Source organism: Boleophthalmus pectinirostris, unplaced genomic scaffold, assembly GCF_026225935.1.
Source record: "Boleophthalmus pectinirostris isolate CB_2022bp ecotype Guang Dong unplaced genomic scaffold, ASM2622593v1 HiC_scaffold_3, whole genome shotgun sequence".
NCBI classification, from domain to species: Eukaryota; Metazoa; Chordata; class Actinopteri; order Gobiiformes; family Gobiidae; genus Boleophthalmus; species Boleophthalmus pectinirostris.
Genome location: NW_026571299.1, coordinates 35,757,645 through 35,991,643, shown reverse-complemented (window position 1 = coordinate 35,991,643; position 233,999 = coordinate 35,757,645). Strand labels below are relative to the sequence as shown.

Here is a 233,999-nt window from a genome sequence, read left to right as displayed (position 1 = left end):
AATGTTTATTTTAAAATTGATTATGTGCAGATTGTAAAGTTCCCTGTAAAAAAAAAGGAAATAAGTAAAAGGAATAAGTGCATTTAAATCTAAGTAATTGTGTTGAATTAATTGTACTTACCCTCTGGTGTGGTCTGCCTCAGGTGCTCCAGACAAAAGAGTCCCCGGGAAGCGGGAGCACCTTAAGAAGGTTCCAGGGCAGCCACACATGATATTTGGAGGAGGGGAGCACAGATTTTTTACTTTTTCTATTTAGTATTTTAGATCATTAAACACTGCTAATTTAAATAAAGATATATATATATTTGTAGTTAATGTAAATGAATATTTTTTGGGCACTGTTTTGATAGTTAGCTTTTAAATATTAAATGTAAAAGTATTTGGAGTTTACCTGGTCGTTAAAGTGGGCTCACCCAATTAGGATAGGGCCTTTAAAAGAAGCTAGCCTCACCTTGTTCAGGGAGAGGTGCTGTGTGAGTGCAGGTAATTGCCATGCCTGTTTTTAACGTTTTGTTTTTTTTTGGCTTTTTTAAATAGTTTTCTATTTTTTTGTCTGGAATAAATGCACTGGGATCTGCACTATAAATCGGTTCAACTTGACTCTGAAACCGCTAAGGTTGCCGCCAGGCGAGTACAGTGACCTATAAGTCATAATGCAATTTATTTATCATATCTGTATTGTAATACTGCCGTGCTTTGTGCCACTAATTGAACAAATATGATCAAGACTATATGAACTCAAAAAGCAAGCTCATAAAACGTCACTTTCAAGTACCAGATCATTGTGCGCTGCTCTATCCTCAACACTAGGTGGCAGCCAAGCTCTTTAACACATCTGCAGCTACAACTTAATGGCCTCACAGCACGTGGCTCTCAGCCAAAAGTCATTTCAAGTTCTCCTATTATTTAATCAGAATCTGCAGTGAAATCTCCGGAGTGAGAAGGAGCTTAACTTTCTGTGTAAGTGATGAGAGGTCCTCAAATGCCCTCAGTCTGAGTTCAGACCTGGGGCACACAGTTCCCTCAGTACTCCACAAAATGACATCTAAAAATGTGTGATCACAGATGAATGCCGTGCTAATAGTGACAGTGACCATTCTTTTTCTCATCCAGATATCAAGCCCTTTTGTATGTTTTCCACATCTGATCCAGTGCAGCAGGGTAATTAAGAATAAGTAATAGTATGTTGGATCCTGAGCTTAGATCATCAAGCAGTAACAAGTTTGTGTTTCCAAAATCAGTGGGACAAGTTATAGTATTTATTTATTTTTATTTTTCATACAGCAATTATAATTTAAAGTTACTCCCAAATATTAAAATCTAATTAGTTTTTTTTTCCCCAACAGGTTAGTTCATCTGTTTAGGTCTGTGTTGCATTGGATAATGTCCATACGTCTCATCCACTCAGGATCCAGGGGCCAGACCTTTGAGTTTTGGGCCTATTACAAGTGTCTGCATGGTAAGCAGATCCGTATGTGCTGCTGAACTATATAAACTATGTGTCTTGTTTAATTTGGAGCCTACTTTTTGTAAGACATCGCAGCATTTGGGCTTGGACTTTGAGATGGTCATTGAACTATTTCCAGTGACATTAATCTCAATTGTCCTACTACATGAATGGATTTGCTATTATTATCTGTATAGACAATCAAATGGAAAGGGTACACGCAATGCTATACTTAACAATGTGCATTTGTTATTTTTATTTATAGAGTTTTACTAAACATTTGGAAACAGTCATTGTGGGTCCCTGCAGCCGTCCAAGTCCGTTTTAGGTTATAAGTGAAAGCCCAAAAGCTGTGACCTCACAAGTGTTTTTGGTGAGTGATAACCTCAGTGCATTTTATCATGGCTTTGCTCATGTTGGTTTGTTTGTTGTGGAGTGTGGTCCAGATGTTTTTCAGATGTTATAGAAGTAGCAAATAGGCTCTTTCCTAATTATCAGCGTGTTGGAATTGAATGAGTAAACAGCTCACCACTCATTATTTTAATAACCTTTCTATTTGATGCTGTTGCCAAAAGATTGCAATGCATTCTGGAACTATAAAATCACCCTGCTTTTATGGACATGATGTCACGATGTAAAATGCGAGGGGACTTTTACTGATTTCAAAGCTGTACCTCAGTCACATTTCCTTGTTTTTACATATATATCTTTTCTTCAACTTATTTTAAAGGTCATATATTATGCAAAATTGACTATTGTGAGCTTTAAGCCATTAAAACATACCTGGTGTAGAGTTATTTTCATTCACACGTTTGAGTAATCTTTTATTATTAGCCTGTCTACATCTGCAAAGCTCACAATGCTCTGTTCCACCTTGTGATGTCATATAGTGGTAGTTTTAAGTTAACTGCCACCTTTCACCTATTGTTTAGTAGAGATTGGCAAGTCAGTGACTGAAATGATCTACATTAGGGGTGTCAAACACAAATTCAGAGGACCTAAATTAAAAATTGATTTCAAAAACATCTGCATGTTTTCTCTTCTTTCAAGATATGTAATGTTAAACCTTTTCCTATTAAAATAAATGTTTAATAATAGTTTTTCCTAAACATTGAATCCAGAACAAGCATAATATAAAATAATAATTTTTAAAAAAATAAATAATGTCTCTATAGCCTATCTGTAACCAGCGGGCCAGCTCTAATACATATTTGATATGATCTTGTGGGCCAAATATAATATCGTGGGCCAAATTTCGCCCTTGGGCCTGAGTTTGACATGTCTGATGTAGATGATTCTAGTGAAGGTGTATGGTGGAGCACTTTCTGTATTACATGACATCACAAGGTGGAACAGAGTGTTTTTAGTTTGATAGAAGAACACAGTCGAAATATGCAGGATTTGTGGTTTTGTAAATGTGTAAATGAAACAAAACACAACTCCAGATATGTTTTTGATGAGGAAACATCATAACAGATCAATAATAGCACAATATACACCCTGTAATTAACACCAGCATAAAATACTTGCATTTTTTGGAGGTTATAACTGTGCCCAGAATGTTCCACAGTATGGTTTTAAATGTATCCAAGCTGGAAACGCCTGTATGTATGATTAAACGCAAAATAAACTTACCGTCTTGCCGTGGAACATTCAATTACATCTCTATGGAAACAAGCCAGACAAATAAGCCTGCAAAACCGCCAACAGAAAAGTTACACAGTGCCCCTTTAAATGTAGAAGCTGATAGAAGATAAGTCATATAGCACTAAACCAGCCTGGGGCCACACACACCTTTGTAAAATACACTTCTTCACCTTTTCACTCACAGTTCTCACCCACTAAGCACTCACCTCACAGCTACTCAGGTGGGCATAAGTCACGCCAGTCCCACACCACGTTTTCACCTTTGACCCCGAAAGCGCTGATGACAAGCTGCTTCTGTTTAGGCAGCCGTGTTGGTATAGTGTTCAAAAGCGCTCGCACTGATGAGTTATATGGGTGCTGGGCAAGTGAAAGTGAAGTGTTCTTTTGGTGCGGTGTCAAAGCAGGGTCAGGGTGAGGTCTGCAGTCCCTCACACATCACACTCTAATGAGGTATAAAACTCACAGTGAAGTAAAAGGTTCTGACCCACTGCACAGCACAACCATCCGGACACATGCTCAACAATGGAGCCGCACCAAGGGGAACACACGTAAGGGGAGTTCACATTTACAAGTTCACCACATCAAAAGTGGGACTAAACCAGAACTAAACCCAAAACTAAACCTGGACTAGATCAGGACTAAACAAGATTTAGAACAGGACCAAACCAAGTCCACATCAAATGGGATCAATTTATGACCAAATAACAAGTGTGAATGTGACGATGGTGTCGAATATAAATCATAGACAATTAAAAAAAAGAAAAAAAAAGAAAAGAACTTTAAACCTAAAAGGGAAACAAAAAGTACAGGGGATTCATTATTATAGGAAATGGCGAGGGAGCCATTTTAACCATTTTTAAAAACTGTACATATTTGATTGGTGTAACTTTAAAATAACTACACTTAAATCAGCCTTAATAAAGCATAGATTGATTTGATTTATAGCCAGCAATTTATTAAGAATGATTCAGACTTAAGCATTTAATTAAAGAGGTTAAATCTAGGAGTTAGGAGTATAAATTAAGTAATTACTAAGCCTGAATCATTCTTAAATATGTGTTCATTATGAATTAAGTTTTTGCTGATAATTTATATTTATTAAGATTTATTCAGCGGTGATGAGTGACAATCTAGGATTAACCTAAATAATACAAACACAGTATTTGAAAGATTTGTTTTAAGTTGGTTATCGATGAGCACAGCATTATTTTAAAACAGATCTTATTTTTATTGAGGAGAGTCAAGTTGGGCTTTCCATTTTTAGAAAATAATCCAAATGACAAATATTACAAATAATGAAATTGTTACATCATTCACAGGGTTACAGTCAATATACATTTATACACAAATACAGGGGCTCCCACACAGCGTCATGTCACAGTGCTCTGGACCAGCTCAACCATCGTCCTAACCTCAAACATGAAGAATTGAACCCCCAACCGCCTTGACCAGCAGCACAGGGAGACACAGGTGGTGGGGGGTTGTGAGGGGGCAGTGTTATGAATGTTTGTCCAACAGAGAGCAAAACACAGGCTTAATCTGATCCACACCCGGCGTGTGTCTGTCAGCGGCCTCCTTAACGACAGGTCCCAGTGGGAGGAGTATCACTGACAACTGCACCAGCAGAGGGCGCTGTGCCACTGTACGGCAGGCCCCAAAAACAGGAGCCATTTTCTATGCAGGAGGCAACAGAACAGACCCTGGTCCCGGACAGGAGCAAATACCAAATAGTGGCACACTATCATGTAACTGTAACACTGCATTTCCCTGTAAGCTTCACTATTGGCACTGTTGAGGCATGGGCGAGATTCTGAACAGAGGAAAGCAGAGAAATTATTTTTATGCCTTTGATTTCCAAAAGTAAAAAGGGCAATTTTTTTACAATAAAATATTTTAAGTTAAATTATCATTTTCAAATGAAACAACTATACATTATGGGCAAATTACTTTATATACAAACTTAATGGGACATTCGTTTATGGTTATGAGTAAACCTTGTAACAGAAGCCACAACAAGCAATCATTTCAGAAAATGTTGAAATGTAAATAAATACGAAATGCAATGGTTCAACAAAAAATATACTTACTATACTTATATATGATATTCCTTAATGGACTTTTATGAAATAACTTAATGAACTGCAGCAGCATATATCTAACCAATCAAAAGAAAATAAGCAGTAAGCAATTTGGTATGGTCTGTAATTAAAATAGGTCATTTGAATTCAGTTCAATCAGTTTTGGGTCAGTATTAAAAATAAATTACAAATCTAATTTGTACTATTTTTCAAACCATTCCATTGTGTTTTTATTTACATTTTTACACATTGTCCCAACTTTGAGAATTGAGCTGCTGAATGATACAAAGAGTGATATATTCAAAAAGCTGCTGTTAGAATTGAGAACCCCTTTTGTGTGTGTGTGTACGCCTTTGAGTAATCACTTGAACCACTCCACATAAGTGCAGATATATCCTCTCCACTGAGCGCTGCTCTCATCTGAGCCTCTCTTCAATACCACTCTCCTTCTTGTGCATCATCCAGGAGGCTCAAATACCTGGGTGCTATCAAACACTCCATGCTGGATAAAAGGATTCTCAGTAGCTGACCATAGTAGTTTATGTATATGTCAGCTTTTTTTCTATTTTTTACAATGGTCCTTAGATGAGGTACATCCTCCATAATGGACAAATATTTACAGATAAAGACAAACATTAGCATTCAGTAATGTGGGGTAATTTAGGTTGCCCCAGCAGCATTAAAGGATGGATCAAATGCAGAGGAAAGATTTCAATACGAGGACAATAAAGTGTACCATGGCCTTATAACCAAGTCACCCAATTCTTGCATGTATTAAGACAACATGTGAGAACCTTCTTGCTGAGTGGAAGAATGGCAAACCACACACAGTCTATTTCTACTGATACTATGGTGAGATGAGTCTTTAAAATCATTCTTACTGAGTAAAATAAAAAAAAGCAAAAGCATCACCTGTTGTACCAAATTATAAACTTTTTTGGGTTTAGTCCATGAGAAACACCGATTAACTGAGCAATACATTCTACTCCTGGGGTATTTTGTGTAAGACTTACAGCTTCAGTCACAGTAAATAAACGTGATGAGCTGTTAAGCGCAGACAAATGGGAAAAGGAAGACAGTGCAAAGCTCAGACTAAAAGCTTCTTGCAGCAGCATGGCACGGCTGGCATTTAGGTCAGACTGCTGCATCACTCTCACTGCCTCCTCCACTAATGCTTCTCCTCCCACTGTCTCTGAGGCCGGGACCACATCCAGGGGAATATTTAAAGTGATGCGCAGCGTGGAAATAAGCATGAGGATTTAGAAGAGGAGGGAGGAGAGCCATGGCGCGGGCTCCGATTCTCTGGAAAGACAGTGATAATGAAAGGCAGAAGGGTTCTCACTTTCAAAGGCGTATCATGAACTCTGGCGCTAACCTGCTCGGCACTGTTTTGTAATTGAAGTCAAGGCAAATTCATGGAAATATATATACCCTTTTGTGGGGGAAAAAATGGAGAAAAAGTCTTTTTGTGGTCATAAAAATAGTTCAGGACCTTATAATGGTTTCAATAAAGTATCAATATCCAATACATGATGATGGGTTGGTAAGACACTCAAAAACAACTACTGCACTGCTTGTGTTTTATTTCATTATTATTGTTCTAGCCCATTTCTTAGCTTAAATAAACTCTACTGTCAAACAAAGATATTAAACAGGGTCTAACTTGTATAGTATTTTTGTAATAACATATTTCTCAAACAGCTTGAGAAATGCAAAAGTCTTTTTTCCCATAGAGGGTGCACTATGTAACTTGTCTGGGTGAGGGTCTGCCACCTGCTTGTCCCTGTGGATATGACATTGCTTTGTCTGGAATGTTCCATGGTATTGCATTAAACTTATCCATCTCCATGAAGATAAGCAACTGATATAAAACAGTCATCCAGGTCAGATCTATAGAGACGTGACCCCACTGACTGTATTTTTGAGGAATAGAAACACCCGTAAGTAAACTGATGCAAGTGAAATATATTTTAACATTCCAGGCAAAAGAATAACTTCACCAGAAAGTTAGTACGTATAGTAAACTTTCTGATGGCGGTTTTATGGCATAATGCTTGAATTAAATGTGAGGTACTTTTTAAAACTGGAAAAAAAGTTGGTAATATCTTGCGGAGGCACTGTGAAATGTATGAGAATCCTTTCGTTCCACACATGGAGTGGAGTGATTGGCACGCAGCATCACGGAGCGCACAGCAGACAAAAGCATGTGTGATGAGTGCCAGTGTCCTGCTGCTCTTGATGTTTCAGACGGGCAGATGAGAGCAGACAACTGTGACAGGAGCGGAGAGGACTGACAGGTGCACGGCTCACATGTACGTCAGGAGCGAGGCAGGTCCCACAGCCCGGGCACAGCCTGAGGGGGGCGGTGCTCAGCTGGAGGCCTGTGTCTGCCTGTGTTTGCCTGTGTTTGCCTGTGTCTGCTTGTCAGCTCTTAGGCCAGTGCTTGTGTTACTAAATAAAGTCAGCCTGAAGCCTCCTCCCTCCAGAAAACGCTACATCACTATTAACTGAGTCTGTACCCCTGCGACCTTTACACCAGGTAACCCACGACAACACAAACGAAGGACAGCTCAAAGACAACAACACACATACGGACCAAATGCATATAGTCCAAAACCTGTCAGCACTTATTCACTGCTAAAAAAATAACAACCATCAATGGAAGATCCAGAGTGTTTTTCTCAAAATCAAAATCATTACTGTACAAAGTGTTTGATTAAGTAGTGGGGTGTATGTGAGAGACCACTTTGCATAAGCTGGAGTGTTACGTGATACTGTGTGCATGAAAGGAAAAACACGACGTCCATGAAAAACTGGAAGAAGATCAGCCATTTGAATGCAGCCACTCTGTGTCAAAGCCACACTAAAGTACCAAAGAGATTCTACTGCACAAACTCAAATGAACCACTCACTCTTTCAAATGTCTTCACTGCTGTGTGCAGCATGAGAGATGACAGAGAAACACTCAAAGTGCTGAGCCAACACTGGAACACTTCTTTTACTGTTAAAAATAAAGCCATCTGCACTCCTGTGTAGCACTGTGTGAGTGAGGAGGGCTGATATGTACAGTACAGGGTCATGGTCTGGTGCAAATAGGGAGCAGCTCTGTTTGGCAGGTTGTGAAATGTCATTTTGTCTACGGTAAGAGGAAGCATGGTGGCAGGGTCTTCATCACAACATTTCACACTATAAGAAAAGTACTTGTGGAGACGTCCCAATGCTGAGTCTGTCTGAATCATGAGTTTGTGCCTACACTTGTCCATTTCATGGATGTCTTGGTCTTCTCACAGAAACAGCTGGGAGTGCAGCTCAGCTCTGTCCCACTCCAAAGGCCAGTCCACTGTTTCTCCCACAAGGACTGGCTTTACTTGGGTACACTCTTGTACCTCGGCTCGTCCTTGGCTCTTCTTTTTTGCCCTTTTAAAGGGTAGCATTCTACGCAGTTCTCTACCATACAACCTTATAACTTCTATAAATTTAGTTCACTTTTCTTTAAAAAATTTACAAATATCTGAACAAACCACAAAATTAAAATGTTCAACTTGAAATGAAAAGTGGTGGAAGATTGCAAAATGGAGTTGCTGGTCTAGTTCCCATGTGAGGGCTCCAGGATAGGGCTGGTGGCCATCAGACCAACTGCCCAGAGCTGGTGTGAGGGTGGAGGGAGAGTCCAGAGGAGACGAGGGGTAGGGTATGAACGGGCATCTGATGGGCTCCACAGACACTGCCACAGAATCTAGGTCCACTGCCTCCTCCACAGCCCTGGTCCTGTGCTCCTGTCCTCTGCCCCCTATCCCTCCCAACGTCAGACCTCCACTGACTGGATCTGGTTCATCTGCGCCCGCATCATCTGCACACTGTTTAGGATCTTCTTCTGATGGCCTGCTAACGTCACTCCGATCCTCAAGATGTCACTGTCAACACAAACAGGACATGCATCAGCAACTGGACCAAAGCAGAGATGTTCATATATGTGTACATTTTTTTCCTAAAATCATCATCACTGTACGTCTGTGCAGTTCTACAAATATAAAAGAAACTGTATAACATTTAAATATGTCTTAGAAGATATGCTGGTTCTCAACACAGTGAATAATTAGAATGCTAGGAATGCATTAAGAAAGTGAGGAATATGTTTGGTTCACTGCAAGCTGTTACAAAAGAAGCTAGTTCTGTAATTCACATTTTTAAGTCTGTAAAAATAAGGTACCCTGCATAGCATTTGCAGAAGACATTATGATTTCATATGTCGCTATGGTGAGTATCTCCAGAACAGTGACGCCAGCTCCACTTAGTATTTTTATGGACGAGACAATGAAAAGTCTGTCATATGATAGCACACATTACTGCAGTTTTCTTAAAGCCAGCTCTGTGTGGGTTAATCTGCAGCTCATGATACAGTTACTCTGAGACAGGAAATGATTTTTATCACTGTCTACAGGTGCCAGTCCTAATCTTTGGCTCTCATGTTTTATCTGCTGCAGTGTGCCGGGCTCAGCCCATATTTAATGTTTCCTCTGCAGTCGGTGGAGCACATGGCTCAGCCTAAAGGCCACAGCAATAGCTGTGAGCGATTAGGCCCAATATAAAAGTGCAGTCTGTTAATCACACAGCGCACATCTGTGACTGCATCAGGACCATTCTGAGGCAGATTATGAGGAGATACTACTACTACTAGAGAACAAAGAAACACACTTTAAACTGTTTAGAATTTCTAAATGTACGCATTGTAGAATGTATGTTTAAATATAATTGTCAAATATTTGCATTATTGTATAATTAGAATTGTATTGCATTGTATAAAAAATACATGCTAAAAGGCATGATCAACTACTGTAATGATTCTTTTGATAAAAAAAAAAAAAAAAAGGAAAATAACTGTCCAGAATACTACAAAACAAAAGAATAACTATACCAGTTATGCAGTTATTCAAATTTTGTGTTTTGAATAAGAATTATAAATGAAATAACAATAACAACAACTATTATTATTATTATTATTATTATTATTACCACATAATACAAGATCAGTTACTTCTCACCATCCTCTTTATCTATCACTCATTTGATCTGGACTGTGAAACTCTGAAACAGAAGCTGTCCAGCACAAGCACACTGCAGGTGATTTTAACCATAATCATTCTGAAGAGTGCACTTACTCCATGGTCATTTGCGAAACGACTTCAAAAGTGGAAAAGTCAGCGTTTGCGAAGTTGTCTTTGTATTGTCCCATCTTGATTGCGTCCAGCCACTCGTCCACTGTGCTAAAGCTGGAGAAGTCTGGGATACTTCGATCCAGAAGAGGGAGGTGGACCCTGAAGAGGACATAAAATGATAAGTGACTATATTCAAAACCAAAACACCTGAGAATAATTTATGAATTGTTTGATTTTAAAACGCACATGCTATGCTCTCGAACATTTTCCAAACTAAAATCTCATAAAAAGAGTTTTCCAAATGAAGTGATAGGCTTCAGGGAGCATGTACTTTTACTTAGTGTCAGTGGAAAATGTGGGCCCTGGTCCTGCTCCTCACCACAAATGAAACTACAGCCTGTGGATATCAGTAAAGCCCTTCTCCGAGAGGGAAAAAGGACATCCAAAAACTAAGGCACTAAAAATGTTTTGTTTTGAAAATTACAAAACTATTTCAATTCTGGTTTTGCCTCAAGCACTTGCGGGAATGATTGAATTTATCAGACCAAACAGCATTAACATATTCACTTGGCGCCGACAGAAATGAGAGACAGCGTTAGGCAAAAGTCATCTGCCACAGCGGATATTATTTTAGATGTTATCAACTATCACCGACAAACTGATTTTAAAGGACGTACACTACTTAAAACCAGTGTATTTTATTTTTTGCCAGAACATTTAAAGGTCTAGTGCAATTGTGAACCTTACAGACACAATATGGCATGTACATTTTTGAAAGATGTGCTAAAATTTGTCCTCTATAATTTTTCACCTAAAGTTCTATGTATTTCAGCTGATTAAGTCCTATATGTTCACATAGTAATATTGTTAAAAATAGTTTAGCAAATAGTTTACATTTAGTAAACATCCAAAATATACTATTCATAAAAACAAAATAAATGCAACTTCAATTTTTTATTTTTTTTTCCTGTGAACCTCTTTATAACAAATGTATTTCCCCTGTTTTCGTTCCTATAAAGTATTATAGAACAGATCATGCGAAGATAAAGCCCTCATTTAAATCCCTCAGGCGGTGTTAAGACTATTCCTACTCCCACACACCACACATACCCAGAGGACAGCGGGGTCACGGCCTTCAGGGTGTTGGGGTTACGGATCATCTTGTCCAGGTTGTTGACGATCTGGCTGAACTTGGGCCGGTTGTTGCGGTCCTTTTGCCAGCAGTCCAACATGAGCTGGTGCAGTGCGCTGGGGCAGTCCATGGGAGGAGGCAGCCGGTAGTCCTGCTCTATGGCATTGATCACCTGCAGGGGGAGACAGAGAGTTGTAACAGCAAGAACAAAACCTTAAACTACAAAAAAGACAGGTGATGGCACTTTTACTCAATTATTTAACCTTTATTGCAAAGTGGGAGAGTGCAAGCTTTTAGTACATTCTTAGGTAGATCTGTGTAATCCCTCAGTCAGTACTTACTAAGTGAAGCTATTTACCACTAGGTTTATGTTTTAAAATCAGATTTTAATGATTTTTAACCACATATATTACATACACAAAGATGCAAAAGTACAAATTTTACTGTCATAGATTTCACTTTTTTTTTTTTTTTTTTTCTTTTTTGTGTTGTTTTTCTTATATATGAGTAAAATAGGAATGATTTCATAAACAGGAATTTCAGTCTCTTGTGACCTCAAGTGAAATAAGGTGAAGTAATAAATATTTAAAATAAGTCATGTCTAGGTTATGTTAGAGGTTATTACAACACTGAGATAATTTCTCATTGTCTGGCAATGAGGCTACCATGAACAGCGAGAAGCATTAATATCAGTTAAAGCTCAATGGAACCATTAGATTTGACATAAATCATTACATTAGTTCTGCATATGAAGCCCCGCTAAGACCTTATTGGAATAAAACAATAAATCACATTCCAATAACTTGTAATTTCCAGTTGTACTTGATCACGTCATCTCTGGCCGCTACAGCAGTTCCCCAAAGTGATCTGGTTTGAGCATGAGTGTACCCAGCCTTACAGTGCTGAGGGTCATGGGGGCAAGCAAAAGGTGATAACAGTGAAGAGAGGGAAACACTCCAGAGGACGCTTGTGGTGAGGACCCACAATCCCTTGTTCATTTGTGGGTCATTAAAGGGGCTCCATTCAGGTCCTGCTTAATCTCATTCACTAGACCTCCAAAAGTGCACCCCGACGGAGCAGAAACACTGTCTGGAGCTGCTAATAAGATAACTGCGGAGGTCCGTGGTCCCTCTTAGCACATTAGTGTTCTCACTTTCAATTTGAAACTATTTTCATTATCTCTTCGCCATAATTTGCTCTCCACCGCTGCCCACAGGGGGATGAGGAAATGGAAGCTCGAGTCAAGAGCAGAAATTGCCCACAGAGCTCGGCTGTGCATTTTAAATGATCTGATTATGTCGCTCTGGTGTGTGGGAATTTTCATTCAAACATGATGAGTGAAAGCTACTGTTTAGCCAAGGGAGACCAGATACAGTGACAAAATGTGTCTCTAAGCAATCGGGGCTCTAATGAAATGCAGATAGTGAAAGAAATAGATTTTTTCATTGTGCAGTTCAAAAGCTTCTGAAGAATGACTGAGATAAGATATTACAACAATAACCAGCAGTATTACAGGGAGCTGTTATTCTCAACTGGCCAATTTTGGGATCCAATTTTTATTAATAATTTTCTTTCAAGAATAACAATTTACCTAAAATCTGTTTTTCTATTTAACATATTTTTGGATAGTTTCTTGTATTAATATTACAGTAATATAGGGATAATATGGAATCGTATGGTATATTTAACGTTCAATTGCCAGTATTCACAAATATGGCACAAACTGGATATGCCTGACTATTCAATTGTATTCAGTATATTTTTCACATGCACTAACATTTCATGCCCCATCTACCAGCTGAGAAGCCCTGTTGCACTATACGTACATCCTGGTTGGTCATGTCCCAGTATGGCCTCTCTCCGTAGGACATGACTTCCCACATGACGATCCCGTAGCTCCACACATCACTGGCCGAGGTGAACTTCCTGTACTGGATGGCTTCAGGGGCGGTCCATCGGATAGGAATCTTCCCTCCCTGTGAACACAAAGGCCACAACCTCAGTGAGCGAAACCTAACCGTCACAGTGTCCTGGCTCTGCAGAGAGACACCGTTCACCGGGACAATGCAGGTGGTAATTCAAACTGGGCATGGATATAACCAAGCCTGTGGGAGTGGAGCAGAGCACATGAAATACAGGAGAGGCAGGAAGGTGAGGGGGTTAGGAGTGGAGAGGAGGGGTGAGGAGGTGACAGCGCTCTGATAGGGGCGCTCATGTTGGGGGCACTAGTTTGACCTAGACTTAAATAACATCAGATAGAAGAAGAGATGGGCTGTGTGGGTCTGACTCTGGTGCACAGTTCTATCAAGACAATACTAGAACAGAGTGTAAAATGAGATCTTTGCGTATTGTTAAAAGCACATGTTTTCAACCAAAATATATGTATGAATAGGCTTACAACTGTAACTTTATAAAATAGCAGGCTTGTTTCTCAATTCTTTCCATTGGAGCAGTATTCATTTTTTATTATTTCAACAGGGATAAGACACTAAAAGTACAATTGATATATTCTTTCTGCAGGCACATCCTTGTCACTTCATACAACAATGATTTATACAAAGGCTTTGAAAAATGTCCCTGAGCCATAGTCTAGCCTACTTTTGTACAATGCTGTTTGTATTTGAAAAGCAGCATGTTTCTTACTAGAGCACTTGTGTAGGTTGGATCTGAGGTGTCATCTTCCAGAAAACGCGAGAGCCCAAAGTCTGACACTTTGCACACCAGGTTACTGTTGACCAGGATGTTACGAGCGGCCAAGTCTCTGTGCACATAGTTCATATCAGCCAGGTACTTCATCCCGGACGCTATCCCGCGCAGCATCCCCACCAACTGGATCACAGTGAACTGGCCGTCGTTTTGCTGCAAGTACAATAAACAACATTTGTCAGCTTATACAATAGAAGTTACTCCATTCTTGTTTATGTGTGAATCAGATAAAGTTACACAATCTGGTCTGTGCCTGTCTGAGAATGTCTGAAAACATTTATGCCAAGAATACAGTACAAAAGAGGACTAAGTAGAAGGTTGTCCGAAAAAGTATACCCAGATAGTAAAAAAAAAAAAAAAAAAAAAAAATTATATATAATATATATATATATATATATATATATATATATATATATATATATATATATATATATATATATATATATATATAGTATAAATAAAATGCTCATGTGAACAAGGATTGATACTGAAAGCACACACACAAATGTTTTCTTTCCTGAATGGTATAAGAACAATATTTACCAGAACTTGTGATCACATGGAACAATAAAATAAACTATTTAGTGTTACATTACATTCTGTTGTCTAAAATTGTCTTCACAATTTTAATGGTGGTTTCGACCATCGAACTGTTTCCTCAGTATCAAAATTGAGTTTAAATTCTAATATCGTAACTCCAAAAATGTAGTACCAATTTTAAGGCCAACATCCTGGTTTGTTGAGTTTGGCAGGCCTTCACACAAGACAAAGAAGTTATCTTCCTGGAGGTGTTTCTTACTAACCTTGCCAGCAACAAGAATTCTCATGATTTTTGAACTTTTGAGAATCCATCCTGTCAGCTGTTAGCTCAAGCATTCACTTGTGATAGGTCCCAGACTGACCAATCACAGGACATTACTGCAGTATGTAACATTCTGTTATGTAAAAATATGTTTATAATTTTGTTGGAATCGATAATCTGGTCTTTTCCCCAGTATCAAAACTGAGTTTGAAATTTTAAGATCATAACAACACCAGAAGGGTAGTACCAACTTTATGACCAACATCCTGGCTCGAGCTTGGCAGGGCTGTCCCAAGCTAAGTCGGGTTTTTCTAACCGTCTACAGCTGTTCCCCAGCACACTTTTGGATAGGGCTTTACTCCCGTGCACAGGGAGTGTCTGGACCTCCACCGCAGCTGTGCTTCCAACAGTGCACACCTGCAGTCCCCCCACCACCCACCATGACACGGGGGCAGAGAGGGGCGGGGGCAAGGGGGGCATGGAGCAGGGGGCGTGGACAGAGAGGCCAGACCCAGAGCACTGCCATATTACGAGTCTGCGTGACCGCCCCAGTAGCCCAGTTCTTTTTCAAACAGTTAGCTGCTCATTAGCTGACTGAAAGCTTCTCCTCACGTCAAGCTGCTCATAGTCTTCCAAAGCAATTAAGGTGGATGCATAATTCATGAACTTTTTCTCACTAATTCAAATTGCCACATAATCTGAGGCCTGTGTTTGGGTATATTTTAATTGGAAAGACTATGGCAAAGTCTGATGGGTGGATCCAGCTGGAAGGAATCCACCATTTTCTACAATAGAATAGTATATGAGGAAGAAGTTATTTTCTCCCTATGCTGAATATGACATCCTCAACAGAATTTCCTCCAATAGTGACTAGTTTATAAAATAGCTAGTGTAAAAAATGGTGCAATGGAACAGGCTGTGATAATGTGATAATGTAAAATCTCACACTGTTAACAGAGGTTGTATTTCAAGGTGTAGTCTATTCACACATTATAAAATGTAATTCACAATGCAATTTCAATAAACAGTATGGCTATCCAAGAGGTGTTGACAGTTCTCACTATATAAAGGTTTTGGCCAATAAATAAGTCTGAGAAATACAGTTAATGGTTTCACTGCTTCATACAGATCTACTATAGACTGTATAAAGAAGTGGTCTAATTAATTTGTAGATGCTGTAATGCAAAAATGACACTTTGGTACGATAAAGTCCCCTGAGACATACAATATACCTCAGGTCAATATAAATAATCTTTTGTTAGATTGGGGGCAAAGCATATGATGAGATGGCTAGTGTGCTGGCATTTGCATATCAATTTATCACAACCTTTATAAAAGTTGATATGGCAACCGAAAGCAGTAAAAGAAATGGTGTGAAACCTCCCTCCAGGTAAATACTGTCTTTACTTGAACGGCACAGAGGATCTCAAAGCGAGCTGGATAATGATGGTGTCTGGGAGAGGCATAAAAAGAGACTATTTCTGTGCTTTCTTTACAGTTGCTCCGGATCCCATTGGAGTCTCATCGATCTCGCCTGTACCTCTCTCCTGCCCTCCCCCGTATCTCCCTCTCCTCCCTCTCCTACCCAACTTATCCTCCTTCTCCCATCTACCCCTCTTATCCCTCCCCCTTCATCTTACCCCTCTCCCCCTCTCCTCCTCCCCCTGCAGGTTCAGAGCAGGAGGAGCAGGAGAGACAATCTACAGCAGGCAGCTCAGCTCAGACAACGGCAGACATTTTTAACCACCACCCACCACCGTCACCTCCAAGAAGAAGAAGAAGACGACACAGACTGAGTTGAAGCTTTGACACTGTCTGCAGCGAGCGAGTGTTGTCGAGAACTGTCAGTGTGAGACCCTCCACAACTTCCTTCCCTGCTGTTTTCACTACAATGTACTGTCAAATGTGTTTAGCAAACATTTACATATCCCAAAGCACTACACCACGGGATCAGCGCTTAAAAAGTGCTGATTATGTGGGTCTATGATGTTAGAAGTGGAATACAAACAAAGATTTTTCCTCAGAACTCTGTCAACTCAGTCAGCCTGGAGATACTGTGCAGGAAAACAGTTCACGTATAGGTTGAGAATAAAAACATGTTATATAACCCCAGTTGGTTACAATGAAAAGAAGTTAACTACACCCGGTTACTTGTAGGATGCAGGTGTAATGTGCCTTGTTTTCAAGATGTTTCCCATAGCCAGATCAACATTAAAATATCTATATTTCGATGCTGACAAGTATCGAAAAAGGATGTCTTGTCAGCATTGTTTCTCAGGATAAAATATCGTGACTTAACATTTCTCAAAAGGTGACAGAAACATATATTTTTGATTATCTGCACATGTTAGATCCGGTAAGTTTTGCATTTTAAAACTTATTATTATCGGTATCAGATTGATATTGCTGTACTACTGCATGGTATCGGATTGCCCATCTTATATTTTGTCTCATAACTTTCCTTATTAATAGGCTTTTTCCAAGTACAATTGAAAATGTGCCTTTAATGTTAAGCATGCAGAGATTCTAAGCATTGGCCTTCCAGATGGATTGCTAAAACTATATCTCACATCCCAGCTGATTGTTAACTACATTTTTAAAACATTTGACATCAGACTGTAAAATGTTTAAATTATGTATGTCGCTCATAACTGTGCATGGGCCGATCGGAGTAATAATCTTATCTGGTCTGATTCTGCATAATTCAAACGCTGTGAAGTTGTAAGAGTGGCATATTTCTCATCGGCGCAAAAGAAGAAAAACAAGTGTGATATTCTTTTGTGAAAAGGCAATTTATCACTGCATGAAGAAGTCAGTGATTATTGTGTACGTCTATATCAACTTTGTTCATTATTTATTTACTCAATGACCCTTGTGTATCCCAGTTGTAAAAAGTGAAAAAAAAGACACATATACTTTGTCATAGGTACACAAGCTCTAGTCTCCTTTACTTCTCCATTGTTTATACTATGTTCCCATAAACATTTTCAACACAAAATTTGTGATCATGTGATCTTATTCTACTTTTGATAAAGACCTAAACAAGAAAAAAGATAATCTAGATCACAGGTGTCAAACATAAGGCCCGGGGGCCAGATCCGGCCCTTCAAGACCTTTAATCTGGCCCTCGGCTGATTTTCTACTAAAATATTTTAATTATATTTTCTATTAAAATATTGGTAATGGTGTTGCTTATCACAGCAGCATCTCCAGCGTCTCTGTACGTGGCCCCTCCCACCAGAGCAGCACAAATGAAGACTTGTCTCTTTCCAAACGCTCTTAAAGGACGATCGTTTAGACTGTTGACCGTGACACCCTCATCAGAAAAATGTCAAACATGAGAAAAGTGGAGCCGAGTGCAGGATTTTACAAGAAAAATTGACTTATTCCTATTTACAAACAAGTTCATGTTAAAACATTGTGTTGAAATAGCATTTTTCTTAAAGTTTCAGGTTGTTCATAATATTATAATATTTTGTAAAAGAAAGAGTTCATCAATTAAAAAAGATTTCTGTAATAGATTTGCATTTCTCTGCACAAATATTTGAACTTATTGTTATTTTTAAGGTTTATATGACATGAGTTTTCTGATCCGGCCCCTTTAGGATCAGAGTAGGTTGGATACGGCCCCCGGACCAAAATGAGTTTGACACCCCTGATCTAGATAAACCAACCACATGACAAACAAAAAAAGTGTCAATTTAGAATCACTATTATCATATTGTAAACTAAAACTATACCATATTACTTACTCTAAGGAAGGAGTCCAGTGATCCATTTTCCATGAACTCCGTGACGATCATGACTGGGCTGCTCTTGGTGACCACTCCCTCCAGGCGAATGACATTGGGATGATCAAACTGCCCCATGATGCTGGCCTCGCTTAGGAAGTCCCGCCTCTGCTTTTCCGTGTATCCCGATTTGAGTGTTTTAATGGCCACAAACATTTCTCTTTTACCGGGCAGCTTCAGGTTACCACTGCACACTTCTCCAAACTCCCCTGTAAAAATTCATAGCATAAAAGTATGATTCATTGATGCAACTAAATATCTCAGAGGCATCCATTTATATTTATGAATCAAATAACTAGAAATGTGACCGTGGTGTGCTGCATTTCAGGCATGTTTCATTTGCTGTTTTTTCCATTACCTGCACCGATGACCTGCTCGATCTTCACGCAGGATATATCAATCTCCTTGGCAAACTCCCGCACAGCCTCGTTGGGATCCTCATATGTGAACGGATCAATATAAATCTTCATTCCTGGAGACACTTGGAAAAAAGTGGAGACCAGCTCTAATATTTGATTCTCATGGCCCTACATTCACACCCCCACAGGCGCAACAGTTAAATCTATTCATGCGCATTCACAAATCAATCGACTCTGCATTGACACGTGTTGGTGTGACAGAAAAGAGCAGGGCTTATGGTGTAGTTACAAATGGTGACTTGTGACCTACAGCGGGGAGCAGTGCAGCATGGGAACTGGAGCCCTTGCAGCTGTGATAAGCCAGGTTAAAATATATATCACCTTGTGAGACTCATGCGGCCATTAACACTAGAGCAAGAAACGCTAGGTCTGTATCAGGATCGTACAGCTCGACTCCAAGAAATAAATTGGCCCCTCTAAGCCCCGATGCCAGGTAAATTGGCTTAAGGTGGCCTTTAAGTGTTGGGGGACTTAAGTGTCCTGAGTTTTAAATCCGATTATTCGCCTCACCTTCACATCAGACCCAAGGCTATTAAAATGGATACTGTCCCCTTGCCCAGGCAGCGTTACACTTACTGGAGCAGCGCCTGAGAGCTGGCACATTACTGAGAGTTGCAGAGACCAGCAGATGGAGAGGATCTTGCTGGCAAAGCCCCCATTACAAAAAACCAACACTCTATCCCCAAATTGAAGCGCTGTTCACCAGACCACCTTCCGCCGATGGCAAAGACCACGGAGAGCAAAGGCAGACACCTGAACTGTAACTGGCACGGTTTTATAACTGGAGCACAGTGTGATCCGATCATACGGAGAGTCACTGGCCTCGGGGAAACTGCACATAATAGAAGGATGGAATGGTAGGAGAGGTAATTATATAATTATAAACAAATTAGTACGAGATCATAAATGTTTTCCTTCACATCGTGCTGGTGAGAGGCAGATTAACATAATATCACGGTCACAGCGAGGGAACAAATCAGCCACAGTGCTCCTCAGGCTCAGTTTTGAATTATTGTAATTTAAACTGTTCGCTACAGTGGTGCAAATCCATTGAAAAATTCCATTCACGCACCACGCTTTTCATGATATTCAACAATGGCAAATGACTCACGTGGCATTAGCATGGTAATAGTGTTAATGTGAGCGCTGAGTGACCCATTTCTACAACAATGGGTTTAGTTAAGTATGAAACGTGATGATGCGGAGAGCTATCACTTTACCGCAGGTATTTGATGTGGTAAAATTGAACTAAGAAAGGATCAAGTCAAACAACAGGCAGGAGTATTCGAAAGTGGGGGATGCTGGGCCGTAGCCAAGGACACCGCCATGAAAGGTGGTCACCATGGAGACAGGTGTGATCGCTATGGAGATGGCAATGTGAGGCGGTCGTCATGGTGACAGGTGTGCGTGGAGTTGAATGGGAAGAGGGAGGCAGAGGTAAACAGAGCAGCAGTGGTAATGGAGTTTACTCACTGTGGCCGCTGGTGTAGTGCTGCAGCTTGTCCGTGTATTCAGAATCGGCTCTGTCAAAGCCACGCCTCCTGGGGGAAGACAAAGAACTCTAGCTCTGGTTCATAAAGGGGCCTGGGACACCGCTCAAACACAACCAAGTACCTCATAAAGCAGCAGGAATGTTGTTTGCATTGCTTTCTTAAGAAAACCTGCGCCCATTCCTAAGTAGTCACCATAACATTGCTTTTTCCTATAATAGTTCAACCAAATTGATAAAGACAAATTGATAAAGCAAGTTTTACCGTTTGCCCTGTTATGGTTGGTCCTTGTGCATCTCATAGCGGTGCAGTGTATTGATTTAATTACATTACCGTACATTTAATTTTCCTTGAGTTCAGTTCCAAAAGCTGAGTCATAACAGTTTTAGTAAGCTATATACACTTCCAGGCAAAAGTTTGGACGCACCATTCCATTCATTCATTCAATTTTTTCTTTATTTCTAACACTTTCTAAATTATATACATAGAGGGAGAGAGACTTTCTGAGAAGGCAGATTGAGAGTTATTTTATTTAACTGTATTTCATTGCTACATAATTCCATATATCTTGCTTCATATAATTGATATCTTCAGTGTGTATCTAAAATGTAGAAAGTAGTAAAAAAAAAAACATTGAATGAGAGGGTGGGTCCAAACTTTTGACTGGTAGTGTAAGTCTATAATATTTCTTCATCTTTACAATCCATGCAAAGTGTGGGGTTTAAAAAGATCCAAACAGACGCAAACACATTATCGTCTGTGGCCATTAAAACGTAAATGATGTAACTAAAATACTGCTACACATTTTAATTACACAACTTCTCAGAAAATAAGAAATACCGTCGTCAAATTTGCCTCAAGACAGACTCACCGATTGCAGACAATAATGATCACCACCAGAGCGATAAGGAAGACCAGTCCAGCAGCTGCCGAGCCGATGATGAGAGGTAACTTCTCCTGGATGCTGGTGTTATATTCCTCTGAACACAAGACACAAACACGTACTACATAAAGACCAGGCTAACAGCATAGACACACACACACTGACAGTTCAAACATATGGGTGAGCATCTGAGCCGCTGCATATGGACAGAGCAGTGGGTGAGAGACAGACATACGGCCTTGTGAATCTATGAGCGAGCTGGCATCTTGACTGGCTGCACCGCGCCTGTTTCTCCAGCGAGGACTAAATGTGTTCAGATGCTCAGGATATTATGGACAAATCATCTGGCAGGAAGTGTGAAACGAGGACAGACCCGGCCTCATCCGACAGCAGCCAAGAATCCACCGACCACACGGGCTAAGGCAGACTTGGCAAATTACATGAGATTGGACGGTTTCGAGAAAATAAAAACTATATGTATAGAAATATGTTTGATTTAACATCTTGTTGTCTTTTCACACATTAGCATTATATCTTGAGATCTGTTGTAAGCATTTGCCAACTGACCTGAAGTTTCTATTGCATTTTCCAAGCGTACACCATCAGTGTGTCCTTGGGCAATACATTTAACTTTTATTACTTTACCCAACTTGCCTATTTATGTGGTAAATGAACAATTGATCCAGGGCAGCTGTGGCTTCAGAAGCAGCTGCCATTTATGAGAGGTGTGTTAGGATACATACTACAAAACAAATGCAAATGTAAAGAAGCAATTTTAATATTATTTTTGTCATTACTAGATGTGGAAACTTCTTATTTTCAATAGAGTATGACTAAGATGAAACACACTGAAAATACATTTGTTTTTCCCTCTTAGGTCATAGTATAAACATATTAGACCTTATACTCCCACTTAATACTGACTACATCTATCTATGACATATCTGGAGAGCGTGTGGCAGCAGCATCAAGGCTGTTTGCTGAGCTATGGTTTAATGATGGCCCTGGGCGGTCTAGTCTAAGGAAATGAGATGTTCAGATCAGTATTTCCAGTCCTTGGCTTCAGCATCGAGCGACATGACTAACGATTTCTCCTCTTCGAAACTGTGTCACAGTACGAACAAACAACTATTTAGAAAAGCCAAAGTTAGTAAATGGTTAGAAATAATTAAAAAAATAAAGTTATCAATATTTATATGGAATTAAAAGATAAACATATGATAATGCACAAGAGAATGCCGCTGTGTGTGGTGTGGTACAAAGGACAAGCTGCTGTAGCTCAGATTCCTGAAGAGGTCAACACAGTTTTGAATAGCAGACCACACATGCACAACGCATCATGCTAAGTTGCATAAAGGTAAAAAAATATTTCCACTCAATAGTAGCAAAAAGTAGTAGCGCTATTCAATCACATCAGAATGACTTGATCAAAAACATATTTTCAGCTCTCCATCAAGTTTTACAATATGACATACGTGATGGTTTAGCTGATCAGTGTCTGTAATGAATTCTCAAACGTATCTAATTATTCCATCTACTTCATCTGTCATATTACTTTAAAGTATAGACATTATTCCAACATAAGTACGCCGTGTCATTGTGTATCTATCCAGGTTTGCAGCTGTTAGGGCCCATACTGCCGTGTGCGTGTGAGGTGATAACAGCTCTGCGTGCTCAAGGGCACATTGTCAAGATTCTCACCCTCAGTCATGGTCTGGAAGTAGAGCTTGCCACTGTAGCGTCCAAACCCAGCCACAGTGCGAGCTCGGACCTGGAAAACATAGATGCTGCCCGGTTTCAGACCGCGTATGACCACCGTGTTGGTTGGGCTCCTGATTGTGGTGGCATTGTACTCCGATTGGTCCTATAAGTAAAAGAACAACAGTGTGTTACATGGAAGTGCATTAATAATTATAGTGCAGCTGCACAGACTAATAATTATGGCTAGCACTCTGTCCACAAGTTATGCTAAAATATGCAGCACGATCACTGAAAGCAAACAAAGAAGGAGAAGCAGTGGTGTTTCATGCAGAATTCACTATAAAGGTTTTCAAGGTTATTTGAAAATCTGAAGTTGAGGTACGCTAATCCAATATTTTTAAAGATATAATTATGCCAATGAACTCTAAAACCAAAGAAAACATGGTAGTGGCAACACAGTTAGTGATTTTTGGGCAACTGATGGTCAAGCTAAGCTTACATACACCATATTACAGTGTATAACAAGAGAACGGTATTGTTTTATTAGTTTTTGAATACGTCTTTGAATAATTGTACATAATCTTGTATTGACAGACATGCTACAAGCTTCACAGTGAAAATAAATGAATGAAATGATCTATCATACATTCATTTAGGGTGTACAAACACATATACAACACCACTAGACCAGGACAAAACCAGGACCAGAACAGAACCAAACCAAAGTCTGTACCAGGACTAAACTAGTCTCAAAAAAGGACCAAATAAGTATGTCTATTGTTCTTTTCTGTCCCAAAAATAACTTTCACAACAGAGGTATTTGCATATTTTAAGCTCAAAACAATTCATATTTGATAAAACCAAAAGACTGCTGTGGCAGTTTTGGGTCAGGACATGTTTCTAAGCAGTAACATCAAATGATCAGAGGCATATTTAGTTTTCCTCATCCTCCTCTTCCTCCTCTTCCTCCTGACAGTGACATGTGGGAGAGAGCAGACAGAGCCCCAGACGCTGTGTGCACACTTCAGAGGCACAGCAGGCCCAGGACAACTGTTTTGACAGCTCACTCCAGCAGCGTCACAAAGAGGGGAATTATAGTCAAGAGTGGATGGCTCAGCGTGTGGAAGAAGAGCCTGACAATGACTGTATAAAAGTGCTGGCCCCGACCTTGAATAGAGCCAGCAAGGGTATCTATGGCATTAACCCGCCAGATAAACTGTTTGAGAATACAGTACACTAATAGCACTTTCCTCATTGTCGAGGCAAATGTATTATCTTGTATAAAAAAAGTTAAATAAAGTTAAAAAAAAAGATACATTTTGGAAAATTACACAGAACTGTTATAAGTTAAATAAATGAATACCTAATGGTTGTTTAGGCTTACTCACTAATGCTTGTTAAACAGTTCTAGTTAGTGACTGGCAATTGTTCAAATGTTCATCATCATTATGACTTTGCCTAGAAACTTCCGCAGGGGCATTTAAGGTCCTATATTAGTTATAGTTTTCAAGTTAACTGCTACCTTTTACCTTTAGTAGAAAGAGGCAATTCCAGAGCTGAAATTACCAAAATTATTATAGTGAAGGTGTATAGAGTTTAAAGCGGGGCACTTCCTGTACTACCACATGACAGCACACGGTGGAACAAAGTGTTTTTAGTTCAAAAGATGAATACAGCCTAAATACGCAGGGTTAGTGTTAAACATGTGGGAATGAAACAAAACACAAGTCCAGGTATTTTTGTGCTGAGAAAAGAACATTATAACATAGATCAGAACAAAGCATAATATGGGTCCTTTAAATATTGGCAAAAAGCGCTTGAATAAATGCAAGATAGAAAAGTTAGATAACAAATACTATGGAACAATACAGGCAAAGTAATCACATCTCTATAAGGACAAAGTTGGAACCCCACCACAAAAGTTACACATTGACCCTTCAAGCTTGAGCTCAAATGTAGACATATGATTTACAAACAGCAAAAGGGTCTTTACATTACACATGTATAGGTCAGCAGCCATCTGTGAATGTTCTTGTGAGAAAGAATGCTGATGTGGACCTTTGAATCCTATTTTAACAGCAGTCAGTGCACCATTGTTTCAACCACAAGTCTCAGAGCACCAGTCCCCAGTGGATGTGCTGTAGGACGAGTGCGGTTGGCTTTCCCTTTGACTGATTGTGATTCTAATGTAAAAAGAGTGAACACAAGTTTGAATAGTGTACAGAAGCCCAGAGACATGCCTCTCCTCATCTGCTCTTATCACGAGCTACTTCAAATTAACTAACTTGTTTTTACGATTAGTGCCTAATGTATTTAGCTTAAGGCTCATTTCCTCCAAAGGGTATTGTGGGGAAATGTTTCCAAAGGCTACCACTGACCTGGCTTATAGTTTTACTGACTTCTTATAATTTTTAAGATCTTTTTCTTTCTCTCTTTAATTTCTAAAAGTGGTTGTGGAATGACCTCATATTTTTATTTTATTTTTTTTATCTCTAAAATCAATTTGAATTCTTTCTTCACAAATATAACATATATTTTTTTAAAATCCAAATAATTCTTGAATTTTATCTAGAAATATGAAAGTATTTTAAAGATTGCCTGTTCTAAACTAAATATAACATGTGTCATTTCCAAGCTGTATGTATGTATATGTATATGTATATGCTAGTGCTGTCAAGCGATTAAAAAAATTGAGAGAATAATTAATTATGATCTGTAATTAATTAATCTAATTTATCTCTTTTTTAATCTCACCTAAAAATTGCTGAGAAAAGCCCTCAGCTGGAGATATTTTTCATTTGAATTCATTATTACATTATTTTCATACTATCATTAACGTTTTTGACATTATAATGTGTCTAATGCAGCTTTGCGCAACTCTCACAGAAACGAAACTAAAAACTGCATGGCTAATTTGCATAAACTAAGATGAGAAAAGAAAAAAAAAAGTGCTCTTGTGCGCTGATGCGGTTCAGCTTCTGTCGGACTAAAGGACACGACTCAGTGGAATATGAGTGTTCTTTCTGTGACAGAGGGATGTTGATGCTGAAGGTGAGTCTGTTCTGTGACTGTGTCGAGATGTTTTAAGAGATCAGACGTGTGCAGGTTTATCGCAAATGCGGGCGAGACATTACGTTACATAACAGTTCTTTGTGGGAGCGAGCAGAGCAGGACTGCACAGACTGTGTCCTAACAACACATAAAAACAGATTTTATAATAAGGCAACTCGCAAACAGAAACAGTAAAATTATAGATTAAAAATGAGATTAACACGATTAAAAAACATAACGTGCTAAATATGACTGTAATGAATTAATCACAATTAACGCCATAATTTGACACCCCTAGTATCTGCAAGCCTTTAAAAAATGACCTAATAAAAAATGTCACTGCAAAAGTAAGAAATTTTTGCGAGTTATCCGAAAAATGTCAAAAAGAACCTCTATCTGGATAAGACTGAAATGAACCTTTTTGATTTTTTTTTTTTTTTTGTGAGTTTACTGTATAGACATTTTTTTTTTTTGTATTTTACTGTAATAATTACCGATTAAAAATTTAAATAAACAAAACATGTACAGTAGTCTGTTTAATGTTCAGCTTGTATCGCCATAGTAAGTAGCATTATTGAAAGACTGCTGTATTTGTCACCTTTTCATAATATTGTAGCTCGTAGTCCAGGATCACTCCGTTGGGCTGGTCGGGCTGGGACCAGGAGAGGGTGATGCTATCCACTGTCCGACTGACCTGATGCATAATGGACACCGTGGATGGAGCTGTAAACAGACAAAAATAGTGTGTTAAAAGTTATAAAAACATACCACGACTTTCCCTGCATCTTTAATCTTGCTGTAAAATACTAGTTGGGAATCTGCAATGCCAGTAACATGATGTAAGGCAGTTCATCTTCAGAGAGTGGGCAGGATGGCATGTCGGAACGAAAAATTCTAAGTGCACCCATGGGATTCCCCAGTATCAACCTACACTTAAATGTTGACTTAGAAATGTGATGATAGACCACCCTCTGAGAATACTGTGCATCTTTCAAACTGCACTGTAAGGAGTGTAAAATAAGCCAGTGTTGAAGACTTTATAAACTAATCTATAGTGTATAAGTGAGAATCATAATACCAGATTTAATATCCTTCCCGTTAATATTTCACTTGTGCGTGCGTATTTATTTGTGCATGACAACATAATTCATTGCAGAATATGTTTAGGTTACTACACAGTTTTGGCCTGTGCAACTGAATCCAAGATAAATATTTCTAGAGAAGCAGACGTCTTGCTACTATTTTGAAACCTCATGGGACAAAAGTTCTTTCTTAGCCGCTGCTAAAGCTGGAATAAAACAAAATTTCTCAGCGAAAGAACAAAGTTTTTTTAAAGAAACATTTGACGGTGATTGATTTTACAAAAACAAAACAATCATTTTCAAATTAATCATTTACAGTATGGGTGGTCGTGACAAAATGCAAGTATTTCATATCTATAAATCTTTCATTTTGTAATAATTTACTACATTTTGAAAGTACTTATTCCATCTACCCTTTCTGTGACCATTTATTTTCAGTAGAGACTATAACAATAATAATTACAGATGAATTAGTCTTAAAAAAAAAAACAAAACACACACTTAATGCATAATGAACAAACAAAAACTACCCTAACCCTAAATTGTAACAATTCCTCTTGATTAAGTAGTTTTAGCCTCATTCACTCTTGACAAACCATATATTTCTTCATGCTTTATTAAGGTTTTAAATAGTGTAGTTATTATAAACTATCAACCACTTATCGTTCTTTTTTCATGATTCTTTATTGTCCTTTTCTGAGCAGCCAAGGTCAGAGCTGAGTGTGAACACATCGAAGTCCTTCAACAACCATTAAGATTAGTTCAGGCTAAGTGTAAAGCTAACACAGGAGGGCACAGTGTGGGCCTGCAGCTCTGGGCCTGTCCCGCTAAGTGTCTGTGGAAGAGTGTGTGGAGGTGGGAGGGGCGCGCTCGCAGATTTATGACAGGGGCCTCCACTCATCTCCACACACAAACCGCACACGCCGTGGTTCCCCTGGTGCACCAATAAAGACATGTTCTCTATGGAAAGTCTACTGACTGGAAAAGCAGCTACGCCTCCCTTATTACTCTTATTATGGTGAATCTATGCTGTTGTAGCACTGAGCCTTTTCACTGGTGGAATTTATGTCTGCTATAAATCTGTAGTGCGTGAAGATAATTGGACAATTTATGTTATGTTAAAGCAGCTGGTACGACACCTGTTCTTCCAAAATAAAATGACTTTTCTCAGCCTTTGACTTAAAAACAAAGTTAGTGTGACAAAGTGCAGACAAAATAATAATAAGAAAAAAATGGATAACTATATTTTTCTGAAATAAGACATGTCTTGAGTTTCAAAAAGGAGAAACATTACTAAATCCATCATATGAAAACCAATACTTAAAATGTCTTGTAAAAAGATTGAGTTGTGTTTGGAAAGGCGTATCTAAGCAATATTCCCAATTAGTTTCCTGAGAAATTTTAACCTGAGAGCTAACACAAAATAGAGGAAGACAGTGTAATCCCTCATTCCTCCAGCTGTGGTCCAGTGTATACCACTGAAACCTTCTCTACATGGGAAGGAAGATTTATGGATAGAAAAATCTTCGGAGGCAGGAACCCTGGAACTTCCTACAGCACACTACACCGATTGTAATATCTTTACATATTAAAACTGAAAGTGTTTCATATGAAGTATTGTTGGATATCGAGTCTCATGAACTATTAACCAGTGTTCAACAACAATAATGTTTAGCTTGTCCCCATTTTAATGTCTTACTGCATTATATTGTATTAGAATAGTGTTATCCATTACACTTCATGTATCAGCCAATCTATCAAGCCTTGTCTGATCTCTCACCTGCAGAGATATTTATCTGTGGCCACAACAGATCACGCCTAACATAAATAATGAGCATGAGTCACTGGGAGATGTATGGCACATGGGTCTGTGGATAATAAATCGCTGTAGTGTTCTTGTGAGTGGAGCACTTAACACTGTGATGCCGTGTACCTCTGCTGCTTGAATACATTACAGAGCAGTCTTTCCTGAAGCCGGAGGTCCCATAATAAACACAGACGTATCCAGCCGGGACACAGGGGAATCTCCTCGGACACACTCCACACACAGTTTGTTTGTGCTCACAGGACGATGGCCTAATAAGGCAAATAGGGAGGCAGAGGGGAGCTCACGAGTATCCCATTACGGATATACACATATTCAGGAGTGCCACATGGCCGTCTCCTGCATACTATTTCCATTAAACACACGGTACAGCCATGACTGGAAACCCAACCCGAGGCACAGAAACAAAGGCAGCTCATGTATTCATGCAGAGGGGATGGACACATGCCAACATAAAAGCACTCTGAGGGCACCACTGCGGACGTCTTCTTCTTCTCTTAAAAGTATCCCTGTTGAAAAAATAAACGGCTTGGACAATTAAGTGTTCAGTCAAAATTGTCACTCAACGTAAAGGTACTATTACTTTAAAATAACAATTCACATCAGTCTATTTGGGCTTCAGTCACCCACAAACCTTACGGGGAAATGTTTAAAGATAAATATAAGGTGCTGTGTAACTACAACTGCAATAACTTAAAATATTATAAAGGTAAAAAAAAGGTTAGGTATATTTTCTTCCTGTATTTTATCATGTTTTACTGGTATTACTGCTGTAAACTTATTATTATTATTTTTTTAATAATTGTATGCAAAATCCTACTTAAGTCTGTCCTAATGGTAAAATACTTAATTGAAGGTCAGTGGAGCTATTTTTTTAAATTTTCATCTGGCCCAGGGCTTGTTATTAATGTCTAGTTATATAAATAGAAATGTTAGTATGAATATATGTCATTAAGATAAGTGCTGTGGAAAGATACGCAGCTATCACTGTCTGTTAAGCTAATGACCCCATGATAATATGTCGCGAGGAAGGCCTATTATTCATTTTGGCATTTTATTTTAATTAGTTATTTATACACACAATATGTTGTTATCATCACTATCCAGGCGATTTACTCCAGAACATACAAAGCAAATTCATATAATAATGAATTGGTCTTATATTAAAGGTGCACTGTGTAACTTGTCTGGGGGAGGGTCCGTCACCTGCTTGTCTCCATGGAGATGTGCCTAGAATGTTCCACAGTATGGCCATAAACTTAAGAATCTCCATGGAGACTTGCAAGCTAAATTACAGGTTAGGTTTGTGAAGAGGCGATCCTACACACAAGAATGGATGTTTTTTAAAGATATTTTTGAGCAATAAATAATACCTGTACCTTAGTTTAATATCATACTGTGGACAATTTAAACCAAAACATTAGCAGGTTGCGGACCCTCTTCAGAAAAGTTACACAATGCACCTTTAACTGAACATATCCACAGTAAAGTTTCCCATGCATATTACAGCATATCAAGCGCATGGAGCTATTTCCGCGCATTTTGCATTGGAAACATAGCTGTATATGACTCCGGCGTATAGCAAGAGAGTGTCGTATGAAATATTTATCATACGGAGAAAAGGCCATCCAGCTGTGTAGAGTATACCGAGCCAGTTCAGTCCATGCGTCTCAAGCTAAAGCTGACGTTCCACCAATTGACTGTGGAATGTGGTACCAGGCCAAGTCCCCGTTACACTTGAGTTAGGCCTACAGCACTGATCCACATATGAAAGCCATTTTACTACATCTAATTTATGTACTCCCAAACTACAAGTCCTTATTGTGTTCCCAATCTTCAAGCCTTGCCATTTTCCCTTCTTCAAGCTAATCTATAATTCAGAGGTCGAGTAAATATACTTGGTTTTCATTGTGTCAACATGAGTCTAGAAGCTACGCCGCTAAATACATGTTTGAGTTGTTTCAAGCCATTTTCTTTGTTGTTACAGTAATTATTTTTAAACCCTGTGGATTGCACCCTATTAGGACAATTAGATGCGTAAAACAATATTGTAAAAGCTCGGTTTGTGTAATGTACAGCGATGAGAACTATACCTACACTCATATCGCCTGTTTTTTTTTCAATGAATGCTCGATCCTGTTTGAGTTACAATGTGAAGTTACAATGACAAGTACATGTATTGTAAGTACATGATTAAATTAGCTGCTTTAACCAATAAGATAAATTCCACTGAGTTGTCTTTAATTGTATTTTATAGCTTTCCCATAAGATAGACAGAAAGGTATTCACAATAGAGGCCACTAGTCAAAACTACAGATAAAAAACAGTCACAACAACATTCCTCGCTCCGCACGAATCTTAAAGGCTTATAGATAATCACAGTTGTAATCAAATTAAATGGTAAATATTGTAAACGAAATCTTCAAGGTTCTATATTACATGGTCTAATTGTGCGAATTGGAGGCCCCAGCTGTTGTTAAAGAATAGGGTTTCAGGGCGCAGCCAGGGATCTGATATGAAGGACTTTGGAGTGCTGGGGAGTCTATTGTAGCACGGCACTTTGGCCTTGTACCAAAACAAGAAGATAAAAAGACTCGTTTTTGAAGAATGTCGCTAATAGATGTTTTACTGCAGTGTTTTAGCAGCCAGTAACTTCACCCAATCTAATAAACGTGTTATTTAGACAGTTTGACTCATTCAGATCCAACAAGCTTTTTACAAGGCAACATTCTGAGGTTTTTATCCAAAGGTTACTCAAGATGTTACTCTTTAAATCTGTCTTCTGTTCTAAAGCTGACATTTTAAACTTTTAACGGTTTTTAGTTTTATATAGCTTTATATACTGCATGCATTTGCTTGGACTTTAGTTTTAATGTGAAATGTTTAAGGTCAATAAAGTGTTAGTGGCATGCATAATAAAGATGGCAACTTGTGACTTTAAAATTGAATTATCATAGTCTTATTTAACCATATATTTAAATATGGATAACTTTTTTTTTTTTTTTTTACTTGCCACAAATCATTTCAGTACCTCATAATACCAATATAGAAGACTGAAAACTACAACATGAGTAATACTTTAAATAAATATTAAATAATATAATGATTTATTTTTTCTTACTTTGACATAAATAATAATTAGTTTGTTTATTTTCTTCACTCAATTAACATAATCATGCATCGTATTACAATGATTTAACACATTTTGCATATCACTAAAGTTATTCTATAGACCGAAGGGGTTTAGGCTGAAGTTTAACACTTACTTTGTCAAACCCTATTAACATATAGAACAGGATACAAGATGGCAGAACTATTTACAGAAAAAAAACACAAAACTCATCTTTTTTGAGTGCAGGAAAGAATATGTACTTAAATCTTTTGGTACACACATATACACAATACTGAACACAATCCAATATACGTCGATGTTCATACACACACAAACACATTCACCATGTACATGTTCATATTTATACCTGCTGGTTTATAAATACTCTTCATATAATTGAGGGTTACAGTTAATCTATAAGTTACATGAGGTAAAATATAAAAAAAATATATAAGAATATAAAAATATTTCCAAAATTAAAAGAGATTTGAGTATTCTAACTCAAGAAATACTACAGCCAATTTGAATTTACAATAATGATTCACTCTTGATCTCCACATGGCCCAATTAGTAACATGTATTTTTGAAGACAATGAGAGAAGATATCAGGGGAAGGTCAAAACATATAAATTTGTTTTTCGTTTGCACTACAAAATCAGTTTCTTTCCTGTACCTTCTCTCTGAGGACCCAAAGCAACAAGTACTGTCCCAGCAGTCTCCTAAAAAGCCTGCAACCCCTTCACTCGCTTCCCATCTCCTCCTTTATGAGTGGCGCTCTGAGCCGTCTTAAAGGGAGAGGCCCGTATTTGCATGTACTTCTCGCACACTGGCAGCTTGCCCTTCTCCCTCAGCTGCAAAGGATTGTGGGTTTTACATCTATAAAGATTTTCCAGCGCAGTAAAGCTACAAAAGTAAGATTTGCGTTCATCAAGCTTAAAGCCATCTGGTAAAAAGCCGGGGGTTGTGACACAGTGGTGTGCTATAAGCTAATTCCAAAATAGGCAGTTCAGGAAGTTTGACATGCAAGCAGAGGTTATGGTTTAGAACTAAGTTATACCAATTTACAAGCCAAATAAGAACCACGTAAGCAGAAGAGGAAACCCCATGGCTACTGAGAGTCTGTCGAAGAATTTACAGCTGGATTTTACCTTCTCTGTTTCTTTGTCATAGACTTTAAAGAAGGTTGTGTAGTAGCTTTACGATTCTATTAGTTTTGAACAACTTGCCAATACAGAACACATTAATTATATCTCTGTAAATAGTTTCATTTTGATTACACAGATACTGTGACGTTCACAGGATGTGTTCAGACCTGTAATCCTTGTTTGAGCCCCAGTTCAGTCTTGGGTTGGCCTTGTGGTAGTCCCGGTTTAATCTTGATTTGGTCCCTGTTTAGTTCAAATCAAGTCCCAATTTGGAAGTAGTATAATTAGGGCTGTGCCAAAATCAAAAGATGGATAGATTGCAATCTCTACTTTGGTGCATTTTGTGCTTATGACAGTAAAGTGTACATGCTTTTAGGTTTCTTATATTGTACAAACTCATAAACATGGAATAAAAGCTGTAGTGGTCCTGACAGCCTGTTCTTTATGCCTGAAGTTAAATCGAAATTGAAGATAGAATTGAAAATCAAGATCGATCAATTTGGGGGAAAAAAAATCATGATTCTTTTTTTACCATATTGCCAAGCCCTAAGTGTAATTGTCATTTGGCATTTTGGTATATGGATAAGGTGGGTCCATGTATATTGAAGAAGGACTTCACCCCAAAACATCACATTGTGGTGTCATTAATATAATGAAAACTGGGAGCTCCAAAGAACTGCAGTACAGATCTGTTTTGTTTTTGTTTTTTACAATATGGGCACACCTACTTATCCAACTGTACTAGAGTGTGACAGCAGTTTTATTTCCCCGTGAGTGAATTAGGGCTCACTGTGTATACAACAACATTCATTTTTGTATGAGGCTATAAATTGTATTCAATGCTAAACATGGTTGTTTCTATATTGACTGGAACAAAACAAATGCACATACATTGTTATACAACGAAGAAACAGATTGGTCATATATTCACAGGGGACTGATTTGATTTGAACAAGCTCACTGTTCACACAAGGATTTACTTTTTGAGTCTAAAAACTGCCCTGGGGAAAGCTGGACTCTGTTTAATCAGTAAACTGTTTTTCTGCTTTCAAACAACTTCCAAACTGGCATCTGTAATGGGAACGCTACACAAACCACAGATTGCATGTCAATATCCTACAAAGGCAACAAAGAGGTGCAGCATTCTTGTCTTTCTTCTTGGCCAATGACATGAAAAATACTGTGAGTAAATTCCCATAGAGGTTCTTGTTCACTGTAGGCTAAAAGCTGGGCCGAGAAGAACACGACTAAAAGGCCAAAAAGTTATTTCCGACCAGTGTTGGACAACCCCTGGTCCATGTCTACATTTAAATAACTCACCGTAGGGGGGAAACTATCACTGACGCCAATTTCAACATTTAGAAAAACAAAATACAGGTAGAAGAATAGACTCTTTTGAACTTGCTGTATTTTACATTATGCTGTGTTGAGTAACCAAGGTTATATTGTGGCTACATTTCTCATTAGCCAAGAACAACAGAGCCTAAGCAGAGATTTTAAAGTCAAAGTAATATTTTGCGAGATCTGTTTGCAATCAAAAATAAAATATGTAAAATGTAGGGCGGCTTTAAAACTCTTGGAACGCTGCACTTTTTAAAAATTTGACAGCGTTTTGCATTCAGATTTGGCTCATGTCATGCTTTGTTATAGGCTAAAATATCAATATCCAGGTCAAATTCAGATCTGAATAATAACAACATGTATTAGGAATAGTCCAGTATGGCCATTTCTGATTAAAAATGATTCAGACTGTATGAAAAACGGGATTTGGTTACACAAAATCACTCCTCTGTGACTCCTATTTTGCTGTGGAAGTGCATTCCACATGTGCCCCAGTTCTTTTTCAAGTTATGACTTTTGGCTTAAGCAATCCGAATGACGCTTTAACTACAGAGTACGAGGCTCCTGCGATGAGCGGCGCACAATGGGGAAGGATTACAAAAGATCATCTGTGCTTATAAAGTTCCTGACCTCAATTTACACATAAAACCTTAGAGGGATGAGGGGAGATGGCATGTGAGTGAATCCAGGCTACATTAAAAAGAGAGGTATTAGTGACATATGAGCAGGCCCAGGGAAGAACAGCTTGTTGTGCTATAAACTCCAGACAGTTGTAGGACAGTCGCAGCAGACAATGACTCTGTGTTTCCAATAGCCTTAAAAGAATCCATAATCTGCATGCCACCACAGGAATTTCAACTAGAGCTGAATGATTTTGGAAAGATTTCTAATTGCAATTTTTTGGACAAACATTGCAATTATGGTCATTTTTCGATTCATGTTGTCATCGTATGATTCTATAAACATATCCAGGGGTATTAACATATGAGAGAGGACTGAAATATGAACTACTAAACGTATACATGCATTTCAGAACATTTCTGTATAAACATGGTAAGACTGGATATTTTATTGTTTGTAGAGGATATGTGCGCCACTCAAATTGTCAATGGGCATGGTCACATTTTTATATTTCTCCTTTCCATCCATCTTCGAGGCACACAAATCAAGGAACCACTCTCCCATTCACAAACACACTCATACACGACACTAGGGGCAAGGTGGGTTAAATGTCTTGCCCAAGAACACAACAACAGCATTCATCTGTGGGAGCTACAGTTGCACCGTCCACCTGCGGATCGGTGGATTTGGCCACTCGACTGACCGCCAAACTTTCAGATCAGTTAAACGCTGTGATTTAAATTGATAGTGATATATTTTTCAACCCAACCCAATATATTTTGAAGGAAGACAGACCTTGTTAGAACAGTTAGAATCCATTTTCCTAATTGGATAAGGTTGATTTATAAACAAATGAAAATGAACACTTAGCTGTGACCCCTTTTTGTTTTACCATCTTACTTTTACTGTGTTCTCTTAATGAATTTGCATGTAAAAAGTAAATAGATGAGTGCAGTAAAGCGTGCTCAATTACTGAAACATTTTGCCATAACTCTAATGCACTCAGCGATAATGAATTGTGTGGACACATTATGATCCGTTTTACAGCCCACTGGTCCAAAAGATCGTGGCCTTTTAACCCACATTTGTATGCAGGCGATGTGCTCACTTCATTCTACTCCAGTGAAAGCTCATAAGCCCTGCAAATCCCAAGCAGAAGGATGAAATGCATTAATGTACACAGAAAAAACACACTCGCATAATGCTGATGAATTATTTACAAACTGAAGCAATTCGTTAAGTCATTCTGACGCACTAATTGGCTTGTAGGGAGTCATCAATGGATTCATTTCACATAGTTTTTTTTTGTTTTTGTTTTTTCCTTTACAGCTTTGATAAACAAATGCCACTATAAAACATATAGATTTGTTTGCCTAGGAAGAATACACATCCATATCATCCATTAAAATCAGGGTAGACCATTTTGGAAACTATTTTATGACAACTATTTAAGTGGGGAATAATATCAAGAGACTAGATCACTGAAGTTTATACAGTTGGTATCTTTTTTAAGGGATAACTGTCATCTTCTTCTGAACGTTTATACTTCACAATAATTGGCTAAATCCACCTGTCACTCACACACACGACAGACTGAGCAATAAGAGGAGCCAGTGAAGAAAATTGTCTGTGTTTGGAGGTCTTACATGACATTAGGTTAGGTTAGGTTGCTTTATTCGTACCCGTAGGTAAATTTGTTTCGCAGATTTGAGAGGCTGGTTCCACATTTCATATTTCACTCGTCCACATCATCATCAATGAGCACGTATAAAATACAGTTACAAAATAAAGCGTTACAGTGCTCCAGTGCAGAATGGTTTGTTCCATCAACAGTTAGTTAAATTCATTCATCACGCTTGACTAAAATCACAAAAAATATTAAATATATATACTCTTGTGAGCTTTAAATCATGTTATAATGCTGTTACCTCCTCAAAAACATACCTGGAGTTGTGTTTTGTTTCATTCACACATGTTTAGGTGATTTATTAGTCTGTCTACATCCCCAAAATTTCAAAATGCTCTGTTCCATCTTCTGACATCATCAAGCTGTAATTTTGAAGTTAACACCAACCTTTTACTTAAATTCAGTAGAGATTGATAATTCCAGCGCTGAAATCATCCAAATGATTCTAGTGAAGGTGTTTGGAGTGTAAAAACAGAGTGAAGCACTTCCTGTATTACCACATGACATCACAAGGTGGAACACAGTGTTTTCCGTTTGAGAGAAGATCTCAGCCTAAATATGCTCCAGGTATGTTTTGATGAAGATACAACATTATAACATAGATCAGAGAATTGCGTAATATGCGTCCTTTGAGTTAGTCTGATTCATCAACCGGTTTCACTTCGTGGAAACCGTCTGGCCTCGCAGTATAAGAATTTAAGTACTTTAACCAGTCACTGCTATTTGGTCGTGATGTATGTAATGCGCCACTAACGGAGCGAACTGGTATATTAAGCTTTTCCCAAACCCCATAGGAAGAAGGGCAATAACATTCTCTTTGTTCCGGCTTTAAATACTCAATCTCAGGAATCGTTGCCAACACAGAATATATGGCTCTCCGTTGATTGGCTGGTGCCTGGATTCGCACTTCCAGGGTTTTTGTGTATTCTAATTCCTGACCTAGTAGCTGGAGAGAAAGGAAACTGAGCGGAGGCACTAGGTGACGTCTGCTTGGCTACCTTTGAGCATGAAGCAGCATTAAACATAGAAGAACTGAATCACAATATGACAAAAAAAAAAAACATTGAATTTTTCTGCCATATCGTCTGATCATTTGAAAAATTCAGATTTCATTTAGACTATAGTGAACACTTAACAGCACAGTCTAAAACAGGAATATAGCAGATGCTCTTTTAATCATTTCACTGCAATTTGTTAAAAGTGACCCTTTGGATTGAAGCATAAAATAGATGCTGTCTCATCTGTGTGTGTGTGTACAGTGTGAAGAGGAAGCTGCCTCTTTGGTTTTCTGCATCTCTGAGTTCAGGTGCACACAGACTGACCCACTAGCATCCACCATATGTGCTCCACTTAACACTCTGTCACTGTCACGCCACCCGCCATGACACCCCTGCTCCTCCTGATAATGATGTTTCCTGGTCATTTAGATTCATTAGTAAGCACTGTCTTTAATAAAAGCTGGGAGAATGACTTGTGGGAAATCAACTTCTATAGTGAACATGAAGGAAGTTTGTGGAGAATGCTAGTAAAGAAGGAGATCTTTATTCATGCACCATTTTAAAGATCTAACCAATAATGTCAATATTTCGGGAAACAAAAATTTAAATAAAAAAGGAAGTAAGGAAGTAAACATTTTGGGGTTAAGGTTAAAGTGTGTATGACATGAATGTGAGTTTTTATGATTTTCTAATTTTGAATTAATTTGGTGGAAATATAACTATTGTAAATATTATTATAGTACACCAATGCAGAAGCAGTTAGTGAAGAAAAGTTGAAAAATATGTTGAAAATTGCAGTAGAGTCTACAACATAGTGATGACATCATATTAGGGAGAATTCTGTCCATAGGTTCAACACAATTTACACAGAAGAAACACATTTTTTTTCTGATATTTTAAACATGATTTCAACAAAATAAAGGTATTTTAGAAAGTGGTGTGTGCGTGAGTGTTAGTGGTGGTCGAAGGGGCCGATGGCGTAGATTGGAAGTCTTGCTTCCGTCAGTCTGCCCCAGGGCAACTGTGGCTAGAATAGTGACTTAACACCACTGAACCACTCTTTGGGTATCTTGAAAGGCTCTATATAAATGATTCATTAAGATTAATGAATTAACTGGCACTTAATGGTGCACTTAATTTGTCCTCTGCATTTGACCCATCCTTAAATGCCAACTTGGGCAATCAATCGGCTAAATATTGTATGTAGGTAGGTTTGATAATAGGTCTAGTTAATCCAGACTTGTATAATGCCTCTGCTGTTGCACATGAAGGTTTTGCTGATGTAACAATATAATAGTTACAAAACTGCTCTGTAAATAATGAATCAATATAACATTCCACTGGACTAGACTAAACCCATGCTTATAACAATGACACTGACCCAGATCAGCATTATCCAGCCCTGGTGTCTGGAACATCCTGGCATTACCCTCTGGCTCCAAACAAGAGTGGCACACACTAACCCTCAGTACTAAAACCAGCTAACCTGCGCTACAGAATTTGGAGAATAATTAAGCCATAAATCTTCTCCAGAACATATGAAAAGGCAGCAAATGATTAAACCCCCACCTCCCAGGAAATGTGGTTCACTTCCTCAATCAGTTCACCAGATAAGAAACCAATTGACTGGCCCGGGTTCTTGATAGCATGGCCAGGCTGAAGAGTTCACCTTGAGTTAATGGAACGCCAAACTAATATGTCCTCTAGAATCCAATATAACCAGCTATCAAATGCAATATGGCCCACATAGGCAAACTGCCCATCTGTATCTTCTGTGTAATGTAATATTTTTCAGATAGTATTGAAGTAAATGTTATTTCAGCACATAGTGATAAACATGTTATTAGACTAACTAACAAACCTGGAAACCAAATCAAAAATTATGAGACAAAACGAGATAAACCTTGCTAGCTAAATCAGATCTAAAGCCAGTGTAATTATTCATGGTTTTCAGGCTCAAAGATTCCTTCTTGATTTGCAGGATTTGGAATGGCAAGCCACGAGTATGGGTCTATCTGCGTTTGGAATAGTTCAGAGATATTTGGGTTTAGAATCCTATAATTATAGAGATGATATCTACACAATTTATATACCATTGTCAATATTTGCCACTATTGGAATGAACTATAAATGTGCATAGTGTGTAGCCCAGAGAAGAAAACACTACAGCATGGCTTCCAGGTATAATTTGTTTGTGAATGTCTACAGGCAATTTTGTAAGCAATAAAAAGCTTTCAAAGGCCACTTCTTCCTCTTATAAACAACATTTAGCCATGACTACCATGCATCCGCTCCAGTCGCTCTAATCACAACCATGCTATTGAAATGTATTGGCACTTTAAACATAGGTTTGGCAGGCCATAACCATAACCCAGTGCTCCCTGACATGTTTGACATATGGGAAGCTCAAAATATAGGCTATGTGTGAGTTACCCATCTTTCCAGTTAGAGTTCTTAAATTGTATGAAGGAAAAGTGGCAGGAGAAGTGCATTAGTGTGTATTCTCCATGTGAATGATGAGGAGTGACAGACTGAACTTCATGGCACAGATGCGGTTACAATTTTCACTTTAGAGGATAACAAATGTAAGCCAACAATAAGGCTTGGGGACTGTGGAGAAAGTCTGTGGTTGAATGTATTTATTTTTTTAATCACAATTGACTATTTCTGTAAATCTGTTTAATTTTTTTATATATATACAACAGACATCAATGTCAGATATATGTATATACTGTTAGTCAATACACAAAAAAATGACATTATTAAAGATTATTTCAGTGCTCAACATTGATGGCAAACAAAATTGCCTGCAGGAAAAACTGTTTCCATCTCATCTAGAACAATTTGTGCAAATGCTTGCGGTGTGATCTTGACAACCTAAATTCAATTTTGAAATTACATTTAAACCAGATCTGATTTATGTCTCAACTTCAGCAGCACAAGTGTGGAGTACACTAGTAATGTAGTGTTTTAATTCCTCCAAAATACACTGTGCTTGCTGATACCAACACAGGCCTTGTGTAAACTATTAGGAGCAGGGCTGTGAAATAAAAACACATTTCATCAAAGGTCTTTACTTAACTTTCAGTGCTATGTGTAATATTACCTCTAGTGAATTATTGCCAACAACAATGGTTGTCTTGTTGCCCTGCATCTATACCTGGCCACTGTCCCAACAGTACTCTTCCTAAAGCCCATAGCTTCTATGATCTCCTGTGACTGGTGCCCCCTAATGGTAATTAAAGAATAATGAATGGAATAAATTAGATTCATTTGTTTCTAGATTATATTATGTGTCTAAAATAGACACAATTAATTCCATTGATCTCATTTGAGTCCAAGAAACAGCATGGCCAACTGTAAAATCTATTCAAGGGGGCATTCCCCCTTGAATAGACTGCTGCATATACAGCACAATGCATTCTGGGAATTCGTCATATGCTCAGCAGACTCAAATGCTATTCATTGCTCTCCTTTGTACAGTGTGTAATCAAGCACTGCCCTTTCCAGGCCAATCACGTCCTTTATCAACTGTCGCCAGCCACCTACAGAGGGAGGAGGAGCCCTCTGGGTATTGTACTTGATTAAGAGACTGAGAAGTTTGAGTCAGTGCTTACACCCCTCTGCCGCTCCATACATTAACAGTCATAACTCAGGACATGGCATTTTATGAAATTGGAAAACAGTTCAGTAGTAGCATTTATTGGCTGATGAACCATCATTAGTATTTATTTATAAGAAATACTATTGTGACCACCAATGGGCCAACAAATTAATGTCAAGCATGACACAATAGTAGTTTTTACTCTGGTTATATTATGGGTACAAAAAGTAATAATACTGATAACAGTAGGTGCAGGAGTCAGTACTGATTAATAGTAGTATTAATAGCAGAAAACTTTCTATTTTGGTATCACATGTGTCACATGACCCCATTTGCAATCATATTGTTCAGCACAGAATAACACAAAAGTACATATCAGCAGGGTCATCAACTGAATCAAGTATTACAGTTACATTTGCCCCAATGCAGAATTTGGGTGCAAGTGCTCTTGCAAGAGAAAAGGATACCTGTGGGTTGGCACATACTTGTTCATAAATATATGAACATCCTCTCTTACTTTCATTTCATATGTTCATTCTATTAGTTTTGAGCACACCGATGCACCATGCTTTGTCTGTGCAAACAATAAAGCAGCTCCAATTAAAACGTGTAGCATTTGAAGAAATAATATTTGTAGTCATATGTGAAAGTTGTAATGAGTAAACACTGAACTGAATACCACTCACATTCACATGGATTCACTTGGATTCACCCTCTGGTCCGGTTATAGTCATTAACATACTTGTAGTGTACATCTACGTTCATTGACTGTTATCTTTGTTTTCCTCAATCTCATGCTCTTTCTCTCTATAGAACAGGGAGGCGTGGGACTGCCCAAGGTAATTAGGAATGACATGATGTTTATGTAACCTCCAAGCCTCACCAACTAGTTGCAATTATGGGTTCCTGTTCCCTTTGACCCCGACGCACCACAAAACACTGCAGCCCCGTGTGCTAGAGGATGGTTTCGCTGGGTGACGGCAAAAGGTGGCGAGGCTAAACTAGGGCCAACCATGAGGTGAGTTCTTTTCACAGCTCCGAGTTCTGTCCATTTAATATGAGTTGACGGGACACTTCGGAGAGACCCAGCCACCCCCGCCCTTGGATTTCCGCCAGGGCCCTATCGGCTGGAGTGAGGCGGAGAAGTCAAAGGGGTGGTATAGCAGGGGTGGTGGCAGATTTTTTTGTGCTGCAGTGAGAAAGAGTGAAGGAAGGGGGGCCATTACTACGCTTTACTGCACTCAGAGGTCCTCATTAACCCTCCACACCAGTGACTCAAATCAAAACAGACAATAAAAAGGAGGTGGCTGTCCAAATAAAGGTCCTCAGTTAGAATGCAAGCGGGAGAGCTGGCACTGTAGCACACAAATTAATGAAGCTTTACACAAGTGCTACACAACTTGAGAAGAATCTGACTTGTGCTATGCGTGCAACTATTGGATATTGATTTAAAACTGTGATAATTTTGTAGAGCTTAGAACATTGTGTCCACTAACATTGAATATAACCTTGCTTTTCAAACAGTGTGCAAGGGGAACTCTAGTGTGCCTTTACGATTCACACATGGATTTAATGGAACAATTTACTATTTTGGAGTGTCCTGAGGAAACTTGTGCTGCAAAGAAGCAAAACACATGGATAAAAATCCCAAAGTTTACTAAATAGTGTGAATTTGGCATCGTTTTAGTGGGTCATGTGTCACAGAATCTTTTTCAACCAAAAAGTGGGGGTGCATATTTAAATTTTGTTATAAATGTGTCGGATTATTAGAGATGACAAGCCCTTTATAGTTTAGTTCTTTATTTGAAGGGACAATGTACAAAGACATTAAGCTAATAAAAACAGATGTGTGCTGCACTAGATTATAACTAAGTAGTTTCTACCTGCAGTCCTTATGGTTATTGCCAGAGGAATGCAATGCTGCTGTGGTCTATGTCTGTTGTTTGAATAGTAATTTTAACCAAGGATGCATGCAGACAAAAATATTTATAATCTTTAGCATTTTCTTTAGAGTACTTCGCTGTGTAAAAAGTATATGTCATAGATTATATCATATAGTGATCCAGTGGTTATTCTAATTAGCATTAGAATATACTTTGAGAGAAAGAGCGTGAATTCATTTTAATTCTATATTATTAATGCTGTTTTGATCAATTCTACGTATACTTAAGAGTTCCCACAGTTCTTTTTTCCAGTCCACAGCTCATCAGCGCCCAGGGCAACAGAGCCTGGCACAGCAAGTGATGCATCACACAGAGACAATTAAAGAGCGAATCAATGCAGCCGTCTCAGTAAAAATAATTAGAGACTGGCCTCACATCCCCTGTAATAATAGAGTGCTGCAGTGCGGAAAATGAATATGAATTTTGCACTTCTGTTTTGTTGTCTCTAAGTTATATTTGTTGTTGTTTCTTTTGAGCCAATGGGCATCGTGCTTCCGTAAATATAGTTTGAGTTTTGAAAAGGGGTTGTAATTACTATCTTTTTGTTCTTACTGGTTCAGAATAAGGGAGAAACTGTATTGAAAACAAATGTTGAAACCACACTAACTTCAGCACACATATCTGGCAAAAGATTTATGAAGAAACTGCTCTATTGTTCCCAAGACACCTCCAGCTCTATCCTCTGTAAAGCACGTTTTATATGTGAAAGGTGCTCCATAAAAAAAAGTCTTAATTACTTATTTGCTTACTTGTTGACATTTCTTTGCAGATAGCTGACCCACATTTTCAGAGGTTATAATACTCCCTACAACTGAAGCACTGCCAATTTAACACAATGATACTGCAGTGTGTCAAGAGTTCATGTCTCAGTGATGTCATATTCTGTACTGATGGAAAATAAACTTTACAACTCTTGGGCTGCTTGAATTATTTATACAACACTGATAAGAAAAGTTATAATTTATCAATCATAAAAGGCCTGACTACAAATAATAGGCAAGTCTTTTAAGTGACAGCTTTCTTGTCATAACAAATAATTTTGGACCATACCATATTTGCTCAATGCACACACTTGTCAAATTTATTTTCCATTAGAGTCAAATCTAGGCTGACAAGAAAAATATGCCTATCGAACTGTGGCTTTTGTGTACTGCTTTGTGATGTACAGAAATTTAACCTATTTTTGACGAGAAGTGAACCATACAAAGTGAGAACAGACATGACACAGAGACAGCCCAAAGCTACACTCCTCACTCAGAGTCGCCTGATGATGAGGTCACAGTGTGGAGACCCACAGCCATCACAGCTCATCAGTCACATCATCAAGTGCTCACTACGTCCAGTTCTCCAGCCCTACATCTGCATACAGCAACACACAAGAGAGAGTCCACTCTGTGTACTCTATATGAGCTGGTGGAGTGGCTGCCAGGGTTTCTGTGAATCTGGACTAAACCAAGATAATAGAAAAAACAGGGAGCAGTAAGGAAAGGTCTAATCCAGGACCATACCAGGTGTAAACTAGGACAAACACAGTCTAAAATAAGAATATGGAGAGGAATCTGACTGCCCAGGCTTGGTCAATACTACATTAAACCTAACAGGAATTACAGGGACTAGCCACTGCAACAGGTAAAGGTAGAAGGTCTGCTACCTGCATATCTCCATAGCTATGCTATTACTTTCCTTAGAATGTTCCACAATATGGTTTAATACCATCTATATGGATGGAGGCAATGCTAGCCAAGTTACAGGTTAGATCTGTGGAAAGGTAGCATTCTAAAAATGCATGTTTTACAATCTGTGTGTGTGTGATGAATTTGATGCTAGACTGTGAAACATTTTAGGAAAATAAATATCATATCTATGTAGCGGGTGTGTTCACACTTGCAGGACTAGAACCGCATCAAGCCAAATCTACATAAGAACTCAAACTGGGCTCAAACCAGAACCAAATGTGGACACACCTTAAATATTACCCAGATTTGAATTAAGTCTGTTCTAGGACACATATGGTAACTAGTAACTGACTAAATGTACTAATCAAATACTGACCATTGTACGCTGGAGTAGTTGCAGAGATGTCGTAATAGAAAAAAGAACAGGCTAAATTATATTCAGACATACAGAAGACAAAAGTACAGAGCACATGGGGAGGATAAAGTGTGGTTGCAGACAGATGGGCCCACTTACCGGCCTGGTTCGTGGTGATGTTGACTGAGGCATACTGGGGGGAGTAGGGGCTCTGGTCTGACACCCCGTTGACAGCCTGGACTTCAAAGGTGTACTGCGTGTGGGCCAACAGGTCGCTGATGTAGACCCTGGACTCGGTCAAGCCCAGCTGACGGGGCACAAACTGGACGTTATCCCCACAGCGGGTGCACCCTCCACGTCCGCCGCCACAGCTCTTACAGATGATGTTAAAAACCACATCCTCACGGCCCCCTGAATCCCTGGGAGCCATCCACTCCAGCATCACAGAGGTCTCATTCACGCTGGAGATGACGTTCTGGGGGGCTGAGGGTACAGCTATAAAACAAACAACAACAAGGTGATGTACAATAATACAAAACTCTAATAAGATAGTTACTAGCACAAATTGTGTAACTGAGCATTTCTGAGTGGTAACAAACAAAAACAACTTTAAGAGCTGATACTGTATTGAAATGTATGTATTATAATGAACTCATCAACAAAAAACATATGGTGAAACTAAGCAATGGCAGTTCTGTGATTCATGTGAAATGACGTGGCATAAAAAGACTTAAGAGTAGTAGTACTAGCAGCAGTAGTAAAAGTAGTTTTGGAGAGAAGAGGTAGCACATTGATTGGCTGTGCAGAAGTTGAATGCTTGACTATTGCTTGTTAAGATTGTAATTTTTGTGTTATTGAGTGAATGGGGCAATACAGACACAGGGTAGAACAAACAGCTCATGAAAATTGAAACTTCTTAAGCTCTTGGCTCGATGCGCTCCTTCAGCCTCTAACAGCCTCTTCCCTCGAGAGCCTTGTTTACACGCTCTCATTTTCTCCTGCGCTGTCCACTTAGTCAAGTGTTTTCTTAACGTTTTTCCTGATGACTTCCTCATGGGGCTTCACACACTTACCGCAGAATAGACAAACCTATGTTTTATGTTTTGGTCCCGGCGGCCAGGGTGGAAACTTTCCACGAGAAACTGCTTTTGGAGTGACAGGCCAAACAAACAAACAACCAAAAGTGTTTATCTTTTTCAACCATGTGGGGCCAATTATGGAAGACATATCCTTTAGGACTAATGGGATAAGCAGTTCCACAACGCCCACACTATCTTAAACCTAAATCTATCTTCTTATTTAACGCTCTTCTAATTGCTCGTCATGACCAAATCATCTGGGTAGAGGCCCATTGAATTCCCCTTCTTAAAGTCTCTTCTACATGAAAACCTAACTCCTCGCGGGCCTCTCTTTGCTGGGAGGACCACTGCTCTCCCCCATTAGCTGTCCACTGTGATGGGCCCATTCCCTTTGCTTTAATCAGACTGGGCCCTGCTGTGTTTAATTCTGGTGACGTGACGCTGCCACTTTTTCATTCACAACAGCTGCTCTAGTCCCAGAGCCAGGCTTATGCAAATCACTTTTGTTGGAGACCATCAAATCTCTTCCCCTCCTTACTTTCTTTCAACAGGCTGCTGGAGGGTGAGGAAAAAAACTTTACAGACACGCTGAAAGAAGTATTTTTTCATCGCCCAACTCTCACCTGTTTTGTTTTAGTTTGACCACTCTTTGAACTAATTCAGATGCATAGAAATGTGCACTCAAACTTTCTTGTCTCTCTTTCTGGTGATACTCCCCTCTATCCTCGGCCCTTGTGTCAGCTTCAAATTCAAATTTAAACACCTTCATTGGCATGACAACAGAGAGTGACGGCCGGACCCATTCTGCGCGCCTGGCCCAGTATAATGCCCCGCAGCCTGGCCCACTGACCTTTGCCCCCGCCTGGAGTAGACACTGTGATGCTGAGGAGGGATGTGCCCAGCTTGTGTGTTGGGTCAGAGTTTTGGACAGCTACACTATGGGCATGTCACCATCGCATTTGTGTGAAGGACAGCTCTGACAGGCGTTTTCTGTTTGGATCTACAGAGACGACCACTGTCCTCTGATCCCCGGGTGCTTCTAGTAGTGGGTGTGAAATGTGTACTGTCAAAGGATTCATATTTGACATAAAAGACTTGGCCTTCTTGTCTGCCTGCTGGTTTCTGGAAAGGAGTTTTGAGTCTAAATCTTATACTCACTTGTGCAGGGCATCTGGAGTGGATCTGAGTCAGTGCGGTAGTATCCGTTGCGGCAAACGCAATTCATGGCACCTTCGCTGGTGGTGCGGCTGTTGATGGGACACTGCATGCACGCCTCATCTCCTTGGGTCGGTTTGAAATAGCCAGATGGACAAGCTGGAAGAAGACAAAGAGAAACAAATTAGATTGCAAATTTCCTAAAATCACTATAAAAGATACAATTACTAATAGTAATTTTGTTTTCTAATGATCTGCCAAAATGTATAATGTGGAGGTATTATTTTTACATTTGAGTAAGGGTTTTAAACCAGCCAGAAAATATATTCAAGAAGGAAACAACAAACTGCTACAGGACTGACAAAGATATTTTACATGGAAGCCTGGATGATTTGATTGCAATGATTTGGTTTGCATGTTTACTCTGCAAAAAAATGAAAAAAATAAAATCAAAACGATTGTGACATCATCGTAGCCAGGGTCTCCACAAATGAAACAAGACTTGATTTTTAATCCGCATAAATATAAATCAGAGCGTGACATATAAATAGATTCGGGAAAAGCTTCGCATGTGAAGCAACTCGCTGGCAACATTGCAACACGTTGTAAGTTTGCTTTGAATTATTCACTGGGCTGTAGTTGCCTGGGAAATCTCTGAAGTGCCCTGGTTTCTGTTAAGAGCTACGCTGAAGGCCTTTTGGAGGAAATCTGGGAGAAATGCACACAGACACACAACATGTAGCTGTGCATCTGCCCCTGGGTGAGTGCTGGCCTCTATAAGCGCTGATAAACAAACCAACTTGGCTGCTGTCGAACTGCCAAGCGCCTTATCCTCTCCTGAGTCACACTTCCCCAAACATTCACTGTTGAAAAATAACCTTTGCTTGCATTTACACCTGTGCAGTGTTAATAGATTTTCCTTCCTTTCTATTTCTAGACTGAGCTGCTGTGGTTTAGCTCCAGGTAACATGGCTCCCACCTGCTGGACAGATAAGAAAGAAAAAGACAGAGGTGCGAAGTATAGACGCATCAAAAAAATCACACATGGGACGCTGTGCATGTACTTTGAAGCCCTGAGGTTGGGTTTATTTTGATATCCCCGTCAAGGAAAATGTATTTTGACAATGGGTTTGTTTGATGGTTGTGAGTTAGTTGTCAAAGTTGCCAGACAAAGCAGATTTTTTCAGACATTTGAAAGCACTGACCGCTCAGCTATGTTTTAATATCTTTCCTTTTGTATTGGCAGATGTCTAAGCTTTTTGGGAGCTCTGAGTTTGAGCTAGCTCAGTCTATAACTTTAGGACTGCAGAACGTCTTATACATTTTCACCACTAAGGCATAATGGCTTTGTATTATTCATGGTAATAAAACATTATTACTTCATTGGAAATCTGCACTTGTAATTACAAGGCCAGCATCTGGAATATGGAAAACATCAACAGCTGTGATTCCCATTAAAGAGGTCAAATCACAGAGCAGAATTAGTCCTCATCCAATTCTCATGTTGATGCTAGACAGACACTTCCCTGCACTCACACAACCCCCAGCACATGGGCGAGAGTGCATTTCTTTCTACAGCTATGTAATGTATTTTTTATTGTTTATTTGAAAAGGGACAGATACACCAAACATAGATTAACAATTCAGTAATCTGCAGCAGGTATCACAATGTTTATAGACTAGGCTAATTCATAACAGAAAGGCTTTTACACAGTTCACTATAAAGCAGTGGGATTATTGGTAGAAAATACAGGGAATTTTTCAACAGAATCAAATATCAAAATATCACACACATACAAGCTCACACACTCACATTTCGTTCTTTCTAACTCCCTCTATCCCGCCTGCTCTGTGCACTAAATGTAAAGCTGTGGTACTTTACTTTTTTACTTTATTTTCCCCCCACAGAGTATATTGTTAAAGCAGCATTTTGTGAGCTCAACAGCTAATAATAAAATACTTTTTACTTCTTGTCAACCTGGAAGTCAGTGGGGAAAGCAACATTCCGTGCTTGGACAGTCCGCTCCAGTTTCACTCGACCTTCTGCAGTGTGAAAATCAGCTACTCCAGTTTTAAGCATTTTTAAATACTGGTATAAGACGATTCCTCTACATCATATTCAGGAATGCTGTGTGATGGAGTCATGACTGACTAACGCAACAACAGGCTGCCAAAAAAGAAAGGAAAAAAACTGGTCTCTACTCTGACAATGTTTAAATCCAGGCTCATATGGTTTTGTTTAGCTGTAGTTTTTCTCTTCTCTTTTAATGTTAATTTTATGATGATTATATGTATATGTATTTGTTCGTATTGTGATTGCAATGCCTTTCTTATTCTGTAAAACACTTTGAATTGCTTGCCAGGTCATCCACTATCATGGTTCTGAGTTTGCTATAATTGCTACTCCAATATTCCAAATTTCCCAAACCCCATGATATTTATAAAAACATAAAAATAAAAAAAAACAATTACTATTCTTGATACACGATTCCAGAAATGCACATCTAGGTCAGTGGGAGTCTCTTACATCTTTCTAGTTTTAGTTTAGTTTAGTTGGGCAAGTATTTTTACTGGTACTGGTATGAGACATTTCCTCTACATCATATTCAGGAATGCTGTGGGATGGAGGCATGACTAACTAATGACCATTTCACTTTGCATTTAGATGTTAAAAGTGAAGCCATACAAGAAGCTGTTTCGTTGAAATACAAGGTGACACCAGTGCAGGACAAAGAAAATGATGGATGACATTAACAAGAATGAGTCTATTCATAAAGGGCATGCAGATTGCGGAGGAGTCAGTAAAAGTAGGGGCACAGTGTTGGAATGTAACGTTATCAAAAATATCAGTAAGGATTTCCAACATAAATTCAAATAATCTCACAGATCTCTTCAGTAAATATTAAGTCTGACATGTTTTTCTTGCTCCGTGATGGATGGGGTGGAGGTTTGGGGTACAGGGCGAAACATGAGGCTGGGACATTCACTGTGCCAGTCAACAGAGAGTGTGAATGAGGCCCAGGCAACTGCCATGAGGGGAATGGGGAGAGCCGCAGCACCAAAGGGAACCGAATAAAGGAGTGGCAAAGGGGGGACAGACAGAAGTGTAAAGAAGGACAACAAAGAAAGCAGAAGAGAGAGGGAGAGGAGGGGAGCAGGGCTGTACAAGAGGATCCCAGGAATCTACTGCTACTACACAACCTTTGAGTGTGTTTGCTACAAAAGTGTGGAGGTGGAGCGTAATCAAAACTATTATTATGATGCTTGTGGGGAACTACTTTACAAAATAGCATTGCAATTCTTTATTATCATCATTTTTGTGTAAAACATCCTTTTGTTTCCTATTCGAGACTGGATGTTCAATGGCTCTTTTCCATGCTCCTCTATCCCTCCCATGCTTTTCATTGATGCCTTGATCTGACCAGGTCCTCAGAGATCACATACAAAATATTCAGAATTTTATTAGTTTTTTATCTCTAGTTGCAACCATAGACTGTATATAATAAATAATATAAATATAAATATAAATATAAATATATATATATATATATATATATATATATATATATATATATATATATATATATATATATATATATATATATATATATATATATATATATGTAAATGTACAAAGCCAACCCGCTAGTCGCCATGTTTCAAATACAAAGTGAGCATGGGGGTACTTCTGGTTTGTCAGACTGGCACCACTTATTGCCTCCACTCAATTTAATTTCTCTCCAGCGACTAGGTCAGGAATCAGAATGCACTAGACAGTTTGCAAGAACCCCAGAAGTTGTGGACCGTGCACCGGCCAATCAGTAAAGAGCTGTGAAGCCATGACTGGGTCCCTTTTTGTGGTACAGCACAACAGTAAACAAAGTAGTCAAGATGGATGTAGACGAGGCCACACATTCTGTGTCGGCAACAATTCCCGAGATCGAGGATTTAAAGCCGGAACAAAGAGAATGTTTGGTAAATTTTATCAATGGGAAAGATGTTATTGCCCTTCTTCCTACAGGATTTGCAAGCTTAACATACCAGTTAGCCTCGTTAGCGGCACATTACATACGTCACAACCAAATAGCAGCGATTGGTTAAATTTTAAAAGTACCTGCCGACAGTCAAGAGAACAAATCCTAATGCTGCGAGGTCGGAGAGACGGTTTCCACGAAATGAAACCGGCTAATGAATCAGGTTAGTTTCCAGTTCCATCAACTCCACATGTTTCCATTTGACTTTGCAAAAAAAATTGTCACCCCTCTTTCTGTAACTGCTACAGTGAGCTTTGTCATTTTTGGTCTTTAAATGTTTGTATTAACTTGCTCTACATGGTGTTTTTATTTCTCTAATACCCAATACAGAACTCAAGCTCCAAATGTGTTAGTTTTTTTGTTTCTCTGTAAAAAAATCCAATTAACAATGATGCAAAACTTATGATAAAATAGCAAAATAATGTCTTTGTCCTCATAGCCATTACTTGGATACATATCTGGGGACTTTCCAACTTGCAGCAGATGCCATCTTCTAGGAGTCTTAAAGTTGAGCTCTGTCAGATGCACCAGACCAGAGTGGTAATTAAAAAACAGATCTTGGGCTTTAATTCCCACCTCCCTGCCTGCCCAGACTCAGGTTGTTTGATCACTACCATCCCGCAGTCTAAACCAACAAGCCAAAAAAACTGCTTTGTCTAACCTTACACATGCTTTTCGTAGCACCGATCACGCCAGGAATATTCATTAATGCTCCTGCTTCCTATTAATGTTATTTAAACGATCAAACAAACATCGAGTATCTCCAGGGAGCACTGGCATGGATTTTGGATTTGATGCAGGGAATCTAATTTGGCAAAAACTCAAGAAAAAACAGCTCATGAAAAAGCTTTTAGAGAATTTATAAACAATTCACGTTCAATTTGGCGTTAGCAATGTCGAAAAGGTCCAGATCACCTGAAAGTGGTTCCAGACATAAGCCAGAATATTGACTCTGCGAGGTATAGGCTGCTGCGTTGCTTGTAATGTAAAGTTTTAAATAAAATTAATCCTCGTCATAAACTTGAGTGCTAAATAACGCATTTCCCACACTCATGTGCAGAACCCGCATCTGCTCGCCTGTCTGTGTTTACGACTCTCAATAAGATATAAGGCTTTAATTAGGGCTTTTTGGTGCTTAAAAATAGCATTGCGAGACACATGAGAGCGGCTGCCAGGGCACGAGTCAGTCTTTATAGCAGGTAATTTGCTGGTTGTTTCAAAGGTTTCCTGAATATTACAGCTTCGGAAATTTATAGCAGTGTGGAGGGGAGACCTGCAGCTAAAACCATAGACGGTACATGGAAGGTACTACGGGACTATGGGGGAAGAGAGAGGAGAAACACTTGGTCAAATTAGACTTAGAAAAACTTTACTGATCCAAAGGAGAAATGATTTGGACACAGTAGCTCAAACATCACAATATGATATAATATAATAACTGTATAGATAACATAAAATAAATGCTGCATTACAACTCCAGCAACTTGGAAATGGGTCGTTTTTAGTATGTTTTCTTTTTCTTTTTTTGCTTTTGTTTTGTGCATCATCTGAACATAATGTGCGCAATCCTACGGAAGCCAAGAGGGGTCACAACAAACCCAAACGCCGCAACAAATACAAATGCGGCAACACAACAAAAAGCAAAATGCGGCAAGTGAAGAAGAACTACAACATGAAAAGTAAAGGAACGGAGAAGTTGGAAACGTAAGTAAAAGTTATTTATTGTTTTATCATTATTCGTTTCACGTTGTAGTTCTTCTTCTTCACTTGCCGCTTGATCGGTCCGTCGGAAAATAGAGTCCCGCGGTCATTTCCGTTGTGGCTTTTTGATGTGTTGTGGCTTTTTAATGTGTTGCGGCATTTGCATTTGTGTTGTGGCGTTTGTACTTGTTGCGGCGTTTGCACTAAAATAGAGTCCCGCGGTCATTTCCGTTGTGGCTTTTTTTTGGTGTGTTGTGGCTTTTTTTGGTTTGTTGTGGCTTTTTGTTGTATTGTCGCATTTGTATTTGTTGCGGCGTTTGCGTTTTGTTGTGGCGTTTGTATTTGTTGCGGCGTTTGCATTAAAATAGAGTCCCGTGGTCATTTCCGTTGTGGCTTTTTTTTGGTGTGTTGTGGCTTTTTTTGGTTTGTTGTGGCTTTTTGTTGTGTTGTCGCATTTGTATTTGTTGCGGCGTTTGCGTTTTGTTGTGGCGTTTGTATTTGTTGCGGCGTTTGCATTAAAATAGAGTCTCGCGGTCATTTCCGTTGTGGCTTTTTTTGGTGTGTTGTGGCTTTTTTTGGTTTGTTGTGGCTTTTTGTTGTATTGTCACATTTGTATTTGTTGCAGCGTTTGCATTTTGTTGCGGCGTTTGTATTAAAATAGAGTCCCATGGTCATTTCCGTTGTGGCTTTTTTTTGGTGTGTTGTGGCTTTTTTTGGTTTGTTGTGGCTTTTTGTTGTGTTGTCGCATTTGTATTTGTTGCGGCGTTTGCGTTTTGTTGCGCTGTTTGAGTTTGTTGTGACCCCTCTCGGCTTCCGTACAATCTACTTCTAAGGAATCGTTTTTTGCTTTATTGCAAACAAATTTGAAATAAATAAAGGAAGGATATGAATTAGCGCTTACTGAATTTGATGTGATTATGTATGATTTTGATACATACCACAAACCAATTTAGATCCCCCGCAAAAGCCAATATATGTGATTCTTTGTTCCATTGTTTCCTGTTCTCTTGCCAACAATTTTGTAATCAGTAAAGGACAAATTGTATATAAACAAGTGCCTTAACATTTGTTTGTCATTAGTTGAATCTAATCAAACATGCATTCAGTCTTAACTACTGATTCTGAAAAACACACCTATTTGAAACTATGAGGCATCACAGAACAACACAGCACAACTCCTGACAGCCCCAAAAGCGTTTTATTTACTGGACACAAAGCGAGCGGGCAGACAGCGATGGGCAGAGCATGTGCACGTGTTCGGAGTGCTAAAGAGAATAGACTGAGGGCTGAAAAAGAGGAGAAAAAAAATCAGAGGTGGGAGGTTTTGTGAACACAGCAGGAAAAAGTGCTGAAAGGAGAGAAAATGGCCAGCGTCAGAGGGATTGTGTGTGTGATGTCGGGTATTTTCCTGTATCTATTGTGACCAATGAGGCCACCAGAATGGAGCGTTCTGCCTTCTGTTTGCTTTAGTTACTCTAGGTACAAGAACAGCTATTGGACAACAGCGCTGAATAATAATGAAAAGGCAAGTCGTATGTAGGAGCAGCAGCAAAAACAAGGCTGCTAAAAATAATTCTGCACTCTTTTCTTTTACTGCTAAGTTTATAATGATTATTTGAGCTTTTTTTTTTTTTTTATTCATTTGTAAAGCACTTTGAATTACTTTACGAACTGTGCTACACATACACATTTGCCTTCATCCAATATCATACTTCTGAGTCTGCTATAATTGCTACTTCGAATACTACATTTTCAGTACTTCAAATTTCCTAAACCCCATGAAATGTATAAAAAGAAAAAAAAAAATCTTTACAATTCTTGATACACAATTCAAGAAATGCACTTCTAGGTCAGTGGAAGTCTATTACAGCTTTATAGTTTTAGTTTATTTGGGCCATTTTACATGAAACATTACATGAAACAAGTACAGCATCCAAAAACATGCTGTAAAAAGTAACCCCCATAAAACTTTACATTTACAGCTACAAGATATTCCACATATGCTAGTATATTGTTGTTTTTATTACCTCCACCATTGTGAAACTGCTACTAGTGACCATTACCCTTTGAACCAATCTAGTTGAAGTAGACTGTAACCTTGTGAAAAGAAAGCTGTGTCCACACATGACCCACAGGACTCAGTTGTGTGCATTATAAAGCCAGCTTGTCCTCCGTCTGCTTCAGCACTTCCACACTGTTTACAACACAAGGTCTCCGCAATTCAATTAGGAACACAGGCCCCCTCATCATTTAATTCAATCAGGGCCTTGTGTGAACGCTATTAGACAACTGGCATTGGCTTCACCCCGCGCACACACATAGACTGGCACACAAACGAGAGATTCATTTCTTCCCCCCGAGGTTTTCCATGTCGGGTGCAATTAACAGGTGTGGGAGTCAGTGTGGAGCAGGGCGCTGTAAGCCAGGACAGAGCGCGGGTGACCAGTGATGACCTGCTAGGTGTAAATCAGGCTCAAGGATATCAACAGGGTCGTTTAAATGGGTTAGTGCCGTCTGCCTAATATAACCAGGCCAGACTGAACAGAGATGTCTAGTGCGTGTTGCAAAATGACTACAGTATTCATCTAATTCCTGCTTTTCTGTTTTCTGTTTGGGTCCGTGGGTGCAACTGACCTAGGAAGGATTATTCAGGATTACTACAGGCGAGGTCAAACACAGTGCCAGCAGTGTCACTCAAGATGCCAGGCAGACTTAAAACTTTGTAAGATGGTGGGTTTTAAAGTCAAATTCTGTATAATGGACAAAGAAATAGTGTTAAATTGATACAGCATGTAACTGTTTTCTAGTGACAATTGCTAGAGCAAATATGGGTGGAATATTTCAAGTAAATCAATAGCATCTTTATGACCTAAAATTGTGGTTCAGACCCATGTTTTTGAGGGATATGTAAAAAGTCATCAATTATAGCAGCATATATGGGATATGTGTGTCAGGGGATAATGGAGGAAATGTCAGGACAGCAAAAGCGAAAGTGACTTGCGTATCCCGTAGCATTTTTCTCTAAGCTCCTTCTCCCGTGCGGTTGTCACAGATCTCACATCCTTCAATCCCCTTCACAACCCAGCGGGCTCCTAGGAGACAGATTAGGGGCCGGAGTGCGCTGCAGATTATAGCTGGAAATGTGGGACACCTGGGAAATGAGCTCCAAGGTACGGCTTCATCAGGACTCCTAGGGCTCCGAGCAAACAAGATGGAAAACCAGCAAAAAACGTACAGAAAACAGCAAATAATCACCCCCAGCCGCAGTATCTAATTACATTTCTCCTCATTTATATTTGTCGAAGTATAAATAAACAGATGTAACATGGAGAAACGGCTGGTACACCTCATCTGTCCAGAGCCTGAAGGGATGTTTCAGCTGATCCTGGTGGGGCTTAACCTCTCGCTGTATATGTGCCACCAGATTGGTATTTACAAGGACAAAAATGTAGCTGTGGCAATGTTCAAAATGTCACAGGCAGCTAAAAATACTCCTCTTGGGAGATATTAGTCACGTAACGACCAGTCTAAATTGACTTTCAACTGGCCTGATTTCTCATTATCTCCTCAGCAACACACCAGGCTAAATAGCTTAGAGTGAACAAAAATACTACCACCAAGGATGTTTTTTAAGCTTTTGCCAATGTACAAATGTTGGTTGCAATTTAACTTGATTACTTTCCAGGAAAAGGTCTGATTTGTATAGTCCATCCTGCTGTTGAGTCAAACAAAACACTTGCCCAACTTGCCTAGTATGAATGTGGTGTGTGTGTGAATGAGTGATTGGTGGTGGTTGGAGGCAGTCTTGCTTCCATCAGTCTACACAAGGGCAGCTGTGGCTACAATAGTTTACCACCAGTGAGTAAATAATGCACGAAATTGTAATCGCGACTTTAAGCATATGCGTATTATATAATATTATTTAACAATGAGGACACTGAAACATTGTAGTGTGTAGTTTCAATAGGGGAGGGCATTTTATGATTTGACTGGATAAATACATTAAGACAAAGAGCTGTTGTTGAATGGATTTGGCTTTTGGATTTGTCTCATAAAATACTGTAGCATATTCAGCCCCTAAAGAACATGACATCATTGCACAGTTTTAAAACAAGCAGTGGGGCAAATGCCTTGGCAATGACGAATTATTGGTAAATTTATTGTATCACTACTTGAGCATAACAAGACTCCTCAGCATGATGAACATTAGTTAAGTTAACAGAATTTAAAGTGCGTCATTCCCATGTGGCAAACGTTAGTGTAGCCTTATGCTGGCACAGTGTCCCACTGTTGGAGACCACACTGCCCTCATAATAATCATCAGGTCATAAATGCCCCCCAAAAAAAGCAAGAGTGAAAAGTATCTTAACCACACCATTACCATACAGTCTGATAACTACCATCTGTCAGCAGAGGAAGAAACAAAGATGAAAGAATATTCCCGGAGCAAAGCGCAGTAATATCGTCTGGAATTTTCTGGTTTTCTGTTACTGTTTCTTTCAGGGCCAAAGTGGGAAGCCAGGCCCAAAAAGTGTGGACTAGTAAAATTACAGGCATCTGAGCCAGTGAATACATACAGTGCAAGTATGGAGAAGGTTAGAGGGCTGGCTAGTTGAGGGGAATAAAGCGGAAAGGGTCATTTCATGCAGGCGGATCACTTGACAGCTCGCTCTCGGGAGGATAGAGGAGACCAATCAGGTTTGCCTGTGGACCTCCTCGCTACACTGGGCCGCAGATGGCTCGGGTGTGGCAGGAGGCAGGGCCAGTGTCGGCATTAATCTCCATTTAGGGCTGGCTTTCAACCTGCACAATCCACATCACATCAAACCGACTACATTAAATTCCATTATCAGTAATCATGGGCCATTAGGAGATCGGTAAAAAGTCCCTTAATGATGATAATGGCAGATAATTTGAAATCACAACACACAATCTGGCCACCTTATAGCATGGAAGCAAATAGATTATTTGATGTTAATGGAATGACTATTAGCCAATTTATGAATATGTTGTACATTGACAAAAATGCAAATTTAAATAGGTCATTTTGAGTAGGAGGCAGTCATTTAAAAAAAAAAAAAAAAAAAAAGGCAATGCTCAATCTTTCTAGTTAGAACAGTTTCAGAAATGTAAGAGGAGATGCTGTCATTGTGGTCTGCACTTGTAGTCTTACAGCTGTAGCGATTCTGTGGTAAAGAGGTAAAAGCAATACACCTGTTCCCCCGTGTTCTACTGTGCTTGAATAGGCAAACTCTGAAACATTAGAAGAGCTGGGAAATGAGGAGCGCTGGGAGAGATACGATACCCAAGTTTTAACTGGCCATTGTCAAAGCATACAAAAGAATGTGGCCAACCTCCACCCGACCTGGATCTTGTGTGAAATGAGCACTTGTGGCACTGGTTCCACTGAACAGCGCGCCCACACCAGCAGCAGGCTGAGAGATTTGGAGATGCTCTTTCCCAGTGGACATATTTTCCAGCGCAGTGCCCCATGCTCTGATTCACAGATTTATTTTTAAAGTTTGTGTGAAGGACTTTGTTTATGCTATAGACAGTTTAATGTGCCACAACTCTTGAGTTTTGACTGTGGCTGTCAATGCAGAGGCCTCCCAAACCACTAACGCACCCTTTTCTCAAGGACAGCTTGTTGCTATGGGCAACTAAAGACAAGACCATGTAAGGAGATGCACCGCTCCGTTCCGCACACTGCACCGAGACCTTCAAGATGTGGACTCAGCCACAGATGACAACACTGGACAGGCAACAGGAGGAACCAGGACTGTGCGGGTGACAGAAAAGCTCTGAGAAAGGAGGAGAGGACAAACAAAAACTTTCTATCAGTCAAGTAAAAAAAAAAAATAAAGAAAAACATCACTAGAAAAACATATTAGACAAGGTTAGGTTACCCAGTAAGTTGTTATAAAAAGTTTTTGTGTTTTCAACTTTTAAGTCATGGTTCTGTAAAAAAAGCATTCAATCTTCACCTCGGGCACACAACAGTTTGAGTAGACAGTCCACTCACAACAGGTGAGGGACAGACAGTGGTGACGGGCTTGTGCCTTTGTGCCTGAAGGCAGATGTAGGAAATAGCTGACAGAGGCAATCCAATGCTCAATGTGTCTGTATTTATAAAAGACAGCACTGAGAGGGCTGGGGGTGGAGGGAGGAAGGGTTACCAGAATGTGAACAAAGGCAGCGATGGGCTACTCGGAGCTCAGTGACAGGAGCTCCCCAAGGTGCAGTGGAGCTGATGGACAGGTGGCATAAAGGGCCGGCATGTTGTCCAGTCTGTAGAGACAAGGGGGTGTCACAGAAAGGGGGGGGGCGTCTGGGAGGAGGCGTTCCAAGGAGCAGCTGGTGCCCAATCCAGTCCCTGTCCCTGCGTAACCCTCCAGTGAAGTCTGTGAATACACCTCTAACAAAGAACAAAACGCTCTGTGCGTTCCACTATCACGTTTATAGAGTAGAGTCAAAACCCAGTCTCCCTCAGGTCTGTTTATTAAAGATTATATGAATTCTTCTAACCACAAGCATTTAATGGGGCAGCAGGGAGTCTAGGAGAGCAATATTATCTATTGGAGCTTCAAGAGAAAGAAAGAAACAACAGCTGTAATGTGGTTGTTTTACACACATGCATGCATGCATCCAACAAACCCACACAGTCCTGGAAGCCACCACAATCACAGTATTTGGGAACAAGCTTATACATAAAAACTGAAGCAATAGCTGCACTGTTGAAAATATAAAGGGACCTAGAACAGCTCAAATTGATTAAATGGTTGCAGAGCAAATGCAATCTTATCTAACTAAATCACCTAAAATCAAACACTCATGTATAAATAAAGCATGTTGGCTTCAGACCACAAAGAAAAAAATTTAAAATGGGGACAGAGGAGCGGACGTGAGGTGTATTGCTAAATTGCAATTAAATGATATTAATGAATTACAAAGTCCACCATTATAAGATTCTGTTTTTAATCAAGCCACATCACTATAAGGTAAGGTACTTTACTGATCCCTCTTGAGGGACATAGGTTCTCTGCATTTGACCCATCCCGTAATGCCGCTGGAGCAGCCTGTCAGGAGCAGTGAGTGTTGGACAGCACTCAGGGACTCATCTCCATGATCTTGACCTAGACTTTTTTTGTTAAATTACTATGACTAACTATGTTTGTAATGGTAATCCAGTGTCCCCAGCAAGAAGGAGGAACACATGGTAGCAAGACCATAGAATTTCCATAGACTCTTCCAGCATTTGTAAATTGAATGGTTGTGTTCTCAAGACCCGAACTTAGATTAAGAGATAGATTTTTTTAAAGACACTTCAATGAAGCATTAACCACAAAACATTATACTATTTGAAATATCAAGACTATTATGCCAACTGACAATCACTCAACCACATCTAAGTATCAGAGCCTGGACTGTACCAGTGTTCAGCTGTTCTATTAAACTTAAATAAAAACACAAAAATCAATAATAATGCAATAATCTTTTTGCCAAACTAAAAAGACTAAGGAAGCAGGAACTTGCAGTTACACTTGAAAGTTTGAGACTTTATGTTTTACTTTTTAACTTAGAAAAATATTTTAAATTCTTTTTGCATGTACATTGGCATTTGAACATTCACATTCATGCAAATTTGCCCCAAGCATTATGAATGCCTAAGTGCCAGCATTGTAAGGACGCCATTTGTTTGGTGGCTTTAATGGCTGCTGTTTAGTCTTGGAGCTCATTCATTCATGACTGTGGGGTTAGGTGAGAGCTCCAGAAAATATACTCATTCAATAGATCAACCAATTAGACTGCATTTTTGTCATTGATTTATTTAAAACAAGGGATCACAGATCTATTCATGTAGAACCCTGCACCTCTCTCCTGCTATGACTACATCTTTAACCCTGATAAAGAATGGGGCTGGCTGCTTGCTCTTCCTTCCATTTGTCCTAATCAATGGAGGCTGTTCAGCGCAGACCCAGGGGGTCAGTGAAATTAAGTACCCCGCTCACACAGAGAGGGGTCGGGCGATGTAGGAGCAGAGGGTACAGGCAAGCCCACTGTTGCTTGGCAACGACTCCTGTTGAATTGATCCTATATATGCATTATTGCATCAGTTTTAGTCTCCATCTGCAAGATCTGCTCGATGAATCACATAGGCCTATGTCTGACTGAGAATATTACACAGACACAACCTATTTCAGTATGGTGGTAATCTAACTCGTCTGGCCAGTCTACATGACCAAAACTCCATCTTTCAGTTATTCATTTTTTTTGTTTGCTGACCTGATCTGACTTATGATCACAGATATGGTTTATATGGTGTGGTATGCATAAACATGTACCCTGCATACTGCATGAGACCTAAAGCTCAAGGACTTGAGGCTTTTCTTACTTCTTGGCACAACTGAGTACATTCCTGTGCTGCCTGTGACTGAACTGTGCATAATGACACATATCATGTTTGCCACTCTCATGGTGAAAGGTAAAAAAGTATTGTGTGCCTCCTCAAGACTATGTTGTGCACTATCAATTTGACACCCATACTAAAAAAAAAATGATGTGGCTTACTTACTTTTTGAAATCAAATTATTTTTATTTTTTACTATGTTGCTAACCAACCACAACAACAAAACCATAACATACTAGGTTAGATTTCCAAAGCTTTGAGGCACATATTCCACAGGGCATCTGCAGAGGCCTGCTTATATGTCAGATAACTTCTTATCAGCACTCTAACAGGTTCTGGCTGGACAAGCACAATTAGCCAGCGTTTAGTGCAGTGGATGAGGACTGCACACTTGAAGCACGAGGCCCATATCAGCAGAAGCAGAGAGATGACAGACAAGCACAGTCACAAAGAGCTGATTGTGGAGGCCATAGAGAACAGGTAAAGAGTCAGGAAGGACTGCTGTTCTCTGGGGGTTTGTGCCTGATACCTGCTACATGACAATGCAGCTACAGTATGGCCAGAATACATTCACACTGGAAGAGCTAAGCGGACAGTGTAAACACAAGAAAAAAAAGGAGTTAGAAGAAATTATCATTGTGTAGTAAACAAAATTATATATATTTTTTTAGTTTTAGTTTCTCACATCTTAGTCATTAATGCTCTCATACTGTATTTTAGACACCACTGAAGACGCTCCAGAAGACTGTTAGTGTCCCTCTTCACAATAAAGGACTTCATATTCGCCTGTCTGAGAGCCCACTATTTAAAGCACACTGTTGCATCTTCTTGTGATGCTATTTTTGATTACTAAAGCACTTCAGACACATTCATATTCCTCAAGTAACAGTATATATTTAGTAATAGAGTTTCTATATGAGTTTAACAGTGAAAGTCAATGGACAATGAAATGAAAGAACATAGTCTGCAGATAGCTTTAAACAGGGCAAAACATCAACAACGCTGTGTTTAGACATGTCCCCTGATTGTTTTAACAAAATAACTTAGTGGTTTCTGGATCTCCTCTTTCCTCACTGGTAAGACAGTTCCTGTTGATCCCAGCATGTCCTGCTCCACCACACTGACAGCTGACAGAGCACATAACAGCTATCATTTCAATCATGGTCAGTCATTCGCCAAGGGAAAGCCTGTCTGCTGTAGTGGCGTACAGTCATGAGGAATTCAAGTTTTCATTGGTTCATTTCCCTATTGCTTTCATTCAATATCACTGTTCATCTATGTGTAATATCTACAGGCAGATCTGTTAGAGTTTGAACTTTTGACTCAGTTAAGAGTTCAGAGGAAAAAACAGGCAGCCTTGAGAGTGTAAACAAATTGTAAATTAAAAATTGATAGAATCAATGGGCAAACTCCATAAAAGATATGTGTACATGTTGCCAAGAGACCATCAAAAATGCATAATGCTTCTATGTACGCAAACGAGAAGAGCTAGAAAGGCAATGTTTTTTTCTTTCAGTGGCTCGATACAAAAAGGCCAAAAATGACATGCAATTTTTTGAAATGGGTCATTACGAAGGAGACACGCTGTGAGAACGCCTGGGCCCCAAATCAATACATAAATGGGTATATTTAGTAAGAAGGTCATCAGAAGGAGTTATTAAGACTGAGTTGAGGCAGCTCTGATGGAGATAGATCCAAAATGCCCTCCCTGGTGAAAAATCCGCCCCATGGAGAGACGTGCCCCTCCTGGCTGCTCCAAATGTCATCATTCTGCTAAGTGTCAAGGGCATAGCATTAACCTTTCAGGGGCTACATTGAGACTTTACAAGATTGTTGAAAATGTCACAGAACTCTGAGGATTTCAGAAGTCGAAAGTACCAACATTTAGGTCTTACAAAGTTATCAAATTGAACCTAAATATAGAATCAACTTTCCAATTGGGTCATACTGGGTGTTGGTGGGCAGTATTCTGGGCTTCACTTTCCTCTTCAATGCCATATTTTGGCAAGGTTTAATCATTTAAAAGATATATAATTGTGTTTGTTAATCACTATGGCAACTTTCTAAATTTTCGGTCATTCTGAAACCAGTGGATAGGCACTGTTGAAATCCCAGCAACTCACTATTTTGTATTTTCTATGTCCATTGTAATAGTAATAGTCTTAATACTGCATACAACCCTAAATAGCTTCATCCTATCAAGAATTTCAAAATATGTGCATTTTTTATTAATGATTTACCATATGTGCGTAAGCATAGGCAGCTATTTATTTTTTTGAACACATGTGAACAAGCTGAAACCAGAGTAAAGGGAAACCTACATAAACACATAAGCACGGCTGATGTATTCCAGGTGCTGATTAGTCTGCTCAATAGAGTGGAGAGACTGCAGTGGCTCTATAGCATATTGACACAGTTATTTAGCAGTGCAGAGTAAATACACACATGAAAATACTTGGACCCCCTCCCCTGCACAGCCTGGTGACGAGTACAATAAACCAGAACAGTGGTCTCAGCACGAATTGAACATTTCCCAGGAACCACTGCAGGACTGCATGGACCAATCAGAGCTCAGGAGTAAGCACAGGCGGGTGGTTAATGGCCCCAAGAGTGCATATGTGGGATTATGTTATGTTGCTTTTGTTGGTTATTTATTTCTATTTTACCATCTCATCAGCACAAACCTTACAGACGTGAAATAAAATATATTAAATCAAAGCGATAGCCTCTGGTGCTATGGGAGTACACCACGGACAATGATCTGAAAGTGTGAAAGGTGACATAAGCACTCAAAAAAAAATCTTAAAAATCATTTCATGTAAAGCTAGTTTAAGTGTGATTCTTCAACTTTTAAAACCAAGTATCATTTAAGAAAATATTTAGTTGTCCAGATCAAAACCAGAACTTGTACAATACCAGGTCTAGTCTAAGGTTAAACCAGATCTAAAACTAAACTAAAACCCAAATAGCTTTCTCTAAATTAACACTAGACAATAAATCTTAAGAGGCATCCGTGTACCACCAAAACAAGCGTGTGCACCACCGACGTACCAGTGGTTACAGCATTTTATGGATTAAAGTTCACATTCTGAGGTGAACGGAGAGTATCAAATGTTATTTTTTCTCATAGAACTAAACAGTGCAGCTTCTCATTAGCTTGTGTTTACAGTTTCACCTCTTCTTTCTCTGTATCAGCACAGTATCAGCACACCCCAAAAGTCTTCCAATACAAACAGCACGAGGAACAAAGCCCATCCAAACATTTGAATCTAGATTTCTTAAAGTTGAGCAAGTTCAATAGCCACGTTACAGAGATATACTTGTCACCCACTAGCCTGCTTATACATTGTCAAAGAATAGATAAGGATTTGCCGTAGATTGGATATTGTCTTTCATCAGCCAAAACGCGATAGAAATAGCAGCTATCCTTTGGTTGAACCCGGTCCCCATACAAGAGCTGGGAGAATGAGAAAGCCTGTCGAGCCGCACCTCTCGAACGTGGAGGCTGGGTATTCCACAGAGAATACTGAACGCCTCATTATAGTGTGAAATTTATTTGTCTAACCGTTGCTCAAAGGCACAGGGGAAGAAAAAATACACCGTCCAGAGTTTTTGAGTTCATTTACAAGCTGTAGAGCTGTCTCCCTGGGCAAAAGGAAAGCACGGGCGTCGCACAATTAATCTAGACCTAGACCCCGTCCCCATCATGCAGAATGTCAGATTATCTCATGCAGTATTTGACAACTCTGGAATAAAACATTAAAGGTGGAACTTTTCTGGAGGAGGGCCTGGAGATTTCATTGATTTGCCTTGAATATTCCAGTGTGTGGCGTTAAAACAAATTCACTCTCCATGGAGGCAAGCAGGAGATGCAGCTAGGCCAGTTTACAGGTCATATCTGTGGAGAAGTGACCTTGTTCACAAAGTAATGTTTGAGCACTACCAACACTGCGATGAAGGGAATGCATGCTAGATAAGTTTAACATCAATCATGGAAACACTCCAGACAACGCAATAACTTCTTCATGGTAGCGTACCACCAGAATAGTTCCACAGTGCATCTTTACATTATTATTTATACGCATATGCACATTTCAAACAACTTTTTTTCATAAATGAGTAAATGTTATGTATTCCCACTAAAGAAGAGTGCTAGGGACGAGAGATTGACTTACTGAATACTTACGCAGTGTGAAAATCAGGTCTCTCAGCTTTAATAAGGTTAAAATGAAGAAAAGCAGCATTCTGCAATAACATGTGGACAGCTTGTTTACAAAGATCAATGTGCTTAGTCTACACAAATAAGCTCTAAGCGTATTTGTCTCAAGTATTGACCTTCTCAGCTGATTTGCATTTGTGATTCTGTGCAGCAAACCAGCGATGCACTAAAAACTTCTAAATAACTTCAGTGCTACAGCCAGTCTGCTATAGAGTTGAAAATATTCTAGACCGAACTGTAATAAAACTAGAAATATAAGCAGCCAACCAAATCTCATCCACCTGTATTTAAGTCATGAAGACGCAGCAGGTGATCGAGCAAAGAAAACACAGGTTGCAGGCTCTCAACAGGGAATGAGATTGACTTTACCCTATGGAAGTCTTGGAAGTCTTGGAAGTCTTGGAAGTCTGAGCTCAATTTCCAGCAACTTCCTATGGGGATAATGGCGGAAATATTTGCAACGCCAGCTAAACATTAGAGCTGACAGTAGTGCGTTGATGTCTAAACATTTTGAAATTAAAATCCAAAAGAAAATAATTTATACGCAGTCGGTTGTTGACTTAACTCAGCAGTGGACAAACTGTGTAAGCTTTTTTTGTTGTTTTATTTAGCGTGCAGATGTCGAGAAGATTCACAGTTGATTCGAGTACACTTTGCAGCCCTATGGTGTTGTGTACTTTCAGATTCTAAATCACTTTGATAAGTAGGTAATAAAGACTCTGAGCATTCATCTTAGTGACACCAAACAGACGTACAGATTTAGTGTGAGCTCTGAGTCATGGTGCCAGCCTAGCACATCGCACTGATATACAGCAGCAGAGATAAGACTGGATTTACTGGCTTCAACTGTTTGGGCACTGCGCACTTTCAAAAGTACTTCACCAACTATCTGCTACACTTTGCAGTCCTTCCAGTGCCCAGCTTTTCATTTGAGATTTATGAAACTTATAGAAAATGACCAGTTGGCGTTTTATATCAATATGGTCAAGTAATAAGCTAAATTGAAATGCAAAAGATTATAATGGACCCATGTGTGAGGTTCAGTATTATATACAGATATATATATCAGCATAACTGTCTGTCAGAAAATAACAGAGATATTAACACAAAGAATCTCAGAAGGCAGAATTCAGGGTTTTTACTCGCGGCGAGGGACAGTGGCGGTGTTACAGCTCCCGAAGAACCACCGTCCAACGTCATGTATTTATTGAATCACGCAGGTTACAAGAATGAACGGGTGGTTACATTTTTCTATCACAGTAAAAAACACAGAGAATAAAGGTGTGTATTGTGTGTGTGTGTGTGTGTGTGTGCCAGCTGCTGAGGTGTAAGCGAGGGATGTGCGTAGGGAGGACTGTCCTTGCAGAAGATAACAGTGAATGAGAAGTTGGTCTTCCTGTGAGAAATACACTTTGAGAAATACCGTTTGATAATAATAATAAGACAAAGAAGCATCTATACAGCATTTGAAAAACTTTTTAACACTGTCTTGGCAAAGTTTGGCTAGCACAATGAGTACTTACTAGTCCCAAGTTTCCTATATGTCCTATGTCCTAAATATATTGACATAGTACAATCATTGTGTAAATGCAGTATAGAGAGAGGGGCAAACGATAATCATACCATCAACCTTGCAGGACCTTCTCTTGAAAGTAGCTCTTTTTCAAATGTATTTTTTGTTTTCATTGCTGTTATTTTGTTCTGAGCTTTCAGCTATAGTGTATAGTATAGGAAAGCCCTAAGAGCCTTAACAGGTGAATTCCTGAGCTCCACATGTCCTTGTTAACATCAGTCTTCCACACATATGCTGTTTTCTCTCCCATACCTCTGGCCCATGCAGCTGTTTAATACTAAATCAAGTGAAATCCACCACATCTCTGTAGTGTGATGTTTCTTATTTTAGAATCCATTATCATGTTCCAGCATTAGGGAGAAGTACCTATTCTATGATTTACAGCACTAGAGCAAAGTCATTGAGGGGGCAGTTACGGGGCTGTGTAAGTGGAACCAACTGTCGAAAGATTTAAAGGTGAACTGTGTAACTTTTCTGATGGGGGGTCCGCCTCCTCCTTGTCTCCGAGTGGTTCAATGTGTGGCATTATACTTATTGATCTCTTTTATTCCATTACATGTTTTTTTTTCTCTCAAAAATGCCTTGAGGAACGTGCTTCCCTACTGTGCGCCGGATTACTTTTCCTGCACATCTGACTTGTAACTTTGCTTGGTGTCTGCATGGAGGGTTTACGATACGTTTAATGCCATAGTGTGAAACATTCCAGGAAAGTTACAAAGTGCATCATTAAAGGTTTTTTGGAGAGGTCCGCAACCTGTTTGTCTCCACGGAGATGTTAATAGTTTGGTTTTGGTATTAAACTAATCTATCTTGCATTTATTCAACTACAGGTGTTCAAATCCTCAAAAAAACATCCATCCTTTCTGTGAGTGGAGTCTAACCTACAATTTGGCAATTCTCCATGAAGATTCATAAGTTTATTCCCATACTGTGGAACATTCTAGGCACATCTCCGCAGAGACAAGCAAGTGACGGACCCTCCAGCAGTTACACAGGACACCTTTAAACTAACTCAACAACATAACAGCAATGAACATTATATTAGCACAAAAGAGCACAGTTGGACATGCCACAAAGTCATGACACAAGATCTGTTTCTTGAAATTGCACACTGACCCCACCCAAGTGTTAACTGTAAACTAACAAGCGCAGCACCCATGCACCATATGCTGCTAATGTAAGGAATTGTTCGGCTCTTCTTTAACTTACAAGCAAGGATAACAGCTCTGAAATAGGTCAACGGCGCACAACACAAGACGCCAGAGTTTTCGCGCAGTGTTGACCGACTTGTAATACATCATCAGAGGAAACAGGGTCAGTGATACTCGAGAGGGATTCCTGCCTTTTGCACGAAGCGCCAATTGTTTCACATCCTTTAACTAGACAGATGCTTGATCCATCAGCTTCCTTTAGCCACGGGACAGACGAGAATCCTCAAACGGGACAAAGCCATGGCTGCGTCCCTGATGACAGAGAGGAGAGGCCCATATGGAAGCCCTGCTATACTGCGCTCTCATTCGCCTATGTAAAAGAAGCCAGGCCTATGCACAAGTTTATCAGGGGCTTAAGCGATGGCAGTTGTCAAGCAGCTCTCACGCAGAACAACAATAGATATGATTCATGAGAAGCACTAATCATCTTCAACTCTTACCGTGGAATTTGTACCATTCAGAGGGTAATCTTTTAAATGAACTGTTATCACGTACGTTCACTACACAAATCAAGCAGAGAATGAGCTAAAATGTCACTGTCATTTGTATTATCTCTCTCCTTTGAGATTTCAAAATCAAACACAAACTACCGAAACTTACATCTGGAAAGACTTAATAAGTCCACTCCAAATGAAACAGAAAATGCAGCAACGTTCTTGTAGATGTGTAAATGCAAGGAGCAGCAACTTAAAAGTGTAAAAACCTTCAGTTTGTTGGAGGGGGATATGAGCACCTACCCAGGCTGGCGCCACCTAGTGCCTCCACTTAATTTCATTTCTCTCTAGCGACTTGGTCAGGAATCAGAATACACTAGAAGGTTCGCAAAAACCCCAGAAGTGCGAGTTCGGGCACCAGCCAATCAGCGAAGAGCCATATATTCTGTGTTGGCAACGATTCCTGAGATTGAGGATTTAAAGCACGAAAGCAGGAAGCAGGAAAGAGAATGTTCGATGAATTTTATTAAGGGGAAAGACGTTATTGCCCTTCTTCCTATGGGACTTGGGGAAAGCTTAATATACCAGTTCACCCTGTTAGTAGTGCATTACACACGTCACAGCCAAATAGCAGTGATTGGTTAAATAAAAAAAGTACCCGCCTACCGTTGAGCGAAAGAATCCTTATTCTGCGAGGTCAGACAGTTTCTAAGAAGTGAAACTGGCTGATGAATCAGGCTAATGAGCGTCTCGGCTGGCAACCAATTTGTGTACTGTGGTCCAAAGCAAGAAAGAAATTATTTGACAAAGACTTTTTGCCAAAATGCTATCTAAAATAATAGAAATAGAAATGTAGAAATGTTGGTTGGGATTCCAGCTAAGTTCTTTAACAAATTCCATCCACTTAGCAATGTTTTTGTCATACAGAGAACATCAACTGTTATACTGTTATAGAAAAAGCAAAACAACAATTATTAATGAGATGTAATTTGACACCTCAAGCAGGAACAGTACTACTACAACAGGTAATCCAACAAGGTACCATTTAGGAGAATTATCCAGCACAAGGTTAAAACTACAACAGACAGTTTGAAAATGTACAGCGAGTCACAGAGGTTAGAGCGTGTGAGAGCGCTCTGGTAGTAAGGGTCTGAATCCACCATGTGCAAAACATGTGAAAAACATTTACAGGCTTAACAGGCCGTGATCCTACCATTCAAAGAGATTTACAAGTTCACAGGTCACATTATCACATCTGCATATTACAAATAATCAAGTGTGAAGGATTATTCCACGCAGGCTTAGATGGTGCATGATAAATGGATCATACTTTGGAGACTCATTTTTTTAACTGCAGTCTTACAACTTGTATCTCTTGAGGGTTTGCCAAAGCTTTTTCTTCCCAGTTTGATTGTAAAACCAAGAGGGATGGAAAAGAGGCACCTGCGTGGACACACTGAAAAGCCATCACAGCCGGGGCTCTTCCTGGAGCTTCTGTGAACAAACCGACTTGTCTTATAGCCCTCCTTCTGGTCTCCAGCTGTCCGAAACATCCTTCTAAGGTGACAACTATCTAAAACGTATTACCCGCTTTTATTTGGCTCTAAAAAGATCAGTATGCAAATAGGGGCTGTTATCTTTTATCCCGAAATTGAGTCATGTTGTCTGCATAACCATTTACCCGGCAAATGTGGCAATAATGAACATCTGTTGAGGCAATAACGCACAGCTAAACATTCATAACACAGGCATTAATCTAAGAAAATAAGTAGGGCTTTTACTTTCACATAACATAGTGTAGAAACCCATTATTTCTGACATTTCTCTCTCTCTCCTTCGCTTGTTATTACAGCTCAATGCAAAGCTGCCTTCATCTCTGTTTGCTTACAGCGTCAAAGCCTTGAGGGGTGCGTTTGTTTTGTTTTGCTTTGCGTCTCGTTCCGGCGCAGAGGACAGTCATTGGCGAGGCAGTTACCCCACGTGCGCTGTAAGTCAATTAGAGCTGCCATTATAAGACAGAAGTACCAGGGGAAATAAAGGTGCGGTGCAACACTGATTTGCAGCCCCCTCAACCTCTCCAGACGAAGCACTGGTAATAACTGTGGGTTTGTTTTCTACTCCTGTCTCCTCCCTGCTTGTTTCAATGCAATCATTCAATCTGGACTGTCTGATTCACCTTCACACCCCAGCCCCTTAACTGTCTTGAGCTACATGCACAGTTTATCTGATGCATAGGGATTATATGGGTGTTTTTCCTCTTTCCTAATCCTAACAGTGCCAACTTAGCCCCAGGGTTTTCAAGACCATGATCGACCTATACATAGTTTTATTGCACTTTTTTTTTTTTTCCAGGATTGCCTTTGTGCATTTGCATTTGTACTAGGTTTTTCCTTGTGAACATATTTAAAGATATCAAGAATAAATCAACAGTGTAGCCGGAAGGTCTTAAAAGTCTTAAAAAGGTCTTAAATTTCATGTTCCTAAATTACGGCCTTAAAAAGTCTTAAATTATGTTATCCAAGTGTTATTTTTTTCACAAAGGTCTTAAATTTCATTAGCCTATTATTTTTTTTTTTTTGTTTACTCAACCAGGCTGCAGTGCGATGTTAAATGGAGGGAGGGTAAAAAAAAAGTGAGATAATGTAACATGAATCAACGTCTAATTTGGAGTATGCGAAAACAATACTTTGTTTTTCGGCGCCGGCGGCAATAAAGTAAACAATCAGTTTCGTCTACACTGCCCAAGATGCAAAACTCTGGTCAGATCTGCTCACATCGCGTACGGGTTTTCGTCACATACATCACCACCGAGCGTCACCACTGACCCACCATACCCAATCCCAATTCCACACACTTTTGCGGAACCGTATGCACGCAAATTTCCTCCCAAAAATGCTTGTCTAAACAGGGAATAAAAAGCGAAGACGCTACGCCACTTTTGTGTCTTCTGTTAGGACCGTCATATAAACATAGCTTTAGATTCTAGATATAGCACCGGTAGTTGGTTGGTCATTATTAGAATTAGACCCGGTGTTTTTACCCTGCATAATGGGTGCAATGTTGGTCTTAATTTTTATTTAAGTGGTCTTAAAAAGGTCTTTAAAACATCTTAAATTTGAGGTAGTCAAACCTGGGGATACCCCGATCAAGCAACATATAAAAATAATTATGTGACGGCAAGTTTTGTCCCAGCACGAAGTCAAATCAGCACTACTAGACCTGGGGAGAGGTGAGCGAAGGCAAGTTTAATGCCATGCTGGAACATTTTGGGCAAAGCAATAACATCTCAATGGAGACAAGCTGGTGGCAGATCTCCTGTCAAAATAGACCACATTTTGCAACTTTACATTTAAAAGTATGTGTTTAAAAATGAATAATTTTAGTTTTGAGCAAACAAATGGGGTTGCTAAAGTGAAGTCAGAGGACTGAGGGCTTAGGACACAGCTCTAATATTTTACGCTGATGTCGTACTGTATTTGTTTAAGTTTAAATGCTGGAGTACTATTTTTACAAGCAATGAAACTAATTAGTTTTGCCCTTGGGAATATTTTACCCACCACATTTGAGTCTGCTGTTCAGCGCTCTCATCATTTGCCACAAATCAGAACATAAACGTAAATAGACAATTTTCTGTGTAAATGCAGCAATCAGCAAATGTTTAACTAGGGAAGCTGTTATCGTCAGTGACAGGATAGTCTCTGTCTGGATTTTTATTGCTCTGTGAGATGGGCTGCTGAATTTACAATAGCATGGAATTACATGATCCTGTTACTGTGAGAAACACAAGGGCATTGTTAAAAGGGTCGATTTCATTTGTGAGCATCTCGTCAAACCATGAAGGCTGGTTATCATTTTGAATGTAGTATCAAGAGCAAATGGGAACCAAGATATATTAGCACAATGCAATGCATTTTAAGGTCTAACAATGAACAGAATGTGGGCTATATTACAGCATAGATATAATACAGTTGAATTTATTGAACATTACTGACTATGGATCTACATAAACACAATAATGACAAGAACGATAGATGCAGTAAGTTGTTTCATATCCAACAATGTTTGAGTTACTGAGGAAATAAGCATTTTAATGTTCATAACTGTATAATAGCTCATTCTATGTCACTCACACACGCACATGACAGTAAAAACTGATCCATGCAGAAATGAACAGTAATGTCTGGGACATATTATTTTGGGAATTATTAGGAATTAGATCTATTTTCCATGCCTCAACTAAAACTGTGTGTGGTTGTCAAACTCTTTGCCTTCACTGAGAGCAAACTTCATCTTTCTTGTAAGACAGTTACACTGAAAAGCTGCTGCAATTTGATGTAAGCACTAGTTCTAGTATCAATATTGTGACACATTTCATGACAGCGTAATTATTTGCTGGGATCCCCGCCAAGACTTTAATTGTTACATACGTAATTACACGTTTAGATGAAGAGATGTTAGAACAAAGCAGTAGTTCCCACATTAATATTGCCCTACAAATACTCCCTTTCATTTTGCCTGTCTTCTTAGCTCCATAATCCCGCTATGAAAGAGGATATCTGCCCAAAACCACGACAGGCACCTCTCACAAACCAATTCATTACAATATGGGCTAACCAAGATGCATCTCTCATGGATGACTTAATTATCCAACTACTGGCACTTGAAAAGCAGGCCCTGACCACACTTTTAACCAATGATATATCATCTTACAGTGCACAGAAAGATGTCGACAGTGCTGCAGTCAATCAGAAGAGGGTTATTAAGCAGAAAATAGAAAATATTTTTAAAAAAGGAAATAAAGAGTAAAAAATATAAAGAGTTTTTACAGAACAACAAGATGAAAAGTGCATATTGTTGAGAGTGGTAATGTAACGTAATAAAATATAAGTATACTATTATTACTGAGATTAAAGTAGTACTCGATATTGATAGTAAGTTAATTTTAGTATTCACTTACTGCAATTACTAATGAACATGGTGGTACTAGTAGCAATTAACTACTGATAAAAAAGTGTAGCAAAGAAACAGTATTTTATTTTCTGCTTTAAGATAAAATATCTTGTCTAATCTTTTCGCATTTAGAGAAACTGGTGGGGAAAATGTATTCTCTGTTTTGGTGCAACCTTTGTGAGAACTGTAAGGAGTCATAACATTTCCATCTGTGCATAGCATTCTGGTGCGATCCACAGCAGCAATCTCAGATAATGCATTCTCCTCATACAGCTTTAATGTGCGCTCCAGCGTCACATGATGAGGGGAAACAGCATGAAGAGGAGCACAGTCCAAACCTCACATACTGTACCTGTTTCGGAAAAATGCTTATAAGACACACTTTAATCCATGAGTTCTTGTAAATCGAGAAGTGAAAAGTTGGAAAGTCAATATGAAGGAGTACTATCTTCTTTGCCATTTATCAGAGCATTACCTAATTAAAACAGCGTCTTTGGTTCAGAGCACTTTTCCAATTCAGATAAGAAATACATTTACTCGACAAAAATTACTCAAATGACAGTTTCTGATATGTTTTTAATTTTTAGATGTAGACTTATATCATTCTATGAAGGTTTCTGGTACATATTAAACAGTTTAAACACTGAGATTGTTGCTAGGGATTGAACCCACAACCTTCATGCTAATATTGATAAGTGCTGTGTTTCCTGCTATTGTATAACCCAACAGCTCTTAATCAAAACCAAATATCTATTTTTTTCTATGATCTAGTTATTTTGCATTAAACAGAGACATATGCTGGATTATTCAGTATCTGCACTATAGTTACAATGAGAAAAATGGCTTTAACGTTTAGGTTGTCCCTACTGTGTATGTCAAAGGTATGTCTTACCATATGATGAGTTCATATTTATTAATCACAACCATCATCACTGATTTTACCTTTGACCTCTGAGTGTAGAGCTAAAGAAAAAAAAATTTAAAAAAAGGTGGTCTGAGACAATGTATTTAGGTAAATCTTTTGCCATCAAAAACATGAAGTATGTTAGTGTGTTGAATAAGAAATTGTGAAAGTTTCAAGTTTGCATTTTGTCCCATTTCAGTGGACCAAATAAAACAGATGTTATGAAACTGTTTTTTGGTCTTACCTCAACTTTGAAAAAATACGCAGATATTTTTTTTGTGTTTGTAGATCAGCAGTGTGTAATGCAGAGTAGTATACACAGCATACTGCAGGCCTCGTACTTCTTATTAGCATGTATTCCTATAGGAGGAGCAGCCTGTTTCCTCATTACCAGTCAAGAGAATAGGGCTGGCTGTGTTTGTGGAGCAGCACCCGGCATGTTTCTCCTCCCTGCTCACCACACACACACACACACACACACACACACATACACACACGTGCGCAAAGGGGAAGTGTTGTAATTACAGCCCCACGTACAAGAGACAGCCATCAGACACACAGGTGGGTGGTTTGTTGTTCAGGGCTCCAACAGCACGACTCCAGTCTGCAGGCTACCCTAGCTCACACTGCTCCAAATGATGAGGATCCCAGTGCACGTTGACCAAATGCCACCTGCCACAGCCCTGCTAGCATACAACACCATGTCTGCGGCATTGATGTTCTGAAAAGCCCGCATCGATTTGCCTGCGCGAGGTGAAAATTGATAGGAAGATGGAGGCAATTTTGAAAAATATCCTCTTTGTTCGCTTGCATGGAAGAAGGCATTTCACCAACAGATTAGCAGTGAAATTTGCTGGCTTGAAAATTGCGTTTCATATGTTTTCTTTATCTGAAAAAGCACACTGCTCTATACAACTAAACTGACATGTTTGTAATAATTTGCCAACTTTTCGCAGCATAAATTTTCCATCAAAGTAAGTTGTGTGGTAAGAGACAGAACACAACAAACATATTCAAATAGTAATAAAGAGGAATATAAAATTAGAAACCTCAAAAAGATGTTTCCTGTCACCAAGCACTTTGATCAGAAATACAAACCGCTCACTGTCAAGTTGAGATTTGTGACCGAACACCTGCACTGACGCCCACCCTCCCTTTTATATGGCAGCATGAAAGAACTGTCCTGATTCCCAACATGAATGCAGCACTACATTCTCTGATCAGACCTTGACAAAAATTATCATTTGAATTGCTATATTCAGCAATGTTTTTCTGTTGTGCACAAACTGGAAAAATGGCAATGACATTTAAATGTAAATCAGGTAAAATATATATTTCCACAGAAAGGATCAGCATAAGCGTTTTCAATATGTATAGAGCTATTTGAAGCATCACATAATAGGAGCTGAATAGAACTTAAATCAGTTTTGAGTTGAGAAAGCCTTGTGGGATGTGATTGTGTTTGGATAAGCATTAACCATGACATATTTTATTTAAAGCTGTACTGGTGGGGGGGTAACTGCCCGCTTGTCTCCATGGAGATGTCATTTTTTTGTCTGAAATTTTTCACAGAAAGACATTAACTGTATCTATCTTGCATTTATTGCGTAAACAATACAGGCATTTTTCCAATAATTGGGTTTACCTCCAAACAGATCTGGCCAGAAACCTGGCCTGATGCTATTGCCTGCTTGTCTCCAAGGAGATACAAACATTTAATGCCATATTGTGGAAAATTCAGTCGACATCTCAGTGGGGACAAGCAGCTGGCAGACCTTCCATCAGAGATATTCCATAGTGCACGTTTAAAGAATAAATTAAAAAAAATACCTCTGCAAACAGTTCCATTCTCGACGGCCTCGTTCCCAGCTTTGCACATGCAACGGCCGATCGGTACCATCCACTCTCCGTCTCCATTGCAGTACAGTTTAATGGGCACGTCCACCTCCTCCGCATTAGGGATGCAGACACCTCTCGCTGCCACTAGGGATGTACTCTCTGCTCCTGATAACGTCTCCTGGAACAAAGCCCCGTTTGTGATGATCCGAGGGCACTTCCGGTAAAAGACGCGTACAGCTATGAGCGACATACACCCGCCATAGTCCTGGAATGCGAGGTAGAAGCCATTTTTGGAAACTGGACCAAAACTCCGAACCTCCGTGTTTATTTTCATCACTCTGCCCCCTAAGTCGACTTGGGAGAAGCTCTCGTCTGCTGCGATGGTGTCCACTTTGATCCAGGGGTTTTCCATCCAAGGAGGGGAGTGTCTGGTGGCAGTGTCCGAGTCAGATTCATAGTAATAGAGGTTAAATGTTTCTTTACAGGAGCCTGGGACATTGGGGATGCTACTGCAGTCCCGTACGGAGAACTTCATCTCCACGTGGATACGCTGGGCACCTCTCCGTCGGATGTACTTGGTGCGTACCCAGTTGTTCTGGTTGGAGTCAAAAACGTTGCAGACTTGGTACGTCCGGATGGTGTTCATGTTCTCATCATAACCACTCACCTCCTCCCACTGTGGAAGAGGAAAGACAACAGAGGAATTAGAAATACTACTGACAAAGCAATTTGACAGTAAACATTGACTTAAATACTGCAGAGAACTTGTAAAGCTGGCATTTAATCTCTTGCGCAGTCTTGTTAATGTGATAGTGCATGTGTTTTATTGGATTTTTTATTAGACACTTTCACTGAACCCATGTTATTGCTATTGTTACTAACACTACAGTTATATGGAATTGGGATGTATTATTTTGCAGCTTTCAAGAAACCAATTTTGTTGAAAAGCTCTGCCTTTTTCATATCACTGTGTGTGTATTTGTTACTTTAAACTGACATTTTCACCCCAAATACTGTGTATAAATAAATACATCATATAAAAATTAAAAATACATACACAGTTGGCTATTTTCTACTTTCCAACTTGCAGTAGCACAATTATCACAGATCTCCATTCCGCATGCATAAAGTATAGATTTACATATGCCTGTCAAGTCAAATTTTCACTAATATATTTGATGATGAGTTTTCTAACCACAGTTTTCTTTTTCACACCAGTGAATATGGTGCAAAACCACTCAACCACAGAATGCACCAAGGTCAAAGCCACACAGTCACATGAAAAGAATAACTTTTAGACTGTTTACTTTGTACCTATGTAAATAAGCAGGTGTTACATCTGGTGTTTTTGCCTTTGCTCATAAACTACACTGCACGCTGTGTTTTCCACCCAACACAGAGGTCATAACCTTGACCTCTCCGTCTCAGCCAAGAAAGAAAGTCTGTTCTTAACCCCCATGAGACACTTTGAATCAGCTGTGGCCCCCTGCGCTCCACCTCTATTCACTCTTCACTACACCGCTGATATAATTCCTCAAATTAGTGCGCGCTTACAAGGATTTTGACAGTTTTTGACGGGCTGGGAGAAGTAAGTCACCCTGCGTGTCACAGGGCGGCCTCTACCAAACACCCCAGACTAATTACAACAGCTTTAGTTGGTAATTCCCATGTCTTAATTAATCACAGCTCAGCAAAGGCTTGACCCAGTGCCCGACCAATCTCACAAGCCAACCCAAACAGAAAGCAGAGCATGTTTGGCTAAATCTATGAAGCCTGTGGTTCTACCTACTGCCCACTGTAGAAAATAATACGAATCAAGACACTTTGAAAAGACTGAGTTACTATGGCACATAGGGAGCAGCTCAACAGTGTAACTCAAGGTTTTAGTTTGTGATTTCATTTGGCCAAAAATGTAATACATCTGCAAACCAAAAAAAGGAAAATATTCATATCAACTATTGCAAAAAACATGAATACCATACACAGTAAAGTGCAAGAGTTAAAAAAAAAAAGTTCAGTTGCTTCAGTGCAAAGCAATGCACCCAGGTGGATTTAACATTAGCAGCTTGTATTTCCCAGCATGCACCATGTCACAGAGCTGCTGTGTCTTTTGGCCTGTGCTGGCAGACATCATCATCTCAGGTCGTGCGCAGCCATTGACCTTCCCACTTGTTGAGAAGCAGTGGGGAGACTCTGGGCCAATTAAAGCAGAGTGGACAGTGTACCGGCCGGTGCGAAGCAAGGGACAATCCCAGTTTAATAAAGTGAATGCAGACGCAGGTGGGGGTGGTCACTAATGAGAGCCACAGACAGGGGAAACCACATAGGAAAGTGTTAGTCCTGCTCTGAGGGGGAGGGTGCTAGAAGGACCCCAAACAAAATGTGTTTTGATGGAGGGCCCCTTTTTGTCCTGTCATGGCCTCTTTGCCCTGCTTTCATCAGGGCCAGTGGAGGGAAGCAAATGGGGCATAATAAGAGCCCAACGATCAAGCTCCGAGTGTGAAATTAGAAGAAACGTCTTCATTTTCACAGCTTTTTGCCCAGCGCTGGTGTAAAAAGACCAGTCATGTGTTTTAAGTACTGAACGTGGAGGTGGTGAGTGTCAGGAAGGATTAAGGGCAGCTAGGACGAGAGCCTGAAAACAATTTTTTTTATTTAAGCTATTTATCTAAACTAAGCTAAAATAGAACAGTCAACAGTAAGAATAAGTATTGGGTGCAGAACTGGCAATTGGCAATGTGTTTACAAAAGATTGTATATATAGTAGTAGTGGTAGTAGTGGTAGTAGTGGGAGAAACAGTAGTAGCAGTGGTTGTAATAGTAGCAATAGTAGTAGCAGCATTAGCACTACCATTAGTAGAAGTAGTATTAGTAGTAGTACTAATAGCAGCAGTAGTAATAGATGATGGTAGTAGTAGTAAACTTTTACAGTACTAAATTAATTACAAGTTTATTCCGAAATATTTAACAGTACAGACTTTGAAGTTCTTTTGCAACTCGAAGTAAATCTAAATGTGTACTAAATAAAATATGAATTCTTTGGGGTAAGCAACAAGAAAATACTTTTATTGTGGTACGCACGCTTCAGTCCCCAGAGAGAACCCACAGAGGCACTTCATCTGTGAGATAGGATGCATGACTACCTCCATACAAAAGCCCAGTCTTTTATGCTTTAATTGCTCTTGTAGGATCTCAGTCTCTAATAATCCTGTTTATACAATGGTGGCAAATGAGTTTCACTGTTTAGTGTGGCTGGCATGTGACACATAATTATTTTTCAGCACCTATAACTTCACAACACAAGGTTATGAAACATAATGCCCTAAATCTAGTTGCGTTTGCGTTTGACGTAAATATCAAGAGGCGAATAATAGATGGAACAGAGAAAATAAATTAAAGTCCACAATGTGAACACTCAGTCGATGGGGAAGATGACATGGATTGTTATTGAGAGCGAGAAGGTACACTGTGCACCTTTAAAGGGCCCATATTACACTAGTTTCTGATCTGTTATTATGTTGTTTCCTCATCACAAATATACCTGGATTTGTGTTTTGTTTCATTCACACATGTTTAACACACAAAGCCCTGCATATTTAGGCTGAGTTCTTCTCTCAAACAAAAACATCATCTGAAATCTGGTCTGAAAATGTATTGAGTTGAAAAAAACACAGTGTTCAGTGTTCTTCACTAGAATAATTTGGATGATTTCAAGCCTGTAATTGCCAATCTTTTCTGAATTGAAGGTAAAAGGTAGCGAACTTTAAAACTACTGCTTCATGACATCATAAGGTGGAATAGAGCATTTTGAGCTTTGGAGATGTAGACAGACAAACAAAGGGTTACTCAAACATGTGAATGAAACAAAACAAAAGTTCATGTATGTTTGTGAAGAGGTAACAACATTCTATCATGGCTAAAAGCTCACAAGAGGCCATTTTGCAGAATATATGACCTTTAAGAGACAGCTCCTATGTGGATTTTTAAGAGTGAATAGTTTTGCACAACTGACATTCTGCACAACATTTGGTATGTTGTACTGAATGTCAGTTAACAGCACACCTGTCATTATTTCACACAGTTTTATTTGCAACTGCTCTGGCACTGTTACCACAACAAACTTGTACTTATCTTTATCACTATAACTGCTATTAACGGCTGATTCTTGGTCTTAAAGGCTTCTAGATTCGTAAATATAAATTATAGTGTTTATGTGTATAAGGTTTATAATGACAGAGCAAAACCGTACCAAAAAAGATGGCTACACCGAAAAGGGAGAGATAAATTAGCTACTAGAAGATGCAGGAAAACACGAGGTATCTAAATGTTTCTTATTTATTATGTCAAGTGAATGTCTGAAAGATCCAAACAAGCACCACTGTTATATAAATGTAGTTTATTGTAATACAGACATTACATATACAGTATGCTGGCACGTCTCAATATATTTTCTGATATACTGTGCAGTATATTGGGCAGCAGAGGTTATTGCATTCCAGTTGACTTTCTCAGAGTTACACATAAGCGGCACAGTTCAGCGACGCTCACTGACAATGAAGTTCAGAATCAATATCTTCTAGTGCCTCTCCAGGGAAGACAGGGCCTGTTCAGCTAACCTCTATAATACATCTCTGTGACAGCTGGTCCCTACAAAGCCAACCGTAACACTGCATCAAGGCCAAACACAGCACTAGCCTTCACTCAAAAGCACTGGGAGATTCGTGTTGGACTCCTCTATCACCGCTAATTTTACCGTCGTCTGAAGAAAGGGAGACATGTTTACATCTGGGCTCTTCACTGACGTCCAAAATCCAAATTCATTTGCAGTAATGGCGGTAATGGATGGCCTGTCATGTTCAAGGACATCCGCTAAGTCAGGTATTTGAAAAGAGATTTTGAGATGTCTAACCTCAAAAGGGTGAAAGATAGTTGTGTAGAACGACCACAAATGTTCACTCTGAAACATTGCTTTTCTAAAGATGAGTGCTTTTAAAGACGGTACTGCCAAACAAAGTGAAAAGTGACATTTGATATATATCCATGGTACTACTAATGTTTTATTTTTGTGATGATAAATACAGGTTGTCTGGGGTTTGCTGTGTGGTCTAAGGCTAGGGGCCAATGGAAAGATACTGAATTATTTTGCTGACTGTCAATAGCCTCATTCGTTGTCAACTCCAAAACCAAAGTTTAACTAATGATACACAAGGAATTATTTTCACATTTTATTCAAGAAATCAATCAATAAGGCTGGTGACTTCCAGCTTTCAGATATGAGTATGTTCTCTGAGTGTCAGTAATACATTCTATATCATGTTGAAAACTCATGGTTCATTAAAGGTTCTATCTTACACAAAACTGACTCCTGTGAGCTTTAAGCCATGTTCTGTTGTTAACTCCTCAAAAACATACCTGGTTTTGCATTTTGTTTCATTCACACACATTTGAGTAATCCTTTATTATTTGTCTGTCTACATCTCCAAAGCTCAAAATGCTCTGTTCCACCTTGTGATGTCATGCAGTGGAAGGTAGTGTTCAAGTTAACATTTATCTTTTCATTAGAGATCAGCAATTCCAGAGATGAAATTACTGTATGAAGTTTAAAAACACAAAGGAGCACATCCTGTATAGGTGAGTTTTATTGTTGACAAAAGCGTGCGTTGCATGCTGGGAATTATTTTGGTCAGCCGCAATAAACACTAATTCAACATGATGGACGGAGTGAGAAAGCACGTAAAGGGTATTGATCCCGGTTATTTATCCACTCTAACGGCAGAGGACCCAAGACCATTTGACCAGAAATTGGTCATAAGCATCGACGGACGACAAATCACCCTTTTCAACCCCTACAAAGCCTGGACCAAACCAAATTTCTGGTCTGAATCACCAATTACCTGGCCAAATATTCACTTCGGCGATATCCACAATGACTTGGTGGAAACTCCTGGGCCATTCACAGCAGAAAAGATGAAAACCTCCAAGAGTCTCGATGTGTTGTTGAACTTGTTGGAGTCCACGGTTTGCTCAGATCTTCTACGTTTGCTCTGCGGATGTTTGAAAGCCGTTTAATTCACCGTTAGTGGTTCTTTTCACTCAGAATATGAAAAAGACATTTTCCTTCTTCCGTGCTTCTATTTGTGCATCCGATAATGCAGCAGGAATTTACCATTATCGGGGATAAATACGCAAGGTTACGCACTGTGTTTGACCGCTATCGTGTTTCTTGCCTCCGACCAAAATATTTCCCAGCATGCAACGCGGGCTTTTAATAACAATGACGTCAGCTGAAACTCGCCTATACCACATGACATCACAAGGTGGAACAAACTGTTTTCTGTCTGAGAGAAGAACTCCGTCTAAATATGAAGAATTTGTGAGTTAAACCTGTGTGAATGAAACAAAACACAATGCACATTTGTGATGAGGAAACAACATTATAACATAAATCAGAAAATAGTGTAATATGAGCTCTTTAAAGGAACAAATATTTCATCTTTACTTATCATGGATATGGGGCCCTTTCTTTGGCTCACTATGCACAGCATTTAAACCTGACCAAGGCTTTCTGTCCTTGTAGTTCTCAAGGAAAATCTACGGCATCAGATAACTTCAGGGTGACTTATAGAAAAGTTTGGTGGTAAGTAATAGATCTCAGGCCACAAGATAGCACAAGATAAAATTGCCAAGATTGTGCACACATGTTTAAAATTATCTTGTGAGATTTACTTTCAGTGTATTTACATTTGGCATGAATGAAGAGGGTTAAGTTCTAGTTAGCAGTGGTGAATGAAGTACTCAATTTTGTTACTTAAGTAAAAGTATAGATAGAGCAGCAAAAGATTATTCAAGTAAAAGTATCATATGAAAAAAATGCTACTTAAGTAAAAGTATTGGTAAGTACTTGTTTTAAAATGTAGTGTAAGAGCAAAAAGTAAAAGTATTTTGCAGCGATTTTTAGAACTATTAACTCATCAAATGTTCTTCTGATAATGAATTTAGCTGAGTTAAAGTGAATTGATTTCTTAATTTTTCTAGCTGCTTTTTGAGTATTTGTGTATTTGATTTGCTCAAAGTTGGGACGTTAACTCAAATTAAATGTGCTAAAAATAAGTCTATAAGCCATTTCAGCATGTCTCAAACCATGAAGAAAAGTACTTTTTATTTTCAGTCCGGATCTAAAATGTAGTGGAGTAGAAAGTACAGATACATGCTCTCAAATGTAGTGAAGTAAAAGGATAAAAAGGATATAAAAAAGAATCCACTGTAAAAATTATCGAAATTATATTGAAAGAAATTACTGAAAATAATTATGTCAGTCAAGCAGATAGACAGACAGATATTGTACTTTTACTTTTATCAACTTTTATACTTTTATCTTCATTACCTTCCAATACTGCTGGTTAGTAACAACTCCTGAGAAGCCATAGTTTCAAAAAAGCAGAACTACAGCATAACTATATATATGTGTGTGTGTGTGTGTGTAGCTATATAGATATAGATATAGATATAGATATAGATATAGATATAGATATAGATATATTTTTGGTGGACTGAACCTCACAATTTATTCATCCCCAATTCTGTCAAAATATTCTCTTGTCTCGTTCTCGTGGACCCAGTGTTGTGTCTCCTCTTGTCTTGTAGGAATTGTGTTTTGTCTCATCCCTTACTAACACACATCAATGGACTCCAGCTGGGTTCAAACTTTCAGGTGTCAAAATACTGCACATTAATAGTCTTCATTTTGACAGTCTCGAGCAGTGCTGAAATGTTTTCCCACATCAGTCAAGGGCACTACCACGTCCCAATATAGCTCCACTCAACACACAGTTCCCACACATTCGACGTCGCACCAACCGTCTATTTATCACAGTTTTGTCATTACATCGTACGAATGAACTTAGTCGTGCTTCACAATCTAGGGCCTGCACTCCGCTCTCCATCACTGCCAAAGCCAAATGAATTATTCACAGTAAAATCAGGCAGGGAGAGACAGAGAGAGAGAGAGGCCGGTATAGAAAACTCCTCTAGCAGAAGCAGTGGTATCGTCGCCCCATTTGCAGATGTGGGGAATCTGTCAAAGCAGGAGTGCCTTCCCCAGAGGGACAGCCAGGACAAATGACACCCACTCTCTGCATTCAATTACCTCGACAGAGGCCATGGGAGAGAGGGCCAGATACAAGCATACACTTAAGTACAACTGTCTGCTCAAGTCAGCTCCCATTACAACTGACCACTGCTAATGCACAACATGTGAACGTATAGCGGCATGCTTCCATGCTAAGAGAAGTATGACTGTACTGGGAAACATTTAACAAATTACTCACAAAGTCATGCCACAACTGTCTACGGTGTGGTGGATGTTAGGGTTGTCAAAAAGTCAAAACGAAGACTTTACTGGTCATTCATTTGAGCAAGTTTTTATATTGAAAAAACAGGAGAAAGTTGGACATTTCATGAATACATTTTTGGATTGATGAGAAAGAGTATGGTAGTGTTAGAAACTACTATAATTTTATGTTGAAAAAAATACATCATATTTCTCTATTTCTGTATCTAGCATTTTCTTGGTATCAAAAGGGAGTTTTTGTATCATGGCAACACTTAAACATGTATTCATTTATTGCTACAGTTATCAGTACATTTACTACAACTGCTACTAGTTTATTGTTGTAGTGATGCTATTAACAATTACCAAACTTTTCACTTAAAAATATTTAAAAAGAGGGAACTACAAAGGCCATGGTCCTTTACTTCATTTCATTACAGACTCCATGTTAAAATAACTGTTATTAAGCACGTTTACATCTTAATTCTTTGGAATATGACAGCAATGATTCACAATGAAGACATTTGAAAAGGAAAAAGTAGCATATCTACAATCCTGTTAACCTCTCCAAAATATGGCAATAAATATGGTACTGTGCAGATGCATATAGTGATACTATTGTACTGTGACATTTAGATATTGTTACATCCCAAGGTGCTGTTTCTATAGTACCCCTCTAATAGATGCTACTACTACCACTGTTACCACTAGATCACTGCTGATCTGATTTAAATAAACAAGCATATTTCAGTCTCTGTCATTCAGTGCAAGGCCATTCATATCTTCATCCAACTGTATGAAGATATGAATGGTCTTTTATGTATAACAGATTCAGAGTCTAACTGTCTGTGCTTGTTGTGTGCTCTTGAGTGTGGCAGGGAGAGGGTCAGGAGCTTTGACCTGCTCTTCACGAGTTTTGCAGCTCCACTTGAGATGAAAGTCTTGACCACTTAACCCTGTCCCACTGAGCCTAGCTATATGTTACACAGAGGAGTTCTATCAGGCGAGCTCTCAGAAATAGTATTCAGCCAGGCCACATAAAGCTGTTTTACTGCTACATTCTTGTCAAATGCTACCAGTTAAATATTGATATACACATTTTAGTCAATTAGATTTAATTTCTGCTTAAATATAGCTGAGTTAGATCTTCATGGAGATGTTTTCTTACATATCTGGAAAGTTTAATATTACAGTGTATTACGAGTATTGTAACGTCCCTCTAATGAATAGTTGTTGTTTTTTTTTAAACTAATAATGATTTAGCATTTTCAAGTATTTTGTACAAATTGTCATGCAACAGTACTACAGTATTATGTGTATAAATGTATCTTTAGAATGTGCAAATATAGAACTTAACTCAACACATTTCACCAATATGCTCAATGCATTTCATTACATTTTTCAGGCAAGTGTGTTGACGAAAATGACTACCACACTCCAAAGAACTGTACAACAACTCACCCTTATTTTCTTTTTCCTAATGACCTCTTGTATATACAGTAGCTGAGGTATATTTTGTATTACTATATTTCAGTATTTTATTTTTACTTGTAATTCTGCTGCCTTATTTGACATCACTCTCTTGCTATTTTTGCTGCTTATTTTGAATGTATTATTACCATTTATATTTTTGCTCTTTATAATATATTATGATAAGTGAGCTACTGTGTCCAAATCATTTCCCTTGTGCATCAGTAAAGTTTGTCTAAGTCTAAAGTGTGAAGTTCCGGTTGAGTATTTTTTACACAGTTTCTACAGTACGATGTGGGCGGAGCAATGTTCATGACCTCACATGTGTGCTAGTCTCAGGTCAAAAGTTAGAAGTCTATTTTTGAAACCCGTGTATTACATCGTGTCTGCATTTCTAATATGACAGATAAGTTATGTTATGAGTTTTACTTCCAGACAAGAATAATAGACTTTTCACGTGTCTGGCACAGATACGGCATAGCTCTACTTGTCATTTAACTTAATGAAATAGAGCAACAGCTTGGCTATACGTGCAGTCATATATATAAAGATGATTTACCCAGGCAAAGCTGAGATAGCGTTTAACATAAATCACCTTGTATCAGTTGTTTATGGCGGTGTTTGGACGGCTGCCTTACACTTATAATGTGATAGCTGATGTTCATATATCTGCTTAAATAAAACAGATGAGGTGACACCAACTTTCATTTTGTTTGTGTTTCCACGGCGTCACAAGTATCGCATTCTCGTGACGGGGTATATTTCATGACGCTAAGAGTTAGTGAAAGCCAAATGTCTGTGTGGCGCTCAGTTGGATATGACTGATCCTCCAGCTAAGCCCAAATACAGCAGTGCGTATATATGTGTAAGACAATAGCTTCTGTAGGGCACCTCTGGCTGTGAGGGTTAGAACAGACTCCACACCTGTTGTCGTGGCCGGTTAGAGACGGACTTCGCCTACTGCTTTACTGTGTATTTGAATGCACAGCGCCGAAAACTCATAAATCTGCTCTACCCACTCAGACTAGGCTCACTTGTACTTGGTTAAATCCGGCAGCTTTGGAACTTGTTCGCGTTTCATTGCACTCTTAAATCTGATTGTTAAGGAGATTTTCATAGGGCAAAGAGAATTTCATAGTTCAGTTGTTTTATACAAGAGGTGTGAGTTATAACAGAACCTATTGTTAGAATATGCAAATAAGATTCAGGTTTCAATAATGGTTAAAGCCGACTATGGTAGGAAATAATTATGAAACTTGATTAATTTATTTATGTATTGAATAGTTATTACATTGTATTGGGAAAAGGACTTGTTAATCATTTTTAAAAAATCTGTTAATATTGGCAATGTGATAAACTGGCATGCAACCACCACCAAATTCTCAGAAAATTATAGGGAAAACATTAAAGTGTGTGTATTATTAGTCATATTTTACTTGGCAGAAATAAAATTGTTGAATATCTGACTGATAAAGCTCTTTTAAATTATTCAAAAAATTTCGAACTTCTCTCTATGTGGCCATTTTTCTGATTAGAATGATAGCTTATAATTGAAACCATATTATAACAAAGCCACAGAAGCATAAATAATTGAATAAAATTGTAGTGAGGTTTGTGAACTGCACCAGCAAATACGTGTACAACATTTTTCTCCTTCTTTTGGACTTGGTTTAAGAAGTCTAAATCCTGTGGTGAGAAAAAAGTGAAGGGGAACGAGACTCTGGTTTTGGCTGGATTTGCGTAGGCCCGACTTCAATGTGGCTCAGAGGAACCCAAGCCTTGGCTAACCATGTGGAAACAGAGTGCATCAAACAGCACCAAACACACTACCACATACTGGAGCTATTTGTCTGGCTTAGGAATTCTGGGCTTAACAGTGTGGCTTTGGGACTGGTTATTCTCCTTGTGAAAAGCACAATTTACCCATGTTGCAACACAGGCTCAGAGAATGTTTTGGGTACGAAGTGTATTTAAATAATCAAAGTGGTTGGATCCAATTCTTTCCGTGCAGTTGACAAATTGTTTTTTAACCCAGTGCAGATATATTGTATCATAAGCAGCTCTTAAAGGTGCATTTCACAACTTTTCTGGTAGAGATTCCGTCACCTGCTTGTCTTCATGGAGTTGTTATTGCTTTGTCTAGAATTATCCATGGGAGAGATGAAACCTATCTTTCTCAAGGGAGACAACGATATGCTACATTTAGGCCCTATCCACACTAGTACGTATTTGAGTTGTTTTATTGCGGATGTAGTGTTCACCCACACTAATCCAATGGAAAACAGCTCCAGAGACGGAACGATCTGGTGCTGCCAGCTCCCACAAATTCATCTGAGTACAGATCTGATCCGGCACTGTGTGGACGCCTGAAAACGTTGGTACGCTGATGTAGGAGATCTAGTTGCATCCTTATTGGACCACGTCACTGTGACTTGCGCCTTCCTGAATCACTGGGTTCGTGACATCGATCATGTGACGCTATTGCAGAAAACAGTTTAAACAAACCATAGACAAACGGGAAACAGTGTAGCTAGAACTACTTACTACTTTCACACTTGCCATCTTTCTCAGCTTGAAATCGGCTGCTGCAACTCCAAACATGGTGCTCCACTTCCTTGTTTTTACCGCCCACGTGACGCCAGCCTAGTCATGTGACTAGCATTTCAGGCCGGTTTCATGTTATTGTGTGGATAGGGAACGGACACAGAAACGACGTGTCTGGACACAAATCATTTCCGATACAGTGATTCGTTTCATTGTAATCGTAAGGTCAGATCTGTGGAGATGCAACCCTCTTCACAGACCTAATTATTGCACCTTTGAGCAATAGAAACACCTGTAATGAATAAATGCTACATAGATGTTTTTAATACCATATCATGGGACATTCCAGCAATAACATCTCCATGGAGACAAGAAGTTGACGGGCAATCTACCAGAAAAGTCGCACAGTGCACCTTTTAGGTAGAAACAGACAGCTGTGTCTAATTATAAAGTGTTTTAGGAAGTGCACTGTTAGCATGTTGTTGTTAGTATTACCGTGATGGCAAAACTCTAATATGGTAAAAAAAATATATGAAATTAGGATGCTTGGAGATGTAAGAGAGGGGTAACTTGTAAGACAGTAAAAATCAGGTAGAGCTAATATGTCCCATAGTTGTTATTACAGTGTTTAACTGGTTTCTCTCTGAAGTCTGAGCAAAGCTTTGGCTGTAGAGGTCCGGACGGCATTCATTAATTGAGCTTTGACCTAAAGGTGAGATACCAAAACATGTCAGGATTAAATTGATCACGGGGGACAGACCCAATTTACTCAGCTGCCTGCACCTTCACAGTGATAGGTATGACCAAGTGCCCTCACCCTGTTAGCCTGGTCAGCGTTTCCTATAACAATAATACTGTCTGGTACAATTAAAATGAGATTTTCAGAACTTTGGACAAATTTTATGTTTAATCTAGCTATGTAATAAGTTAATGTATTGTTAGGGAAGACATATTGTAGAGATATCATTATCATTATAACAAGGAATGAGGATAAACTGTTTGCTGGAACACAATTTTGCAACAGTCATTTTGAACTGGAGATCTTCCAGGGTTGTGCTGGCAGAGCTACAGGTTCGTGATTCAGTGATGTCTCAATGTTGGAAATTAAAACGAAATAAAACAAGAATCATGTCTGTAATCAACGCACTGTTTGTGTTAGTGTATTATGGCTTGTAATAGCAGATTTGTCGTGATGCCTGTATACATTTTTACTACAGAGTGATGAAGTAGCAGCAGTTTCACATGATCATACTTACACTGTTTTCGCTGGACCCTGACACTAGGTAGACTGTCCATCCCAGCTCTGCCGTGGCTGTGGTGGAGTCCATTAGTGTTTCTAGACAAAGAAAAAAAAACAAAGATTAATAATGTGTAATGTTGAAAAAACTTATTAGCAACTGTAAATCACAATATTGGTGGTTCTTGTGGTACAGAACAATTACTACAAATATATTTTGAGTGAGTGAGTATTTGAGAGCCAGCAGGTTCCTAACAAGTCAGAAAATGTCAGTTTACACCACAATGACAAGGGCCATACGACTGAAGTGAAAGCTAGAGCCTGTGTAAGTCTGGGCAGAGCAGGGTTAGTGGATTATCCGAGTAAAGGAACACCTCTGGTAATTGGGGTCAAAAAGAATGTGCCTCTTGTCTGTCATGAGGTCCGCTGTAGACAACATTCCACGGACGTGATCCATTTGTCTATCAAAGGATCAGCAGAGCATGCACAGCCACTTTTTCTGCCTTCATAGTCTTAGTCCAGTTTGGGCGAAGAAAATTATACAAATGGTAGATTTTAGTTGACTATATAGACACTGTGTTCAAGGCTATTAATAATATAAGCACAATCGAACCACAATCACAACTTGAATGGTGGTACCAACTGAAAAGACAGCAATTATTGAAGTAATCTAAATTTCTCTACAAATAATAAAATCCCTTGTTTTATTGCATGTAAAACTGGCTAGGCCTACTTTAAATCTCTATAAACATGTTCTTGAATCTTGTATTAGTTTAGCACTTCCCATTTCAGTTTTCTCTTAAATGGCAATGCTTCCAGGAAATTAATTCTGATTTAAAATTCTAAATCACAAATCCAACTGCAAAAGCTTGTAATAATGTATTTGTTTTTTGTTTTGTTTTCTTCCTTTTTCCACAATTTATATTTAAAAATAGCTCTAAGCCCTGGCTTTTAAAGTTTCTTTTAATATGCATTTTAATAACAACATACAAGACTATAATATAAGTATAATAAGACTTATAATAATATAGACTAAGTATAAGTATAAGTATAAGTATAAGTATAAGTATAAGTATAAGTATAAGTATAAGTATAAGTATAAGTTTAAGTATAGGGCAGTGCTGTAGCCGGCAGCAGATGGAGAGGACATTCATCAGGTCTGGGGTGGCAGCTGCAGCTCGGAAATGCCACACAGGGATTTACAGAGTCCCCTGACGAACACAGTTTCTAAGCTCTCCAGAAGTCAGAGCCAGTGTTGAAATATAACACTTTTGAGCAATTGTTCACTGCTGCTGCATTCATTTAACCATATTAATCGTGCACTATAGTGTTAGGCGCTGAACCCAGCAGTGCCCTGTGACTTCAAAACGGATTTCCACAAATGATTCAATTATTCTTCAGTTTTTCTTAAAAGTCCACTACGTAACTTTTCTGATAGAGGATTATTGTTTTGCATAGAATGTCCCACAGCATTGTATTAAAGCTACCTGTGTCCATACAGACATAGAAGTGACACTACCAGGCCAAGATACAGGTAAGGTCTGTGCAGAGGTGAGAGTAAGAATGTATGTTTTTTGAACAATTAAAACATCAGTAATTGAATAAATGCAAGATAGAAGTTTAATGCCATACTGTGGAGCATTCCAGGCAAAGCAATAACACTTCTATAGCAACAAGCACGTAGAACCACTATCAGAAACACACACTACCTTTAAGAATACACAGAGTAGACACACACTAGAATAAATACTTCATAAGTCTACTGCGCAAGCACTAAGGATATCTTAGCCTTCCAGTGGTTCCATAACTGTGGTTCTCTTGATTTATATTCCGCATCCAACTACTTTTTAATTAACATCCTCTGCACGCATCCATTTCTTCCCGGGCCTTGTGCTTACATTCTGCCTCTCCCCAAGCCATAATACTGGATTTTCCCTCCTATTCACTTATCACAAAGCTCAAATCGTATAATTAGTCAGATGAAACCGCAATTGAGCAGCTATTGATAAGCTCGTGTGAGTGACTCTGAGATGCTGCAGCCTGTGAGTGCAGGCAGAGAAATGGTAATTATCCAGCGTAATGATAATGATAATTAGCAAAGGAGTAAAATGAGAATAATGAACCCCCTCTGCGGCCGCGTGGGGGAAACTTGTGGGGAACAGGAGCAAATGTACCCCGAAACAAAGATGAAGGAACGCCCCAGTCTTTGGCACGCATCTGTCTGGTCTGCTTGAGGAATTCAGATCTGATTGACTGGAAAATTTTACCATTACCAAAATAAAATGTTACACACTAGTGGACCGCCAACAAGCTATTTGTGATTGGCCAAATCTAAAGCATCACAATCCAATGACATATAGATACTCATTACACATTGCACATCATCGCATCAAATCAGGACTATAGCTTTAAGTCAGAAAATGACTTGTGCGTTGCTTCATTTCCCATCACTTTCATTAGTTTGGAAAAGTCCAATTCTTAGCACACACAGACTATCATCCCTGTCTCAGCTGTCTCTGTCTTGTGTTGCCCACTCTCTGGACACACAGTCTCTCCCTCACACACAGACTGATCACTTCTGCTGTCTACAGCTCTGTTAGAGCAGCATCCATTTCCTCCTGCAGAGCAGAGCAGCTCATAGCTCACAGCTCATAGCTCACAGGCTCAGTCTGAGCTCCGCCCCCCGCCGCGCCAGCCGTCTCTCAGCTGGACCTGCGGGTGATTAATCTGACTGTGGCGGAGCAGAGAGCTCTGCACAGCCCACTGCAGGAGACACTTACTCTGTTTGGAGCTGCAGTGGACTGTTTGTATCAGAGCCTCCCCCACTGCAGGGGCTGCCTAAGATGTCCACTAACACAGTCTACTGTCTGGGTATAATATCACCCTCAGGAATACAGGAAATGTTTCACTGAACTTTCATTATTGTGGGTGGATTTTTGTGGGTGGATTTTTAGACTATACTGAAATCCTTAATTATCTGTAATATTTCATTTGGTCAGTATTTTACTATTTCATTTCTGTTGGGCATAAGTCTTCATGAAATATCTACATAAAACCCCAAACTATAAAAATCTGCATGTTCTTCTTTGTATAAACTGTGGGCAGCGAGGTCATAAATATGCAATGAGCTGAGTCTGGAGGAGAGTGCTTCTTCCGACACTTCCTGAGTCTAAGGAGAGACTGGAGTGTGATGTGAGAGCTCTCCATGAGGGGCTGTCTGAAGTGACAGCATAGAGAGTGTGCACCATCTCTGCGCTAAAGAAAGCAACAGCATTTTCAATGAGTCATTCAAACAAGAGCAGATCGCACCGTGTCAAGAATACAGCAAGACCAAAATAAACATTTCACGCCATTAGAAGATCAAAGTGGACTGTTATTGTTGTTGTAAAAACACAATATTGATACTAAGGAAAAGGACGGATACTTAATATCAATTTCAATGCCACTATAATTACAAACACACATTTTTAGAATGTAATTTTCAGCACAATACAAAACCATAAAATAAAATTCATTAATATTACCGTGTGGTCTTGCTCAATAGTTCTGATAAAAAATATTTGTTGATGTAAACACTTGCCATACTTCTTCAAATGAGCTTCCCCCTGTTTTGATACCTGTTTTAGTATGGATTAGTACATTGAGCCTTGCTGTTGTGTTTCAAAATAAAACTTAGGTCTTCTTAGTTTGTGTTCGTGTCATAAATAAGTAAATAAAGCAGCAAATGTGCAGATGTCTTCAGATGGAGCATCTGAGGCCAGGCCCTGTCCAAAGGCTGTGCCAGACGGACGAGCACTCAGCTCACAGAGCAGACAGAAGAGCAGCGCAGCACTGTGTGAATGATGGAGGGGACATGTGACTGCCCCCACTCATCTCAGAGGAAACATACACTTCCAGATCCTAACCCCAACCTCACAGAACAAGAGGTAGATTTTTTTTTACTCATTTGAATCCTCATACTTTAGTCTGATAGTACTAAAAAAAGGTATTTGATTCAATGTTAAACTATTTGAACTAACTGTAAAAATGTCCTACAATAAAAGAGATCAAAGATTAATAATACATGATTATTTATTGACTCTTGATAACTTTGATACTGCATCTTTTATCATTTGGATGGAACACATTTGCGTAACTCTTAAGGCATCATTATGAGAGAAAAAACACTGCATACAGATTACTACTTCAAAGTGAAATCAATAAGAGCCTAGCAGACCGTTTTAATGAGGCCAATCTGAAGTCAGGGCTGAGTCCTCCTGAAGCAGTGTTCTGGAGGAGTGGCTTCTTTTCATCTTTATCATTGCTGCAAACTGCTTACCAGTTTGAAAATGCCTGAATCATCCAATGGTCTTGAAATGTTATTTAACCTAAAGTAACAGTTTGTCCAAATAAACCACTCTCATAATGTCTCTTAATAGTTCAATTAAAACCACAATTGTCATAAAATGTACTAATTGAGAATTTAAATAACAATGTGAAGATTGTGGCTGTATTTGCACTCTTCGCTCCTAGCTCCTGAGGTTCAAAATGTATTGCAATAAAAAGTAAAAGTTGAAAGTACAAATATTGCAGTTTATTGCAGGCTTATCATGATTTTTAAGTGTAAGATATTGCTGAACTAAATATAGACGATAAACGATAATACTGAAACTGAACCATAAAGCAGAATTACCAACAGTATTCTAAATATAAAATGCTATTTATTCAACCCTCTACAGCTCAAATCTTATCCTAGTACAGAAAAACAACCACAATGTTCCCATCTAACATGCATTGAATGATAAGTCGATATGGTAATTATCATGACAGGCCTAACTGCAGACAGATCAACATGTCAAACTGTAAAAATTAAATTTCATCGATCTTAATTTGACTTTTTGGACTTCCTAAAAACAAATAAAATGTCTTAAAAGAAAAAAATAAAAATTAACTATACAACACTGCCATTGTCATTTAAAGGTGGATACATTTCTGTGGATATGTCATTGCTCTGCCTGGAGTGTTCCAGACATTAAACAGCTCTACCTCACTTTTATTATATTACAGGTGGTTTTATAGCTCAAAAATACCTAGAAAAAATGGCATTCTGACTGGAGTGGGGTCACCTCTCCAAAGATCTGACCCATAATTTGGTTTGGTTTGGTCTTCATGACGATAGAAAGGTCAGTTAACTCTGCTCTGACCAACACACATTTACTGACCAAGGTTTAGACTGAAGACCTCTCGATTAAAAGACGTAAATGGTTATAGAAATGACTGAACTTAAAATTCTATTAATTGCACAGCCCTGTACCATTCTAAACATATTAGCGCAGTTGAGTATTGTGACGCTTCAACACTCCCTCTGAAGCATTTCATCACCTTAGTTGAAAGCAATATATTCCATGGCAAATGTGTGCCGGCTGCATGACACACAGTAACTTGAGCACGCTGTTAATTGTTCTACAAACAGAAATCTATAGCACCCCAGCACAGATATCTGCTCAGATGAAGCAATGATACAGCCCACGGGGAGTCCCAGACATGATTCATAACTGTAATGATGGACAGAGCTACTGTATGGCTGGCTGGAAAGAATAACAATCTATGCCGTTTAGGGAAGAAGTGGAGAGGCACCAAGTCCAGAGAAACTCAACTTATCTGTCAACGCACGCTGGGGCCATTAACGCAAAGCTCCCAGCCCTGTCACATTACAACACTACCCCTCCAGCGTACACTATGTGAAGTCCTAAGCCGCTAGTGGAGCAAGTGGGCGAGATCCTCCAGGTTTCTTTCAGTCACTTGAAGAGTTAATGGCAAACTGGCAAGCCGATGACGAGGACCAAACACTGTGCTATTGGTAAAGTAGTATAGTGACAGATGGAGTGAAGGTTACAAAGTTTCAAATGCAGCTACATGGGACTTGATGCTGTGGTGGAAGAAGTATTCAAGAAGTACGCAATAGATAATAATAGACTCAAGTAAAAGTATCACATTAAATAATCTACTGAATCTACTTAAGTAAAGGTAAGTACTTGTTTAACAGGGTAAAAAGTGTATAGAGTAAAAGTATTAAGCACAGATTTTGAGATCTAATAAAGCTTCAAATAGTAGCGATTTTATGGAAGATAATTTGTTTCATCAGATTTTGAATTTTAAATGCTGTTGAATTTCTCACTTTGAAATTTTTTACTCTGAAAAAACACGTTTGAATTATTTTTATTATGAATTTTTGTTTGCTGAAATTTTAAGCGTAAATTTTCAGTGTATAAAATTCAATAAAAAAAATAAAAAATCACCTTTTAAATATTCAGCACAAATATTTTCAAGCCTTCAAATTCAACAGTCAAAATTCAGAGTGTAAAATTCGCAGTGAAGAAAATTCACTGTAAAGCTCCAGATGCCAAGGCAGAAGCAATCAATCCGAAGTGATCCGATCTAACTTAGTAAGAAACAGGAAATGTTGCAGTGACGAGATCTGATCGGTCAAAATTTACCTCATCAAAACCTCATCTCTTTCATTTCTTAAGTGTAAACCCCGCCCACATATGAGAACAGCCAATAGGAAACAGCCTCTGTCCTCCTTGCTCACATGATCGATTGCTTCTGCCTTGGCATCTTGGATCTTTGCTGCGAAATTTTTCACTGCGAATTTTACATTCTGAATTTCAACTGGTGAATTTGAGGGCTTGAAAATATTGTTTATTTTGAATTGAAAGTAAACTTCAAATTTCAGCCACTAAAATTCAGAATAAAAATAATTCAAACATCATTTTTCAGAGTTTAAAAAAAGTCAAAGTGAGAAAGTCAGTCGTATTTAAAATTCTAAATCTGATGGAACAAATTATCTTCCATACGATTTGTGCTGAATTTTGTTCAACAGAAATAACTGTATGTGTGTGATTTTTTTGTTTTTTTTTTTATTTCCTAGCCATGTTTCTTTGTATACTTTCATTTGCTCCAACTATAAATGTGTTAAGAATAAACCCTTGGGTATTTCAGCAGGTCTCAAACATCATAAAAAATACTTACAGTTCTGTTGAAAAATGTAGTTGAGTTGAAAGTAGATACCTTCTCCCAAATATAAACTTTAAAATCTACTTAAGTAAAGTACAGATATCTAAATGTATACTTAACTACAGTGCTTATAAGTTCAAGATATTCTTAGTAAAGCATCTGTCATTCAGAATTATGTAAATTGTGAAAATGACCACGCATCCAAAATACAATACAAAATACAATGAAACAGCATACAAAGTCTACATTACTTACTCCAAAAGCCACTGAGTAAAGGATGTCAAGGCATAGCGCATCAATGAGGTCATGTAACAGATGCTTAAATGTATTATACAAACACAAACCATTGATTGCATAGCTTTGCCTGAGCTAAAGTGTGAACGTTTATCACATCAATAATGTAAATTTCATTTCTATGGTTGGCCTGTGGTTAGCAATCTATAGGCTTCAAAACAGTCCAAATGTGTTCTGCAGTTTATATTAAAGGGCTCATATTATACTATTTTCTGATCTATATTATAATGTTGCTTCCTCATCAAAAACATACCTGGAGTCGTTTACACAGACCTTGCCAGTTCTTCTTCTAAACAGAAAACACTCTGTTTTATTTTGTTGTCATGTGGTAATACAGGAATTGCTATGTTGTGGTTTTCAACTGCATACTCCTTCACTAGAATCACTGGGATAATTTCAGCCCTGGAATTGCCCGTTTTGACTGAACAAAAGGTTAAATGTAGGTGTTAACTTGAAAACTACTGACTAATATAGAGTTACTGAAAAAGTGAATGGAACGAAAACAGTCTTAAAGCTGAATCTGCATAATATAGGAGCTTTAAATCTATATGAGGGATATGTTATTTTAAACCCAATAAAAGATCAACAGTTATATAACACACGGACAACTTAAATGCTCTTGCTGCACAATCATCAGAAGTCAGGTAATTTCCGAGGCAAAGAAAGACGAGAGAGGAAGTCGGGCGGTTGGTTTTGGCAGCGTTACGGCGATGTGAGAACTGCGTCACCACATGCGCGCGCACACACACACACACAAACCTTAATGCGCATGAGGCGTAGTAGCACTCGGAAACTGTTGACAGAGAGATCCAACATGGTGCTCCCAGGGGCCTCAAAGGCAGAATGTACCACAGTAATCTCTACAACCTCCGCTGTGCTGTGTTATCACTCAGTGTACGTTCACTTGTCAGCGGAGCCAAGAGGCAGCGGGCAAAAACAAATGGAAGTGCTGCAAAAACTGCTACTTGACATATCCTCGCTAAATGTCAGATCCTTCAGCTCGTAATAGCCACAACGCACAGTTTCTGATAGCATTGTAATCACGGGCGATGCATCATAATCAGCCCTCGCCTTCCTCCGTCTTGTGATGTGTGCTGGCAATTAGCGCCACCTGTAAAAGTGTCATTAGCTTAGTTCCGCCGTTAAATTATAGCGAGTCCTGAAAGACACCATATTTCACAGCACGGAGACATCAATCCAAGCTATAAATTTGAAGAAAAGGAAACTGTCACCTAGCCAATCAGGGATTATGTGAGCATAAGCTGCCTAATAACTTTGCCGAAAGGATTTACAAGTACGCTTTCCATATTTTCCCAAATCCTGGACAACCCGCTGAGACCTGTTTAACACATCAGTGCGTTTCGGAATTCTACTGTGGAAAAATTCTGTTAAAAAATTGGGGCCCCGGCACTTTTATAAGCAGCAGCTGAAGGGAACATGCGTATGGTTTGAAGTTAAGGCCGCACGGTACAAGTGACATTCGTCTAGCAAAGCAATCATGTAAAATCAAAATGAGCGTTGCAATGTTCATCTTACCGTGCAAGTGGAAATACCTGCAGCAAAGTTAGGCTGCTAATGTATTATCACTTCCCATCAAAGTGACAGCGCTACAGATACTACCACTAATTGATTTGGTTTATATAATAATAATAAAGACTCCCACACAGTGCCCACAAGCCATTTTTTGAACATGGGCGATTAAAATGAAGACATAACATAAATGGAGGATTCTGTGTATTATACATTTTACAAGACTGTTTCTTTATTTCTGTATTTTTATTAGAAGCTCATGTGGCATTCCCGTAGCCTGATTCATTAGCCGGTTTCACTTCGTAGAAACCGTCTGACCTCACAGCATAAGAATTCGTTTGCTTGATGGTAGGTGGGTATTTTTTTACGTAACCAATCGCTGCTATTTGGTCGTGACGTATGTAATGTGCCGCTAATGGGGCCAACTGGTATATTAGGCTTTTTCCCAAATCCCATAGGAAGAAGGGCAATAACGTCTTTCCCCTTGATAAAATTCACCAAGCCTGGATAGCATTCCCCTATAGTACAAAAAAGACAATGGTTGCTATGATCTACATATTAATTACAAATAAGAAAGTTAAGAATCAATCATCTTAAAATAAGGGGTGTTCACACCAAAGTGTCAAAAAACGGCTTGACGCCTCTATTTGGACACCTTTGCATTTGAATTTAGACGCCCCAGACGTGCATCTTTGATGCCATGGACAAACAGGAGAAAAGTACGCGCTGGAAACAAGAGCCTGGTCCCGGTCTTTTCCTGAAACGATGTCAGACCAGACTGAGAGAGACTTTAGTGTTTTTATAACATAAAACATCAGCGGAGGCGATCGGGTCGACGACTGGGGCGTATATATATTTATACTTCGCTAATGACACTGGATAATTTCTGGTTTAGTCACGGTCTAGTCCCTGTCTAGTCCTGGTTTAGTCTCGGTCTACTCGCGGTCTAGTCCTTGTTTAGCCCCGGTCTAGTCCTGGTCCGGTTCTGGTATAGTCCTTGTGACCTGCTCGGTGATTGTGGCCAGGTTCGCGCCCGAAGACGCGGCGCAAAAATGCAGGACGCTCTAGTTGCGCGTCCACATAGACTTTACAGAGAAACTGGATGCTTTGACGCTCTGGTCTGAACACCCCTATAACAGCTGTGGGTGGCAGATTTTTATTTATTTTTTTAACACAATCCATGTAATATCTTTATGGGTCAAATCATCTTAAAGGGCCCATATTACTCTCTGATCTATGTTATACTTATGTTTTCTCATCAACAACATGCATTGAGTTGCGTTTGTTTCATTCACACAAACCCTACATATTTAGGATGAGTTCTTCTCTCAAACAAAAAACACTCTATTCCACCTTGTGATGTCATGTGGCAATACAGGAAGTGCTCCACTGTGTTTTTAAAGTCTGTACATCTTCACTAGAATCATCTATTCCAGTACAGGAATGTTCGATCTCTACTGAACAAAAAGTAAAAAGGTAGCTGTTACCTTGAAAACTACCACTTCGTGACATCACACCTGGGAACAGGGCACTTGGAGCTTTGGAGCTGGATTATTCAAACATGTGAATGGAAAAAACACAACTCCAGGTATGTTTTTGATGAGGTAACAACATTAAACATGGTTTAAAGCTCATAAGAGTCAATTTTGAGTAATATAGGACCTTTAAGAGCTCGTTCTTCTCTAATTGATTACATCCACTTGTTTATCATCCTTATAGTAGCTGACCAATGGTATCTGAGTGGGTGGGTAAAAGTGCCTGTGTTTGAGCTTAAACCAGCAATAAACAGAGAAGCAATTTCCCCAAAAAGATTAGATCAAAATTCGATTTTTGAGAACCACGTCACCCGCCCTTATTCCCTCATGCATGCCTCTACTTTGATACCTCTTTTGTTAATCGCACATTAGAGTTAGCAACAATAAATAATAATGTGGAGTCCAACCTCACAGCTTAGCAAACGCTTATCTCCAAGCCTGGTGCAAAGGGACCATTTCCCCTTTTAATTTACCTTCATTAGATGATGCAGTCCACTGGGAGTTTAGTACCTCCATGCAGGCTGTAATGACTGGCAGCTCAGACTAATACTGGCCCGTGATAAACACAGCCAGCCAATGACAGTGAGATATGAAGCTGAAAATTAATTAAGTGAAGTATCCGGGGTCTTCTGAGCAGGTTGGACAGGGAATAGAGTATGTAGGCCACGTGCATGTAAATTACTGTAAAAGACACGCACCTAGTTTTATTGTGATGACCCGTCCTTGTTTAGCTGATAAAACAGTCCGCCTTAAAGTTTGTGTTCAACTCGGACTATATAATGCAGTCCAAGTCCAGCCATTAAAGTGTGACAAACAAATCTAGTTTATGGTCTATTCTACATCCCTTTAAAGGGCCTTTCATCCTCAGACAGCAGCCTTTAAAAGTGGGTTGTAAATTCCTGTGCTAAGGCGGAATCCTTATCATTCGAAGTTTAGTGATAGCCTGAACGGTTGACCTGCAAAGAAGTAACCTGAAACCAATAAATTGTTAAACAGTGAACATAATGATGAAATGATAGTATTAGGTCTTTGTAAATGATGTCATTGGGTCATTAGTGGGTGAAGCCTAATCTAATCTACCGAAGATATTTAAGGCAACAGGAGGTGTATGATGAATTCACACTCACATTTCATTTTGCATATCTCAAATATGGCCAGATAATTTGTATATATTTTATGTAACAGAGGCAGGAGGATTTTTATTTTTTTTTATCTAAAATTGGAAAAGCAGAATTGTTATTTTGGTGATATGCAAAATTTTAATGCTGATTATAACATATACATTAATAACAATAAAGACCACAAAAAAACAAGAGTCTAAAATAATATATCTGCACTTTTGGGGTAAATTTACAATTCATTCACATATTGTACAGCCAACATTTACATTTACATTTACATTTGGTTACATTTGAATATTTCTGATGGACTGCCACATCATTTCATCAAGACACTATTTTCCCACTCTTAATTTGCAAACCAATATCTGTAATTCAAGTGCTTGCTCAGACACAATAATGACTCACAATAGATGTAAATGGCTTCAAACAGCCTGGATACAGCCGTGGTTTGAGGTCAGGAAAGGAAAGAGTACTATTGATGTGCAAGGGTCAAACTGTGAGACTTGATCTTTCACCAGTCAATGCTTTCTGTCTGTCCGACTGTAAGCAAAGTCATCACATCAGAGCCTTTTTCTGGCCGACTCTCCTCCACATCACGCTCAAACTGCAGTCCAACCCACCACTTGACCTATGCGTGATCAATCAATTACAGTTAATTTATGTAATAGTAAAGACAAGGAGCCCTGTATTAAAAATCAATGTGGTAAACAGTAGATGCGATGGAATGAAGGACCTTCAGCGATACTAGACTACAACAGATAATGACTGTATTATGATCTGAAATGTGGCCGGGATAATACAGCCGTGGGCAGAATGTAGTTTGAAGGAAAAATCTAATAAAAATGATTTATCTTTTTCTCAGCGCCGCACACATTACGAGATACTCCAAGTCTAAGTGGTACAAAAATGTCCTTTTATATGACTGATGTGGGTGGTGAATAGCTCGTACAAGTCAGTATTTAATGAAATACATGTGTACCAATATTGAAATATGAATGTAACCAATGAGCACACTGAATACATACCGTACACATACAGCCCCAAGCCTGCATAACTGTATGTATAATATCCTCCGAAGACCCAGGCCATTCATTTGTGTCCTTTATAGTGGACATTGAGTTTACCGGTCTCTTTTAAGTATTTTGAGATAGACTCTTCATGGGGGCACTAGGTTCCTCTTCCTAAATAGGGCTGAGGGATTATAGGGTACTATTGTGTCCAAGATAAAAAAAATAACTCAATAGGAGTTAGTTTGTGCCTGCATAAAAAAGAAATTAAAAGGGCGACTGTAGAGGCTTGTCAGAGATGTTGGTCATCTAAAAAGTTGTTTTTGTTAGGTTATTAACTTCACATGGATTTAACACCAAAATGTCCCCTGTGTCTATTATAGAGGACATGTTATAAAAATGGAATGATCAAAATCTAAATGCTAAGGGGTTCATTTATCTCCAAATAGATAGAAAATCACAAAATATATATAATATATATATATATATATATATATATATATATATATATATATATATATATATATATATATATATATATATATTGCAATACACTTTTTTTTTCCTTCGGGTCCCAGGAAGATATGTAATTTCTAAACCACTAGCAGCTTCATAGATGAACCACCCTAAATCCCACAGTAAATAAGCACCTTAATGTCTTGCCAGTGGACACATCAACGACACTCTAAACCTACTACTTAGAAAACCCTCATTTTATTTTCTACTTATAAAAGCCCTGTTTTATAAGTACTCACTACCTTGCATTTAAGATGATATGAATTATGATTCTGACATCAATATCTTTATACATTTATTGCCTTTTAGTTCTTCCTCAATCATGTCTGCATCTTCTACAGTTCCTCTCAGAGCTGAACCTTTGACATTATTGAAAATTGCACAGACGCCAGATTTTCAACTGATTCTGTCCTCTCTGACCCATGGAAGCAGCCTATGCACGTCCTATCCGCTTTTTTGCCAAGACCACACGTATAGGCAGACTTTCTGAATTTTGTTTTTTGAGTTCAGCAAAGTTATGATGGGGTTGTGACCTCATGGAGATCCATAACATACAGGCATGTGCTCGGGCCATATGCCTGCTTGCTCGCTTGGTGCACTACTGGGACCATTACTGCGTCCAATCATGGCAACAAGAGGCCTTAGAATAACCCAAATATGGCTTACAGTACAACAGCCCTCCAGCTTCTGCAATCAACAACCTCTTAATCATTGACTGCACGGCACAGTGGAAGTGCTGTTGGCCACCATTAAAGCACTTTTAGGACAGTCTGTTTGTCAAACTAACATACACTGGGAGACATTGGACACCACCAGAGCACAAAACACACAGCTAATGGTTTCACGACGGTTAGCTGTGAACCAGACAAGAGCCAACTAAGAAATGATTGTGCTAATGCAAGAAAAACAGAATATTATACTTTTACAACTTTAGGGAGGAAATTACTGTGGCTGTTTTCGCAACTAATTGTGGATAATTCATCTAAAAGCCATGTCAACCGGTGAAAATGGTATAAGCATTTCTTACTTTTTTATTTTTTGTTCAGTACAGGGTTATCACCGGCTTGCTTTAATTAAATGGGAGTGGATTTACAAGCGGCTCGTCATTGTTTTATAGCACTGTGCTCAAGGATTTGCGTTCCTGTTAAGTGTGAAGATGTCTATAAAAACAAGATTATTTTATGATGAAGGTGGTTGTAGAAAATGGTGCAGTTCCCTTGCGTCTTTGTAATGATGTATGCTCTGCAGATTTATACAGGCCTCTCAAATCGTTCCGACAACGCTACACAAACGATTTCTGTCAATGTGAAATCATAAATGACTTCCTTTCATAACAGTCATATGGTTTTTTGCCTCATGCTGCGGCAGTGTTTTCAAAATATTTACACATAACTGCTTTGCTTTTGTTTGAGATATAGACGTATTTGCTTTGGGAATATGATTTTTTATTTATTTTTTTTAAGATTTATTTCTTGTGGAGGGTCTGCTACATGCTTGTGTCCATGGAGATGTTTTTGCTTTGCTTGAAATATTTCATGCGGTATTGAAAATATATATTCTGTTCATTTATTAAATGAAACGCCATATAGTTTTCACATCTGACCCTTGACTCAGCCTGGTGGCACCCCAGTTTCTATAGGGAGATGTTTCACCTGAAAAGTTACAAAGTGCACGTTTAATATACAGTACTATATTGTAATTTTACACTCTTACTTTTCTAATATTTAGTTTACACCGGCATAGTCATACTTTAGTGACGTATACAAGTTTTGAAGGTAACAGTTTAAAGCCTTTGGTAGAATTAACAATTATTATTAGGGTGTAACAATGTCCAAGTGTAACAATATGACATCGTCACAGTATGAACCTCACGGTACGATATTTATTGCAATATCATGGGAAAGCTCACGATATGGTGGGGAGGCTCACAATTAGGGATGTAACAATATCCAAATCTCTCAGTACTATACTTTCACGATATTTTGTGGAGGTTAACAAAACTCTTAATATGCTACTTTTCCTCTTAAAATGCCTTGACAAGATTTAATCCAAAGAACTAAGTGCTTAGAACAGTTATTTCTTCATGTACTCTACACTGGAGCAAAGGATCATGGTCTATGTAGTTCCCTCTGTCTTGCTGCACCATAACTCTTAATTTAAGCAAAGACTTGTAATTCAATATATTGTGATGGTTCATGATATTATTGTGAGAACTCTGATGATACGATATCATGATATTTCGGTTATTGTTACATTGTCCCTAATTATGAGTTAATGACTTTTACTTGTAAGAGCACTTTTAGTGTTTTATCTGAGTTCAGAATCACCACTTACACTTACCATGAACCTTCACGTTTGCTATTAGTTGCTGCTTTTCTTGCGTACGAATGTCACTGTGAGAGCTACCAGCGCCAACAGGTGCAGTATAAGCTGAGTGCAGCGTATATTCCAGACTTCACCTTTTGCCTATAACTCCAATGAATGTTTGCATAACAATCTGCAAGGCAAACACAGTATGTCTGGCTTATGTTAACTCCAGTAAGAGTCCTTGTGGTTTGCTCTGCTCTGAGGAATGTAAAGTCCTCCTCAGTCTGAAGCTGTGGCCCATGTGTTTGCACTGTGGCCATTACAGCCACTTAGCCTGACAGAGCACTTTGTTCCCCTTATCTCCTGTGCGGCCAAAAACGCACACAAGTGTTCAGAATGTCTGCTCGGCCTCGGCTCTATCCTCTATCTCCCTGTTTACTCATGACACACATCAAAGACAAATTGCTTTTGAGTGAGCCATTGTAAAAAAGGATACTTTGGGTTTTATGGTTTCATTCCAGGAGGGAAAAACCACAAAGGGCATATTTCAGCACCAGGACTCAAGTCTGACAGGTGAACTTCGGAAAAACACATTTTAAAGAACCCGGTGCGCTGTAATGCCAGATACCACCGTCCATTAGCCGAAGTGAGAGATGATATTGTCATGTTTGAACAATTCGCCTGGCACGGACAAAGACCATCAAATCGGAAGTGCTGACAATGAACCAGACGGGATTTGGTGTTGCCATGGTTACACGCCAATAGGTTTTGAGGTGTAATGAGTAGCAGGTCATTAAAGCAGAGGATGACCCTATCTCTATTGGTACCGATAAAGTTGAGCTCGGGGCGTGCGTAATGGAAGGTGGTTTTCAGAGGACTGATAAAGTCTGTTCAGTCATGTTCCCAGACAGAGTTATCTCCATTCAAAACAGCCAAGGCTTCCAGACACAACACACATTTGTTTATTTCTATTTGCAAAACACAGTCTGACCTAATGCAGTCATCTTACATCTTAATGTGATTTACTTGCCTGTGGTGTCTTCAAATGAGATCCTGTTTGGCACTATGGGATTAAGACACTTTTAAACAGTTTAAAAAATAAAACTACAAAGCTACAACTCAGCTTTTCCTCGCTTTTAATTAACAGATGATTTACGTGTATGTGATCTTAAATAATCAAATATGTCCCTAGGATATAAGGAAGGCAGATCTGTTTATGAAACTATTTGAGGCGTGTGCTTTGCAATTAAATTATTTGCTGACTGTCATTCCAAATAACTGCCACCACAACACACCTTTATCTTAAAAACAATCAGCACTTGTGTTGCAGTGCTTAAAGCGTTTTAGAAACTCATAGCACATCCAAAATAAGTCAACTGCTTAATCGGGACTAGAGATGCACCTTTACGACACTGGTATTGGATAATCGCACCAGGACTGAACATTTTTACGGATCAGATATTGGTTTACTCAGTGTCCCATTTTGGTTTATAAATTGGTGTAATAAGACAGTGTTTCCCCAAAACGCCTCATAATATTGAATGTGTATTTTTCATAACTGTTGTGTGGTTACTTTATATTAGTGGTTACCAACCTTTTTTCTGCTACGGACCAGTTTTATGTATAAAACATATAGAATGAGGCACAGTACGCTCAACGTGAGGAGGAGCGGTGCATGCTTTAGTCCTGGTTAAATCCTGTTTTAGGGCAGTTTTAGGCCTGGTTAAATCCAGTTTTAGTTCTGTTTTAGACTAGGTTTAGACCAGGTTTAGACATGTTTTAGACCAGGTTTAGACCTAGTTTATACCTGGTTTAGACCTAGTTTAGACCAGATTTAGACCAGGTTTAGACCTAGTTTAGACCTGGTTTAGACCAGGTTTAGACCAGGTTTAGACATAGTTTAGACCAGGTTTAGACATTGTTTATACCTGGTTTAGACCTAGTTTAGACCAGATTTAGACCTGGTTTAGACCAGGTTTAGACCAGGTTTAGACATAGTTTAGACCAGGTTTAGACATTGTTTAGACCTGGTTTAGACATAGTTTAGACCTGGTTTAGACCTAGGTTAGACCAGGTTTAGACCAGGTTTAGACATAGTTTAGACCAGGTTTAGATATTGTTTAGACATGGTTTAGACATGGCTTAGTCTTGGTTTTAGTTCTGTTTTTAGTTCTGGTTTAGTTCTGGTTTTAGTTCTGGTTTTAGTTCTGGTTTAGTTCTGGTTTTATTTCTGGTTTACAGTGCACGAAAGGAAGCAAAGTCCACACGGCACACGAGAGTATGGTATTTCGTACCATGGTATTTTGTAGTCAGGTACCAAACGACCCACAGTCTGGTACCGGTACTCTGCTTTATATGATAAATAACAGTTACAAAGCACATTTGGTTAATTGTTTACAATAGGTCATTTGTATTTAAAATAAATATATAATATTATCAGGCTCTACCCTGGTACCGGTTTATATCAGATATTGGCAAATACTTAAAGCTATAGTACTGACATCGGAACACAAAAAGATGGATCGGTGCATTTCTAATTAGGTCCTTATATAACTGGTCCCTTGAGGAAGTATTAACAGGTTTGAGGTTGAAAAGATACTCAGTAATGACTATAGTTTACACTTTCTTATTGCATTAGATTTAGCCATATATTGCCTGCTTATTTTCAGTATTGTCTATTTTGTTCAACCTTTTTTGTGTATTTTGTTTTACAGCAGAATCTTTTCGCTGTGAAATTAACACAGCAGTCGTGAACATTAAGTTATGCAGCCCAATTTGCAGAGAATGGTGTTTTGATCACCACCTGCGTTTATGTGAATCAGGACAGAAAATTGACGAAAACAATGAAACAAAAGTGGAAAAAAATGACAGGCAGATAGGACTGAGCAGAGACACAGGAGGTGATTCACAGTTCTGGTGATGGGCCGGCATGCTAATCAGGGTGAGAAGCGGGCTAGCATGAGAGGGACTACAGCAGGACAGTCATTTGCCACCATTCAGCTCCCATCAATATCAGGGCCGATTAATGAGGGGCCAAAGGGGTACGCGGGGGTGGGAGGGGGGCAGCAGCCAGGTGTCAGAGGAGCAGCAGAATGGGAATAAAGAATTGGGGAAGCAGTGATCCGCGAGGAATTCCAGTCGAGCGGCAACATGGGGCAAAAGGGGGGGGGGGCAACTGTGCATGTCCAGAAAAGAGTTGGACTTATGTGCTTCTGGGCTGAGATCATAATAAGAAAGTTCAAATCAAAACGTGAGCGAGATAAGTGATTCATTAGTCAAAACATTTTCAGAAATTAACGCTGCACTATGTATTTTTTCCAGTGGGGGGGTCTACCTTTTTTTTTTTTGCCTAGAGTCTTCCACAGTGAGGCATTAAACTTATCCTTCTCCCTTGAGACAACCACGGGATACTATCACTGGTCAGATCTGTGGAGAAGCAAGCATTCCACTGTAAGAATGTGTTTTTTTAGCAATAGAAACGCCAGTAAATGAATAAATACAAGATTGATCAGATGTATTCACACTGTGTAACATTCAACGGCAAAACAATAGCCTCTCCATGGTAACACACACTAGGAAAGTTGCATAGTGCAGCTTTAAACAATCTATACAAGCTACTAATAATTTGCTTGTATGTCATCATACGCATGGTCAACCAAAATAGTGAATCAAACTTATGTCTATACAAAATCTTTCTTGTTTAAATTCAGGACAAAACATCTCAACTGTAAACAACTATTGCATGTGAACAACTCAATAATGTATTGTGTTACCACTCGCCCATGGTCTTTCTGCACTGTGGTCGGGAGGAGGGGGGGGTATAGGTCAGGATAAAGGAGGGGAAGTAGGCTTAGTGTGCATCTGTGTTAAGTGTCTGCGTGAGAGCCTTTCCTGTCTGAATGAAGGTTTAAAGGCTAAAATCATGTCTCTACTTTGAATAGTGCTCCTCCCATTGAGAAAAAGGTCCCCCTATAGATCACAAAGGGTCATGTTGTTTAGCATGTGTGGGTCCAGGCTTGTGGTTTATTGTGGCTGGCTGTAGAACTTGGGTGGTCAAGTGTGAATGGAGATATGGTGTTGAGTGTACAGGGGGGAAAGCATGAGTGAGTGTCTATGAGGAATTGGCTTTGGAGTGAAGAAAAGATGATATATGTGTCTATGAGGACCTGACAATCTGAGAGTTGGCACAATGGTGGGGATTTCTGTCAAGTGATTTAGCATCTGTTTGTGTGCACTGGAAGACGAAGGGCCAAAAGAAGCAACATTTGAGGCTCTTATTGTTGAATTTCGTGCGTCTAGGTCTTCCGAAATATTTAGTCGATAATTTCTACATTTCTACAACATTTACAAAACTGAAAAACACATTTGATAATTAAAACCACTACTGCGGTGTGACCTTTGATTTGTTTTTTCATCCGGAGTGATAAATGCTTAAACTTTGTCCTATCATAAAATAAGTCATATTCATTTTCTGGTTGGTAGAGTTTTCTGTATTACCACAGAAGGATGTCATTTGGAAAACAAAAATCTGTCAACCTTCACTTAGAAATGTAGAAACAGCGCAGTTCCACTTGTGAACACTTGTGGTAAAGATGGTGGCAAAATGTATGGCACGATAACAATATTTTTTGAAGCACAATATATTGGTTCACAGATAAACAGCATACTTTAAAACTACTTTGTGGCACTGACACAAAGCAGGATAATCCCAGTAAACCAGTTTTTAAATAGAGTGTGATTAAAGACATGCGCTGCAACAAATAAGTAGCCATAAAAGTGACTTATTCTACTCTCTACAGCTTAAATTGTATCATATTACGTCAAAAATGGGTAAAATCTCACCACTATTGCAAAAAAAAACTGTACGCTCGATAAATATTGAGCCCAAAATATATACAGTATTGTTCCAGCTTTCATGTATTGAGTGAAAAATCGATATAGTAATTATCGTGCCAGGCCTATATGGCATTTGTGTGTGTTGGCACCACAGCGAAGCATTAGTACTAATTAGTTTAGCATATGTGAGCACATGTGTCTGATTTGGACCTGGGGGGGTGGAGGTTTTTTACTCTGTTAGTACGTCAGTCCCTTGTTTGAATGAGTCTGTGATTCATAAGAGCGCTGATTCTCACAGAGCTCACGGTCAGTGCCAAACAACAGGGCAGCGTGTTCTGACCGCATGCCTGTTTGAATTGTTTGTGCGGGGTGCCTCTGCTCTGAATGCAGACGAATCAATCCGGGGACATCAGCAAACCAGCCACAAGCCCAAAGTGAGACGAGACACAGGGGGACAGAGGCCGCACTGTGTAGGCCCTGCTCTGGGAACTGAGTCAACAGCAGTGAAGAGTATTTCCTCCTTCATTTATATGTCTGTATGCCTCCTCTGTCCGCGCCACTACATTTGTCTTTCTCTGTTGTCTCTTTCTCATGACCTACACAGAAAGAAAAGCAAGCCTCTTTCTTTCAACTATTCACTATTTGCTCATGGCAGGATGTAAAACCACCAAAGAACAGCACTACATAAAAAGTGGGAATGTAATCCGCCCTGCTCAAACTACACCAGTCTGTCTAAATGGCTTCCACTGTCACTTTATTGTCTTGTTCAAACAGACGGAGAACAGGAAGCGGGCTTTACTCCTAATATTAATCTCACGACTTTTGCGAAAGTTCAAAAATAGCAGCAGCAAAGAACTAAATTATCGTTAACCATTACGCAAGCGACAAACTATGTCAACAAAAGGACTGAGATGTGGCTTCCTTGTCTTGTGTCACAGTGACCCATATCTTAGCAGTGTCTGACCAGTATTTTAAAAGCAGTTAATCCACCACGTTAAACAAACAGCCATAAAGTTAACATCTAAGCAGAGGCACTGAGTTACCCGTTAGCTCATGTTGACAAAAGAGTGCGCTCACCCAGACAGAAAGAAAAGGCCACTGCTCATTGTTTAGGAACGTGATCTTAAAAGAGAAGTTGTTTAAGCTGAAGTCAAGAGAGTCATAAATTCATACAATATGAGGGGAAATAGCTGAGCAGGCTTGCCACAATATCAAATTTTAATCTTATAATTATTGTGAGAAAAAAAATACATGTGATGATTATTCACAATTATGACCAAACAACAATGAAACTTGAACACGAAATCAATAATTTTCTGTCATTTAGATAATACACTTCCCATTCCTTCAGTTTGTGGTGAGTCTAATTATGAAAAAAAAGTAGTTGATGACAAAAAAAAATAAAAAAATGTAAGATAAATATAATATAAGATGTTGTTTTTCTTTTTTGGATGATATAAATTAGATTAGACTTCATTTTGCTTCCAAACGTACCACAGTTTTGAGTTCTTATGATCATATCGTGGTTTAATCACAATTATAGATTAACCAAATAATCATAACATGCGTACAATATGAGCCGCTCAGAGAAAAAGCTACCGAGTTAAGGAATCTGTATTTGTATGACTGTAAAAAAAACAAAAAACAAAACACAGAACAAAAGCATAAGGTGCCAGCAGACAAGTTGAAACCCCACAACTGTTTTTGAATATTCCCTTGTCTAGATGAGTGTTTGAGTGATATGGAAACATACTGCAAACAAGTATGTGAGGGTGACAGTGTGTTTTTGAAGGCTGGCGAGCGTTACCAAAGCAAACACAGGAGCAAAAACAGTGACGGGAGAGCACTCTGCCAACAGCGCAGTGTGGCGGAGGAAGTGTCTTTATGTACTGAGAGCCAGCCAGTCCACAGGAATCAGTGGATCAGTGCCTCGTGCTAAAGGCTAATGAGGTGAGAGCAGTTAAGATATAAAGTCGCTCAACCACTCTCAAACCACAGTCTGCATGGAAAATGGCCAAAGATATTCCAAAAGTAAAGCTATATCTTAGACTGAATTGGCTTACTGAATGACGCATACGCCGAGGGTTCCACTGCGTTTGAGAAGCCACAGAATAATTTAAACCTTCGCTCCGGGACGCACTCCACCATCCGAAACCAAGGACACCATACTCTTTCATTTTTTCGAACCCAATATGCTATAGATAACGCAGACTGTCCTGTAAATCCCCGTCATTTTTGGATGACAGATGAGTTATGCTTGCTATTCTTGGCTGTGAAGAATTTTGTCATAGTTGATTTATTGCAATATGTGATTTTATGTATGTTTGGGTGGTTAATGCTATACTGTTGAAATGCCAAGAATCTGAATTTTGTGATACACCTGCTGCTCAGAGCCTGGATTACAGGGTTCCTCACAATTCAATATGATACTCGATACATGGCTCACTATACGATATTATCACGATATGGCGATAAATGTGGTAATCGATATGTTGCACATTTGTTTTTCAAGAACTAAATACATTTTTGCAACACCATTTCTTTGTCAGACCAGTACTTTATATGAAATACACCCATTTTAATCATCAAAAGAGTGCATACATCTAGTGTATTGCATAAACAACTTTCTTTCCACTAAATAAGGAACAAAATTATAGTGCAGTCACCCAAAAAGATACCAAAACATATTCTTGGCAAGATATAGATACAGCACATGATATTTATATTTTTTGTATGTATTTATTTTGGGACAACACTGCAATTTTTTATAGTTTAAAGAAAGAAAGATGCAATATATTTATAACTGTTTTGCTGAATAAAATCTGTGCATTTCAACCTAAAGCAGGTAAGAGGTTAACAAAGAAATACTGTTGTTGGTGTATTTTGTTCTGAACTGAACTGAATAATTACACTTTTGGTCTTGTTTTTGTATAATGTTAAAATCAATTTCTAAAAAAAATCATGAGGGACCCTGTGATTCCCATCCCTAGCGGTGATCATGAGGTCAGTTTCAACAATCAGCTCAATGAAAACCCAATAAATCGTGTGAGTGCGGCCCGAGTGTGTAAGAAACACACGGCGTGACTGTTTAGAGGCAAACACGGGCGCACAAAGGTAGCCTTGATTTGCAGACACTGGAGTAATTTGTGAGGGTGGGATTGGGTCCGTGCATAAGGACTTAGCAGATCCCCGTCTCCCCGGCGACCTGCGAGCGCTAAAGCCGTCGCGTTTGGAATAAGGCTAAAAGGTTAATTGAACCTCAGTACCGCCGCTGCGCCTTCCTCTGTGTAATTTACTGTGATTAATGCTAGGAGGTTACTGTCAGACTCATTTACTAATTGTCCAAAGATTTACGTAATTAACCACATCTGCACAAAATGTTGTCTGGAGCCGAGCTGGAAAAACAACATTGCTTTTATGTACTTCATTCCTTCAAAATGTAAATTATTTGAGTTGATGTCATTTTAAAGCGTGGTCCTTTAAAGAGTCAAAGTGTTGCATACATTTTAAAAACACCTTAAAGAATCCCAGAATGACGTAGAACATAGAATAATTTATCAAGAAAAGTGTTGACAGTGAAATGCTTGCTTATATAGACTGAAGGTTAAAAATACACAGTAAGAAGAATCAAGGTTCATTGTTTCTGTAAAGTGTATTCAAAGTGGCAAAGATGTTAGGACATGTTTTCCGAGTGACTATTGTGCAAATAAAACCCAAAATACTACCTCACTGTACAGCCTGACATTTATTCCTCACCACACCTTTACTTTTTAAAGTTGAAAAGAACTTCAGGTTGCTCAACATTAAACACAGAAAACTTCAGAGAACAACACCTTTCAGCTAAAGGTAACTCACCAGGATCTTCAAGGAAAAATGACTGGTGCGACGGGCGTGTCAGGCAAAACTTTTACATAAAGAGAAGAAGAAGTCGACTAGAAAAAGATCACAGTGTCCTTCATGTGCGCGGATCTGACTTACGATGTCAATTTTAGGCGAAGAGTGTGTGTGCGTGTGTTTTTTCTACCCTGTCAACACTATGTCAGTTTTGGAGTTTGTTTTTTTTCTCCTGTGAATACGAACAAATCCGTGAACTGTATTAAATAGCACTTGTTTTGTAGCCTTGTTAATGAAATTACTTTTAATCACCAAAACACAACTAGTCTACTCTAAAAAGATTTTTCAAATAATTATAAAAAGCCAGAAATATTGTTGAATACAGATTTTTTTTTTTTTTTTTTAAGTGGAAATCAAAACCATGTTCACAAATCAACTTACAAACACAAATAACATAACAAAGTAGCTGCTCTGCTTTGTTTCAGGAGATCGTCACAAGTGAGTGCATACAACTTACATTATTTATAGTATTTAAGCCTCTGTTGTTGGGGGGGAATACAATTTAATAGAGCCTTTTTGTATGATACGGATGACCAAATTCCCTGAGCGACGTGTGGCCACAGCTTATCTCTGCTGGAGTGTGTCGGCGCATTAATTTGCCTGTGGACGCTCTGTGCTGAGTGTGGGTCTGCATACGTGGAGCCTATTGTGCCAGCCAGTCCTGTGACCTTGTGTCTGTCTTTGTGTGACGCTGTGTGTATTCAGAGCTCGAGGTGCCTGGGTCCTTCTCCAGCTCTTTATTGATAATGGGGTATATACTTTTGACTAATCTTGGCTTACAAGGCTGTCTCGTGATTGGAGTCTTGCGCGATCGTGCAGGCAGCTTCTTTAATAACCGATCCCGTGATAATCTGCAATTCTGGTGACACTGTTTAACGCAGGTCGACGCTGAAATTCAGACACGTTTTATCGTTTGCTTCTCCTACCAGTCAACCTCCATCATGCTCCGAGTGAGTAACGGGTGGTTTTAGCTAATAACAGTGAAACGTGAACTTTCAGCAGGCGTAAGATGGCTTTGGTTACCTCTTAAATATATTCAATTTACTAAGTGCGCATAAATTGTGATCAAATTGAAATTGTGATCTCGATGCCAGCTTTTTTTTTTTTTGGCATATCACCCACTCCTAAGAATGCAAAACACAAAATGGGAAATTTGTGAATTTGTTATCCAGAAACAAACTTGTTGCACTGACTTGTTACAGTAACGTCAAAAGGGATATCAAAGAGGAACTATAATATTAATTTCTGATGTTGGGATGACAAATGTTTAGTAAAATGTCAACTATTTTAACCAGATTAAGTACTTTTGTTTTCAGATTTCTATTAAAAAAGAGCTCATTTTGGTAAAGTCCAAATCCACTTAATGGAAGTGCAACATAGTTCAGACTGGTAGAACAATGCCACTTACCTCAACTTTGTAATATACACAAAAGTGACAGTGATTACATTTTACATCAATTAGGGCCCCCATTTCCCTCCAGCCAAAGCAACTCCAATGTCAAGTTTAAACAACAGCCCTTTTATTTCAGAGGCCGTCGTTTACAACAATTACACCAAAGTCAAACTTAGCTGGCATTAATTGTTATTTATGAGGCTGCATTTTTCAGAGAGCAACTTTGAAATATACTGTGACCTTCATGCAGGACTTTGAGCTCACAGTAATGCATTCACACCTTTGGCTGATTTTATGCAAACGAGTGGCAAAGTGAATATTTGATCAGGCTTCACTAGTCAAGGTTACAGCTAGAGATGCCTCCATGGTGCTTTTGCTTATTTCTTTAAGAAGCTGTTGATCTGTACCACTGCAAATGTTTTTTATACTTTTATACTTTATTGTGTTAAATAAAAAAATAAATAAAAAATCTTGGTTGATGTTACAGTAGACACAATATTTATGTTTTGTTTATGTTTTTATCCCCATTTTTCCCCCACACTTGTGCTAAAAGAAGCATCTGAATATTCTAAACAGATATAATCAAGTTACCAAATTATGTTTCTGAGAATTGCACCGTAGTTTATAGAAAATATATCGTCAGGATTGATTTGGGGCAACTAATCTGATAAATATATTAGATGCCAAAGTTTCGTCCTCAGTGATTAAAACAGAAAACAGCAAAAGAAATCTCGTTTTATTGTTCCGATGTGTAAAATGAAGAAACGTGGCCCAGTTCCTGCATTATAGTTGAGTTATATATCACCAATTTGTACTAAATAAAATATAGTCTCTTCTCTGTGAGTGATAGTAATCAAACAGATATTTAATTTTTCATTATTGCACAACAATATTGCATGTCGTTACAAGTGCAGACTGTTGCTGTGGTTGTGTCCTGGGGGAGCAAAGAGAGGAATGGGGGCGTGTGGGTCGTAATTAATTTACTGCTAGATTACACAAGATAATGCCCGTGTCATTACTAAATTAGTCTGACAGTGATCTTGAAAAAGTTAACACCGGGCTAGTGTCAAAACAGCAGCAAAACTGTTTCATTTAATTTTATTTGTAATTTAATTCCGACTCGGCCCTTTGTTTGTTTCTATGGATATGTCATTGCCTGAAATGTTACACAATATGACTTTAAACAGCTCCACTTTACATTTATATAATTACAGGTGGTTTTAATGTTCAAAAATACCTAGAAAAACAGGCATTGTGACTGTTAGCGGGGTTGCCTCTCCGCAGATCTGACCTGTAACTTGGTCTGGCTTGGCCTCCATGAAGATAGAAAGTTTTAAAACCATATTTTAAAAAGCAAAGCAAAAACATCTCTGTGGAGAAAAGCATTTGACAGACCCTCCACCAGAAAAATTACACAATGCACCATCAAGTGTAGTATTTATATAGTATGAACATTCAAGGTACATAGTTCATTTTAACTCATATTTCAAAGTTTATATTGGGATAGCAAGGCAACTCAAGAAAGATTTATGCAACCGCACAAGTATGCAAAAATAAACATTCAGAACAATGCACGTTTTGTTGCTTTTCAAAACAGGTTTGATTTGGGTGTCATAGAAGACTAGCCAAAAGTGACAGAGAGCTCTTATTATCTGGAGATTACAAACTGTCAATCAATTAGCAGAATTTTAAAGCAACAACTGAATTTAAATGAACTAAGAACTTTTTTTTCCCCCAACTGCCTGAAGAATTCAAGTCCACTTCACCATCCTCGCACAAAAAAACAACCGGAAAACTTCAAACCATCACCACGTCCTATCCATTCTTTTGGCCTTTCTCTGTCTTTTGAAACCCACTCTCACAAAAGTGGTTAAAATGCTAAAAATGCTTGACCATTCCACTGGCTTTTGCATAAACTCCTCGCTCACCCCATTGTCCGACTAATGCCGTCCGTGTATTTGAGTCTGCCCCCTCCCCGCATCGCCTCATTATACACGGCTTCCACTCTAGTTCCCAAGATTAGGCAAATGAGCTTCCACGCACAGACTATAGACAGCAGCACGGACCCCTCTCCCCCTTTTGAGACACATTCTGACACTCACTCAGAACCAGTGCTAGTCTGCATGGAAACTCCAGCACAAAGCTCCAGGACCAGTCGTTACTTTTTAACTGTGGGTAATTAGGCCTTCTTGTCTAAATTACATGTTTGCAATTGGACATGGTAGGGAAGGAAACACTTTAACAGCTTCTAACCAGGATAAATTTAGTTCAGTATGATTCTGATGGGAATTAGATTAGATTGTCTGCTTTAAGTGAGTGTTAAAATGCAATCATGTGTAATTGGAAGGCTGCCATTTGTAAAACAGGCTCAGTGTGGTTTTGACTGTGTTCTTTTTGTGGTGTCTTTATTGCATTATGTACCCAAACACCTAAAAGGTTTAGAAGTTATACATATAGAGTTAGGTTAGCTTAGGTTAGACTGAACTATTTTTCAATTATGAAAATATTTTCTCTGAATCATTTGTGGTATTTTTTTATGATTGAGTACTTCCTCTTTGTTGCTCTTTTATTCCCGTTATGGTCATGGTCACATTTTTATAGAGCATTTTTCCACCTTCAAGGCACTCAAAGCACTTTACATCTTGCCCAAGGACACAACGACAGCATTCAGCTGTGGGAGTTGGAAACACACCACCAACCTGTAGGTCAGTGGAACTTACGACTCATCCAATGACTTTATTATGTCGGACAGAGGACAGAGTAGAGCAGAAAAAATACTACAATATATTTTGAAGTTCGAGAATCAATATATAAAAACATCTCAGATATCAGGAATACTGATATCAGCACTGATATATATAGCCCATTCCTATTTGAAATTAAGTTTGTTACAATTGAAGGATCATGATGTTTGATCGTGTTAAGACTGTGCATAGGTCTCTTATGAAAACTTTATTTGCACTGTCAGTAAGACGTGTGGATCTGGCTGGCCTGCAGTAATAGTATACCCAGTGCAAACCCTCCACAGCTTTGTTTTACACATTTAGGACTGCATTTTACTTTTAGTAGACGTATGTGAAATAAATAAGAGCTATTGTTATTGAAAAACCATTCACAGTGCAGGGCTTATGTAAAATTAAACAGCACAGTTATCTTTAAATGGGCACTGGCTCCCATAAGGTTATAGCTGATTAAGTAAATATCAATAAGGCAGTAGTTGAAAAGCCATTTATTTTATCTACTGAGCACAAACGGCCTGGTCAATAGTATTCCAGTTCATTCTAAGTGTATATTGCTGAACAATACAGTCCAAAAGTTCAGTTCATATATACTCAGAACTCCTGATATGATGGTCTAACTTCATTTCACCGTGTGCTGGTTTGATTTTTCAATTGACTTTTGGTGCACAATAAATACATTTGCTGGAGAAGCCCAGTTGTTTCCTATCAGATAATGGAATCTTCCATTTCCTACACAACACAGTAACAGCAGCCACCGGATGTTGTTAAGCTTCAGTGTGATATAAAGATGATTATGTTTCAAATCTCCTGTAGACTCAAGGTCGTCAAACTTCTAAAGTCTGTCTTTGACACTCAATAGCCGCCAAGACCAAAGTTTTTTCTCAATGATTAATACATTTATTAAGCCAGAGAGTGCATTCACTTTCAATCCACTCTGTAAAGAATAACAAGAAATCTCTGTATTCATAATTGACAAAAGGAGTATGAGGTTGAAGATTATTAGATACGTATAGGACTTCACTGGCATACATGAACTCCAGACCTAAATCATCAACTACACAAAGCAAGGTGACAATGTTCAAACTACATCAGCTACACAAAGCAAGGTGACAATGTTCAAACTACATCAACTACACAAAGCAAGGTGACAATGTTCAAATTACATCAACTACACAAAGCAAGGTGACAATGTTCAAACTACATCAACTACACAAAGCAAGGTGACAATGTTCAAATTACATCAACTACACAAAGCAAGGTGACAAGACAGCCTTCTTCCTTATTCACTGCATTGTACTTGTCTGTCATAAAACACTCAAAGACAAAACACAAAAGTCACTACTTGACACTTGCTCTCAATTTATACAGCTCAAGTGAGCTATTCTGTGAGAGAAAAAAACTATAGTGGTTCTCTATAAAAGCCACGAGATTGGGATGTGGAATAACTCCAGTAGTGTAGTAAACATTTAATAGAGTGTAAGTCTTTGTCTTCTATGATTCAATAGTGTTCTTGTGGTCTTTGCTAAGGGAATGTACTAGATCCCAAATGCCCAGTTTCCAATCTCACATGGCAGGGTTTCATCAGGGGAAAGTAAGATGAGTACAAGCCAGCAGTAAGTCTTGGAAAACTGTATTGAGAGGTTTGCAACCAACGCTGGTTGCATTCCTCAACAAGTCAAAATTTTCCTTAATGTGCTGCAGAAAATGGTTTGATATGAGGTTAAAATATGAATAATGAGACCTGGGAATTTTTAATTTGAAGGTCTTCAGCCAATCCTGTGAATGTAAAAGGAAAAAATGTATTGAAAATCATAATCGATTAATAAAAGTCAATAAAAGTTTGGTCATCTTTTTTTTTTTTTTTATTGCTATAATGGTCTACTAACCCTATTACCAACATAAAGTCCAAAAATTATTGGCAGACAAACTTTGCCTATCTTTTTTTTTTTTATGACTTGAGAACGATCTGCATCCACAATGAACCGACGCAGACCTCCAACAATGCTTTATCACTTTTGTGTCTTTTTTTTTTTTAAATAAACTCAGCATTCAACTTGTGCCAGTCGAAAAACAGGAAGGTTTAACTACATGAAGATAAATGGACCACCAGAGTCCAGAATCACGGCTTCTTTAATGCATCAAGACATTGCTGCTCTTTCAAACTTTAACAAGAGGTGTGAATCCAGCGCGGACGGCCAAGATAGTAACCATTTATCACAATTGGCTATTGGTCAAATGTACACTGGACTGCAGCCAAAACAGCACTTTGAAAAGAGGAAAGACACCTTTGGCTTTTAAGGGAGCCATGAATCCTATTGATTGGAGTTAAATATATTCATTTTGTGGGTACTGGTGATTACAGCAAGCAGTGCATAAAGAGAATGAAGAAATTATTGTGAACAGGGATGTAACGATAGTCAAATCTATCGATACGATATTTTCAAGAGGCAAAATTGTGAATATGCTATTTTTTTGTCATAATCCAATAATTCAGATTTAAAAGTGCGTAATAACAGCTATTTCATCATGTAGACAGGACTGAATCAGAGCAAAGGATCATGGTATCTGTAGTTTTATATGTAGGTATATTTTAGCTATTGCAACACCGTAACAATGAATTTAAGCAAAGAAACAAGATGAAACTTATGATGGCCCACAATATTACTGTGAGACTTGTGACGATACGATATGATATTTCAGTTATTGTTACAGCCCTCGTTAGGAAACAGCATGGCATTGTACGTATCGTGACTATGCAGAAGAAGCCATAACATGCTGAGTCAATCATGTGGTGAAATTAGTAACTGCCAAATAAAAAATGTTAGACAAAGCATCTCCTCTCTTCTAAGCACCATTTTGCCAACCATTTAAGTCGCTCCAACACTAAAACAAAGCCAGAGACTGAATAACAGGGATACTCAGGAGTGAATTAGCAGTGCTTGGCCAGACCACTCAGGGCTATTTATAGACAGTACTTATTGCAGTACTCCAACACAGCTTTATCATGAAAGATAGCTACAGATGGGGCTTCAGCAGTATAGTTCATCTTGACCTTGATTACAGACACATTACTGTTTGAAAAATGCACTGGCTAAGTAACTCATAACATATTCAAAGTCAAATGTGGGTATACATTATTAAAGTACTAACTTAAAACCAATGAAATATACATTAAAGGCCCATATTACGCTGTTTTGTGATCTATGTTATAATGTTGTTTCCTCATCACAAACATAGATGTGATGAGAGTTGTGTTTTGTTTCATTCGCACATGTTAACACACAAACCTGGCATATTTAGGCTGAGTTTTTCTCTCTGTAAATACTCTGTTCCACCTTGTGATGTCATGTGGTAATACAGAAAGTGCTCCAATGTGTTTTTAAACTCAATTCACCTTCACTAGAATCATTCGGATCGTTTCAGCCCTGGAATTGAACATCTCTACTGAACAAAAGGTAAAAGGTAGCTGGTAACTTGAAAACTTCCACTGCATGACATCATAACGTGGAACATTTTGAGTTTTGGAGATGTGGAGACTGATAATACAGGATTACTCAAATATATGGAATGAAACAAAACACAGTAAGCTCACAAGAGACAATTCTGTGGAATATACGACCTTTAATCAGAGCATATTTTCCTCAAGCCTCCTTTTTGGCTCATGACTCAAATCATCTGCCTCCTTGCCTTCTAGCATGCCAGATTCTTGACACAATCTTTTTTGACTCGGAACTAGCATCTATACCCAAAGCCTTGACCAAGTGTATAGCATCTTTTATTTCTAACTCCTTCTAGCATCAGTAAAATCTCTTGTGGTTTACTTTTACTGTTTCACTGCTGACTTAAATGTGTCAATTCGGTAATCTGTGTATCTTCATAAACGAAAAACAGGGCCTAATTCCCAGCAGCACCCGTGTAAAACAAGGCCAGCACTCACTCTTCTATGTTAACCCGAGCCAACGCGCTACTAACTCGATTAAAAACAAGAAAGAAGGAGAATAAAAACATGTCGAGGAGAAATTATAGGCCAATGTCTTCCCCTGTGGTTGGTGTGCTATCGCCCAGGGACATAACTGCCAGTTTATTGCACTTCTGTATTTAGCTTCTGTATCCAGATTTGAAAGAAGTCTACTAAATCTGCAAGTAAAAGAATTTGTAAATGTTACTAAAATGATTTGAATTTAAATGTATTAAAGAACTCACTGTTTGACATTTAATACAACTGCTGCTACAAAAACTGAGACTGCGATGACTGCTATAACGACTTCTCCAATTACCATCATGTTTCAAAGGTTTGCACTTCCAATTAATGTCAGTTTTAAAAAGTTTCTTCACACACTTGTTCCCCTATGGCAAATAAGATGTATTAGATCTCTTAACGCTTCAATAAATATCCCACTAAGGTGCTGAATATTTAAAAGTGCTCAGCTGTGCCCTGCATGTAGATTCCATAAGCTGCTTACCTATCTAAAGTCACAGTGAGAGGAGGCAATGCTGTGTGCTGATCAGGGAAAAATGTGTTGCAACTATTACATTTTAAGTGAGGTAAGCTGGATGTCACTCCTGAAGGGTTATGTGCATGTGGGATGAGTAAACGCCTGGGTAGGGATGTCAAGATTAAGCGATCTGTCGATAATTGCCATTATGTATATGTCAAAATCTAATACTGTTCATATAAAGGGACCTCGCTTACCCACTGGCCGCCACGATCCAAACAGGAAGTGAGCATTGGCGCGCTTCCAGCTCCATTGACTCTGGCTACAATTCATTCAATTTGTATTGGAAAACGTCTCCCCCCTCTGTGTCAGGCTCCTCATTTTGATCAGAAAATGTTCATATTAACCTGCTCTACATGATCCTGGCGTTTTTATTTTGCTACTTTGTCAGTGAATAAATTCCTATAATATGAAACTCGGCTCTAGATTTGCCCATATATCTGCTAAGCTTGGTGAGCTTCATTTGACTTGAGCCGAACTCTTTGGGTGACGTTACACTCCCTTAGTCCACTTCTTTATACAGTCTGTGGTCACATTATAATGTCAAGTCTTTAAAGGGAAAAACAATCTATAATTTTTATGTAATTTATATTGTAAAATGTTTAAATAAATATAAACAGTTGGCTACCTTACAGCAATAATGTTACTTTTGTTTGAGAAGTCTTAATGTGTTAATGTACAGTAGCTCAGCTGGAGTGTTTGTCCATGAGTTGCCCATTCATTTCCAGCTCCAACAGATGAATACTTAACCCACCTTACCCCCAGTGTCTGCGTACACTGGTGTATGAATATGTGTGTGAATGGGTGAGTGGTTCCTTGATGTAAAGTGCTTTGAGTGCCTTGAAGGTGGAAAAGCACCATATAAAACTGCGTCCATTAAGACAGTTAGAATTACACTAAATAAATAAAGGATTTCAATGTTGTTACCATAATCGTAACAGAAAATGTGCCATGATTACAGTTGGGGTATTGAAAAGAATGTATCTTTATGTCTTTGCTCTTTATTAGTTTGTTTTTGCAGCATTTTGACTGTTCTTTTATCTTTTATTAAACTCTATTGTACATTGTTTTAGAGATGAGAAAGTCTCAATTCATGTTTGATTAATTGCACAACCCTCACTCTATTATTTAGTATTCTGAGTGGTGGACTGAACACATTTTTTTCAACTCCACATAAAACATAATAAAAGCAGACATTTGACCCCATGTAATTCATGGTTATTACTTTTAATAAGCATATGAAGCATAGAGCATCCCATATGAGTGCAGGTAGGTTAACAATGAGGTCACATGACAACATGGGCCACTGACCAAACTTTGCCTGAGGACAGCTCATGCTTTAGCACAGATCTACAGTTCAGCTTCCCTCTTATTTCCTCCCAAGAACAAGGAGCACGCACAGAGGGAGAAAATTACACGCTGACTCCTGCTTCCGTAATAAGGAGATTAGGTATGATTTTCCTCTCGTCCAATCATCATCTTCATGGCTTGGTGTAATTTATTGCTGGGACTTTATTCTGCCAAGCACGTCCTGAGCAATCAGCACATTACATACTGCTGTAGACAGCGAAAGGCCACTACCATCCCACCGTCTAATGAAAATACTGCATTATTGTTTGTCCTTCAGCAAGCCTAGACCTATAGCTTTTGAATATGCAATCTGATCAGGTCCTTCCAAACTCAAACAAGACATCACTGCATAACTGACAGTCACTGTTAAACATGTGCTGATGATATAGTAGTAGTTGTAATAAAAATACATAGTGGAGGAATTATGCAGGTCTAAAGGTGCACTATGTATCTTTTCTGGTAGAGTCTGCAACCTGCTTATATCCATGGAGTTTTTATTTGCTTGGAATAATTGCACAGCATGGCATTAAACTATATCTTACCTTTGTTAAATTTTAAGAATACTTTGAAAAACATGTCAGCTTGTTTCTCCACAGATCTGCTTGTCTCCATGGAGTTCAATGCCTTTCTTGAACATTACGGGCAAAGCAAAAATAACATTTATGGAGTCACTATTAGAAAAATACACAGTGCACCTTTGCCATAGGCAAAGGAATACTCAAGTTTTACTGTACTCCATCTCCCAGCTAATGACACAGGGCAATGGGTGCGTGTCAAGGTAGGTTAACTCACTCAGAAAGCGGGTTACCAGCCTACATAAAAGGGCATATGATGTTTGCACGAGCGAGAGATCCACAGTGCAGATGGCTGTCATTGAAATTCACACACCACTCCAAGTGAGCCATGTAGAATCCAGTTGGCAGTAGCCGAGGGGCTGTAAAGCCATGCAAGAAATGCGCAACAAAATCACTGCTGCTGCATAAAACAAATGGAAAACATCAAAGGATTAAAGTAACCAGGAAATACATCAAAGTCCAGGATATTTCTGCATTTTTAATATGGACAATTCACTGGGGAAGAATGGAGTTGTGACATACTTCCAATTCGCAATCACATTTTGTGTTTCTGGTCTCTGAATGTCTGCCCATATTTCATTACATTTTGAAAAACCAATGAGGAGGATGTGAACTGGAATAGAAATTAAATATTGTTGTTGTATGTTGAATCCTCACCTTTGTATCAGTCAGACTATGACTGTATAAAAAAAAAAAATGCACAAAAACTAACTATACATAAAATCAGGTCTAGTATGTGTCTTTCAGGGCACTATGAATGAACTCTGGCTCACTATTCATCTGGTTTGTAAAAGGGATTTTGGCTCCATCGTGTTGCACCATGTTATTGTGCCAAAGTCTTAGCTCTCATTTCAAACTGATTATGGAGAAAAGTGCAAGGAAAAGACTTGTTATGTTGAAGTGTTCTTGGAAAAGCGGGGCTAAGTCCTCTGAAGTTACAATTGAAAACAGGACATTAAGCATAGTTTTAGAATTAGAAAAGTGAAGTTATTACTAATTGCTTTTGACAAAATATAATGTAAATGTGTTAGTAACAGAGATGGGAGATATTGAAATTTGATAATATTGTAATTGTGGCACTGGAAAATTTGAATATTGAGTATACTTTCAAAAAATATAAAAAATTACATAAATAAAAATTGACTGAAATGTCTAGTGTAATCTTCCAAATAGACATTTAAGACATATTTTAGCATATTTCTGATGCATTGTTTGCCTGAGTATCATCAATGAGAAAAGGGAAAAAAAAAAAAAAAAGTACGAGAAGAAGAAGAAAAGAAAGAAAGTATTTCTTTTTGTTGATATGGACCACCCCTAATCGGGATCATAAAACTAACAATGTCTTGGATCGCCATCTGACAGAATGAATTTATTTTGACACATTTTCCACTATTCTTATAGGTAAAAAGAAAAAGTAATCTAAATATTAATGAATACTTGCCTTTGAAACCACATCCCCTCAAGCTTTATTCTGAAGCCAGCCCATCCCTATCCAACCTCCATCTCTGGAAATAAAGACCACTACACCATTTGTATCCAGTGAAAACATAAGGGATTTAACATCTTTACAATCTCTCAGTGACCAGAGAAGGATTCATTGTTCCTCTAATCTTGATTTTGTTCACTGTATTGATATTTGTCATAGATGTGGAGTTCAGGGGGAGGTAGAATGAGGAGTGGCAGTAGCAGTGGGGATAGTTTCACTGACATTGTGAATTGCTCCTGTGGGATGATCTTTGGAGGAGGTGCAAGGTTGTGTCAGAAGCAAAGCGCTGTTGGCTTTAAAACAGACATTCATTATATGGGGAGGCTCTGCAGCTGTATCGCATATTTCCCAGCAGCAGTGAAGGCAGCATCGGGGGAGTCCACTGGGGAGGTGGCTGTGCGCAGATCATCACTGAATCCAAGAGAGACGAAGCTCAAAGAGATTGCTCTGGGCCAGCCGTGGGTGTGGGAAGTGTGAAGCTAATTTACAATTGAAAAAATGCAATGTTATGAATACAGCATGAAAAATAATAAACCTACTTGACATCAAAAAAAAGGGGGAAAGAATAAAAGATGTGTGTGTTTATTCCAGTGGTCATTGTCCTATGAGAATACAACAGTTTATTGCACCATTCACTTACAGTCCCATATTATTTGACCTATAGCACTGAGTCCAAATAACACAATGTTACCCCACATCTGTGACACAAATTAAATACAGGGTTATTTTATTACGAAACATTTTCCAAAATTATCAATACATTTTAATCAATTTATGGTTTTACTTCTCTGCAATTTTAAGGAACAACACATATTATAGCTGTTCTTTTGTGTGACATTGACAACAATTAATCCCATGTCTCAGCCTACAATAAAATAGAGATAAGAGAACTTTATTATTATTATTATTATTATTATTATTGTTATTATATTATTATTAATAATAATAATATTAACATTTATCCACAATGGGGAAATGCCAGTGATGCAACACAGAGTACAAAATATACTATCAGAAATTAAGATAAATGACTATTAAATACATATTTATAACCATTTAAAAGTGCACAATGTAAAATGTTCTGGTAGCAGATCCACTAACTACTCCACAACAACACATCACTAAACATATCTTGAATTATCCAATTACATATGTTTTAATTGCAAAAAAATGATACGTTAAAAGCTATGCGCAAGCCCCGTCTCTGATACAGTATAACACACACAGCACACAGATGTTTATGTCTATACAGAATAGCATATGGACAGCAATAAATATTAGATTAAGTGTCTAAGAACAGAAGGAGTGGACTGAGTGGCTATAACTTCCCCTTTTAGACCAACGCTTCAGCAGGCCATTAACTGCTTCAATTAGACCTGCTGCTTCTCACCTCAGAGAAACAGACTTCGCTTCTCCAAAGTGTCTGACATGTGCGAGTGTGAAAAAAAAAAAGTTCCCCCATTCACTAAACACATCTGGTGCTGCCTTCAAACAGACCCACACATGTTTCTTTATGGCCACAGGCACAATCATGTCTCCTCTGACAGCCCAGCAAAAGAAACTTAAATCATATGGCAGCACTGAAGCCCTAATCCCGACATAGAGTGACAGCTAATGTATTTATATGAGAAGTGCTTTTATACTCAGGGTTTTCAGCTGTTAATATTTCACATTAGCCCGGGTCTGACAGGTGGTGGTTGGTCCGGTACAAGAAGGGAAGCAGGTGAAGTTCTTTTTTTGTGGGAGAGCGCCCGGAGCGAGACAAAGGAGGTAAACACAGCGGCAAATGTTTTTAAATGGGAGGACGAGAGCGAGCGCTTTACAAGGGCCCTTGAGCCACGCAACACAAGAGCGTGCTTCACAACAGGCTGCAGTTTTACACACTTCTTTTGTCGGCGAAAGGATTAGAGGTGATTAATCACTGAAAGTGAATATATAAAAAAGAGATTAAAGTACATATGGTAAGTTAGAGTACTCATTTGACTAAAACGTAGTACAGTTATATTGAAGATTTTACTAAAATGTCTTGGTTGTTTTGTTTGTTTTTTTCTGTGAAATGTATGATTTTATAGTTTGTACAGTTACAGCAGATATTAATTCCATAATTATCCATAAGATAGCAACTGCCTTGTTAACAAAGGTCAAACTAAATTGCGAAATAATAAGAATTCTATCTTTGTTTTGTTAAATGAAGGTTGAAACTGTTGCGTAAGTTGTTCCTGCATTTGGGGAGAATTTTCTGTTGATGATAAAGACTCCTTTTGTAAACTCCCCACTGCTTCCAGCATTTTTGTACTTTTCTTCTTAAGGTTTTTCCTACAACTTAACTGATGTAAAACTATGATACATATTTACCACATGAACTATTCCAACAAACAAGTCATAATTACAAAAACATGAAAACCATCATATGTCATATTTGAAGAACTACTGGTGTCAAATTCTTCATTGCTGCACAAGAATGAAGTGAACACAGGAACAAAAAGGTGTGCCTTTGTCCTCTCCAATTTTCCTCAGTCGAAGTGTTGATGAAGCATATGCTGCCACACGGGTCTGTCACATTTACACTGGTATAACACCTGATAATAACTATGATAACATCCCTCACATCCACAGCGGGGGTTCTGTCTTTATTCTAATACACTCTATACATTTAATCAAATCAGCAGTTAAACATATTTAGATAAATGTATATGTTATGTGTTATGTGTAAAGTCTGTTTTCATTAGCTGTCATTGGAGTTTCAGATGGAAACAAAGAACTGGGGAACTGTTTTTTTTTTTGTTTTTTTAGACTCAAATAAGTTCCAAAAGTGCCAACCACACAATTACAAAACTGCCATAACACACATTTATCATTATAGCTCTCCAAGTACTGGTTCCTCTAAAACCTGCAGTGATTGGCTGATACAAAGGGCTTTAATAACAATCTACAATGGTGTATATATAATAAAGAGTGTATTCCAGTTCAGGTTTGTCAAGTTGTTTAACACATGTTTTCATCATATCACAAGTATGAATTACCACAGGAATTTTAGCAATATTTAACTTCAAAACTGCACTATTTAAATGAAAATTCCATAGTCAAAATCCTTGACCCTGGCTGAAAACTATACAACCAGGAGAATGTGAAAATATTGGAACTGCCCGAGGTAAAGTACTCATATTCCTTTTGCACAAAAATGCTTAAGTTTAAGCGCCACTTCATCAAAAATACAGACTCAAAGGTGCACTATGTTACTTTTTGGTTGGGAGTTCGTCACCTGTTTGTTTCTATGGGGATGTCATTGCTTTGCCTGGCATGTTCCACAGTCTTACATTAAACAGCGCTACCTTACGTTTATGAAATTACAGCTCAAAAATACCTAGAAAAACAGGCTGTGAGCGGGATTGCCTCTCCAGGGATCTGACCTGTAAACTTGGTCTGGTTTGGTCTCCATGAAGATTTGAAATTATAACTTACTACTTACTATGTATTTGTTCTGCGGCCCCAAAGCTTCTGGGGAGTTCCCTTTTTACAAGATTTCCTTATAATTACATGAACTATTTTAAATGTTTGTATATGTTTTGTAAAATGAAATTAAGGTTAGAAAGGTTTGACCCCATACCTTGGAATATTTAACAGTGTTTAACAGACCCTCCACCAGAAAATTGTTTAACAGGCCTTCCACCAGAAAAGTTACACAATGCACCTTTTATGTACTTCTAACCAACCATTTACACGCAAACTAAAATGAGACACACTTAAAAAGAAGCTTCAGAGTGAGAGTCTAATCGGTGCGTGCATGAACATGGTCAGTAAAAATGAGATAACAAGATTAGCCACCGTGAGTTGGCTTCTGACCTATTTGTGTTAATGCACTGATAAGACATAAGAGACAAAGTATTAGCCAGATAAAAGAGCATCTGAGTTGACCCTGTGTTCACACCTCAGCTCCGTAATCCAACTTCAAGTCTCTTTCGCTTTTTATGTTAGTGCTATATAATTCTCCAACAGCCCCTGGCCCAGTGCTGCAGGTGTAGGCAAAGGAAACACCGTAAAAGAGTGATTAGTGCAAACTCATGTGAAAATTTGTTGGCAGAATAATGGCTCTCGATTTCTATTTTTCAAAAGTAGGACGAAGGTATTACAGCCTGAACTATGATCAAAGGAAAACAACTAAATGTGCTTGCGTAATGACAAATAAAATTGCACAATATAATCCCGGCTTTCCGTTTTTCAGGGGAAATATAAGTAGCTTTTGCAGTTATGTGTTGGAGTAGTTCAGTGAATAAAGCATGATATACCTACAGTAGGGCTGGGCAACACAATCTGTATGCTTAGATTCACATTTCCCGGGACCCACAATTTGATTTCTATCCTGTTGTAATTTATGCAAGTCTTACAAAAGTATGTTTTAGTATAAATAATATCCACACTTTTTCTTCTATTTATATTTACAATGTATAGTCAAGAAATGATTCAGTAATTTGGCTGAAAAGTGACAATGCAAGGCTGTGAAAATGTCTTAGATCTACGGTTGACGATCGCAGGGTCCCTCACGATTTGATACGATACTCGATACATGGCACATGATATGATATTATCATGGTATACCGATACTTACAATAATCGATACATTGCGCAAGGTATTCTGTATTTAACAACTGTATATAACAGTATTTTTGTTATACCACTATAGTGCATAGCCTGATTCATCAGCCGGTTTCACCGTTTGATTCGCAGCATTAGGATTCATTCGCTCGACGGTAGGCGGGTACTTTTTTTATTTAACCATTCGCTGCTATTTGGTCTTGATGTGTGTAATGCAATGGAACTCTCAGTGGTGTCCAAGTTATTGCCGGCACAACAGCAAACAAAACAGAGAGTGAACATGTCTGACAACTGGTGACAACAAGGTGAACTTGCGAATTAAAAATACAAAATTTTAGTTCGACATTTGTATTTGACAAAGGAAGTCCAAAGGAGGGTAGCGTAAGCAGACTGCTATTACAACTCGGGTTGGTTTAGCTCTTCGCTGATTTCCGGGGTTCTTGCAAATTGTCTAGTGTATTCTGATTACTGATCTAGTCGCTGGAGAGAAATTAAATTGAGCGGAGGCACTAGGTGGCACCAGCCTGGCTAACTTGTGCAGTCAATGTGGAATAAACCAATTGTAACAATTAAAACAGTGAATATGTCAAATGTATTGTTTGAACAAATGTCCTGAACAAACATCAAAATTGCAGCAATGTCACAAAATAATTTAGTAAAATATACCAAAAAGTACTCTTGGCGATATTTTGATACAGCAGCCCACGATAATGATATGCATCGCCAAATTTAATATCACAATATTACAAATTTAATATCACAATATTAGATGAGATCATTATCCATGTGATTGTTTTATGTTTAAATTAGAGCAGCAAATTCAGAAACAAAGACATGAGTAGCTAAAACATACATTCATTTACTACTGAAAGTTTAAAAAAAAAAATGTTAATTTGTTTCTGAAACCTGGGCTGAACTGAATCTATTTTATCACTCATAATCATCTTAAACCTGTGAAGCAGTTCAGCCTAAATGTATGCCAGATCACCACACAACTGGGGACAGCTGATCTCATACATACTTTTCCAATCGGGGAACAGGCATGCCTCTTGACACCAGTCTTATCAATTTTTTATGAGCTCCCCTCCATAGTGTGGTGGCTCCCCTACACACAAGAATAATGTCAAATCAATGCTACAACTGAACAGACCAAACCGAGCACAGACAGCACAGCGTGGCAGTAACAAGAACCTGCTTTGGGCCCGTGTCCTGTAGAGGCCACCCAAAAACAAGACTGGCCAAACCACTATACACAACACAGCAAAGACGGTGCAATAAGAGGTTGTAATTACGTGTGAAGTGAAACTAATCATTTTGACCATGTAACACATAAACAAACGTGTCAGATCACATACTAAGTGTAATCCAAGGTGAGACATTTTTTATTATGTGAAAAAAAAGTTGGTTGATAGGAGATTTTATTTTGTAATTAAAATTACACAAAATCTCCATTAAATTATTTTCTTGTTTACAAAATAATTAAAGGCCAATGTTACGCTATTTTCTGATCTATGTTATAATGTTGCTTCCTCATCACAAACAGTTGGGTTTTGTTTAATTCACATGTTTAACACACAAATCCTGCATACTTAGGCTGAGTTTTTCTCTGAAATGGAACCACTGTACCACTTCACCACTCTCCATACACCTTCACTTGAACCACTTGGATGGCCTTGGAATTTACAATCTCTACAAAATAAAATGTAAAAGGTAGTCATTAACTTGAAAACTACTGCTTCACGACATGACAAAATGGACACATGGAGCATTTTGTACTTTGGAGATGCAGATGGACAAATAATTACACATACTGTACATTTAAATGAAACAAAACACAACTCCTCCTATGTTTTTTATGAGGTAACCGCATTCTAACGTGGCTTCAAGCTCGCATCAATTTTGTGTAATATAGAGTCTTTAAAATGTTACCTATAAATATTATGGCCTGGATATTGTGTGGGTCAAGGACCGCTTTATGAAAACCAATCAAGCCGTTTATTGATGAAATGCCTTCTTGTGTTAGGTGCAGATGAAAAACCTATTTGGACAGTATGAATAATAATATTGTATGTGTTTAACCCTATCATGTGACAATCATTCGCAGTTATTGGCCTCAGCTGGATGGGTGGATTGATTTCACACACACGGCAGGTCTCTGGGGCTCCTCTATGGATTTTCCAGCTGCCCTCCCGAATGATCTATTGTAATTTCACCAGCAAAGGTCCTGCCAGTGGAGACTATATGGAAACAGTCATATCAGCTCCCTATATGCTGCTTCTGTTTAAACCCCTGTTATTCAGAGTTACGTTGTGATTCCAGACAATATTTATCGATCCCTAAAGACGTATTTTAGCTTTGCCTTCCACATCTAGCATGTGTTGTGCAGATAGTATTTCCTTTCTAGGTTTGCCAGGTTTAAATTAGTACAGAACAATGAATTAAAAGTACATGGGTCAGGACATATAGGGGGGACACGGTCTTATGGCATTAACAGAGTTCACTGTGTGTAGCATATGTCACCGATCGCCCCAACACAGATTCACTTTCAGATAAGTGCTTGTGCAACTTGGTGCTTGTCTTTCTCATCCAGATGTAGCATTGGCTTTGGTTTTATTGAAGGGATGACAACAGAGAGTCAGCTCAAATGAAACTGAGGTTAAGCTATTGATCATGAGGTTGGTCACCTGTGTGAGCTCAGTAAATGTGTGAGAACTGTTTTGCAATTTTTATTTTATTTTATTTTCATAATGTTTATCTGAGTAATTGCCTCGTTAAATTAAAAGAGGTTTTACTGAACACTCCTGATGTGGTGATGTAAACTGTTTGAAAAGTCCTTAGTAATTGGACTACAGATGATTACGTTCTAATGCCAGTGTTTACCCTGAGGCTGCACTGACCTCTGTCTCTGATATTCTCACCTCTGGTCTCTTCATGTGTGCAGTTCAACTGCTGCTTTTAGCCCTACATGTTTTATATTACACTGCTGCTACTAATGCTGTTAATACACATCAAAGCATTCCTCTATTTACTCAGGTATTACAGGGCCTTTAAATGTGATTAAATGTGATTTGTGAACAAATCTATAACAACACCGGATGAACTATGAGTCTTATACCAGACAAAACCAAATCAGTTAATTGCTTTGTGATAATTCACTGTTAATAATGCCTATTCTATTAAATGCAGTACATAAATGTAAGAGATTTGCACGATACACATTTATGAAGTGTACAGAGCTATCACAGCTGGATACATGTCACATGACAAAGTTTTAATGAACCTCAAGATGATGAAAAAGGAGAAATCTTGAAAGTGTAAAATAAGCGCTCTGGTGTGCAGCGTGTACATATGCTGCAGTTGATAATCTGTAGAGGGGGCTTGATCTATTTGTTATGGCTGCTAAAGCTTGCTGGGTCACTAACCCATGGCGACCCTCATCGGTTATAGAGGAGCAGAGCTTGTCTGCCCACTGCTCTAATCAGATAAAACATGTCGGCTTACGTGTCTAAGACCCATGGACCTGTTGGGACCTGACTCTTCAAAACTGAGAAGACACCATATCAAAATGAAGCTACGAGGATGATAAGAAATGATCCATTGTGGTCTGATTGGTGCAGAGCAGAGTGAGTTTGCACAGAAAAGGGGGAGGGGGCATGCTGTTGATATGACCCATGGTGGACAGACGGCGTGGGCCACAGAAAGAATGAGAAAACAAAGGCTGGGTGACGTGGTGCAGCGGGCTGATGTGAGGTGAGCACTGCACATGCCGAGGCTCAGGTACAAAAAGCTGCTCTTTGTCATGCAGATCACAATCAGTCCGGCTTTGTCTCCAACGGGCCGTGCTCTGCACTGACAGACACACACTAATCCAGAGGGTTTGTGTTCACGGTGCTTTTATACGGGTAGTGTAGCCCGTATAGGGGCAGTGTACGTGTACCTGAGAGAGTGTGTGGGTCTACAGAACAGTCTGACCTCTCTCATCTACTTGTGCTCTCGCTCCTCTTAGCGCCCCTGTGTCTTCAGAGCTGCAGTGTTTCATGGGCCATATTGTAACTATGGATGACTCAACATTCACATGAAGGATGTGACAGGCCCAGAGGGGTCAAGCTGAGCAGGTCATCTGTGCTGATGAGGAAAGGCAGGCACTTTTTTAACTTGTGTAATATACTGAATTAAAATCCACGTGATGTGACTCATACAAATAATACAGTGTTTATAAAATTATGATTGTAAATCCTTTTATTGTGTTTATTATGTTTTTTTGTTTGTTTGTTGTTGTTATTGTTGTTGTTGTTGTTGTTGTTGTTGTTTTTTGACCATTACACATTATCAGTAAAACGTAATACACTGACAACAATGTTTATGTTGCATACAAAGGTTGTTGTAGAATATCTTCTATGTAGCACTAAATGTCACAACCTCTTTGAGTGAAGTTCTTCTTAATGTTGTTTTGTTCCTTGGAGCAAACAAGTCTACATCTATTTTTGTCTTTTTTGTTGTTGATTATGTTTTTTTTTTTCTTTCTTTCTTTCTGAGAAGTGTGGGTGTTTATGACTACACAACCCAAAAGGGGCATAAAGCAAATAAAACAAAGATCACATCAAAAGAGGATCACCACATAAAATCGAGTGAAACTGAGACTAGTTGTTGCAGGGCAGATTGAAAGCTTGTTATGAACCAAGTCTGGAAATACATTTGACAGTCCCCAAATGATTTATGTTCCCAGTGGGTCAAGATGAATCAGGCTCCTGCTAATAAATATGACTTACCAAGAGAATAGGCATTACCAATTAACATGTGCTAATTAAGACAGCAGGATATGAGAACATCCTTGATCTAGATTCCTGTGTGAAATACTACAGAGGTTACAAAGAGGTAAAGACTTTATTTCCACCTAGAATGCAATATGTATGATCTATACCATATTCTTTATGTGGTGGTGCGGTGATCCTGTCCCATTTCATTTCAGTAAATAAATATGTTCTGAAAAGTATGGGATTCTTGTATTAGTGGAGGAGCTCATATAGTTGTTTGAACTATCCTGAACTGAATAAGATGAACTGAGAATCCAAGCAATACGCAATACTAGTCAGAAAAATCACAATTTGATATTTCCTAACTCTTGCAAGCATAATATATGACCCAGTTCAGTTGAATGTTTTAATCATTGCTTAAACATTGTCTTTGACATGCAGATTTTACTGCTCTCTTAGCCATATTAACAGAGGGCACTAAATATAGTTGTTGCAGCAGGAAATGTTTAGCTTCATTTTGCCGCCGTTACATAGACGTAACCTGGCGTGCATTACACTTGGTTAGTCACCTCTAATTATGTTATGTCTTCATTGTTCGCAGGGACTCATTTCCATGCTAACATGTCGATGTTAGCGAGTTGCATGCAAGGCTTTAGCGCCTATTGTGCATCTCGTTTAACGGACACAGAATCAAATATTTGTAAGAGCTGCATTGTGAGTTAGCAGCCTTGGCCGCCCAAGCTTAAACCTGCCCATTCTAGTCCACACAGCGATCGATTAGCACATCTCTATTTCAGACACAGGCCCAGTCCATGTAATTTTTTTTTTCTGCTTACGTGGAAAACCATGTGCAGTCATTGCAAAAAAGCCTTTTATTGACCACCTCTTGGTGTCACCATCACAAAGCGGCCACAATCAAGCCGCGTCCCACAGGACATGTAATAATATAAGAAATCAATGTTTTTTAAAGCATGCACTTAAAAAGCTATGACTGTTTTTGGTGTCCCATGCTGAAGGCAGCTTTACTGATATGTGACACTCCTGGTCCAAGTGAAACAACTGGTACCAGCACTAATTGAAATTTTGCATGCAAAGTGACAATGCCCAAGCCCTGGGCAGCGTGGATTAGGGCCTGAATAGAGACAGATTCTTTGTGAAAGCCCGCTGTGGCGGTTGGCGTGCAGGGCCGGCTCCCTGCATCTGCTCATTGGGGGAATTGCTAAAACAGTGAGTTGTGTAGGGCACTCATTTTACCTTTATCTAATCCTATTGTCTATCTTTTGTTGCTATTCAGTCTAAAGCTTCCATGTTACAATCTATACTGTGCAAAACAATTGCCAGCGCATTTACATCTGAAAGCTTTTTACCAAACTTGGCAGGATTTCTGAAACGCCTTATACAAAGATATGTAACTCAGTGCATTAATTCAAGTGACAAATGTGAATTGAAATAACATCATGTAGGGCCATGTTTGCCAACACGATTTTCTCCTGAGTGGGATACAGTGCTTGAAGGAATGTGGCGCACATGCTGAAATGCAATCAAATTCAGAAAGACATTTTTTAAAGACGCCATGCTGTGAGCTCATTCTAACCCGCTCGGCTGTCCTCTGCAGTGGGCTGTGTGTCTCATTGTGTCCGCTCAAATAAAAAGGGAAAGAGTCTGCTATCAAAGTGATCCATCCGGCTCAAGCCACAACAACTCGCACACATGTCTGGGGGAGGCGCGCGTTGCATCATAGCAACAACAAGCTGCCCATAAAATGTTTGTAATGCCTCAACATAATGAGCAGTGTGAATCAGAAGAGTGCCAAGGATGTTTGGGTGCAAAATTTGATTTATACAGAAATTTACAACAAACATATAAATCATACATAGCATATTCTGACCTACAGGCATCATGCAGAAAAACTGATTAAGAGATTTGCATTCATAAAAATACCATTCTGTTTCCTTTTGTTAAAGTCATAGCAACTGGGTCCCAAATTTAATGCCAATCAACTATGTCAACACAGGAAGTGAATACAGTTTTAAAAAGAAGATCAAGTATTTCAAAGCAGAGCATAGGGTATCGAATCAAAAATAATGCTCTCATAGCACGGCCTGAGAATACATTTTTATTTACGCAATAGCAAAAATGAGCTCATGTTTCCAATCTGGCACTGTCGAAAGTTAAGGCCACTTCAGATGATAATATACGACTACGCTAACAATGTGAATTTTAATAATTCACGTCTTGCAGTTGAACTTTGACCTCTATGCACAATCAAATGAATGCCAACTTTTGATCCTTGTCATCAAACATTACTGCAATATGAAGGATTGTCAACTTGAATTAAATCGAAAACGCAGTCACCAAATGTGTCAAAATGATTCGCTAGTGGGATCGGCCCTGATGCATGCTGGGATGTTTTTTTTCTTTTTTTGGATTAAGGCATTGGTGACCTCTTTTTCAACTCTCTATATTTCTCACACGTAAGCCATCTTTGCATCCCCATTGGTTAGTCGACTAGGGTGATTCACAGGGTAAAATGGAGGGAAGTCTTATCAGGTTTTTTGCAAATAAGAAACATGTTTTGATTTGAAGAAAACTTATCTACAAACAACAGAGATACAGCCACTATCAACAAAGCTTTAACATTCAAAACATTTTCCTTAAGTCAAAACAATGAAAAAAGCCTGTCATATTCCGATCTTGTCTAAAGGCTGTGCATTAAAATGAAAGGAGCTGGAGAAACAGAACCATCAAGTTCACGTCTCTAGATAGTACAGAGGCAGTGAACGCAGCACGCCACATTCAGTGTTTTGATCTCCATAACACAAGTTCCAAGTAACGGTTTAAGGTTTTTCATTGAGGACGAGAATATCAAATGTTGATTTATTCAATTGAATTTATTTTTGTTTTGGGCCAAAATTGGAGCAACAGTCAGGAAGGGCTTCAGAGAAATGTTGTCAGCAAGTGAAATCATTTACTGCTATTCATGTTACAATTGTTACAACGCAACAGTTTATTCAATTTTTTTCTTTGACATTTTACTTATAATGTACAATATGTATATTATGGAAAAATTCTACTGAATTATGTTGGTGTTGGGATTAAAATAGCAAATTTTGTCAAAATATTGGAATTAATTATAACATACTGAGACATTTAATTTATGTCCAATCCATATTGCATGAGCATGAGTCCTAATTGCTTCAAAATAATACAGTATGAGATATAATTGTAGACAGATCTTTATGAATGAATGTCCAGCAAAATTATATTCTTATAAAATAAAGTAGTTTTATTCACTAGTAAGAATAAAGTAACTCAATAGTAAGAATATATGGGATAACACTCTTGGAATATATTGCTTCTGTGGAATTTATATAATGATACTATAAACTGGAACTCAGAAAGATAAAGGCTGTTTGAGGTAGAGATGTTCCTCCTGTGTGCAGAGACTCCAGAGTAAACACCTAACACAGATATTCAGCCAACCTGTTCCTTTGTGCGCGGAGCCACGCTGCCTGGCCGCCACACACCACTGCCTGGGCACGCACTGCGTCTCAAAGTCTGGGAAGCCTGTGTATGAGGAGCTCTCTCGCACCACGCTCAATTAGGCTACTGCAATAAGCACGCGGAGAACAGTACGATCATCTCGCTATGGTTTGTGATCGTATGTCTCGTTTTGTCACCTGCTGTTTGACAACTAACCCGGCAACAAACCTCTAAGACAACACGGGACATTTTTACATTTAATGGTTCAGGTTTGAAGACACTCACAATGAGCCCATCGTATGCCACGTTACAGACTATTAATCACGTAATTACGATTATAACGAGTGTAAACCTGCAGAGATGAGCGTGTTTTGTGTCTGTCCATCATCCCCGCTCGCCGTTTATACAGAGACCAGAAGCCGTATAATGTGCGTAAAATCTGTGGTGTTTTAAAGAAAAGCAAAGAAAAAGCGAAGAGCGTCATTTTGGGTTAGTCTCCTCATTACATTCACAAAACGTCCACTCGTGCGCTTTGTTGTTTCAAACTCAAGCCGGTGTGAGGATGCGGCGTTTACGCTGTGATGGATGAAAACATTAGCTTACCTTCAACAGCTATTACGGCCGGTATGGTCCATAATATCCATAGAATATCCATTATCGGTCACTTTAAAGGTCCAGACATTCAAATAAAATATGTCCTGAAAGCCATTGACAGGGAAAAAGCAGATAAGGGACAGGCGCTCCGTCACCCCCAATACAGCGACCCGAGATAGCAGAGAAACCAACTCAAATCTGTACCAAGTTTGGACGAGACCAAAAAAATGGAGACAGAGGGGAGCTGGGAGCTACGCAGGCTCGCAGCAGCGCAGGCTTACACAGCTATAACGTTTAAAACAGCAAAGCATTTAAACGCGTTATTTTAGATCTGTATTGATTAAAAGATCGTTTGTTATGCTAGAAATAGATATTCAGAAATTGGACAAGAAATAGTTCGTCCCCTTCAGACGCGAGTTCAAGTCCCCCTGCTGTCAATCATCACGAGAAGGACAGTCCTCTCTGCCTTCACCTAACGACAATTAAATGTTTGGGACCTGTGGGGCATTTATGAAAGATGGAGTCTCAAGGCTGCGCTGCAGCCACTAAAACAACAAAGCATTTCTTCTTTTACAGGGTGAATGGAGTGCGCCACGACGCGGGTCCTGCCGGATGAACAACACTCTAAAGTGAGTACAACTTATCTCTTATATCTTTCTGTGCTGACTATAACCCGCTTTTCCACAACCCTTCTGTGTTGTTTCTAGATAATTAATTAAATCCAGAGATTTCACCTAACATAATTACTGTGTAATGAGGCTATATAGAGCACTAAAACACGTTATATTCCTGATGAATTCTGTTTACGCGCTGTTTTGTGTAATAATAATAAGTGCGTCCTCTTATTTTTATGTCTTTTTAGATTAGCCTTTTAAGAAGTAGCAACATTTAGGATTAAGTTCATGGTATTAGATATTTATAAACTCAGTATATCATTTTTATAATATCTCCAGTTGTCTCACCCATTATTATATTTTCTGATAGGCCTAAATTTTGCTTTGAGCTTGACCTAGTAGTTAATTATTCATCGGCAATGACCTGGTTTGTACAACAAAAAAGTTGTAATCTCTGTCTTATCAATGTAATATATGCTGTAAAGTAAAATAAAATGATATTAAAATAGTGTATAAAATGTCAATGAAATACAATATAAACAAACTTAATGATTATTTTAATAGCCTACACGACTGTGAAAAATGCAGTTAACCAATCTTGACTGCACTGATTCGTTTACACAGTAAATTAGAGGTCTGTTTGTTATGCAAGCAAAGCATTTTCTCAATAATGTGGTTATTTATATTTGATTGTATTAATCAGAAGCAGAGCAGCTCTCAGTGACCCTCAGATCACATGAGGTGTCATGTGACATGTACAGACCATTTTTTCCATCCTATGTTGTAAATTTTCCAGCAACATGAGCTAAAACAGTCTAAGCTTAAATGAAATGTGACTTCCTCCAGGTCCCAAACTTTTTCTTCCTGCACTTTAAAATCATCATAAAACTATAATCAGTTGATGTAATGTTGGCTCAAACAGCTGGGTCTCATAGCTTCGAACATTATTCACTGTGTTTGCATTAAGTTGATTTAGGTTGGCACCGTAACTGGGAACGCAAGGTTTTAGACATTTATATATTTAATTTAAATAATTTGAGGGGAAAGTTTTATTTTTATTATTTTAAAATTAAGGAATGTTATGAATCACACTCTTTGAATTTACATTTTAGTTTTTATTATTTCAGTATAGTTTTCCAAACATTTTTTAATTGTTAGTTGCATTATTACATTTATTTATTTAAAAATTAGTAAATCTTTCAGTTCAATCAGTCAATTCAATTGACAGTGATACAAAGTGTAGTAATAATACAAGCAGAAGTATATATAAATATAGAACTATAAACATATCATATTACTTGACAAAGTCAAGTATGTGTTTTTGTTTTACTTTTTATGTGCACTGTAAACATAAAGTCTACTTCTACTATGTTCCTAACAACCTCAACAGAACCCAAGTGCTTCATTACAGACTTGATTTTTTTCTTTAACAGAAAAAATATATATTTAAAAAAAAATAATAATAATAATATTCTAAATATTCTAAAAATGTATACATATATAAAAATAAATAAATGAGCAATTCATAGATTCAAATTCAGCACAAAGTCATTTAGTCTAGTGGCAATCTTGTCTCTAAACTAAATGACTAACTATAAATAAATTGAAAAAATCAATATTTTTATGAACACATTTTTAAAAAAATGTTATAAATAAAACATTTTTAAACCCAAAAATCTTTATCAGATTTTTATATAAATATATATATAAATGTCCCTACCAATTCAAATAGTTTATATCAGAATAAAAAGCAGAGACCATAGTAAGAATTGGAATAGTATTAGAGTCAGGTTGCTTTTGTAACCAGACCAGACCAGACTCCAGGCGAACATACAGCTGTGTACATCTGGATTTATAGCTCACTGGAAACAAGTGAAAATGTATGTGCTCGGATGCCCCACGGTTATATAGAGCCTCTAAATCAAACTAATAGAAGAATTCCCTATAAATTATTTGTCATCAAACATGCCTAGCTTATTATGTAGCGCAGCGGCGGGCCCATGTGGTACAGACTCTCGTGGGCTAAACGAGTCAAGTCTGATTTATCTGCCTCCACTGAGTTTGACTGTATTGATTCCAGGTCAGTTGTTGGGCCAACTTCAGACCAGGTGACTTGAACGCAGATGGAGAGAACACGGCAAACCTGCGCAGGGAGAGAAAGAGAGAGGAGGAGAGAGAGGAGGAGAGAGCAGCCCTGTTAATGACTTCCATACACATCGACTGGAGACCGAGAGATGCAAATGGTATTAATATACACACAGATATTGCCTAGAGATATATTTGAGACATACTATATCATAATGGTAGTAGTAATATGTGTGTAATGAAAAGCAGAGTGCAGTAAACGTGAAAGAATCTGCTTGAGCTTTGCCAATGGAATACGACTGTGCTACACTGTGGAAGGAAAGAACACATTTTTACTTCAATTAAATTAGAAAAAAATATATAAGAATATCTATATTTGTTTTTGAAACATATATTTAGGAAAAATGTTAACCAGCAATAAAAGATATGCGCATCTCTTAAAATCCTTAAAGATTTACTAACACAATTTAGTTAAATCTTGTAATTGAGTAAACAGACTTATGACTGATTTTTAGTTTAGTATTTAACATCACAGTATCTCTGTAAAACCTTTTAAAAATGGCAGTTCTGATATTTTCTGTGTTCATGAAGAACAGTGGAGGAGCTCTGCAGCGTCTGGTGTTATTTTGACTCCAAACTCTCAGGCAGTGCTCTGTGTCTGATAAAAGATTTAGCGCAGGCGGGTCACTGAAATCACCCTTTTGTATGCAAATGAATATACACCAATAATTATGTATTTTATTTAAACATAATTATTATTGTATTTAGTATCACTTTGACAGTTTTGAAAATCTATTCACTAAATAAGAAGAAAAGAAGAAAACTTCAGGATAATCAAATATAAATAAGGTTTTCAGAAAGTGTTTTTTGGGGCATCACAATGTTTAAAATTTTATATTCTTCCAGCTTTTTCATTTCCATGTATTTATTTAAAATGGGACAGTATATATTTATTCACATGAGCACAGTTCAACATTTGTGCACATTTGAATCTACGCTCCTATAGGCAGGTTAATGTGAATAAAAAGAGGCAAGCCCTTGACAAAATTGTTAGAAAATCTCAGGCTGTGTCGATTGAGAGTTAGTAAAAATGCAATCTTCACACAAAAGCACATTGCATTCCAGAGCGTCTGCTTTCACCAATAGCGCCCCCAAGAGCCTCAAAGTTGTACATCGACCAGCGCGCTCTTGAAATCATTAGCAGAAAGATTTCATTTTACTAGAAAACTTTGCCGCAAGGAAAAGACTGATTTAATTAAGCATGATAATAAAATTAATTCCGAGTTGTTTTGAAAACTGAAATTTATAATTAGTTTCTAAAGTTTAATTGAAAGAAATACCTCAGACACAATCATCTTAGTTGAAGTGTTTTCAATAACATTGTGGACACATTTATTATTACTTTTTTTTTCTTGTAATTTTTCATTGAGAATTAGATTATATAATGAGCAGTTAGGTATTTCAATCCTGATCGTGAAGCTTAATGAAAACGATGTGGTCTGTCTATAAAAGTTTTAGCTTGAACTTTGACCCTGTGCTGAGAAAATGCTCCAGACCTGTCTAATCTGTCGAGACCTTTAGCACAGGATTAATCCCAGGTCTGGCTGTGCTCATATTTACCTCTGTGCGGATTAAAGGCTCTGTTAAACAAAAATGCATACATGTTTTACCACTAGACTCTTTATTTTATATGATTTGACTGTAAATTAGGCAATATTTCCCAACATCAGTATCGATATGATATCATAACACATGACAAACCATCAGAAATGTGCTATAATGTGTTTTTTTTATTGAATAGACTGTAAAATTAACTGATTGATAATGAATTCATGAGTTTATGACAGAAAATGTAACTTTTAGCTTACAATATTTACAGAGTTGTTGCCGCAAGTGATACAAGCCTATCTTATTTACATTATACTGAAAGTTACACAGGGCTACCGTATTAAGTTGTGCATTTTATAGTCCCTGACATTGAGGAAAACTAATTATACCTTTTGAAATGAACTTGCTAATGTTCGACGTTATATAATTAACCATAGAACATGAGACACAAACCACCAATTGTTTTAGAAAATGTATTCAGAGGCATTGATACGTGGTCCTCCGTGCTTATTTTACACGGAAAAGCTCACCCCACCCGGACACCACCTCCGCCTTCCCAGCGTATTGGTTTACGGCTGCCAAAAATTTAATTCAATCCTGCTAAGTTGCTCTAGCTTTAATTAAATAGCCCAAAAGCCCTGGCAAGACTTAATTGACTTTCTTGTGATGTGAACTTTGCAGACAGTGTACTGCTCACACTATAGTGGACTACAGGGACCTGAAAAGAGATCCTCGCTCCCCTCTCCTCTCCTTTCACTACTTTTAAATCAAATCACTTAAGGCGTTTTGCTTTGACAAATGGGGTCAGAATCAGTGTCTTCTTGTGGTTTATGGTGTCACCGCCTTAAGAGAAATGTATGTGAAAGGAGTATGGTAAGAGAAGACTGGCTCGTGTCATTATAATAAATTTAAGCAGTAAAACACAGGCTCTGTAAAAAGCCATTGAGTTGACAGTCATGGCCAAATGAATGTCTGGTGTAAATGGCACTCATCAATCATGGCTCGGTTCTGGGTGTTAGCATTATCTCGGAGCGCTAATTGATCCGACCATAAGACCGAGCATAAATCTGCAGATGTGGAAGTGGGAAGGACTGTCGCATTGGGTGCTTTTTTTTTTTTTTTTTTGACGTTGGGTCGTCATGAACAGTGAGCTGTAGAAAATAGCAAAATAATGAATGACTTTTAATTATGGTTGACTTTTGTGTTTTCTTTTGTTTAGTGTAGAAATGCTAAATAAAAATTTAAAAAACTACAACAGTACACACACATATTTCAAACTACCATACAATATGTGTGACAGTGTAGTACAAAAGGGCCAGAAGACTATTATACGCAACAGTTTCTAAAAGCCACTGTTAAAATCATGTACCAAAATTTGCAAATCTGCTTTTTATAGTTATATTTTTATGGGTATAGTGTATGTTTCAAAAATAAAATTCAAAACATAAATTTATTTCAATTAAAATGTTTGAAATAAATCTATATAAATGTACTGTTAAAAATGAAGAAATTGCAAATTATGTATCACAAATTTGAGTAATTAAAGTGACATTGTTTCACTCGTCTCCACAATTAAAATAAACATCAAAAGAATTTTCTGACAGAATTCTAGTTACTGCATGCATTTTATATTGTATGCTGATAATAATTTAATACGTACACTTTTTTGTTCTTTATCTCATGCCATTGTTTCTTTTCTTTTTTTTTTTATCTCCAAATGTAAAGAGCGGCAGATGAAATGCTCAGTGGGACCTCTCCAGTACCATTAGAAGATCCTCCGTGTCATCTCCCGTTGACTTTTTTGGTTTCTTTCACATGCTCAAGTGTCGGTTGGATCTTACAGCAAAGAGACTTGGACTGTAGACTCCGGTTAAGCCATTTGGATAACCTCCTCTGACCATACTGACCCGCTTGGCACCACCGCGGGCTCCACTCATCAGGAATGGTGTTGAACCGTGCGGGATTAGCCTGTGTTTGGGAGTGTGGGCGGTGGAGGCAGTGACCTTTGAGAGCGAGGAGGTACGCGCCAGCTCTGTGAGAGTCACCTGTTCTCTTAATACACTTATACAACTATGAAGAGTAACAACAGGCCTTATATAGACTAAATACAAGGTTTGTGTGGGTCAGACATGTAGGATTTGAAATGTAAACAAAGGAACGTTTTAATCTTCAGTATTGGTATTTAAAAAGATTAAGTCAATAAATCTTTTATGAGCTATGTGCAGCACTCTGGGCTTTGATTTGTTTGTCAAATGTGCTATAAAAATAAAGTGGATTTGGATTTTAAACAATATAGCCATGGGGCCTATTGTAACTGCAGCATTGCTTTTTTGTTGGATGGATCAACATTGAAATGAGGTGTCACGATTTTCATGGATAAAACGATTAAAGATTATATCACGGGAATTATAAAAGTTGCTGATAGTTAAAAAAAAATATTAAGGATATGCATAATTATCATTTTAATATTATGAATATGTTCCATATTTAAACAACAGTTATAGTACTTTGAAAAAGGTGAAAACAACAATGATCAGATTAGTAGCTGTTTTCTTTGTTGGCGATTATCACGTATAAAATGTCCCATTATACTGTCTACACTTTTTATTACAATAAATGATATTATTGTCCCTTCCCTATTTTGCTTTTCATTCTGTTATATTTTTATTAGACAGAATTAAGTATCTATAGCTTAATAAATTAATAGTTTGACAGGTTTTGGAATAGCACTTTTGTCTTTTTTGCAACACCAAAAAAATGTGCGTGTAAACAAGAAAATCACAAATTGTATTCTACATAATTAATTTAGCTTATGAATCATAAGAAATGTCTGTGCCTACTTTCCATCACATTCACATTTTTCTACACAAGTAAAAAGTGAATGAGACCCGAAGTAAGATGTTTTTAGTGAGCTTTTTAATGCTCCAAAAAAACATCTTTGTACGGCACAATAAAAAAAACAGGGTCAGGTCGAGGCTAAACACGGTTAAAGTCCATTTTTACAGTCTTTCCTCAGGCCACAGAAAAGCATCGAAGCAGTGACCCATGGCGGCTATATTTAAGTCCATGCTTCACCCCAGATCTACTTCTCTTTACACACAGGTAAAGGCTCAACTGTGATTTGTAACCTGTAATCAGTTGTGGTTTAAGTGTTGTAACTCTGAACCATCTAGTTTTACAACATCAACAAATACTTTTACATCTAAGTGTTGGTTTACTGTATATTTAAACAGCCAATCTCCATCAAAATGTTTAGTTTTTGGAGGCAACCCAGGCAATGACTGCGCGGTGCATTTAACCGTGAAAGGCTTCTGATTTTCACAAGTCCATGCTTAGTTTGTGCTACATTTACCTTAACCTTTGAAGTAGCTGTAGTGTTTAATCACAGTATTCTTAGTCACGGTGGAGTTTTCAACAAGCTACAGCCGTGCACTGTTAAATAAATGTGTAATAAAGACAGTGTAATGGCATTTATATAGAGGCATTCACAGCAGGAACATGAAAAAAAGTCTCACTATGACTCTGGGGTACATGAGATTTTAGCATTTCCTTTGTGTTTATCCTTAACCCTGGGAGGGAAGCTCAGACTCTCAAGAGGGATCTGGGTATATTTTCGCAGTGTTTATTGTAATATAATGACTCTGAGCAGCTGAGGAAATGATCTAGAGGCAATTAAAGTTAATAATATTCCTTTAATTTCCTTTTTCAAATTATCACATGCAGTGATTTTCAGTTGGATTTGACCTATATTTTGCATTAGCTGCCAGTTTTGCTATAGGCTGCATCTTTATGGAACTGCCAGCATTGACATTGACATTGACTTTTGGCATATTGCAATTTGTTGTTATATAAGAGTGATCTGTCTTCATTACATTATTATGTAACCAGGCCAACATTAGAAATGAACTTTCTATATAAATAAACCAGCATATTGACAGCAATATATAAACATATATAAATCATTGCAAATGACTGCACAATGTTAGGTAAGATCTTCACATTATTTGTATTTCCTAATAGAAACACGAAAATAATATCATTGTTTGTTTCAAAAGTTTATTTAGGGTTTATTCATTAGAAAAAAAGTCTACTATTTTACAACAATATATGACTCATATGAACTGAACCTTGCAGTAGAATGTCATGAACCTTTAACAATAAGGGAGCTGGAAGTTTGTGATGCTGAGTGCTAGTGGCTACAGTAGTTGGACTCACATAAATGTGTCCCTGTGCAGTGACCAAAAAGCTACAAGACGCTCCAGTGATAATGAACAGTGTTGTTTGGCCCAGGGCTCTGCTGCATTGACTCAAAATTTGGGGTTTGTCCCCAGAATGGAAGTCTAATAATATAGAAGTCCTGGAGGTAACACTAGTGCCAGACAGCACAAGGCTAAAGGCCATTTATTCAACACTTCAAATTAAAAAACAGACCTGGACACTTCTCTCATTAGCAATGATAAAATTAAATTCAGTTAACTAGAACGGACTGGTGCTTTCTTTCTGGTGGTGTACACGGACGCATCTCCAGTTCTAGTGGAGAGATTATATTCACATATCCTTCCTGCTGTAAGTCCTTGTTTAGAAATTCTGTAGAAACAAATGCACTGGTATTGTAGACCTGGTTTAGATCTTGTGTAGTCCTGGTTTGAATCTGGTGACACTCAGAGTGCTAAATATTTTCATAGATGTAAAAAGTTTGAGAACCACTCCTTCTACCACAATCATAATCAAATCATTTAGCATTATAGTTGCTTATTTCATATGAATTTTTCATCAAAATGCAAATATTATTAAATAAAATATAAAATTATGTAAGTAAAAGAATTAGATAAAATCACTTTAAAATCAGTTATTTAAATTTTGGGCAAAAAGTGCTAAATGTGCCCATAAATGCCAGTATCCATGCTCCTGTTGAGTCTACAGTGAAAGAAAAGCACTGGCAGCGCGTGGGGAAGTAGAGCAGAAGAAGTCGAGTCTGGCACACACAGAAATCCCAAAGATGCGTGAGGGCATCAAAGAGCACACGGGAGCATCCAGAGGTCGTTCCCATGGCAACCCCATCCAGTAGAGATCAGTGACCCTCCCGTCCTGCCGTGCCCGCCCCATTGTAGATTGTAGGTCACATATGGCACCAGAGATCCAATCAGGACTAATCTGGCTGAACTTGTAGGTCATATATAAATTCTACTGGAAAGCTGGTTTATCTCAGAGTTGCGTGCATCTTCATGACAATGGCTGACATGACAGAGAGCAGAACAGCTGACCTAGTAAATGTGTGTGTCAACTAAGGCCCATGTAGTCTGTGAGTGAGGTACAAACATGGATCAGAAACATATGGTACCACAAAGACGCAAATCCACAATCATCAACACTTCACAGGTTCACTAGAGTCATTGTTGTTTTAGTCATCATGTTATGGGCCATTGCTAGTACTATACAGAATTATAATCTATAGGCCAAATAAGTATATTGATTCACTAGAGATTACTGGTTTATGGATCTTACAAGTTGTAGGAGTGCAGTAAAATTCACACTTGTAGAATACACAATATCAGCTTTGTCATTTCACTTTAAGTGGAAAATTTAAACTGCAGAGGCCGCTCCAGTCAGTAACATCATTTCAGTGCAATTTGTGAGACTGAAGAGCATTTCTCAACACACATAAAGTTGCTTGACGAGTCAAAAAAAAGCATCAAACTTTGAGATTAGATTCTGTTTCTGTCTTTTATTGAATGAAAGATTTTTTGTCCTGTTTGTTGTAAAACTGTAATTCACAAGAAATTGCAAAAATAAATATTATTTACAATGTGTATATATGACAGTGCTTATTACTTGCAAGTTATGTAGTTCCAAATATAATATTGATCTTACGCATGTCAGCCTAACATTTTAAAAATATATAAACTACCAATCTTTAGGACGTGCACTGGCTCTGAACATTGTGAATTTAAAAAATATGATACTTTTATGAATGCCATATAGCTACAATATTGTACATATATATCCATAGATGTCTCTGTCCTGAACTATCTGAACCTTACAGACTCAGTAGGAAGCAGCAGAAACACATCAGGCTTGAATATTTTATAGTTCACGATTTCAGTTTGTCAAGAGTGTGTTGGCAAGCCTCATATTGGTCTTCAGTGTTCTGAGCGCTCACAGCAATGTGGGGCTTTTTAAGGTTCACTAAACTGATAAATCCTATTTCGAGTCAAGTCTAAATTCTTCATTCTCAGTTATGCATTAATAAAAGCATGTGTGTGGATGGAAACTTGCATTTGGGCAGACTGCTGAAGATGCTTTTACATACAAACACTAGAACCAGTGGGGATCCAATAAACAGGAAATACAACATGCTAAAATAGCTTATCAGTGCAGCATCCATATTTAAGTAACCAAAAGTGAAAGGAAGATGTTAGTATAAAAGATAGAAATAATGTCAGTTTGATGTATTTTTTATATTTAAAGCTATGTACCACACAGTCATTTTAAATTGGGAAAAAACACTTTTTAGTGGTCAATTACAAAATGTATTTCAACCGGAAAAAGCTAAATAAATAATTAATTAAAGCTGCAGGTGGTGATAAAGAGCCTTGTCCCCAAGAAAAATAAAATAAAATAAAAATGACTGAGTGCCACAATGCATCACAAGGAAACAATACCCAGGTCAACACTGTACATACAAAAGTGCTCTTAATATTTTGCCTGGTATAAATGAACAAACAAACAAATACAGTTGCATAAATACAAATATGTCTGAAATGTCTTTGAGGAGTGGTGAGCAGGTCTTGAGTGTTGGCCTGACTGGATGGCAGCCTGTGGTTGAGATTCCCTGAGTAAGCTGCTATAATCACGGGTGACTGGACGCTCACCTCTGGCTGAGATCTATGAGTGATTCTGCTGCACTGAGCCGTGGGGAGCCACAGGGAAACCATCTCAGGGTCAAGTACTGCCATCTTCACACTTACGCCTGACGGAGCACACTTTTTTCACACTAATACTTTCTGATCACATCAATTTTTGGATTTAACTACACTTTATTCATTTATTTGATGTATTTGTATGATTCTGCATAGATTTATTTCAGATTTGTTTTCTATTACATTTTTTAAGATTTCTTTTGATCAACAGAATTAGCCTATAATTATTACAAAATATAAGATTAATTGAGCCTTACAATAACAAAAACATCCTCCAGCTGAGAAAAATGTCTTCACTGACATAATCCTTTTACATGCTGATATGCACATAATTTTTTATTACATTTTTTATTGTGAAACTATTATAGCAATTTATTTTTTATAATACAGTTCACATTTTCAATTAATATAGTGACATTTTGCATAAGTGAGCTAACATGTGCCATTAATATTCTCTATACAGGTCGTTTTTTTTTTTTGTTTTTTTGTTGTTGTTGTTGTTGTTGTTGTTGTTGTTTTGTAGGTTTGGAGGTAGGTTCTTCAAAATATCATCAGTGTTTTTTGTTTTAGTTTTTGTTTGTTTTTGTTTTTTTTTATCCAAAAATGTAAAAGAAAAAAAAAATCAAAAAACTGTTATTAATTTAAAACGTGCAATGTATTGTATTTGCACTAACCCATTCATAAATTCAGTTTGAAATGTGCCTCTTGACTCTGACTCCTAACCCTGCCTCCATTAGCCCGGGTTGTATTGTAACAGTTCTGTCCTAGTTTCCTCCACACACACCATGGCGTGTGCTTACATAAAATAAACTACCACTGGACTGACTCGCACGGGCAAAGACATGCTCTATCACTGCACGTTTACCTCAAATCCACAACAACACCCAAAATCTACACTATTCCAACACTCACATGCTACACATACAGTATAACCACCAGCTCGCTCCCATCTTATTCCCACTTAAGTTTTTCCTCTTTACGAGCCTCTTAAGTCCCACTTGATCTCCACCTGCTCTGTGCCAGACATGTGGATGGAAACCGTAAAATAAGGTCAGCTATCGTCTGTCAGGTCAGGAAATGTCACGGCAGCACAATACACTAATAAATAATGACATCCTAAAAAATTCACGTGTATTGTATGTAGGCCTGTCACAATAACACATTTTGAAGTGTGATATAGTGCTGAAGTAAATATAAGTGGCAATACTGAAAGCAAACTATAAAGCAGAAGTATCCACGCAAAAATATTCTGTATGTACAATATTGTTTAAAATATATGACCTGTAATAAATGAATAACAGAATACAATACTTATTGTATCTACAATGAGTCATAAGGGTTCATAATTCAACCCTCTACCAGCCATTTGTCTTAAAAATATGTTTATATATGTGTACATTTTCTTATTCATTTAAATATGTTGTATTAAGTTAAATTCTAGTATCTTGAAATGTAAAACTTATTATAGCTTTCAGTTTATTTGAAGTATTTTGTGTAATGTAAAAGTTCTTGTAGGTATCTGTACTTAAATATTTTTTGGAGGAGTATTTACTAATTTGACTGAAATTAAAATCAATCTTTCTGATTTTTTTAGTTGTTTTAAATGTTTAGTTGTGTTAATAAAATTAAAAATTTTAAATCAGCACAGGAATGCAACACAATACAATTACATTTGCAAAGAGTGTGTAACATATAAATTTTTTTTTTGCTTAATTTAATTTAAAACAAAAAGCCAGTTTGAATTTAACACTGAAAGATCTGCCTCTTTCTCATGCATTGTGTATGTCAAGTAAATTTGGGACTTCGTACAGACCCTGAAGTCCAATTAAAGAGTAAGAGCAGAGTGATGTCGCCGTCAGAGCTGCAGCCACAGGGCCCAGTCACAACATGTCAGCGTGCTCCTCCCTCTCACTCCTCCTCTGGCCTCCTGAACTCTGCAGCCTGAGCTTTCAAATGTCTGCAAGCCTTTTCATTCAGCTTCCCCACCCATCCGAGTGCAGCCACCGTGAAAATGCCCCATCCAAAGTAACTACGAGTGGATTTTACTCAAGTACTTCATGCCATTGTTGATCTATGAATTTCAATGTTTAAATGTAGTTACAGTAGTTATTAGTAGCTACAGTTATTGCCAAATTGTAGTGATAGAAGTAATATTTTAACACTTACTTACAATCCTTTTTGAAAATAGTTGATGGAATTTGCACTCTATAGAATTGGAGTAAATCTTTTTACAACAACATTTTTTCTTTAACAAATTTCCACTTTACAAAATCACAGTAAAAAGTTTGAGTGGCAAAAAGGTGACAAGAAAATACAGTAAGTGCGACAACAATAGAGAGTGAAACGTAATGGCCTGCTGTGAATTAGAAAGTTGACCTTCCACAAAGAGGTGACACAGTGTGCACTCGAAGAGGTTTTAGGGCTAAGTGGAGCTTTGAGAGCAAGAAGCCAGAGCCGGAGGCCAAGCAAATATTTCATGAGTAATTTAATATCTGGAACATGAGCGCACGCTGCACTCAGGATGCTGGCCCGGATATAGACAGAGATCTCTGAAAAGGAAAGGGCCAAAGCTGTCCCAGTCACTAGTTTGGTTCATGTTGTACAGCACGTCTTTTTTCTCTTTCGCTCAAATCATGCTTCAGGGCTACAAGACAAGAGCCCCAAGTCTGAGAGCACTGTGGCATGGCGAGGGCAAAGAGTCACACGGACGAGTACGAGACAGGAGGGTCATGTGGTTACGAGGGAGTGTCCGGTACATATTAGAGCACTTTGCAGTACAGTGAATATTTATCATAATGAAAATTGTCATAGAGTTTGTGCAGCCTTAACCTAATAAGCACCAAGCAGCTGACACTTACAGGGAGCACCCAAGAATACCTAACGAGTACTGTAAATGAAAAATACTGCAATACTATTTATTCAATTAGATGACTTTACAATTGATCTGAAAAGATGAAAATATCTGGGGAAGGCTGATGCTGTTCTTTTATGGCTTCTGGTCACCCTATACTTACAATTTATTTTTTATCACCTTAGTATTCACATTTTTTTTTTCAGTATGAAGACAGTTATGTGATTACAGTTGGGTGCCATGCTGAGAGGTCAATCATCAATATTTAACCCTCAATGGCAGTGAAAAGGCGAGGGCCCCAACAGCAAATCTTGGGCCTAAGTGGACCCAAAATACTACTAAAGTTAATTTCTTGACATAAATTATGATTATGTATTTGGCGTTGTTAAATACTAATACAGCATAAAGATAAAATAAAAATGTATAATGTATTTTCCCATGTATTTTCCTCATTCTGTTTTATGTGGTGGTGAAGAGATGAATTTTTATCTCGGTCGATATTCTACTTTATTCTAACAGGGCTTATCCTCCAGTTTTGTAGGCAATAAGTGCAAGAGAGTATTCATCCATACGCTCCCTCAAGCTGACGAGCACAACATGCATTACTATTGTTTTAAATGTTCAGTTTAGGAAAGACACCATAACGTAATAACCATGGCGACATACCCTTAATACCCTAAATGTCACTTTCTTGCAATATTGTCAAACGCCTTGAAGAATAATATTCACAAACGATATTTTCTTCCTCTTGAGGAGCTAGCTGATGCTGTTGATGCCAAATCAATGGCTGTCGACACATTTCACAGTGAGTCCTGTGGGTTTGGGGACCAGTGACCAGCAGGTGTGAAGATGTATGTGCACGGTACGAGCACAGGTCAGGGAGGGAGCATGGATTTATCTGTCACTTTGGCCCTGTGGGATTCCCTCAAGATGCCACGGACCGTAATCTGTGGTACTTTAAGGAGTAATTAGAAAAGAACTTATAGTGTACTCTAAAATCCTGGTGAAAAGGCCTGTGGTCACTAATTTGGGTTTCTAACACATTTGTAGCACTGAATTACCATAGAAATAATAATAAACAGCTTTAAACAATGTTGTATTTTGTGAATATTTTGGTAAATTCACGTTTGTTTGAGTATTGCTGCATTGTCGTGCATTTCACGTTTTTCACCTACCCCATCCTCTCTTAAAATCTACTTGAAATTATTAAAATAATTCAGACCCCATGTCATACAGGGTTAAAAATACCACATAGCCATTATTCAACAATAAAAACAAGTAAATAAATGAAAATCTTAAATCTACAGTTGAATATTGTACCTACTGTATCTTTGCTGCTTTTTAACTATTCAATATGCTTCAGTACAAACTCTAGCCAGTAGGGGGCATTACTTAATCCACCATTTTCAGTTTTTTTAGGCATTAAAATCCTATACAATCATAAAATATAAATTATTATCACAGACACGTCCTAATAACATGAATATAAGCGTGGTTGTGACCTATTGTGTTTACACTGATAACCAGCTCAATCCAGGCAGCATAATCTCCCTCTGCCCGGATGAGGAGTGTCACTGAGGTTACACAGGGGTCATGGTGAAGTGTTGTATTTAGCATAGAGAGGAGCATACGGAGCAGGGGGCAGGTGGATAAAGGCTGCTCTCACCTCCGTCTCTTATAAGCTCTATGAACACAGAGCTTGGAGCAGTGCTCAGGCTGATCGATACACCAACTATTCTTATGAAGCTGGGTAATTGGAAATCAATGGTTATCGAATGACCTCTATTCTCAGCAGTGTGACCTAAAAGTGGTTTGTACATGAGCAGCATTGAGAGTTAATGTTGCTTTAACTCAACATTTGAGATTATTGCTACGTTTTATGAAGTGATTTCTCTGAGAATTGTGCAAAAATGGCTTAAAGACAATCAATGTAGGCAATAATAGCTTCAGTAACAAAGTCTGCCCTCACAAATAAGTCTAAAACAAGAAAATAAATGCTATTTATTAAAATATAAAAAAATATTAAAGAAATTGCAAACTGTAAAAATGTCTTTAAGCAGATTCATAAATACACAGATAATTTAAATAAACATTAAAATTGAAAGTATCATGTTTTAAATAGTTTGAGCCAAATTCGTGGCCTATTTTTATTTTTTTTCCCCACAAAAACAAAGGATAAACAAATTACAAATTCAGTCTATGCAACTAAAATATGCCTACGTACTTCCTGTTGTGTGCCCAGTGTACACTGAAGTTCAAACACAGTTCTTTTAATAAGTAACAATCTTGAAACACATAAGTTTTATTAGCATGAACATCGTGTAATGCACGTCCACAACAAGTCCTGATTCAAACCATATGAGGAGCTAAAGAAGCATGAAGCATGACTCGTATTGGCAACAGATGGAATGTTCCCTCCAGTGCAGCGACATCCCGTGAAATGCACATCAACTCTGCAATTAGTTTGTTGTATTCAGTGCCGCACATACACACAAGTACACATAAGCACACACATGTACACATAAGTACAAGTACAAATACTCCACACGCACATTCTTGATCTGTTTGTGTTTTTCGAGTGACCAGGACTGCCATGTGCTGACCTACATAGAGTGTGCAGTGTTTGACTAGCCCTTCTAATGGGAACTCGCAGTCCAGATGCCCTCAAGTCTGCGCCTGGGGTCTGAAAAGAGGTCAGGGGTCACGGGAGGACTAGTGAAAAAAGGAGGGCTTTGACACAATCCGCCGCTGCCTGTGTGCGCCAGAACAAAGAGCCAGGGGCCTGCGTGTTTACAACGTGTTTGGGGTAAGCGGAGAGAGACGCCGGATGCAGTGTTGGAGGTCCCCGAGTGTGTGATAGTGGGTGGTCACAACTAATGCATTAAATTCAGTGAAATGTTTTGATTTTTTTTTTTTCCTCAGATATGTGCAAGGAAAAGACTAGATCAAACACAATTAATATCTGCTTGTAATTAAGACCATTTATTTTAGCACCTTTTTAATGTAAAACAACAAAGCATGCTATTTTAGAAAAGAACAAAAAAACTGAAAAACTCAAAAGTTGAATTATTCAAATCCATAATAAATAATATGCTTCACTGGAGAATATTTATTTTTGTATTTACTAGTTTTACTCCAGAAATTATGATTTGTTGTTCTAGACTGAAATGCAAAAAAAAAAAAAAAAAAAAAAAAAAAGAAAGAAAGAAAAAGAAAACACACACAGGTGCCTTTTAACCAGAATGCACTGCGTTCAAAAATGCCATAAAAATTCCCACGACCTGGTTTGGCATCATTAAATACTGGTGCTATTTACGCTGTTACCATGCCATCACTCACATAAATATTTCAACCCCATGTGTTTTTGTTCATTTAAAACTCTGCATCTCATCTTAGTTTAGTTTGATTACTGATGATTGGCCTAAAACTCTTATGCCTGTCAGAAATATATTTTGTGACATGAAAGATTTCTGAATATTGCTTTTTTAAATCTTTTATCGACCCTTTACTCTTACTTGGACTCTGTGCTCTGGAAACTGGCACTGGTTAATTTTCCACTTTTGCCTCTACAAATCCACTGGCCTGATCCGCTGGCACACACCACAGCCCTGAATATTACAAAGTGGGGATGTGCTTTGTGCTGGGCCCTGGGGACACTACTTGATTGCAATTTTGTATCAGCCAATGGAAAGTCTTGTGGGTTTCGTGTTGGGGGCAGTCGTTGGCAGGAAAACAGAGAATTGGCGCATGAATATCCAATAAAGAAAACAAGTTTGAGTCCAAGACACAACACAGGCCACCGGCACTAATACAGAGCCACTGAAAGGCAGCAGTAAACAATAGAGTTTATTAACCCTGCTTGTGGCAGAGTTCTGAATCATAAGGTGATGTCATATTTTATATTTTATATGTAATCCTCCTCTTGTTTTCAAACTACACAAGTCAGACCATTCTGTACATGTTTTTTTATATGATTTTAAACACTGGTACTTCTCAGACAGTGTTGTCAGGAAGAAACAAGTGAAATTTGAAAACGTACTGCCATCTGGTGGTAAACATATTTCAACACATGTTCAACGCCAAGTTTAATAACGTAGGCCACTTAGTGTATACACAGCGCCTTCCACAGTGCAAAACGTGCTACAGTTTTTGTTTTTGTTTTTTTTGTTTTGTTTTTTTTAAACGGTTTAATGATTGGTAAAATGACATACTTTGTTTAGTAGTCTATTCTGTTTGACGCCGTTGTTATTAACTTCTACTTCTGAAGTTCTTTCACACTTTTCTTTTACACTTCAATCATAAACCCAGCCCCTTACATCCTTTATGCCTACTAGTCCGCTTTCTATGCATTTGAGAACTATAATTATACATATCTAAACAGCAGCCTAAGTACATAATGGTTCTTTTAAAATCATTTGGATGTGCTGCCTTCAGTGGTCATGTGACTGATTCTATCCTGAATGGTTCTGCCCACTTCCCAATGTAAATCTAAATGTATTCTATCCATTAAAGCCTATGGGACATAAAGGTTACCCTCAGAGAGCATAACAATGTGTTTGTACAAGGATAGGCTCTTTCATAAAGCTCTTTTTGTCAGGACATTAGTCAAGTCACTTGCATGCGGTCTGTCCTCAAATACTCTGTTCATCATTTTGACCTAAAAATAATATTATTGTAATACAGCCAGTGTCAATCCCCTGCAGACATGGTCGTCTGTAATCCTCAAAGTACCCTGTACGGATTAGTTTGTGCAATGTTTAATACTAGCCAGCAGAGGGCAGCAACGCGTCTTTAAAGCTTTGCTGGATTTACAACACAGATATCTGCTTATGTCCAGAGGGTTAGGGTTAAGGGTTAGGCCAAGCAGCCAACATAGTACTCAAGTAAAAGTGTCAATACCTCAAAATAACTTTATATTTGAGAAAACTAAATACCTCAAGAAAATACATGTATACAACCCATCATTGCTTATATTCTTTCAATGTGGCTATAGATAGAAATGTCTTAAATATATACATGTTGTCAGCACCATAACTAAAAATATGAACTATTCCCTTGCAGTGGAGTAATCTACATTCTTTCTACATTAAAGTTCCTATATTAGATGAAATTGACTGAGCTTTAAGCCATGAAAGAGTGTTGTTGCCTCTTCAAAAACATACCTGGATTTCCATTCACACATTTTTACACGACATCACAAGGTGGAACTGTGTGTTTTCATTTGAGAGAAGAACTCAGCCTAAATATGCAAGGTTCGAGTGAATGAAACAAAACACATCTCCAGGTCTGTTTCTGATGAGGAAACAACATTATAACATACTAATACATCAGAAAACATTTTCAGCTCTTTAAATTCTTAAAGCGTATGCTGGGAATGACCTAACGCTGAGTATGCAGTATATGTACATTCAAGTTCTGACTGAGTTGGCAACACAACAAAGAGAGAAGTTACTTTGAAAACTCAGAGAACAAACTTCAGCACAGTGTGTGTTTTGATCTGTGGGAAAAAATACCATGTACATAGATTACAGAGCCTGTGAGAGAAAACTGATGAAAACGTGATCAGAGTATAAACTGTGGTGTTGGAATGTCAATTGGACAAATGGAGAGGGGCATGAGGCTGCAAAATTGAGCTATTGTAATTGATGCCCATTAGGTTGATGGAGTGGGCAGATTTTAGGGTCTGTCATCAATGCCAGTGCAAACAGCATAAGACCCAATTTAATAATAATGAATGAATGAATAAGCAGAGTGAATCAGTGTACTGTCCCCTAACCTTTGATCAGAGTGCTCTCTCCTTTCATGTTGGCCTTTTTGATCCACACAGAGTTGTCTGGGTAATGAAAAAGGGAGACAGGAACAGTTAAACCTTTCAAAATTATTATTCTGTGACCTTTGTGGGAGAATATTGTTTTGGTATTTATAACTAAAAAGCTACATGACATTTATCCCACATCCATTTGTACTATCAATTTGCAAATCACTAACAAATTGCCTAAATTATCTTCAGATTTGTCACTCAAACTAAAATAATAAGCTATAAAGCAATTCAGTACTTCCATGAGTCACCTGAGCAAACTCTTAAATAAATTCCGGTCAGTGACTAACTCCAGATTCTTTTCTCGACTGAAGACCCACCTTTTCGCATCGCTGCCTTGAAATAATACACGCTTATTTGGAGGAGGCAGACTTCTTTATTCTACAAATATACTTAGGTTACTCTCATAATGTGAGTAAACTGAGCCAGTAGGATTGCCATGGTAACATAATTAAGCACAAGTCAAATCACTGAACTGCAGCAACATTTTTCAAAGTATGTTATTGAAAGTATGAATATTTGATTCCTTCTATTAATGTTCCATGTATCATATTCAGTAGATCTGTTATACGGCACAGCTGGAGGAGAGAAGATGTAATGATCATGCACTCAAGAGATACGTATTAGTTTTAAATGTGAGAAAGTATACAGACGGTTACTGCGGTGGGGCATGATTTATTTGTCAGAACACAGTCATAATGCATAACTGGTAAGATTTTACTGACAAGTTTAGTCACACTATGGAAAGTGTTGTTTATTCTTACAATTTGGATCTTGGAATTATCAACCCAAAAGTCATAAAACTCCTGTATTCTTATGGACAATTAGTTACAGAACATATGATGATTGATTGCAAAGGAATTCCACAACCTAAAGTTTTATCTCTCTATTTTTCTATCTAAGCTATATCTGAACAAATATCCTCTGTTATAAAATACTTGATTGTAACTAATCCATCTCTTCATTTAAACAAGAGAATGAATTTAAGGGATTACATTTGTTTTTATAGGTGAACGCTGCAGATTAGTTATGTCAGTCATTGTATTAATAAAAGTGATGGATTATTGTATGCTTTAAATATATAGGATTGAAAATGTAATAACACAAAGCATGTGCATTAAGGGTCTTATAAAGTGAATTGTCAGCAACTACGTTTTTACACAGCCATTATAGAAATTGTGCTCTACTTCATCAAGGGTTTTGCAAGGATTACACAAATTAAAATAATGTTATAATATAAACCAATAAATCCTCTGCAGTTAATACAAACTATGTATGCAAGGTTTAATTAACCGATTAGAGGTTTATAGATTAGTGAATACAATTCTTGCCTGAGAGAGACAAACAATATGTATTTAAAGGTCTGTGTTGGTGTGAAGTGCCCTTGTAAAAAGAGTATTTTGTCCTTTTGTGACCTTACACAAGTTAACTACAGCTCAAGCGCACTTATATGCTGTTTGCCAAATAACTAAACCCCAGCTCGTGATTCTAGTCATGCTCGGTGAAAGAGGCACTATATGTCGCCCGGGACAACGGGTCCACACAGCTCCTTCTCCGTGTCCATGGGTTTACATTAAAATGCATCAAACTCAAAAGGATATGTTTCCATGTTCCTATTCAACACTGAGAACATTGTGGATAATTGAGTCATGTGGTCTGTGAAATCAAATGGAGTCAAGGGCCGTTCAGACCGATACATCCAAGAAAAGAAGAAACTGCACCAAATTACTGTACAAATTCTAACGTAAATAATAAATTGAGTTGTTAGGGGTGAAAACGTATATAAAATTTGGGCATTAGGGTAGTGTTACTTTTTAAATAAGCGAAAATTACACTCAAAGGCAGCCACTTCATATTTCATAATCTTATAATATGTAAATGTATTTATGTGTTTAGATTTCAGCAGTGTTATACAGCAAACATCAACATACCAGTATAAAAATAATCAAATGGCTCTAATGAATGAATCTTGATGGCTCTAATGAAGAGTTACTATTGTTAAATGTGTTTACAGGAGAACACATAATTAACAATTGCACAGAGATACAACTCTCTCTCACTTTTACTTTAAAGCTTTTATTTGCTTTGTTCACTCCATCCATGCATAAACACATGCACTGAACGAAAGCAGATATGACAATGAGCAGCTAACGAATCCAAAATAATGTTTTCTGTTAAAACCATGCAACTATGAAATCTGTTCCATCTCTCCGTTGACCTATAACCTTGGTACTTGTCAGTGTATAATCCTCTGTACCTACACACACAATTAGGCAAATGCAAAAAGCCAAATGCCTGAGCACACACGCTTTCAGCCACAGTGAAAGGGTACCCATTTTGGTGACATGGCAGCTGTGGCTATTGGCTGCCTGCTTAATCCAGAACAGTGAGTGGGAACGAGTCGGATTTAGCCCTCCACAACCATGCTACCAACATCTGTCTGTCTGTAACCATGAGACCGGCATTTACACAACAAACGGAATCATCAAAAGTCCAAAAACAGTAAAAGGTAAGTGATTCAACAACTATTTGCACATTATAATTCATTCACCAAAGCAAGAAGTTCCATTTCATTCTTTTACTGCTTATATAACATGTTGTGTTGAGCGACAATACTGGTCTACAGTCTTTATCCATATATTCCATATGTTTATGATGATGTAAAATTGTCTAAAACAAAGCATTATCAAAGAGTAAAGGGTAATTAATAGGATCTGAATTGTTTTAAGATGAAGACCCATATCACATTAAGTAAATATATGCAATGCCTAGAATTCTAATTAGTGTTTATAAGAGCAAATTATTCTAATTCAAACAGTGGTATATGTGATTATGTCTTTATAAGATTGTTTGGGAAAAGGACTAATTAGCAGAAACGCTAAGAACTGAATGTATAATTAACAAGTTTAAAAAGGTTATTTCAGCTTATCGGCTAATGCTGCATCTACCATTTAATTTGTTTAAATGCACACATTTTTCTTTTCTTATTAAATGTTTAAGATTCTTAGAAACATGTTTAAATTGTGATATGCACAAGGCTCTTAGTTAGGATTTAAAGTCTAGTGGGTCACTGCCATTGATTTGGAGTCCCTTTAATAATGGTCTTCAACAAGCTCCTATCTCTGTTTATTTTCTGTTGAAGCTAAAGGCTAAGGCCAAACTAATACAGCTTACTTTGCACTTCAAAGCTGCCATGTAAGCAACCTCCAAATTGCCATGTCAGGGTATACAAGGGTTTGCTCACAGACTTTTAATGATGCTTTATCAAAAATAGCGCAGACTCTAGATGCTAATCATGAGTCACAAAAATTTGAATAAGAAATGCGGAATCAATCCAAGAAGTATGAATTTTGGTACACAGATGGCTTAACAAGTATCAAGTATCAATTCATTTCACAAACTAGCAGACAATAGAAGATTGGTGTATAATGTCATTTACCCATGAAAACAATCATATCAATCTTTTGGTCTGAGAGAACATAAGATAACCTTGATGCAGACTCTGGTTAAAAGAGAATTTTGAAAGTTTGGATCATAAATTTAGACCCAGGACATTTAGACCCAGAAACATTACACTCTGAATTGAAATGTCGCCCCTGTGTCTAGTTTAGCCTTAAAAGGAACAGTGCTGATTAAGACATGGACTGCCATTTGGATGAGATTATCAATCAGACAATAATAAAATCTAGGTGAATACCAAATTATTGTAACTTTTCTTGCATTAAAGCAGGGGACAAGAGGAGGCACCAACAAGCAAAGTTACAGGTCAGATATGTAGAGAGACGGCAGTAAGAATGTTTTAAAGGTATTTTTGAGCAAAAAAAAAAAAAACTGTAATTGAATGTGTTTAATGCTGTGGCAAGCAGCTTCATAGAGACGAGCAGGTCATCCCCCTTAGAAAAAATGTATAATATACTGTGCAGAAAAATTATTGTAACAGAGTTTTATACTTATTTTATGTTAAAATTAAGAACCCCAATAGTCAATAAATGGACTTTTTTGCAAACACATTGACAGATTTGCAGTGGCCAGTGCTTTAGTCAGATGTTTAATGCTAATGCGCAAAATGTTTTAATTAGATTTTCTTTTCCTGCCTCTGCACACTGACACTGTACTGTCAGGAATATCAACAAAACAAACATAATGATTTCTTAATGCTAAATACTCCTTCAGCGGTAATGATGATGATGCACTTGTGTGCTTCTTGATTCTGAGAGGGGATTATCATTCAGATTACCCTTCTCAGGAGAGAGCGCCGGTCCAAGCTTTTCTGTAATTGAAATGGTGCATTTAAAGTGTGCAGATGTAAAAGTGATCCATTAATCCAGGCCCAATACAGAGTGTGTTTTCTCTAGCCTCAGAGGGACAGAGTGGTGCTGAGTAATACTTCATCATAATATTTTCACCAACACCTCCACACATCTGCACTTGTTGATTAGAGCATGAGTAAGTGTAAAGACATAAACAGCCACTATAAAAAGAACAAGTTCATACATTTGTAATAGCTTGAGGGAAATAGAAAAGCAAGTGCTAACATTTTTAGAGCTGAGATCACAATTTCAACTTTATCACAATACAGGCAGGTAGTATCTTTTTATCTGCCTTTACGCAGTAACTGTAGGTCTGTCACAATAATTACTATATTGACTTAAAGTTCATTTATTATTGTTTATATGTATTTTCTTCAGAAAAATATCACACTTCAAAATATCTTATTATAATAGATAATAATAATAGGTAAATAAAGTCTACACACTTCTCTGTGACTGATTTAATCTACCTGTCATTCACTCTGCCACAATATGAACAACATTTTTATTAAATAAAATAGCAGATAATCACAGGGTTAGATCAGAATTAGATATTTGTTGCCATATCAACCAGGCCTTTATAGGATGTATGTATATAATATTCATTATTGTTTGTGTGAATTTCTGAAATGGGCACTTCATTTATAGAAAGTTATATCATCAATGTCAATACTAGAACACTGCTCTTTTCATCCATTGTACTGCACAACTTTTTAAAGTAAAGTTTTGTGTTTTCCCCAAAGAGTATATTGTAAAAGCTGCACTTTCTGACAACATGAGACCACTCCTCTCTGTCTGCAGTAGATAATACAATATTTTATTCCTGAAAGTAAGCATCAAAAGCAGCGCTCTTATTCACCCATTTGGTTGTACTTCTACTGTCCTTCTCAGTTTAATTTCTTTATCTTCACATTGTGAAAGTCAAATACCCCAGCTTTAATATAATAGATGATTACATTACTTTTGTTTGTTGCAGATACAAATACATACATAACCCTGCTGGGCAAGTGACACTGTAGACTACGCATACAGGATGTGACTGATTGAGCTATAATGAGAACATAAACATTGACATAGTCATCCCACTGTCCCACTTGAACACCTGCTCTGTGCCTACACACAACACTAGCTCAACCTGACAATTTTAGAAGCTTACCCACAGAAATAACCTCTGTATTTGTGTGCAGCTGCTGCCAGTGGAGCATGGGAAAGACTGGCAGCAAAGTCCTCCTGGAGGCTTCACTGGATGGCGTCCAAACACAGGTATGTGAGGAGATATTCAAAAATTAGTACCCAGATACTAATCAGTACAAAACAAGTAATGGATACACATTTGTATATATAAAAAATAATAATAATTATATAAGATTTCGATAGTACGGCCGATAGCAAGTATCAACTGATACCAGTGTACAGTCAGAAAACTGCATTTATTTCCTTTAAAATAAGACAGAACAGATCCAAATGTTTTATGTAGCTGTTATTTATCTCTCAGTAACCCTGGAAAGCTTTACATAAATACAAATAAAAAAATATTATGAGATTTCAGGGTTGATTATGACCCGAAAATAAATACCATTGCATCAATGGATGTGCCCCACCAGGATTACGGCTGAACTAATAATAGAAGCTGATATCCTATCCAGCAAAGTTTTTGGTATTGGCGCCGATATCCAATACCAGTGTCAGGATCAGTGTATCTCTAAGATAGAGTTCAAGGTATCATGAAAGAAATGACTATTATTTGGTATTGAAAGTAGCATTGTATGTGTTTGAATTATCTTTATTGTATCAACACAACTTAGCAGCCTGGTTGATAATGATCAAGCTGCTCACATACAAATACATGTAAATTCCTATTGCCCACAAATGACCTACATGCACCTTTATGTATAATCAATTCTGCATGTATTTTCATCTATGCCATACGTGCTAGACCAGGCAGGTTAGCAGTCCCAGGTTACGCAACAAGGATGATCTAGAGCCAGCTTTCACACATATCTGATCACCCATCACATCATATCTGTAATCATCCAGATGCATCAACGCGCTTTAAATGTCACACGATTAAGCTGACCATTAATATCCACTCATAATCACTACATGGACCAAACGAGGGATGTAACATTGATTTAGCATCAAATAATATGTGTGTGTGTTTGTGTGAGTGTCTTGACATACCATATACAAAATATTTGATAAAAGATTGGGTTTATTCCAGAACTGCAGTAAAATATATGCCCCACAGCTCTCATCATGGCAGATTAATAAAGATATGATGATATTACATCATATCAGTGAACTCTCGTTGACATAAGCAGATGAGATCAAGAAGGCTTAGCAGACCTAGACACCACCATTCCTAAACCTAAGACTGAACAGGAAACCGGATCCAACTTTGAGGAATAGTTGCCCTCTCAACAAATAAGTCTGTATATTATTTTTCATCACTGCCCTTTACTGTACTGGATGAATTTGCTTATGTATGTGTTATGTTATGTAATCTGTGCTATTAATTTATTTACTGAAATTATTAATCTCTTAAAAACTTTCTTACGATGTACTTTTTTTTTTCTAAAAGTTCTGGCACAGTAACAAACCTTGCTGGTTGTGCCTACATATTTATATATTTACAAGGCGAGGTATTTGCATTCTCTGCTGCCTTTGTTTGAAAATACATTAGAGGTGCTGTGTTTCAAGAAGCCTTAAATCACTCTAACAAATCTGAGATAAATCTAAATCAACACTCCATATTGTCTTTTCCTGAACCACATGTACTACACAGTGGGGTGTGTTACAGCAGAATGAGTATCCTGCTCCACTGCTGTTCTGAGAGATTGGACTAACACAGCCGACACACAACAGGCCTGGCACAAAGGCTCACCGGCCCTTCCTATGGTCCCATCTCAGCATGTTGGGTGCCATCTTTGTCAGCTTGTGAGTCTTAGCCATGGCTCTAAACAGGACCGTGCTGGACTGAAGCAAATTCATTCACAGGGATTAGGGCTTAAGAGTTCCCTAGCTGCTTTGGTGGAGTAAATCTGGGGATTATGATGTCACCAGCCTGTCGCTGCAGAAGAGGAAATTGAATTGTGGGTAGTGAGCGCTAACGGCCTGGGATTACAGCATAGTCAGGAATCAGAGATGGAAGTCTATGTCGACGAGTGTCTCTGGCTCTGGAAAATCTTCATTGGACGCAGGGGACCTTTTGGGAATAGGATCCACTTGCACAGAGGAGATATAGTGATGTAAATATTTACAGACTGGCTGGTAATCCCATTTGTGGTACTACGGACTTGGATGCATCAGGTGGTGAGTGTATTAGATAACACAATTTGCTTTAGCTCATGTGAAATAAGGGATTTTAAATGTACTTTCTATATCTAAGTATATGCATGAAGTTGACCCTTTGACCTGTTCCTCTGGGTCACCTTGTTTGTCTGTGTCTCAGCCTCCTCCTGCTGCGGCTGCACCTGCTGCTGCGGTCAAGTTTGAAGGACTCACAGAGAAAAAGAAGATGAAGGTGAAATGGAGTCAAGTGCTTTTGGTCTTCTTCCTGGTGGTGTCTGTAGTCATGACGGGCTGCTTCTTCTGGCAATACCAGATGCCCAAACTGCTGCCAGGTAAACACCTAGAGAGACTAGAGTTTAAAGAATAATGTAACATGTATTGAAATTCCCATCACTGCTGGTTTACAATTGTTGCACGTGAATCCACTGATATCAACAGTGATTCGTGGTTGTTTCCTTTATGATAGCTGCAAGCTCATAGCTAAACATCTTATCTATTAAAACAGAATGTAGACGGCCCTGATAATAAATAGATAAGGTTCTCTCATTGTCTTGTGTGATTACGATAATGACATCGGAATGGTGCCTGTTCTCAGATAGAAATCTCTTAATTACAAGATAAACTATCTCCTATTGAGCACTGGATATCTGTTAATGTGATCAACACTATTACAATAGCATTTTAAATCAAAACACAGTCAACCTGAGTAAGGTGAGAAATCACAATCTACAATAGTGTGCAGCCTTTTTAACAACAACAGGCTGTTTCAGTAACTTTCATGAAGAATTATATATGTCCATTTATTCTTTCTGATCGGATTTTTCCTACTTTTCAAAAACATGAAATCTCAGAAATGGTGAGTCTAAAATGACCAACGAAAAAATAAACTGAACTGTTCTAGCATTTCTCAGTAATATTAGGCTCCTATTTAAAGGGCCCATATTACGCTATTTTCCGATCTATGTCATAATGTTTCCTCATCAAAAACATACCCAGAGTTGTGTTTTGTTTCATTCACAAATGTTTAACACACACACCCTGCATATTTAAGATGAGTTCTGCTCTCAAACAAAAAATACCTTGTGATGTCAAGTGTTTCGCCGTGTTTTAAACTCCATACACCTTCACTAGAATCATTGATGATTTCAATCCTGGAATTGCTGATTCTGTAGCTGTTAACTTGAAAACTATTGCTTTGTGACATCACAAGGAGGAACAGAGCATTTTGAGTTTTGCAGATGTAGACAGACTAATAACAAAGGATTACTTAAACATGTGTGAATAAACAAAACACAACTCCAGGTTTTTGAGGAGGTAACATCATTGTAACATGGCGTAAAGCTTAAATTTTATGTAATGTAGGACCTTTAACTATGTACATGTTTTATGAATGCTGTTTTTGTTTTCTTCTATCTTGATTTACCAACCTCACTTTTTTGATTTATACTATAATCAACAAACTTTTTCAAGCCTGCCAAAAACCTGCCATTCCAACTATGTTCTATTGCACAATGTGATTCCTCACGCGAAAAGGAAAGTCGGGTCAAGCCATTATAAACCTCTATTATATCCCAGACACCTAATTTCCCATACATGCATATTCCTCACAGTGGCACTCTTCGAATAATATCCCTGCTCTATTGAGGATCTTAGTGGGCCCACGGCACCACTGTTTCAATCAATGGCCTGCACACGATCCATATGCTACAAAATGACAGTGTATTCATCATGGCGGTGAATGGAACAATAGCGCACCCACCCTCGCTTTCATATAGCATTTTGCAAATCCACCATGATGCCTAAGATGTTAGAGTTTATGCGATTAAGTCAGTCTTCTTTGTTTCTTTTTTTTATATCAGATGAAAGCATGGGCCGCAATACTAAAGCTGAAATGATCTGTCCGCGTTTCCCCGAGCCCGTGCCACTGGAGCACCCCATTCCCAGTCTGAAGGACGCTCTTGAGAAGGTGAGAACAATGATAAGAACACTAGACAAAGACTTCACATATTCTTTTTGTGACATTGCACATGGGCTGGAAAGAGTTGTATATGAGCCTATATTAAATGCATTGAGTAGTTCTTTATAGTGGTAAGTTTGCTCATTTAAAGGTGGGCTTTGCAACTTTACAGGTGGGGGTCTGGCACCTGCTTGATGTTATTGGTTTTCCTTGAATGTTCCACAGTATGGCATTAAACATACTTGTCTTGCATTGATTCAATTACACATGTGTTTATTTCTCGAGAATACCTTGAAAAACATCTGACTTGTAACTTTGCCTGTATAGGGCAACCTGCTTGTTTCCATAGCGATAAATATGTATACTGCCATACTGTCAAACCTTCCTGGCAATGCAATAATATTTCCATGGAGACAAGCAGGGGACCGTCCTCTAACAGAAAAATGACATAGTGCACTTTAAGCTAACGGAAATTTGTTTGTCATTGGTAACAGGGGAGTGTTGGAAGCGTGAGACTTTTCAGGCCTTGTAGATTAAATTTGTATTATTTATTTGTCTATCATGCCTTAACAAGTCTGAGTAAATTTACAATCTATCTCTGTAATCCTTCACACCAAATGCTGTTCCATTGGACAGAAGGGGATTAAAGTTATAGAGGATGAAAACTATTAGAAAGAAAGGTAGTGAGCAGGAGACTCCTTAGACAAAGCAAGACTTCCTGTATGGTTTCTTTTGTAATCTGTGCATTCATGATGTAGTTTTGAAAGCATCTGATAGGGGCAGCCGTTTCCTGTTGATTTAAAAACACTTGAAAATTGAGAGAACTGGCTGAGGACTCCTATTATAAGCATCGAGATGTGAAATCAGATCTTGGTCATGACATAATAAAATTTTAAATAGTCTGACTAGTTTAAGAGTTAGAGTATTTCAGAAGTAGAAATAGAAGTAGAAGACCTTCATACTATGAGAATAACTTTTCTGACAATGATGCCATAATCACTTGGAGGTGAACAAAAGAAATGGGAGTTGCATCACCAGTGTATGAGAGGCTAGTTTGATTGACTGGAGGCCATTGTTTTTCTCAGCTGTGGTTTTGAAGCAACAGCTGTAGTCTTTCAATGCCCAAAAGACATTATGAAGGAGACAATAGTCAAGTTTAGTCACACAAACAGACATGTATTGCAATTGTAAAAGTGCATTTCACTGTCTGCATCTAAATATGAAAAATTATTATCATTTGCAAACCAGAAGTAATGTCAGCGCATTGTTCACATACTAGTTGCCATTAGCTTTACTGTGACAGCAAAACTCCGCTCGGCCTCTGAAAGCTGTAAAACTGCGTAAATCTCTGGTGAGTAACTGGAATGCTAATGGTACTTTTAGGCTATTTAACTGGTTTTAATACATTATTTTATTTTTAAGACATCAGGTACATTTTAACATCAGGTACTCCACATTTAATTCAATGAAAATTTCAAGTTGAAATTGTGTTTTTGTTGCTCTAAGGTGGACGTGATGCTGCGCCAGAGCACTAATTCGGTCAGCCTCCCCTCACTGTCGGCCATTGTTGTTCTGAACGACACTGTGCTGTGGACCGGCAACTTTGGCAAGAAGAACATCAGTGATCCTATGGCTGGCCCGCCAAATGAGTACACTGTCTACAGGTAGTTATGATTGGAAGGGATTATTTATGGAGGGGCATAGCAAATCACAACCTTTTTTTGTTTTTATTTTAATGCAATTTGATTTTTCTAACACTTATTCTGCTGGTATAGATTACTGTTAAAGTTGGTCTTTAGGGCTGCAGCTAATTAGTCAATGATTATTTTTCAATCAGTCAAATTATTGTTTCTATTGAGCATTGAGAATAAAATTTTAGATACATTTTAAACCAAGGCTTTTAATTACAAATAAAGTGTATTATTGATGAAAAGAGTGTTAATACATTTTGGACATAGACAATGTTTTTGTCATAAAAGAAATTTTGCCGTGTGTTTTAGAGCTTGTAAAATTATTATACAAATGTGATTGTGATTATTTTAATAGCTGACTAATCATGATTATTCAACTTAATTATTCAAACTCCTGTGTCGTGCCTCAATTTCTGCTGCAGCCCCACACAGACAAAAGGACAAACAAGGCTGCATTAGAAACTGAGACATGACACATGAGTTCACTTAAGCTCAAGGGAAGAGACATTCTCAATTACCCAGGATGTACATTTTATCCATTTTAATTTACAGCTTCCTTGTGTTGCTCCTGGGTGCACTGTGTTATACCAGAGAGTATACTGAGTTTATGCTGGTGCAGTGTAGCGCCCCTGGGGACCACTTCAGCAACCTATCTGACTGTTGGATAAAGTCAGTGCATATTAACATATATGACTATATGAATGAATGAGGCAGATCATTAGGGTACTATATTTACACATGTACAACAAAATGGCAAAGGTTGTTAAATTATATTAAAGTATTTCATTGTTTTATTAACCCTTGTATTGTGTTAGAAAGCTACACGCGTCTTTAGTGTTACCGGGTCAAATTTGACCTGTGATTTAACTCAGCCTGAAAATACTTAAAAACACTAGATATCATCCAATATTGTTTTTCCCCTCATAACTAACTTAGTATGTGTTCATGTCCATGGAAACATTTTTATTTATTTATTTTTTTTGGCTGCACAGACCTTTTATCTTAAAATATACCACTCGTTTTTGATTACAAAAACTGCTTAAATTCACTAATTATATTTCCTATAGTGATAAAATTTGTAATTATATTATATAATTATACTATAATCATAATAATTTTTATATATAATACATATAATATAAATCTAATTTATATAAGTATAATTATATTGGGTGTCAAGAGGCTTGGTGACCATGAACTGTCACTTTTTCTTGACTTGAAGACGTCTCTTTCAGTCTTTGTGACATCTGGGTTCTCCTCACCACATGTGAGCTCTTGTTCAGGGTCATACTGAACCTCATCCTCATCCACAGACGTATATATGAATGGACATAACTAACGCTGTAGCCACCGCCTTCCAAATAGAAAGTTCTCCAGGAGGCTCTTCCGGCTCCTTCTGACTCTGGCTCCAATTGACTTATGTTAGGATCTTGTCGTCCTTCTCTCTGTACCTGCTGCTGTGAACCTCGTCATTTTGGTCTTAAAATATACGTATTAACCTGCGACACATGATCCTGATTTTTTTTTTTTTTTTTTGGCTGTTTTGTCCGTCCAAAAAATCCTATTCATAACATATAACCTGGCTCTAGATTCGCTCCTGTAACCGTGAACTTCATTTGAGCGGCGCCAAACGCTGTGGGTGACGTCACACTCACTTAGTCCACTTCTTTTATTCAGTCTGTGCCCTCATCCTCATCCTCAGCTTCACTTTTCTCTCTGTCTTCAGAATCACTGTCATGACCAAAAATCTGATCCAGCGCCTCATAAACAGTGAACCTGCTCATGTTGACTGATGCTGCAACAGATACAGCTGATAATATCTCACTAAAACCCTGTTTATATATGACAAGGTTTATTTTAGATTCAAAATGTATCAATGTGCTGCAAGAAAGAGAAGAGTTCACGTGGGTGAAGATGACCTTTGTGTGTGTGTGTGTGTGTGTGTGTGTTGTGGGACACACTGAGCCATATTTGATCCACAGAGCAGCCTACAGCTTGTAAGTGATGCATAAAACAGCCACTATTCTCTGCCGGGTCATTTTTGACCCGTAACACCACAGATGTCACTTTTTTTTTTTCAGACCTTTAAAATTGATGAAAATTGATTTTGTTGCATTAAAATAGTTGTGTCTGAGGATTAGATGAAGCCTCATTCCGGTACAAAAAAGCAAATGGCAGTTTTTACATACCTAAACTTGAAAACGGGTCAATTTTGACCCTAACACAATATAAGGGTTAAGCAGCAAATCTCTTAAAAACCTTTTGTTCTTGAATTACTTACTTACCCAGTCACTTACGCAAAGACTATGATGCAAGCACCACTTTGCAGATTTCATTAACTTAAAACATGTACTTGTAATCATGAAAAAAATGACATCTTAGAAGGTTGAATAGGTTCTACATAGCCATGGTTCACTTAACCACATAGTGCCTCAGTATAAAGCTCCTATAGGGGCTGTTATTCAAGAGCAGAAACAGAGAGCACCTTAAATATGCACATTAAAATGCTGTGGCTGAATAGTATTTAAAGGGCTGGGAATATAAATCTACAGTATTATTTCTTTGAACATGTCAAAGTATACCTTTTAGCACTCATGTACAGACAATTTGTTCTGATCAATATTCATATGTGGCCTGTCTTATACAACAAGTACATTTTACAAACTGGTTCTAGCCAAGCACAGTCTGATGAAGTAAACAAAGATTTGGTCTTCACTGTGCCATTGGATGGGTTATATTAACTTATGAGCATGAAAGTGCTTAGGATTAGAGGTTTACTATAACCTTTTTTCTGTATAAGCCAGTTTGAGGGGTCTGTAATACCTCCCAAAACAGTCTGGCTAAGGAGAGTGGTGGCAACTTATGTGTTGAGCTGACATACTTAGCAAAACATGGATGCTAGGGTGCATTTGCATCAGCGGTTTTCTGTTTATCAACGCATATCAGTCACAAAAAAATATTTAAAAAAGTCATATTACCAGTGCAAAATGAACCTAACAATAGCCAAACCCAATATATTGTAAGATGAGATGTTGAGGTGCAGAGAATGGAAGTAATTTGTTTGCTCTATCTTTAGCCATGGGGTGAGCTCTATGTTCCCATGTCTCTCAGCCCCACAAAGGTTAATTTACTAAACGTCTTTGTGAGATTGGCCTTATGATTTCTTCCTCCAAAATAAAAAGCAGGTGGTGCCATCAGGCAAAGATAAAGGCCAGATCTGTGGAGACTGAGAGTAAAGTCTGCACACAGTAAGGATGTTTTTCAATGACGTTTAACCAATAAAAAAACACCAAAATGCTAGATAGACCTTTTTTAATTTCTAGCAACATTTCTGGTGGACCTTCACATTGCAAAGGTTTCACACACTGCAGGTTTAAGACCAACTTGTAGCATAGAATAGTTTTGTATGTGCCCTAATTATTAGATATTTGCATCCCTTTACTTGTTTGTCAATCATGTGAAAAGAATGAAAGGATGTGATGTAGGAAATAAAATGTATATTGGTTTTCATGCCATCAAACATCTTTAAGAATAAAAGAAAAACAAAGCAGTACTCTGACTGTGTGGGGAAATGGTACGTCGCTGTGTTTAGATAGATGACTTCAGACAGTTTTAGATTGTTTGGTTTGTTGAGTTGAATATATCCTCAGGCAGCTGATGCAAAATAATTTGTCCACGCAAATAAAAGCAGATGCATGCAAAGCCATTCAAAAAGGTGTTTATAGAAAAAGGACATTTGCATATACATAATGTATACATGTACCCAATCAAAAAAGACAAACAGGTGCTGAGAATACATTAGTCTCTCTTATTCATTCTGTTGAAACAAACACAAACATGAATTCTATCAATCTGAACTCCTCATTACTTAAAAGGCAAAGTAATGAGAAACTTTTCTTTCTTTTACTCTCTTAACTGTCTCTGCTAAACCATAATGACCTCCAAATGTCAGACATCTCTCCTGCAAGTGTAATAGTGAACAATGAATGTCCCAGTAATGGGCCATGGTCTAAATTTATAGTCTAAAATATAATTGTAAATGTACATGAACTTTTGCCGTTGATAGTTAAGGTGTAATATTTTATACTAGTATGTATGTAACTTTTGGTCAGTGGTTCACAGCCTTCTGTTCTATGTGCAAATGTTATTGCTTTGCCTGGAATGTTCCACAATGCAGCATTAAACTTGTATATTTTGCATTTATTCAGTTAAACATGTTTTTATTGCTCAACTATATATTGAAAAACATATATTCTTACAGGTCTCCTCTTCACAGAGCAAATGCTTTGGACCTTTGGAACATGGGCAATGCAATAACATATTCACGGAGACAAGAAAATGGTGCACCCTTCACCAGAAAAGCTACATGTAGCTTTAAAAAACGAAATTTCACCCTCAAAAGCCCACACTCCTCACTTAAAACCACTGATTAAAATGAAAATGCGTGATCTTTTTCAGGATTGCCAGCCTGTCAAAGATCTTCCCCACTCTGATGTTGTACAAGCTGTGGGAGGATGGGAAAATTGCCTCCTTAGATGACCCTCTGGAGAAGTACGTGGATAACTTCACCATTAAGAACCCTCTGGGAAGGTCCCGGGACTCTGAGCTCAAGCACATCACAGATGGACTCATATTTTTGGACAGTGGAGAGGTGCAGATACGTTCCACATCAGTCACTCTGAGGAGGATGGCAAGTCAACTCTCAGGTATTCAAGCTATATCAACAATGCAAATACATTATCATTTTATAATAGAAAAAACTTAAGCAGATATACCATCAAAGCTTGTTATTATACAAGTATTATAGATATTATACAGGTTCTCCATAAAGATGATTGCTTTGCCTGGACTGGTCCACAGTTTCACATTAAACATATCAATCTCCATGGAAACAAACAAGCGACACCAACACGCCAAGTTACAAGCCTCATAATGAGCAGGCTCTCAGTAAGAATGTGTGCCTTTTCAAGTGTCTTTGAGCAATACAAATACCTGTAATTGAAAAATGCAGGAGAGATTAAATATCATACTATGGAACATTATAGGCAAAGCAATAACATTTTCATGAAGACAAAAAAAAGACACCAGATGACAATATTTTTCTTGATTTGGATAAGTTGATCTCAAAAGAAAAGCACCCAGTGAAAACTGTGGGTTAATTTGAACTCATAAATGGTGCTGTGAATATCTCTTTATTAGATTAGATTAGAATGAACTTCATAAAGTTGACACAACTAGAATTGAAAAATCTGGTACATTTTGATCATTTTGCAGTAGGGGATAGGTTTTAGTTTTTTCCATTTGTCAGATAAATGTTAAGTAGACAGTTCACTGCTACAGGCCATGCAGGAAGAGGAGTTGCTTGATAATACATTTTTAAGTCCAATGATTTTTGTTATGCTCCAGGTTTGCCCAGAAGACTTCGAGCCACCAGTTTGCTTTGGAAAGGCAGAACACAAACAGCTATCAACCTGCTACAAGATGACGTTCTTGTGGCCGACCCGGGCACCAAGTAAGACACTGATTATTTTGGCTGGTGAAAATTCCAATATTTGTGTAAATACCCTTATTTTTATTGTTTAATCATATGACATGCAGAGAGAGTTGATGTGGTTTAGACACTGATGTGCATGACTGGAAAAAACAGAAATGAGTAGGGATGGTCCGATATTGTTTATAAAAAATAAAATAATTTGCCCAATACTAATATTGTCCATCTGTATAAATGAGATGTACAGCAGGATTTCCAAAGGCTCCCTGTAAAAGCAAAGATCAGATGAAAATCTCAGTGTTTCTCATAACTACACACAGAAAAATGGTTATGAGTAATTTCACTTTTAATGTCACTCACTTATGTCAGCTCTTTGTTCTTTTTTTCAGATGCCATTACAGTAACCTGGCCTTTTCACTACTGGCTCATGTCATGGCCGAAAGAATAGTTGGAGTGGACTACCAGCGCTGGGTCCTTGACAACATTTTAGACCGTTTGGGGATGGAGGACACTGGCTTTGATGTCTCTCCTGGAGTCTACAGTCAAATGGCAGTCGGGGTTTACGCCAACGGCAAACCAGCGCCCCTGTATGACCTGGGTTGGTATCGCCCATCTGGTCAAATGTACTCAACAGCAGCAGACCTAGCCAAACTCGCCATGATGCTTTTGGGAGCTTATCACCGTAAACTACTTGAGCCAGATTCCTTGAAGATCATGCTAACTCCACTCTACAGGTGTGAAAAGGATTACTTTGCCAACCGCACTGGGACGCCATGGGAGGTCAATGAGCTTATGGGGTATGAGGTTTTGCGCAAAGATGGCGATTTGGATGGTTATTCCGCAACCTTTTCATTAGTACCAAGACTAAAGCTAGGACTTATAGTTCTCATGGCAGGAAGCCGACCACAAAAACAGGATATAGTAGTCAAAGCCTACAACCAAATCATTCCTGCCATAGAAAAAGCTTTCAGGGAAGCCACAAAAGTACTAAACGCACCACCCAAAGCCGATCCATATGTTGGCTTCTTTACTTACAGCAACATCACATTTTATGAGATAAAAGCTGGCTCTGATGGAGTTTTGATCATGCAACAATTTGGGCCACAAATCGAAGAGCTAATACCAGAAAAATACAGGACAATAAAACTGAACTATTTAGTTGATCGTGTGTTCAGAGTTGTTTTCGAGACAGAATATCCCTGTGTTCTCCGGGTAGGCACTGCCTCTGTGTCCCTGGAGGCACAGGACGGGCAGCTTTTTAACTTTTACAGCTTCAACAAAAGAGGTGTGTCGCCCGGATTTGACGCGCCGGGACTTAACACTTACAATGTGGTGAGAATAGCGCGGAGACCCTCTTTTTCAAGCTGAACTAAAGCATTGTAAAAGAGCAAGACTAATGCCATGCACTGGGTGTCAGTCTCCAACAAGGTACAGAATACTAAAAATGGACAATGTGGGGGATGTTATGAAACACACATCTAAATGGACAAGAATGCAGACAAGAACATTCTGACTTGCACAAAATATGTTTGTCTGCTGGATAATGTATGTGACAAACCTTTTTTTACTGATCCATAACTCCACTTGTGATTACTCTGTGAACACTTTTTTTTTTTTTTTTATTCTCCCAAAGTTCCTTCAAATTGTCCTTGAGTTTTTGTGTGGGGAAAATTACAAGTCATTAGTGAGTCTGTAACCTTCACAGACTAATTATATATATATAAATGCATGACTCTGCATTGTCACTTTACAGTGGACTTGGTATACTGTTTATGCAATGTTCATTGAGTGTTGTACTGTGATTTCAATTGTAAATACACTTTTTTTCTATTGTGTGTTTTGAAGAAACATTAACCAAGTTTGTATTTATATACAGCCATATTCATCATACTACTAAACAATACTGCAGCAAATGGACAATAAATATATTATTTATAATATATGTTGATTATGTTTTGATGTGAGATGGTTTGAACCAAGCATCGTACTGAACATCTTAAAACACAAACAATTCTGAAACAAAAGTAGAAAGCCAGTGTCTCCATAAGACATATTTAATTCAGGATAAATCCTCAATCGTCACTTCCATTCGGTCTAATAGATGCCATTTTTCTAATAAGTGAAGTTAATGTGACGGACAAATAAAACGCTATTTAAATGTTGGCTTCCTGAATATTGCATTGATATGAATTGATCTGGATTAGTTGTATATATATATATATATATATATATATATATATATATATATATATATAAACAAGTTTAGGAATTAAAACAAAAATATAGCTAATTTAACTTGGATTGCTTACTCCAAAATGTCTTGACAGCCTAAATATTTTGTAAGGATCAAGCACTTTAATCATAATAATAAATTAGTCTTTGAGCATCTGGAAAATTGCTATTAAAGTCCCCTGTTTAGTCACTTCACACTCAGTGGTACTGATGGAAACTTTTGTTTTTTTAATCTTGGTTAATCTTGAAATTTATACTTAAAATCATGTATACACTTTGAGGAAATGGTAATTTAAATTAAGTATGCTTTGACAGTCCCTTGACTGAAGTGAACATAAATATTCATGTGAGCTAAAAGCTGATCGGTTTATCATTTATGTGAAATTGCTTATCTTAAAGGACTACCAGAAATAGCATATTGAAATGGATGGTTTGCTCTGAAATCAAGGAGCACCAAGTGAGATTGAAGGATTTGAGTTGCCATGTGATTTGAAATAAATGCCCCTTCTCTTCACTTGATAAAATATTAAAGCCTAGCTTAAGTATTGTCATTCAGCCTAGTGCCAACACATTAAAATGCAAAGATAATACATCACCATTTACTTGTAACAATCCCAGAAATTATAGACCAACTTTGTCATTGTTCTGCCTGCCATTTGTGGAGAAGTAACACAGAACATTTTCAATCACAAGCTCCAATTACACAGCAATTACAGATCATACTGGCACATTTCTCTCCCTTTAAACACAAAAGCATTTGTAAAACAAAAGTCAAAACCACCGCTTTTACATTTATTGCACAAAAGCCATAATCAATCTTCCACATTGCAATCACAACTGGCACAAGGTAAAAATCGAATCATGTATACAGACGCCAGTAATAAAAATACTGGAAAGCCACATTTGTAATGTAATTATGTACAAATGCAATAAAAGTACATGGGCACATACTGACTGGAACACAGCAAAGCTTTTACCTGCTTCAACAAAAAAACATCAATATTCCAGATAAAGCACAAAAGATCCCATTGCTATAGCATAGAAATTCTGGGAGAAGAGGCATACATAGTATTCAAATTATATACAAGTTCAAACAGTGGTCCAGGGCAAACAGTCTTTTCAGTGCCCTTCATTCAAAATCAGAATTAAGGCTATTTAAATCTATATATGGATGTAAATATCCATATAAAGCCCAAGAAATACCAGCACTGACATTGTGTGCTCAATTGCCTATTAGCTAATGACCATGGCTGTAATTACTATGTTCCTTTTTAGATCATTATTGCATCTTCTACTTTTTGATGACTTCTTTGATATACTCTTTGACAAGCTACAAGTCCGACATTGCTGACATTGTTGTTAATATGAAATTGCCTATATTGAGAAAAAGCTTAAATATGCAGTTTTAATGCTTGTTTTCAACTGAAAAAAAGACAAAATGCTGCAGCTGGTAAGAGTACATGTTGTCTGTCAGAAACCACTGTTGAAAATCACTTAATTTTAAGGTCACATAGTCCCTTGCAATTTGTGCCATTTGTGTTTCAATAGAGCACTTGAGGTATAATAGTAATTCTGAATAAGACTTTGATTATGTTTTAATCATCTGTAAATAAGTGGATAATAGGCCTATCTTGCGGCTAACCTACTGTATATCATTTGACAAATAATAAACAACAAATGAAATGTTGACATTCCAGTAACCACAAATTACAATATATTTATATAGTGGCAAGTCTTGCTATTGCACTCAGTCTCAACATTTGTTGAGATGCTTAAGTGATGAAAACTGAGGACAAACTGTTGTGTGTATGTGAAACTTGACTATTTTCCTTAACTAATGTTCTGGCCCTTTGACACAAGAAAAGCAGAATGCATTACTTGTAGAAAATGAATCAGTTGCTGGTGTCACATTCTGATCCAGTCTAAACTGAAAGCGTCTGTTTCTTATCAACTGTTGAAACATTTTTCAGGTGTCAGTGACAGCTGCCTGTTGACAATGCTATGCCATATATCTGCCAGATATTTATATGAGCTGCTGATATATTTGTTAAAAAGGTCAATTTTTAGTTTGTATTTTCTTGTCTTTTCTATTCCCTGAAACTTAAAACAGCCTGTTCATGATTAATGGGTCAAAGCACATAATTAACTGTTTAAGCCTAACCATTATTACATTGTATGTTGTTTCATAGCAACTGGTTCAGTAAAGTAAATGTGACTGAAAAATAATTTCAATCCCAAATGAGCCTGTATATTCTGTATATTATACTGTATAGTTTTGGTACTGCACTTTAATATGCATCCATTTAGCAGCTAATTATTAGATACAGATCATTTGTATTCAGTAATCATAATGTTATGGCTGACTATTAGAGTATTCAATTGTAATTATTATTAATTAAGTCATCAATCAACTGATATGTCTACTCTATGTCTATGTCTACTCAGGAATTTCCAACTATGAAAAATTATTCAAAATATGATTTTTGGTCACAATTCTGATCATGGTCCAGATGCAATACTTCATTATTGTCCATCTTACAAACAGTTGAATCAAAATCCTGAGGTCATTGGAGCCAAGTCTTTACATGTGCATGTAAGAATGGTGGACTCCATAGTTAGCGACAGATTATGGGACAAAAGGGGGTATGCGTTACAGTCCTGGGCCCTCTCCTCTCTGGCCCCAGACAGAGTGGGATGGAGGAGGATTTTAGGAAAGGGTGGGGAGCCTCTGACTGAGCTGCTATCATCAACGTGTGAACAGACAAGCTCCCGGAAACACTCTCTGAAGCGTGTGGACAACAGGCTGTAGATGATGGGGTTGACCGCAGAGCTGAGGTAGAAGAAGACTCCCGACAGGATGTGCACGTACTGGTAAATGTTATGCATGAGGTCGGTCCAGTGGCTGATAGAACTCCACAAGAGACGCTCAATGTGGAAGGGAGCCCAGCAGACCCCGAATACTGCCACCACAATTGCTGGGGACAAGAACAAAAACAAATGTGCTGTCACGTAGCTTGCAAAAAAGAGGTTTGATTATAAAAGGTCAGAACACACAGTAACTGTGTAATTTTGTTTCGATTTTTTTCAGTGAAATGATGGAAAGAAAGTGCTTAACTATAAAGCCTGGGAAGATTGTGTTTACTGGGAGATGAAAACCTGTTTCCAATGAAAACTGATTTGTTGATTAGCACACTGCATTTCTATGAAGTAAAGAGAGGGATTCCCTCTGGACATAGACTCTAAAAACAATTCTGTTTTTCAGTTGTTGGTCATATACAAGCTGTCCTAGGAGAATTCCCTCAACAAAAGCAGTGAATATTTTTTTAGAGAGAACTGAAGGTGAAGTAGTGGGACACGACTAGAAAATATTGAGACAAATTATGTAAGCCCAACAAATGAAAAGAGGTCACTTGCAACTTATATTAGATGAAAAGGTAATGATTTTTCAAACACATTGTCCATGTATGAATGTACGTGGTAGTTTGCCTGACTGGCTACTGTCAGACTAAAAGCACTTACAGTATAAGAAAAGCCACTATATGGAGCTCGGAAGATAATGTAAAAATCGTTGTTACTGGCCAAATTTGGCTAACACTTATATATACAGATAATAGTTCATATTATAAAGTAAACAAAAGTAGTGTAACAACACTGTCACTATTTAGCACACGATAGAGTCAGAATATGCATGTTCAATTTAGTATTTAACATCTTAAAATTTAAATTGCGGTTTAACATTAGGCAAACTGAAAACTATATGATCTTAATCTTTATAAATTCTAAATGTTAAACTGAGATTCGGAATCAGTTGAGTCCATGTTTTTAATGGTAAAATAACCAGAGCTCTCAGAGGAAGACTAAAGACATAGGGCCCCTTATACTTGGCATGTTCCACTCAGTTGGATTTTCCTGCTTAAATAAATAGGTCATTGGAGCCAAACAATACAGTGAAATCTCACACACCATTCCATAGGCCATGATGTGATGTATAATGCATATAAACAATCAAAAATGCTTCAGCTCTGTTTGGACATGTCCCTGCATCGACACCATTGATCAAAGGGGATACGTGTTGAAACCTCAGCATTAAAAGACAAATGGACACTTACACAGCATTTTGATGACCTGCCTCCTGCGTCCATTCTCTGCACTGATTTTGATGCGAGTGTGGCTACTGAAGCTGCTGTCAAATGCCCCTCTGCGGTTGCATCGGTCCCTGCCCAAATGCAAACCCATGACCAGGTAGAGAATGCTTATCACAATCATTGGTATAAAATAGAAGCAAATTGTTGTGATTTGCATGACCAGGTTATAAATCCACAAAGGTTTGAGCACAGTGCATATCGCTGACTCCTCCTTTTGTTCCGGTAGGTAGAAAATGCCATGTAAAGAGGTGTTGGTATCGCACAGATCATTGATACGACCCATACAACTGAAATGACCCTTTTGGCATGCTGGTTTGTGGACAGGTAGCGTGTTTTAAGTGGATGGACTACAGCAATGTACCTCTCCACGCTCAACGCAGTTACATTGAGAATAGAAGCAAAGCAAACTGTCTCGAAAAGAAAAGTCTTGAAGTAGCATCCCCCCTCTCCGAAAGGAAATGGGTAGTTTTGCCAAAGATCGTAAAGCTCTAAAGGCATCCCGAACATTAGTACAAGCAAGTCAGAAACGGCGAGGCTAACAAGGTATAGGTTAGTGGGGTTACGCATTTTTTTGTGTTTGGCAATGACAGCACATGTGAGCAGGTTTCCAGAGAGGCCGATTAGGAAGATAAGTAGGTAGATGCTGGTGACTTGGAGGAAAAATGGTGACCGTTTTGGCCCCAGGATGTCGTAAAGGTTAAGTTCCACAAATTGCTCAGTTGAATTTCTTCCACTGTTGTTCATAGGCATACTGGCATTGAGAAACATCTTAGACAAGTTGGATGAAGATGCCATCAGAGAGTGTTCCATTTCTGAGAGGATATCCAAGGAACTGATGAAAGACGCCATCACAACCTTGGATTTTGGAGGTATCTGGTTCAACAATGTGAGTTTGCTGCAAAAGAAAGAAAAAAAACAGAAATGATTTATATTAACTTGATTCACGTCTGTGCCTACTGGGCGAGGATGACAGATTAACTTTGCTTTCAACTTTTTACACAAAGCACCGATTTCTAGTACAGAGACTCACTGAGTCATGGACAAAAAATTAAGTTAGCTTGGTAGGTATAAAACTGGCAATGTATTGTAACAAGACTAGGTTAAATTAATTGACATATTGAAATAACATGAAACTAAAATACAAAACCAAGTAAATAGCTGTGCTGTGTCAAAACTCATATGATCAGTTATTAATATTTGTTAGCAGTAATAAAAATTCAATAATTTCACACGATGGCACAATAATGCTCTAAATTGATTATAGAATAAGATTGAAGAAAATCTGTTTTATGGAACATTAATATAAGCACCGCATTAATAGATCGAAGAACTAACAATGCTAATATTGTTATTTGTTAGACCTAACAATGATCTAACAATGTTATATTGATAACACTTAATGTTAAAATTAATTAATATAATTGTTTTTCCTATAAGGAACTGTGTCTGCTTTTAAAAACAAGGTAAATTCCTCTGAACATAAATTCCAAATGTTCAGTTGAATGACAATGGAACAAAAATTGTCTTCTGTTAATTGTAGCAGTTTATTCAGTGTTTTGGTTATATGTATAGTCTGTATTCTCGTATGATTGTCTATTGTTTTGATTAAACATTTAGGTACCTGAGTGTGTTGGTGTATTCAAGTAAGAAAACAAGATAAGAATAATAAAAATAACAATCATTGCTACTTGCAAATATTCCCCTTGAATTGTGCCATGCAGAAAGCATAATGGTCTCCAACATTATTGGAGCAGAAAAATTAAAGGGAGGCTGAGAGTAAGAGCATTTTTGTGTAGAAATAATTTACTGTAGTAGTCTAGAGACCACCTGATGAATAAATATTTAGCTCTCTTTGAAGAAGATGGCAAACTAATTCAGGGAAATTCTAAGAAAAAATAAGATAATTTTTTTTTAAATGTTTTTTTTTATATATTTAGTATAGTGTAACATATTCTACAAACAACATATTTTTTTGTGAAATATGCCTATTTTCTTGGTATTATGTTTTTCTGAGCCACAACAATAAAGATCCAATTGCTTCTATGAGCTGGTATAATTGCTGGGGTGATTGACTCTAGATAGGCTTTAATGAAAGATGCAAATGCCATTTTCTAATGGGATGATTATGGTGCAGATGAGACACGTTTCAAACCAGAATCCATTTCAGAGATCTTGTCTAGACAGTACCTTTTGCAGCAATAAAACTGAGTTTCCAATAAGCAGTCTTTGCTTGACATTACAGAATTTGCTGTAAGGAGGTCTAGATTCTAGAAGTTGACAGCAAGTACAATTATGCAATATAACTAAAAAGATCTTACCTTTATGTTATAAGTCTTTGCAGCAAAAGCAAGCCCGATGTTTGTTCATTTTGAGAAAAAAAACAAAAACAAAACATTTGTTCAAATCAAACTGTTGCTGGAAAGCATGTATGGTTCGGTGTACAGGAGGAGCAGAGAGCAGAGAAAACTGTGGTGCCACCGCATCATGTCAGACTCGGATGAAACTGGAGGAGAAAGAGGAGGAGGAGGGGGTGTAGAGCGAGCACAGCTTTGCATTTATGGAAGAGAGCAGTGGACAATCAGAGTGGAGAGAGGGGTTGAGTGTTAATATTCATGGCTAGTTTTGAGACGTTATAATATAGCTACTGTATGAAAACATAGCACGCAAAAGCTTTTTTTTTTTTTTTTATTACATATTATTTGATGTTTTTATGTACACATTCATTGATTTCATTTACAGTTAGTTTGGTGACAGAGCCAACCCCATAAACTTTGGGCAGCATAGGCAGCAGACACCAGACAGCAGCCAGTTGCTACACAGACCTTAAACATTGGGAACAAACAATATGCAAACATAGAAGACAGATGAGTTCTCTTAACCACCTAAGGAAATCTAAACATGTGGCTTGCTTAATTTATCTCAAGTCAAAACTGCTGAGTCTGGTTTGAACTCTGAGATAAACTCAGGGTCTTGGCAGTGTCAGTGGGGGACTGCTCCATATTTTCCTATTTTGTCAGATGTGTTGGAATTAGAGCTATTATTACACTTGTGTTTGAGTAGGATTTATGAAAACAAACTAAATATTTGATCATGCCTGAAGACTTTTATTCACCGTAAAGCCCTGCATGTGAAGTTGTTCAGGACAGACCTTAAGGTTACATTAAAATTTAACCTGGCAGCAGCAGTGTTATAATATTGATCAGATAGTTGTCTAGATAAAAATACATTTTCTGTAATTCCCTTAGTAATTATTTGAACATGTAAAACTTAGGCTTAGAGAAGAAATGCTAGGAAGAGAGTCAATAAAAGTATGTATTTTATCTGTTTTGAAATAATCTGATATTAGACGATATATTGATCACTGACATGTTGTACAATTATGAATGTTTAATATATCATAACCAATATTTTCTCAAATTTTTCATGTGTCTGAGCAATGTCCCTCTGGGAAAAAAGTGAGAACGAGGGCTGGGGTTTGCTGCAAAGAATATGATGTGCGCGCTGAACGTCTGGGCACCTTAGAGGGAACATTGATCATAACCTGTAAATGAACAAGGCGCTCTAAATAAGGATAGTAAAACAATTTAAGACTAAATGACAGTGCTTGTGAATCAGAAGCTGACCCATATGATGCTGACACAAACATATTTTGGCATATTGTGGTACACTGTGAGTCATGCATTTCAGTCATGAATGTAACATATTTTCCTTTTTGTTTAAAGTGGAAACTATGATTGTACAATTATACAGTCTATATTTATCCAGTGTTGTGTCCTCCTATGTTATAGCTTATACAACAAACCCATATGCTCATGCATTATACATATAACACGCTGTTACATTTAAGAATCAAATGCAGTCCTGGTGATAAACAAGCCACATTTGAATATGTAGAGAGATTGACAATTTATGCTCAGTGGAAATCAGAGAAGATGAGAAAAAGAATGACCTATTTCCACATAAGCTATTTGACTACTGTGGCATTTTGAACGAGGGGAAACTAAAGACATTCAACTATAGTGCATTGTGTTCTGGGTTGTACTACTCGTTTTCATAACAATACCCACTTAGTTCTAAAAAAAAGTTCATCCGTTCACATCAGGTCTGTAATTTTAAAAAATGAAAAAGAAATGAGAGCATAAATTAAATTCCTATTTCCTTTGTAAATGTATAATTTTTATATTTAAAAAAATTCTGGTGAACCCAAAAATTTGTAGCTCTCTGGCATTTTTTATTTTATTTTTTTTACAAAAAGTAGCTCAGAGAAGGAAAAAGGTTGGAGACCCTTGGTATATATTAAGTCCCATACTGAGGGCAGCCTGTTAAGACATTGACTGTTTCCATATTTTTATATATAGTAATTTCTTAAAATATATAACTTACATTCATGTTGGAATTCAAATTTTTGTTTGCATTAAAGGAGTAATAATATTCTAAAATTGTATGTAATTCGTACAGGTAAAGTCCAAAGGAGAAATTCAATTTGTCAACTCAAAGGTTTTTTGGTCAAATAAGTTTCACAGCTCATCCAAGCTGCTTCTTCATTTCTAAAATTGCTACATTTCTGAGTTTTCAGGATTTCTTCGGGTTATGATGTAAAAAACGCGAGGAACGCGCGGAACGTGAGGAACATGAGGAACATGAGGAACATGAGGAAATTCTGGGGTCCCACAGAAGAGTTGGAGAAAGCATTTGGAGCCCTCAGTGATGCCCATGGTCCACAAATGAGTGACTACTACATATCCAGCACCAGTTAGTAAGGTCTTATCTCTTAGCTCTTAAATCTTTGCATTCCTTTTTAGGCACAATATCAAAAAACTCTGTGTGAAGTCAGGGCCATAAATGCCTGATAAAACCTGATATGATGTGTTCTAATATACAGCTGCCTCTCCATAAGGATGTACAGTTCACAAATCACTTTGCCTGTTCCTCTTACCTTTGGCAATGTGACACACTTGGTCTTTTCACTGTGGATGACCTTCCAAAACTCTTGCCTATATTAGATTTGCAACAACCTTGAAATAAAATCCCAGTCTAAGAAGATAGTTTTTACTTTATATTTATCATGACAGCTAATTATATCAACAAGCTAGCATGTGTCCAAAAGGGCAGGCCGGTAAAAAAGTTCACTGCAATAATTACTGGTTGACCTATGATGGGGGAATGAAATCTGACATTTAATTTCGAATAGATTTTTTAAAAAGGCATTATCTGGGAAGGCACAGGTTGAGAACATTTGTACCTTTGAAACTCAGGTCATTCATATTTAGGAAAGTAATGGTCACAGGGAAACTATTTCTGATAGTCTTTTGATGCATTTAGTTTTGCCTAATTTAGTATAAATCTACAACAATTTTGTGGGTGCGTTTAGAACAGAACACATGTAAGAAAGAGTAAACACTCTTTAGTTGTCATTCACATTTAAAGGGTCTACATTACACTATTTTCATTCACACGTTTAAGACAGAAATTGTGCATGGAAAACACTCCTTGTAATGCTATGTGGTAATACAGGAAGTGCTCCATTATGTTTTTAAACTCCATTGACTTTCACTAAAATCATTCACATAATTTTAGCCGTGGAATTTCCAATCTCTACTAAACAAAAAATAAAGGGTAGTTGCTAACTTGAAAACTACTACATGACAGAGAGGAACACTGGATTTTGAGTTCTGGAGATGTAGACAGGATAATAAAGGGTTACTCAAACTAATAGTTTTGAGGTAACAGCATTCAAATACGTTCCTTACAAATGTCCAGACTGTAGACTGACTTAAACTGACTGACAAACCAACAGTGATGTAACAAATATATTCTGATTCTTTACCCTGCACTGTTATTGAAGGAAAGGAACTACAATCGCAACTGTTACCTGGGTTTACCTCATACCTGTGGACTAGAGATGCGCGGATTGCGGTTACAACCGCGGTATCCGCGGTTAATCCGCGGGTCGGGCGGATGACGTGACGAAAAATTATATTTTTATTAAATTCGGGCGGGTGGCGGTTTAACTACAAAAAAAAAAAAAAAAAAAAAAAAAGAAGTTATTGTTAGCATTGTTACCTACATCTGAAAAGACGAGTCTCATTGTTTATGCTTGTAGTATGAAGTGTACGTCATATCCTTAATTAGCCCATTTGACCTCGTTTTTATGTTCTGAAGGTTCAGGTTGTGTCGGGTTATTGATGCCTAAGGTTTACGAGGCACATATTATATGCAGTTTGTTTAATTATGTCTAATTTATTTCAGCTGTTTGCCAACACATAAGTGTCTATAGGGCCAGATTTATTTAGTTACGCATATTTTTTCTTGCCTATTTCAATTGGAATATAAAGAGGGCATTGCCTGATTTTAATAAAGGTTCATCTGGATGAGATGATCTGTCTATTTTGTTTCGATATCAGTTATATTTTAAAAAACGCAGACATTATAGCGTAGACTGCCACTCGGGGGATTTAAAACTTAAAGACAGACCGATGGAGTGAGGCTATGACTTTGAAATAACATCGGGTAATGGCAGAATGTTCAGAATGTAACAACATTCAACACGAAGGCAAGATGGTGCAAAAATAACCTAGTCGGAAAACGTTGTCAATTAGCTGTGCAAGAAAACCTGGTAAGTCTGTGGTTGTTAAGGACAATTAAGAATGCAAACATACACGCTGAGCGAAATTTGGAATGAATGAGCTATAGAGTTTGCATTTTTATCGAGGCTCCTTAGTTTGTTTGCTGTATGATTGTTCTAAAATCTAAAATCAATCAGCGGACGGCGGCGGGTGCGGTTTGGAAAACCTTCGGTGCAAAAGCGGGCGGATGATGAGTTTTGTGTCGCGGTTGCGGATGAAAAAATAGCCCATCCGCGCATCTCTACTGTGGACACATAGGTCAAACTCATGAAATTTGAACTACGAATCTAAATACCATCCCTTTAAATATGAAATTGTTTATACACATTTCAACAGCAATGCCCAATATCTCAGATTATAAAAGGTCAGCACTCCTTGCAGTCTGATTAGAATAACAGGAGACTTGGTAAATCGATTTCAGTACAATTTATATAGGCAAACAAGCACTGATCCATGTGCTTCCCCACGTCCTAATCCCTACGTTTGCATCATAAATCACAAATGCATCAAGATAGAGTCTGCAATAAATTGTGAACATGCCACTGTATACGTGAGTTTACAACTTAGCATGCACTAAAACATGATTAGGCACATCAACTTCAGTATTCTAGTAGTAGTAATTAAAATACATGTCTGTTGAAATCTTAGTCCACTCTGATTATATGTTGATACTGAGATATGTGACGCAATCCTGGGAAAATAGAGGAACTTAGTACAAATATCAATACATAAATAAAACTGTTACTAAACTGGGGGAACTACAGCTCAGGAAGGCTGGGAATAAAATCAAAATTAGTGCTCGTAGTAGTAGTTCAAATGCTAGTAGTGGTATTTGTAGTGAACTTTGTATAAAAACGTTTAAACTATCACTCACTGCCACACGAGTTCATACTTCTTCTGAGACTGTCTGCTTAACAAATACATCACTCAGAATGGAGATTGAACAAGAGCTTGTTTCAGTTCTTGGTACTAAGAATACATAGAAATCATGAAGAGGATTCCAAGAGAGAGTGACCTCAGTTAAGGTTATAAGTGCCACAAAAGCACAAAATTCTCTCTGCAATATACTGGATTCATTGTATTAATTTTCATTTTAAAAGCATGTGTCAGCCTACATAGAGATTTCAGGTTCAGCACATTGCTTTCTCATTGCAAGACTGTAGCAAGCAAGATGTGTTAATTAAATGTTAACCAGTATATTTATAGTTTGTTTTGCCACATCTGTTATCGTATACACCATAAATAACCTGATATGATACTACTTATTTACAGGAAGATAACATAATGAAAAATAATAGACATATTATGTAAACTATGTAAGAAGTGTGATTTTGAGTTATTTGACATTTAAATACTCAGTGGATAAAATTGGCTTTTTAAGTGTTTTGACATTTCACTGCATGGCATGATTTACACTGCTTGGCTTTACAGCTGCTGACTGTGGAATAGTCCAAGCCCTGAACCTCTGATAAAAACAGGAAACACAAAGATTAATTATGACATGTCCGCTCATATACTTCACTTTAATGGGCCTGACATTTACTGTCTCCAAAAATGTCAACTGGGAGTGATATGTATAAGCACCAGGTGACATTTTGACATTGAGGCATGATAACTCCTGTAACAGTCTGCTAACACTTGATGGGAAAAAATATATAAAACTGTGATATTCTAAGGGACACGTAGTTGATCACATTTTTATGTTTTCCAAAAAAAAAATGATGATATTATAAATAATTATAAAGTCATACTGTGGAGCATTACAGGCAAAGTAATAGCATCTTCATGAAGACAAGCAGATTGAGTGCTCTTGTGGGATTAATAAAATTATATTGATGAGTTGATGTTAGTAGATAAAACAGTGTGGATCTGACATTACTTGAAGACATACCCTTGTGTAGGAGGAGACGTAGCTGATTCATATCTTTGAATTACTCACCTCTCCATCACGGGCTCAAGTAACTGGCATCTTTCAAATTAAAGGGAAATCTAACAAAAGAGAGGATTTATTAATAACTACAGTGTCTAGTATTCACTCATCAATTCATAATTCATTACTGAAGAGCTATAATTGCAATTTAAAGTAGGGATGCAACATTAACTGCAATCGTATCATTGCGATTTGAATGGTCACAATTAGCAAATCACAAAGGATGTTATAAAAATGACAAAATATCCAGCATTATTATATATAAAAATCAGATAACCCCTGTAGTTTAGATCCATACAAACATGTGATTTTCATATAGTTTGGTAGTTTATATTCCAGTCTTGTTTCAAAAGTTCATGCATGTGCTTAAAATTTAATCCTGATATTAAACGTTAAATTGCAAATCTAATCTTTATCTCATTGCTTGTCAAAAAAATTACAATTATTTTCCAAAATTGAGTAGCCCTAATTTATTTAAAGCCCCCAAAAGGTTTCCTACTTATGTAAACGTACCATGCAAATCCACAGATGGCCAGCTCGGCAAACACACAGGCTGTTCTCCTCTCAGGCTTATGATTTACTCCCCTATAGCTTAATGTGTGGTCATTAGTCTTGGCTGTCGGAGTGAGCGCCCTTTCCCATGACATAGACACTATTTATAATCTTTGACTACAAAGGTACATGGACCTGACTGGAAATCAATAAGTTTTCTTCTATAAACTTTATGACGTGAGGTTAGTGAGGGCAATATTAGTATCTTATCTAGATATGTCAATTAATCCCAACATGCAATAATAATGTGGAAACAAAAGAGCTTCTGGTCACGTCATGCTGCGCACACCCACTACACCAGACTTGGAAGTCTTGGAGCTTTTGGCCTACTTTCAAAACGTCACATTATTAAGGAAATCTATACAGATGATGCAGCAGTTATTGCTTAAGAAAGTGATTTGTCTTCTTTTATAGCCCTCCCACCTGTCTGCCCAGGCCCTATGAGGCATACAGGTTATGACTACCGCAAACTTTGAATGATAACATTGTTACTATTACTATCGATTTGTCTATACTTAATTATCGCCTAGAGGTTTGTTCAACTGTGCAGGATCCACCAATTTACCTTATAAGATTCTTGGTGGGACAAAGGAGTACGTTTTGCTGCTAACAGTGCGATTCAATGGGACTTTTCCTTGAAACGAAAGTCGAATTTTCAAATCTGTCTGAACACAGAATCAGTTTACTGGATAGTAGGTAGATTAGATTAGCTACTGCATATCATTTATGAGAAGCTACCTTGTCATCCCTATAGGTATTATTCAAGTATTACATAAGTACTACAGAAGTACTATAAGTAGTCATGCTAGTTTTAGCATGAGTCTAATTTAATGACTAATACAACAGCCTATGACAGGTGCGACCAGGATCTACCCTCTAACTGTGACTCAGTGAGATACCTGATAATTAAACTAGTAATCTTTGTTATATGACTATAAGACATGGTTAATAAAATCACTGACATTGCGACAAATGGCTTTTCACTTTTCACATCCCTGCAATTTTCTCACTGTAAAAGATTGTATCTAATGAGCTTATTAGGAAACTCGTTAGTAAGATTTGGGTCATTATTGCATTGGTCACATGCTTGGTGCCACTCATAAGGGAAATTACTTGATTTGCTTTGGTTGACCACTTTGCTTCAGCATTAGACAGTGGGGTCATTGGGAAAAGGTCATACGTCTTATTCCTACTGTCCCTGCTGTGTCTGGGATTGGCTTTTTTTTATTATGTTCGTGCTTCCATCATAATGAATCCTTTAACATGTCTGACCTATAGGTTCAGGCAGGATGTGGGCTTGCATAATAGAAATCAAATACAATGGGCCTGTCAGACAAATACTGGTGTCTATTCATAATGTGACAAAGTCTATGTCTGTCATCATGACTAATTTGAAGTTTGTAGTGGGTTTATGATGTCTCTAAGCTAATTTGTTCAACTTGCCTTCTGAGTAGTAGCAAAGGTTGAATTAATAACAAGTGAAAGTCCATTGAAAATAAATGAATGTTTTTTTGTTGATGTTAGTTTCTCACTTGGTCTCAACTGTCTCAATCTCTGGTCAAATTTCTCATATGATTATTGTTATTTTCAATGTTTCCCTCTCTGCAGATACATTATTACCGGTTTTGCTTTTGGTGATACAACACTACTACATTTAACCAGGTCACAAAACTATCACAAAACTGACCTGTGACGAATTAAGACAGTATCATAATTATCATAATAAATAAGTGCAAAATTGAAAGTATCTTCTATGAGACAACATATAAGTAATTCAAAACAAATTATTTTCAAACAATAGCTATTATAACACACAATACAATTGTAAAAAAAATTTAATAAAAAATTATACTAAAACATGCTAAAACTACTACCAATACTGAAAAAAAGACAGCTGACCATTCCTATATAGTTTTAGAATGTCTTTAACAATATCAAAACTTGTCTAAGACCAGATGTCAATATATATGAAAGTGCCAACAGTTTGTGTTGAAAAGTGTGTTTCATAGAGGTTTTATGTATTCATATTGGTATTATGTATCAAGCTCTTTCCTTAGGATCAAAAACAAGTTTTAGTACTGTGACAATGCCACACTGAGCACATAGATCTCTTCAGAGTAAAAGAGATATGGATCATCCCACATTATGCTCCTTCATAGTAACTCTTTAACTTCTGTCTGACATCGTGGTGAAATCAATATATTAGACAGGTAGGCACTATCATAAAAGAAGGGAAATTTGTATAAAGAAGGATTTATGAATACTTTAACCACTCTGTAAATAATCATAATCTAATCATTAACCCATGAGAAAAACTTTGCTCTTACTTGAATCACACTTGGTCATGTGATGGCAGGTGTGTCAGACTAAACGCTTTATAAGGATGATAGAGGAGAGGGAGAGCAGACACCTGGATCACAAGCTCCGAAATACAAGAAAGAATTACTACAAACACCATGAAGACTACTCTGGTCGCTGTTGCTTTCCTTGTACTGGCACTTGGCTGGACCTCTGAAGCTGTAGAAGTGGAGGTAAATGCTTGCTTATAAATAATTTTGCTTACTTACAATAATTACAAGTTAGGCTCAAGACATGAGCAGTCAGTGCTTGAAGATTGTAATTTAAATTTTTGCATGGACCAATTATTATCTCCTCCACGTGTAACTATGACTACGCTGGCTTCTAAATAAAGCAAGGTATAAGAGACGAACAAGTATGTGGTGGTGAATAGAATTTTTTTTTTAAATGCATTACTGTCACATCTGTGACAAAAAACAAAACAGAATTAAGACATTTCCACAAGAGGCCTAAAGGTACCCATGAGGCATAAAGGTATCCAGCTCAGGTCTCAGCAAGCATTTATATATTGGTTTATTATTGTTTATTCATTTTTATAATCCTGTTAGACAGTCTCATATTAGACTAGAAAGGGTTGTGAAGGGACGAGCTGATGCAAAACTGAAATAGAAAAAATGCGATTTGGAAATAACTATCAAGTATTTACAACTGCCAAATTAGTTTGTTTTAGTTGTTTTTCATTTGTTTATTTAATGTTTATTAAACCTTTACTTTCAACATTTATTTTGCAGGAGGGTGGAATGGCCTTCTCCCTGGAGGCTGTGAGGAGGCTGCAGGAGTTGACAGATATGAACATGTTGGCCGCTAAGCAGAGCCCCCGCCTCAGGACCAGCTCTCTGTCCCTGTGCGCCGACCCCATGCTGCCCCAAGAGCTGCTGCCCCTGTGCAGACAGAGGGGGGCATCTGCATCACTGGCCCGGCTGGGTAAAACCAATGCAGATTTACAGTGTCAATGTATATGTGTTAGTAATAGTAGTGGTGGTGGTAGTAGCTGTTCTGGTGAAAGTTTTAAATACTGGTAGATTAAACCTTATAATGAGAACCAAGAGATATTATTTAAATTGGTAGTGGTAGTGGTGGGGTTATTTGCAGAGGAAGTGATTTACAGAGGAAGTGATGAAGAGCACATTTTATGGTAGCTTTTAACATATAGTAGTACACTTTATGGCGAGGACAAAATTCAGTTTGTCGACTGGTTTCGCAGCTCATCCAAGCTGCTTCTTCAGTTCTGGTCAGAATGCTGGTGGACATTTCCTCTTCCATCTGCAGGGAGGAGCTAACTAACACTTTATGCCAACTTTAAGTTTAGGTAAAAGAGTGGTGTTCATAAAAACTTAAAATTTCTAATACAGGACTTTTAGGAATAGTTGTAGAAAATTGTGATTGTACTGACTGTATAGTAGCAGGGCAAGTATTATTGTATTATACTGTGTGTATATATAGCTAAATTTATTTATTTTTATATTAATAGTTCTTTCATTCATTGTTATATGTTGCACAATACCACACAAACAAGTTGGGAATAATGTTCACTGACAAAGGCATTAAAACTTATTCATATCGTCTGAGTAATAGTAATAGCAATAGTAATGGTAATAGTAATAGTATCTTGTGCCTCTAACTATGTATTCTCTCTCTCTTGTAGCGCTGGTTCCATTGGATGTGTGTGAGATCTGTGCCTTCGCTGCCTGCACTGGTTGCTAAAATAATCTACAAAAGAAGCAAAAACATTTTCAACTCCTTTCTAATGACCTTATATATAATACCACAAAAAGTCCAATGCATTGTTCTAGTGTTATGTATGTATCAATTAACAAAAGATGAAGAAAGTTAGAACTAATTTAAATACAATAATTTGGCATGTCTTGCACTGTTACTTTATTTCAACAATTATGTACTGTATAAAAATGCTACTATTTGTTACATTTATTTGATGCCCAATTCCTAAGACATTATTTAAAGTCTTTACATGTTATCTTCTTTTGTATCTTGATATCATTGTTTAAATAAAGAGCCTTCTTTTCAATACTGTATTATTCCCTGACCCTCTTGAAGTGAACGGAATTTAGTTTAGTTTAGTTGCTCATTTATCAGGGACAATGCATATTAAAAACACTGAGTGACCAAAAGAGGTCATGTGTTGGTGCCAGGTTAGAGCAAAATTGCTAATTTCCAGCTTCAGTCCTTGGACAGGTTGATGTCATAAATGGGGTACATGCCAATAAAATAAAATACAGTGTAGAGCACATGTGGGCCCTGTTGGACATGTTGTCATCAAATATTATTGCACATGTACTAGGCCAAGTGATAAGTTCTGGATGTTGTCTATAAATAGATTAAGATGCTGGAGCTAATGGCCATTCACTATTGTGCAACTATGTACTCACCAGATATTATTAATGATTGAACACTAGTGATAAGGAATAGAAAGTAATTGGAAAAGTATCAATCTGAATTCTAACACACAAAAACACAACAGCAAGTCGCCAACATGTAACTGACACTGTAAATATATATCGAATGCAACAATCTCTATTTGGTCCATGTTACTTCTACAAGTGGTATACAGAACCAGTAACATCAGTTATAGCAGAAGTACATTCTGCCTTTTCCTACGCAGTAACATGGTCTTGGAATAATTTACAGAAAGACCTTAAATCCGAATCTCGGGTGTCACTTGATAAGTTCAAGAAAATTGTAACGAGTGTGGTGATCGAGGCGTGTGTATGGTTTTCTCGAGAGATGCATTTTCTAATGTGATACTTTAATTTGACTGTTTTGTATTGACTGTGTTGGCTGCTACCTTGGTCAGGTGTTTCTTGAAAAAGAGATTATGAATCTCAATAGGACCTCTTGGTTAAATAAAGATAAAATAAAAATAAACAAATCAAATTGACTCCAGTACTAATATTAAGAAGGTTACATACATCTTTCACTTTTGCTTTGACACAAGTACCATCAAACTGTGGCTTTTGTGAATGATCTCCTGCGATGTTTGTTTTGGTCTCACATTCTTTATTGATAGAACACTGTGGAGATTGCCAGAAAATTACCAACAGAGAAACAGCAGAAAGCAAGAGCCAGTGACCCTGACCAAATAGGAGCAGGTGGAAATAAATCAACACCATTTTGGAGCGTGTCTCGGTTTCTCAGAAATCTACTTGGAGAGTGTTTTGGGCTGAGGGGATCTCATTATTCATCTAAGCTTGCATTTCTATCTGCTTTGGGACTCACTGCGGCACCCATAGCTGTAGCAATAGGAACAGCTGTGGCATGTTTAACAGTTCAAGGTAGAATGAAATATGTTTTGACAGCACAAAAGCGAAATGGGATGATATTGTACTATTGCAATAGTTTTATTTTATATTGAAAATTCTAGCTGATAGTATAGTAGGCAATATAGTTAAATCAGGCCACATGTAAGATCTCATGGTACATATGCCCAAATACTTCAGGCTTGACAATTTGTGACTATGGGCTTCAGCTAACTGTTATGCAAAATTTTGAAGACTTTTGCCTATTCAAAAGATATAATATTGTTTTAAATTGTTAATCACTGTGGCAACCGTTCAGATTTTTAATCATTCTGAAACAGAGGAATATCTTTTGGCTACTGGAAGTTATTATCTCGATGACTCAGGGATTAGACAGACATCTTTAGAGGTTAATTCTTAATTTCCCAATGTGAAAAACTGAACAGTACCCATCTGGAAGTTACGTTTATACTCACCTCAAAACTTCTCCATCTTGACGGCCTTTTTTGTTGTCCAGATTTGTTTCAATGTTGGGCAAATGTATTGTAATCTATTCTATAAATACAGATTTTCAGTTTTTTTAGCTCTTGAAATCCAGTACAATTCTGATACAACACTGCAATTTAATGATTAGTATAAGCATTCTGTCAATTATTTTTTACATGCATACAACAAATAGTATCTAGTATAACATGGCCTGGTCACGGGGGAGTTTAGTTCAGTTTTAAAGGTAGTTCTAGTACTGGCTTGTACATTGTGTGTTCCTAAAATAATGATGTGATTAATATGAAGCAAATTGGATTGTGTCCGTTGGAGTGCTCAAAGACAGGTGGTCTGATCTGCTGAATAAGAGATGGACCACACTGAAGCATGAGTAACACCAATTAGGCACACCAGTGAACACACTATTCTCAATTTTTAAGAAATGAAACTGTTGTTCTTTAGGTTTATGGCCCACTGGGCATACTGTTTGAAAGTGCATAGTTCCACCTGACACAATCATTACAACAGAGTGAATCCAAATATTGTCATCTATTCTTAGCTCATCGATAATTGACAGCTTCGCGGAGAACAAGTGTGGCAGGCCAAGTGGAATTACATTGATTCACTGTTCATTCTAAAAAGTGACTGTAATGTAGAGCAATCAGCATAGGATTGAATAGGTAAGGTGTTAATCATTAAAAGTTGATTATCTGGATTCTGGATGATATACTTTAAGAGGGGCATACATTGGAAAAGAGGCTAAACAACAAGTGAGCAAGGGGTAGTCATTAAAGGCATCATTAGTCCTACGGTATAGTTATGTGAGCACATCTGGTTAAAAAACATCTTCCTCTTGATGTGCTCCAAGGGATTTTGTTTCTTAGAAAGATCTGAGCAGGCTGGAGTGTAAATTTTAAAAGCTTGATTTCTGTATTCTAGACTGCAACCTTGTGGGGTCAAAGGTCAGATTATGTATTTGACTTTATTCATGGAAAGGGGAATTAAGTGTATGCTAACGTCACTGACTGTGCTCTACATGGCAAATGTTAGCAAAGTGATAATTTTTTTACATGTATGATGCGCAGTATCAAGACCACATATCACCAATGAATGACATTTTAAAGTGTGAGGACAGATAACCAAAGTTGTTAATGCGTTCAAAACTCCCTGTGCATCATAGCTGTTTAAATAAATTATCTATAGTCCCCTACTTTGCACGTATGAACTCTTCATTATCTGTCTTTCCATGACGTTCACATATGAAAGAGAAGTCATCACTGTAATTTATGAAGGACTAGGACATCGAGGCACTATTTGTGTTACTCAAAAACTCTATTGTCAATAGTGAGGTATTGTGAGGACTGTGAAACTAAATAGTAGGTTGTAAATAACAAAATGAATATACACTACGTTTTATCTTATCTTTCCACCTCATCCTATTTGCCACTCAACCATAAATCACTGTCAAGGCTGTCCCAGGACCTATAAAGGGGCCATGCAACAAAGCAGAGATACAGAAGAAGTCAACCACATAAGAACTCAGCAAGAACTTGAACTCAAATCAGCAAGTAAAAATGAAAGTCTTACTGTTTGTTTTGGGACTATGCCTCTGCAGCTGCACCTTTGGAGTGTATGTACAGGTAAGAATTGCTTTTTTTAATAGTTTCTGTTGATTTGTTGAGAAGATTCTATAGGGATTTTGCCTGGAACTACTTGACCTGAATAGTTTATGTTTGCACTATGAATTCTTACAGCACAATGTTCATCTATCTACACATTTTAAATTTAAGTTCCAAACAGATGTGACTAAAGGAAAAATAAAACTCCAACCCCCAACAGTACCCGTACCACCATTTGAAAACCATTGGTCTAGACAAATTTAAGAATTTCACATAATTTCACCTTGGCCCTTGCAGGTAGGAGACAGGAGCTTCCCACTGGAGGCCGTGAAGGCTCTGAAAAGTCTGATGGCCATGGAAGATTTTGAGGTCAACCCACATGTCGCAGAAACCAGCATTGTATCAGTGTGCAAGGACCCTCTGCTGCCACAGGTTTTCAAGACAGTTTGCCAGGGGAGGGGAGCAGCCACGACACTTTCCAATCTAGGTAAGAAACATACAACATACATTAGGGTTGGGGTGATAATGAAATTGTGAAACTGTAATCTGGTTCCTAGAAAATCAACACTATGGGTGGGGGAAGAAAGTCTTTGCTTGAGCATAAGGGTGAATTTTTGAAAATATTTGTGAATCATAATTTGTCAATTTCACTGAAAAAATATATTTTCACAGGAATAAGATCATGATTACTTTTCTATCACTATATTGCCCAGCCCAAAATAGCAAAGTATATATAAAACACTGTAGAGACACCAAACCTCTTGATGACATACTTTACATATAAATAGAAAGGTTCCACTTTTCTCTAAATAGACTTACAAGGGCTACCGCATGATTCATGAATATTGTACACGTGGTGTGACAAAGAAGATAGAGGAAGATAGGATAAGGATTAACTCTTCAAAACATCTTGACATCTGGGAGAAGAACATTGCGGTATATATTTAGTCTGAGTTAATCCAAGGTTCCAGGCTTGTATATCATCTTTAATTGATAACGGAAGTAACATAGATCAGTTATAAAATTTTGTTTACATAACTGGAAAAAGTACCAAAATAAATACATTTTTCTACCAAAATAAATACATTTTTCTAATTGTACACAAAGTTCAAATGTCTATAATTACTGCTCGTCCTAGTGGCTACTAGTATTTGATAGCTTATTTAAGATGAACCACAAATGTCGCACCCTAATGTGGCCTAAAATGATAAGACCTATAAACATTAAACATATGCAATCCTAAGGGACCTTTAAACTCATTAGACAGAACAGGCTGCACCCATTTGTGCTGATATAGGACTCCAGCTTGTATATAGACCTTTTATGTTAACAGTGTTTTCTTTCATTTCTCAGTCATGCTTATCTCACCTGTGGATCCTTGTGAGATCTGTGTACATCCCTCCTGCTTTGGCTGCCTCAACTGATGCACAGAACATCATTCCCAACGGCAGCTTCCCTTCTTCGGTGCGCACCATCTACAAAAACATTCATGGAATCATCACCTGGCAACACAAGACAATGTACTTTTAAGGCTGCTGATTGTAGACCTACTACAGTCCCTCCATTCGTCTTGAATGAAGTGTGCACTGACTAAACACTGTTACCATTGTTCTGCTTGCTTTTGTACTAACTGTAATTTATTATGTTTTGATAATAAATACGCGTGCATTAAAGATGAGCCTAAATATTTTTTTGACTAAACCTAACGCAAACCAAACTAAAATTAAACGCCTATTGAATTTACCGAAATAGTCTTCTAAAAGGAGGGAAAATATAAAGTGAGAGTAAACACACGTACGTGTCTGTGGATTTCGGATGATTGCTTGGACGTGGGGAAAAGGCAAGAGCTTCAATAACTTTGTTCAGATGGGGACATCTGCTGGCAGTAGTATTTATTAAATACGATTTAATAAGTTGTATCGTTTATCATTCCCGCCCTTATTTTTGGTAGTTTCGAGGTAACTAAAACAAGCGATGTTATTTGGAAGCAGGTAAGACAATAAAAGAATAGCTTTTTAATTAATCAGAAGGTAATCAAGTTCACAATTCGCCTATAATATATACCTGTAGATCCACCGTAGACCCTTCTCAGTATTGTAATATTGACGGGTTTTAAGCTCACGTGGCTCGTTGGTCTAGGGGTATGATTCTCGCTTAGGGTGCGAGAGGTCCCGGGTTCAAATCCCGGACGAGCCCAATTTTTTACTTCTTTTATCTGTTTTATGACGCGTAACCATGAATTACTGTACCACTCTCATATGCTGCCAAAGTATTCGATATATCCAGCAGGAACTGCAAATGTGACCTCTAGCTATATTTTTAGTTGTCTTTTCACTTCTCTCCACTAGAGGGAACTGTCCACTAACCATTTCTCTGCCCAAGCAGCAAAAGAGGTATGTTGCTGTAAATCAATGCTATATGCATGCACACATGCATAGGCTCCGTTTATTTAGATTACAGGACTAGCTATGTTATTATGTATTTAGCAACACACATGTCTGAATGATGTGAACTCTGGTGAACCCCATTTATCAACAGTATAGGCCCACTCCTCAGAGGCAGGCATTGTTCACTGGCATGTGCTGTACATGTAAATCTGTCCTCAGTGTACTGGCTGTAGAGTACAGTCTGACCTGCTCTTTTTTATTGTTAAGTAAATGATACCCATCACATAAAGATCTTGGGTATTGCTCACACATTGCAAATAGGCTGTAGTTTATGATGGTCTTTTTTTTTTTTACTTCTGCTGTATCGCATTCAGGGCTTAACTCTTTCTAGAATATGGAAATATTTCAAAGCAGATTGCTGACAATGTTTTGTTTTTGTAGTAATAAAGAAAACTTGGTGTGAGATGGTTTTATAGTATTGTCTACCATTGTTTCTCTTGACTGAATTTGCTTATCTGCTGAATAACAGACTGGGTGGGTCTGGTTGATAGGCCAAAAGGCCAAGGACAAGTCTGTATTAATAAATTCATACCAAAACATTTAAAATAGCTTTCATTCCTGCCTTCTATCTCAAGGCCAGTTTGCAATGAAACTTGTTGGTTGCAACAGATTAAAAAACACAGAAGATCATAAACCAGTACCAGTACTCTGAGTTGTGCTGGGAAGTTCCTACTATATGTTATATATACATTGCTGGTCAAGTGACAGATTACAGTGTGCTTTGTCCATTCCAGAGGGGTAAAATGGCTGTAGAATCAAAGATTGTTTTGCACTAAATCTTCTGAGTATGCCTTTGTGGGATTTTTAATGGTTCTGTGAAGGAAAGAATTCAGAAATGCATGCAATGTTATAATTTAACCAAAGGACACATTGATTATTTGTACTGTGGTTATTGTGGTTACTTTTGTCTGATTCAGTGGATCTGGGAGCTCATCTGAGATTACTTAAGAAAGTTTATATTGTGTGGGATCCTCAGCAACAACACACTACATCAGTGCTGAGTAAAAGTTAGCTTGAAGGTATTGTTTTTGCTATTACTGGGTTTCAGATGACAACTTATCACTCTGCCTACAAAATTAACAATAAAGATACGGATAAGGTGAAATGATTGAATTATGTGGCACATTCTGTAAGACACAAGATCCAATCCAATTTACAACAATAATAATAATATAATGATAAAATAAACGCTCTAAACGATTTAATCATACTAGCCTTAAATTAATAAAACCAGTAAAATAAAAGAGCAAGACCATAGAATAGCAATAAATAAACCAATAGAATACATTCAAAATAAATAAAAGACACAGAGGACCCCACAACTCACACAGTGTTAAAAGTCAGAGAATAAAAGTGTGTTTTAAGACAAGACTTGAAACACTTCACTGTGGGCTCTGTTCAGACATGGAGAGGGAGAGTCTTCCAGAGCGTTCCATAAACAACTGTTGAACAGATTACATTTGCTAAGGCCTGGCTGATGACTAACCAGTGCCTTTGTTGACTTGAATGCTTTTTTTAACCAAATTAATGAACAATCCATTGTGAAGCTTTCAGAGGATTAAACAGTGACCATATTTCCTCAGGTGCTGTTTTATCCATTAATGTTTAGTTTTTTTTATCCCTATGGTAGGTTCACATTAGTACTCTTTTGCCTGTTGGAAGTTTCTCTGCCTTTCAATGGCACTGCATCAATAACGAGTAGAGGCTACAGGTAGTGTTTGGAGGTTTTATCTATCCCTGGGTTTCAGAATGCTGACAATGAGGACCACAGAAATTAACCATTTAAAGCAAAATATGTCTTTTGAATTGTGAAAAGTCCACAAAATGTCACCGATAACAGGAAACCCATGATTTTCTAAGTAGATTGAAGATAAGCTCATTTTACATGTTTTGAATTTATGAAAACGTGAATGATCTGCTGGGGAGACACATGGAGAGGTAATGCAAACACACACAAGAGTCTCACATAGTTCAGGGTTCGAGACCAAATCCTTCTTACTGGGAGGTGAGAGTGTTATCCAAGTCACCACTATTTTGCCTGACCTTATTTACCCACAGTTCCAGATAGACCATTATCTGAGGAGTTAATCAAGTCACAAGCAAATCATATTTTTACAGTGGCATGAAGTCGTTGTACTTAGAAAGAATGCAAACAGGGAAGTCTGCAGGCTCTTGGTGATATTGAATTTTCTGTAGTTGACTGGTTCATTTTACCCACTATTAACCACAGGAGTTTGTTTGAGGATGAGATAATCCCCATAGTCTCTCATTAGCGCGCATGAAAGACCTCTCTGTTTCAGCAGAATTTCAAGCACCTATTCATATGCTGCCATCCAGAATGAGTAAATAGGCAAGCTTCCATCAACTTGTGGACTGTCTTTTAATTGTCATGTACAGAGGCAAAGTTTGTTAACAGGAGCATTGTCCACTGTGCCAGCCTGAGGACATGGAGATTTGGGTTCACCATTCGGGTTAATTGTAGATTTAGTGTATTTAGCAAAAGGTCCGTTCTTGTCATTATTACAGGAGAATAGCTCGGCGTTTGGGAACACTGCCAACTCCCTCCATATCCAGCGGCACTGAAATAAATCACAAAACCGGTGATCCAGCGTTTGAGGTGAACTATTACTCAAGAGGGGGATTGAGAGGTTCTTGGGGGACTGGGTGATTGGGTGATTGGTTTTTTCGACCTTGATTGTAGACGACTGGAACTTGTAAATATTTTGTTGTTGTTTTTTTTGTTTTGTTTAGTGGCTCTTGCTGTTCCATGAATAAAGTATATTCTAAATTGTATTACTTAGTTCAAGTACTAGAGCAAAAAATTAAGAAAATAATAAAAAGTAAAAGTATCACATGAAATAATCGTCTTAAGTAAAAGTATTAAAGTATGTGTTTAAAAATGTAAAAAAAAATTTTAATAGTTCACACAGATTTTACGGTCTAATGAAACTTCAAATGTTTTGATTTTGATAAAGATTTGTGCTGAATTTTGTACAGCAGAAACAACTGAATTGATGTTTTTTTTTCCTAGCTGTTTTTATGTGTGTGTTTTCGTTTATTTAAACTATAAACCCTTCAGCATTTTCAGTAGTTCTCAAACAATAAAAATTACTTTTACTTTTTCAGTCCTGGTCAAAAATGTAGTGAGTAGAAAGTACAGATAAAGAAAATGATTAAAAAAAAAAAAAAGTAGTGAAATAAAAGTAAAGAACTTTAAAATGTTCTTCTTTACCTAAAATTTTACAATACTTTACTACTTTTACATTGCTACATTTCACCACTGGCTCTTTCCACTTTATCAGTTAATCAAACTTTATTTGTGTAGCATTTTACAACAGCAACAACTGAACCAACAAGTGAATATAATTATATAAGCAAACCTTACGTAGGACACATCTATTGATCTATGAAAGTACAACTATACCACCAGGGATAGCCACAGCTTTGAAACAAATCTGTCTCTGTTATCTTATGGACAAGAAATCATAAAGGATTGGTTCCAGCAGCCGGGCCAAGGGTCAAATGCATTCTACCTACACCGGATAACCCTGCTAAGCCTGAACCTTTGCTATGTCTGTTCGAGGGTGATTTAGGTTTGTACCAGATGCACAAGCCTATACAACATCTGTGAGTCATATCTAATAACAATGTCAATCCCTTCTGCTGCATCTGCCCTGTTTAATGACCTTCTGCGATATGTGATGAAGTCTGGTAACAAGTCTCTTTCTATCTAACTGTCTGTGTTAATCAATTGCCCTGAACAGTTTTCAACTTTGATATCTCATTAAAGGTTTTTTCAGTGTCCTTTTCACCCACAGGGTTTTTAAGTTACAGCGTGGCTGTGTTTTGTATGCAGTGGTGCGTGCTGGTCAATAGTCGGTGGGGGATGTGAGAGTGGGCTTTAAAGCAGAGGGCAGAGGGGGTGTGTGGGAGCTATGAGACTACAAAAGACTTTGCGTTCATTTTAAAGCTCTCCACTCTGCACTACCTCAAGGTAAAGAGCATATGCAGCTATAGAAGGACTGTTAGGATTAAGAAGAATCTATAGGAGGAAGACGCACAAAAAATATTTCTTGCGTTGCAGGTGTTGAAGGAAGTACACAAGGCAAATACACTAAACATTCAAAAAAGGCAATAAGCTCGGTTAGAATTTTTGTAACCAGAAGAATGTGTAAGTTTTACTTCTGTGTTGAATCACAGCATAACCCTTTATAGCATGTTCCACTTCCTTAAAACACTGCCAGTAGTTACAAGGAAAACCAAACAAGTGTACCCACCTAAGTAGGCCTGTCATAACACATTTGAAGCACAATATAACACAATATATTGCTACAGAGATGTACTACAGTCAGTGGCACAATAATAATAATGCAAGATATTCCCAGTAAAACATGTTTAATAGGCAGTATCATTAAGAGGCATGAGCTGCAACAAATGAACCTTCACTTATTCAACCTTTTACAGTTCAGAAGTTATTGTATTACAACAAAAAATAACCAAACTTCCCCACTTTAATGTAAGTAACTAAAGTAAGTTAAAGTAACTGTACTCACAGTAAATATTGAGTTCCAAAATATATTGTTCCAGCTTTCATATATTTACAGGTCTACCTTTAAGCACAATAAATGATATTATTAAATACTGAAAACAATATTTGGCTGGCAAAGGGAAAGCCTTAGGACACCCTGCCAGCTAAGAGTTCTACTGAAAATCCTGTACAGCATTGTTACACTTTTTACAATGTACATTGTATGTTTGGTATGTTTGTTGAAACATTGTCCTTCCTCGTTTCAATTTTATTGGCACCCCATCATTTTACAGCTTTTTACAGTTTGAAAAATTGAAATTTCCTTAGAAACACTTACATACTTACTCATGGAAACGAGTGCCAAAAATGACAGCACTTACATCTTTCACTGATATCTTTAATTCAAGAGATTTATATTTCTTTTCCCTTCTAATCATAATATTATTTTTTTTTTAGAATACCACGGTAAATGGGAAGACTGAAATACAAAATTATGAATATAAATTATTAGTCACATCACTTATTACTTAATAGCTACAGACCACAGGAGTTTTCCAAACAACCAAAACAAATGACTAATAGTTTGGTCAGCCACTAGCAAATCAATGAGCTGCTGCAAATGGCACAGATTGACCCAAATGCAAACTGTGCCAAAAACATTTATAAATACAGATCCTAGACAAGATAGAAGATGCATAATTCTGTTCAATATTCATGAAAAATCAAACTGCTCAGACGAATGACCTGGACATTGGCAGAAACTGAATTTTTTATAAAATTTTTTGTTTGTTTGTTTTTTGTTTATGCTTTGTATGACTGTGACAGCAAGATAAGAGCAGGCAGAAGTAAATGGTTTCCTTATCAACGACTTCCAGTTGGGAACATTAGTTTGGCATACACACGGGGAAAACAAAATGAGGAATCCCACTAAATAAATATTTTCTTTAAGGTCATCTCACCAGTGCTAGGAAGACTGTTTTCCATCTCTAAAGACTCTGTGGACCAGCTGCAACCATTCAGATTCGGATCATATCCTTTTTAGTTTTCCCATGACAAGGTGGATTTCCTTTTTCACTAGAACAAAGAGAGAACACAGATGCTTCTAATTAGCTGTTTAACTTGTGAGCAAGTTAGCAAAAATTTCTGTTTATGAACTGAACCGCATGATTTTGGCTGTGGTAAGGTTAAGGAGAGCTGAGAGACCATAATGACAACTTCAGAGTGAGGCAAATCAAGGACACAGATGAAAATATGTAACAGGATATACACCACAGAGGCCACCCCGTTGTGTCTTTTTACATCTGTTTTAGAGGGTGAGTCTGGCTGAGATGCAGGCCAAAATGTGTGAAAAAGTGTGGCCATTTTTACCTCAACTTAAGAGACAGAAGACCAAGAGCTAAGGGGTCAGCAACTCAGCAGCAACTGCCCACCCCCAGAACAAAAGTTCTCATTCATTTCTCATAGACTTTCCAAAAAAAATCATATTAAAAGTGTGAAAGTTTGCTCGAGGATAATCAGCTTTGTGCTAACTATTGACCACAAAATCTGTAATTTCATTTAAAATCTGTTTCTGAAACTTTATAGACTGTTGTGTTGTGGATATACCATGTTACGGATATTAATTACTACGTAGTTGCTTAGCCTCTGAAATTTCTTTGAAATCTTTAATATTTTGCTAAAACTCAAAAAAATTAATGGAAAATGTATGTCCCAAACTGGAGCAAGCAGTCACTGTTGAGCTCCATATCTTGGCCTATCCCGATAATGATATTCAGATGATATTCATCCATCCATTTTCTTCTGCTTTATCCGGGACCAGGATGCAGAGGCAGCAGTCTGAACAGTGAGGTCTAGACTTACCTTTCCACGCAATCTTCCTCCAGCTCTTCTGGGGGCATCCCCAGGAATTCCCAGGCCAGCCCAGAGACATTCCCTCCAGCGATTCCTGGGTCTTCCCAGTGGGACGCATCCAGGAGGCATCTGGAGCAGATGCTCAAGCCATCTAAATTGGCTCTTCTTGACATGAAGGAGCAGTGGCTCTACTCTGAAGTCCTCCCATGTGACTGAACTCCTCACCCTATCGCTAAGAGAATGCCCAGCCACTTGGCGAGGAAAGTAATTTCAACCACTTGTACCGCTTCGACTGCCGCAATCATGTCCGTTCGGTCATTACCCAAAGCTCATGACCATGAGTGAGGGTAGGAATGTAGATTGACCAGTAAACTGAGGGCTTTGCCTTTTGACTCAGCTTTTTCTTCACAACAACAGTCCATACCGCGACCGCATCATTGCAGATGCTGAGTCAATCTCATGCTCTATCCTTCCCTCTCTTGTGAACTGAGAATTTCTCCACTTCAGGCAGAGACTCTCCACCCACCTGGAGAAGGCAAGCCACCTTTTTCTGGTCAAGAACCATGGCCTTGGATTTGGAGAAGCTGATTTTCATCTCAGCTGCTTCACACTCAGCTACAAACTGCCCCAGTGCATGTTGTAGGTCCTGGTGAAACCATCATCAGTAAACAGCAGAGAACCTGTGGTTCCCAAACTAAACACCCTTGAACACCTGACTGCTCCTATAAATCCTGTCCACATAAACAATGAAAAGAACCGGTGACAAAGGGCAACCCTGGTGGAGTCCAACATGCACTGGGAACTGGTCTGACTTACTGTCGTGTCCTGTTGATTTTAGCTACCAGTCGATTTGAGCTACCTAGAGTTATTGCACAGGTGCACGCCCCCAAGTGCTGTTGCAGTTTAAATGTCACGGTACAAATGGGATAAATTTCCGTCCCTGGCTTGTATGCACATATTTTTAAAAATAATGTTTCTTAAAATGTTTCTTCTGTTTTGCCTTTTTCTTTCCTCATCCATCATGACTAAGCGACAAGTCCAAGGTTATTGGTGCTGTATAAATAAAATTGAATTGCATTGAATTGTCCCATCTTCGGTGTCCCCATTATCACAAAGATGAGGTAGGCTACCTCAAGTGGATGCATTATTTGGGAGAAGATATAGTCAAGATTTGCTACCTCTATCCATATTCATAAAAATTAGTAAATAATGTTGATATGTGGTACCATTAGATGACTGTCAAAATTAACTATGCATATTCTGAGTTGACATTTTACATAAGTAAGCTATAAAGTGTGATCACCATGTGCAAACAGCATAAAACCCACTGTCTCTAATCCAAAGAAATATGTTGTAAAACTGTGGAGGTTAGCTTTATTGGAGCTATACAGCTGTAAATGGAAAAACGTAAGGTAGCGATTTAGGCTGCTTGCAGCCCATTCCGATAGAACACCAGCAATGCGTACACAGATGCTGCTCCAGTCATACAGGGACCAGACAGCCCTTAGCAAATGGTCCCAGAACCCATATTCCCGGAGCACCCTGCCACAGGATACCGTGAGGGACATGGGCGAATGCCTTCTCCAGATCCACAAAGCACATGTGGACTGGTTGGGCAAACTCCCATGAATCCTCAAGAACCTGATGGAGAGTGTAGAACTGGTGCAGTGTTCTGCAACCGGGACAAAAACCACACTGCTCCTCGTGAATACAAAGTTCAACTATCAGTCAGATTCTCCTCACCAGTACCCTGAAATAGACCTTACCACTGAGGCTTCTTTCTTGGAAAACATGACGATGGGAATGAGGAGATCAAAACATTCCTTCTACCATCCAACAGCTCTCCTCCCACACTGTAAACAGTGTTGATGAAGCACTGCTTCCCCCTTCTTCTTTGAGAATTTCTTTGAGGCCAACCAATATTCCTCCTCCGTGGCTTCTCTGAACTCCTCTTAGCCCCGAGTTTTTGCCTCTGTGACTCCACGAGCTGTGGCATTCTTGGAATGTCGGTATCTGTCAGCTGCCTCTGGAGTTCCACAAGCCAACAAGGCTTAATAGGACTCCTTCTTCAGCCTGACGACATCCCTTACTTCTGGTGTCCACCACCGGGTTTGGACATTGCCGCTGTGACAGGCACCAGAGACCTTGCAGCCACAGCTACAAGCAATGGAGGTGGAGAACATGGTCCACACGGTCTCCGTGTCTCCAGTTTCCCCCAGAATCTTGAAAAAGCTCTCCCGGAGGTGTGAGTTGAAGGTCCTGCTGACAGAGGGCTCTACCAGATTTTCCCAACAGACCCTCACGATGTGCTTGGGTCTGCCAGGTGTTTTTGGCCTCAGCCAGCAGATCCAACTCACAACCAGGTGGTGACTGTTTGACAGCTCTGCCCCTCTCTTCATCTGAGTGTCCAAGACACATGGCCGAAGGTCAGATGACACAGCAGTGAAGTCAGTCATTAACGTCCAGCTTACGGTGTCCTGGTGCCATGTGCACTAATGGACACCCTTGTGCTCTGTCATGGTGTTCATTATGGACAAACATTATGGTCCAATAATAGAACATCACTTGGGCTCAGATCACGGAGGCCGTTCCTCCCGGTCACGCCTCTCCAGGTGTCACTGGCATTACCCACGTGGGCATGGAAGTCCCCCAGTAGAACAACAGAGTTCCCAGGGGGTGCACTGTCTAGTACTCCTCCCAGAAGAGGGCTAAGAAGGCCAGGTACTCTGCTCTGCTGCTCAGCCCGTAGGCCAACACCACAGTGAGAGACCTGTCTCCAATGACCCTCCAATGACATGACCCTCTCATTCACTGGGGCGAACTCCAACACATGGCGGCTGAGCTGTGGGGCCATAAGCAAGCCCACACCAGCCCACCACCACTCCCCATGGAAAATGCCAGAAAAATGGAGGGTCCAACCCCTCTCGAGGTTGGGTACCAGAGCCCAAGGTGAGCCCAACTATATTCTAGACGGTACCTGTCAACCTCCTGCACAAGCTCAGGCTCCTTCCCCTCCCGTACGGTGGCATTCCATGTTCCTACAGCTAGGTTCTACCGACTAGGTTGTTGAGGCCCCCGACTAAAGAAGTAAGGTGCCATGTTGTCCTTTTCGGGTAGAGCCTGGCCGGGCCCTGTTCATATAATATTATTAACAGAAATGTGTTAAATATGATTTTAAATTGATTAGTTGAGCTTTAAGCATTAGACAAATGTGAAATATAAAATAATTTATATTCTTATGTCTCTCTCTGTCTTCTTTTGAATATCTTCAAAACAACATTCGAAATATTATCTGTCAGAAGTTTGTGTTGGCTGTATTCTATGGATGATTAACCTGTTTTCCATGGATAACTGAATTAATTAAACAAGACTGCACAACTCTGAAGTTTGCCTCGAGGTATTTTGATTCTCTGACTTGAACAAGAACAATTCCTACAGTTGAATCATGGGGCTGGTATTAATGAAAAATATGTGCTGTTGACTCTTTATGTCTCCAGGTCACTGTGCTGTTGGTAACTTCTCCTGCATTTGTCATCCAGAGTCTCCTGCGTCCCTTTGTAACTCTCAGGCTACTTGAACACCTTGTATAGCCACATCCGTACAGAAGCAATATTGTTAAAGAAGTTGCAGAAGTGGTTTTGTTGTTTCTTTTTTTACTGGGGTAATTTGGATGTGAATACTGAATACCCTTCTAGTACAGATTTGGAGTGGGCTGCTTCTTTCACCCCTGGAGTCTACTCACCCAGAGCAGGGTCTGTGCTTTGAAAAGGAGAGAATTAGCATTAGCTCCAGCGCTCCTTTTCTTCAGCGGCCCAGTAGCTGTCAGCCTGGCCTGCTTTCTCAGTTTGATCTGTCTGAATCCCTCAATCCCAATACACGTTTTTTCAAATATTCACTTTTTCTCTTCGTGCCGAATCACATCTCAGATTAAATCTAGGGTACACCATCAGATTGAGTGACTGATATAAAATGTTGTCGCTCAAAGTACAAGTGGCCAAATCAAGCGCAATAGACCGAGTGACAGTGAATAGAAAAGTTGAGATGAAGATTGCTCACTAAAATGATATGACATGTCAGTCTTGTCACAGGGATTTGGTGTCACTATCAGAGCGTTGGGGGCATTCATGATCCATATCCATCATCCTTCATCTTGAGATACTGATTTTAAGTGCATGTTTTCAGGTTTTATCATTTGAGAAGCATAGGATGTCCCAGGATCTGCAAACTGTTCTCTGAGTTTCATTAGTTGTATAGTTTTGGAGTCCATGTTTTAAGCACTTCCAACACTCTTCTTCACCTGCCTGTCAATGCCATGTAATGTAAGAGTGACATGTCTTGTTGGCTGATACTTTTTTGTGCTTTTCTCCTATGCATCCCAGGTGTTAGAACGTTGGTTGACTCTCTTGTCTAAATCCTGTTGGTATGTTCATTGCTTGATTACTTTTTTGTTCATTAATAACACATTACACAATGAAACTCTTGAGTAGTTAGTTAATATCTATAATGTGTCATAAGTTACATACTTGATCATTTACAGGAATCTTGTGGGTGAGTCATGGTGAGTCAATATAGCAATTATTGTGAAAGTGCCACAAGGGAAATACAGTTTTAAAACTCAAGTTATGTTCTGATCAATGTGACAGTATGTTATTCTGATGACTGATTCTCAAACAGACAGAGGGGAAAAATCTGCCAGAATTGTGATTAAGAAAAATTTAATTGTGGTTTTGGCTCTAGAAAATTTTAATTTTATTGGCATATAGCCCACATATAATGTGATAGGCCTACCTGTTGATGGATCCGATTTGCCTCTAGCGTTTATTGTGCATGCCCTCTGGACCATTGGTGAGTAATGCTTTGGGGCATATCAAAAAAGAAGCGCTTGGGGAAGAGCAGTCCATCACTGTGCCATTATAAAAGTTCTAGAAAATTGATGGCCTAAAACTTAAAGCAGTGTAGTGTAATTTATTCCAAAGCCAGTCAGTTTTATTTGTGGTCGACCTGTCGTTAACTCAGTCTTAGGCAATATCTCATATAAAAATCTATAACCGTGCATTAATACCAATCTGCCATAAAAATGTTCAAGAAGATGGGTTAGGGATGGATGACACTTCTGTGGACCTGTCCAGAAACTGCTGTTGGAATCCTGTGCTTCTCATAGTGAGTGATTTTTAAAAAAGTGTTAAAACTATCACAATAATTGCTATCTACAGAAATGGCAATCTGTGTTTCATAATGTTCCTACAGATAGACTGTTGTAATAGTTACAAATATAGATGGAAGACATAGAAAATGAGTGTTATTGCTGTTATCTGCCCTGTCATTCAGGGCTAACAGCATGAGCTCACGTACAGGAGACATGACTTACCTGAGCAAATTGACCGTCTGGAAAAGCCACCCTGGGCGTTTCAATACACCACACTTTCAGTTCCAGTATGAATGATGACAGAAAGAGTAGCTGTAGTTCCTCTTTATAAAAGCTTGCCCTGTCTTGCCAGATGGAAAAAGATTAGGCTACACGATCATTTTGTAAGATATCAAACAGGGCCATTACACTGTTTCATCACATTTTCATCATAAAAAGAGAAGTGAGGAATTTAATTTCTGTGAAAATGGTACAAGCAATGAATCATGTACAGCACCAAAATGCATGTTGGCAGATTATAGTTAGATAACCATCACTATCTCAAGTACAAAATGAAATAAGAAATATTACAAGGAAAGCGAGAAATCCTTATCAATCCATATCAGCTCTGCGTTGAGAAACTAAACTGCCCAGGGGCTCTTGGTAGATGTGTAGATTACAAAGGTATGAAGACTTCTTTTCATCATAGTGCTTTATAGAACTCCAACACCAGCTTTCATGCTTCATCCAACAGGAGTCCTCCCATGTTTTTGCAAGAACTGCTTGATGCCAAGGAATGGCTTCCATCTGCTCACATTCCAAAAGCTTTCAAACAAAGCACAGACATCACAACATGGATAACTGTGTTCAGGATGTGGATGCTGATTGAATGTTTGTAATGACATGTGTTAGAGTAAATATGTACCACAGCTGCACCAAGGACACTCCTGCTGCTGCATCTCTTTGTATGTGATAAAAAAAACATATATATAATTGAACCTCATCATTCAAAAACAAAAACAAGATAATCAATACACTGATACACATATACTATTGTTCCATTTATATGGTAGTGTATGATATTTTTTTCATTATCTTTTTCACAACAAACAACACCCATTTTATCACCCATTTTCTCCATTTAATGTCAAGAGTTCCACAGGTTTTTATACAGTGACAGAACAAAAATATTTTACAATGACATAGTTTAAACTCATCCTTGACTCAGTTCTTTAACAAGCTCTATCTGACCATTGCGGACACAGTGCCACAATGTGGATGGCTAAAATTGAATTGTCTTACCAAAACACTTATTTGCCTCTAGTTTTTGGCATTAAAAAAGTTTATCATGATTTTATATATATATATATATATATATATATATATATATATATATATATATATATATATATATATATACATACTTTTTTTTAAAGATCAAATGAGGTAGATTCTGTTAACAAAACAATCAAATCTGATGCCACTATACACTATCTGCATTATAATCCAAGAAGACAAATCAATAGAGAGAATATTTCGTATTTCTATATATGTTATATATGTATTGTTGTTTTCAAAGTGCAGTAACTACAATAGATAGCACATAATCTTAATGTGTAACATATTAAACAATATGATTTTTTAAAAACTATGCCTTGTTAAAAGTGGGATTAAAAATACATTTTAAGAACGAGGGTCAGCAAATCAGTCGAGTTATTGTGAGTATGGATACAACACTGGCAAAGGTGGAGTGCAAATGTCTGCCTCTATTTCTATTCAAACAGTGTTCCCTGTTTTGGCCGATGCAGGCGGCATATGCCATGACATGGGGGATGTAGTTCTGCTCATGCACTCCGTGGAGCAGATGAGCCAGAGGACCTTTAGCGAACACTGCTACATCCTCTCCTCCATGGGTTTCCATACTCAAAGGGACAGCTGCCTGAGCTTGGTAGTTATTCTCCTCTGAAAGGCATAATATGGTAAGTAATATGGTTTCAGTAATTATTGATTTATTTATATTATGCAAGATATGTTTTTAACTCCCAAAAATCACTCAATGTGGACAGTACAGAAATATATTCTCATCTTGTGTGAATGACTTACGGTAGTCAATAGTGGAGACATTTTCTCTTCCCCCATTCACGATTTTATAACCCGGTCCATTCCCATACAAGATGGAGGTGAAGGGCTTCTGATCGATATCACTGACCATGGGAGCCAGACCTGGGATGAAGATAGATTAGCTGGGTTTCTTATCAACCAGCCACACAAGCTCCACTCGTACACCAGAGTAATTACACACCAAAGATTGTGTTTCCTCTCATGGTGTAGCCTCCAAAGTTGAAGACATGAGAGTGGTCTGCGGTGACGACAGTCAGAGTATCGTGGATGCTGGTCAGAAGATCAGCTCTGCCGATTGCTCGGTCCATTTCCACTGCCTCATGTAATGCTTGTTTGGCCTTTCCCTCATGATGTCCGTGGTCAATACGCCCTCCTGATTGGAATTAAATGTTAAATTGATTTTATACATGTTTTATCACAAACCTTTCTGATCAAAACTCTTTACATTTATCTTGGAAATAACACACACAAAAAACAGAAAGTAGGTGTAATTACTTTGCATACAGTAGTTGCAAAAATGCTAAATAAACAAATAAATAATATATTTTTTTTAAAAGTCCTCTTATGTTTGTTGTCTAATTAATTAGAAAATGTTTTATCATCCAAGAACCAGGAAGTGCTGTTAGCAGGTAGTTGTTGTTAGCTTTACTGTGACAGCAAAAATTTAATACGCATATAAACTGAATAATTAAGATGCAACATTAGGACTTTAGACTGCTGCAAATGTTTACAAGGAATTAGTTCTGTTTTTAAGATGTTTCTAAGAGAGTAAAAATAAGGTACAATGCCTTTTAATAAAACTAAATGAAAGAGTAAAGCAGTATTCCAAATGATCTCTTACTAAAGTGGCACTATTACACACCTTCCACAAGCAGGTAAAACCCATTTGGGTTTTTCTTCAGGATTTTGATTGCTACTTCCACCATTTCTGTGAGTGAGGGATCAGTCTCTGTGTTCCTCTCCAAGTCATATGTCAAATCCCCAGGTTCAAACAGACCTGACATAGGAGACACCACAATCCATTATATTATATGAAGCTGGAAAAAAGCCTGAAGCTAATACAAAAACACACTGTTCCTCATTTACACTTCAAGGATACTTCTAACATGAAGCTACACTGTATACCCACCCAGTAGGTATTCCACATTGTTAGGGTTTAGTGATAAGAGTTGATTCTTGTTCCATACATAATGACCTTTCTGAAAAGTGAGAGAAAAAAAGCAGCATGGTTGAATGTTGTACTCTTTGAACTGCAAAAAATGTAAATCCATTTACGGCTTAAAAAGAGTCTGGGATGAAACCTTGTTCTGCATTTTGTCAATCCACTCTTGCACAAGGTTTCTGCCATCTTTCCGTGTGCCACTGTGCTTTGCAACATTGGGATATTCAACATCGGACTGGTTTTTGGGGAACATGTATTTTCTTCCTCCTCCCATGACCACCTATAGTGGAGGAAATTGTCACATAGGCACCCGGCAATGTTTAAGAAATACACTGATCAAACAAGACTCATATTTTGCATCCCAGTGTGCTAAGTTATAAAGCCTATTTATTAGCTAACACTACTTTCTACACAAGAAAGTCTGTTGCTTTCACCCATGCATCACTGCAGGTTAGTTTCTCACTTTTTTTTTTTCCTTCAACCACTTTTATTAGATACCTACAAAATTGTAGTTACTAGTTACTAGATTGCTATGATCATTTACAATGTCAATCTCAAATCCTTAAGACATTTAATTTTCCTAGAAAAACAAATTATTGTGTCAAACCTGCTAGATACTAACAGCTGTCATGATCAAGAGATAATCCATGTCACCTGTCACATTGTTCCTTGGGAATGACAGCTTATTACACTTACATCAATATTGGGAATGTTTTCAAACAGTTGTATGGCAATATCCTTGCAACCGGCCTGCAGTGCTTCAGCGGGCATTTCATTGTCCGAGTACCAGTCTCTATCCACAGAGTGTGCATACGCAGCACTGGGGGTGGCATGGTTGACACGAGTGGTCGTCACGATTCCCACTGACTTTCCTGAAATTAACACAGTCATTTTATTGAAGCCAGAACAAAAGTCAATATTTATTGGCATTTTAACATGTACATTAGCACAGTCTGTGTGTCATATGTCCTTATTACATAATTGATATATTCCCAAAGCACATAGGATGTGATCTAAATAACTTCTGACTGTGGGAACTGACAGCCCCCATGTTCCAGTCCTATTTTTATCCACGTGGGACTGAAAACCAACAGGACAATTCATGGAGCATATGTGTCATTGAGTGTTATTCACTGTGGTTTACTATGCAAAAGGATAGTTGCCACAAAAATCAAACACCTTGTTTATTCTGACAAGCTAGATGCTAAAGATGCTAGATGTCCCTTACACAAATAAATTGAAATATATAGTCTTACGTCAGTGCTCCTGTGTGAGTATAAAATCATAGCATTACAGTAATTTAGTTTATCCATCTTATTTATTGAACATTTTGAGTGCTCCTGCGCGAGTATAAAATCGAAGCATTACTGTAATTTAGTTTATTCATCTTATTTATTGAACGTTTTGAGGAATAACATACCAAGTAACAGAACACCAAGCCACATCAAAACACTTTTTATTTAACTAGAAAAGCATGCCAGCTTGTGCCTGTGATGTTCCTTAAGGAATGACTGGATTTCCTTTTATTCATGATCGCTGAACCTACCCACCCACACTCACGTGCACAAATGTCACCTCTGACCTTGCCCTCTTCAAACACTAACAGAACTCTTTAAATTGGTAGACTGAAAGTACATGAGAAAAAAAAATGTACCATGCAATCTCTAGTTGTGTGATTGTTAACTGGAGCAGGGGGTGAAAGAGTGTTCAAGAGCACTTCAAAGTCACTGCTCAGAGCAATCAAGTCAGCCAAGCATACACTATGTACCCTTTAGCATAAATTTTTAGCATAACTGGGTTCTCACACATTCATAAAAATTCACCTTACAAACCAAAGACAAATGATAATTTATTGGTCCTCTGTGGAATACATAAAAGATAAAATGGCTTGGTGATGTTCTACCTGCATCCTTGGCCCATTTGAGAATAGATGTGACCTCATTGCCCTTTGTTGTATTGCACTGGGAGCGGACTGCAGCGGCACTCACTCCGACAGTTCCCTCATTGGCTTTGACTCCACACAGGTACGCTGTGGCAGTCCCAGCGCTGTCAGGTACCTGGGCATTGGTGTTGTACGTCTGCCAAAACAAGTCATGTGAGTCTTTACTGAAAAGTAAATTTACAGCTATATGTACAGTAAATATATATATGTATATATATATATATATATATATATATATATATATATATATACCCAGTGGGCCTTCCAGATACAGACTGACAGGATGGTGATGGCGAACCAACCAGACCAGACATAGTGGTGGTTGATAAGAAAGAGAGCAGAGCAGTGGTGGTGGACATCGCAATACCAAATGATGGTAATATCAGGAAAAAGGAACAACAAACTAGAAAAATACCAGGGGCTCAAGGAGGAGCTGGAGAAAGCCTGGAAAGTGAAGGCATCAGTGATGCCCGTGGTGATCGGAGTACTCGGGGCTGTAACCCCCAAACTGGAAGAGTGGCTACAGCAGATACCGGAAAAACAATGGACATCTCAGTCCAGAAAAGTGCAGTACTAGGAACAGCAAAGATACTGCGCAGAATTCTCAAGCTCCCGGGCCTCTGGTAGAGGACCCGAGCTGGATAAGGGTGAGAGAGAGACCAACCACCATGGAGATATATATATATATATATATATATATATATATATATATATATATATATATATATATATATATATATATATATATATATATATGAAAGAGATGAATTTGAGATGAAAGAGATGAATTATAATTATTTATTCTAACAGAAGGCTAGTTCAGGCTTTCTTTTTAATTTGAGTAGACTAAAGCTATACTGACCCACTGGCTATTTTTTATGCACAATGCATCTAAACCACAGGGCTGTAGTTATTACTGTTGACAGCTAACCTGGCAACACCAAACACAAGTTCTATGTATATGCTATAGAAAAGATATCTGTCTCTGGATGCATTCACTGCCCAAATTAATATATAACTAGACAGAGACATAAAGGGGAACTTCTTCCAGTGCCTATGTTGTTTAATGAATGTGAGCTTGTGAGTGCAAATGTTGGCTGCAGGTAAATTGGCCCTGCACTGTCCCAGAAATCAATGAATAAATAACCAGGTCAGACCTTAGCCAGAGATAAAAAGGGGAACTTGTCCATTTCCAGCATAGTCTCCTCTCCACTCTGTCCACTGAGCTGGCCTTTAAGAATCCGAGCCGCTGTCACAGTAGGAACACCCATTCCTGGACACAAAACAGGTCATCTGTTATGATTGCACCAGAATACCACAATAACAATAATAACAATGGATGTTATGGCTCTATTTAGGTTAAAAATAACATCTGACACAACTTAGCTTTTTATTACATACATTACCACTGAAACCAAAACTAAACAAATTATATGTTGTGTATACACATACTCATTGTACACAAACAATTACACAATACCTCCATGGCCTAAAGTACAGTTTCTTGTTAACCTACCGGATTTCAACATTCTGCATTCTCTTTGAATAATTGTCTTGAAAACCAAAACACCAAATGACAGTACAACTTGGACATTATGTCCAATGTTTTGTCATTTGGCATAACATCTGTTATGAGTAAAAGCAAATTTTGATTTGTTTACCTGGTATCGGGGGACACAAACAGGTCTCTTCATTTAAAAGAAGGATTTTTTTATTTTTTTATTCTTGCACTCTTGTTTGCTGTATGCTAACCACTTCTGTGCTGCATTTGAAAAGGAAGTCTTTGTGCCATTTAGCCCCAGGTTGCTCCCTCATAAAATGTAAGGTTTCCTCCATGTCTTGTTATTGCACTGTGCTTTGAGGAAAATTGCTTAGAGCTACAAAAAAAAAAAAACTTCTTGGGACAGTTAGTTTATTTTTCTAAACATATACTTTCATAAAGCTGACCTTTTTCTGTATGTAATACAATAAAACTGCAAAAATCAGGCAGCTATTTTCAAACTCTGTTAAATTCAAAGTAGCCTGAGTACAGAACAGCACAGTTTTCTGGTGTACAATCCAAACAGACAGAGCAGAGGCCCGATGGAGGATCAGAGTTACTGTGTGACCAGAGAGCTGACCCAACACAAACATGAGCTTGGAACTGAGATGGTAACTTGTATTATTATATCCACACATTTTATGCTTGATACTAACCAGAAATGAAAGTTGGACAAAATACTCAAAAACATGTTTTAGCAAAAATAAAGTTGTGAGTGCTATTGGTAGAGCTTTTAGGGTTATTAAAACAATAGGTAAACAGCCGTGTATACTGCACTACAGCACTTCTAATATAATATATATATGTATATATATGTATATATATGTGTGTGTGTATATATATATATATATATATATATATATATATATATATATATATATATATATATATATATATATATATATATATATATATATATATATATAATTAACACATTCAAACTATGGCTGTTGCAATATCACATTTTATAGTGATTACAAAGTGCTACAAATGCCTTAATTTAACTTTAATCCCATTGTCTACATTAGTTTCTCAAGCTTTATGAAATAAATCTTAAGGTTTAAGTAAAGTCACGTGAAGCTAAGGTTTACTTTTGTAATATAGATAGAATTCTCACAAATCTTCTGTCTGTATGTGTATACATCATACACATGACTTTACTTTCATAGCATGTATTTTCTTTCTGTATAACCAAGTGGTTATAGTATTAGCAATTTAGAGAGCATCTTGTTCAAAAGGCATTAAGCTCACCATCCCCGAGGAACAGGATAAGATTCTTTGCTTGTTTTTTGTTGAGGTCTTGCAGTGTCAGAGCGTTCTTCAGAGTCTTTTGAGCCCACGCATTCCAGAACTTCGGATCTTTTTCTTGCTCTGTGCATCAGAATATATGGCAAAAAAACTATCAGGCATCAAAATAAACTTAAGCTTATTTGTCATTGAACCAAACATATACTTCCATTTCAGTTTCAACATTAATAAATCTGTGTCTCTATAAAATGTTGTATGCAATTTTGTGTCAGCATGTTACACAGAATACCATGTGGTCAAATGGACTGTGGGTGTGAAAGCTGTCTTTCCAAGGGAGCATGCCAGGTTAGTTTTAACAGCAGCTTGTAATAGCTCCATAATGATTGTTAAACATACTGTAACATATGGTATCTGCTCAGTTGTGTGCTCAGTCGGCCAAGCCTATTATTGCTGCCAGTGAAGGCTTACAATTTGCTGTTTTACCCTGTACTCAGCAACCTCACTAAATGGAGCATGAGGTAAATCCTCTTGGTTAGTAAAAGCTGATTGACTTTCTGGCTCCTAAGTCAATAGTATGAGGCGCTCAAAGAAATCAAAAAGACTTAAAAGATTTGTATCACATTGGTCATGAAAAAACAGTGATTGACCTCTGGCATATTTTTTTTTACATTCCTCTATGATAATTTATGTCAACATTATATTAATTATGCAAATGAATTTGAATGAATTAATTTCTTTGCAGTTGAATAAAATTAGTACAGTCAGTTTCCCTTATATATTGGGGTCATAGACGGACTTAGCATGAGCTGCAAATTTACATTATAAGCTAAATAGATGCTCCATTTCTGAAAACAAAAACAAATTTCAAACTTGATTTTGGATTCTGGATAACAAGTCTTGACAGTGCGGAGTGTGCAGTCTTACCTGGAAACAGTGGCTTCCCCAGACCCCCTGAGAAGAGCACAGAGCAGATTAAGAGCAGGACTGTCGCCTTCATGCTGTTGTCTATGTAAGGTTTTCTCTCAGTTGCCCATAACATGGCCCTCAGAGAGGATGATTAGGTCTGAATGCTGTCAAGAGGTTGCTAGAAACAGAAAAAACTGTATTTTAAAAGTATGTCCTTCTTGTTCCTCAACAATTCTGTCATTATTATTAAAGATTTGTTTCATGGTCAGTGCCGATACCAATTGTTTAGAGTACAGATCCCATGGCCGATAAACTCTACCAATATTTCTGCAGCCTAAAATGGTTATAATATACAGTTTATTTTCTGATTTTACAAGCAGTCAAATGTCATGTTTATGATATGTTTTATGTCTCTGATCCTGATACTAAAGATAAGTGGATGAATCAATACATGAGCACTGTACAGAAGGGCAAAAACACCACAGGAGCCAAACACCAACTCCTGATTGACCAAACAGTCGCCCATGACTGCAGAACCTGGATTGATTACAAGAAAGCCTATGACTCAATGCCACGCACATGAATTACGGAGTGCTTGGAGCTGTACATTATCAACAAGACTCTAAGGGCCTGCATTGAAAACTCGATGTGGTTGTGGAAATCAGCCTTGTACAAGTGTCCATCAAATGTGGCATATACCAAGGAGACACACTGTCCCCAATGCTGTTCTGCATAGGTCTGAACCCCCTCAGCCAAATCCTCTACAGGAAATGGATACCGACTCAAGAACGGGGCCACTATCAGTCACCTTCTCTACATTGATGACATCAAGCTGTATATGAACAGTGAGCAACATCAACTCTCTGATCCACACCACCAGGATCTACAGCACAGACATCGAAATGTCATTTGGGCTCGAGAAGCATAGTTGGATGGTGACAAAGGGTCTCACTCCCAGACAGAACAATAGCAGAGACTGAGTTACAACTACCTTGGTATCCCACAAGCAAATGGCAATCTTGAAGAAGCAACAAGGAAAGCAGTTACGGCCAAATACCTGCTACGAGTAAGGCAAGTCCTAAGAAGCCACCTCCATGGCAAGAACAAATCCTGGGCAATAAACTGCTATGTCCTGCCAGTGATCAGATACCCAGCAGGAATCAAAAGCTGGTCAAAGGAGGAGATACAGACCACAGATGTTAAGACATGAAAGCCCCTGACCATGCATGGAGGGTTTCATCCCAAATCCAGCACCCTGAGACTGTACGCAAGCCGGAAGGAAGGAGGCTAAGGATTGGTGAGTGTGGGAACCACTGTCCAGGATGAAACATCCAAGCGCAATGAGGGGGGGACCAGACTGATATCAACCTGCATAAATACTACAGAGAGATATCATTCTGGATTTGCCACACATCTTAATTACACGATTCTAACGAGAAGTCACAAGATGTTTCTAAGCATAACTATATTGCTGACACATGTTGTCACTGTGTTGTCAGTTGCATGGCAAACTATGCAACCTTTTGGCCTGATAAAGACAGATAGAGAAAAACAATCTAATATAGTGTCATATTTAGAAAAGGCTGTGGTTGTTCCAAATATAATTTACTGCAGAACATTGTTGCAGGCATCTGAATGCTGTGTCCTTCAGTGTGTTGGCCACATTTGGCAATAGCTTTATTCTTGAAAAGGTTTTTTTGTGTGAAGAAAGATGTAGAAGTTCCCTTCATCCATTTATGAAACAAGCAAACCAGCGTTTGTTAGACCTTAAACATGGACAAGGACATTGTGTGGATAAATACTAGTCCTTCATGCATTTTTCACAATGAGCTCTATCTCTCATTATTCATACAAGTCTGTGTCATCACATAGTTGTCACATACCTTTTCTGCTCACTGAACTGTTTGAGATTTTATCCAAATTGAATTACTTGCATACTGAGATACTTCCTGGAAAAGACCAAAACAATTCTAGCTCTCAAAGAGCTTCCCTTTGACTCTTTGATCAATATTGTTAGAAAATTTGAGTTTAATTTAAATTGGACATATTAAAATCACAATAAAACAAGACAAATTTAAATCCACAGTTTTCTTAAGTTAAAGGTACGCTGTGTAACATTTTAGTAGAGGGTCTGCCACCTACTTGTCTCCATGGAAATCTCATTACTTTGTGTTAGAATGTTCCACAGTATACATTAATCTGATCTATCATGAGGGAGACTAGCAGGTTACAGCACTATGCTATATTACAATTCAGATGTGTGGAGAGTCCCTACTCACAGAAGGAATAATTGTATTTTTCAACAATAGAGACACCAATAATAAATAAATGCTAGTTGGATATGTTTAATGTCACAAAATGAAACAGAAAATGCACACTAAAGTTCTTATAGAGGTGCAAATGCAAGGAACAACAATATAAAAGTGAAAAAATGCATAGCACACTTTTAAGCTTAAAGCTTAATGTCATACCATGAGACATTCCAGCCAAAACAATCTCTATGGAGACAAGCAGCCGACTGACCCTCCACCATAAAACTTGAGTAGTGCATCTTCAAATGTGACTATAAAAAAGGGTGGCTTCTCAGTTTTGGAGTTTGAAATAGGAAGTCAAGCCTTTAAATTGTGGTTTACATGAGCAAAATGTAAAATCATGATCTCTGTACATTAAAGTGTAAGACTTAAAACCCCTGAAAGTGTGTTACTGAAACAGTACTGTCTGAAAATTTAAAAAGGTCTAACTATGCTAATACCTTAAATAATGGACTTTTTTTCTACACATATTTGCAATGTATTACATAGCATTGTTGGTGAGGGTGGAGCAGTGAGGCAAGGGGTCTACTCTAGAGGAGGATCAAAGAGGAGATTTATGGATGTAGTAAAAGTAGTTGAAGGTAGTTGGTGTTGGCAAAGAGGATACAGAGGAGACTGTTAAATGCAGAGATAGACAGTTTGTGGTGGTGACCCTTGAAGCTAACAGCCAAAAGGAAAAGAAGAAAAAGTCCTCAGCCCTGGCTTTATAAAACCTTTCAAAAGTGTATCATTCAGCTCTCTGCCAGTCCTTGCAGCTAAAGAGAAAAAAAACAAAAGCTTAATTCACTAAAGTTGAGATGGAGGTCTTGCTGTGAATGTAAGTAGTCACAACAGGGGCCAAGAAGGGTTCAGGCCAGCCAGGCTTTTATCAGTAATTATCCACACTCTCCTCCATTCTTCCCTACTTACACTCAAGGTCATTTTAATTGGATTGAGCACAATAGTTCTGAGAGGTTTAATGGCCATAACAAAGCTGATTAACAATGGATGATTGACCAAACATGGCAAGCTAAGAAACACATGAAAGAAGAATCTTAAAGTAAAAAAAATAATAATAATAAAACAAATAAATAATTCACAACTCACTGGTCACACAATGAACCTGTAACCTCTATAATAACAACTATTTGGCTCACAACAACTTAGCCAGTATTACTTAACTTTGCCTTCTAGCTTACTTGATGTATTCTTTTACGAGAGACGGTATACTCTAAGGTAGTGGGTCATGCAGCACACTAAACAAATGCAATGTGATTTTTATTTTATTTTTATTTGTTTGCTTTTAGTAGACCTATGAGTATGGCTATAGGAGAAAACCAAAGTAATATGAGAAAGTCAAATGCACTGGTCCTGTTTTGTACAAATAACCAACCAAGCAACACAAGTTGCTCAGGTTTTGGACTAAAGTCAATACCACAAAATACTTTCTTAGCAAAACCCATCCTCAGGCTGCAGAGTATTGAAAATCATAGCAAATAACAATTCAACACAAAATATTTAATCTTTTGAATGGCAAAAAAGTTCTCAAAGGATCACAGGAATCTGAAAACCCATGAATAGTTTTTACCCTTGATGTGCTCACTTTGAGCTCAGAAACGACCTGGTCCACCCAAAGGAAGTGAAACAGCCAGTCTGCATGTGAAGAAGCACAGGAGCACAACCACAGCCACCAGCAGAAGACCAGTCAGAGCTGTGGTCAGTAATATATTAGATCCATCTTCCGTCATGGCAGACTTCAGTCCAGTGTACTTCAATTAATGAATGTATGAATACAATAGTTGTATAGTGCTTGTATCAGTCACTAGAGCTGTAGGTGATGCATCAGGTAAGCTGCTCCAGGGCATGGATTAGGGCTCTGATTAAATGCTTTAGTCAAAATAAATACCCTATAATAGCCTAATATAAATCATGCAGTTCTCTTACCTCTTCCAAAAAACAGAAGGCTATATTGAATTTTATTATTCTATTTAAGGGAATTTCTTTGCTGTTATAGGCTATTAAACAAAAAAATTAACTAAATAATAAATAAATAAAAAAAGGGGGGGGGGGGGGGGATAAAACTCTTTAGCCTACTTCAAATCAAAATCAAAATCCACTGATAGCATATTGAAAAGAAAATGACGTTGTGTTTAGATTTGTAGCTAATGCCTGATAATTGATTTGATTGCATTCCCAACACACCACGTGGGAAAGGGAAAGAGAACCAAGCATGACAATTACATACATTTCATTTGTAATTGCCCATAGAGAAGAGACTGCATACAATCCTCCGTTACAATGTTACAAGTGTAGGAAGAATTGGCTATAAAAGATAAACATTTGATTAGCTGGCTTTGTCTTTACCATAATTCAAACCAAATTCTAGATCAAGTCGATTACAAAACGAACAGTTCCAAAAATGTTACATGAACTAAGATCATCATCGAATGTATGTTGCATGCATGATAACAGGTTGCTGTTAACAAAAGTTTATTGTAGTTGGCCTTACCTCACTCGGTGGTCCAAAAGCGCTGCGCTCTCATCCAAATAGTTCCGTTCACCCGGCGCTTCACCTTGAGTTGTGCGTCCTTGTGTCTCCACACTTCTTTTAAAAGGGCACCGTTTTTCGACTCAGGCTCTAGGCTCTAAGAATAGCGGTCTGTCTGTATCCCACGAGAAGAAAAAAAACCCTTACAAATAATGGTGCTGTGGGAAATAGAAATAGCCCGAGAGCTCCCCCTCTCGGCGAACACACAATGATCCATTATTTTGTGATTATTTCATTATTATAAACCACAATTAATGAAATGTTTTGTAAATATTTAAGATATTTACAAAAAATGCCTGTAATCGCAAGGGGTCATTGGGACTATTGTGATATGCCCTTTTGTGTTTTTATCGTTTTGTTCTTTTATTTTTTTATGTTACCTGTTTATTTTATAATATCCTTTTCTATAATGTAATCACAGTGAAAGTTAATAGACAATGACAGTTAATATGTTTTAATTTAATACATTAATTAGAACTAGAACAGATGTATGCTCTTTCTTCAACTTGCTTAAACTTCTCCGCTAGAGGTCACTATATATAAAAATGTTTCTCACCTTCCACGGTGGTAGGTCTCTCTCACCCTCATTGAGCTCGGGTCCTCTACCAGAGGCCTGGGAGCTTGAGAGTTCTGCGCAGTATCTTTGCTGTTAGTACTGCACTTTTCTGGACTGAGATGTCCGTTGTTTTTCCCGTATCTGTTGTAGCCACTCTTCCAGTTTGGGGGTTACAGCCCGAGTGCTCCGATCACCACAGGCCACTATGCCTTTACTTTCCAGGCATCGCAATACCAAGCGATGGTAATATATATATATATATATATATATATATATATATATATATATATATATATATACACACACACACACACACACACACACACACACACACAACATATATGCATCCAATACTGAGCTATTTCTTTTTCTTTCTTTTTTTTCTTTTTTTCCATTTACAAGTCTCTCTCTCTCTCCTAGCGTAAATCACAACACTTCAAAAGGGGAAATACTGCTGCAGCGCTTCCCATCAATAACAGGAACCGCAACTTCCGGATAGTGGGGCGCGAAAAAAACGAAGTAAGGAATAGCTGTACAGTGTTATCTTGCCACAGAGGCGCAGGTTTAATCTTTGTTGAGCAGAGGCTGTCCCGCTCAGTGTCCCTGGCAAAGCACGTTGAAGTCACGTCGGTGTCAGTAGAGCCCTTAACAGCAAGGTAAGCGAGTGTCCTTAAATGTTTACTTAAAAACAGTTTGCGAGGATGCCTTTTCCTTGTTCGCTACTACTTTATACGGACTTGGTTAGAAATAGACCCCGTGTTCTGCACTGACATAGTTAAAACATTGCTCAAAATCTCAAAAACAAAAATGTGCTTGATTTACTTGCGCAATAGATCTACGAGATTGGACAAAAGACATCCTTCTGCAGTATTTGAGTGATGTGTTGAATGACGGATTTGATTATCTTCCCACGTTGCTTGCACATGATCAGTTTCTGTTTTTGTGCACGAGGAGCTGCTGTGTAACATTTGGGAATGTGACACCCTCAAGTTTACCTCACATGTACTTACGTAGACGCGTATCAAATTAGACCTCTATGTGTGAACATTTCAATCATTTTAAGTGGTCTGGTAAATCCTTTTTTGGCTGTTCCTGCCACAGCCACAGCAACTGACTCAGGGAGATTAGTCACAATAAAGATACACTGTGTAGGCGGCAAGGACATAAGTTATTGCATGAATCTTGGAGCTCCGTGATGCCAAATAGGTTTCATCTGGCTCTTATAATACAGGGGTTATGTGAAATGTGAAGTGAACTTTTTATTCACTTCAGGCTATGTGTTTTTTATCCATTAGTAATAACAAACCATGTTTACCTGGAAGGTCTTGTTTGACTAGTTTTTCATTGTAGTGCAGTATAATAGTAAGTATTTAATAATAATAATAATAATAATAATGATAATAATAATAATGAGTATTTATTACACTTCCTCAAAACTAGCTTAGTGCCAGTCAGGATCCAAGAACTGAAAAGAGAGTAAAGCTGTCGACACTAGCTATATGTTTATGTTACAGAGTTTGACAAGTCTAGACTCCGTCTCTGATAACATTGGTTGTGCAAAATGAATGGTTCAATCATAATGCTTATTGAGTAACATTGCAGACAGTTACTCATTACCCAAGTCACGTGTCATTGTGAGTGTGCTGCTGAAGCTACAGGAAACCATAACAACAGCGAGAACAGGTAATCTCATGTTGTCTGCAACGAGCCTCTCAGATCTGCCATAAGCTTAAAAATACAGGCGCTTTTACCTTCAAGTAAATGGAACTTCTGAAATTTTAATGATCAGTGTTCTCTCTGTGCCTTTGCAGCACGAGTGAACATAACACTTGGGTGCTTTTACTAAAAACAGTATTCTGGTATTGTTGGTGTAAGGGGTTGAAAGCTATGTCAACAAACATCTGAATAATTTCAGGACTGCAGAGGCAGTTAATAAAAGAATGTGCACAAGCTACCTTTGCCATAATGAGGCAAAACTAAAAATAAAACCTACGTGTTAAAAATCAGCCTCAAATCTTGACAATCCTGCCTAGAGGAAAGCCGATTGCATGGGAAAGTACTTTTTTTCTTTTTGGGTTATGTTGCATTATCAGGGTGTTTTCTCTGAAGGAAACAGGCCCTCTCTGTTGACGTCAGAGGTCATGAGCTGTAGCCTGAGATAGTTCAGTCTCTTTATCTGTGGCCTTCGGTTCTTATAGTTTGACAGTCATGGGGCTAATTCTGCTGCATTTAGGCACATTTTCATATGTTGAGTCATTTTTATCTTTTTTGCCAATTTTATACACACATTTACAAGGAGCATGAAGGCACACAGGCCTACTGCACAGAGCACACAGCTATAGGTCACTTCTGCATGGCAACTGTAAGTGTAGTATCCTGATGTGTTATTGATGGTCAAATCTTAATGACTAAAACGTGTGGCTGTATTTGCAAGGGGTTTTGTGGTATTTGAGGAATGTTTTAGCATAACAATAGATACAGAGTCAACTGATTAGCTGCAGGCCCTTTCCTGTGGAGCCCTGGTATCCTGTTGCTCATCTTTAGGCAATATGACTCAGTGAAGAAGTTGTGATAAACTAAAAAGCAAATGTTTTATTCTGCTCTTACAGGTTGTGCAGAACTTCATGGTAGTGCAGTGACACAAGCCTAGCTCCGATTCTCCTCTATATGATTTGGGGTGTGCGGTCTGTAATTACTATGGGTTTATATCCACCTCTGTCTAACCAGCTGCTTTAGATGCATTCACTGAGGAAAACACTACACTAATAGTCTGTGTGATAGGTGTGCAACAGCCAATCCCAAACACAAACATACTCCAGTTATTCTTGGAAGAATGCCTCCATGCTACAAATAATCAACTGCTTTGGAGGATCAGTGACGAATTACTGACGCATGTTTGTGGTTTACAGCTGCCCTAGAAAAGCATGGCCTCACATCCGTTACAATATTTACCCTTTGTACAAAGAGTTTTAAATGTTTCAGTTCTGATATCACAAGGGAAATGGTTCTACAGTGGCCACAAACAGTCCACAGCTCATGCAGTCTTCTCCTCAACAATCATTTAAACTCCCACTCACATTATGGAGACATGCAAAATAAGCCTTAGTGAGCTTTTGCCCTATTATGACAATGTTCCCTCATCTTTAGCTTGCTCACAGTTGCATTTTGATTGATTGATTGAGTGAACCTGTATTGTCCTTCATTTGATGCTTAAGTATTCAGATTGTGAAGTGCAAATTTTGTGGCCAAAATCTAGAACTGAACCCTAACATTTATTATTAAATTAGTCAATTATGTGAAAATCTCATCTGGTCTTGTGAACTCAATCTTGCATCTTATGGGAGTTGTGTCTCATCCCACCCCTATTTTAAGTAGAGCCCGACCGATATATCGGCTGGCCGATATTATCGGCCAATATGGGCACGTGGAGACATATCGGCTATCGGCCGATATGCTCGCTGATATGGGCCGATATTTCACGTGGGCATGTTATACCTCGTTATAAAGCTTAGACTCTCTACATTATGTTCATTTAATCCAATTTACACACAGATAAATGTCCTCATATGTGGCTCCGCATCAGTATTTATCTGCGGTTTAATTTGTCTGTGTCTGTGTCCGTACTGTCCCTGAACACACCCCCAGAGTGACGTCACTTCACTCACGTGTGTTTGTTTACACCCGCAGCGGTGCGCAACACTGAGTTTATATTCTTTTTACGGACAATCGGTTTGAGTCTGGATTAAAAGGACATTTATTAGTGCAGACTTGTGATGTGAGGAGGAGCCTGTGTGAGCGGTGAGTGTTAGAAATACATCGACTTTGAAGCTAGTTTAGGTTTTGTTAGCGATTAGCTGCTGTAGCTCCCACACATAAACAAGCTGTTTTCTATTGGTCTATTGTAAAGTGACTATATTGGCCGTATATTTGTTACTGAACCTGCATTGATATGTAAATGAGCTGTGAATAGACGTGTGAATGATCCACATTTATGCATATAATTAATTACCGCGGCGCGCACGGCTAAAGGCTAATAGCGGTAGTTTATTTACTAGCTAGTAGTGATGGGTCGGTCGCGATCGAAGCGGCTCTTAGAGCGAACAACGGGAGCATGTTTGTCATTGGGAGCCGTGTTTTCTCTTTTTCTCACTTTTTCTCTTCAAGCCGCTTGTAGACCCGTAGTTTGACAGCAGCAGCGGCTGAAAACAAAACTTTTAGAAATCTGCGTGTGCATAGGATAAAAAAAATAAAAGTGCATATTTGGCTGCAGTTCAGCATAAAATGAATAAACCAGGACTAATCTTGGGCTCGAGTGAAGGAGAGAGATAGAAACCGAGTCCCGACACTCAGACCTGGTTAAGTTCTGATTTAGTCCTGTTTCACACATGGTTTAAATCTGTTTTAGTCCTTTTTCAGTCCTGGTTCAGTTCTGGTTTAGTCCTGCTTGCAACAAAACAATCTCAAGAGTCGCTTGGGAGCCGAAAGAGCCAGCTGCTTTAGTGAGCCGAGCCAAAAGAGCCGGTTTTCCAAAAAAAAAACTGGAATACCCATCACTAGTAGCTAGAATGTGATGCAAAAATGCCATTAGGCCAATCTACTGTATGTAAATATGATGTAAAGAGTCAGAACAACAATAAATGTTGCCTAAATAAACCCAATTTAGAATCCACTAGAGCCAAACCTAAGTTTTTAAACAATTCAAGATTTACAGTGAATTTTTTCATCACTAAATATATCGGCGAATATATCGGCTATCGGCAGCTCCAACTCCCATTATATCCGTTTCATATCGGCCACAACAAAATCCATATCGGTCGGGCTCTAATTTTAAGAGTAATAATTACAGAGTAAAGGTTTGCCCTTGTTTACAGTATATATGGAATTACCTAGGTATAAGACATTTCTGGAAAAAATGAAGCGAAATCTCTGGTATGTCATCAAGTAGTGGTTCAAAAACCGGCATGCGAAACAGATCAAACCTTACATTCAGTACATTCCTGTATTTCATGCTTATGAATTGTTTTATACTAGTTATTCTCATTTTATACTGCTGCAAACCCCCCTTTCTCGTTGTTAAAAGAGTAGTCTGTCTGTAACCTCAGAGAAAGAAACCCATCAATATCCTTTTAGGTGACAGGCTTTCAGCTGTAGGTCATGTGATACTATTTATGTAATCGAGTATGCTCTAAAAACAATTGGTGGCCTCTTCCTGGCCCCTCCCGTGTGCCATCCTTCCACACTTTTGCCCCTGTGTTTTGTCCCGGCTGTCCTACTTTCAGCTGATAAACTGCTGATATTGATTTACAATGATTTGCTGCTGCTTGACTGAGAGAAAACTACATTTTTCAGGAGTCCACCATGCTCTACAATTGGCCAGAATTCTTGTGGAATGCGTGTTTATGCGACACAAATGAGAAGCAAATAAAGCATGGCACCATGGCTCAGCGTCTCCTGGATTTGTTTACAAAACTTGAGCTTGGACTGCGCTGGATGTGTTAACACTGGATGATGCAAGCCAGAACAGCAGTGTCTTCTATCTCAAGATTATACATTTGCTGCACATTCACAGTTCAAACAATGGAGTAAACTTAAAAGGCTCTGTCACTAAATGGACAGGAGT

The 233,999-nt window shown here is 38.1% G+C and overlaps 6 protein-coding genes and 1 non-coding gene across 7 annotated transcripts; 4 read left to right on the top strand and 3 right to left on the bottom strand.

Moving 5' to 3' along the window:
- Positions 1-7,211: 7,211 nt before the first annotated feature.
- On the bottom strand, positions 7,212-140,423 carry ephb2b (eph receptor B2b). Its single transcript, XM_055160561.1, has 16 exons — positions 140,289-140,423; positions 90,798-90,877; positions 77,190-77,874; positions 47,930-48,085; positions 45,852-46,187; positions 26,902-27,026; positions 23,253-23,415; positions 21,540-21,648; positions 20,652-20,719; positions 19,118-19,240; positions 18,721-18,968; positions 14,104-14,319; positions 13,287-13,436; positions 11,439-11,632; positions 10,332-10,487; positions 7,212-9,086 (listed from the first exon to the last, which is right to left on the bottom strand). Exons 1-16 carry the CDS (start codon positions 140,338-140,340, stop codon positions 8,978-8,980), a joined length of 2,970 nt encoding a protein of 989 aa, XP_055016536.1. The 5' UTR covers positions 140,341-140,423; the 3' UTR covers positions 7,212-8,977.
- A 24,270-nt stretch (positions 140,424-164,693) lies between these two features.
- Positions 164,694-178,283, top strand: lactbl1b (lactamase, beta-like 1b). The gene is made up of 8 exons (XM_020918652.2): positions 164,694-164,758; positions 165,673-165,748; positions 167,937-168,108; positions 169,636-169,742; positions 171,240-171,397; positions 175,883-176,130; positions 176,831-176,936; positions 177,305-178,283. The coding sequence occupies exons 2-8, from the start codon at positions 165,689-165,691 to the stop codon at positions 178,281-178,283; spliced, it is 1,830 nt and encodes a 609-aa protein (XP_020774311.1). The 5' UTR covers positions 164,694-164,758; positions 165,673-165,688.
- Positions 178,284-181,697: 3,414 nt separating this feature from the next.
- On the bottom strand, positions 181,698-184,169 carry nmur3 (neuromedin U receptor 3). The gene is given in 3 exon segments (XM_020918645.2): positions 181,698-182,122; positions 183,257-183,544; positions 183,547-184,169. Coding segments are annotated over 3 exon segments (1,308 nt in total). The 5' UTR covers positions 184,142-184,169.
- A 10,644-nt stretch (positions 184,170-194,813) lies between these two features.
- Positions 194,814-196,784, top strand: LOC110154638 (guanylin-like). The gene is made up of 3 exons (XM_020918649.2): positions 194,814-194,931; positions 195,490-195,682; positions 196,404-196,784. Exons 1-3 carry the CDS (start codon positions 194,857-194,859, stop codon positions 196,460-196,462), a joined length of 327 nt encoding a protein of 108 aa, XP_020774308.1. The 5' UTR covers positions 194,814-194,856; the 3' UTR covers positions 196,463-196,784.
- Positions 196,785-200,019: 3,235 nt separating this feature from the next.
- Positions 200,020-201,613, top strand: LOC110154632 (guanylin-like). Its single transcript, XM_055160856.1, has 3 exons — positions 200,020-200,135; positions 200,412-200,601; positions 201,468-201,613. Exons 1-3 carry the CDS (start codon positions 200,070-200,072, stop codon positions 201,536-201,538), a joined length of 327 nt encoding a protein of 108 aa, XP_055016831.1. The 5' UTR covers positions 200,020-200,069; the 3' UTR covers positions 201,539-201,613.
- A 625-nt stretch (positions 201,614-202,238) lies between these two features.
- On the top strand, positions 202,239-202,310 carry trnap-agg (transfer RNA proline (anticodon AGG)). The gene has a single exon. It is a non-coding gene; the product is annotated as a tRNA-Pro (tRNA).
- Positions 202,311-215,184: 12,874 nt separating this feature from the next.
- Positions 215,185-227,935, bottom strand: alpl (alkaline phosphatase, biomineralization associated). Its single transcript, XM_020918599.2, has 12 exons — positions 227,785-227,935; positions 223,003-223,162; positions 222,082-222,201; positions 220,448-220,563; positions 219,252-219,426; positions 218,045-218,220; positions 217,488-217,628; positions 217,316-217,385; positions 217,049-217,183; positions 216,368-216,559; positions 216,169-216,288; positions 215,185-216,027 (listed from the first exon to the last, which is right to left on the bottom strand). The coding sequence occupies exons 2-12, from the start codon at positions 223,115-223,117 to the stop codon at positions 215,762-215,764; spliced, it is 1,626 nt and encodes a 541-aa protein (XP_020774258.1). The 5' UTR covers positions 223,118-223,162; positions 227,785-227,935; the 3' UTR covers positions 215,185-215,761.
- Positions 227,936-233,999: the final 6,064 nt, after the last annotated feature.

Excerpts from the sequence above, each read along its gene's own strand:
- ephb2b (XM_055160561.1), bottom strand. The coding sequence starts at position 140,340 with ATGGATATTCTATGGATATTATGGACCATACCGGCCGTAATAGCTGTT. Across the intron at positions 14,320-18,720 it reads CACTGGACTCCTTCCTTAGA|CAAAACGACGGCCAGTTCAC; the intron begins GTAAGTAATATG and ends TTGTACTTGCAG. Across the intron at positions 13,437-14,103 it reads CAACCTACACAAGTGCTCTA|GGAGGGAAGATTCCTATCCG; the intron begins GTAAGAAACATG and ends TTGTGTTCACAG.
- lactbl1b (XM_020918652.2), top strand. The coding sequence starts at position 165,689 with ATGGGAAAGACTGGCAGCAAAGTCCTCCTGGAGGCTTCACTGGATGGC. Across the intron at positions 168,109-169,635 it reads GATGCCCAAACTGCTGCCAG|ATGAAAGCATGGGCCGCAAT; the intron begins GTAAACACCTAG and ends TTTTTATATCAG. Across the intron at positions 169,743-171,239 it reads TGAAGGACGCTCTTGAGAAG|GTGGACGTGATGCTGCGCCA; the intron begins GTGAGAACAATG and ends TGTTGCTCTAAG.
- LOC110154638 (XM_020918649.2), top strand. The coding sequence starts at position 194,857 with ATGAAGACTACTCTGGTCGCTGTTGCTTTCCTTGTACTGGCACTTGGC. Across the intron at positions 194,932-195,489 it reads CTGAAGCTGTAGAAGTGGAG|GAGGGTGGAATGGCCTTCTC; the intron begins GTAAATGCTTGC and ends TTTATTTTGCAG. Across the intron at positions 195,683-196,403 it reads TGCATCACTGGCCCGGCTGG|CGCTGGTTCCATTGGATGTG; the intron begins GTAAAACCAATG and ends TCTCTCTTGTAG.
- LOC110154632 (XM_055160856.1), top strand. The coding sequence starts at position 200,070 with ATGAAAGTCTTACTGTTTGTTTTGGGACTATGCCTCTGCAGCTGCACC. Across the intron at positions 200,136-200,411 it reads CCTTTGGAGTGTATGTACAG|GTAGGAGACAGGAGCTTCCC; the intron begins GTAAGAATTGCT and ends TGGCCCTTGCAG. Across the intron at positions 200,602-201,467 it reads CACGACACTTTCCAATCTAG|TCATGCTTATCTCACCTGTG; the intron begins GTAAGAAACATA and ends TTCATTTCTCAG.
- alpl (XM_020918599.2), bottom strand. The coding sequence starts at position 223,117 with ATGTTATGGGCAACTGAGAGAAAACCTTACATAGACAACAGCATGAAG. Across the intron at positions 217,629-218,044 it reads AAAACATTCCCAATATTGAT|GTGGTCATGGGAGGAGGAAG; the intron begins GTAAGTGTAATA and ends CCTCCACTATAG. Across the intron at positions 216,289-216,367 it reads GAGAGGAAACACAATCTTTG|GTCTGGCTCCCATGGTCAGT; the intron begins GTGTGTAATTAC and ends TCTTCATCCCAG.